The 286,766-nt window shown below is 43.3% G+C and overlaps 4 protein-coding genes across 10 annotated transcripts; 3 read left to right on the top strand and 1 right to left on the bottom strand.

Annotated features, from left to right (window-relative positions):
- Nucleotides 1-871: 871 nt before the first annotated feature.
- LOC106565568 (sodium-coupled neutral amino acid transporter 3) lies at nt 872-62,132 on the top strand. 3 transcript variants are annotated; one of them, XM_014132835.2, is made up of 18 exons: nt 872-1,193; nt 24,957-25,217; nt 25,961-25,993; nt 26,241-26,325; nt 26,480-26,595; nt 37,446-37,519; nt 37,804-37,896; nt 41,965-42,046; nt 46,531-46,613; nt 47,761-47,819; nt 48,354-48,491; nt 51,188-51,267; nt 51,671-51,771; nt 52,266-52,390; nt 52,631-52,775; nt 53,718-53,821; nt 61,001-61,036; nt 61,217-62,132. In XM_014132835.2, exons 2-18 carry the CDS (start codon nt 25,027-25,029, stop codon nt 61,313-61,315), a joined length of 1,644 nt encoding a protein of 547 aa, XP_013988310.1. In that variant the 5' UTR covers nt 872-1,193; nt 24,957-25,026; the 3' UTR covers nt 61,316-62,132. The 3 variants fall into 3 exon arrangements, with proteins under 3 accessions (XP_013988310.1, XP_013988311.1, XP_013988312.1); XM_014132836.2 differs by having other exon boundaries at nt 61,001-62,131; XM_014132837.2 differs by lacking the exon at nt 25,961-25,993 and having other exon boundaries at nt 873-1,193; nt 61,217-62,131.
- A 9,633-nt stretch (nt 62,133-71,765) lies between these two features.
- Nucleotides 71,766-179,785, top strand: gnai2 (guanine nucleotide binding protein (G protein), alpha inhibiting activity polypeptide 2). 5 transcript variants are annotated; one of them, XM_014132737.2, is made up of 10 exons: nt 71,766-71,950; nt 72,472-72,615; nt 162,333-162,375; nt 164,275-164,416; nt 167,884-168,044; nt 176,197-176,325; nt 177,811-177,940; nt 178,105-178,258; nt 178,545-178,754; nt 178,911-179,785. In XM_014132737.2, the coding sequence occupies exons 2-9, from the start codon at nt 72,498-72,500 to the stop codon at nt 178,733-178,735; spliced, it is 1,068 nt and encodes a 355-aa protein (XP_013988212.1). In that variant the 5' UTR covers nt 71,766-71,950; nt 72,472-72,497; the 3' UTR covers nt 178,736-178,754; nt 178,911-179,785. The 5 variants fall into 5 exon arrangements, with proteins under 5 accessions (XP_013988212.1, XP_045546400.1, NP_001136187.1 ...); XM_045690444.1 differs by lacking the exon at nt 72,472-72,615 and having other exon boundaries at nt 71,773-71,950; NM_001142715.1 differs by having other exon boundaries at nt 71,814-72,615; nt 178,911-179,781.
- Nucleotides 179,786-181,801: 2,016 nt separating this feature from the next.
- LOC106565604 (cadherin-related family member 4) lies at nt 181,802-186,233 on the bottom strand. The gene is made up of 12 exons (XM_045692130.1): nt 186,216-186,233; nt 185,967-186,090; nt 184,986-185,166; nt 184,192-184,342; nt 183,835-183,937; nt 183,507-183,710; nt 183,279-183,418; nt 182,963-183,104; nt 182,604-182,818; nt 182,359-182,492; nt 182,064-182,114; nt 181,802-181,961 (listed from the first exon to the last, which is right to left on the bottom strand). The coding sequence occupies exons 1-12, from the start codon at nt 186,231-186,233 to the stop codon at nt 181,862-181,864; spliced, it is 1,563 nt and encodes a 520-aa protein (XP_045548086.1). The 3' UTR covers nt 181,802-181,861.
- A 5,888-nt stretch (nt 186,234-192,121) lies between these two features.
- Nucleotides 192,122-196,783, top strand: LOC106565567 (PAK4-inhibitor inka1). The gene is made up of 3 exons (XM_014132833.2): nt 192,122-192,361; nt 192,463-192,500; nt 195,669-196,783. The coding sequence occupies exons 2-3, from the start codon at nt 192,498-192,500 to the stop codon at nt 196,644-196,646; spliced, it is 981 nt and encodes a 326-aa protein (XP_013988308.1). The 5' UTR covers nt 192,122-192,361; nt 192,463-192,497; the 3' UTR covers nt 196,647-196,783.
- The last annotated feature ends 89,983 nt before the right edge of the window (nt 196,784-286,766 follow it).

The raw sequence follows: 286,766 nt of genomic DNA on the forward strand, positions 1-286,766 counted from the left end.
ACCTTTGAGCTGTGCATGCTGCCTGCGCCTCCATGGCCCTTCCTCACTAGGTAACCAATCCCCACCGGGCCCCCTTGGAACAGCTGCTAGGCTTCTAGATTCCAGAGGTGAAATGTCTCCTGCACTCCACACTAGGCCTGCAGTCCTCTGACGACTTCAAAGGCGATGGAGTGGCCCATCCATATAGAAGAGACACCACAGGAAATAAAGCTTGTTTGAGCATGGTATTTGTAGGCTATGTGTAGTGCCACGAGGGAGTAAAATATCGCAGCTGTAATTCCGGTGGCCATATAGTCATATGTCCTTACTCCTATTAATAATTCACACACAGAATGTATCCTATACCTGTGATGATGAGTCTGTGAGCCTTTGTAGAAAAATGCCAGAGCATCACAATCATCATCCTATTCATAAGCTGACAGTCCATGACCCAGAAATGGTGTGTAAAAAAAAAAGAAACTTGAGACCTGCTTCTGCATGGCATCACTGTGGAAGCTGCTTCAAAGCAGGTCACTACAAGTGGCGGCTCATTCCGCCTTGAACAGGAATGAAATGACCAAATAAATGAGAATACTTTAAAGAAAGCACTGTCTATTTTGTGTGATATGCTCCCTTCCATATTATTGGGTAAATTGTCTATGCTCTGTGCTAGTTTTTTAATCATGCATATTTTGTCTTGATTAAGTCTTAACGTTGAGAAAATATAAATGTTTGTTTAAAACCAAACAATCATTTCAAATATGGTGCTACACGCAACAGGCAATCATGGATATAATGATTTCTGCATAGTTTATTCAACGTAAAATTAAAGTGAAGAAGGAAGAAATCTAAGCTGCCATGTAACACAGACTAGTACACGTAATTTTGTTGCGCTCCAAGAGAGCGCGTGCCGCGTGAGAAACGCTCTGGAACCGCACAATAGAACCAATTGATTGGAGGTTGCATGCAGTAGGCGGAACCTGGACACGCTCAACATCACACATTCAATAGATTATGAGCTACATTTTTATAGTGAACACATTACATTTACACAGCAATTGAGAAGGAGCGCACACGGATCTCATAAAATATTGATTGCCGTATAACAGGTAACGGAGTGAAGAGCCACAAGACAAAGAAAAAACAGCAAAGAAGCGGATGCAAGATTCGTGTGGAGATATTCGGACTGAGTTCACATTGGCACACTATCTCTGGTAAGAGTATTATTCACCGTCAATATTCAGTGCAATGTCTTTACATAGTCGGGTATTCATCCCTCCATTCCCTTTGTGGTCTACTGAAACCATATCCAATATGGCTATCAGACAGGTTTATCGAATAGTGTTGCCATCAAGAGCCATGGCATGTATTGTAGCTCGTAAAAAATAATACTGTGAATTTATTTCGGAAATTTAAGACAGCCTATCTTCTCGAGTTAATTTCTCATAAAGAATGCTGTTACATTATAGTTACATTATTACATTATTGTTAAATTGGTGTTATATTAATGAAGTAACGGTTCTCAGTGAGCGCTGATCCAGTTGATAACTTGCGCTGCACTCTGGTCTGGTCATACCTTGGTCATCTACAATTTCACAAAGTAATTTAAGTAAAAACATTTTACTGGTCCTCTAGAGTAGGCTAGACTATACTCACCATCAGTTTATGTTACTATCCAGCATGTGGTGAATTTGCCACAGTTCTTCAACACCTCTATAGATTCTTGGGCATTCTTATTAATATGTTATCCCCCACTTAAACGTGGCCTATATACTACACTGAACAAAAATATAAACATAACATGTAAAGTGTTGGTCCCGTGTTTCATGAGCTGAAATAAAATATCCCAGAAATGTTTTATGTGCACAAAAAGCTTATTTATCTCACATTTTCTGCATAAATTAGTTTACATCCCTGTTAGTGAGCATTTCTTCTTTGCCATGATAATCCACCCACCTGACAGGTGTGGCATATCAAGAAGCTGATTAAACAGCATGATCATTACACAGGTGCACCTTGTGCTGGGGTCAATAACATTGTGCAGTTTTGTCACACAACACAATGCACAGATCAAGTTTTGAGGGAGTGTGCAATTGGCATGCTGACTGCAGGAATGCCCACCAGAGCTGTTGCCAGAGAATTTTATGTTAATTTCTCTACCATAAGCTGACTCCAATGTCATTTTAGGCATTTGGCAGTATGTCCAACTGGCCTCATAACAGCAAACCATGTGTATGGCATTGTGTGGGTGAGCGGTTTGCTGATGTCAACGTTGTAAACAGTGTGCCCCATGGTGGCGATGGGGTTATGGTATGGGCAGGCATAAGCTATGGATAACGAACACAATTGCATTTTATCGAAGGCAATTTGAATGCACAGAGATACACTGACGAGATCCTGAGCCCCATTGTTGTGCCACTCATCTGCCGCAATCACCTCATGTTTCAGCATGATCATATCATGCACAACCCCATGTCGCAAGGATCTGTACACAATTCCTGGAAGCTGAAAATGTCCCAAGTCTTTCATGGCCTGCATACTCACCAGACATGTCACCCATTGAGCATGTTTGGGATGCTCTGGATCGCCGTGTACAACAGTGTGTTCCAGTTCCCACTAAAATATCCAGCAACTTCGCACTGCCATTGAAGATGAGTGGGACAGCATTCCACAGGCCACAACCAACAGCCTGATCAACTTAATGTAAAGGCGATGTGTCGTGCTGCATGAGGCAAATGGTGGTCACACCAGATACTGACTGGTTTTATGATCCAATAGATGCATATCTGCATTCCCAGTCATGTGAAATCCATATATTAGGGCCTAATGAATTTATTTCAATTGACACATTTCCTTATATAAACTGAACTCAGTAAAATCTTTGAAATAGTTGCATGTTGCGTTTATAGTTTTGTTCTGTGAATCATTGGCACATATAGGCCTAACTGTATTATCATATAGGCTAGTCCAATATTGTTTTCATTTGCCCTTTGAAAATCAGGCCCCTTTAGTTCCAAATGCCTCAAAAGTGACAAAGGCTATAGTGCATTTAGAAGCAAGTTTTTATCTGGTGTGTTGGGTTGTTTTATCCAAGGTAGGCCTACACCCCCACGCACTAACTCTGTGTCACTCTGCACTAGACAGGTAACAAGCATTCCTAGAGACACCTGGGTTGCTGAGAAACTGAAGAGTGCAGAGCCCCTTCTGTGGGCTATTTGTAGGGAGGGCAGCAGTTGAGACTATTGTGTCTGCTGGAGCTGACAGGAGGGAGCAGGTGAGATTTCCTGTTCTGTCAGCCTGTCAGGACTGTACTGTTGATATATTTGAATGAGCGCTGGCCTGTCAGTGAGTCGTGCTCTGGCTCACTCTCTCCCTTCATACCTCCACACCCACACCAGAGCACTGGTTCACAGTTGATTGGACTGATGCTCTAGCCAAAGCTGTGTGCTCTGAACTGCAGAATCACACAAGTGTGTTTTATGGAAGGTATTTTTTGAGTGAGTGTAACTTAGCATATATTTTTATTGTAGACTTATGGGATGAGGTTTGATTTTCATCCTTTGAGTGCCATGTCTGACTGAACATGACTGTGTATCTCAGCAATACAGACAGCGGGTTTGTTCAGAGCTAGCGAGAGAGATACAAGTGTAATCGTTTTCTCATTGAGTCATTATCCATGTGAAATTACACTTGGCCGACGAGTTCTTTTCATCTTATTTGATATACAGTACCAGTCAAAAGTTTGGATACACCTATTCATTCCAGAGTTTTTATTCATTTCTACATCAAAACTATGAAATAACACAACCAAAAAAGTGTTAAACAAATCAAAATATATTTTATATTTGAGATTCTTCAAAGTAGCCACCCTTTCTTTGCCTTGACAACTTTGCACACTCTTGGCATCCTTCTTAATGCGATTGAACCAATCAGTTGTGTTGTGACAAGGTAGGGGTGGTATACAGTCAATAGCCCTATTTGGTCAGTCGATGCGTACAATTAAGAACTTTGAAAGATTCTTCAAGTGCAGTCGAAAAAAAACATCAAGCGCTATGATGAAACTGGCTCTCATGAGGACCGCCACCGGAAAGGAAGACCCAGAGTTACCTCTGCTGCAGAGGATAATTGAAATTGCAACCCAAATAAATGCTTCACAGACTTCAAGTAACAGACATCTCAACATCAACTGTTCAGAGAAGACAGCGTGAATCAGGTCTTCATGGTCGAATTGCTGAAAACAAACTACTAAAGGACATAAGGCTTGCTTGGTCCAAGAAATATGAGCAATGGACATTAGACCGGTGGGAATCTGTCTTTTGGTCTGATGAGTCCAAATTTGAGATATTTGGTTCCAACCACCGTGTCTTTGTGAGATGCAGAGTAGGTGAACGGGTGATCTCTGCATGTGTGGTTCCCACCGTGAAGTATGGTGGTGGTGTGATGGTGCTTTGCTGGTGACACCGATTTATTTAGAATTCAAGGAACACTTAACCAGCATGGCTACCACAGCATTCTGCAGCAATACGCCTTCCCATCTGGTTTGCGCTTAGTGGAACTATCATTTGTTTTTCAAACAGGACAATGACCCAACACTAAGGGCTATTTGAACAAGGAGAGTGATGGAGCGCTGCATCAGATGACCTGGCCTCCACAATCACCCGACCTCAACCCAATTGAGATGGTTTGGGATGAGTTGGACGGCAGAGTGAAGGAAAAGCAGCCAACGAGTGCTCAGCATATGTGGGAACTCCTTCAAGACTGTTGGAAAATCATTCCAGGTGAAGATGGTTAAGAGAATGCCAAGTGTACGAAGCTTTCATCAAAGGTAAAGGGTGGCTACTTTGAAGAATCTAAAATATATTTTGATTTGTTTAACACTTTAGTTACTACATGATTCCATGTGTTATTTCATTGTTTTGATGTATTCACTACTATTTTAATCAATCAAATGTATTTTTATATAGCCCTTCGTACATCAGCTGATATCTCAAAGTGCTGTACAGAAACCCAGCCTAAAACCCCAAACAGCAAGCAAAGCATGTGAAAGAAGCACGGTGGCTAGGAAAAACTCCCTAGGAAAAACTCCCTAGAAAGGCCAAAAACCTAGGAAGAAACCTAGAGAGGAACCAGGCTATGAGGGGTGGCCAGTCCTCTTCTGGCTGTGCAGGGTGGATATTATAACAGAACATGGTCAAGATGTTAAAATGTTCATAAATGACCAGCATGGTCAAATAATAATAATCATAGTAGTTGTCGAGGGTGCAACAAGCACGTCCGGTGAACAGGTCAGGGTTCCATAGCCGCAGGCTGAACAGTTGAAACTGGAGCAGCAGCACGGCCAGGTGGACTGGGGACAGCAAGGAGTCATCATACCAGGTAGTCCTGAGGCATGGTCCTAGGGCTCAGGTCCTCCGAGAGAAAGACAGAAAGAGAGAAAGAGAGAATTAGAGAGAGCATATTTAAATTCACACAGGACACCGGATAAGACAAGAGAAATACTCCAGATGTAACAGACTGACCCAAGCCCCCCGACACATAAACTACTGCAGCATAAATACTGGAGGCTGAGACAGGAGGGATCAGAAGACACTGTGGCCCCATCCGATGATACCCCCAGACAGGGCCAAACAGGCAGGATATAACCCCACCCACTTTGCCAAAGCACAGCCCCCACACCACTAGAGGGATGTCTCCAGCCACCAACTTACCGTCCTAAGACAAGGCCGAGTATAGCCCACAACGATCTCCGCCATGGCACAACCCAAGGGGGGGCGCCAACCCAGACAGGAAGACCACGTCAGTGACTCAACCCACTCAAGTGACGCACCCCTCCCATGGACGGCATGGAAGAACACCAGTAAGCCAGTGACTCAGCCCCTGTAAAAGGGTTAGAGGCAGAGAATCCCAGTGGAAAGAGGGGAACCGGCAAGGCAGAGACAGCAAGGGCGGTTGGTTGCTCCAGCCTTTCCGTTCACCTTCACACTCCTGGGCCAGACTATACTTAATCATAGGACCTACTGAAGAGATAAGTCTTCAGTAAAGACTTAAAGGTTGAGACTGAGTCTGCATCTCTCACATTGGTAGGCAGACCATTCCATAAAAATGGAGCTCTATAGGAGAAAGCCCTACCTCCAGCCGTTTGCTTAGAAATTCTAGGGACACTTAGGAGGCCTGCGTCTTGTGACCGTAGCGTACGTGGAGGTATGTACGGCAGGACCAAATCGGAAAGATAGGTAGGAGCAAGCCCATGTAATGCTTTGTAGGTTAGCAGTAAAACCTTGAAATCAGCCCTTGCCTTAACAGGAAGCCAGTGTAGGGAGGCTAGCACTGGAGTAATATGATCAAATTTTTTGGTTCTAGTCAGGATTCTAGCAGCCGTATTTAGCACTAACTGAAGTTTATTTTGTGCTTTATCCGGGTAGCCGGAAAGTAGAGCATTGCAGTAGTCCAGCCTAGAAGTAACAAAAGCATGGATAAAGTTTTCTGCGTCATTTTTGGACAGAAAGTTTCTGATTTTTGCAATGTTACGTAGATGGAAAAAAGCTGTCCTTGAAACAGTCTTGATATGTTCTTCAAAAGAGAGATCAGGGTCCAGAGTAACGCAGAGGTCCTTCACAGTTTTATTTGAGACGACTGTACAACCATCCAGATTAATTGTCAGATTCAACAGAAGATCTCTTTGTTTCTTGGGACCTAGAACAAGCATCTCTATTTTGTCCGAGTTTAAAAGTAGAAAGTTTGCAGCCATCCACTTCTTTATGTCTGAAACACAGGCTTCTAGCGAGGGCAATTTTGGGGCTTCACCATGTTTCATTGAAATGTACAGCTGTGTGTCGTCCGCATAGCAGTGAAATTTAACATTATGTTTTCGAATGACATCCCCAAGAGGTAAAATATATAGTGAAAACAATAGTGGTCCTAAAACGGAACCTTAAGGAACACCGAAATTTACAATTGATTTGTCAGAGGACAAACCATTCACAGAGACAAACTGATATCTTTCCGACAGATAGGATCTAAACCAGGCCAGAACTTGTCCATGTAGACCAATTTGGGTTTCCAATCTCTCCAAAAGAATGTGGTGATCGATGGTATCAAAAGCGGCACTAAGATCTAGGAGCACGAGGACAGATGCAGAGCCTCGGTCTGACGTCATTAAAAGGTCATTTACCACCTTCACAAGTGTAGTCTCAGTGCTATGATGGGGTCTAAAACCAGACTGAAGCGTTTCGTATACATTGTTTGTCTTCAGGAAGGCAGTGAGTTGCTGTGCAACAGCTTTTTCTAAAATTTTTGAGAGGAATGGAAGATTCGATATAGGCCGATAGTTTTTTATAATTTCTGGATCAAGATTCGGCTTTTTCAAGAGAGGCTTTATTATAGTACTAAAACACTTTAGTATCTCCCTTGATCCTAGGTCCTGGCAGAGTTGTGTAGACTCAGGACAATGGAGCTTTGGAGGAATACCCAGATTTAAAGAGGAGTCTAATTTGCTTTCTAATGATCATGATCTTTTCCTCAAAGAAGTTCATAAATGTATTACTGCTGAAGTGAAAGCCATCCTCCATTTGCGAAGGCTGCTTTTTAGTTAGCTTTGCGACAGTATCAAAAAGTAATTTCGGATTGTTCTTATTTTCCTCAATTAAGTTGGAAAAATAGGATGATCGTGCAGCAGTGAGGGCTCTTCGATACTGCACGGTACTGTCTTTCCAAGCTAGTCGGAAGACTTCCAGTTTGGTGTGGCGCCATTTCCGTTCCAATTTTCTGGAAGCTTGCTTCAGAGCTCGTGTATTTTCTGTATACCAGGGAGCTAGTTTCTTATGACAGATGTTTTTAGTTTTTAGGGGTGCAACTGCATCTAGGGTATTGCGCAAGGTTAAATTGAGTTCCTCGGTTAGGTGGTTAACTGATTTTTGTCCTCTGACGTCCTTGGGTAGGCAGAGCCAGTCTGGAAGGGCATCAAGGAATCTTTGGGTTGTCTGAGAATTTATAGCACGACTTTTAATGCTCCTTGGTTGGGGTCTGAGCAAATTATTTGTTGCAATTGCAAACGTAATAAAATGGTGGTCCGATAGTCCAGGATTATGAGGAAAAACATGAAGATCCACATTTATTCCATGGGACAAAACTAGGTCCAGAGTATGACTGTGGCAGTGAGTAGGTCCAGAGACATGTTGGACAAAACCCACTGAGTCGATGATGGCTCCGAAAGCCTTTTGGAGTGGGTCTGTGGACTTTTCCATGTGAATGTAAGTCACCAAAAATTAGAATATTATCTGCTATGACTACAAGATCCGATAGGAATTCAGGGAACTCAGTGAGGAACACTGCATATGGCCCAGGAGGCCTGTAAACAGTAGCTATAAAAAGTGAGTGAGTAGGCTGCATAGATTTCATGACTAGAAGCTCAAAAGACGAAAACGTCATTGTTTCTTTTTTTGTAAATTGAAATTTGCTATTGTAAATGTTAGCAACACCTCCGCCTTTGCCGGATGCACGGGGGGTATGGTCACTAGTGTAACCAGGGGGTGAGGCCTCATTTAACACAGTAAATTCATCAGGCTTAAGCCATGTTTCAGTCAGGCCAATCACATCAAGATTATGATCAGTGATTAGTTCATTGACTATAACTGCCTTGGAAGTTAGGGATCTAACATTAAGTAACCCAATTTTGAGATGTGAGGTATCACAATCTCTTTCAATAATGGCAGGAATGGAGGAGGTCTTTATACTAGTGAGATTGCTAAAGCGAACACCGCCATTTTTAATTTTGCCCAACCTAGATTGAGGCACATTTTTACAATGTAGGAAATTGTAAAAAATAAAGAAACCCTGGAATGAGTAAGTGTTCAAATGTTTGACTGGTACTGTATGTGAAAACATCAAAAGTTGACATTTTAAAAACAGTGATTTTCAAAAAGATTCGCAGTGACATGGCCAGCAAGAAAATACCCCCCTATGGCTAGAAACTTAATGCAAGTTTTGAAAATCAGTTTCTTACTTTTAATCATACCCTGTGATGGCAGAAGAATTTATTTAGCACCCTTATGTATACACTGGTATGGTGCTGGAGATAATGAATTAGAGGTTGAAAAGTGGCATAATTGCCCTGTAGAAAAGGAGGGTTTGACTAGTTCAGAGTGCCACCATAGCGCAGCGAGAAGAATGCAGATGAAGCAGGAATCCAAATAGTAGGGTTTTATTGCACAAACACAGGAGGACATGGGGAAAGGTGGTCAGATGTGTTTACCAGGGAAATACAAACATGTTAACATACACACATGACTGACAAGTGCAAAAGGGATAAATAACAAATGCATCCCACATGCTGGACGGACAGGAAATTGTTACTAAGTAATTTGGCAGTGGAATATCAACTTTAACATCAACTAAAAATGATCTGAAAGTTAACAGTTATACATATTCTTTAATAATGAAAGGTACTCACTTCAGTCACGAACACACACAACATAGAAAGAAAAACAAGTTGGCTGCCCCATGCATTCACCAACAGGAATAAGAAAGACTGGAGGGAGGAACTGCTACTTAAATGGTCAAGGGTGTTAATGAGCAGAGTGGAGTCAGGTGAGATGAGTGGCAAAGGAGGTGCATGGCCAGAGTAGAGTTAAAACCTGGTTTCTGTCTTGAGCTTTTGTAACATGCCCTTTAAGTCCATTTGGTTTGTGCTGTTCGTGTAGTCATGTAATCCCACATTACTGTTCCTTGTATCATCCAGTGTCCCGTGTGGCTCAGTTCGTAGAACACGGTGTTTGCAACGCCAGGGTTGTGGGTTTGATTCCCACGGGGGACCAGTACGGAAAAAAAAATTTTTTATGAAATGTATGCATTCACTACGGTAAGTCGCTCTGGATAAGAGCGTCTGCTAAATGACTAAAAATGTAAAAAATGTAAATCTTCTCTATGGTGTGTGAGAGTCAATGGCCTGGTAAGTAAGTAGAGGGGTTCACTTTATTCCTACATTATTGGATCAAAGAATATTATCCATTTGTAATATATACCCCTCCTGCCTACAGGTGTTGCTTTACCTCGGCTGGAATGACAAGTCAACGTGAAGCGAATTAGATTTTACATTTTTGAACTCACAATGCATTGAGGGAAGACTGAACTCCCCTACAGAGATTTGAGCCCCAGAGCCTTTTTGATGCTGTGATTTGCTGTCACGTTGAAATAATGAATTTTTTATTTTTTTTTGCACTCAACACTTTCACCTTAATATGATGGTTACTTGTAGCTAAGTCAGAAATGTGTGTTTGAAATGACATTGGACAGCTTTACGATTGATGTGGTTAATACATGTCTTATAACATGTTATTCACTTTTGTTTCCCCACACAGCTAAATCCAGCCACTGCTTACTATGTGCTTCTGTTCAACACAATTTCAAAGTATATCAGAATGATAAGGAACACCTCAGGGCAATAACCTAGTATGTATGATCAGACACTGTAGTCCAGATGAATTAGAGAAATCCTCAGCCATGAAAGCCAAACTCTTTTTGAAGTACTGTTTGTACATTGAAGTACTTTGTAAATCCGTAGTCTGGGAGGGAAAAATGACCTGTAATCTCTTAAATTGTCTGAACTACCAAGGCTAAGGAGTTAGGAAGGTAGTTAGAAAATACTTTTTTGGCTGACCAGGTGAAGTGAAATTTTTTCTGTAAATGTTCATGACATCAGTGCGGATATGTAAGAGCATAGACTCAAAGATCTTTGGCCATCTTTGAACAGTTTTAAAACAGTGCTTAAAACTCATTATTTCACTAAGTCTTACAATACCCAGCACTCACACACTTTTAGATTTGCTGGAGAGAAAGTGATGAAAAACTCAAATTAAATTGTTTGTGTCCAATTTGATGGTTAGAATGCCTCCAGTTCCACCACACAATTCCATAATTTCTATTTCATAAAATTGTTTCATATTCTTCTGTTGGACTTCTACACCACTGCATCGGTAAAGCTCATGTGTTTGTCACAAGTTAAGTCACAATATAACATCCATGAGCTCAGTGTTTGCGGGCTCGTGGAAGATATCTCAGAGGAAGTGCATAAGGGAGAGCATTGATGGAGGACACCCAGAGTCACGCACTGCAACTCAGCATTGATCAGGGTGTCATTAGGCACGGGATGCACGGCCTGAACTAGAAGTAGGCCAGACTCAGAGACATGCCCTTACCCCTCTACTATTTCAATGGCTTCACTGTGACATCAGCAGCAGGGGTGAGGAGAGGTACTAATCTATTTCGGACAGCTGCTTGGGAACACAGCCCTCACATTGGACGGGATTCACTTCCTGGAATGTCAGGAATCAGGATGTGACTTTATAAGTTTTGAATGTGTTACTCTCAGCAGGACCAGAGCCCTCTATTTCTGTTTCCAAATAGAAAGGTCTGAGCCGAGTCAGAGCTTTGTTTTGGGTTTTAATTTAGAGGTATGGCACACATCTCACAGTTTGTGAAGTCCTAGTAGTTATCTCAGCTGTTTTGTGGAACTATAAATGCTTTTGAAAGAATTTAACCTAAAGCCATTGGCAACATGTGCTCACAAGTCCTATGCCCTAGACCCACTTGGTACGATGGCATATGATGTAGTCGGGTCCTTGGCGCTGAACCATGGTGGAGGCCCATCGCTGGGAGTTGTATTTCCAGCTGGATGGTTTCCCCAGTGATGATCTCTCTCCTCGTCCATGTGATGGAGAGAAGAGAGAGGGAGAGAAAAGAAGATAGGGCTGGGGAGCCAGGAGAGGATGCTTTTTTTGTCTGGGGCCACATGTCTATGATTTGGGTGGCTGGACAATTTTTAGGCTTTGACAATTTTAGGGCCTTCCTCTGACACCGCCTGGTATAAAGGTCCTGGATGGCAGGGAGCTACGGTCTCAGTGATGTACTGGGCCATACGCACTACCCTCTATAGCGTCTTGTGTTCGGATGCCAAGCAAAAGCATGTGCATACCTGCTCGTCAAACATCTCATTCCAAAATCATGGACATTAATATATTGGTCCCCCCATTTGCTGCTATAACAGCCTCCACTCTTCTGGGAAAGCTTTCCACTAGATGTTGGAACATTGCTGTGGGGATTTGCTTCCATTCAGCCACAAGCATTATTGAGGTCGGGCGCTGATGTTCGGCGATAGGCCTGGTTCGCAGTCAACGTTCAATGGTGTTGAGGTTAGGGCTCTGTGCAGGCCAGTCAAGTTCTTCCACATCGATCTCGACAAACCATTTCTTTATGCACCTCGCTTTGTGCATGGGGACATTGTCATGCTGGAACAAGAAAGGGCCTTCCCCAAACTGTTGCCACAAATTGGAAGCACATAATCGTCTAGAATGTCATTGTATGCTGTAGTATTACGATTTCCCTTCACTGGGTTAGCCCGAACCATGAAAAACAGTCCCAGACCATTATTCCACCTCCACCAAATTTTACAGTTGGCACTATGCATTCGGGCAGGTAGCGTTCTCCTGAAATCCGCTGAAACTCAGATTCGTCCTTCGGACTGCCAGATGGTGAAGCGTTTCCACTGCTCCAGAGTCCAATGGTGGCGAGCTTTACACCACTCCAGCCGACGATTAGCATTGCGCATGGTGATCTTAGGCTTAAGTGCGGCTGCTCTGCCATGGAAACCCTTTTCATGAAGCTCCCGAAGAACAGTTCTTGTGCTGACGTTGCTTCCAGAGGCAGTTTGGAACTCTGTAGTGAGTGCTGCAACCGAGGACACACGATTTTTACGCGTTACGTGCTTCAGCACTGGGGGGTCCTGTTTTGTGAACTTGTGTGGCCTACCACTTTGCGGCTGAGCCGTTGCTGCTCCGAGACTTTTCCACTTCACAATAACAGTACTTAGAGTTGACCGGAGCAACTCTAGCAGGGCAGAAATTTGATGAACTGATTTATTGGAAAGGTGGCATCCTTTAACGGTGCCACGTTGAAATTCATTCTACTGCCATTCTACTGCCAATGTTTCCCTATGGAGATTGCATGGCTGTGTGCTAGATTTTATACACCTGTCAGCAACTGGTGTGGCTAAAATAGCCAAATCCACTAATAGTTTACCAAGCGGTGAAGAAGCCAGTCAAGATGCATAAAATGGTATAACTGTATAACTTTTTGAGGATCTGAAGGCCCATGCCTAATCCTTTTAGCCTCCTGAGGGAGAAGAGGCATTGTCATGCCTTCTTCACGACTGTGTTGGTGTGTGTGGACCATGTTATTCCCTTAGTGATGTGGCACAGAGGAATTTGAAGCTCTCGACCCACTCAATTACAGCTCCGTCGATGTGGATCCGTTTCCTATAGTCCGCGATCAGCTCCTTTGTCTTGCTGATGTTGAGGGAAAGGTTGTTATCCTGGCACCACACTGCCAGGTCACTGACCTCTCCCTACAGGCTGTCTCATCGTCGTCGTTGATCATGCCTACCACCATCGTGTCGTCAGAAAACGTAATGATGGTGTTGGAGTCATGCGCGACCACACAGTTGTGGGTAGAACAGGGAGTACAGGAGGGGACTAAGCACGCACCCCTGAGGGCCCCCCATGTTGAGGGTCAAAGTGGCGGATTTGTTGTTGCCTACCCTCACCACCTGGGGGCAGCCTGCCTGGAAGTCCAGGATCCAGTTGTGGAGGGAGGTGTTCAGCCCTAGGGTCCTGAGCTTAGTGATGAGCTTGGAGGACATTATGGTGTTGAACGCTGAGCTGTAGTCAATTAACTGCATTCTCACAACTCTACCTACATGTACATATTACCTCATTGACCTCGACTAACCAGTGCCCCCGCACATTGACTCTGTACCGGTACCCCTTGTATATAGCCTTGCTATTGTTATTTTACTGCTGCTCTTTAATTATTTGTAACTTTTTTTTTTTATAGGTATTTCTCTTAACATTTCATTGTTGGTTAAGGGCTTGTAAGTAAGCACAAATTGTAGTGTATTCAAGGTTCAAAAAGGCTTCTAAAGTTTGTAACAAAGAATGTATCAACCCCTACACACATTTCTATTAGCTATAATCAACACAGTTGCTATAGGATTATTTTCCTGCTGTAGAAAACTGGCTCAAATTAAGATCCTACATCTGTACGCATGTTGGGTATAAATCTTTGTAAGAAACCTATAATTTACTATATACTTGATCAGAAAGATAATATCCACAACCAGAGAGTACACACACAGGGATTGATATATGCTGTGGTGCATGTTTACCAGAGACTGCTGTGCACTAATCTGTATTTCTCCCACAGAAAGAGAGAGAGAAAGAGAGAGAGAAAGAGAGAGAGAGAGAGAGAGAGAGAGAGAGAGAGAGAGAGAGATGAGGAGCATCTCAGAGGAGGACACAAATCTCTGAGTTCTTAGTTAATCTCCCATTCACCCAGCCAGCTAATCATGATGGGACTCAATGGGCCTGGAATCCTTCCGAGTGCCAGTGAGCAGATTGGGGATTAAGTATTGAGTGGGGAGAGGAGATTGGAAGCGAAAATCAAGTAGAGAGATTGTAAAGGTGAGAGGAATATTAACAGTAATAATTTGGTAGGTGCTTATATAATTGTGTCTTATTTCACGTGTGTATTAATACACAAGTGTGAATTGAAAATGTGTCTTTTATATATCCCAACTCCCCCTGAGACAGCCTCGGCGAGTGGGGTCGACCCAGTTAACCCAGTTAACAACAAACGTTCCCACAACTTTAGAGAATGTTCCCTTAAGAGTCTCATTAGGTCATTACATAACATTTTCATAGGAATGTTCTAGTAATGTGCAAGGACTGTTTCCAAGAGACCATTCCCTTAATGTCAAACAGATCTTACCCAGAACGTGGTTACCATGTTCTCAGAATATTCAATATCAATGTTGTAGACACATTTCATTGGAATGTTGCAAGAATATTCCAGAGGGTTAGGAGAATATTCCATCAACGTCACACCAAACATACACAGAACATAGTTGCCATGTTCTCAGAATATAAGATATTCATGTTCTAGACATGTTTCATGGGAACATTGCAAAAACATGAATGTGTCCAATGACGTATAAAACATAGGATGTTCTGTCATTGTCCCCTGGAGGTTTTTGTGTAGTTCCCAGGTTGTTCCAGGGACGTCCCTTAAAACATTTTTAGGGTGTCGCCTGATGGTCTCAAAGAAACGTTCTCCCCACCCCTCAAAAAACGTGTTACTTTACAAACCACCCCTTGTTACTGTTGCAGAGCCCATCAAGGCCCTGATTGGTGAAATACTAATATATTTACAGCTTTTTGTCTGTTGGCAGGAATAGGGACACCCACACACATGCAGTGCTTTTAATGTACAACATTTCAACTTACATATTTGACACACATGATTACATTGTGCATATATATTTATACAGTAAATATTATTAAACATGTCCTCCCCTGGGATTTAAACTCATAACCTCATGGTTCACAGTATTCCAATCTTCCTGCTACACCACCATGTCGGTGTCCATTATCAGTTAATCTGACTATTCTCTCATCATTGATTTGATTTACTTGTTTCAGCCATTTGCGGGTTTTCTGTATGGCTGTCTAATGTTGGTGGGGGCATATTACTTAGTTTTAATGTTACTCCTTATTTACTATGATAGAGTGAGTGTGATTGAGTGTGCTTTTAACAGAGCCGAGATGTACTTTGAAGTGCAAAGTGTAGCAATGCAGGTGAAATCAGTCATTGACACAGACTTGTTGGTGTAGTGGGAAGCTTGGAATGCCATGAACCAAGAGGTTGTGAGTTCAAATCCAAGGTGAGGACATGTTGAATAATAATGACTGCATAAATTAATAATGTAATCATGTGTGTAAATTGAAAGCTTTGTTTGTGTGGGTGTTTCTAACCTTACCAACAGGGAAACTACTTCATTGGCTTGGCAACAGTAACAATGTATGATGAAGCAAGTTTTTTTGGGACCATCAGGCGACGTCCTAACAACATCTTTAGTAACGTCCAAGGAACAAGCTGGGAAGTAGACAACAATCTCAAGGGGACCCCACCACACACACACAAAGAGAAATCAACGGCACGTAGATATAAAGTAGAGCTGAAGGGTCCCATGTGTTGATTGATTCAGTTGCTTAAGCACTTAATTTAACAGTCTAGTCTATGTTATGCTGCTGAAAGAACGCCAAGTAGTATGCTGAATGGAAGCTGATAGTTATAGCTGGTGCCAATGCATCCCCCTCACACTGAAGTATTTGTGGAATGAAATGAAAATAGCAATGTGGATAAATGTGAAGAGCACCCTTATCTGATTGCTGTGTGTGTAGAACCAGAATAGACAGATGACAGTTCAGCCCATCCATAATGTTTACTAGGACTGGCGTTTCACAACTTTACCAGGCAGGTTTATTTCAGGTGTGCACTGCATCCATCCATCCGTCCATCCGTCCATCCGTCCGTCCGTCCATCCACCCATCCATCTGTCCATCCATATTCACACGTGCTGGTGCCCAACACGCCTCTCTTTGTGACATGAGGCTATTTTTAGCAGCATAGTGAGTTTGTGTGTGTTTGTGTGTGTGTGTGACACACATGGGAGATTAAATCCTGATTTCCCACCTGAGTGAGAGTGGCTCTAGTATAATCCAGTCATCCTAGGGAAAGACAGAGACAGGCTGTCAGAAGCCCCCAGACTCTCTTCTCCACTGTTTGCTCTTAAACACAGGGAGACACACGTCTATTAGCAGCTCATCAGAGAAATGATGTGGAAAAGTGTAATCTCTTAATCTGTTGGAAATCTCTCCACACTGAACGTTTAGCCCGCTAGAGAGATGAGATGTTTTCTAGTCAGACACGTTGTCACTCAGAGCCCTGGGGATTTCAATTTGACAGCCAGCTAGACAGAAAAAACTAAATACCTCAGTGGCACATCAAGAGATTTTCCCATGGTAGCCGAATTGCGTTTCTATTTGACTGTAATGCTTAAACCCTCATCTTGCTGAGGTAAGGTCTACCACAGATAATTCCCCCAGTATCTATTCTAGTGGTTAATCAAAATAGAATACAGATTGTACTCTAATTGGTGGGTTGTAAGGAAAACATGTATATGGAATCAAACCTCTGTAGCCACAGGAGTTTGGGAAAGTCAAAGGACTTTGCTGATTGGATATGGAGCAGAGGTACTTTTTCCCTGCCTGAGGAGAGTAGCAAAACTGCAAAAAAGAATCCCTTATTGTTGAATGATAGTCCAAAGCCTCTTCAACAGATTAAGCTCAAATGAAATTACAGTGGACTAATGAAGCACAGGGCCTTGACAATGTTGGAGAAGAGGTGGGTAGTATAGCCTGATTATTCCTCGAGCAGACTACTCACACAGACACGCACACGCGCACACACACACACACACATACACACACCCACACGCGCGCACGCACACACACGCGCACACACACACCCGCACATGCACACTCGCACACACACGCGCGCACGCACACACACGCGCACACACACACCCGCACACGCACACACACACACACACACACACACACACACACACACACACACACACACACACACACACACACACACACACACACACACACACACACACACACACACATACACACATGGGCAATATAAGTAATCAGTGTTGGTAGATGTGGTGTGTGGGTCAGGGCCCTGCTTTGGAGTGGTTATGGGATCGCGGTAAACACTTCTCTTCTGGTCCTCATACATCTCCCTCCGGGATGACGTCTCTTAGCCATGTTGCCAACGTCAGAGTAGCCTAGCCCCAGCAGCACAGACGCTGGTCTGAGGATGAGAATTTGAGGAGGGTTTTTTGGGATCAGGGCTCTTCAAGGCCTGGATAAACAAGCAAGCCTCTGACAGATTAGACAGGGAAGGAGGACATTGATTTTCTCCCTCACGAAAGCGTAACAATGTGACATTTGCTCTTGCGTAATTATGCCCCTATTCCCATCCGTCCACCCCCACTCCCACCCTTACCGAACAAGCTCCTTTCCTCTGGGGACACGGCCTTCTGTCTACACAAAGCAGAGACCCAACAACAACACCCATGAAACCCTGCAAGAACAGAACACAACAGCGGTTTATAAAATCACTGCATCCACAACATCCACTGGCTTAGGGAGCAATATAGGGATCATTGCCAATAGTCATTCTGTGTCAGCCTTTCCATGTGTATCTTAATGCAGCATGCAGAGCAGTAGCAAATAAACCCCATCTATTAATAGTTGTTTATAAAGAGACCTTTAAAAATAATGTTGAATTTAATTAAACGCTCTCGATGTAATTACCCGACGCCACATGTGCACCTCCCTAGAGGTGGTGAGTAAGCCTGCATGACGTTCTCCCAACAAACTACTTCCTGTCAAACTGCTCACACACACACACACACACACACACACACACACACACACACACACACACACACACACACACACACACACACACACACACACACACACACACACACACACACACACACACACACTTTTAGAAGGCCAATCTGGGAAAGTGAGGTGTTTGAGATTTAAGTGATGATGGCTGGGCAGGCAGGCAGGCTTTGTTAATTGTGTATGAAGGTTATGTGACGATGGTGGCATCATGCCGTACAAATCGTTGGCGATTGGTGCCGTTTAAGATGAGGGAGGACCGTTTTTTGGTTTTATGAGCATGGTCTTATTTCTATTACAGCATATTAGATGACTGTCATTCATATTCCATTCACCCAGCTAAACAGCGTTAGGTTTAGGCTACTACATGATACTCTAATTTTCCCTATATCCATCATGAGGTTGCTACAACGTAGCCTACGAATGAAAGTTTACAACATAGGTCAAGATATTTTTGTTGACAGACAGTGGCACATTCAATACCGCCTTGCACACTCTTTCTTGCCTGCATCTAGCTGATCTAGGTTGTAATCATTAGTCCAACAGTTGCAAACGAGTGTTTCTGTTGTACAAATGCAGGTATGTTTATCTCCATTTCGTTCCGTTTGCTTCCGTTTAAGAACACTTTTTCAACAGAATCGGCAGAATCAAACGCAAACACAGAACTAGCAGCCACATACAAACAACATGATCACACTCTCTCCTCTCACATTTTCCCTTCGCTGTGGACTTCAGTGAACAATACAACAGCTGTCTGTGACCAGGTGAAAAAACCTTTCCAAACCAAACCTTCATACCATATTTTAATTTGTATTTATTTCACCTTTATTTAACCAGGTAGGCCAGTTGAGAACAAGTTCTCATTTACAACTGCGACCTGGCCAAGATAAAGCAAAGCAGTGCGACAAAAACAACAACACAGAGTGACACATAAACAAACGTACAGTGAATAACACAATACAAAAATCTATGTACAGTGTGTGCAAATGTAGAAGAGTAAGGAGGTAGGCAATAAATAAATAAAATAATTACAATTTAGCATTAATACTGGATTGATAGATGTGCAGATGATTATGTGCAAGTAGAGATATTGGGGTGGAAAAGAGCAAGATGGTAAGTAATAATATGGGGATGAGGTAGTCGGGTGTGCTATATACAGATGGGCTGTGTACAGGTACAGCGATTGGTAAGCTGCTCAGACAGCTGATGCTTAAAGTTAGAGAGGGAGATATAAGACTCCAGCTTCAGATATTTTTGCAGTTCATTCCAGTCATTGGCAGCAGAGAACTGGAAGGAAAGGCGGCCGAAGGAGGAATTGGCTTTGGGGGTGACCAGTGAAATATACCTGCTGGAGCGTGTGCTACGGGTCGGTGTTGATATGGTGACCAGTGAACTGAGATTAGGCGGGGCTTTACCTAGCAAAGACTTATAGATGACCTGGAGCCAGTGGGTTTGGCGCCGGATATGTAGTGAGGGCCAGCCAACAAGAGCATACAGGTCGCAGTGGTGGGTAGTATATGGAGCTTTGGTGATAAAACGGATGGCACTGTGATAGATTACATCCAATTTGCTGAGTAGAGTGTTGAGGGCTATTTTGTAAATGACATCGCCGAAATCAAGGATCAGTAGGATAGTCAGTTTTACGAAGGTAAGTTTGGCGGCATGAGTGAAGGAGGCTTTGTTACCATAACCACTAACCGCTACACACAGCCTACATCGTTGTCACCCTAATAGCTAACGTAATAGTCAACATAGCTACTAGAGCTAACACATTACTAAATCCACTACAATCATGCAGTACAGTGTACAGCAAGCTGTTTAGCAGTTACGCTGGCTGGCCCCGGTGGCAATACATGAATAAAACCAAAAGCTTACCATGACTTGGAAGAATTCCAGTGTTGAATAGCTATAGCCAGCTAGCTAACATAGGATCACTCTCTGTTTGAGCTGGGTGTTTGATTAGGCTAAACTAGATAGTTGCATTCGCTAGCTAAGTAAGTGAAAGTTTAAACAAATTCTACAAAATATAGCTATCTCTTTCTTGCATCTCCTTCATTTTTTAAGAAATTAATTTGTTCAAAACTGTTCAACTCTTCAACTTTCTCTGCCTTTCAGTCAACTACTCAACACATTTTATGCACTGCAGCACTAGCTAGCTGTAGCTTATGCTTTAAGTACTAGATTTATTCTCTGATCCTTTGATTGGGTGGGCAGCATGTCAGTTCATACCGCAAGAGCTCTGATAGGTTGGAGGACGTCCTCCGGAAGTTGTCATAATTACTGTGTAAGTCTATGGAAGGGGGTGAGAACCATGAGCATCCTAGGTTTTGTATTGAAGTCAATGTACCCAGAGGAGGACGGAAACTAGCTGTCCTCAGGCTACACCATGGTGCTACCCCAGTGAGTGCTGCTGAGGCTACTGTAGACCTTCATTGCAAAACAGTGTGTTTTAATCAATTATTTGGTGATGTGAATATATATAGTATAGTTTAATTTGAATTCTCTTTACAATTTTTCTTTCTATGAAATTCACTGAGGAGGATGGTCCTCCTCTTTTTCTTCTGAGGAGCCTCCGCTGGTACAAATGTGCTCTCTTAATTTAACCAGTTTCTCCTGCAGCAACAGAAAATGTGAATTATTATGTGCATTATAATGATCAATTTCTTTTTAGATAAATGAAGTCTGACATTTAAAACCAGAAATTACAAACTTTGTAAGCCTTTTTAAACCTTGAATTCACTACAATTTGCATTTCCTACTGCGCAGGAAAATTCTCTGTGACAACAGAGTGATCAAATTAAGATAGAACATCTGTATGTTATTCAGGATGTGATCTCATGGCTACTGTGATTTGACCTAGATAGACCTCTTCTCATCAACACACAACCTCCTTTTCTCTTATGTTTCATACTGTACTATACTGTATGTATACTGTAGGTGTAGTATTCCGGTTTTGTTCTATGTGTGATATCCTGGTGAGAACTCCAAGTCCTTAACATGGAGATCTGTGTGTCCTTGCTGCTTACATCGCATGGTGACTGTCCTACATTTGCCATTGTAAATGTTATCTTCTTCATCGCCACACATTCTCTTTCATCTTCAGTGACTCACTCTCTCAGGGGCTTAGTGGAACAATCAATTAAGTCTTCAAACATACAGTGAGGGAAAAAAGTATTTGATCCCCTGCTGATTTTGTACGTTTGCCCACTGACAAAGAAATGATCAGTCTATAATTTTAATGGTAGGTTTATTTGAACAGTGAGAGACAGAATAACAACAAAAAAATCCAGAAAAACGCATGTCAAAAATGTTATAAATTGATTTGCATTTTAATGAGGGAAATAAGTATTTGACCCCCTCTCAATCAGAAAGATTTCTGGCTCCCAGGTGTCTTTTATACAGGTAATGAGCTGAGATTAGGAGCACACTCTTAAAGGGAGTGCTCCTAATCTCAGCTTGTTACCCGTAAAAAAGACACCTGTCCACAGAAGCAATCAATCAATCAGATTCCAAACTCTCCACCATGGCCAAGACCAAAGAGCTCTCCAAGGATGTCAGGGACAAGACTGTAGACCTACACAAGGATGCAATGGGCTACAAGACCATCGCCAAGCAGCTTGGTGAGAAGGTGACAACAGTTGGTGTGATTATTCACAAATGGAAGAAACACAAAAGAACTGTCAATCTCCCTCGGCCTGGGGCTCCATGCAAGATCTCACCTCGTGGAGTTGCAATGATCATGAGAACGGTGAGGAATCAGCCCAGAACTACACAGCTGGGACCATAGTCACCAAGAAAACAATTGGTAACACACTACGCCGTGAAGGACTGAAATCCTGCAGCGCCTGCAAGGTCCCCCTGCTCAAGAAAGCACATATACATGCCCGTCTGAAGTTTGCCAATGAACATCTGAATGATTCAGAGGACAACTGGGTGAAAGTGTTGTGGTCAGATGAGACCAAAATGGAGCTCTTTGGCATCAACTCAACTCGCCGTGTTTGAAGGAGGGGGGAATGCTGCCTATGACCCCAAGAACACCATCCCCACCGTCAAACATGGAGGTGGAAACATATACTTTGGGGGTGTTTTTCTGCTAAGGGGACAGGACAACTTCACCGCATCAAAGGGACGATGGACGGGGCCATGTACCGTCAAATCTTGGGTGAGAACCTCCTTCCCTCAGCCAGGGCATTGAAAATGGGTCGTGGATGGGTATTCCAGCATGACAATGACCCAAAACACACGGCCAAGGCAACAAAGGAGTGGCTCAAGAAGTAGCACATTAAGGTTCTGGAGTGGCCTAGCCAGTCTCCAGACCTTAATCCCATAGAAAATCTGTGGAGGGAGCTGAAGGTTCGAGATGCCAAACGTCAGCCTCAAAACCTTAAGTACTTGGAGAAGATCTGCAAAGAGGAGTGGGACAAAATCCCTCCTGAGATGTATGCAAACCTGATGGCCAACTACAAGAAACGTCTGACCTCTGTGATTGCCAACAAGGGTTTTGCCACCAAGTACTAAGTCATATTTTGCAGAGGGGTCAAATACTTATTTCCCTCATTAAAATGCAAATCAATTTATAACATTTTTGACATGCGTTTTTCTGGATTTTGTTGTTGTTATTCTGTCTCTCACTGATCAAATAAATCTACCATTAAAATTATAGACTGATCCTTTCTTTGTCAGTGGGCAAACGCATAAAATCAGCAGGGGATCAAATACTTTTTTCCCTCACTGTACTGTATTCATACCGTATTCCCTGTGTCTGTGGCTAGAGATCTGCCAGGCATTCTGGCTGAATGAAAACACATTGGGTTTGTGTTTTCACACCCAGCTAGCTGAAGGAAGTCACATGTTGCTTTTGTTAATTTTTTCAATGGTTATTGAAGATGTGATTCTGCCCAATCAGCTTTGGCGTGGAGAAGCTCCACCCTGTGAGTTCACCCCAGAGAGCCCCCTGTGGTTCAGCCAGCCAATCACACATCCTTTCCACTTCAGATCCTCCTCTGAGCGTGCTGTCCAGCCTGTCTGTGATTCGTGAGCTGTTTGAGTGACAGAGAGGCTCCTCACTGGCGATGGGCTACCTAGTGTGTGTGGCACCGCCCACTGCCCTTCCCCTGCCACACATGTGCGTGAGCGCAGGACACCGGTAGCTGCGGAATTCAAGGTGGCGTCTTTTCATTTAGGGCACAATGAATTACCTTTTCAGCCCCTCGAGTGGCCTGGCAAGCTGCAGCCAAGGGGGCCCCGGCGGTATAATGATGCTTGGCACAATAGCATCACTGTTCTCCGGCCCGTTCCCAGGAAACCACACAACATGCGCCATTGTGTGCCGTGTTTTGCTGGCCGACCACGTTGCCCGGCTTTAGCCAGAGAGACAGAGGAGCCTGGCTGTGCAATAAGGCTCACATCACAACGTGGTTGGTGGAGGCCAGTAACACAGTGACACAGGCCATGAGGGGCTGCTGCTCGATGGAGACCCAGGGTTTATTCACCTCCCTCAGTCTTTGATGTGGTAAAATCATTTTACGAAAAGCTACAGTTAAAAGGCTGGCAGGGGAGGGGAGGTGGTGGTTGTAGGGGTGGTGGGAAGCAGGAACAGGGAGCTGCTGAGGGGACCAGGCCCAGTGAAGGGTGCTGGAGCACTGAGAGAGAGAGCGCTGCCGCTACGCTAAGCTCTTCCTAATTAAATACAAAAATGGCAAGCTAGAACAAAAAAAATTGGGAACAAAGACGCCCAGAACTGGTTCTAAGCTGGTCGTAGCTGGTTCTGCTGCCTTTCATCTCCTTCTTCTGTGGGTCCCGCAATGTGTGTGCCACCTTCTTTAACCCCCCTTCGCCCCCAACTCTCTAACCCCCCCTACTCCATCCGCACTTTATCCCTGTTTACGCTGCATAGCTAATGGAGAAATTAGTGGTGGTGGCTTTCAGCGACAGCCAGAGAGGGAACCGAGGTAGACAGGAACCAGGAGACGTATGTCATAGGAGTCTTTCAGAGTCCCGCACACCAGCAGCTCTGCTTAGACACCACTGCAGGGGACCTAGGACACAGGGGCCCCGAGTAGAGGGGCCCGAACCATCCCTCACAAAGCCTAGAGTGTCACAGCTAACTCCTCCGAGGAAAGAGAGAGGAAAATACCTGTCAGCTGACAACTCAATAATGCCAGAGATTCTCCCCGGAATCAAAGGTTGTTTATCAACTTAGCTTTCCGACTTCAGTGGTGGTGGCTGGTGTTTTTATCTTATGTGCGACAAACTGAAAATAGAAAGTGTTTGTGTTGTGTTGTCTGCTCCTCTAGCGTTCTTAGAAAGCACTTTATAACTCAGGCACGTTTAACAGGGGCCTACCAGGAAGACGCAGACAGACTCATTATAACTGCCAAGAGCAGGCCTCTTTCAACACGCCTCTTATAGCCGCCAGCAACTCATCTGTACTCAAGTTGTACAATTTGTATCCCAATTCTGGATCTAGATGGCTGTGTAAGATGTGTAAGATATGCGAGCTTATCTGCATTTAATGAACTGTCTGTAATATTCCAGTGATTGTGAACATAATTAAATCATCAGGTGTAGTCTAACTGCCGCTTGTCTATTATTTCCTAGACTCCTGAAGGAAAAGAGGAAAAGAAAAGAGGACATCAGACACAGCACACACACATCCATCAGCACAAAGATGAGTGACGATAAAGCAGCTGAAAGCGTAGAACCTGCTCCACCAGCAGCAGCACCAGCTTCAACACCAGCAGCAGCACCAGCACCAGCAGCACCAGCAGAGATGAACTCTATTCCCAATGGGAAAGGCCATGAGCCTGGGGAGGAAACCACAGCAGCAGCCAAAACACCACCAGGAGACACCACAGAGCAGTAAGTATACAATCAGGTACATGATAGCAGACTACAAACATACAAAAGTATACACAGGCTTTTCATTTGAAAACGTAGAGTATACACAGGTATCCCCAGGCTCATTCGCTACTGCATATAGTGTTCTACAGAGAGAGACTCGGCTGGTGGACAAGATTAGATACAAGATAGCAGACAAGGGGAACCTTTTCATCTAAAAAAGTATACCCTCTGGTATTTAGGCAACATATTACATTGGCTGAGTATTAAACTATTAGTGTTGAGTGTGATGTACTCCCTCACTGAGCCTTGTTTTGTCAGAGGGTTGAGGTGAGCTCTGCTACTAGCTGCCTTGTCCTGCGGGCAGGCTGCGCGCGTGACCTACTGTACTACCCTCTGAGAGTGTCACATGTCTCCCCTCACACACCCCACAACAACAACACTGATCTTTGTTAACTACTCTGGATATGTGTGTGGAAATGTGTGTCATGCGTACCTAGTACTACCTAGCATCAGAGACTGCATTCCTTTGCTCTACTAATCATGAGGTCACCTCCATCAGCATGCATCAGACCTGCCCCTCAGTCAGAGGAAATTACATGAACTGTTTAACATACAACGTACAGTGTCTTGAATGCATTAGTTTACACAGACTGTGTCACTGTCTCCATCATGGCTGCATTACTGAGGGTGTGTTTATGTTGTTTTTCCTCTTTGTGCTTTCATTGGATGATGGATCGTCTTTCTCTACGCTACTTTTTTAGGGAAATTGTTCCTAATAGTGTCCAAAATGTCAGGTATGTAACATTGACAAGGAAGGGATATGTTTCGGTGCACTGTTTGTCTCACCGCACTGTTTGTCTCACCTATGACAATCACGAGTTGTGATAAGGACAGAACAGTACCAACAAGCCCCAGCCTCCTATAGCAGTAGAATGTTATCCTATATGATTCCACAGTTCTATCAGAGAGTGTGTGCTTGAGTTGTGGTTGCATAATATTGTTGTTGTTTAATGTGCTTATGACTGTGCTTTATTCCCACAGAAGTGAGGATCCAGAGGCTAACCTTGCAGAGAGTCAGGAGTTCCTGTCTAGCATGGAGGACAAGAAGACCACAGGCTTCACGGACGTAAGCCAAACCAATAGGGCGCTATGGCCCCAGTGGATGTTTCAGATGAATATGTAACGCGTGTTCATTCTCTCCTTCTGTGAAGCAAGTTTGATTGTTTTAAGCATTGTGCTAACAAGCGTGTTCTCCTCTTTGTCTTTATCCATGGAATCAGTTTGAGGGGAAGACCTCTTTCGGAATGTCAGTATTCAACTTGGGCAACGCCATCATGGGAAGTGGAATTCTGGGATTGTCGTACGCCATGGCCAACACAGGGGTCGTCCTATTCCTGTGAGCCAACATGGATGGATGGATGGATGGATAAGCGGATGAATGAGTTTATGATTGTAATGAACATACAGTAGCTTACATACAGTTCTACAGAGATGTGGATTCAAGTCACGTGACTTAAGACTTGACTTGGCAAAAAGAAAAAACACTTGACCCGCTTTCGACTTGAGCATCTATGACTCTGGACTTAACTTGGACTTGAGCTGTAACACTCAAGAGACTCGAGAGACTTGGATTTTCCCCTCTCAAACGAGCAGCACCACCTTCCTCTCCTTTTAAATTCTGCATTACACCATGAGCATACATTCGTGGCAATTCTGTTGCTTAAAGTGGAGAGTCGCATTGAGTTATATGGTAAACAACTGTTAAATTCAATTCTGCCTAGCGCCTCCAGATGCGGAAAGGCATGGGGAAAAATAGAGTACTGTCCTATATTTTCCTCTCTTCTCGCTTGAAAATATGCGCTCTGAGCAAGAGTTTCCATAAATGTTTATTCTTAGCCAACCACAGACCTCTCAACGTGCATGTTGTGGGTGGGGTAAAAACAACACCACTTTATTCTAATTGGAGATTTCACAATGTCAGTCAAACTGTAGCTGTACTAGCAACACTGACTGTATATCATCATTTGGATGGCTTTTCTATTATTAATGATGATTCAAAAAACATTTATTTCATGATCTGTGAAGTTTATTATGTAGGCCTATATACTGTATTAGTAGGCCTAATGTAAGGAAAACTAAATTAAGGACTTGTGACTTGACCTGAGCTTTGGAACGTGGGACTTGACTTGAGAGTTGCCACTTATTACTTGGGAATTGACTCGAGACTCGAAGGTTAAGACTTGAGACTGGCTTAGGACTTGCTCGATTATGACCTGGTCCCATCTCTGCAGTTCTATATGGTGAATGCTAAGATCAATGAGTAGATGCATGTACACGGATGTAAACCCAGAGCATAACCCAGTCAGGCATGTTCACAGTAGCCGCAGATGTTCCTCTGATTCAATTGCGCTCCGTTCAGTCCCTCTAAACTGAGCTCTTCCCTGGACAGAAATAGCCCTGTAATTATTTAAAGGCAATTAACCAGGCGGTAGACTGTATGTAACAGGCCTAATTGAACAGTCACTAGATAAAGGCTAAAGAGTAAATACATCATTACTGTGTAATAGGTATCATAACTACAGCTGTGACATACTGGCAGGTGTGTAACACCTTGTGTTTCATGCGATACATGTGCATTGAGATGAATAGGGGCTTCAAGCCATGTGTGGACTAATGAAAGGTAATGTAATGGGGCCAGGGTGGAGCGCTTTCATTACTTTGCCAATAGCAGTGTTGTGCTGCTGTGTTAAACCGATGCAATTATAATGATGGATGCTGGAAATAACCTCAATGTGCTTGCATCTGCGTGTCCAATCTTTTGCTGTGATTGAATACGTGAATACTGAATATACATGAGTGCATTCTCAGGAGTCTGCCATGCCAGCTAGGAAGAATAATCTGGGCAGTGGTGGCGTCAGGATGAGTCACAGAGGGTTTAGCTTCATAGGTGTCAGATTGGTCATGTAGGGGTTATGTAATGTGTTTGTGGGTTTAGCACCGAACCTGGCCCATTATATTCTGTGATGATTATGAGTGTTGCTGCGTGTCTTTGCGTGACCCTACTGTCCAGCTCAGGTTTCCAGTTGATAATCTCACCCATAAATCAATGACATATACCATAACATCCACACTCCCTTGTCTTCCTCTAGTTACCATCAAACCTCCTCACCCCAGTAGCTAGAGTACAAGGTGGCAGCAGCCATGGGATCTAGGTTGTTAAGTCTTGTTCCACGAAAATATGTATGTGCTGTAAACTCTCATAATGCTGCTTTTATTAGAAAACTCTCCTAGCCCGAGGGATTTGTTTACCAAGCGACCTTGGATAGGATTACGATACAATAGCTCTCTACCTAGAGGTAAAGCGATGTTTGGGATGTGTGTAGTAATGCCAAATCTATTGACTGTTTACTAGCAGGGTCTAAATCCAGTGGAATTGTAGGCAGGGTGACTAACAAAATCTTCCAAACTAGAAGTATACATGCTACCTCTAGTTAGGAAAGAGAAGATGTTTTTAGTCTTACTGGCAGCATAACCGCATTTCTCACCAAATGTGACTAAATAAGCGTTGATACTATTGTAGACAACCATCACAGACACAAATATTATTCATAGACTGTATCCAAGCTTTATGCCTTGAGTCATGTCTAGAGGATTTTTTTACACAGTGAAAAAAAAACGATTTATTTTGAGCTAGGTGGTTTGTCTGGTCTGGACCAGCTGAGCTCTGGGTTACTAAACTACACTGTCTGTCTGTCTGTCTGTCTGTCTGTCTGTCTGTCTGTCTGTCTGTCTGTCTGTCTGTCTGTCTGTCTGTCTGTCTGTCTGTCTGTCTGTCTGTCTGTCTGTCTGTCTGTCTGTCTGTCTGTCTGTCTGTCTGTCTGTCTGTCTGTCTGTCTGTCTGTCTGTCTGTCTGTCTGTCTGTCTGTCTGTCTGTCTGTCTGTCTGTCTGTCTGTCTGTCTGTCTGTCTGTCTGTCTGTCTTGGCCACTTGGCTTGCTGTATACAGCTCATCTGCTCCTGTGCAACATAAAACTAAACATGTCTCACACACTGTTCATGTGGAATGTAATAGAGCCATGTGTGAAACACAGTACAGTACATTTATTTAAGGTATGTATTTATGTATCTACTATAAATCACATAAATCCACATGCCTCAAATAATTATGCTCTCCAGTAGCCATGTTGAGTTGACTAGTATCCCAGATAGAGAAAGAGGGAAAGAAACATGTAGGTGGAGGGGGCCAGCTAGTCAGGCAGCTTTTCAGTTGACCACTATGTGCTGTGCTCAAGCCTCCAGAGTACCCTCTCCTCTCCCCTCTCCTCTCCTTTCTATTTTTTCTGCCAGAGTACCGTTTCAGTCTGAATCTTAGCTGCTCGTTCCCAAAGGGGTACCGCAGACCTACATAGCAGCACACGCTTCTCTGAACACAGAAAAACAATGGGAAAACTCAACCACACACCCAACTAACATCACAACATTACAGTGGCATCTCAACCCTCCAGTGTATTCTGCTACCCTTTCCTTTGACCTCACCTAACACCTACTCTGTACATTGGAGCCATAGAGCACTGACAAGCATTCTAGTCATCCACTATTGGTATGGCTTGCAGTCTGCTCTAAGGCATGGTGCATCAGACCACACATCTGACACCATTCATGCCTGTGTATGAGTGTAGGTCCTGGTGGGCCCTGGGACCTGTAGCCTATAGCCTCCAACGGGACCAGTGACTGACTGGTAGGATTGCTGTAAGGAGATTACCCAGCTAGCACATTTGGTTCCTTGGAAGTTGTTGGAACATGTGTTTTTGGTTTCACATTGGTTGTGGGAACAAAGCCATACGTTTCCTGACTGGTAATACTGAACATTTTTTAAACATTCTGAGAACAGAAGTGAACATTTTGCCTATTCTGGGAACATTTATGTTTAGGTTGCAGTGAGGTTCTGAGAATGTTTTACTCTGGTTCCTTAAAGTTTTGCTGGGAGGTTATATTAACGCTCTGAGAATGGAAATGATAAGTTATTTAAAAGGTTTTTGAATAACGTCCTTAAAACTTTCTCTGAATGTTTCAATAAGACTTTCAATGGGGATCCTAATAAATACCAAATAACACTGCTAGCTTATTTTGGGTTAACTTTTTGTATTACTCCAAGCACAAACAGGACACATGGACAATCATTTCCTTGGGCATTAATCATGGAAAAACACGTTTATTTTTTATTGTGACACAGCATCAGTGATATTCAAACCTATAATGTTCTGTTCTTTATCCATGGAATTAGTCCACTGCGCTACCAGGATGGAGCTAGCATGCAATGTTTTTTTACTCCTACAAAGCTGTTCATTTTAGTCTATTCAAACAGACCCGATTTCAAAGGAAACAAGCACTTATTAAGATCAGGTGTGGCCAATTAGTGGGCGTGGCCAACACACCTGAACACACTTAGAGAGAGTTTGGTTGATGCTGAGAACGGAATGTGTATGTTTTTAAATAACATTCTTAGATTGTTCACTGAACATTGCTAAAGGTTTCTTGTGGTTTTTATGGAACGTTTTCTTAATGATCTCGAAACAATTTGAAAACAGGACATTAAATTGAACCATGAGGAAACTTGTAGGAAACATTATGCTGAAGTACTGAAATTCCCACAGAGAATGTTGTTTCTTAATGTTCTCTGAACTATTTGATCAAATTCCTAATGTCAAACTAGTTGGAGAACACTCGCAGAACATTAACAAAATTGATATTAAATGTAACCATGTTTGAACTTTTAGGAAATGTCCTGTTAAAGCAATGAAATACCAAGAACAAGTTGTGGGAAGGTTGTATGCAAAATAACCATAAGACAACCACGCTCTCACCAAGCTCTAAGAAACATATGGTTCTCAGAACGTTATGTGCTAGCTGGGTAGTGTGTTTCCTCAAAGGAAAGGGTCTGGAGCAGAGGCAGGCAGAGGGCTACTGACTGTGTGTAACACCTCTGGGCCTGACTGTTGTGTCATGTGAGCTTTAGCTGAACAAAGAGGGTGTTCAGTGGCTTTATGGAGGGAGGTGGCTGTGCACTGGCCCTTATTTGCACCCCACTCACATCCCATTCACATTTCAAACCCCATTAAACCAGCAATGCGCATGCCCCACCGACCTGAGGATCTGTCTTTTTCAGCCATCTATATTTCCTAAGTTTGATGGGTGCAAAATCCACTTGTCACTTAAATCTGTCTGGCTGGATTGATTTAATTTTACTCCTGTGACTCTTTCATACTTTTGCTTGAGCCTGTTGTTTTTTCGTTAATGTTACGACCACGTAAATGTTTGTGATGACCTTTCAAATACACCCCGGTAATGGCTGAAATGTGCTCAATGGGATACAAATATACAGAATTGTCAAAGACAAGCCACCCAAGTCATAGACTGTTCAATCTGCTACCGCACGGCAAGTGGTACCGATGCACCAAGTCTGGAACCAACGGAACACTGAACAGCTTCTACCCTCAAGCCATAAGACTGCTAAATATTTAGTTAAATAGTTACAGTGCATTCAGAAAGTATTCACACCCCCTTTACGTTTTCCAGATTTTGTATTGTTACAGGCTAAATTTAAAATTGATAAAGAACATTTTTGGTCACAGGCCTACACATAATACCCCATAATGTCAGAGTGGAATTATGTTTTTCAACATTTTTACAAATTAATAAAAAATGAAAAGCTGAAATGTCTTTAGTCAGTAAGTATTCAACCCCTTTTTTACAGCAAGCCTAAATAAGTTCAGGAGTAAAAATGTGCTTAATAAGTCACATAATAAGTTGCATGCACTCACTTTGTGTGCAATAATAGTGTTTAACATAATTTTTTAATGACTACCTCATCTCTGTACCCACACATTCAATTATCTGTAAGGTCCCTCAGTATAGCAGTGTATTTCAAACACAGATTCAACCACAAAGACCAAGGAGATTTTCCCATGCCTCGCAAAGAAGGACTGTTGGTAGATGGGTAAAAAATGTAAAAGCAGACATGGAATATCCCTTTGAGCGTGGTGAAGTTATTAAATACTCTTTGGATGGTGTATCAAAACACCCAGTCACTACAAATGTACATGCGTCCTTCCTAACTCAGTTGCCGGAGAGGATGGAACCCACCCAGGGATATCACCATGAGGCCAATGGTGACTTTAAAACAGTTACAGAGTTTAATGGCTGTGATAGGAGAAAACTGAGGATGGATCAACAACATTGCCGTTACTCCGCAATACTAACCTAATTGACAGAGTGAAAAGAAGGAAGCCTGTACAGAATCAAAATATTCCAAAACATGCATCCTGTTTGCAACAAGGCACGAAAGTAATATTGCAAAAAAACGTGAAAGAGCAATTAACTTCATGTCCTGAATACAAAGGTGTTATGTTTAGGGCAAATCCAATACAACACATTACTGAGTACCACTCTGTTAGGGCTTGGTAATTGTGGAGGAGGAATGAGGCGCAGGAACCAGCGAACACAGGGTAGTGGTGTTTTTAATATACACTCACCAAAAAAAACAAATGTTCCCACACACAGGGGAGAAAATACATGCGGCGTACAACAACGTCGACATGAACACAAGCCGTCACACAAGAAACAATCATTAATCCCGCACGAACAGGAGCGGGCCAGCTAAACTAAATAGCCCCTCTAATGGCTAATTGACCACAGGTGTCACAAAATAAAAAAAGGGAAAAGCAAAAGGGAATCGGTGGCAGCTAATAGGCCGGTGACGACGACCGCCGAGCGCCACCCGAGCAGGAGGGGGCGCCACCGTCGGTGGGAATCGTGACACACTCTCCATATTTTCAAGCATAGCTGCATCATGTTATGGGTATGCTTGTAATCGTCGAACTGGGGAGTTTTTCCAGGATAACAAAGAAACAGAATTGTTTCATTTTATTTAACCTTTATTTAAATAGGCTAGTATTTACAATGACAGCCTACCAAAAGGCAAAAGGCCTCCTGCAGGTACGGGGGCTGGGATTAAAAAAGAATAATAATAATAAAAAAATATAGGACAAAACACACATCACAACAAGAGAGACACCACAACACTACATAAAGAGAGACCTACAACAACAACATAGCATGGTAGCAACACGACATGACAACAACATGGTAGAAACACAACATGTCAGCAGCACAACATGGTAGCAACACAAAACATGGTACAAACATTATTGGGCACAGACAAGAGCACAAAGGGCAAGAAGGTAGAGACAACAATACATCATGCGAAGCAGCCATAACTGCCAGTAAGAGTGTCCATGATTGGGTCTTTAAATGAAGAGATGGAGATAATACGGTCCAGTTTGACTGTTTTTAGCAGTGTTGTATGTGGAGGATGAGGGCTGCAGTAGGTATCTCAGATAGTGGGGAGTAAGGCCATAGAGGGTTTTATGAATTCACCTTTCAGCAGGACAATAACCTAAAACACAAGTCCAAATCTACACTGGAGTTGCTTACCAAGAAAACAGTGAATGTTCCTAAGTGGCCGAGTTACAGTTTTGACGTAAATCTGCTTGAAAATCTATGGCAAGACTTGAAAGGTTGTCTAGCAATGATCAACATTTGGCAGAGCTTGAAGAATTTTTAAAAGAATAATGGGCAAATGTTGCACAATCCAGGTGTGGAAAGCTCTTAGAGACTTACCCAAGAAGACTCACAGCTGTTATCGCTGCCAAAGGTGATTCCAGCATGTATTGATTGACTCGGGGGGTTGAATACTTATCGAATCAAGATATATTATTGTTTTATTTTTATTGTATTTTTTTTTACTAATGTTAGAATTTTTCTTTCACTTTGACATTACAGAGTATTTTATGTAGATCGTTGACAAAACATGACATTAAAATCCATTTTAATCCCACTTTGTAACACAACAAATTGTGGAAAATGTCATGGGGTGTAAATACTTTCTGAACGCACAGAAACCAAAAAGCGACCCAGGCTATCTGCACTGACCTTTTTTGCACTAACTTTCTTGACTCATCACATATGCTGCAGCTTCTGTTTATCTATCCTGTTGCCTAGTCCCTTTATTCCTAGTTATATGTGCATGTCTACCTCAAGTTATCATTACTCATTGTGTATTTATTATTAATTGTATTATTATGTGATATTACTTTTCTCTTATTTCTCTATTTTCTTTCTACATTGTTGGGAAGGGCCCATAAGTAAGCTTTTCACTGTTAGTCTACACCTGTTCTTTACGTGACAAATAACATTTGATTTGATACATTGGCTTTCCGTTGAATCTATAAGAACGCTAAAGCTTCATCAGGGATTTAACGCACCGTCTTGACACTTACATCACAATAAAGAGAAGAAAGACAACTTCATTTTGATGTGTGTTCATTTTTTGTGGAATTTAAAAAAGTAATAATTTAATACAGTTTACAAATTAGATGCGCTGAAATGAAAGCCAGTTCCAAAAATCTACACTCAGATTATAGTGATAGTATGTCCGATCTCGCAAACACTGTAACGTATGTATAGATAGGTGTAGTCTAGAGCCAAGCATGTACATTTTTTATCCACGGGTATCCTGCTATTGACACACTTGTTGAATTATACAAGAGACTGTGATAACAACAGTAATTCATTAGGGATTCTATACAACGCAGGTGAGTGCAGGTAGAGCAAGTGTTTGGTGGTTGCAGCCCTGTTCCTCCCATGTATGTTAATTTATTCATATATGCAAATACATTGACTGTATTTATGCAAATTAGGCACCTATTTTAAAAAAAGACCAATTTTCTCCCCAATTTTGTGATATCCAATTTGTAGTTAAGGTATTGTCCCATCGCTGCAACTCCTGTGCGGACTCGGGAGAGGCGAAGGTCGAGAGCCATGCGTCCTCCAAAACACGACCCTGCCAAGCGTTTCTTGACACACTGCTCGCTTAACCTGGAAGTCAGCGTGCATGCACCTGGCCCGCCACAAGGAATCGCAACAGTGCGATGGGAGAAGGACATCCCGGCCGGCCAAACCCTCCCCTAACCCGGAGGATGCTGGGCCAATTGTGTGCTGCCTCATTTGTCTCCTGGTCGCAACACAGCCTGGGATCAAACCCGGGTCTGTAGGGACGCCTCAATCACTGCGATGGAGTGCCTTAGACCGCTGCGCCACTCGGGAGGCCCTATACTTTTCTTTATTTTAACCCAAAATATAAAAAAAGATATATATTGCATTTAAAATAATTGTTTTTAAAACCTTTTAACAATTTTTATGACCGTTGCTAATTAAACCTTAAACCAACATGGTGAGCCTGAGCTAGTAGCGTTTTTATACTCTTTGAACGTTACTAATGTTTTCTTATGTTTTTTATGAAAAGTCTTCTTAAATAAAACCATGAAGAAACTTGCAGAAAACATTATTCTGAGGTACTGACATTCCTGCAGAAGGACATTGTTTCTTAATGTCCTCTGAACGTTCTTTAAATAGAATCATGAGGAAACCTGTAGGAAATGTTACGCTGATGCATTGAAATTCCCACAGAAGTACGTTGTTTCTTAACGTTCTGTGAACAATTTGAGAACATTACTTTAAATAGAACCATGAAGAAACCTGTAGGAAACGTTATGCTGAAGTATTGAAATTCCCACCGGAGAACGCTGTTTCTTAACATTTTCTGAAATATTTTGTCAAGTTCCTTAAATGTGCTGAGAATGTTCCAAAGCCAAGCAGCTATCCCACACCATTCCCATTCCCATGCAAAATAACCATAGGACAACCACGTTCTCACCAAGCTCTAAGAAACATATGGTTCTCAGATCATTATGTGCTAGCTGAGTATACATTAACTGAATGTTTTACAGTGAGGACAGGGGTGAGGTTAGGACACATGGCAGTAGTACCTCATCATGAGAGCTATACCATTAATAAGGTGGCATTGCAGAGCTACCTCACCACCCACAGTCAGACACATCACATGCCAGAGCTATACCACGACTTGCATTGGAGCTTTCTGGACCCGTAGTAGTGGTCTAACATTTCAGATGTTAGTTGGAACACACAGACGTCTCAGCCGAGCGCTGGTATGGGCTCTGGCACTGGTCCTTCCAGGAATGCAGTGGGGGAGAGTTGAGTTGAGCTGAACAGCACACAGAGTGTCTGTCTGTCTGTCTGTCTGTCTGTCTGTCTGTCTGTCTGTCTGTCTGTCTGTCTGTCTGTCTGTCTGTCTGTCTGTCTGTCTGTCTGTCTGTCTGTCTGTCTGTCTGTCTGTCTGTCTGTCTGTCTGTCTGTCTGTCTGTCTGTCTGTCTGTCTGTCTGTCTGTCTGTCTGTCCGTCCGTCCGTCCGTCCGTCCGTCTGTCTTCCTAACTGTCTGCCTGCCTGCCTGTCTGTCCCTCTGTTCCCACCACTGCACCGGCTGACTTCTCCTCCACCACAAATCAGCCTGTACTGCATTCTTATACCACGCCGCCCCAGACACAGAACCATGTGAAACGGCGCAGAGTTGATGTCGAGGTGAAAGACGTGCTTGGCCACTCCGAAGCAAGCTCAGCTCCAGCTGCCAAGAGTAACAATTCGAAAGAAATTCGATAGAGAGGAAACAATTTGGAGTAGGAGGGCAGGAGTAGATGCTCTGGGAAGTGAACAGAAAGATCAGGTTTCTGTGTTCCGTCCGTCCAGATTGGTCTGTTTGACCAGATGTTGGCCGCTGGGGGCTGAAGCAGTATTTTGGGAGATCTTGGAACAGAGAATCTTGTACTTTTTGTTAACTCTGCGGTTTCTCCTCAGCTCGCCAATGTCAGCATTATCTTGTAAATATTTTCCCCTTTAAATAGCGCCCTTAATGTCCTTGTGGTTATTTCTAGTGGTGGGGGAATGGGGAGATATTTGTAGATAATGCTTTGTTAGGCTGAAGCTCTGTATGAGGCTAACCCTGGGTGAACCTGAGTCAGTCGGTTGCTTATTATGAATGCGCTCCATAACCCAAGACCCCATAACCCAACACCCAGCTGTACATCCAGCTGAATCAATTGTTTACATGGAGGAATGTCATCTATAGAGCCATGGATTAGGACAGCTGTTACTGTCATACTGCACCAGAACGTACTACAGGCTGGTCATCAAGTTCAATAAGGATGAGGATGATGATGATGAAAATAAAGATGACGATGATGATTATTATGACAATGATGGTGTTGATGATGAAGATGGTGATGATGACGATGATGATGGTGATGATGATGCTCTCTCCTCTCTCCTCTGCAGGGTGCTCCTGACGGTAGTGGCTGTCCTCTCATCTTACTCCATCCACTTGCTACTCAAGTCCTCTGGCATTGTGGGTATGTAATCTTCAGACCATAAGCAAAACCTTATTGGAGACAATACAGACCATACAGTCAACCCCTACAGGCCATGTCAGGAAGACTAATGTCATGATAACATCCCACAGCCTTACAGGTTGCTTCTTCTCTTTAACGCGTTTTTAATTACACTAATCACTTTGAATTCACAGCCCCCTCCTGAGTGTCCTACATTCTACTATGCTTTAATAGCATGGCTTTTCTGCATGCTCTATGCGGCAGTACAGTACTCTATGTTAATGTGCTTGGTGACTTTGACTCAGGTATCCGGGCGTATGAGCAGCTGGGCCAAAGGGCGTTTGGAACGCCAGGCAAGATGGCCGCCGGCATCGCCATCACACTGCAAAACATCGGCGGTAAGGGCTCACACACACACACATACATACAGTTAAAGTTGGAGGTTTACATACACCTGAACCAAATACATTTAAACTCAGTCTTTCACAATTCCTGACATTTAATCCTAGTAAAAATTCCCTGTCTTAGGTCAGTTAGGATCACCACTTTATTTTAAGAATGTGAAATGTCAGAATAATATTAGAGAGAAGGATTCATTTCAGCTTTTATTTCTTTCATCACATTCCAAGTGGGTCAGAAGTTTACATACACTCAATTAGTATTTGGTAGCATTGCCTTTAAATTGTTTAACTTGGGTCAAACTTTTCGGGCCTTCCACAAGCTTCCCACAATAAGTTGGGTGAATTTTGGCCCATTCCTCCTGACAGAGCTGGTGTAACTGAATCAGGTTTGTTGGCCTCCTTGCTCACACATGCTTTTTCAGTTCTGCCCAGAAATGTTCTATGGGATTGAGGTCAGGGCTTTGTGATGGCCACTCCAATACCTTGACTTTGTTGTCCTTAAGCCAACTTTGGGAGTATGCTTGGGGTCATTGTCCATTTGGAAGACTCATTTGCGACCAAGCTTTAACTTCCTGACTGATGTCTTGAGATGTTGCTTATATCCACATACTTTTCCAACCTCATGATGCCATCTATTTTGTGGAGTGCACCAGTCCCTCCTGCAGCAAAGCACCCCCACAACATGATGCTGCCACCCTGTGCTTCACAGTTGGGATGGTGTTCTTCAGCTTGCAAGCCTCCCCCTTTTTCCTCCAAACATAACGATGGTCATTATGGCCAAACAGTTCTATTTTTGTTTCATCAGACCAGAGGACATTTCTCCAAAAGTACGATCTTTGTCCCCATGTGCAGTTGTAAACCGTAGTCTGGCTTTTTTATGGCGGTTTTGGAGCAGTGGCTTCTTCCTTGCTGAGCGGCCTTTCAGGTTATGTCGATATAGGACTCGTTTTACTGTGGATATAGATACTTTTGTACCTGTTTCCTCCAGCATCTTCACAAGGTCCTTTGCTGTTGTTCTGGGATTGATTTGCACTTTTTGCACCAAAGTGCATTCATCTCTAGGAGACAGAACGCATCTCCTTCCTGAGCGGTATGACGGCTGCGTGGTCGCATGGTGTTTATACTTGCGTACTATTGTTTGTACAGATGAATGTGGTACCTTCAGGCGTTTGGAAATTGCTCCCAAGGATGAACCAGACTTGTGGAGGTCTACAATTTTTTTTCTGAGGTCTTGGCTGATTTCTTTTGATTTTCCCATGATGTCAAGCAAAGAAGCATTGAGTTTGAAGGTAGGCCTTGAAATACATCCACAGGTACACTACCAATTGACTCAGATTATGTCAATTAGCCTATCAGAAGCTTCTAAAGCCATGACATCGTTTTCTGGAATTTTCCAAGCTGTTTAAAGGCACAGTCAACTTAGTGTATGTAAACTTCTGACCCACTGCAATTGTGATACAGTGAATTCTAAATAATCTGTCTGTAAACAATTGTTGGAAACTTTACTTGTGTCATGCACAAAGTAGATATCCTAACCGATTTGCCAAAACTAGTTTGTTAACAAGAAATTTGTGGAGTGGTTGTAAGACGAGTTTTAATGTCTCCAACCTAAGTGTATGTAAACTTCCGACTTCAACTGTACATGCATACACACACACACGCACACACGCACGCACGCACGCACGCACGCACGCACGCACACACACACACAGCTAGCATAGCACTTGCACAAAAACACGTCATTGGGTCTAATGGCCGTGTCGCTCCGAACTGCGCATGTGCATGCCGTCAAATTAAAGGCAAAATGAAAACGTGTCAGTTTGTCACTTTCATCTAGGTTTTGCCTTTACAATTAGAGAAAATTTCAGGATGAAATTTTCACTTCTCTCATTGATTTGTTAAACCCCAAACCCCGGTCTGGTCTGTCAAGTCGGCTTCGCGACGCGTTCCCGGAAGTATTGCGATGTTGCGCCTTTGGGTTTGAAAACTGTGATATGTCTTTGCCAATGGATACCCTGAGAGCAGCCTGGCTCTATGGCCAATTAGCATTTCTCCTTTCTCTTCCTAGTGTCTACATACTGTATCTCTATTCTTCTGTTTTCTCTCCCTGATGTGTATATGTGGAAGGTGATAGGATTATGAGTCTGTATGAGAGGATGCAGGCAAGACCAGGCACACAGCAAATTAGCCACTGTTGCTTAGCGTAGATTTTTCAGTGTAGCATTTCTAGTGTTGATTAACTCTCTAAGAGTGAAATTAACACTCAGTGGTGTAAAAGAACCCCAGTGTTGGTGTCCATCACCTGTGTTGAGTGTGAGATTGTGATTGTGATTGTGTAAGTTTTACTCTGTGGAAAGTAAAATATTCCCATCAAAACTAGACCCATCATATTATTATCATATTTTCCAGCATGCTCTACTGCTGCTAGATTTTTTAAAATATTGTTTTTAATATCTGCTTTTTTCATGCCCATTGATTGATTACACACATTTTTCTTAACTAATCCAATCAGTTAGTCAGATTTATTGCTCCCGTTACGGAAATGGTTGTTCCAGTTTAAATGGTTTAGGTAGTCTCCTTTATCAATGCTCCTAACCCTGCAGGTTGCGGGTGAATAAATTGTTCATCTGTTGGATGTCCTTACTCTGGTTGGATTCCAATAGGAATTCCACATCATTTTGCAATCCTGCATAATGTGACTTGCATGCCTGATGTGGCCTGTAAACCAGGAGGTTCCTAACACCACTGTGTTAGGGTAAAACTTGGCTATCAAAATAAGGCCTTATGATATACTGTATGTAATGTATTGTCATAAACAGTTTAATTTTAATAATAACATTCACCTACAGTAAGAACTCAGTTGGTGAAGTCCACAGGACTGAAAATGAATGAATTCAACAACCATGTCTCTGTCAGTAACAAATGCAGTCATGCGTGGTAACTCTACAATTCACTAAAAAAAGCAAGGCACACTGAGGGAAGACGTCATAAAGAGGACGCGGCCAGCCAGCCTATAATGTAAACTCCGACAGTAATATCTTCAAATGTTTAAATTCTAATTTAACCAAATTGTGTGCAGTCATGACTACTGGTTTCAATGACATTTTCAGCCAACTTACAAGCAAATACTTTTACTGTTACAAACCAGCCTGCTATTAGCACTGCATTTGTCAGCTAGTGGCTATCAACACTTAGCTGGCTAATTTACTGCTTTAATAGCGAATTAAGCCACATTAAAGTAAACTAAAGTTTTGGAATTACATAACACCATCTAACCAGTTAGCTATCAAAGAATGTTAGCCTGCTAGCTAGCCTAGCCAACCACCACGGTCGGCATAAGTAGCAAGCAAGAACAACACACCAGTAGAAAGAGAGCGGAGACTTACAGATTGACAGCTGGGGCCCATCTATTGGTAAAAGAGTGGAGGCTGAGTTAACAAAGTGAAAGCCAGGGAGAGAGGTACTTCAGGGGGAGAGGCCGTAGCCATAGCTAGCTGGCGAGCAAGCAGGGGGAAGCGGGAGCACCGGGCCGAGGGAGATCCAATAGTGATATAGCGAGGGAAATCCAAAGTAGATTCCAGAGGTAATAATCCAGAAGCAGCAGATGGCACCGAGGACAAATGGAACAGTCAACAAACTGGCGATCGGAATAAGGCTCCAGGCAGGGAACTCAGTAGCACAGAGTAGGTTCTCTGAATGACGTTGACAATAGTCCATGTAGGGTAATTCCGAAAGACATCCAAATATAAGTTAATAAATCTAAAATAAAAACATAACTATTTTGGAGTTATAGGTAACCAGATTGCGACTACAACTAAGGTTTGAGTATGTGTCTGGATGTGTGTGTGCGTGCCTGCATGCTTGTATGTATGTATGTATGTATGTATGTATACTGTTTGTGTATGCTGTGTGTCTATACTGTGTGTGTATATTGTGTATGTATACTGTGTGTACTCTGTGTGTGTAATCTGTGTGAGTGTGTGTGTGCGTGTCCATGTATGTATACAGTGTATGTGTGTGATCCTATTACTAAAAGCTATGTGTCTTTGTGTGTCCCTCCCACAGCCATGTCCAGTTACCTGTACATTGTGAAGTATGAGTTCCCTCTGGTCATCCAGGCCTTCCTGGGGGTTGACAATCCATCAAGGTGAGTAACATACTGCATGTTCTTTACTTATAACACATATTTCAAAAGTAACATACACTACATGACCAAATGTCATCTCATTCCAAAACTAGCATTAATATGGAGTTGGTCCCCCATTTGCTGCTATAGCAACCTCCACTCTTCTGGGAGGGTTTACCACTAGATGTTGGAACATTGCTGCGGGGACTTGCTTCCATTCAGCCACAAGAGCATTAGTGAGGTCAGGCACTGATGTTGGGCGATTAGGCCTGGCGCGCAGTCGGTGATCCAATTCATCCTGAAAGTCTTTGACGAGGTTGAGGTCAGGGCTCTGTGCAGGCCAGTCAAGTTCTTCCACACCGATCTCAACAAACCATTTCTGTATGGACCTTGTTTTGTGCACGGGGGAATTGTCATGCTGAAACAGGAAAGGACCTTCCCCAAACTGTTGCCACAAAGTTGGAAGCACAGAATTGTCTAGAATGTCATTGTATGCTGTAGCGTTAAGATTTCCCTTCACTGGAACTAAGAGGCCTAGCCTGAACCCGAACCATGAAAACAGCCCCAAACCATTATTCCTCCTCCACCAAACTTTACAGTTGGCACTATGCATTGGGGCAGGTAAAGTTTTCCTGGCATCTGCCAAACCCAGATTCGTCCGTCAGATGGTGAAGCATGATTCATTACTCCAGGGAACGCATTTCCATTGCTCCGGAGTTAAATAGCAGCGAGCTTTATACCACTCTAGCCGACGCTGGGCATTGCGCATGGTGATCTTAGGCTTGTGTGCTGCTGATCGGCCATGGAAACCCATTTCATGAAGCTCCCGACGAACAATTATTGTGGTGACGTTGCTTCCAGAGACAGTTTTGAACTTGGTAGGGAGTGGACAGGACAGACGATTTTTACGCGCCACGCGCTTCAGCACTCGGTGGTCCTGTTCTGTTGGCTTGTGTGGCATACCACTTCCCGGCTGAGCCGTTGTTGTTCCTAGGCGTTTCCACTTCAAAATGACAGCACTTAAAGTTGACCAGGGCAGCTCTAACAGGGCAGAAATTTGACGAACTAACTTGTTGGAAAGGTGGCATCCAATCAACGATGCCATTCTACTGCCATTCTAAGGCCATTCTACTGCCAATGTTTGTCTATGGAGATTGCATGGCTGTGTGCTACATTTTGTGTGGCTGAAATAGCCGAATCCACTAATTTGACGGGGTGTCCACATACTTTTGTATATATAGTGTAGATTTGGAGGCCACTGTTCTGAAACAGTTCTGAATGTATCCTGCAGGCAGGGAGAGGTGACTAGCTATGTTTTCATCCAGTTGGATGGAAGGACATTAAAGTTCAGCAGAAGGAGATATGATCCAACAGCATGTGAATTCTTCCAGTGATCCTGAGTCAGTGTTAAACCACCAAAGAAGAAGAAACCTCTCAGGTTGAGCCAATCTAATTAAGTGATGCCAACGGGCACTGGGAGGCCTGCAGCCATTCGTGTCACCATGCCAACCAGCTGGCCTGAGAACAGCTGTTTGTGAGAATGACCCTGGGAGAAGAGGGCAGCGCGGCCACGCTGATACAGACACACATCATTACACAGCCGTGCGCCACGGATGAAATGTAAACCAGAGGATAACACTATGTATACTAGAGCAGGTGGCCTGATAGCACAGAGACAGTGGCTATTGCTCTAGAAGAGGCTGAGGAGCATGTTGCTGTTTGGTATTTGATGCCTGCCTGGTTTGTTATGGCCAGCTGTCAGTGTGTTTATGATGCCGACTGAAATGAATGATGTCCAGTAGGTGTTTTAAAGCTACACAGAACGTCTCATCTTCTCTGTCTGAACGACATAGTGTGAATTGTCCAGAGAACGCTCCAAAGATCAATCACCACCCAAGGGGTGGTTGTGTATGTGTGTGCGTGTGCGTGTGTATGTGTGTGTGTGCATGTGTGTATGACAAGCCAGGCTAACAGATATCTGCTGTTTGCCTGGAGTGTTGATTTGTGGATTGAGGGTTTGTTTGTGTGAGTATGTTGTTGTTGATATTTGTGTCTGAATCTGCGTGGTGTGTTTGCGCATGGTGTGGTTCGGAAGGTCAGTCCTCTCTGCCGCTCTCTATGATGATGTGTGACCGTGTCACCGGGCCAGATGGTTGGCTGGAGTGTATGTGGGGCAGCTCTAGTGGGCACACTGAAGGAACAATAAATGGACAACTCTCATAGGTTACAACTCTAGAATACAGATGCTGGATTTCTAAATTTAAGTTCCAAAAATCTCAATCCTAAAATAGCTACTAAACCCATGTTCAGTGTAGTCCAGTGCATGCGGAAAGTACTCAGACCCCTTGACTTTTTCCACATTTTGTTACGTTACAGCCTTATTCTAAAATGGATTCAAATGTTTTTTTCCCTCATCAATCTACACACAATACCCCATAATGACAAAAACAGGTTTAGTCTTTCAGTCCCTGTCGCTGAAAAACATCCCCACAGCATGATACTGCCACCACCATGCTTCAACATAGGGATGGTATTGGCCAGGTGATGAGCGGTGCCTGGTTTCCTCCAATCGTGACGCTTGACATTCAGGCCAAAGAGTTCAATCTTGGTTTCATCAGACCAGAGAATATTTTTTCTCATGGTCTGAGAGTCCTTTAGGTGCCTTTTGGCAAACTCCAAGCAGGCAGTTATGTGCCTCTTACAGAGGAGTGGCTTCTGTCTGGCCACTCTACCATAAAGGCCTGATTGGTGGAGTGCTTCAGAGATGGTTGTCCGTCTGGAAGGTTCTCCCATCTCCACAGAGGAACTCTGGAGCTCTGTCAGAGTGACCATCAGGTTCTTGATCACCTCCCTGACCAATGCCCTTCTTCCCTGATTGCTCAGTTTGGCCGGACGTTTAAGAATGATGGAGGCCACTGTGTTCTTGGGGATCTTCAATGTTGCAGAAATGTTTTGGTACCCTTCCCCAGATCTGTGTCTCGACACAATCCTTTCTTGGAGCTCTATGGACCATTCCTTCAACCTCACGGTTTGTTTTTTTCTGTGCACTGTCAACTGTGGGACCTTATATAGACAGGTGTGTGCCTTTCCAAATCATGTCCAATCAATTGAATTTACCCACAGGTGGACTCCAATCAAGTTGTAGAAGCATCTCAAGGATGATCAATGGAAACAGGATGAAATTTAGAGTCTCATAGCAAAGGTTCTGAATATTTATGAAAATAGGTATTTCTGTTTTTGTTTTTAATACATTTGCTAACAGTTCTAAAAACCTGTTTTCACTTTGTCATTATAGTGTATTGTGTGTAGATTGATGAAGAAAACAAGTTATATAATCCATTTAAGAATAAGGCTTTAACGTACAAAATATGGAAAAAGTGAAGGGGTCTGAATACTTTCCGAATGCACTGTATTCCCAAAATCAAATCAAATCAACTCAAATGTTTATTGGTCACGTGTTTTGTAAACAACAGGTGTAGACTGACAGTGAAATGCTTACTTATGGGTTCATTTCCAACAATGCAGAGTTAAAGATAAAAAAAAATAAGAAATAGTTAGTAATATTAGTAATGCAGTGGACTCCATATGTCATACATTGGCTTATTTCGCTTGTTTATCACAGTCGCTATGCATCCACACCTTGTAGTAGACTATATGAGTGGTCTGTCCCAGTATGCTTAGGACATTGCGTGTCCCCACCCTAGTTACTTCCCAGACCCTGCAGCCTTAGACGGAGCCTTGACCCCATGTTCTCCCCCTCCAGACCGTTCAGTGGTCACTAGAGACCTAGGGGAGCCGGAAGAAAAGAGGACTGGCGAGGAAGAATATCACTGTTGCCCACTTGGCCTAGTTCACTTTGCTGTCTCTTTCTCTTTCTCTGTCTCAAACACACTCACGTATGCACGCAAACTCTCCCTTTTTCTCTCTCCCTCTCAGAATCTCTCTTGTTAATGTGAAGCATGGTAATGTGTGACAGATTTGACAGAGCCTGTTGTTGAGTGTGCTGTCTGTGTGCTTTTAAAGTGATTGCTTGTAGATCTCCATTTGCTGTGGGTCTTTGTAGAACGAGGAGTACCAGGCAGGCTTATTAAGAGCTTTAGCACAGTGCTGTCCCTCTCATACCAGCACCACCTGGTATACCACCTCTCATACCAGCACCACCTGGGTTAAATGTCTAATAGATCTGGACAGACGTGTACATGTGTGTCATTGAGGGAACACTCCCAGTTCCTCAGAAGGTAAGTCAGTCAGTTCTACTGCTGGCTGTCAAGAGGTGATGAGTTGATGGATGATGATGAGTTGATGGGATGATGGGTCCTCATCATCCCTGGGGGCTTGCTTTATTGTTAAGAATGTTTCCTCTTGTCATTGAATAAAACAGAGACATTGAACATTTCCCTTACAAATAAGGACTAAAGATGTAATTAATGAGTTACATAAATATCATAAATCTCTCTCTTGCTCTCTCTCCCCTCCCCCTTTCTCTTCCCCATTTCTCTCTCCAGTGAGTGGTACCTGAATGGGAACTACCTGGTCATCATGGTGTCCATCAGTGTCATCCTGCCTCTGGCTTTGATGAAGCAGCTAGGTGAGTTTCTGTTAACTGTCTTAATTAAAACCTTAATAAGAGTATACGTATTTAATAATATATCATACGTTAAATGTTGTGTTATGTTTTGTAAGTGAAGGTTCTCCGAATGTATTTTCGTCTGGCACATGAAAAATGACAGATTTCTACTCTGATGAGATTTTCAAGAGGGGAAAAAAAATCCTGCTTGAACAGTCATTTCATCATTGTGTTTCCCAATAACCCTTCCAGGGAAAGAAATGATTAGAGCCAATGACCTTCCTCTGTCTCATTCTTTCTCTTCCCCCCCTCCCCTTCTCTTCCACCTACTCTTTCCCAATCCCCCTCTCCTCCCCCCTCTCCTTTCTCTCTCTCGTGTTGTGGCAAACAATCCCCCACTGTTTTAGGATGGACTTTAGTAAATAGCCGTGTCATGTGAGATAATGTTACTGTCAGAAGCCCTATGAAAATATAAAAATACCCAGCGCAGAATACCCTGGCTTCAGTTCCATTTAATGAGCTCTCTTGTTTAACAAAGTGAAATGGCCACAAAGCTTTCATCAAGTGAGTGTCTCCCTCTCTGTTGTCTCTCTGTTTTTCTCCTATACGCTCTGTGAGAGAGACCCAGCTTCATGCATGCACCGTTCACTGGGATAGCAGTGGCAAAAACAGCTCATATTCAATTACGTAAGAGAGAGAGGTAGAATGACAGAGAGAGAGGGAGAGGAAGACAGATGCAGAGAGAGGAGTGGAGGGGCTGGGAGAAAAGTCTTGACCTCTTATTAAACGTTTCTCTCCTGCAGAGAATTGAGCCGAGAGACGAGAGAGCAAGAGAAAAAGGGAGAGAGAGAGAGAAAGGAAAGAGAGAGAGTCCATGCTACCGGAGCCCAGTAATGAGCTGCAGCTCTCAGTACTCCAGTTCTGTTCAGTCTAGTCCTCTAGGAACTCTAAGAACAAACACGCTTATGATCTCAAGCCCAAACACATTGTCTTGAAACAGGCGAATGTTTGTATGTGTTCCCTATAATTAGCATTGGGAGAAAATATTAAACATGACGGAAATAAGAGAGTCATTCTAACCTCCCACGCCCCATCCCCATTTGCCAGAGGATGTGAGAGTGTGATGTCTGATGTGAGTAGTTCTGATGAAGTGTTTCTGTTGTTTCAGGGTACTTGGGCTACACCAGTGGCTTCTCCCTCACCTGCATGGTCTTCTTCCTCATCTCGGTATGCACTGTCATACACAGCTACAGTATAGACCTCTACGTGTTGCAGTGCTCTCATAATGGTCCAAATCCTGACTAATGGATTTCCATTGACTTGAATTGATGGTTTTTGCACATGTCAGAGTTATGTGCACAGATCTCAAGCTATAAGTTATATTTTTCAAATCTGCAGTAATCGTCATGTTTTTGCATTCTTGCAGAAAAAGCAAATCAATCGCTACACCCAGCTTAGTCTACTATCAGTCAGATCTGAGGTTCAACCTCTTTAATATTCCCCTCTCAGATTTCTGTGGACAAGTTTTGTACCCTGCAGTTTCAGACCGCGTTGGTCTGTGTCTGTGTCTCTCTGTGTGTGTGTGTGTGTGTGTGTGTGTGTGTGTGTGTGTGTGTGTGTGTGTGTGTGTGTGTGTGTGTGTGTGTGTGTGTGTGTTTGTCTGACCTAGTTTTGGTTTTGTGTACTGTGCTGTTATGTATGCAGGCCCATGTCCTTCAGACTACTCATCTCATCCAGCCAACTCCTCTTTCCTCTCTGCAGGTCATCTATAAGAAGTTCCATACCCCCTGTCCCTTTATGGACTTTGCCTTTAACAGCACAGCCAGTGTGACTGCTGTTACCAATGACACAGGTTACAACCAAGCCTGTGTTCCCAAAATGGTCAACCTCAACTCACAGGTGGGTTCCTGTACAGTCGACTCCATCAGCCCATCCTTTCCATCACAGGTATTCAAGAAAATATTTAGCATGTTGCTAATGACAATGGAAAAAACAGATTACCCACTAGCCTGTTTGCGCTATGAACAATCCCACTCTGTTGAATCACAATGTATTAATCAGACCTGTGTGCTCCAGAAAGAGTAATAGGTCTGAATAGGAGGTAATAGGAGCATCCATCATGTAAAGGTTAGGGCTCAGCCTCTCAATGGTCTCCCAGTATTCCCAAACTGAGATGTCAGCTCCTGTCTGACTGGAGAGTAGAACCACTCAGGGGCTCACGTCATTCTCTGGCACTGTATCACAGACTGTAACAGTTCTCTCTCTGTGGGCCAACTCTGGGGAAATGGCCCTGATGAGGAAGGCCTGGCATTTCTGGGGCTCAGTCTTTCTCATGTCTTACTATGACAATCTCTTCAGCTAGTACTCTGCAGCTACACTGTAAAAACAATCCTGTTGTTTTGAAGGTACCTTGCTGGCAGCCAGTTACGTAAATTGCAAATAAACTTTGGGTTAACAGTACATTACTGTAAACTTTACAGTAATGTACTGTTAAGCTAAAGTTTAGTTGGAATTTACGATAACATACTGTACATTGTTTTATGGTAACATACACACTATTAGAAAAAAAGGTGCTGAGTAGAACCATACAGGGTTCTTTGGATTGTCCTCATAGGGGAACCCTTTTTGGTGCTGGGTAGAACCCTCTATGTATGTAGGGTTCTTCAAAGAACCCCATCTATATGGTTGTACCTAGAACCCTCTATGAAGGTTTCTACCAAAAACCATTTTATCATCTAAAGATTCTTCCTAGAACCATCTATGAAGGGTTCCACCAGCCTTATTAGTTTTTAACATTTTATTTTAAACTATTTAATGACTCGCCTAGTTAAATAAAAAAAATATTTATGACAATACATTACACATACAATTTGGCCTTTCTTTGAGGGCCTAGACACAGTGGTGTTAGGAATCTCCTGGTTTACAGGCCACATCATGCCTGAAAGTCACATTATGCTGGTTGGCAAAGTGATGTGTAATTCATATTGGAATCCAGCCAGAGTTAGGACATCCAACAAGTCAAATTGTTAATTACCTGCAGTCTCCATTCAGACTGCCAGGGTAGATATGATTGAGTACTGAGACTACCTCAATCATCTAAACTGGAACAACCATCTCAGTAATGGGTGAAATAAATCCAATTACTAACAGATTGGATTCGTTTAGAAATCTGTATGTTATTTATCTTTGTGTAGCATAATATTAATCAACAAATCAATGTACACGCGAAAACACAGATATTATAGTAAAACAAACAATTCTGAAAATCTCCCTGCAATAGAGCATGCTGGGATATAATATATATGTTCTATGTAGAACCCTTCTTGCCTTTCAAAGAATCGTTCTTGCCTTCCAAAGAATCATCAAAGAACCCTTTCTTCCAAAAACAGTTCTTAGGATGTTAAAGGTTCTAAGTAGAACCCTTTGCCTTACATAGAACCCTTGTATTCCAAAACTGTTTTTTCTGATCACAACGGATTTTGGTAGAACCCTATCCCTCCACAAAGAACCCTTTTGGAACCCTATTTTTTAAGAGTGCAGGTAAGTTACAGTGTCCTTAAATCAATCACCTAACCAAACCTACCTGTACATTTTATCACAATCAATCAATCCAACTGTCACGTTGGTATGAAGGTTCGGGAGACAGACGCAGGAATGCGTATTATTTTTTTTTATTAATCCCAAATTACGGTGTGCCGTATAAAGACGCGGGAACGAAGACCAAAGAAACACGTAACAAAACACAGGGTAGAAACCCAAAACAAAATAACACACGCGCACAATGATTAACACACGGGATGAGACCCGTAATCATCTGCGCATTCCACAAGGACATGAAAGCCCAAAACACACAGCACAGGTACTCTCACACACCAATGGACATTGTAACAATAATCGACCACTCAATGGAAACCAAAAGGCACACTTATACAAGTACTAATCAGTGGGAAATGGGGACAGGTGTGTGTAATGAAAGATCCGTGACACCAACTACCTCGTACCCCAGTACACTGACTCGGTACCGGTACTCCTTGTATATAGCCTTGTTATTGTTCATTTTTTGTGTTATTTTATTGTGTTACTGTTTTCTTTGAATCTATTTGTTAATTTTCTTACTTTTTAACTGCATTGTTGGGAAAGGGCTTGTAAGTAAGCATTTCACTGTAAAGTCTACACTTGTTGCATTCAGCGCATGTGACAAATACAATTGTATTTGATATTCATATTATGCAGTACAATTAGTAACAGTACAGTTGTAGGCTTGTGTAGTCAGTCATAAACTGGGGAATTAGCGGTAGATTATTGACTAGTGTATACAAACCCATAATCAGCATCCCCTAAAGATGCATGAGATTTCCCAAGTCGCCCCGGGTAGTTAGACCAGTCCCTCCTGCTGATATACTTATGGCCCAGGCATCCCTAAGCAGGCTAAACGTTGGTCAGTAGCCAGGTCCAAGTTAATCACAGGAAATCATTTGCTCTGTTTGATGTGTGCTTCAAGGCCCTAATGGCCAGTAAAACACTAGGTTGGTGGTAAGAGGGTTGGGGCTGGCGCCACCGTATCCATGGTGACTTCACAGTCCATTTTTTTCCAGACTGCCTACACCATCCCCATCCTGGCGTTTGCCTTTGTGTGCCACCCTGAGGTCCTGCCCATCTACACCGAGCTCAAAAAGTAGGTGCCCTACTTTCCCAGGATGCAACATTGTTGCTGTTTACTATTGGACCCTTTAATGCAGTTCAGTCATCCTACAGATAGGAAAATCATTGTCAACTTTGTGCTTGGCTACTCATATGCCAGTGTCATATAGCACACTGCTTTGCATTCTCAGTAAGGTGTAAATACGCATGGCTAGCCTGGTGATAATCTGAATAATCATCCTACTTTAGATCAATCTGACATGTGTTCAGCCACAATATAATATTCCTTTTGTAGAGTCTTGGATCTTATGTAACCCCCAAACAAATCAAAAATGCCCTAAAGCTCAAACTGACCTTTTTTGTAGGCATATTGGTGTGTGTGTGGTGTGTGTGTAAGCGTGTGTGACATCACATCATCCAATATTCTCTGATTTCAGCCCAACCAAGCAAAGGATGCAGCATGTGTCCAACATCTCCATTGTAGTCATGTACACCATGTACTTCCTGGCTGCTCTGTTTGGATACCTGACCTTCTATGGTGAGGCCCACTCACCTCCATGTCATTATAATGCTCCCCCCAGGCCCATTTTACATGAGCTTCAGGCTAGTTCAGTTCGCTAACACAAAGCCACTTCTCACGTTTGCCATTCATTTGCATGGACAAAGAAAGCTCTTTTAGGCTTCGGAGGCTGTTTTTAAAGTGGTAGAGAATCATTATGAAGTAACTGCTCCTCCTGGTGGCCGTAGCTCATATCAGACCAATTTGTAATATGCCAGTGATTCTGCTCTATGACATTGTTATAAGCACAATCATAGCAGTATATTACTGTAGTATATTTCAATATAAGGCTCCAAGCACAAAGATGAGCAGCATGTAACATATAAGCCAGACTTTTTATGCCTTCTGATGGAAAAACATTGATGTGATGATGATATGTTGCATATCATTTGTAATAAATGTTCTGCTCTTTCTGGAGTTGATGGTTATTGATGCTTCGTTAAGCCCTCCTCCTGTGTGTCTGCCCCCTATAGGTGAGGTGGAGTCAGAGCTGCTGCACACCTACAGCCGCCTGGACCCGTACGACACCCTGATCCTCTGTGTCCGTCTGGCCGTGCTCACCGCTGTCACACTCACCGTCCCCATAGTGCTCTTCCCTGTGAGTATTACCTCTTATCACATAACACTGTGTCTGGCTCAATGAAACTTTGTATGTCTAGAAGTAAAGATGTATACTATGTATACTTAACATTTATGTTACTGTCACTTTGGACAAACGCATCTGTTAAAACAGCATATTACTATATTAAAGCAGTGGGTTTATGCTCTTTGATGAAAGTGTGTATCTGTGAATAAGAATAGTGTTGTAACTGTGCTTTTCTCCCTGTGGTCTTCTCAGGTAAGGAGAGCCATCCAGCAGTTGTTTTTCCCCAACAAGACATTCTACTGGCCCCGCCACATTGTCATTGCTGTCACCCTGCTCACCCTCATCAACATGCTGGTCATCTTTGCCCCTAACATCCTGGGCATCTTCGGCATCATCGGTAGGAGTTCAAAAAATGCACATCTCTAGAACGTATGCCTCCAGACACAAGGCTACCTGGAATTGTACCTCATTGAACAGAAAAGGGCACACCTGCCTGTAAGTAAAAGCTTAGGGATTTAGGTGATTTGATAAAAAATCTAACGTATGGTACTAAGGATTTGTGGTTTAATGAGGTGAGACATTGATTAATATAACATATTATGTGTCATTTAAATTTGTGCCAAAATGCTAAACAATTAGTAACTAAACATCAGGAATATACTTTTAATTGAAACCTTTATGGAATAAAGCAGTCTAACTTTCTGTACTGTCATTGTGACTTTGCTAAGAGGAAATGTCATTGTACAGACAGATGGAGGTCTATTTGCCCTCGGCTACCTTACAGTGAACTGGGAGGTCCTCGCATAGTGATGGTCATAGCCTCTTACATTTCACCCTAGACCATTTGATCCCCTATGCATTAAATCCTTAGCCGTAATACTGTACTTACAGTGACAGATTTGGAGACATTTTAGGGGAAAGCTCTTAAATCACCTCAGGAATGCATATTATAAATGATAAAGTCTTGTGATCGAAGCAACTGAAACATTCAATCGTTTCATCAAGGATTATAATGCATTTTACATGTATGCTGTAGTTTTAGCACCTTATTGTCCCAACTCTGAGTAGTTTCATGAGTATTGTTGGGTGAATAGTAGTAATCTGTTGTGTTTAACACTAAGTTCAACACTTTCCATGCCAATAAAGCCTTTAGAATGGAATCTCTTTTGTTTCTGCTGGTGTCATTCTGACACCAGACAAAGGATACTTTTTGGTGACTTTCCTGACGTCACTAGGCTACTTCCTCGCTGTTAATTTGGGCTCTTGTTATTCTACGGTTCTGTAGATCTTGTTGTTTGACACGATGGCTACAGAGTTTTTTTGTCCTCTCCTCCCTCAGGTGCCACATCTGCCCCCTGCCTCATCTTCATCTTCCCTGCTGTCTTCTACATCCGCATTGTACCCGAAGAGGAAGAGCCCATGCGCTCTACCCCCAAAATCCTGGTGAGTGATGTCTCCTAGCGCCCCCCTACATCCTACAGCCATAGAGACGCATGTCATGTCTTACTGGAACTCAGCAGATTACTGTTAACTATTGGTTTTTAACCCATAAGAGTCTTAGCCTTGTCCCAGTGGAGGTTCCTCAGAGGAGGAAGTGGAGGATCCTCTTCAGTGAATTTAATAAAAATAAAAATTGTAAAACATTAAAAAACTTATCCTATTTAGATAAAACTAAACTAAATATAATCTAGTCACCAAATAACTGATTAAAACACAATATTTTACAAAGAAGGTTTACAGTAGCCTCAACAGCACTCCGTAGGGTAGCATCATGGTGTAGCCGGAGGAAAGCTAGCTTCCGTCCTCCTCTGGATACATTGACTTCAATACAAAACCTAGGAGGCTCATGGTTCTCAGGTCCTTCCATAGACTTACACAGTAATTATGACAACATCCGAAGGACGTCCTCCAACCTATCAGAGCTCTTGCAGCATGAATGACATGTTCTCCACCCAATCAAAGGATCAGAGAATTAATCGAGTACTGAGATCATAAGCTACAGCTAGCTAGCACTGCAGTGTAAAATGTGGTGAATAGTTGACTCAAAGAGAGAAAGACAATAGTTGAACAGTTTTGAACAAATTAATTTCTTCCAAAATGAAGGAGAAACAAGTCCTGTGGCCATTTGATTAATAGTTCAGCTGTCTTATGGCTTGGGGGTAGAAGCTGTTAAGGAGCCTTTCAGTCCTAGACTTAGTGCTCCGGTACCGCTTGTCGTGCGATAGCAGAGAAAACAGTCTATGACTTGGGTGACTGGAGTCTCTGACAATTTTATGGGCTTTCCTCTGACACTGCCTATTATATAGGTCCTGGATTGCAGGAAGCTTGGCCCCAGTGATGTAGTAGGCTGTACGCACTACCCTCTGTAGCGCCTTACGGTCAGATGCCGAGCTGTTGCCATACCAGGCAGTGATGCAACCGGTCAGAATGCTCTCGATGGTGCAGCTGTAGAACTTTTTGAGGATCTGGGGACCCATGCAAAATCTTTTCAGTCTCCTGAGGGGGAAAAGGTTTTGTCGTGCCCTCTTCACAACTGTCTTGGTGTGTTTGGACCATGATAGTTTGTTTGTGATGTGGACACCAAGGAACTTGAAACTCTCGACCCGCTCCACTACAGCCCCATTGATGTTAATGGGGGCCTGTTCGACCTGCCTTTTCCTGTAGTCCACGATCAGCTCCTTTGTCTTGCTCACATTGAGGGAGAGGTTGTTGTCCTGGCACCACACTGCAGTTCTCTGACCTCCTCCCTATATGCTGTCTCATCGTTGTCGGTGATCAGGCCTACCACTGTTGTGTCGTCAGGAAACTTAATGATGGGGTTGGAGTCGTGTTTGGCCACGCAGTCGTGGGTGAACAGGGAGTACAGGAGGGGACTAAGTACACACCCCTGAGCGGCCCCAGTGTTGAGGATCAGTGTGGCAGATGTGTTGTTGCCTAACCTTACCACCTGGGGGTGCCCCGTCTGGAAGTCCAGGATCCAGTTGCAGAGGGAGGTGTTTAGTTCCAGGGTCCTTAGCTTAGTGATGAGCTTTGAGGGCACTATGGTATTGAACGCTGAGCTGTAGTAAATGAACCGCATTCTCACATACTGTAGGTGTTCCTTTTGTCCAGGTGGGAAAGAGCAGTGTGGAGTGCGTAGACCGCCATGGTCTACTTAGCTAGCAAATGCAGCTAGCTAGTTTAGCCTTAACACCCTGCTCATAACACCCTGCTCAAACAGAGGGATGCTATGTTAGCAACACTGTAACTTTTCCAAGTCAAGGTAAGCTTTTGGTATTACAAATGTATTGCCACCGAGGTCTGCCGGTGTAACTGCTTACTGACTGTACGCGAACGTTACTGCATGATTGTAGTGGGTTTACTAATACGTTATTAGCTATGTTGACTATGACGTTCCTTTAGCTAATATGGTGACAACGATGTTGGCTGTTAGAGGTTTGGCTTGGAAAGGTTTTCTCACCTGGACGCATACAGCTGATTTGTTGTGCATTGAAGTCCACAAGCAAAGGGAAAACAAGCAATCCAACGTGGCTGTTATGAGAGTGAACTCTGTTTACGCGTGATCAGGGGTGTATTCATTCTGCCGATTCTGTTGAAAAACGTTTCTTAAACAGAAGCAAATGGAACAAAATGGGATAAAAGTACATGAATTTGTACAATAGAAACTCTTGTTTGCAACTGTTGGACTAACGATTACACCCTATATCAGCTAAATGCAGTCAAGAGTGTGCAAGGCGGTATTGAATGTCACCTCAAATTTGTCTCTCAACCTGTGTGCACCTACGTTGTAAACTTTCATTCATAGGCTAGGTTGTAGCACCCCATGATGGGTAGTATAGGGAACATTTGAGCATCATGTAGTATTCTTAACCTATCGCTGTTACATTGAACTGGGTGAATGGAATATGAATGAGAGTCATCCATTATTCTGTAATAGAAATAAGGCCATGGTCATGAAAAACAATCGGCCTCCCTCATCTTAAACGGCACTGACCGCCATGGTCTAAGCCGAGGAGGGGGTGGATTCTACTAAGCTAACATGTATAATTGTTTTAAGGTCATACAAAGGATCATTTTGCTATTTCATTTAGAATGTAAGACCCCATGTAGTATCCCACAAAAATAAAAAAGATAAGATGATTTGATGAAAAAAATGTTGGGCCTTACTGCTATTAGCCCATCCAAATGCACTGAATAACACTCACTACATGAAACAGTCCCCCCACCCAAAATGTAAAGGAAGTTTGTTTTGAAGTGTCTCCACTATATCTGAGATATTTAACCCCTTATTTTTGGCAGTAAACAGTCTCCATATTTACTTCCATACATTTTTTCAACTGGTACCGGGGGACCTTCAGACGAGTCTATGAGGCCTTTCCATAGAGGGGTCATAATAGTTCTTAGGCCAAACCGTTCGGACGTTACAGAAGATTTTGTGAGAAGACTGATTTTCGGGATGCCTCATGGTCTGACAAACTCAAACTCTCTGTCACCTTTTATCGTAGATGTGGAAGTGCAACATAAGTGGATGCGGTGGATTGAGACGCATCCAATGCAATAAAAAGATATCTCTAGCTTAAACTGACAGATTTTTACGGGGATATTTTTATTACGCTAATTAGATTTCCACCGGGCGCAGACATCGACCTTAGGAGGTTAAAGATAATACATTTTTTACACACATGACATGTATCTTTTATGTCTGTTAAGTATGGGCATGTGGACAATTAAGCATAAGTGCACATAATAGAAGGAATTTGGGTAACACTTTATAATAACTCAACGTAATAAAGCATTTATAATGGATTAATAGTTAATTCATCATTTAGTAATCATTACTCCCACATTTGTAAATGTTAGTAAACTAATCACAGATTTATAAACAATTTTTATAGTGTTAAACAATGATTCATAAGATCATTCATAAGATGTTCAATATCTGGCTCCCGAGTGGCGCAGCGGTCTAATGCACTGCATCTCAATGCTTGAGGGGTCACTACAGACAACCTGGTTCAATTCCAGGCTGTATCACGGCCGTGATTGGGAGTCCCATAGGGCGGCGCACAATTGGCCCAGCGTCGTCCGGGTTTGGCCGGTGTTCATTGTAAATAATATATATATATATATATATATATATAGTCCTTATAAACCATTTACTAATCATTAGTCAAGCCATTTTGTGTGGCCTCATCTAAAGTGTGGGCTATTTCAACTTTATAAATACTTTATAAATGTTTTGAGTAACCAGTGAAATTTCTCACAAAAAGATGGACTTGCCATTGGTAGACATTCCAGCATTACCTAATGCTCCTTAACGTCTCAAAATAGCCCAGAACATATCAATGTTTAAACAATTAGCACACAATACAGAGGATGTTTACCGAGGATGTCAAACAAAATATATTGAACATTTTATTCCAAAACAGTCACACTATTGTTATAGTGTAAATGTGTAACTATGCTGAGAAAAATACACATTTTAGTCCGAAAATACTAATATAAGCATTTCTTGGCAGTGACTTTTCTACCAAAACCAAAGTGTGAATTGCAGCCATTCCTTAGAGCAGTCTAATAGAGCCCCACAGTGGAGGTGTCATAATACCCATAAAACCTAGTGGTCAAACAGGGATATGGTTCCAATCGTTTTCCCACCATTCATTTTTCCCATAGGGGATTTTAGAAACACTTCAAATAAGGGATGTTTTTCGTGTAGGCTTACCCTGGCGTGACGTTTTGATAACCATGTAAATCTCTCTCAGACAAGGTGACTTTTATCAATATATTTGGCTCTATTTACTCTCAGATTTGAAAATGCTAACTAGCATCAAAGTAGACATCATGCAAGACTACCAATCCCTGCAAGCTCCGGCAAGTCATCTCTCGCTGACACCTTTGCTAACAGGTATTGTGTCAATTTAAAACTTGCACAAGAAATCTCACAGAATTGTGAATTTAAAGAAAGGTTCAATTTATTCATTACTACATTTAGCTAATATTAGATAGTTAATCCAGCGATTCCTAGTCTTGTCCAGATCATCATGGCATTTGTAGTTCTTTATGATAGCCACATTAGCAGCTAATTAGCATTTCATTTTTGGGAGTAAATACAGGCAAATATATTGAAAAAGTCACCTTGTCCAAGAGAGATTTACACGGTTATCAAAACATCATTGTCACGATTCTCTAAGACAGAACCCAGAAGCAGACCAGGACAAGGTGAGTAAAATGAAAGTGAGTATTTATTGGTAGTCTTGGTGTATATTGAGTAATCCAGGAGACGGAGCGGCAGCGGAGGTGAGTTGATGAGAGTAAATGGGTTGATCCAATGAAGTCACTGTATCCACCGACGGCCAGGCAAGGGAGTTGAATGTTCCGGGAGAATGACTGTAGACAGAGTAAACGGGAGTGAGTAACCAGCAACAAGTACAAAACAACAAAACTATCTCAGGAAACATGAGGCTGATACGCTGGCACAACATGCTGTTCGTTGCTCGCGATCCAGCAGGGAATGGATGTCAGCTCAGGGTTTAAGAAGAGGTGATGATCAGGACCAGGTGTGCAGAAGGTTGATGAGATGCAGGTGTGGGTAATCACTAGATCTCCCGCCTAACTTCATTGCCTAGCAACCAGACAGGGTGCGTTCAGGAACCTTAGACAACACTCCAAACAAAAAACTGTCAGCTCAGGCAGAAACAGACTCAGGAAGCGGGATTCCTGACAGTCATGCCAGGGTAAGCCTACACGAATCACAGCCCTTATTTTAAATGTTTCTAAAAGACAGCTAGGTTTTATGGGTGTAACGACTCATACTGTGGTACTCTATCTCGGTTAACCCAGAAATAAAATATTGCATCATTTTGTCAGCTGCGCCTGCGTGATTAAATTCTGGGTCCATACGTGTTAGAAATTGGGAGTTCCTGTTTGCAAAGTCTCCACTCTTGTGTGGCACATGGAGAAGTGTGCAATTTACTCCACAGCTTTAAGTGTCCATGTTTGTGCTGCTCAATTGGTGGATTTTGAGTGGTGCGACCAGTAGAGACGCTTGAGTGAGGACGGTCACGTGTGTTTGTAAAGCAGAGGTTCCTGGTTCGAGCTTGGTATGCGCCAAAATGAGGAGTAAGTGGTACTAAGCAGCGTGACATCCTTTACAGAGGTGAATAGTTATTTGAATTTACAGTTGCCCTCAGCTCAACGCCAGGGTCATTGTTGAATACATTTGAAGGGTGAATGTATCACATGGAGAGGTGTGAAATGTCCACGTTTGCCAGCTTTTGAGTGGTGCGACCGGTAGAGACGGTAAAATGTGTTTGTGAATCAGATGTCCATATAATCCCATGACGAAAACCCAAATACCCGAACTACTGCTGCTCATTATCCTAACCATTCCATCCCGTCTCGAACGGTTCTTCGGTTTACAAGCAGAATCTGTACACGAGAGATTAATAGCAGTCCATTGACTGCTTATGAGGTAAGGAAATAAATATCTGAATAAACAATTTTGCCATTACGTTTAAAGAGTTACTACCTTTAGAGGCCCAGTAAAGGTGCCACCAAACAAAGCCATGTGTGAAAATAGTCTGCGGTTAAAAGACTGAGCAGAGGAAGCGTTGAAATGTTATACATGTAACATTTCTACCTGCAAATCAGACATGTAAAATCTCCACCTAGATCACATATCAGTAGTAATGAAGGGATAAAAACCCACTAGAGAAAAAATGGCCGGTCCGGACAGATGTTGTGTGTAACTACATCTCCATGTTTAATGATTAGTTTGCGTTCGCCAGGTTGACAACATTAGCAAAACTTTCACATTACAACTCTTCCTTAAGCCCTTGCAACAGTTGTTTCACAACAGGTTTTGTGAATTAAATGTTCAACATGTTTCCTTTAACATCCTGTGTTGTGTGCTTATTCTTCTACCATTGATATGTTCTGGGCTATTTTGAGACGTTAAGGAGCATCGGGTACTGCTGAAACGTCTACCAATGGCATGTCCATCTTTTTGTGAGAAATTCCACTGGTCACTCAAAACATTTATTAAGTATTTATAAAGTATAAATAGCACACATTTTAGACGAGGCAACTCATAAAAATACGTAACTAATGATTAGTAAATGGTTTATAAGGACCTATATTAAACATCTCATGAACGTAGTAATGATTAATAAATGATAAATAAACTATTTACTAATCCATTAGAAATGCTTTATGCGGAGTTATTAAAAAGTGCTACCGGAATTTGACTGTGAGCTTTCAATTGGATTAGAATATCTACAGAGAGAGTGCCTGAAGATTATGTGCTGAAACAATGTTTGAAGTGCTAAATATAGATGATGCAGATTAAATGTATTTACTCATCCATTCAGTATCCATTTGAAATATGTGCTGAGTGAGTAATGCAGTTTTAATGTCATGCCACACTAATATCATAATTAACGTAAAGAAATTGGTACACAGGACCCAGACTACAATAATGGTGGTTTAATCACTTTGAGTGCATGAAGGCTGAAACTCAGTGACAGAGTTATCAAGTGTGTGCATTACCTCTCTCATCCTATATCTCTCTCGCTCACTCTCTCTCCCTCGCTCCCTCTCCTCTGCCTCTCTCCCTCTCTCTCGCAGGCTGCCTGCTTCGCTGGAATAGGCTTCCTGTTTATGGTAATGAGCCTCAGCTTTATCCTCATTGATTGGACGTCGGGGAGTAGCAAAGCCAGCAGCGGTCATTAGGCTGCTTCTATAAGTCTTCTGTTTTTAAATTGTAAATCTAGACCTGTATTGTATTTTCTCTGTGTTGTCATGGATCATATTTAGTAGAAGATGCACTATCTCTTCCTCCAGAATGAGTGGGCCATAGTGTCTAGAGATGGGGAATTCAATCTTCTGGAGGTTTCTGCTCCCCGTTGGACTGCTTCTCACTCAAGGTACATGGAATTGTAGCCCCAGCCAAACTGTGTATAGAGGGAAAGGCCAACATACTTTCCTGGGGAAGACGATAGTGCATTGCAAACAAATGGAAAGTCATGTTGGCTCGCTGAATCTGCCACCACCTCCCATTCCAGCCCTGCCCTCCAGACCAGACCCATAATCTATTACCCTATAAACGTGTAATCTGTCAATCACAGCAAGAATCTAACTGCCACACTCTAGTCTAGATAACCACATAGCTTTCAGTAGGGGAGAAGAAGACACAACAGATCGTTGGAGGCTGGACAGTTCTTTCATATTTGTAGGTCAAGTCTACTGTGTTAAGTTATTGATGTAGTTAGGTCATGGCAATATTCGGTGCAATAGCTGAGGAAATGTGGCATTAAAAGCTATTGGACAGAGGCAGAGCGGTGGTTACTGTGGCAACGTCCAGTGACCCGTGCTGGTGTTGTCACCCGGTGGCCAGATGCCGTCCTTAATCTACACGCTCGGCTTCACTCCTCACAGATATCAGAGGATGGAACCATGCAACTGATATGCAACTGTACAGTGTGTGCAGTGTGTTGACTCTACCATTACAATACAGTATGATATATATACAGTATCAGCCAAAAGTTTGAAATAACACATATGGAATCATGTAGTAGCCACCCTTTACCTTGATGACAGCTTTGCAAATTCTCTCAACCAGCTTCACCTGGAATGCTTTTCCAACAGGAATTCCAACATATGCTGAGCACTTGTTGGCTACTTTTGCTTCACTCTGTGGTCCATCTCATTCCAAACCATCTCGATTGGTTTGAGGTCGGGTGATTGTGGAGCCCAGGTCATCTGATGCAGCACTCCATCACTCTTCTTCTTGGTCAAATAGACCTTACACAGGCTGGAGGTGTGTTGGGTCATTGTCCTGTTAAAATACAAATGATAGTCCTACTAAGCGCAAACCAGATGTGATGGCGTATCGCTGAAGAATGCTGTGGTAGTCATGCTGGTTAAGTGTCCCTTAAATTCTAAATAAATCACAGACAGTGTCACCAGCAAAGTACCCACACACCATCACACCTCCTCCTCCATGCTTCATGTGGGAACCACATATGCGGAGGTCATCCGTTCATCTACTCAGTGTCTCACAAAGACATGGCGGTTGGAACCAAAAATCTCAAATTTGGACTCATCAGACCAAAGGAAAGATTTCCACTGGTCCATTGCTTGTGTTTCTTGGCCCAAGCAAGTTTTTTATTTTTATTGGTGTCCTTTAGTAGTGTTTTTTTTGTTGCAGCAATTCGACCATGAATATCTGATTCATGCAGTCTCCTCTGAATAGTTGATGTTGAGATGTGTCTGTTACTTGATCTCTGTGAAGCATTTATTTGGGCTGCAATCTGAGGTGCAGTTAATTCTAATGAACTTATCCGCTGCAGCAGAGGTAACTCTGGGTCTTCCTTTCCTGTGGTGGTCCTCATGAGAGCCCGTTTCATCATTGCACTTGTTGGTTTTTGCGACTGCACTTGAAGAAACTTTCAAAGTTCTTGACATTTTTGGAATTGACTGAGCTTCATGTCTTAAAGTAATGATGGACTGTAGTTTCTCTTTGCTTTTTTGAGCTGTTCTTGCCATAATATGGACTTGGTCTTTTACCAAATAGGGCTATCTTCTGTACAGCACCCCTACCTTGTCACAACACAACTGATTGGCTCAAACGCATTAAGAAGGAAAGAAATTCCACAAATTAACTTTTAACAAGGCGCACCTGTTAATTGACATGCATTCCAGGTGACTACCTCATGAAGCTGGTTGAGAGAATGCCAAGAGTGTGAAAAGCTGTCATCAAGGCAAAGGGTGGCTACTTTGAAGAATCTCAGATCTATAATATATTTGTTTAACACTTTTTTGTTTACTACATGATTCCATATGTGCTATTTCATAGTTTTGATGTCTTCACTATTTTTCTACAATGTAGAAAATAGTAAAAATAAAGAAAAATCCTGGAATGAGTAGGTGTGTCCAAACTTTTGACTGGTACTGTATATATAGAGATATATATATATATTTTTTTTCATCATTTTTATTTGATAAATAAAGATTGGGTATGGACTTTCCAGTCGATCCTCAGCAACAGTATCAAGGCTAGCATTTCACATTAGTGTGTCTCTTCGATATGTGCACTGAACTATATCAGAATAGCTTTTTCATGATTCGAGGAGCAGCTCTGATGTCTAAAATGTAAGGAAAGCCTGGCTATGAGCTGCCTCCTCAGCCTGGCTATGAGCTTCCTCCTCAGCCTGGCTATGAGCTGCCTCCTCAGCCTGTCTATGAGTTGCCTCCTCAGCCTGGCTATGAGCTGCCTCCTCAGCCTGGCTATGAGCTGCCTCCTCAGCCTGGCTATGAGCTGCCTCCTCAGCCTGGCTATGAGCTGCCTCCTCACCCTGGCTATGAGCTTCCTCCTCAGCCTGGCTATGAGCTGCCTCCTCAATATGAGAGTCTGTTATCGAGGTGTTGGAGGTGGAGGGTACTGTTAACCTCATCCTGGATCAGTGGGGCTGTATATCTCTGCATCGTCATGTTTTGATATTGAGAGGGCTCACTGATCTAGGACCAGTGTTCTAAGTGGCAGAGGAGGCTCTCTACCCAGGTTTGTTGTTGTGTTGTTTCTGAACATTTACTAAAAGTAATCAGAGATAAACAAAAAAAATATTTTAAAAACTCACAGGGTCAATTCATTACGTGGAGAATCAAGGATGGCATGTGTAAATATTATTATTTCCAGGACAAGCCCGTTTTTGAGCTTGGTCCCTAACTAAAGTTTAATCTAGTGACATGGTGCCATGATGAGAACACAATGTGGTGTCAATGTCTCTCTAACACCCCTGCAAAGTAGGTGGTTAGTTATAGCACTGTCAGCTGATAAGCACAACTTCTTCCGATAGCCAATTAATCAATTGACATGCAAACAATTTATTTGTAAGATACTCATACATTTTATAGATATGATTTTAATGGACTACCCTTTGTAATAACAATCTATGAAAATGTGTCTAAATCCTAAGTAAGTTATATAATCCTGTGTATGTTACATTACAAAAATATATGTATTTACGGTCTAACATGGTACAAGGATGTTTCCTCCAACTACTTGAAGCTCTTTCTCTCCTGTTCTGTGTCTGCATAGTGCTCAGCAGTCCTGCAATGATTTAAGTGTGAACATGGTGTGTGAACATGGTGTATGTCAGTTCATCTGCTTCAATATGGAAAGAACACAACTGTGTACAGTGGATGTACTGTGGGGATTGTAAGTGTGTCCATGTTGTTGAAATGAAGCATGGATGTGTTGTATTTGAATTGTGGTACTTATACACTATATTGTATTGTGAAACGATCAAGGGATTCATTAACCATACGTGCAACTGAAGTGTTGATCTCTTATCATTATGCAGTATTTAATGAGCATGTAAGATTTAAAAGCCTGACTGAACCTTTCATAATTTCAGACTAGAGTGTTGTCAGGTATGAGTGGCATATTATTTCTGGTCAGTTTTCTAAACATCCCTGTCTGCCAACTCCTTGTGTTGAGCAGGTTTGATAGATTAGGTGAAATGTCCCTTGTCTCTCTCTGTTGTTTTGCTTGTGATGAAGTTGCAGATTCAACATTACATACAGTGAGTGCTGTAATATTGTACACGAGTATTGTATCATTGTTCTGTCAAACCTAGTTGTGAGGGCAAAAAAAGTACTCTCTCAATCAATCATTGATCAACTCTTCCTCAGAGAATGGTGACCAGTCTGCATGTTCCAGTATGTAGAGAGACTTGTCAGTATCAGCCAGCTCAGCTCTATTCTCTCTGTGTATTACTCATTTATGTCATAGCTTAACAGATGATTCTGTTTCCATTTAGATAAAGATCAATGTTTAAAGTCAGATATTTTAACAACATGTTTGTGTTATTCTGATGCCATATACAACTGTTACCGGTATGTTATTCTGGGGCGGCAGGTAGCCTAGTGGTTAGAACGTTGGACTAGTAACCGAAAGGTTGCGAGATCGAATCCCAGAGCTGACAAGGTAAAAATCTGTCGTTCTGCCCCTGAACAAGGCAGTTAACCCACTGTTCCTAGGCTGTCATTGAAAATAAGAATTTGTTCTTAACTGACTTGCCTAGTTAAATAAAATAACAAAATTCTCTGTGACATACAGTATCAGCCCTTAAAAATATAATTTATTAGCACCAGACATTGTAAAAGTGGCTGATATGATTCCTTGACTAGTCTGGTAACTTGCTCTCATTTCCTTGTGTGATTTAATGAAATTGGTATATGAGTTTATAACAACTTTAATGAAATATTGACTTCGGCCAGCATTTATAAATAATGTATATAAATGTAAACCCTTTTCATTCAATATGCATATCTAGTTTGCATAATGTAAATAGCAGGTACAGTTTTAGTTTGATAATTAAAAAGATACATGTAATAATTTTTGAAGTGCTTTTAAACCTATTTGCCCATCATTTTATGTCTTTATTTTCTTGTATATCAATATATTTGAATACATTGATGGCAGTAATTGTACTGTAAACAATGTTGCAATAAAAATAATAAAATAACATTATACTTTTGGATTTTTCATCATCATGATTTTGGAACTACTAAATATGTCCTATTGCACCAAATATGTCCCTTTCGATGGCACTATGTACTAAATAAACCTAGAATAAACATGTTGCTTCATACTGTGCATGAAAATAATTTAATAGTTGATGTTCATCAAACAGACACACAAATCACACACATTCTGTCCCATCGCCTCTATTTTAAGCAGTGCTGTTTACTGCTCCCGGGCAGATTGCTCACTGAAGTATGATGATGATGCGTTTATGTTCATGTGAAAACGCACGCTGGCCTTAACTGACACCGTATAGTTGCCAATGGTGACAATGAATCACTAGGTTTCAACAGATCACTAACTTGTCAAAACCCCTCCATCAATCAACAAACAGTTATTTTATACTTCAATATTGGAACAGAATATTGGAACAGTGTATTGGGGTTGAGAAGCTATACGAATTCATGGTTTTGAAAACAAGATTAGTCTATCCAGGCTGTGTCACATTCGGCCGTGATTGGGAGTCCCATACGGCAGGTCACAATTGGCCCAGTGTCGTCCGGGTTTGGCCGGGGTAAGCCGTCATTGTAAATAAGAATTTGTTCTTAACTGACTTGCATAGTTAAATAAAGGTTCAATAAATATATATATATATATTATAGCCTCAATTTATTTTTTGGCATGCACTGTAATACATTTTGTTCCATTCAGATGGCATTTTTCAAAGAGAGTCTCATTTTGAACTACACTTTTTGTTTTAAGATTGGCTTGGCAGGGAAACAATTAAAGTACATTTCGACAAAGCAAAAAATAGCTCTGTTGTAATGATCCATCATCAGACAGTGAAAGATCATTCTGCCCAAGATGTGGACACATTCGATACAAGTGTGTTTATTTTATACTGTCTAATATGAATAAGTTCATTTCATTACTCCTCCAGCAATTTTCAATACCGAAATGTAATTAACTTTGAAAAGGGGCCTTGGGGATTAATGAGTGTAGGCTGCTGTGCTTAAGCTGAAGTGGCATGTCTTCTGTGCTGACAACAAGCTAACACAGCTACTCTGCTCAGGAGAGCTCATCAACTGGCATATTTTTCAGTCAAATATGGTTCACTCACATTCAGATACTGTCCCTGCCATATCAGTTGGCTGTGAGGAAATGGAGTCGCCTGACCAGTAGACATACTACCACGTAGAGTATACAGCCTAATTGATCTGATCTTAATAGCTGACATTCAGTGTCTTGAGGTTTTGAGCTCTGATTCAATGATTAAGATAAATAATGCATCCTGAGTCAATTAATGAAAAGGGTTAGTATCTGGAATGTATGTTTTCATTCTGATCATACAGACTTGTGTGCACACCCAAGACCACAAGGGGACACCCAAGAGCCATAAGTGAGATGCTTACAAACTATGCATACCGTAAAACTTCAATTAAATGTAGTCGTCTGTCCCTTTTAATAGCCAGCCATCGGCACATATTTCAGCAAATAAACGGCTGTTTCAAATAAACATCAGGTCTAAATAAATTGTTTACGAGTGAACTTCAGTGAGTACCGTACAGATGACCCAAAAGAAGATTGCGGAGAGCAACATCATTGCCATGGATGAGACAGCTGTGTGGTTTGGCATGGTCAGCTCAACCTGGTGGTGATACAAGGTGCAACATGTGAGAGAATGGACTTGATCATGTTTATACTGGTCACAGTAAACAGTGTGGTAGTCTTTTCAACATTTTATTGAGCAGAAGCTGTGTGCATTAAGGAAATAGCCACCTGGCTCAAATAGAAGCCTGTATAAGCGGCGGTTGCGTTCAGTGATTGAAGCAAATAAACACCCGGCTACTAAATGAAGTTTTATGGCACTGAATTTAGAGCTTTGACTAAACAAATACAGTGGAGTCATTTATTCTGTATCTATTTACAACTGTTAAACAATCAGAGCAATGCTGACAGGTCTCTTAAGATGATGAGTTAGTCTTGTAACAAGCTGAAAATAAATACAAGTAAAAACTCTACTAAAAAACTACATAGAACTAACAATGTTCATCTAGTTGTAAAGCCTTGAATCACTAGTTTTATTTAATTTCCCCTACAACAATGAATTATGTTTTCAAGACGAAATAGATGAGTCCTGTAAGCAATTTTCACTCTAATGAAATTGGCCTTATCCTATTCATTGCAATGAGAAAAATGTCATCGGCAATAACGGATTTTTGCTAAATGAAATTAGATAACTCAAACTTAGAGTTAATGAGATATCAAATGAAGATGCTCTCAGTCATGTATTAAATGTTTTGATTTACAGTACCAGTCAAAAGTTTGGACACACCTATTCATTCAAGGGTTTTTCTTTATTTTTACAATTTTCTACATTGTAGAATAATAGTAAAGACATCAAAACTATGAGATAACACATGGGGAATCATGTAGTAACCAAAAAAGTGTTGAACAAATCAAAATATATTTTAGATTTTAGATTCTTCAAAGAATCTACCCTTTGCCTTGGTGACAGCTTTGGTAACTCTTGGCATTCTGTCAACCAGCTTCATGAGGACTTTCTGACTGGCCGTCCCCAGGCGGTGAAGGTAGGAAACAACATCTCCACTTTGCTGACCCTCAACCCTACCCCACAATGGTGCGTGCTCAGCCCCCCCATACTCCCTGTTCACCCATGACTGCGTAGCCATGTCCGCCTCCAAGTCAATCATCAAGTGTGCAGACGAAACAACAGTAGTGGGCTTGATTACCAACAATGATGAGACAGCCGACAGGGAGGAGGTGAGGGCACTCGGAATGTGGTGTCAGAAAAACAACCTCTCACTCAACGTCAGCAAAACAAAGGAGATGATCGTGGACTTCAGGAAACAGCAGAGGGAGCACCCCCCTATCCACATCGAAGGGACAGCAGTGGAGAAGGTGTAAAGTTTTAAGTTCCTCGGCGTACACATCACGGATAAACTGAAATGGTCCACTCACACAGACAGTGTGGTGAAGAAGGCGGAACAGCGCCTATTCAACCTCAGGAGGCTGAAGAAATTTGGCTTGTCACCGAAACCCTGACAAACCTTTACCGATGCACAATCTAGAGCACCCTGCCGGGCTGCATCACAGCCTGGTATGGCAACTGCAACGCCCTCAACCGCAAGGTTCTCCAGAGGGTGGTGCGGTCTACACAACGCATCACCGGGGGCAAACTACCTGCCCTCCATGACACCTACAGCACCCGATGTCACAGGAAGGCCAACAAGATCATCAAGGACATCAACCACCCGAGCCACTGCCTGTTCACACCACTACCATCCAGAAGGCGAGGTCAGTACAGGTGCATCAAAGCTGGGACCGAGAGACTGAAAAAAAGCTTCTATCTCAAGGCCATCAGACTGCTAAACAGCAATCACTAACTCAGAGAGGCTGCTGCCCACATTGAAACCCAGTCACTGGCCACTTTAATAAATTGATAGTCACTTTATACAATGCACTCTAAATAATGTCACTTTAATAATGTTTACATATCTTACATTACTCATTTCTCCTTCTCCCAAATCCAGTCAGCTGATGTTCTGAAAGAGCTGCAAAATCTGGACCCCTACAATCTGGACCCCTAGACAATCTGGACCCTTTCTTTCTAAAATTATCTGCCGAAATTGTTGCAACCCCTATTACTAGCCTGTTCAACCTCTCTTTCGTGTCGTCTGAGATTCCCAAAGATTGGAAAGCACCTGCGGTCATCCCCCTCTTCAAAGGGGGGACACTCTTGACCCAAACTGCTACAGACCTATAACTATCCTTCCCTGCCTTTCTAAGGTCTTCAAAAGCCAAGTCAACAAACAGATTACCGACCATTTCAAATCCCACTGCACCTTCTCCGCTATGCAATCTGGTTTCAGAGCTGGTCATGGGTGTACCTCAGCCACGCTCAAGGTCCTAAACGATATCTTAACCGCCATCGATAAGAAACAATACTGTGCAGCCGTATTCATTGACCTGACCAAGGCTTTCGACTCTGTCAATCACCACATCCTCATCGGCAGACTCATTAGCCTTGGTTTCTCAAATGATTGCCTCGCCTGGTTCACCAACTACTTCTCTGATAGAGTTCAGTGTGTCAAATCGGAGGGCCTATTGTCCGGACCTCTGGCAGTCTCTATGGGGGTGCCACAGGGTTCAATTCTTGGGCCGACTCTCTTCTCTGTATACATCAATGATGTCGCTCTTGCTGCTGGTGAGTCTCTGATCCACCTCTACGCAGACGACACCATTCTGTATACTTCTGGCCCTTCTTTGGACACTGTGTTAACAACCCTCCAGACGAGCTTCGATGCCATACAACTCTCCTTCCGTGGCCTCCAACTGCTCTTAAATACAAGTAAAACTAAATGCATGCTCTTCAACTGATCGCTGCCTGCACCTGCCCGCCCGTCCAGCATCACTACTCTGGACGGTTCTGACTTAGAATTTGTGGACAACTACAAATACCTAGGTGTCTGGTTAGACTGTAAACTCTCCTTCCAGACTCACATCAAACATCTCCAATCCAAAGTTAAATCTAGAATTGGCTTCCTATTTCGCAACAAAGCATCCTTCACTTATGCTGCCAAACATACCCTTGTAAAACTGACCATCCTACCGATCCTCGACTTCGGCGATGTCATTTACAAAATAGCCTCCAATACCCTACTCAATAAATTGGATGCAGTCTATCAGAGTGCCATCCGTTTTGTCACCAAAGCTCCATATACTACCCACCACTGCGACCTGTACGCTCTCGTTGGCTGGCCCTTGCTTCATACTCTTCGCCAAACCCACTGGCTCCAGGTCATCTACAAGACCCTGCTAGGTAAAGTCCCCCCTTATCTCAGCTCGCTGGTCACCATAGCAGTACCCACCTGTAGCACGCGCTCCAGCAGGTATATCTCTCTGGTCACCCCTGAAGCCAATTCCTCCTTCGGCCGCCTCTCCTTCCAGTTCTCTGCTGCCAATGATTGGAACAAACTACAAAAATCTCTAAAACTGGAAACACTTATCTCCCTCACTAGCTTTAAGCACCAGCTGTCAGAGCAGCTCACAGATTACTGCACCTGTACATAGCACATCTATAATTTAGCCCAAACAACTACCTCTTCCCCTACTGTATTTATTTATTTATTTAGCTCCTTTGCACCCCATTATTTCTATTTCTTCTTTGCACTTTCTTCCACTGCAAATCTACCATTCCAGTGTTTTACTTGCTATATTGTATTTACTTTGCCACCATGGCCTTTTTTTGCCTTTACCTCCCTTATTTCACCTCATTTCCTCACATTGTATATAGACTTTTTTTCTACTGTATTATTGACTGTATGTTTCTTTTACTCCATGTGTAACTCTGTGTTGTTGTATGTGTCGAACTGCTTTTCTTTATCTTGGCCAGGTCGCAATTATAAATGAGAACTTGTTCTCAACTTGCCTACCTGGTTAAATAAAGGTGAAATAAAATAAAAAATAAAATATCACATGTAAATACTGTATTTTATACCATCTATTGCACCTTGCCTATGCCGCTCAGCCATTGCTCGTCCATATACTTACATGTACATATTTTCATTCACCCCTTTAGATTTGTGTGTATTAGGTAGTTATTGGGGAATTGTTAGATTACTTGTTAGATATTACTGCACTGTCGGAACTACAAGCACAAGCATTTCGCTACACTCGCATTAACATCTGCTAACCATGTGTATGTGACAAATAAAATGTGATTTGATTTGAACGGAGGAGTGAGACTACAATTTCAAGGAAACACTACATTGTCCATGAAGCAAAGTAGGTGGGCGTTTTTCACAATGGGCTGGCACTGCTAAATTGGGAGCATAGGGGATTGGGAGGTGACAGAACTGTCTTCGTTTTGTCGGCCAGACTGAGGAACTTCACGCGGTTACGGGTGTGGCTGTATACGTGATAAATCTTTACGAAGAGAAGAATGCATAACGGTACTCACACACTGAACGACTAAATTAAACACAGAGGAAGAAGAGAAAAATAGAATAGCTTCTTCACAGTGGGTATGTGAATTTCGGTTACATTGCAAGTTGGCAACGGAATCCATCTGCTCTGCCGTCTTCACAGCTGGAATACTTTTTGCTGAAGTTCCGTGGGCCCATTTCCTTGAGTTGTAACCTGCGAGGCTGATCTTGAAAAGTGAACTTGGCTGATTTTATTGACGCGCCTCAAAAGAAATTGTTGTTGCTCAAATAGTGTCCGCGTAATGACAGACAAATTACTTTTCCGTGTTGGCTTGGATGGCATGTCACTGGGTTTGAAAAAATAGGCGTCAAATCTGGCTTTGGAATATTAAAAACGAGTGAACATCTGGAATAGAACTGAATTGGGACGAAATCGAATAAAGTATTTGTTTGCTGGTTTGTGGGCGAATCAAACTTATATCCCAGTCGTTTTTCTCAAAGGGGAAGTTTAATTTCTCAACCTCACAACACTGTTCTGGGAACGCTTTTTTTTAAACGCTCCCAGGCATACAGCCCTAAATAGGCAACATTTTTTGTGTGTGATATTGTCCGAAAAACAGCAGTCCTGAAGCGTGCACTTGGAACCATGGGGTGCACAGTGAGTCAGGAAGATAAAGCTGCACAAGAGCGGTCCAAAATGATTGACAAAAACCTTCGAGAAGATGGGGAGAAGGCGGCGAGAGAAGTGAAACTGCTCCTGTTGGGTATGTACCGTCAAGCACTCCATTCTAATGTCTGAATCCAATCGATGTAGAATCGCATGAACACTTGCTCATTGTATGCACTTACTGTGTTGTGAGCTGGCGATATTTTAATTGAATTGTAATTTTGCGACGTAACGGGCGTTGATTAGTCTCGAAAACCCAACCATAAGCCTCACAGTTTGACTGTTGCCCAGGGTCGGGTTTTCGAGACTAGGCATCATGATGCACAGAGGACATTTTCGTGGTAAAGCTTTGAGGTACGGAGTGTGCGCCGAGGACTAGGCCATGTATCCTGCGACGCAACCGAATCTCTCTCTCATTAACCATTTTGATGTACAGCTAGTTACATAGCCGAGTTTTTGTCTAATTTCATAGAAGGTTCTCTAGCCCCCAGTGCACATCTGGAACAGAGTAGGCTAGTCAGAACCAGTAAACATAAATCCGAGCCCGCGCTCCTGCTTCTGTCATACATTAGGGGAATGCCTCACCGCCAGAATTTTATAAACTCTTCAAGTATTCAAAATAGAAAAGTTGTGCGTTGACAGCAAGTTATGTCAAGGTTTTATTACAGTCAAGTAGCAGACCGTAAAAACTATCATATCCTAACAAAAAATGACACCAACAATCTAGTGGTTTCTAAATGATACCAGCATAATGTCGCCTTTAGGCCCAGGCCTGAAAGTTATCAATCACTTAACAGTCTACAACCTAAGGTCTGAACATGTCAAGTATAGTGAAATACTTACCCAACAGTGCAGTATTCAATATCAAAATACATTAACTCTTTTTTTTAAATTTTTTTTTTTTTTAAAGTAAATACAATTCAAAACTGAAATGTGAGCTACAGGGTCAGTGCCAGTACCACATTTACAATGTGCAGGGATACTGCAGTATTTGAGTTAAAGTATGTAAATGTAGGCAGGGATTAGGAGAAATTGAATGGTAGCAGGATAAATAATATTGTAAGCTAAGGGAATATTCCTGATTTGCTTTCATTGCTCTTCAGCTGTGCCTATTAATGATAACCACCTCATGGATGTAATGGGTTCTTCAGACCTCTCCAAGCAATGGCAGATCATTCACCGCATGTGTCAATGCAGGTCCTAATCGATAATGATTAACCGCAAGCAATAGACTCTGGCTTACAGTATTGCACTCTGTGAAGTGCTCACTATGTTAGAGAATTGAACAATTACAAATATCTTTGGTTGGCTACATTTTGCTCTGTACTCTGGATTTGTTCATTTTGCCCCTCTAACTCATAACACCCCTACTTGTTGCAATCAACGTAAACCTCAAGGTTGCGTCAAAGCCGATTTGATAGTGACTTTGGTTAGTCAGGTTCTTCGGTAATACCAGCGTGTACAAAAACAAGCTGTGGCCACTTTAGGGCACTGTAATAAAGTTTTTAATTAATGCGGTGTAAGTGGGTGTGTTCGCACTGTCAAATGAACTTGACCTCCTTTATCCCCTTCTCAGAGGACTGGTCTGAGTGTGACGGAGTAGGGACTGTCATGACAGACAGTCATTTGGATCCTCTGAGTCTAGTGCCATGACTTCTCTGGCAGGTTTTTTGACTGAGGTCATATCATAGCCACCCTCTTAACCCCCCCCCCCCCCATGCTGAACAGTGACAGTGAAGTCTTGCTTCATGTGCACTTTGCTCCCATTCTCTGTATTGTTTTGACAGAAACACAGTGCTCCTGTTAGGAATATGTTGGAGCCCAAACAGCCAGCCAAAGCATGTGCTTGAGCCAAAACCAAAAACTCTGTTAATGTCCTGACGAATGGTGATCGGCGTGAGCGTCAGAATATAAGCTTATGACTCTAAATGCTTCCTGAGAACTCAAAGGTGAGGTAAGGGAATCCTGGCATTAACTTGAAAATAATGACGTTACAATGATTTTAGAGCTTTTTAATGGAAATTCCAAAGCCGAAAAGGGTAAATGTTCAATTGCCAAAACATTTACAATATTCCATTGTCTCTGATAAGGTCCACATTGGGTAGACAACAATAGAAAAATAGGTGATTATAAATAAAATATTTCAGTTGTGTATATTACCTAGTTTTTATTTGATTACTTTATTTTTCATTCCTTAAAGTAATCATCTCATATACGGTTGAAGTCGGAAGTTTACATACACCTTAACCAAATACATTTAAACTCAGTTTTTTACAATTCCTGAAATTTAATCCTAGTAAAAATCCCTGTCTTAGGTCAGTTAGGATCACCACTTTATTTTAAGAATATGAAATGTCAGAATAATACGAGAGAATTATTTCATTCAGCTTTTATTTCTTTCATCACATCCCCAGTGGGTCAGAAGTTTACATACACTCAATTAGTATTTGATAGCATTGCCTTTTAAGTTGTTTAACTTGGGTCAAACGTTTCGGGTAGCCATCCACAAGCTTCCCACAATAAGTTGGGTGAATTTTGGCCCATTCCTCCTGACAGAGCTGGTGTAACTGAGTCAGGTTTGTAGGCGTCCTTGCTCGCACACGCTTTTTCAGTTCTGCCCACAAATTGTCTATAGGATTGATGTCAGGGCTTTGTGATGGGCACTCCAATACCTTGACTTTGTTGTCCTTAAGCCATTTTGCCACAACTTTAGGAATATGCTTGGGGTAATTGTCTATTTGGAAGACACATTTGCGACCAAGCTTTAACTTGCTGACTGATGTCTTGATGTTGCTTCAATATATCCACATCATTTTCCCTCCTTGTGATGCCATCTATTTTGTGAAGTGCACCAGTCCCTCCTGCAGCAAAACACCCCCACAACATGATGCTGCCACCCCCGTGCTTCACGGTTGGGATGGTGTTCTTCGGCTTGCAAGCCTCCCCCTTTTTTTCTCCAAACATAACAATGGTCATTATGGCCAAACAGTTCTATTTTTGTTTCATCAGACCAGAGGACATTTCTCCAAAAAGTACGATCTTTGTACCCGTGTGCAGTTGCAAACCGTAATCTGTTTTTTTTGGGGGGGGGGATTTGGAGCAGTGGCTTCTTCCTTGCTGAGCGGCCTTTCAGGTTATGTCAATATAGGACTCGTTTTACTGTGGATATAGATACTTTGGTACCTGTTTCCTCCAACATCTTCACAGGGTCCTTTGCTGCTGTTCTGGGATTGATTTGCACTTTTTGCACAAAAGTACGTTAATCTCTAGGAGACAGAACGCATCTCCTTCCTGAGCGGTATGGCAGCTGCGTGGTCCCATGGTGTTTATACTTGCGTACTATTGGTTGTACAGATGAACGTGGTAACTTCAGGTGTTTGGAAATTGCTCCCAAGGATGAACCAGACTTGTGGAGGTCTACAATTTTTTTCCTGAGGTCTTGGCTGATTTCTTTTGATTTTCCCATGATGTCAAGCAAAGAGGCACTGAGTTTGAAAGTAGGCCTTGAAATACATCCACAGGTACACCTCCAATTGACTCAACTCATGTCAATTAGCCTATCAGAAGCTTCTAAAGCTATGACATTTACTATTTCCTGAGGACATTGCATTTTTGGATTAAATGCTACATTGCCCCTACAAAGCGTTATCACATTGAATCCCGGCCTTGGACTCTATTCGATCAGGTCCAGTGACTCAAATTTGGGATTAAGTCAGATATAGCATTCTTCCTCTACAGCTAGACTGCATGTTTGAATTAACATTCAGACTAGTTTCTGTTTTACACTGTAAACATTGCCTTTGTTAAAAGTATTAACCAGGGGTTGAAGGTAAATTCTGATTGAGCCGACATATGCAGCGTTTTCCGTGAATGCTATCTATGCGAAAGCGGGAACTTTGACTTTAAAAGGTGCATTGCCGAATTGAATTGAATCTCAGCCCTAAAATAAATACGGCTGCATTGTCTTTATTCAAGGTGTATCACTGGAGGCGCTTGCAGGATAAAGTGTGTTGGATCAGTTTTTGACAGGTTACAATCACACATTCCCTCCTTGGCTTGAAGTTGTAAACTAAAGTCAGTGTGCATCCATCAGTGTGACATCCTCTTAGAAGTGCAACATCTCACCTCTTCCTAGAAGCCCTTTTAGGTCCCTCATTTGGTGCTGTGGTAACCTGCAGAACAGCTGAGAAAATCCTTACTACTATATCCTGTTGGCTTGAAGACGCCAGGGAGAAACCTCCTCCTGCCTGTTTGTCCGTGATGAGTGTCTTCTGAACTATTTCCCCCCACCACCCCTCACCAGATGCTATTTTTGGACCTGTGGCAGGTAGAAGGCAATGATGGATCTCTTTTGGGGCCGAACCAGGAGTTGGGGCCGAACCAGGAGTTGGGGCCGAACCAGGAGTTGGGGCCGAACCAGGAGTTGGGGCCGAACCAGGAGTTGGGGCCGAACCAGGAGTTGGGGCCGAACCAGGAGTTGGGGCCGAACCAGGAGTTGGGGAATGCTAAAAGGACATCTACTACGTTATTAAGAACCTCAGCTTTGACATGGGGGTTTGTAGCTAGAGTAATATATTGAGTTTATCACTCAAAGGTTCCGGTGTTCATTAACAGGAAGCACACGTTCAATGACTTCCCTTCAGATTTTGGGCTTTGATTGACATTTAATCTCCTACCCCCAGCAACTTGAGCATCTGTGAATTCCGTCACTATTTATTTTTTATGTTCTTCGATTATTAGTATTTTTTTTTTTGTTATTGACATTTTTTTAACCTCCCATTTTCAGTTAAGCTGGGATGGAAATTTCCCTTGGCAGCTTCTTCCTCTCCTTTAAACTGTGTGTGAGAGCGGCAGCTTGGTTTGTGTGAACATGTCTGAACAGTTCACAGGCTTTGCTTAAGACACACACACACGCTTTTTCTCTCTCACGCTCTGTCTGTGTGTGTGTGTGTGTATATTGATTGTGTGTATATGAGACACATTGCTTATAGGCATGCCTTGCATTTATGTAAATACAGACATGCTTTCATGGCCACATGATATGTGGGCAAGGCAATGTAAGTGCTGTTATGTCTAAGCAAGGTTATTTGATGCACAATAATGATTTAAAAATGTGTTTCTGTGAAAGATGCAGGTCTGAAAGTGTGCACTGTGTACATCCACGTTCCTCCCCTGCTCTCTGCTTGACAGGAATGAGGTGATTAAAGGAAGCAAGGCGAAAACAAAGGACGGTTTCTTCACAGGACATGACTAGATGTTTTTTATTTTTTATTGCACTATGGATGAGGAATGCTGATCACGGTCTCGGGGGAAGAAACCTTGTCTATTTTAAGTTGGGAGAAAACAACTGATATGGCAGCCCTGTTATTTATTTCCATTGGTAATTAAACTATGAGTGCTCTTTTATGACATGACATACAGCACATGTACATCATTGTGTTACAGGACACCATAAGGACTGAAATGTAACTAGCCCAGACTTTCTGTGCTTCCAGGCCAAATGTATCAGGCCTTCTGTTCTGTGTGAGTGCACTGTGGCGACACGACTCAATTTATGATGCAGCTCACTCACATTTTGAGAAGTTTTGATTGCAATAGAAAAGGAGAGCTTTCAGAGAAGCCTGTTTTTGCGTGTGAGAATGTGAGTTTGCGTCAGTGTTGAGGCATACTTTGACACACCACTGTTGCTGCTCTAGAGAGAGGGACTGCTGACGTAGGATCGCTTCAAGCAGCAATTACTTTTCTCTTCCTCACCAGCCTTGACTCTCCTGCCCACAGACAGGGCGATTAAACACAACGCCAAATCAGCATTCATTCCCTCTTCCTCTATTTTTTTTCTCTTTTTTTTCTTCAGCTTTCCACAACATCTGAGGCGGTCTGCCCTAGAGGATGGACCTGTCTTTTGTCCCCCTCATGGTGGTTCTCCCTGGATGTTGAGCTCAGGGCAACCTAGAGGAATCGCTCAAGCCTATTACTTTTAATACAGTTGCCTCCTCCCATATACATTGCCTCTGAGTGCAGAAATCAATGCTAGCTAACTGATTTACAGATTGAGCTGCCATTTTGAATGTAGGGAGATGAGCTGTCTGTGACCACCACCCAGGCACTCTCATATCTATCACTGGGGAAACACTACACCAGCCAAGTACCACGTTTGATGCACATACCTCTCCTTTTCTGGGAGTGCTTTTCTGCCCAGAACTCAACATCAATTGTGGCTGTGTGTGTGTTCCATCTCTCTGAGAATAAAGAAGAAAGCCGATGGCTGCAGGATAAGATGTTTGCTGAGCTAACTTGATTAGTAGAACAGCTTTGACACATCTAAGCAGGCAATATCCTCCTGTAGCTTCGTGGAGAACAAACGGCTGCCTTTTACTTCTCCAATTGCCTTGATTGAGTCTCTTCCAAACACTCTGTATTGATCACACTGGGAGGCTGTATTGACCTACCTGCTGGTGGTGAGCACCATCGTCAACTGGAGCGAGGCCCAGACTGAAACCTGAGAAACGGCCATGGTGTGATCTTAAGACCAGAGTGCCAGAGCCTCCGAGGCATGGCTGCCGTCCTCACTTTGAACATAAACCTGCAGACACCTATTGGCTATATGTGTGTGGTTAGATTGGTTCTTCCTGGAAAACGGTTGTTTGTCAGACCTGGCTGCTTTTCTAACAGTTTCCTCACCAATATAACAATTGAGGCTCAGTTGAGTTTTAGCTGAAGTATGTAGCCTACACGCTTTATTTAATTGAATGGATGAGGTTGTGGAGTTTCCAGTAGCAGCCCACTCCAGAGTGGTGTGGAAGTAAGACACCATTCCAGAACTGTTGGGCTCCCGAGTGGCGCAGCAGTCTAAGGCACTGCATCTCAGTGCTAAAGGCGTCACTACAGGCCCTGGTTTGATTCTAGGCAGTATCACAACTGGCCGTGATTGGGAGTCCCGTAGGGCGGCGCACAATTGGCCCAGCGTCGTTTGGGTTTTGCCGGAGTAGGCCATCGTTGTAAATAAGAATTTGTTCTTGAATTAATTGACTTGCCTGGTTAAATAAAATACAAACAAATGAAATATGTTGAGTGTAGATGTCATGCTATAATAGCTACATGAGACATGTTCTATAGCCACCTGTATGAGCCCTGCATAAACCAGGCTTAGTCCCCCTTATTACAGCTGGTAGCAGAGTTCTGTGGGCTGGAGGGTAATTACAGTACACTGATTACAGCTGGAGCAGTGTTTCTGTAAGGAACAGAGCCGGTTTGACCCTGTCTGCTGACATCAACAAACGTCCCTCTGTATGACTGCTGCTCCCAGCGACTCGGACATGACTGAGATCACACCCAGAGATGCCAATAAAGATCTAGTGAAATCAGTCTAGTCTAATGTTGTATTATTACTATTCACAACCGGGTGCTGAAATGACGACAAAGCTTTAGAGGAAGATATGTTCAGCAAGTGAGCTCCAGTGTATGTTTGAAGATGTGATTCTGTTTACAAGTTGGCCATTTCTGCAGCGTTCCATTTGTAGTGCCACCCAATTTGCAGTGAGACATGGTGGTTATGAGATCATCTGTGCCAAGGGGGAGGTAAACATCCTGTAATTACAGTGTGAGGATAAAGCCTGGTCCTGCAGACACTAGGTCTCCTGCACTGATAACTGGATAGATACTCTGCTGCTGAATCCTCTGCTCCCTCCACTCCTCCACCTTCCCTCTCTGCCTCAACATACACGGACAATATCTTCAATTCTCCCTGACTGTTTAATAAGAACACTAGAATATCATCCTGACGATTTCAGGGATGAGAAAAGGCCATTGGGGCCCATTGGGGCTTGCTGTTTTGTATCTGAACAAAAATATAAACGCAACATGTAAAGTGTTGGTCCAATGTTTCATGAGCTGAAATTAAAAAAAATCCCATAAATGTTCCATATGCACACACAGCTTATTTTTCTCATTTTGTGCGCACATTTGTCCCTGTTAGTGAGCATTTCTCCTTTGCCAAGATAATCCATCCACCTGACAGGTTTGGCATATCAAGAAGCTGATTAAAGAGGATGATCATTACACAGGTGCACCTTACATTGGGGACAATAAAAGCCCACTGTAAAATGTGCAGTTTAGTCACATAACGCAATGCCACAGATGTCTCAGGTTTTGAAGGAGCGTGCAATTGCCATGCTGACTGCAGGAATGTCCACCAGAGCTGTTGCCGGATAATTGACATTTCTCTACCATAAATTGCCTCCAATGTCGTTTTGGAGAATTTGGCAGTACGTCCATCTGACCTCACAACTGCAGACCACATGTAACCACGCCAGCCCAGGACCTCCATATCCAGCTTCACTTGCAGGATTGTTTAAAGGGGTTTGGGGGTGATGCTGAGGAGTATTTCTGTCTGTAATAAAGCCCCTTTTGTAGGAGAGAAACCCATTCTGATTGGCTGGGCCTGGCTCCCCAGTAGGTGCACCCCTACCTAGTCATGTGAAACCCATAGATTGGGCCTAATTGATTTCCTTCTGAACTGTAACTCAGTAAAATCTTTGAAATTGTTTCATATTGCATTTTTATATTTTTGTTAATTGTATGTAAAGATGTGTCATCAGTAGCTGTACTAAACACACCCCGACAGCCCTGTGCTCTAGTCTCCTGAGCTAGGCTCTGGTCTGGTCTGCTGAGCTAGGCTCTGGTCTGGTCACACTGTGGTGTGAGAGGCAGGGACAGGGCTCATTTGGCTGTGCCGTTTACCTCTAACGTCTCTGTGTGGGAGAGCAAAGTGGGCACTGCTGCATGTTAGCTAGTCTGCAGATGAGCCTGTACAGCAGTATAGGAACTGTTGACTCATTACAAAAGTTTTTTTTTTTTTTTTTTTGCTTGGCCCATAGGCAACAATCTACCAAAGGTCTACTTCGCTCCACTGTTCTGTCATGTGGCCCCAGGACAAGAGAAGCCTTTGTCTGTTCCAGATATAGCCCTGGCTTCCTTGCCTGCCACGATCCACTAGCATGACCCTTTCACTCTCTGGACCACTCTGAAATCGCAACAGATTTGCCAACGGCTACAAACCCCTATTGAATCCCGAGTCTACGACCTCTTAAAGGCGTCCTCATGCTTCCCAGCCGGAAGAGTTTGTGCATATATTATGACATTTTGTCATGTCTTGTTGTTGGTTTCGGGCACACAATGTTTTCTGGAGGCAAGCTGAAGTAGGTCGCCGAAGTCTACTCACCTTCCGTTGGTGATTGGTCGACAGTAGGGGCTATTCAATAAAGTCTGTCATTCAACGAGAGCCGACTCATTTTCATGAATGTTTAAAAAAATTAAATACAAATTATTGCGAAATACTGGACTGAACATCTTAGTTAGATGTAAAATTGTGTGACTAAGATCTCCACTGCAAAAACATCAAAATGAATAACAGATTTGTTTAATTGGGACTATTCTGTGGAAGTGTATACTGGCTACAGCCTCTTGAAATGCACAAACAGTACTATTGCTGCTTTTTCCCCCCCTAGTTTTCCGAAAGAAGGTCTTAAAGGACTATGCATGTAATCTCTCCTCTCTCGCCACACACAGCACCCCTCCGCTCCATTATATGACAACTCCCTCCATCCCTTCTCCTCTCCAAAAAATACACTATGATTAATGATAACTTGGCTATATACACAGGGTACCAGTGCAGGGGTATGAGGTAATGTAGGTAGATATGTACATAGAACTAGGAATAACGTGGCAGATAGTTAACAGTAGCAGCAGCGTATGTGACGAGTCAAAGGTTGGGGAAAAAGGATCAATGCAGATTGTCCGGGTAGCTATTTGGTTAACTATTTAACTAACTATTTTAACAGTCTTATGGCTCGGGGGTAGAGGCTGTTCAGGGTCCTGTTGGTTCCAGACTTGGTGTGCTGGTGCTGCTTGCTGTGTGGTAGCAGAGAGAACAGTCTATGACCTTGGTTGGCTGGAGTCTTTGAACATTTCGAGGGCCTTCTGTCTGACACCAACTAGAGGTCCTGGATGGCAGGGAGCTTAGCCACAGTGATGTACTGGGCCGTACGCCTACCCTCTGTAGCGCCTTGCGATCAGATGCCAAGCAGTTATGCAGCCAGTCAAGATGCTCTGTGGTGCAGCTGTAGAACGTTTGAGGATCTGCAGGACCATGCCACATTTTCTTCAGCCTCCTGAAGGGGACACGGCATTGTCTTCTGTCTTCACGACTGTGTTGGTGTTTGGACCATGATAGATTCTTAGTGATGTGGACCCCGAGGAACTTGACGCTCCCGCTCCACTGCAGCCCGTCAATTTGATGGTGTGCTCGGCTCTCCCCGTTTCCTGCAGTCCATGATCACCTCCTTTTGTTTTGCTGACGTTGAGGGTGAGGTTTTGTGTGTTAGCACCACAATGCCAGGTCTCCTACCTCCTCCCTATAGGCTGTCATATCGTCATTGATTTGGCCTGCCACCATCGTGCTGTCGGCAAACTTAATGATGGTGTTGGTGTCGTGCGTGGACATGTAGTCATGGGTGAACCGGGAGTACACAAGGGGACTAAGCACGCACCCCTGAGGGGCCTTCCTTGTTGAGGGTCAACGTGGCGAATGTGTCGTTGCCTAACCTTACCACCGGGGAAATTCCGTCCGGAATTCCAGGATCCAGTTTCAGAGGGACGTCATCAGTCTCAGGGACCTTAGCTTAGTGGTGAGCTTGGAGGGCACTATGGTGTTGAACACTGAGCTGTAGTCAATGAACAGCATTCTCACATAGGTGCTCCTTTTGTCCAAGTTGGAAAGGGAAGTGTTGAGTGCAATAGAGCATGCGCCATCTGTGGATCTGTTGTGGCTGTTTTTCATGGCTACAAATGTGAGTGCTACGGAGCGGTAATCATTTAAACAGGTTACATATGTGTTCTCGGGCACTGGGACTATGGTGGTCTGCTTGACACATGGGTCAGGGAGAGGTTGAAAATGTCAGTGAAGACACTTGGAGAGGGGATAGGATAAAAGGAGAGTGAAGATGACTGGAGAGGATAGAAGGGCAGAGGAGGCTGGATGAGGAGAATAGAGAAGGGCTATGACAGGAGGATAGTGTATCTGTGGTGAGGTGTCAGGGCTCCTGTGTATAGCGCCTGGGCCCGGGGTTGAGCTGTTTAATCAGCAGGGTGGCTTTGCCAAACCACAGCCCTCACTGCTGCCATTGTTCACGGCTCAGCCCTAATCTGATCTTCTCAAGTGTCGTCTTTCCCCCCTTCAATACAATAATTGAGACGTGTGTGTGTGTGTGTCAGAGAGAGCTAGAGGGAGGGGAAGTTAGTTTAAGTAGCCACCAGAGCAGAACAGCGACGCTCACTCTTAGACGATCTCAAATTATTTGAAGCATCTCTTGCTGTGTGTATTTCTGTTCTTTCCGCTCTGTCTTGGTGGGTACCAGCGAGATATGATGGACCTGTAAGAAACCGATCTCTAACAAAGGAAAGGAAGAGTGTAAGGTGGAGCTGGTAATGTACTGATAATCACTGTCCTAGTCCTGTTACTTTTCATTCCTCAACCCTCTCCCAGAGGGAGCATTTTAATATATCTGGTGGAAGAATTTAAGCCCCACACCTAACCTGAACCTTGATACAACTGAGCCATCTACAGTACACTACTGCTCTGAAGTCTTTTGATCAGCTATAACCCATGACTAGGGTCTAGTATGACTTGTTTTATAATGACTTTTCCTGATCAGGTATGTGTTATGGGGACAACTTTCTCAGTTCCTGCATTTAAAAAAACTACAGAGATCAGCTTTATTGCAGATTGTGGCTTCTATCAATGTAATTGTCTGCGTCATTTCCAATCCCCGTCCCATATTTTTGTTGGTAAATATATATTTTCCTTTATTTTCCCGTAACCCTATCATCCCTCCCCTAATTGGAGTAAACTAATGGACAACAGAACTTAGGCTTCTACTTCCAGGTTATACATACTATATACATTTTATGGGCATAGTATATTTTACTTTAGTTAAATAAAATAAAAAATATTTGTCCCACCCTTCAGCTCCCTTCAACCCCTCCCATCCATCTCTGAACACCATCCAGTTTCTATTAGCCATATATTTTTCAACTGTGATGTTTCACAAAAGTCCTGAACCTTTCTATTCTCATAGTTTATACATATTATAAATTAAAGAGATTGTTTTGCTAAGGGTATTATTAACATATAGATTCACAATGGTTGGAAAGATGGGAGAGGTATGTCCATAATAAAGAGCGCTTTTTTTTAACTTTACACTCCACAAAGCAAGTTCTGTGGACGCTAGTTTTATCTTACCTTGATTATTGTCCAGTCATATGGTCAAGTGCTGCAAAGAAAGACTTAATTAAGCTGCAGCTGTTCCAGGACAAAGTGGCTCGTCATTGTAATCATAGGGCTAATATTAATACTATTCATACCAGTCTCGCTTGGCTAAAGGTTGAGGAAAGACTGCGTCACTTGTTTTTATAAGAAACGTGTGTTGGAATTTCAAAATTGTTTGCATGGCACACACACACACACTTATCCCACCAGACATGCCACCAGGGGTCTTTTCACAGTCCCCAGGTCCAGAACAAATTCAAGGAAATGTACAGTATTATGCAGAGCCATGAGTGCATGAAATTACCTACCATCTTATATAGCGCAAGTGAACAGCAAACCTGGTTTCCAAAAACAAATTAAGCACCTCACGGCACAGCACCTCTCCCCCATGTGACCTACTTGTTGTGTGTACAGTACTGACATGCATGTGTTAGTAAGATGCGCGCACACACTACATGTTAATGTATTTAAAGTCTTTTGTCTAATGTATTTTTCTTTGTCTGGACCCCAGTAAGACTAGCTGTCACCATTGGCGTCGGTTAATGGGGATCCTAATAAATCAGTATTTTTTTATCGATTTGACTACGACTTTTCAAATCACCCAGCAGTCCTATTTGCAGAGTCAGTGGGAATAGCTTGGATATCTGCGGGAGGTATGCCTGGACTGCAGCAGGCCAGGGGGCCTAGGTGTTAATGTTGTGACAGCTGGTCCGTCAAGACCGTAATTGATAGGTCAATTTGTTTTGATAGTGCAGTCCTGTTGCAGGAGATCCTGTCTGGCAACTGGACCAATATGGACCAGTGGGAATGGGACCCGGATTAAATTAGCCACTCATCATACCTTTCCTTCCAGCTCATATTAACCAGAATAATCCTTTTATTTCTACTGGCTGGTATTCTATCCTTTAATGTAACCGACCTCATTTTCTTTGGTTTAGAAAACCATATAGGACATTGGCGCTGTTGGGCTCTTGTGCAAAACTCATACTCTATGTGCACCCCTGCCAAATGACCTAATCATTTTCAATATTCCCCTGATGCTCCAATAGGCTGCAAGAAATCAATTTGAGGGCACAAAATTAGACTTTGTTTGAAATTTAGACATGGGATTTTCGATGCGGAAATTATTTAATTAAAACTAATCACAGCTCCCCTCACACTAAGATCCTCCCTGGATAGTTAACAATTTTACGGTTGTAGAATTAACCGTGCAAAGATGGAGTAAATTCAGCCCCAAACTTGAGGTCTGCGTGGGACTGATTTCTTCATCCCGCTCTCTCTGGCTTTCTGGCCGACTCCCACCCGCTCCTGCAAGAACTTGTCCTGAACCCGACCGCAGTCCCGCAATGTTATTTTAGGTGTATGTGATGCAGCTCGCTTGCCAGCCATGGTCCCATAGGCAATATCAGAATGTGCAAAAATAACCTACAAAATTGGTTAGATTACCAGAGATTGTCATGTGGACCATTTTCTATTAGGCCCATGGCCCAGTAATACTGATAACCTATCAGCCAATAGGCTAGACATCATTTGAAGAGCTTGTTGTTGGAGAGAGCAGACACTTGCACTTTCTCTTGAGCTACATTTTGCATATAGGATATAGCCTACCTTTTAGGAGCAGGACGGTTTGCAGGCAGAGACAAATGGGTAATCAATATTTATTAAAAAGGTAAGTGCAAGGCTCTCTCACCTGCTCCTAAAAGGTGTACTTTTTTCATTTACAATGATCAAACATTTATATTGCACCTTGACTAACATTGGTTGAGCGCCCTCCACTTCTTTCCATGATCAATATTTATTTACAGACACTGTAGTAAACTATAGCCTAATATTTAAGTTAATTTATTGGAAAGAAATCTATGACGTGCATAGGCAGTCTACCATATTTCATTGAGACCACACATACCTATACCGAAGGTGTACTTGAACTCGCATGCCCAACTAGGTGAGGAACTTGAAGCAGCGAGTGCTGAGTGTGTGAATAATGCGATGGAGGTGCTTTTTAATACAATAAGTAGACTAACGCGTAGTCTACAAAGCAGAAAGATTAATGCTCGTGGGAATGCATCCCTCTAGCCCAAACCATCACTATGTATCAGCACGTCTTTTCACTACATTCTCTTTTTCTGTCTGTCTTTACTCACATGGAAGCATTTTTTGTTAACTCTTAAGGTTGTTAAAATAACTGCCTAGTGCAGATGTTGATTTAAAAAAAAAAACACTGCTATATCACCTAAATATTCATCTCAAGTAGTGAGCTTCCTCTACTTTTTTGGATTATGTTCAGCCTGACATTCCATTTAAGGCTTTCGACTATCTCTGTTCCACACAAGATTTAAAGGCTCTTGCCCATAGCCGTGCCTTTTTTTATTTTGTTTTGAATTTGTTGCTGCTGTCGAACAGATGATGTCATTTCCTGGTCCAACCCCCCCATGTCTTACTTCCTCCTTCGGCTGGCTGCAGTTACAAGTAAAACAGAAGTAGATGCGTATCCTTTGTTGGTCTGGCTCAGGAAACCAGCACACCCATCCTGTCAGTTGGCTGAGCCATGCAGAGCTACAGGCTGACTCCAACTGACAGACACAACTATAACTCTTCTCCTTTAAGTGCTATTAGCTTTTTAACACTCACGTAGAACACCCGATGACTGCTGTCTATCCGGTCTGAATCAGCCGGCTGTCTTAGTCTGTTTAGTCGTTTTTATTCTCATCTTTTGGAGTAGACCCACATTTGACATGTTAACCCAAAACATCTTCCTCTTCTCTGTAACACGTATGTGTGCATTACTCTGGGTCACTGACCAGACCACAGCTGGATAAACTATTTGACTTATATTTTGCTAAACTGTTGACTTCGGGGTCAGTGTCTCTGGCCCCTGGCCTTTTACACTGATTGTTTCTCAATGCCTCCATGTGCTCGCTCATGATTCATGAACTGTCATTTATAGCCAGGGTTGTGGGAAGTATTGTGTGTATACAGTATAGGATTCTCTAGTAATTTGTATGATTTGGTTTACTAGAATTTCAGGTAAAGCTGTGTGTGAATCAGAATGGTGGGTTACCTGGTAATACAGATTTGCTCTTGGGAACTGAATCGCACCAGGTGCTATAGATCATTTTTCATGGATTTGCAATTACAGAAGTTCCCCTTTTTGTACAGGACCTAGCATGAAGTTGACAACTGTTCAATCCTCTATTTGACAAGTGAGAAGTCTGCTAACAACTCCTCTACTGCGCGTAATTGAGACCTTAGTCTTTAGTTTGTTGAATGAAAACTCCCCCGGGCTATTAATGAGTTTGGAAAGAATGTGAGGACCGTAATGAGTTTCTGTACTTTGGTGTGCTGTTTTGTTTTCCACTCTGTAAAAGCAGCTCTTGAAACAGCAGGGAGCTGTGTGTGAGGCCCCTTCCTGGGCCTGCTGCCCCATTTGGCTCAGCCCAGAGAGTGTGTAGTGCTAAAGCAGGTGTGTGAGGGAGAGCGAGACTTGAGGGGGGTGGATGGTACTCTGACAGTGACTGATCCAGAGAGTCTAAACTCCACATTTTCTGTTTGCACCCCAGACTTCGCTTTACACACAGCTAACAGAGAGCTGCAGAAAAGTGTAAGTCTCTGAAGTGTGTGTTAGTGCGTAATTATGCCTATTATATTTCGCTAGTGTACCACACACCATTTTGTTGGCAGAAAATAAAGACATTTTAAGGGGAAGTGTTGCTGATAATTCAGCGTTAAGAGTTTTTGTGGAGTGAAGAGGTAGAAAAGGCTGACGCTGCTCCTGGGTCTGAATAGCACCGTTATCGACCTGAATTATGTCTCCTCCCAGGAAGGCTTCAATCAGCCAAACTGGCAAGCAGGAGGCTACAGGCACTCTGCCACCACAGCTGTGTGTGTGCGTGCCCTGAGGTCCCAGGTTGACCCCGTTAGCGCCATAAACTGGACTAGCGCGGCCCCACCCAACTCAATGTCAGCGTGGCCTTTTTAAAGTCTGTGTGGGCTCATAAAAAGACATTGAAGCACACACAAGAGGGGTTTATGGGTAGCGTCTCCTCTTTGATCTCAGCCCCACCTAGACACACCCAGATAATACCCTGAAACCTGACCAAACTCTGGCTGAGCCCCTGTCCTATTGTGAGGCCCCAGGTTAAACTGAAACCTAACCCACTTCACCTCCCATCCATGGCTAATGAGAAGGGGTCAGAACTGAGATGGGAAATCCCCTGGAGATTAACTCTGAGCACAGATCACTACTCGTCCTTGCTTCCTTCAAAACAGTTGAGAGCTACTGAAACGAGATCCACTAGATATCATAAAAGCAGTTTTTCCACTATGCCTCATTCTTAAAAGTAGCTATTTGAATGTGGAATCTGACCGCTGAACTTGCTTTTCCTCTTTTTATCCAGATGTGGATGTTTCAGGACTGCAACCCATGACCTTTCTCTCTACATCTCACTCGTTATACTCTAAGAGTTGACTAGGAGTATTACCATTTGAGTCAGTCTCTTCTCCGGGGTTAGGAAACCTCTTACTACACATTACCTAAAACCTCTCTAGGACATGTGAGATGCTACCGTCCCACCCCGCCAACAGCCAGTGAAATAGCAGAGCGCCAAATTCAAAACAACAAAAATCTCATGATTCAAATTTCTCAAACATACAAGTATTACACACCATTTTAAAGATAATCTTCTCGTTAATACAACCACAGTGTCCCATTTCAAAAAGGCTTTACGGCGAAAGCATAGCATCAGGTTATGTTAGGACAGCACCTAGACAAAAAAAACACAGCCATTTTCCAAGCAAGGAGAGGTGTCACAAAAAACAGAAATACAGCTAAAATGAATCACTAACCTTTGATCTTCATCAGATGGCACTAATAGGACTTCATGTTACACAATACATGTATGTTTTGCTCGATAAAGTTCATATTTATATCCAAAAACCCCATTTTACATTGGCATGTAATGTTAAGAAATGTTTTGCCTCCAAAACTTCCAGTGAATGAGCACATCAATTTACAGAAATACTCATCATAAACTTTGACAAAAGATACAAGTGTTATGCACAGAATTATAGATAAATGTCTCCTTAATGCAACCGCTGTGTCAGATTTCAAAAAAGCTTTACTGCAAAAGCAAACTTTGCAATAATCTGAGTACAGCGCTCAGACATCAAAACAAGCCATACAGATACCCACCATTTGAGTCAAGAGGTCAGAAATAACATTATAAATATTCACTTACCTTTGATCTTCATCAGAATGCACTCCCAGGAATCCCAGTTCCACAATAAATGTTCGTTGTGTTCGATAAAGTTCATCTTTATGTCCAAATACCTCCATTTTGTTTGCGTTTAGTCCAGCACTCCAAATTCACTAAGCGCGCGAGTTTAGTCCAGACAAAGTCAAAATAGTTTCATTACAGTTCGTAGAAACATGTCAAACGATGTATAGAAAATCTTTAGGATGTTTTTATCATAAATCTGCAATAATATTCCATTGTCTTTAGAATTGAAAGGCAGCTCGCTCACGGCCGCGCGCATGTTTGAGCTCATGCCAATTTTCCAGACACATGACTGAATCAGCTCTTACTCTCTTCCCATTCACAGTAGAAGTCTGAAACAAGGTTCTAAAGACTGTTTACATCTAGTGGAAGCCTTAGAAAGTGCAATATGACCCCACAGCCACTGTATACTGGAGAGGCAATCACTTGGAAAAACTACAAACCTCAGATTTCCACACTTCCTGGTTGGATTTTTCTCAGGTTTTTGCCTGCCATATGAGTTCTGTTATACTCACAGACATCATTCAAACAGTTTTAGAAACTTCAGTGTTTTCTATCCAAATCTAGTAATTATATGCATATTCTAGCTTTTGTGCCTGAGTAGCAGGCTTTGGGCATGTTTTTCATCCAAGCTACTCAATACTGCCCCCCTTTCCTAGAGAAGTTCACCGGCTCATCCTCATTTTTAAGTAATTATTTTCCCTCGGACAGCAGAGTTCCAGGCAGTTTGAACTGATGATGTTATAATTCCATGGTAACAGAATTTAAGCTGAGACTCAAGATTTTTCACTTTAAAAAATACAAATTGTATATATACACAAGGACTACTTTTAACCCCTGTGCGGCCTGGGGATGGACATCCAGCGAAAAATCCTATCGCCATCAGCATAACAAAATTTAATATATTTTTTTCAAATTATATCGTTTTATAGATAGACCTCTCCTGAATCAAACCACGTTGTCCGATTTCAAAAAGGCTTTACAGCAAAAGCAAAACATTAGATTATGTTAGAGGAGTATATCGTAAAAGTAGCCACATAGCCATTTTCCGACCAACCACATGCATCACAAATAACCAAAAAACAGCTAAATGCAGCACTAACCTTTTACAAACTTAATCAGATGACACACCTAGGACATCATGTTACACAATGCATGCATTCTTTTGTTCAATAAAGTTCATATTTATATATAAAAACAGCATTTTACATCGGTGCGTAACGTTGACTAACTATTTTCCCTCAAATGCATCCGATGAAACAGCGCTACAATTTACTAAATTACTATTCGAAAACATTTTTAAAATGTAATATTGTCATTCTAAGATTTATAGATGAATATCTCTTGAAAGCACCTGTAATGCCAGATTTAAAAATAACTTTATTGGGTAATCACACTTTGCGATAAAAGGGGATGCGATACTCAGAACAATAGGCTACCGTTACAGGTCAGCGCCATCTTGGAACAATCGCATATCAAATCTACTCTTGTATACTATTGTCAATAATCCCTTACCTTTGATTATCTTCATCCTTAGGCACTTCCAGGAATCCCAGGTCCACAACAAATGTATTTTCGTTAGAAAAAGTTCATCCTTTATGTTCCATTAGCATGTTGTTGTTAGCGCTTTCTGAAGGCTGCACCAAAAGTTCCGACGTGCGCGGGGCTACTCTTTCAACAAAATGCATTTTTTTTCTTATTTAGCTTCGTTCAAACATGTCAAACGTTCTATAACATAAATCTTTAGGGCCTTTTTCAACCAGAGCTCCAATAAGATTCAAGGGGGACGATTGCATTGTCTTTATAAACGTTTCGAAAGGGGAGGGTAGCCAGGGGCGCCGGCGTCATAATGGTGATGGCCCTCTCCGTGTGACCACGTTCCACAGCGTGTCATTCTGTCAGTTTTCACAGTAGGAGACTCAAATCACTTTGTAAAGACTGGGGACATCTAGTGGAAGCAATCGGAAGTGCTCAATGAACCATAGCTCACGGTGTGATTAATAGGCAACGTGATGAAGTTGAGTCCGCAATTCAGAATTCCACTTCCTGTTTCGATCTGTCTCGGGGTTTTGACTGCCATATGAGTTCTGTTATACTCACAGACACCATTCAAACAGTTTTAGAAACGTTAGGGTGTTTTCTATCCACAAGTATTAATTATATGCATATCCTAGCTTCTGAGTTTGAGTAGTAGGCCGTTTAAAATGGGCACGAATGTTTTTCAAAATGCGCTGTGGCGCCCCCTATCCTAGGCGACTGTCAAGAGGTTAACAATTACCACAGTTTTACAAGAACACATTGAGAGGAAGAGCTGTGCAGATGCAATGTTTGGTAACAGAATAAAACTGAGGGACATTTACCAGATTCTGTCAAACTTTGCATCTGCACAATTTTTCCAGTATTTAGATTTTTTTTAATTTTTTTGCTGTATAAATTGTTCAAAGTAGTCGTACGGTTTTGAAACTTTGAAATGTTTTTTGATTGGCATGTGTTTTAGGCTCAGCGTAATTCCGTTATTGTGCAATTGCCTATTATTATTATTATTATTATTATTATTATTATTATTATTATTATTATTCAATGACTGGGAGACCTATATTACCCAGGAATGGTGCCTCTACACTTCAGAAAGGCAGAGAGAAAATGAGAACGGAGTTAGTGGAAGAGGGTGCGGAGAAAGAGCGAAAGATTCAAAAAGAGAGCAGAGTGCCACTGTATACGTCGTCGTGATGCAGGCAGGATGCTGGTTTTACAGTGTTGGTGTATGACAGCAGCTCTAAAACAGCCATTATGGCAAAGCGGGATAATTGCACAGTCAAGCGTGGCCCTGCCGGTTTCCCTGGTCTGCTTGGCTGGCGGGTTGGGCTAGGTGACTGATTGGTCGGGAAAGCTGTGTACTATATGGCCGTGTCATACATGTATCCCAGAGCCTTGTCATTCACTGAACTTTTCACCCTTTGACCCTGGTGGCTTGACCCTGAGGCCGCCAGCCAATTAGAGGTGACAGCATGAACAAGACTGTACAATGATGGTGATGATTTCACTGAAGCAGAAATGACTGGAAGATGTGTTAGAACACTTATAGCACTCACAGAGATAATCACTGTGCTCAGTCACTCAATAGTGGAACACTGAGGCCTTCTCTCATGCATTGTCTAACAACCCAGTATTGAGCCATGCCAGCCAGGCCCTCTATTGAGCCATGCCAGCCAGGCCCTCTATTGAGCCATGCCAGCCAGGCTTTGTTGTTCCTCTGATACTGATGTATAGTGAAGACCTCAGTGAGTTGAAACAGGGGCAGTATTATTCCTGACACACCATCCATCCTAAGTCTATTTTTCCCATTTAGAGGGAACAGCTTATGTAAGGTGTGTAGACTTGGAAACACTTACAATTCTCAGTCACGTCAAAGAACACAGAGAAAAGCCCACAGAACTTCAGGCAGAGTTGTTGTGTGTATATATCTATATATCTGAGAAAGAGTGGTAGAAATGAGTACAGTGTAATGGTGGCCCATTAGATCCTCTTTAGAAAGATGCACCATCATACTCATTCTAACCCAGCCAGCATACACTTCACCATCCCCCATGCTTCTCCAGGTTAGTTGACCAGACTTTAAATGATGCTATCGCTGTCTATACATAGAGCTCTGTCTTTGTGTAACTTAAGGTAATTTACAGTGGTGGCCACTGTTTGGCTGAGAAGAAACAGTATTCAGACCCCTTGACTTTTTCTGCATTTTGTTTATTCTAAAATGTATTTAAATAACTATTTTTCCTCAATCTACATCCAATACCCCATAATGACAAAGCAAAAACCGTTTTTTAGAAATTATTGCAAATACATTAACTAACTGAAGTACCTTATTTACATAAGTATTCAGATCCTTTGCTATGAGACTTGAAATTGAGCTCGAGTGCATCCTGTTTCCATTGATCTTTGTTGCTACAACTTGATTGGAGCCCACCTGTGGTAAGTTCAATTGTTGTACATGATTTGGAAAGGCACACGCCTGTCTATACAAGGTCCCACAGTGCATGTCATAGCAAAAATCAAGCCATGAGGTCAAAGGAATCGTTCGTGGAGCTCAGACAGGATTGTGTCGAGGCACAGATCTGGGGAAGGGTACCAAAAAATGTCTGCAGCATTGAAGGTCCCCAAGAACACAGTGGTCTCCATCATTAAATGGAAGATGTTTGGAAACAACAAGACTCTTCCTAGAAGGGCCTTTGCCAGGGAGGTGACCAAGAACCCAATGGTTAATCTGACGTGGCTCCAGAGTTCCTCTGTGGAGATGGGAGAACCTTCCAGAAGGACAACCATCTCTGCAGCACTCCACCAATCAGGCCTTTATGGTAGTGGCCAGATGGAAGCCACTCCTCAGTAAAAGGCACATGACAGCCCACTTGGAGTTTGCCAAGAGGCACCTAAAGGACTCTGACCATTTTAGATTTTTTTTTTTACCTTAACTGACTTGCCTAGTTAAATAAAGACCCAATTCTTATTTTCAATGACAGCCTAGGAACAGTGGGTTAACTGCCTTGTTCAGGGGCAGAACGACAGATTTTTACCTTCTTAGCTCAGGGATTCGATCTTGCAACCTTCCGGTTACTAGTCCAATGCTCTAACCACTAGGCTACCTGCCGCCCCCAGAAACAAGATTCTCTGGTCTGATGAGGCCAAGATTGAACTCTTTGGCTTGAATGCCAAGTGTCACGTCTGGAGGAAACCTGGCACCATCCCTATGGTGAAGCATGGTGGTGGCGGACTGGGAGACTAGTCAGGATTGAGGGAAAGATGAACGGCACAAAGTACAGCGATCCTTGACGAAAACCTTCCCCAAGAGCGTTCAGGACCTCGGACTGGGGGCGAAGTTTCACCTTCCAACAGGACAATGACTCTAAGCACACAGCAAAGACAACGTCGGAGTGGCTTTGGGACAAGTCTCTGAATGTCCTTCAGTGGCCCAGCCAGAACACAGAACCCTGACAGAGTTTGAGAGGATCTGCAGCGACAAATGAGAAACTGCCCAAAATACAGGTGTGTCAAGCCTATAGCGTCATACCCAAGAAGACTCAAGGCTGTAATCGCTGCCAAGGGTGCTTCAACAATGTACTGAGTAAAGGGTCTGAATACTTAATGTAAATATAATATTTCATTATTTATATTTACACTACCGGTCAATTTTTAGAACCCCTACTCATTCAAAAAAAAAAATTCTTTTTACTGTTTTCTACATTGTAGAATAATAGTGAAGACGTTAAAACTATGAAATAACACATGGAATCATGTGTTAAACAAATCAAAATATATTTGAGATTCTTCAAATAGCCAACCTTTGCCTTGATGACAGCTTTGCACACTCTTGACATTCTCTCAACCACCTTCACGAGGTAGTCACCTGGCATGCATTGAAATTGACAGGTGTGCCTTGTTAAAAGTTCCTTTGTGTTTTTTCTTTCCTTCTTTATGCTTTTGAGCCAATCAGGTGTGTTGTGACAAGGTAGGGGTGATATAGAGAAGATAGCCCTATTTGGTAAAAGACCAAGTCCATATTATGGCAAGAACAGCTCAAATAAGCAAAGAGAAACGACAGTCCATTACTTTAAGACATTAAGTTCAGTCAATATGGAACATTTCAAGAACTTTGAACATTTCTTCAAGTGCAGTCATTACAAATTTGAGATTTTTGGTTCCAACCGCTGTGTGGGGGGGGAAATGATCTCTGCATGTGTATTTACCACTAAAGCAAGGAGGTGTTAAAGTGTGAGGGTGTTTTGCTGTTGACACTGTTCGTGATTTATTTAGAATTCAATGTACACTTACCCAGCGTGTCTACCATAGCAATCTGCAGCGATACTCCATCACATCTGGTTTGCCCTTAGTCCCACTTTCATTTGTTTTTCAACAGGACAATGACACAACTCACCTCCAGGCTGTTTAAGGGCTATTTGACCAAGAATGACAGTGATGAGTGCTACTTCAGATGACCTGGCCTCCACAATCACCCGACCTCAACCCAATTGAGATGGTTTGGGATGAGTTGGACTGCAGAGTGAAGGAAAAGCAGCCAACAAGTGCTCATTATATGTAGGAACTAATTTAAGACTGTTGGAAAAGCATTCCAGGTGAAGCTGGTTGAGAGAATGCCAAGTGTGCAAAGCTGTCATCAATGCAAAGGGTGGCTATTTGAAGAATCTCATATGTTTTGATTTAACTTTTTTTTTTTGGGGGGGGGGGTTACTACATGATTCCATATGTGTTTTGTTGTCTTCACTATTATTCTACAATGTAGAAAATATGAAAAATAAAGAAACCCTTGAATGAGTAGGTGTGTTAACTTTTGACTGGTAGTGTACATTTGCAAAAATGTCAACTTGTTTTTCCTTTGTCATTTTGGGGTATTGTGTGTTGATTTGATGAGGGGGGGGAAAAACAATTGAATCAATTTTAGAATAAGTCTGTAACGTAACATTTTGAAAAGGTCAAGGGGTCTGAATGCGTTATATACAGTGCATTTGGATATTAGTCTGCATTTGAACAACAGCATAACTACACCCATTTAACTTTTGGATAAAAAAAAACAAATGTCCACTGCTGCACATGCTGTCACTGTTTTGAACAAGTTAGATTAAACTATTTAGAACAAGCAGTCAGCTCATGCGTGAACGAGTGCAGCAGGGAAAACGCAACAAGCATGCAGATGCAATATGTGAACTCATTATCTAACTAGGGATAGCTAGCTAACATAATGTCACAAAGCTTGATGTGCTAGCCAGTTAACTTTCCTTCTGCTATAACTTCATATTTCCTAGTTAGTCAGTACTGTATTATTATAGAAAGACTTGAAATTGGCATGGGAGCTAGCTAGCAGGCTACCAGCTAGCTAGCTGCTTATCAAAGGTAGGTAACTGGTTTATTTGACCAAAAAATGTTTCTCAAAATTACTGTAGCTGGCCAGATAATTGAATCATGCTTTGTGATGCACCTGGTTTTCGGACATATGTCGCCCTGTCACCTAATGTAGAACCTGATGAACACCATGGGGGGGGGGGGGGAACTATGCTTTTTATTTTGTTGTACCAGATCCACGATGAGAATGTTCTAGGTAGACTCATCTCTTTTGACTCCTGTTGGATGTAGTTGTCCAGTTTTCGGTCCCAGGCTCCCATGACTGTAATGAGTTATTTATTTACAAGTTGATTTGCTTTAGTGCCGTCTGTATCTGAGAGCAGATCTAGTCTCGCGTGTCGTCTGGTGCCAGAGACTCAATGGAAGGGAGACTAGAGCAGACCCGGAAGTTCTGACTGAGCCCCCTAGGATAGTCCATTTACTATGTGCCGGTTATAATTTATCCTCTGAAAACCTGCGAATTCATTGAGGAAGTTCCTTCCCCAAAACAAATAGCTGGCAAAACAATCCAAGCAATGTTTGCATGGCCTAAGTGGTTGCTGGCAGTGACTGAGGGGCACAGTTGCAACTGAACAGCTTGTTTAGAACAATGTATGTGACTCACCACCTGGATTCAGTCTTGTTGCAAAATTGAAATGGTGTGTTTTTTTTCTTTTTCTTTTTTATACATTGGATAGAAGAATAAACTCAGAGCTACACATTGGTATATCATACACTAATGGGAAAGTAATTCTGCTTTGGAAGTTGATCAACTTGTAAACTCACTTTTGAGAAAATCACCTTTTTCGCCTTTGAATGTTCTTTCGAGTGAAGAGCTCTTTGTCTACACTCATTCAGCATCGTTCACACCCTCTTCAGCTTTAGCCCCACCCATCTTGTTTCGCCCTCGGTGCGTTCAGAGCGCTTGATGCTCTGGCCGATGATTTGTTTACCTATGGATGACATAAACAGCCTAACCAGCTCTGCTGGCTACCGTTTCATTATGCTTTTTTGCAGATGTTTACGGACACCTGCCATATTCAGCGGGTGTTGTACACACGTCAGATAACATTAGCTAAAGAGCCAGCCAGCTAAGGTTGGCTAGTTAAACAACAATGAACAAAGAGTGCCAACAATGCCTAACATTTGGCTATAACTAGAAAAGCAAACAGCTCTGGGAAACGAATAATAACTTCCACTAGGGAGGCAACCAGCTAAGGTTAGCTAGCTAGCTAACAGGTCACTTTAGCTTAAGACATGAATTTAGCTAGCTAGGTAAACAATGAACCTAGCTAGGTAAATGTTTAAGATCACACACGTAATGTTAGCTAACGAGCCAGCCAGTTAAAGTTAGTTAAACAACAATGAACAAAGTGCCAACAATGCCATAGTGCTGGGAACTAACCAACCAGGTCCAATGTTAGCTAGCTAAACATGAGGCTCTAACTGGAAAAGCAAACGGCTCTGGGGAAACAAATGTCAGCTAGGGAGCCAGCCAGCTAACGTTAGCTAGCTAACAGTACCCTTTAGCTTGAAATGAAACCACTTTGTCAAAATGAGAAACGTGTAATATCTGAAAATGTAGCTAGATATCCTACCTGTATACATCATCATGCATGATGGACGTGTCTCCTTGTCAGGAATGCCATACCACGGTTGCCCTGAGTTTGAAGATGTAATCCGGAGACGGGTGTTTTCTCCATCTCTAACTATCATACTCTAATTCCACTGATTTCGTCAACTGTGCTATTCCTGACAGGGAGACGCTTCCATCATGCATGATGTACAGTTGAAGTCGCAAGATCACATACACTTTAGCCAAATCCATTTAAACTCAGTTTTTCACAATTCCTGACATTTAATCCTAGTAAAAATTCCCTTTCTTAGGTCAGTTAGGATCACCACTTTATTTTAAGAATGTGAAATGTCAGAATAATAGTAGAGAATTATTTATTTCAGCTTTTACTTCTTTCATCACATTCCCAGTGGGTCAGAAGTTTACATACACTCAATTAGTATTTGGTAGCATTGCCTTTCAATTGTTTAACTTGGGTCAAACATTTCGGGTAGCCTTCCACAAGCTTCCTACAATAAGTTGGGTGAATTTTGGCCCATTCCTCCTGACAGAACTGGTGGAACAGAGTCAGGTTTGTAGGCCTCCTTGCTCGCACACCCTTTTTCAGTTCTGCCCACAAATTGTCTATAGGATTGATGTCAGGGCTTTGTGATGGCCACTCCAATACCTTGACTTTGTCGTCCTTAAGCCATTTTGCCACAACTTTGGAAGTATGCTTGGGGTCATTGTCCATTTGGAAGACCCATTTGTGACCAAGCTTTAACTTGCTGACTGACACAATTTCCCTTCCTCATAGTGCCATCTATTTTGTGAAGTGCACCAGTCCCTCCTGCAGCAAAGCACCCCCACAACATGACGCTGCCACCCCCGTGCTTCACTTTGTCTGTTCTGGACTTGGTCTCTGTCCATCTCATGAACCTAACAAGCATGGCAATTTAAGGATGTCTAGCGTGTTCTCCTCACCTGACTCCATCTGTCTGGATCTGACAAGGGACTCTGTCTGCTGCTAACCTTCCATTTGAATAATTTACCTTTTTTAATTTGGAGCAGCTCCATCTGCTACACTTGAACATGAGTTAATGGCCGCCGTATGTCTGTACACACACACACACACACACACACACACACACACACACACACACACACACAGGTATGTTTGGCTTTGTATTAGTTCCTAATTTGTGTGCAGACTCATAGCATGACTAATGGAAGTACATTCCTGTTCGAGTTCCCTCTGGGTCACGCAGGGAGAATGTGGCTCTCTTCAAATCAACCACAGCATGTGCTCGCATTTTTTTCTGAAACTAATTACATCGTAGCGCTCGCTGGGAAGTGAAGTTCTCCTTGTTTCGATTTTAGCAAAGATCACAGACAGTGTTGAGAGCTCACAGCCACCAGGGCTGTCACTAGGCAGCATAGCAATAGCCCAGTACAGCTGCCCAGTTGTCTGTGTTGCTGAGGACACAGATGGTATGAAGCAGCCCCAGCCTTGGCTTGCTTTGAGACTAGAGCGACTGAGAGGGGGGAGAGCTGTGGCTTGAGCAAAGGGAAGGCTGAGAAAGGAGGGGAGGAATAGAGGGGGCAGGAGTTGGAGCGGGGGTATGGTGCAGCTGAGCCTCTGGCAGGGCAGGCAGGCAGGCACACAACACTGAGGGCTTTGTGATGTGTAATTATGTGGTTTTACTGTGGGGCCTCAGTTTGCTGGTCTCCCACACTGTTTTTTTTTGTTGGAGGAGACTGGGAAACCAAAAGAAAGGGGGAACAGAGGGAAGGGGGGGCGGCTTTGACTCTCCCAGCTAGCTAGCTCCACCATATTTATTTATTTATTTATATATATAACCTTTTTTTATTTAACTAGGCAAGTCAGTTAAATTCTTATTTACAATGACTGCCTACCAAAATTCAAAACGGATTTTGGTAGGACAAAACACACATTACTACAAGAGACAACACTACATAAAGAGATCGAAGACAACACGACATGGCAGCAACATGACAAGAAGGTAGAGACAACAATACTTAACACAAAGCAGCCACAACTGTCAATAAGAGTGTCCATGATTGAGGTTTTTGAATGAAGAGATGGAGATAAAACTGTCCTGTTTGGCTGTTTTTGCAGCTCATTCCAGTCGCTAGCTGCAGCGAACTGAAAAGGGGAGTGACCTAGGGATGTTGGTGCTTTGGGGACCTTTAACAGAATGTGACAACACCCGTTCTGCCAGTATGTGGAGGATGAGGGCTGCCGTAGATATCTCAGATAGGAGGGACTGAGGCCTAAGAGGGTTTTATAAATAAGCATCAACCAGTGGGTCTTGCGATGGGTATACAGAGATGACCAGTTTACAGAGGAGTATAGAGTGCAGTGACGTGTCCTATAAGGAGCATTGGTGGCAAATCTGATGACCGACTGGTGAGGAAAATGTAGCTTCTCGAGAGCACCCTTACCTGCCGATCTATAAATGACGTCTCTGTAATCTAGCATGGGTAGGAGGGTCATCTGAATCAGGGTTAGTTTGGCAGCTGGGGTGAAAGAGGAGCGATTACGATAGAGGAAACCAAGTCTAGATTTAACTTCAGCCTGCAGCTTTGATATGTGCTGAGAGAAAGACAGTGTAGTGTCTAGCCATACTCCCAAGTACTTGTATAAGTTGACTACCTCAAAATCTAAACCCTAGTAATAGTAGTACACACACCTGTGGGGAGAGGGGCATTCTTCTTACCAAACCACATGACCTTTTGTTTTGGAGGTGTTCAGAACAAGGTTAACGGTAGAGAAAGCTTGTTGGACACTAAGAAAGCTTTGTTGTAGAGCGTTTAACACAATCTGGGAAGGGGCCAGCTGAGTATAAGACTGTATCATCTGCATATAAATGGATGAGAGAGCTTCCTACTGCCTGAGCTATGTTGATGTAAATTGAGAAGAGCATGGGGCCTAGGATTGAGCCTTGGGGTACACCCTTGGTGACAGGCAGTGGCTGAGCCAGCAGATATTCTGACATTATACACAGCACTCTTTGAGAGAAGTAGTTGGCAGACCAAAGACCCCTCAGACACCAATACTCCTTAGCCGGCCCTCAAGAGTAGGATGGTCTACCGTATCAAAAGCTTTGGCCAAGTCAATAAAAATAGCAGCACAATATTTCTTAGAATCAAGGGCAATGGTGACATCATTGAGGACCTTTAAGGTTGCAGTGACACAGGTTTTGGATGAGTGGAAACCAGATTGCATACCAGAGAGAATACTATAGACATCAAGAAAGCCAGTCAGTTCATTATTGACAAGTTTTTCAACACTTTTGATAAACAGGGCAAAATAGAAATAGGCCTTACAGTTAGGATCAGCTTGATCTCCCCCTTTAAATAAAGGACAAACCGTGGCTTCCTTCCAAGCAATGTGAACCTCCCCAGAGAGGAGAGAGAGGCTTGGTGACGATGGGGGCAGTAACCTTAAAGAAGAAAGGGTCTAAACTATCTGACCCCAGATGTTTTTTTTGGGGTCAAGTTTCATTTAGAGGGAACAGAGTCGGGAAGTGACAAATGGGAAGTTTTTCTTAATGATTCTCCTTTAAAACAAAAATCACAATGCTGCTGCTAAACAGTTTGGATCTCACGATGCATATCTTTCATCTGGTTAAGCATTGCACCTCTACTACAACTACTGTACCTGAATTTTACCTCACCAAGTTTGCATTTCCTTCTCAAAGTATTGCCATACAGGACTTTGCTGCTGTTGCTTGCCTTTCTCCTCCAGTTTTCCCAACGTTAACGACGATGACGTATTGGTGGTGTCAACTCCGAAATAATTTTTCTCGACTCCGGGTCGACTCCCATTTCTTTGTCAAGATTAGATTCTGCCAGGTTTTGACTTTTTTAAGATTCAGTGATTTTGGAGCGAAGGAGACTGATTTAGTTGCCCTACTTCCGAAAGCAATGGCACACAACTTCAATAAAGCAAGGGCTGTCATAAGGTTGTAGACAAAACTGTTCGGACGCTACAGACTATTTTGTGAAAAGACCCATTTCTGGGATGTCTTATGGTCTGACAAACACCGCTCTGTCACCTTTCACTGCAGATTTGAAGTGCGACATTGGCGGATGCGGTGGATTATGCTGCATCCAATGCGCGCGTAGGGTGTGTGTAGGGGGGTCTGTGCGCGTGTGTAAGGGGGGGGTATGTAGGGGTGCGTGTGTGCGTGTGTGTGTAGGTAGGGGGGTTTGTGTGTGTGCGCGTGTGTAAGGGGGGTGTGTGTGTGTGTGTGTGTGTGTGTGTGGGGATAGGGGTGTGCGTGTGTAAGGGTTCGTGTGTGTAGCGTGTAGGGGATACGTGGGGGTGTGCGTGTGCCTAGGTTGTGCGGGTTTGTGTGGTGTGGGTGTGCGCAGGGGGTGCGGGTTTGTGTATGTGTGGTCGTTGGGGGGGTGTAGAGGGGGTACATGTGGGGGGGGGTGTGTGTAGGTAGGGGGGTTTGTGTGCGCGTGTGTAGGGGGATAGGGGTGTGGGAGTGTAAGGGTTCGTGTGTGTAGGGGATACGTGGGGGTGTGCGTGTGCCTAGGTTGTGCGGGTTTGTGTGGTGTGGGTATGTGTAGGGGGGTACGTGCGTGGGGGTAGGGGTACATGTTTGGGGGGGGTGTGTGTGTGTGTGTGTGTGTGTAGGTAAGGGGGTGTGCGTGTGCCTAGGGGGTGCGATTGTGCAGGTTTGTGTGTGGGGGGGGTGCGAGTGTGTGTGTGTGGGGGGGGTGCGTGTGTGTGTGGGGGGGTGTGTGTGTGTGCGTGCGAGTGTGTGTGTGTGTGGGGGGGTGCGAGTGTGTGTGTGTGGTGGGGGCGAGAGTGTGTGTGTGGGGGGGTGCGAGCGTGTGTGGGGGGGTGCGAGCGTGTGTGGGGGGGGTGCGAGCGTGGGGGGGTGCGAGCGTGTGTATGTGTGTGGGGGGGTGCGAGCGTGTGTGTGGGGGGGTGCGAGCGTGTGTGTAGGGGGGTGGGAGGGTGCGTGTGTGGGGGGGGTGCGAGCGTGTGTGGTGGGGGTGCGAGCGTGTGTGTGGGGGGGTGCGAGTGTGTGTGGAGGGGTGCGAGCGTGTGTGTTTGTGGGGGGGTGCGAGTGTGTGTGGGGGGGGGGTGCGAGCGTGTGTGTTTGTGGGGGGGTGCGAGCGTGTGTGTGGGGGGGTGCATTTTTGCGTGTGTGGGGTGTACATTTGTGCATGGTGTGTGTGTAGGGTGGTACATTTGTGTGTGTGTGTGTGGGGTGCATGGTGTGTGTAGGGTGGTACATTTGTGTGCGTGGGGGGGTATATTTGGGTGTAGGGTGTGTGTGGGGGGTATATTTGTGTGTGTAGGGGAGTGTGTGTGTGTGTGTGTCTGTTGGTACGTGTGCGTGGGGGGTACATTTGGGTGTAGGGTGTGTGTGGGGGGGGTGTGTGGGGGGTATGTGTAGGGGGTGCGTGTGTGGGGGGGGTGCGAGCGTGTGTGTGGGGGGGTGCGAGTGTGTGGGGGGGGGGGTGCGAGTGTGTGTGGGGGGGGTGCGAGCGTGTGTGTTTGTGGGGGGGTGCGACTGTGCAGGTGTGTGTGGGGGGGGTGCATTTTTGCGTGTGTGGGGTGTACATTTGTGCATGGTGTGTGTGTAGGGTGGTACATTTGTGTGCGTGGGGTGTGTGTGTGTGGGGTGCATGGTGTGTGTAGGGTGGTACATTTGTGTGCGTGGGGGGGTATATTTGGGTGTAGGGTGTGTGTGGGGGGTATATTTGTGTGTGTAGGGGAGTGTGTGTGTGTGTGTCTGTTGGTACGTGTGCGTGGGGGGGTACATTTGGGTGTAGGGTGTGTGTGGGGGGGTGTGTGTGGGGGGTATGTGTAGGGGTGTGTGTGTGGGGGTACGTGTTTGGGGGGTATATTTGTGTGTGTGTGTGTGGGGGGGTATATTTGTGTGTGGGGGGGTACGTGTAGGGGGGTGTGTGGGGGGGGTACGTGTAGGGGGGTGTGTGTGTGGGGGGTACGTGTAGGGGGGGTGTGTGTGTGTGGGGGGGTACGTGTGTGTGTAGGGGGTGTGTGTGTGTGTAGGGGGGTGTGTGTGGGGGGGGGGTAAGAGTGTGGTGGGGTGCGTGTGTGTGTGTGTCTGTCTGTGTAGGGGGGTGGGGGTATGTTTGTGTTTGTAGGGGAGTGGGTGTGCGTATATGGGGGTACGTGTGTTTGTGTGTGTAGGGGGGTACGTATGGGGGGTACATGTGTTTGTGGGGGGGGTACGTGTGTGTTAGGGGGGTGTAGGGGCGTGTGTGTGTAGGGGCGTGTGTGTGTGTGTGTTAGGGGGGTGTTTGTGTGTGCGTGTGTGTGTGTCTAGAGATAGCAGGAGCGGTAGAGTTACTCTCAATGATCGGCTATGAAAAGCCAACTGACATTTACTCCTGAGGTGCTGTCCTGTTGCACCCTCGACAACTACTGTGATTATTATTATTTGACCATGCTGGTCATCTATGAACATTTGAACATCTTGGCCATGTTCTGTTATAATCTCTACCCGGCACAGTCAGAAGAGGACTGGCCACCCCTCATAGCATGGTTCCTCTCTAGGTTTCTTCCTAGGTTTTGGCCTTTCTAGGGAGTTTTTCCTAGCCACCGTGCTTCTACACCTGCATTGCTTGCTGTTTGGGGATTTAGGCTGGGTTTCTGTACAGCACTTTGAGATATCAGCTGATGAAGGGCTATATAAATAAATGTGATTTGAGTTTGATTTTTGGGGGTTGTGTGTGTGTGTGTGTGTGTGTGTGTGTGTAGGGGTGTGTGTGTGTGTGTGTGTAGGGGTGTGTGTAGGGGTGTGTGTGTAGGGGTGTGTGTGTAGGGGTGTGTGTGTGTAGGGGTGTGTGTGTGTGTAGGGGTGTGTGTGTGTGTGTGTAGGGGGTGTGTGTGTGTGTAGGGGTGTGTGTGTGTGTGTGTAGGGGTGTGTGTGTGTGTGTGTGTGTGTGTGTGTGTGTGTAGGGGTGTGTGTGTAGGGGGGGTGTGTGTGTGTGTGTGTAGGGGGTGTGTGTGTGTGTGTAGGGGGGGTGTGTGTGTAGGGGGGTGCGTGTGTGTGTGTGTAGGGGAGTGCGTGTGCAAGGGGGTGTGTGTGTGTAGGGGGGGTGAGTGTGTGTGTAGGGGGGGTGTGTGCAAGGGGGTGCATGTGTGTGTGTGTATAGGGGGGTGTGTGTGCAAGGGGGTGCGTGTGTGTAGGGGGGTGAGTGTGTGTGTGAGTGTAGGGGGGTACATTTGTGTGTGTGTGGTGGGGGGGATTTGTGTGTGTGTGTGTAGGGAGGTGTGTTTGAGTGATGGCAGTGTAATGGAGGATGGCTCTGGTTTCCTCAGGCCTGTGCTGACTGAAAAATAGAGAGACTAAATCAGTGTTCCCCTGATGAAAATAAACAGGAAATGGCCAGGGGGAGACTGGAGGGGAGGAGTGGAGGCTAAAGTTGAAATTGGGTTGTGGAATGCTGGTTTATTGTGGTGCTATCAGTCTTTCTGTCTGTCAGTACTGCTAGCTGTCTTAAGGCATGTGGACAGCTGTCCTCCGTGGACTTTTCCAAAGTACCGTCCCTGACTCCAAGTCCCCTCATGCTCGTCTAATTGTGGTCTGCTGAATTTAAGAGCCAAAATGTCCTCCATGTTCTGCATAGCTGCTCCATTTCTACTGGTCTGGACTGAGCTCCACCAAGTCCTACTGAGCTCCACCATATCTTTAGCTGCAGAATATATGTTTAGCAGTGTTGTATCGTCAGTCTGAGGCAGTGTTGTAGCGATGCTTATCTGATGTTAACCTCTATGGGCTAGGTGGGACGCTAGCGTCCCCCCCGTGGTGCACTCCATCAACAGCAGGTGCATTTCAAGAGCGGCAAATTTGAATCCAAATAAATGTCAAAATTCAAATTTTTCAAACATACAACTATTTTACACCCTTTGAAAGATAAACATCTCCTTAATCTAACCACGTTTTACGATTTCAAAAAGGTTTTACGGCGAAAGCATAAATTTAGAGTATGTTAGGACAGTACATTTACAAGAGTTGTGTGTAATGTTTTGTCAATTCAAAGACAGGGTCACCAAAACCATAAAACCAGCTAAAATGATGCACTAACCTTTTACAATCTCCATCAGATGACACTCCTAGGACATTATGTTAGACAATGCATGCATTTTTAGTTCTATCAAGTTCATATTTATATCCAAAAACAGCGTTTTACTATGGCATTGATGTTGAGGAAATCGTTTCCCTCCAATAACCGGCATTCAAGTCAACACCACAAATTAAATAATTAAAATGAGAAAACATTGGTAAAATATTGTCATTTAAAGAATTATAGATTTACATCTCTTGAACGCAATCAACTTGCCAGATTTAAAAATAACCTTACTGGGAAATCACACTTTGCAATAATCTGAGCACTGCGCCCAGAAAAATACGCGTTGCGATACAGACTAGACGTCATGTTGGGGAGATCTAAAATCGAAAATACTATGTAAATAATCCATTACCTTTGATTCTCTTCATCAGATGTCACTTCCAGGTATCACAGGTCCATAACGAATGTAGTTTTGTTCAAAAAAGCTCATCATTTATGTCCAAAAATCTCCGTCTTGTTAGCACATGATCTAAGCCAGCCGGACTTCTCGTCATGAACGAGGGGAAAAAATGTATTTACGTTCGTTCAAACATGTCAAACGTTGTATAGCATAAATCATTAGGGCCTTTTTTAACCAGAACATGAATAATATTCAAGGTGGACGAATGCATACTCTTTTATAACGTATTGGAACGAGGGTACCCAACATGAACTCGCGCGCCAGGTGTCTAATGGGCCATCATCGTTCCATGGCTCTTGTTCGGTCAGATCTCCCTCCAGAAGACTCAAAACACTTTGTAAAGGCTGGTGACATCTAGTGGAAGCAATAGGAAGTGCCAAAATATTCCTCAGCCCCTGTGTTTTTCAATGGGATAGGTTTAAAGGTAATACAACACATCAGGTATCCACTTCCTGTCAGAAAATGTCTCAGGGTTTTGCCTGCCAAATGAGTTCTGTTATACTCACAGACACCATTCAAACAGTTTTAGAAACTTTAGAGTGTTTTCTATCCATATATAATAAGAATATGCATATTCTAGTTACTGGGTAGGATTAGTAACCAGATTAAATCGGGTACATTTTTTTTATCCAGCCGTGCAAATACTGCCCCCTAGCCCTAACAGGTTAATAGAGATTGATTCAGTGTTAGTTGCCTTATATTCTCACATTGATCAGCCTTGTAAAAGTCTGGATTCGGTAGTTAAAAAGCAGAGAGTCTAGTTTGTCTGCCAACCCCTGGCAGTTGTAGCGGTTTAATATCCTGTTTTTCTTCAGGTCTGTGGCTGCACTGCCTCGTACCTGAAGTTTTCACACAGTGATTGAAGTGTCTCTGTTCTTGTAAACTTTCTGACTTGATGCTGTTGAGACCTCTCTCACACACACACACACACACACACACACACTCCCCCACAAAAATATGCACTAATTCACAGCCAGTGATGTGGTTTGTGTTTAGAGTAGATTAAAGTAAATGTGCTGACATCCTTGATTCCCTGTGACTCACAGACAGACATGTTTTTGTTAACATTGTCACCGTGCAGTTCCAGCCCTGTGCGTGCAGTTCCAGCCCTGTGCGTGCAGTTCCAGCCCTGTGCGTGCAGTTCCAGCCCTCTGCGTGCAGTTCCAGCCCTGTGCGTGCAGTTCCAGCCCTGTGCGTGCAGTTCCAGCCCTGTGCGTGCAGTTCCAGCCCTGTGCGTGCAGTTCCAGCCCTGTGCGTGCAGTTCCAGCCCTGTGCGTGCAGTTCCAGCCCTGTGCGTGCAGTTCCAGCCCTCTGCGTGCAGTTCCAGCCCTGTGCGTGCAGTTCCAGCCCTCTGCGTGCAGTTCCAGCCCTGTGCGTGCAGTTCCAGCCCTGTGCGTGCAGTTCCAGCCCTGTGCGTGCAGTTCCAGCCCTGTGCGTGCAGTTCCAGCCCTGTGCGTGCAGTTCCAGCCCTGTGCGTGCAGTTCCAGCCGGCCACATGTGTAATCCTGATGTTTTAAGGGTCTGTCTGCCTCAGCATTTCAGCAGATGAATCGAGCCACGCGTGTCAGTGGTTGAGGAGCCAAGGCAAGGTGTTTTGGGGATTGGACTACTGAAGGGGAAGGAAGCAAGGCACTAGAGCTTTGGTTTTACTGTCTAGGCCAGGGGGGGCTCAGGTGTTGGGCTAGATCACGTGTTTCCAGCCCTGTTTCTGGAGAGCTACCCTCTTCTAGGTTTTCACTCCAACCCCAGTTGATTCAGTTTATCAACCAGGTAATTATTACAATCAGGTGCACTAGATTAGTTGGAGGAAAAACCTACAGGACGGTAGCTCTCCAGGAACAGGGTAGGAGAGCCCTGAGCTAGATTTTACTTCAATAAGTTGACCAGAGAGGAGGGAGGCAGGGTGGCCATCACCTCACAGTAACATTTCAGTAAACCATATAGTAGTGTTATCATTAAAAAGTTTCAACAGTGACAGAAGAGAGAAGTAATACACGCTGCAGAGAAATGGATGTCTATGGAGATGAGAGAGGGATAACGGGAGGGAGAGGATGAGTGAGCAACAGAGGGGAAAAAGGAGTATGACAGTGGTAAGCGTCTGACTTTGAGCCGTGGCTCAGGAAGGGTACGGCTGAGCCGAGCAGCAGAGCCGAGCAGCGTTTCCTGCCAGGAAGGAAGTGATGCAGGTTGAGACGTATAGCGAGAAAGAGGAAGTAAATGAATGCTTGACACTGGCCCAAAACAAACTCCCCGCTGATACCTGACCCTTGGCTCACACTCTACCACTGACTGGCTGGAACCCACAGGGGGAGACCAAAGCTACTCCTATTAAACACACCTTTAACTATCTTTTGACATCAAATGATTTGTTCACCTTAAAGGTTTTGCTCCTTCCCTTTGATGGTAGCTACTGCTAAGTTCACTTTGACTATCACTTGATCCTGATTGGGAGCCACCATGATGCAACAGTGTGGCACCCCACTGAGACCCAGCGTCTATTAGGAGCGACGTTAATCAATAGGCTGAGCCTGGACGATACCACACGTCTAGGGACGGCAGTGGCACACTGATTCATTTGGCAACGCAAATACCATTATGCATTTATGCCTGTGTGCTGTTCTGCATTAACATTTCACCACCTGTTGACGGAAATGAGCCTATCAGTAGGGAGACTAACTTGACATTAGTTTGTTGACGGAGCAAGCCGTCTGTGACCTTCTGGATGAAATGAGGGGAGGAGGAAGAAAGCAGAGAGATGACGCAGACGCTTGGGACTCCTGTTTGTTCTGTTTACGGTGACATTAAAAGTGAGGGCACACACACACCAGAACACAACGTGTGTATTTGTCTGAGTCTGACAGAGATCGCTGGAGTATGTTTTTGGAATACGTGTGCCTTTCCCCTTGGCTCTATAGCTTCGTGCACTGTTTAGTGTTTTACGTGAAATTTGTCAACTTTGCCTGAGCATGTTTCATTTAAAGAGGTGGGAGTGGCGAGATATAAGAGGACTTAGACTTAATTTCCTCCCTCAGGGCAATTTGATTCTGTTGTGAGAGATCTGGAGTATAGATGAGTATTTTAGACCGTATATTCCCTTCATATTTATTCTCTCCACCATACTTCTCTCCTCCCGTTCTGAAAAAGGTGTCTGTAACTAATGAACATGCAGACCGTCACTGGATATTCCCTTTAATGTTTGATACAATTATTCTGGGTAAAACCTTGAGCTTTTCATGAACGCTGTGAGAGGTTGCGGTCCAACCATGATGTTAGAGAAGTGTATGTGTATATACAGTGTTGTGACTTGACTATCATTAATGTGATGACTGCTATTTATTGAATAATTACTTACTACGTTTAAGTATTACTGTATTAAATTAATCATGTAAAAATTAACTCAGGAGTTTGGGGCACCATGGGAAAAGTTATTTAACGAGTTACTATCTCCCGACTTCAACTCTAAAAATATATAAATATCTCTTACGTCAATAATAGTCTAATTATTACCTCATCACTCTCATTCTGAATGTCACACAATTCTTGGATATCTGCACAAACCCTAGCCTAAGTGATTGGCATAATTATGTATTCACTAACTAAATCATCACACAGAACACGTAAACACACACAGCATAGGTTATTGATTACATACATAATACAATGAACACAGGTCCCTAGTGGACTAACAAAGCATGACCGTTCGGTTACACAATGGAAAGGGAGGGGTATGTAAGGAGCGGGAGAAACGGAGTCAACTTATCGTACATACATTTTGAAGCTATGCTCACGGGAATATGAATACTTTGCACATGAACGACTGTTCATTTGGGAAAGAGATACATTGTATATATTTACGCGTAGATGTCTTTTGTCGTCCATCTGTTGAACTCGATGGTTCTATGGGAAGTGGTTCGATGTAAGTCTCTTGTTGTCCACCAGAGTTCACAATGTCCTTAGTTGTAGGCTTCTTTTGTTCTAGAGTGTTCGTTAGAATAGTTCAGATGTACCACATGGTGTTCACAGGGATCTACTCTTCCCTCTCGTCTTTGGTCAAATGTCCTAGACTACTTTACATGCACAGCTGCAGACGTTGCATGTTTTGGTCTGGTTTTCTAAGGTTCTAACCATTTCAACGTGTGGACCACCGCCTCACGTTCTCTGGTGTCAATGGTTGGTTATTCATGGTACAGTTAGGACTACTTTACACGTCAGCAGCAACCCGGCATGTTTTGGTCTCGTTTACATCTCGGTGGCGAGTCCTTTTAAGCACTCTGGCCTTGGAGGGCGATCCGTCATGTTGACACAAACTCTGAGCTCACTTGGGTGTGGCTACTGACTGGGCACAAGTTTGCATGAAATACAGTTTCTCATTTAGAAGGCTAAAATCAAATGTTTAACTTTTCAAAACTTGTTTCATCCTTCCTCATATTGTATTAACAACGTGTAGATGTAAACCTGATATACACCGTGTACTAGCTCTTCAAGTTCCAATGCTACCTTTACAATGTCTTTCTATCAATTTTAATGACATCACAAAATATACATTTTCCGTATTCCAAGTCTCATCATTCCCAACATTCGGATGTTGAAATATATTGTCCCAGTGTTCATTGTTTGATGTTGAAGTTTTGGGAAATAGTCTCTCTAACACAGGGATTTCTTTCCCTTCTCATGCTAAAAAGCCAAAGGGAGAGTTTTTGCAAGGTATTTATGACCAGTTAAGTCATAAAACTGTCCCCTCTCCCCCCCTGTGGGAAAGAGGGGGTTAAGGGCTATCTGTCCACCATGTGCCAAGCTGATCTGGCACCTTTGATCCCCACCAAGGAGAGCGAGTCATGACAACAGTACCAGTCCAAAGTTTGGACATACCTACTCATTCCAGGGTTTTTATTTTATTTTTTATTTTTTTCTATATAGTAGAATAATAATGAAGACATCAAAACTACGGTGTATATAGCATGTGAAATCTCATTCCATCTGATCTGCCATGTGTGTGTTTAAGCCCTGCCCACTGTAAAGTCCCTGAGAGGAACTGCTACTGCAATGTGCTCTGCTTCCTGTTGACTATGCCGGAAAGGGAAGGGGACGGTTGGTGTGTGTGTGTGTGTGTGTGTGTGTATTAACCTCATCATTCAGAACTAAATTGTGTATAATTTCTTCTCCAATTCATCCGTCTCACACAGGCCTATTGTGAGCCAGCTAATTTATTAAATTGTCAAATTTAGAATGAACACACAGTTCTGAAGTTTCATTTAGTATATATTTACACAAGTCAATACATTGGATTTTTTTTACATTTTAGTTACTTTTCTCCCTCAGCCTCAATTTCCCTTCAGCAGTGTGCTACAATGTGCCAGACCAGCACTACAGACCTGTCTGTCTTTCTCTTTGAGACACAACACCAACTTTAGAGGATGTAGAACTACACTGTATACCTGTATGACAAACTCTTTGACACAAGAGCACAACTGACATGGAGCCATGGAGCTCATTGGAACACTGATGAGCAGTAGTGATAAGGCTGTTCGTTAGGGACAACAAAGGCATCTGTTATCGTACACAGCCTTTCCCTTACATGTTCTCCTCCATGTGGTTAGAAGGCTCTTTGCCAGGCCTAATTTACAGGTTGCCAAGGAAGTGGGTTATCTGAAGGGAAAGTCAACTCTCACTGGTGGCTCTCAGTGAAGCAGTTTGTTTAGAACAGTTTATCTGCTTTCTCGGTCCATCTGTACTTCAGTATTTGAGTGCTGCCTGTGTGCAGTCTCCGGTTCAGTGAGGTCCTTATTGTGAACGTTTGGAAAGGCGTTTGGTAGCGACGGGTTTCGCTCCATGTGGTTGCCATAGCATTTATCGCTGTGGATGATTGTGTTTTTGAAAGCAAACATGTCTGATGGCCAATGATTTACATGTCTACACTAAATGACCGACGAGTGCGTTTTGAAACCACCATGCCTCCATCTTGGTGCTCCCCCACCATAGTAAAAAAAAATATATATTTTGGAAGCTTTAGAAATGCATTTATTAATGTCTACGTTTGTTTTTGCCACATTTACTATTAGACACTTTAAAGGGAAATTCCCCAAAATGTCTACTTCATATTCATCTCCAGCACCCACCGTAATATCAACATATGGGAAAAGTGTGCGTTTTTGGTATGTTTTGTAGTAAAAAACACATCTTCCGCTGTCTTTACTACAAAACATAGAAATGCGCCATTTTCACATGTTGATGTTGGGATGATGCTGGAGATAGTGAGTGTGAAGTAAAAAAAAAAAAAAACACTTTAATGCAATACTTTCATAGTGAACAAAAATATAAACGCAACAATTTCAAAGATTTTGCTGAGTTACAGTTCATATAAGGAAAATCAATTGAAAATAATTAATTAGGCCCTAATCTATGGATTTCACATGACTGGGAATATAGATATGCATCTGTTGGTCACATATAATACCGACATGTTTCAAGCAGACCACCATAGTCCCTGTGCCCAAGAACACTAAGGTAACCTGCCTAAATGACTACCGACCCGTAGCACTCACGTCTGTAGCCATGAAGTGCTTTGAAAGGCTGGTTATGGCTCACATCAACACCATTATCCCAGAAACCCAAGACCCACTTTGAATACCGTCCCAACAGATGATGCGATCTCTTTTGCACTCAACACTGCCCTTTCCCACCTGGACAAAAGGAACACCTACGTGAGAGTGCTATTCATTGACTACAGCTCAGTGTTCAACATCATAGTGCCCTCAAAGCTCATCACTAAGCTAACACCTCCCTCTGCAACTGGATCCTGGACTTCCTGACAGGCTGCCCCTAGGTGGTAAGGGTAGGCAACCACTAGGCAGGTTAGAGCGTTGGGCCAGTAACCGAAATGTTGCTGGATCGGATCCCCGAGCTGACAAGGTAAAAAACTGTCGTTCTGCCCTTGAACAAGGAAGGTAACCCACAGTTAACCCATTGTAAATAATGTGTTCTTAACTGACGTGCCTAGTTAAATAAAGGTTCAATTTTTAAAAAAAAACACGCTGATCCTCAACACTGGGGCCCCTCAGGGGTATGTGCTCAGTCCCCTCCTGTACTCCCTGTTCACTCATGACTGCATAGCCAGGCACGACTCCAACACCATATTTAAGTTTGCCGATGACATAACAGTGGTAGGCCTAATCACCGACAATGATGAGACAGCCAATAGGGAGGAGGTCAGACACCTGGCCGTGTGATGCCAGGATAACAACCTCTCCCTCAACGTAATCAAGACAAAGGAGATGATTGTGGACTACAGGAAAAGGAGAACTGAGCGAGTCCCCATTATCATCGACAGGGCTGCAGTGGAGCATTGTTCAGAGCTTCAAGTTCCTTGGTGTTCACATCACCAACAAACTAACATGGTTCAAACACATCAAGACAGTCATGAAGAGGGCATGACGAAGCCTATTCCCCCTAAGGAGACTGAAAAGATTTGGCATGGATCCTCAGATCCTCAAAAGGTTCTACAGCTGCACCATCGAGAGCATCCTGACCGGTTGCATCACTGCCGGGTATGGCAACAGCTCGGCTTCCAAACGCAAGGCACTACAGAGGGTAGTGCGTATGGTCCAGTACATCACTGGGGCCAAGCTTCCTGCCATCCAGAACCTCTATACCATGCGGTGTCAGAGGAAGGCCCTAAAAGTTGTCAGACTCCAGCCACCCTAGTCATAGACTGTTCTCTCTGCTACCGCACGGCAAGCGTTACCGGAGCGCCAAGTCTAGGTCCAAGAGGCTTCTAAACAGTTACTATCCCAAGCCATGAGACTCCTGAACAGCTAATCAAATGGCTACCCGGACTATTTGCATTCACCTCTTTTACGCTACTGCTACTCTGTTTATTATCTATGCATAGTCACTAACTCTTCCTACATGTACATATTACCTTGACTAACCTGTGCCCCCACACATTGACTCTGTACCCCCGCACATTGACTCTGTACCGGTACCCTCTGTATATAGTCTTGCTACTGTTATTTTACTGCTGCTCTTTATTTTCTTTTTTACTTGACACTTATTTTTCTTAACTGCATTGTTGGTTAAGGGCTTGTAAGTAAGCATTTCACTGTAAGGTCTGCAAACGTTGTTTTTGGCGCATGTGACAAATAAAATTTCACTTGAGATGCCTTAAAAAAAACAAAGGTAGGGGCATGTATCAGGAAACCATTCGGTATCTGGTGTGACCACCATTTTCCTCGTGCAGCGCAACACCTCTCCTTCGGATAGTTGATCGGGCTGTTTGTGGCCTGTGGAATGTTGTCCCACTCCTCTTCAATGGCTGTGCGAAGTTTCTGGATATTGGTGGGAACTGGAACATGCTGTCTTACACGTCGATTCACAGCATCCCAAACATGCTCAATGGGTGACGTCTGGTGAGTATGCAGGCCGTACAGGCCCCTTCCAGGAATTGTGCACAGATCCTTGCGTCATGGGGCTGTGAATTATCATGCTGGAACATGAGGTGATGGCGGCAGATGAATGCTACGACAATGGGCCTCAGGATCTCGTCACGGTATCTCTGTGCGTTCAGATTGCCATCGATTTTAAAATGCAATTGTTTGTTTTGTCTGTAGATTGTGCCTGTCCATACCATAACCCCACCTCCACCATGGGGCACTCTTTTCATGACGTTGACATTAGCAAACCACTCGCCCACACGACGCCATACACGTACTGCCAAATTCTCTAAAATGATGTTGGTGGCTTATCATATAGAAATGAACGTTCAGTTCTCTGGCAACAGCTCTGGTAGACATTGCTGCAGTCAGGAAGTGCTATTGTTTCTGTCCCACCACAAAAAGTACATGCAATTTTATCCTTAAGATTTAATTGAGATGCTGTAGAATTCCGTTCATTCCTATGGAGAACTGCTCCTTCTGGGGAGTACCAATGTGGCGGTCGATGGCTTCAAAGCCTCCAGGCTATACATATCAGCAATCCAGGGTTTATATACACTGAGTATGGCTGTCCCCGAATGAAACATCTTGGTCGACCGAGAGTCGTCCTGTTCTTTCGACCAATTGATTGATTGGTTGAAATGTTTAACCTTAATTTTCCCGTATATAGAAACACACCCTATGTGTTTGAACCAAATCAACTACATATGCACTGAGCTTGTCTGATGCTTTAAGCAAACTGTTTGATTATGTAACTAATACACACGAATGACTCAGCCTGGTGGTCACGCTGTATAAAAAAATGACAGCGAGTGCCTGTGACTGGCGCACGTTGTCTCGCTCTCCTCTCTACTGCAGCGAAAAGGCACCACAACAGAGCAAGTGTTTATTGCGCTCTCTGTGCTCATGTTGCAACATTGTTTCCACCATTTAGTTTCTTACCTGTTTCTGACTGAAAAGTTCTGTTACTGAAATCCTTAAATTGTTTGGTGAAAACATTTCCTATTCCCTCAACCCTTGCTCTCTTTACGTGAAACATTTACCGCATTGCATGCATGTGACCAATAGGGCCTGACCTATAGCCATTCCTTATCGCATCAATAAATTGGTTATAACAAACTCCAAACACAGTAACACGTGACAGCAAAATGCATGTGGAGGACGGGAAAATGAAACTCAAAATGGGCTGGTTGTTTGCTGGTTGCTCAGGAGGTAAAGGGGAAGTCAGATCAGTGGAAGACATTTGACTTAGTTGTGGAAACTACTGGGGATCCAGAAAAAGAAGGGTTTAGGAGCAAACACTGCGTGAGTATTATGTGTGCCAAACAGTTGCTGTTAGGTTACAATATTTTGTCTGACCATTTGGAACCATGTAAACAACACTAAATAAATACATTTACCAGAGTCTGTTCTAAAATTAAAAATAGAAAAAGCTTTTATTACAGCAGACTAAAAACTGCAGTTTATCGTTTAGGCTAATTATTCAAAGCTCCTTTTATTGAATTTAAAAACTAAAATGCTTGATTGCGTTTCAAAGCATGAATGTCTCCTATGTTGTGTGATGGCATGAACAAATGAATGATTGATTGAAAATAGTAGCCTATATATTGAAGTATAGGCCTAAAGTAAGTTACGGTATTAAAACTAAACATGAAGTACTCTTAGGCCTACAGCTCAATGGTGGTTATACAAGGATGCTATACAAAGCCTACTAATGATAACGACATTACTTATTATGATTACTGTTATTACTTATTATTATATTGATAAAGAGAAAAAGAAAAAGGAGGGTATAGGAGTGAGCTGCATGCAGATTGTGACAAACAGCTGCTGTTAGATTACAATATTTGTATTCTTGTTTATAAGTGTATACAACAATAAATAATAAATAATACCAGTCTGTTGAAACTAAAAATGTTTTAGTCTTTATTGCAGCATAGCAAATATTAAAAACAGACGAATCTGAAATTGCTTTATCCGACATTTTGCCATTGCATGAGGCTCACGGACTCAGTAGGCTGTCAAACAGGCAACAGAATGAAGCTGTAGCTATATATGGATGATGTCTAAAGCCAAGCACGTTTAACAGTTAGGCTATTGATTATAGACCTAATGAAGTTGGGGTTTCCGCTCTTAATTTTTGTTAGACAATGAGACAAAGGCAAGGGTTTCCTCATCGCTGCTGCTGCCTGTTCTCAAGCGCAATATGCTGGTTAACTTTGCTATTATGCACATAGCAACGAAGGGAAAGGCGGCAATTCTACAGTGCACTAAAGATTATATTTCAGCACTGTGGACAGCGACCGTATACAATGCGGGAGAAAGTGTGTTAAATATTTGATTAATTAGTGTTGCACAATTTTCTGATAATAAAACCATGTACAATTTCAGTCTTAGAGTGATGTACTGTGTCATCCCCGTGGCCTCCAATAGCTTAGTCCACTGAGACGGGCACGAATCAGACAATCATTATACATTTTTTTGCGACTGCTCGACAAAGAAATCTTGGTCGACCAACAGCCTCTCGACCAGTTAACTAATTGGGGTCAGCCCTAACAATAAGTACAAAACATTAAGAACACCTGCTCTTTCCATGACACAGACTGACCAGGTGAATCCAGGTGAAAGCTTTGATCCCTTATTGACGTCACTTGTTAAATTCACTTCAATCAGTGGAGATGAGGAGGAGGAGACAGGCAGATTTAATAATTGAGACATGGATTGTGTATGTGTGGCATTCAGAGGGTGAATGGCCAAAACAACATTTTTAAGTGTCTTTGAATGAGGTATGGTAGGTGCTCGGTGCACTGGTTTGTGTCAAGAACGGCAACGAATGCTGGGTTTTTCATGCTCAATTGTTTCCTGTGTGTATCAGAATGGTCCACCAGCCAAACGTCATCCAGCCAACTTGATACAACTGTAGGAAGCATTGGAGTCAAAATTGCCTAGCATTCCTGTGGAACGCAGGTGTTCCTAATGTTTGGTATTCTCAGTGGACATTAGTGGTTTCTGCCTTAACCAGCTGAGCGGTAAGAATGTGAGTTGGACAGTTCTTTGTGAGGGTGTCTGTCTGCGCACATGCGTGCAGTGAAGCGAGATGTATAGAATGCCGGCAGCTGTTATCACGCCTCAGTAATACTTCCTCATACTGTTGTGTTACAGCTGGTAGGCTTTATACACACCACACACACTTCCTCTCTCTCTCACACACACACACACACTCAGGATGTCCTAGCTGTATTGTATGGATCAGTCTTACATGTGACATTTCAAAGTCACGTTTGATCCACTTCCTCACTACATTTCAAGGTGTCCTTTTTATTATTCTCTCCTCCACACCATCGCACTGAGTCACACAGCAATGGAAGGTCAGCTCCAGGATGTGTGTAACGTTTCCCCTTCTCTCCTCTCAGCCCTATGCCTTGGTAGTTAAAGTGTAGAGAGCCCATCTGCTCAGCCCAGGAGCAGTATTAGTTGTGTGGAGAGCAGGCAGTAGCTAACAGCTATACAGTTGAAGTAGGAAGTTAACAAACTATAGTTTTGGCATGTCGGTTATGACATCTACTTTGTGCATGACACAATACATTTGTCTAACAATTGTTTACAGACAGATAATTTCACTTATAATTCACTGTATCATAATTCCAGTGGGTCAGAAGTTGACTGCCTTTAAACAGCTTGGAAAATTCCAGAAAATTATGTCATGGCTTTAGAAGCTTCTGATAGGCTAATTGACATCATTTGAGTCAATTGGAAGTGTACCTGTGGATGTATTTCAAGGCCTACCTTCAAACTCAGTGCCTCTTTGATTGACATCATAGGAAAATCAAAAGAAATCAGCCAAGACCTCAGAAAACAATTGTAGACCTCACAAGTCTGGTTCATCCTTGGGAGCACTTTCCAAACGCCTGAAGGTACCACATTCATCTGTACAAACAATAGTACGCAAGTATAAACACCATGGGACCACACAGCCGTCATACCGCTCAGGAAGGAGATGCGTTCTGTTTCCTAGAGACGAACGTACTTTGGTGCAAAAAGTGCAAAACAATCCCAGAACAACAGCACAGGACCATGTGAAGATGCTGGAGGAAACCGGTACAAAAGTATCTATATCCACAGTAAAACGAGTTAAATATTGAAATAACCTGGAAGGCCGCTCAGCAAGGAAGAACCCACTGCTCCAAAAGTGCCACAAAAAAGCCAGACTACGGTTTTCAACTGCACATGGGGACAAAGATCGTACTTTTTGGAGAAATGTCCTCTGGTCTGATGACACACAAATAGAACTGTTTGGCCGTAATGACCATCGTTATGTTTGGAGAAGAAAGGGGATGCTTGCAAGCCGAAGAAAACCATCCTAACCGTGAAGCATGGGGGTGGCAGCATCATGTTGTGGGGGTGCTTTGCTGCAGGAGGGACTGGTGCACGTCACAAAATAGATGGCATCATGAGGAAGAAACATTGTGGATATATTGAAGCAACATCTCAAGACATCATTCAGGAAGTTAAAGCTTGGTCGCAAATGGGTCTTCCAAATGGACAATGACCCCAAGCAGACCTCCAAAGTTGTGTCAAAAGGACAACAAAGTCAAGGTATTGGAGTGGCCATCACAAAGCCCTGACCTCAACTCTTTAGAAAATTTGTGGGCAGAACTGAAAAAGCATGTGCGAGCAAGGAGGCCTACAAACGTGACTCAGTTACACCAACTCTGTCAGGAGGAATGGGCCAAAATTCACCCAACTTATTGTGGCAAGGCTACCCAAAACATTTGACCCAAGTTAAAGAACTTAAAGGCAATACTAATTGAGTTTACATAAACTTCTGACCCACTTGGAATGTGATATAAGAAATAAAAGCTGAAATAAATAATTCTCTATTATTCTGACAATTCACATTCTTAAAATAAAGTGGTGATCCTAACTGACCTAAGACAGGGAATTTTTACTATGATTAAATGTCAGGAATTGTGATACACTTTAGCCAAATACATTTAAGCTTTATGTAAACTTCCGACTTCAACTGTATATACGGTGCCTTCAGAAAGTATTCACACCCCTTGGCTTTTTCCACATTTGTGTTGTGTTACAGCCTGAACTTTGAATTGCTTCCATTTAGATTTTGTCACTGGTCTACACGCAATACCCCGTAATGTTAGTGGAGTTTTGAGAAATTTTGTAAATTGATAAATGGAAAATCTGAAATGTCTTCAGTAAATAAGTATTCAACCCCTTTATGTCAAGCCTGAATAAGTTCAGGGGTAAAACTGCATAACAAGTCGCATATATTGCATGGACTCACTCTGTGTGCAATAATAGTGTTTAACATGATTTTTGAATGACTACCTCGTCTCTGTACCCCACACATACGATTATCTGTAGGCTTGGGCGGTATCCAGATTCATGGCATACCGTCCTTCGCTAATCCTGCGATTTACGGTATAACCGGTGTAGCACACAAGAAAAACCCATTGGGCCTCCATTACCAGAATGCTGACACACAATAATAGCGACGTCACACAGATTATGTTCGCTAAATGCTAACAAACAAACTAATTACGAAGACAGGAAGATTGAGCTCATAAAGTTATACAAGCATAGCTAGTTGCTACGGAATATCATTTTCGGTGTTTGTGGACATTTACAAGCGAATGTGAATGAGAGAGTGTGCAAATTAACCAGTTGTGATGCATGCTTTTCTGAAGGAAGAGCAGCATGTGTACGCTGAGCAGATGGGATAACAGTTAAAAAAATTGTTATGAAGAACAGGGAAAAAATTGGCAGTTGTACAGAACTCATCCAGAGCTCTTTGACTTTTGGCAGAAAGCCATTAAAAGATAGCTGATGGCAAACATTTTGTAGTGAATTGAATACAAGTGTAACTTCATCACCTCATGTGTGCCGCACAACAGAGACTAGATAGATATAGAACCAGCTCACTTTCTCCCATTGTGCTATATACAAATAAACACGTAACTGGTCTGGGGAACTACGGTGTTCTTCATCATGTCAAATAATGTGACCGGTGAAATTAATAAAGTGATCTACTTTATCTCCTAACGTATTGCACAAGTCGCTCCGGTCAGCTGCAGAGGGAGGTCTGAAAGGAAGTGGGATAAACAAAAGCAAACCAAGCTGCAGCTAGCTAGCAAGGCTTTAGCGGTCCAGGGGCTGTGTGCTCAACACAAAGAGCTCTCTGTCAGAGTGGTGGCGTAACCCGCTCCGTATTCCTGCAGAGTACTTATACCCACACACTCGCGCACACACTCACTCACACACAGCGGGTACAGACTGCACACACACCCCTCTCAACAGACAAGTAGACCCCCTCTTTCTCAGTCGCTGTTGTGGCTACATTTCCAAAATCATCATGAGTAGGAAGCTGCAGGCATTAGAATAAAATGAAACATTGAATAAGAAAAGAACAGTGAAGGATATTTATCTTTCGGTTGTTGGTTTGTTCAGGTGATATTTTATACTGTCAGCACATTAGTGGCGTCTTCTGAATGACCAACACAGCTCCCGAGTGGCGCAGCGGTCTAAGGCACTGCATCTCAGTGCTAGAGGTGTCACTACAGACCCTGGTTCGATTCCAGGCTGTATCACAACCGACTGTCCCATAGGGCGGCGCACAATTGACCCAGCGTCACCCGGGTTTGGCTGGGCTAGGCTGTCATTGTAAATAAGAATTTGTTCTGATCAGACTTGCCTAGTTAAAATAAAATGACACTATTTAACAGCGCTCTCTGTCCATTAGCAACACACTTACTGTCAGGCTGCTTTAAGTGTTATTACTCGCCTGTTAACACTGATAAGTTGTCTCTCCTTTTCTGGGCAGCTTGTTTCTCTGATCAGAGCTGTAATTAAAGACCCCTGAGCTGAATTGCACCCTGGCTTCTGACTGCTAGTGTAATGTGCTGCTAAGCTGAGCTCCTCACCAGCCCTGGACTGGCCCTCCCTCCCTATCCACCAGTAACTCCTAGTGTTGTGGATGCAGGTGGCTAGACTTTCACTGCACAGCTTGGGAGAGAAAGGAGATAGGATCTGCTCTAGCTGGATCTCTGTGCCTCCCTCTCAGGCCTCCTCTACTAGCAATGAATCACTCCCTCTCTCTCAATTCAATTGGAAAGAATGAACATTAAATTCAATTTAAGGGCTTTATTGACATGGGAAACATATGTTAACATTGCCAAAGCAAGTGAAGTTGATACTACTTGTTTATTTCACTTTTTTTTATTTACAGTAAACATTACACTCAAGTTCCAAAATAATGAAGACATTTCAAATGTCATATGTGCAAATAGTTAAAATACAATAGGGAAAATAAACATAAATATAGTTTGTTTACAATGGTGGTTGCCCTTTTTCTTGTGGCAACAGGTCACAAATCTTGCTGCTGTGATTGCCACACTGTGGTATTTCTCCCAGTACATATAGGAGATTATCAAAATTGGATTTGTTTTTAAATTATTTGTGGGTCTGTGCAATCTGAGGGAAGTATGTGTCTGATATGGTCATACATTTGGCAGGAGGTTAGGAAGTGCAACTCAGTTTCAATCTCATTTTGTGGGCAGTGTGCACTAGAGGTCAACCGATTAATCGGAATGGCCGATTTAATTAGGGCCGATATCACGTTTTCGTAATAATCGGAAATCGGTATTTTTGGATGCCGATTTGTCCAATATTTTTTTCCTTTTTATTTAATTAAATTTTTTATTAAAAAAAAAATACAAAAAATCTTATTTTCAATGATGGCCTAGGAACGGTGGGTTAACTGCCTTGTTCAGGGGCAGAACGACAGATTATTACCTTGTCAGCTCGGGGATTCAATGTTGCAACCTTACGGTTAACTAGTCCAACACTCTAACCACCTGCTTTACATTGCACTCCACGAGGAGCCTGCCTGTTACGCGAATGCAGTAAGAAGCCAAGGTAAGTTGCCAGCTAGCATTAAACTTATCTTATAAAAAACAATCAATCAATCAATCATAATCACTAGTTAACTACACATGGTTGATGATATTACTAGTTTATCTAGCCTGTCCTGCGTTGCATATAATCGCTTAGGTACACGTTGCTCCAACCATAAACATCAATGCCTTTCTTAAAATCAATACACAAGTATATATTTTTAAACCTGCATATTTAGTTAATATTGCCTGCTAACATGAATTTCTTTTCACTAGGGAAAATGTGTCACTTCTCTTGCAAACAGAGTCAGGGTATATGCAGCAGTTTGGGCCGCCTGGCTCGTTGCGAACTAATTTGCCAGAATTTTACGTAATTATGACATAACATTGAAGGTTATGCAATGTAACAGGAATATTTAGACTTATGGATGCCACCCATTAGATAGAATACAGAACGGATCTGTATTTCACTGAAAGGAAAAACATTTTGTTTTTGAGATGATAGTTTCCGGATTCAACCATATTAATGACCTAAGGCTTGTATTTCTGTGTGTTTATTATATTATAATTAAGTCTATGATTTGATAGAGCAGTCTGACTGAGCGATGGTAGGCAGCAGCAGGCTCGTAAGCATTCATTCAAACAGCACTTTCGTGCGTTTTACCAGCAGCTCTTCGCTGTGCTTCAAGCATTGCGCTGTTTATGACTTCAAGCCTATCAACTCCCAAGTTTAGGCTGGTGTAACCGATGTGAAATGGCTAGCTAGTTAGCGGGTGCGCGCTAATAGCGTTTCAAACGTCACTCGCTCTGCGACTTGGAGTAGTTGTTCCCCTTGCTCTGCATGGGTAACGCTGCTTCGAGGGTGGCTGTTGTCGATGTGTTCCTGGTTCGAGCCCAGGTTGGAGCGAGGAGAGGGACGGAAGCTATACTGTTACACTGGCAATACTAAAGTGCCTATAAGAACATCCAATAGTCAAAGGTATATGAAATACAAATCGTATATAGAGAAATAGTCCTATAATTCCTATAATAACTACAACCTAAAACTTCTTACCTGGGAATATTGAAGACTCATGTTAAAAGGAACCACCAGCTTTCATATGTTCTCATGTTCTGAGCAAGGAACTTAAACGTTAGCTTTCTTACATGGCACATATTGCACTTTTACTTTCTTCTCCAACACTTTGTTTTTGCATTATTTAAACCAAATTGAACATGTTTCATTATTTATTTGATGCTAAATAGATTTTATTGATGTATTATATTAAGTTAAAATAAGTGTTCATTCAGTATTGTTGTAATTGTCATTGTTACAAATAAACAAAAAATCGGCCGATGAATCGGTATCGGCTTTTTTGATCCTCCAATAATCGGCATCGGCGTTGAAAAATCATCGGTCGATCTCTAGTGTGCACATAGGCAGACCTGGCTCTCAAGAGAAGACAGGCTATGGTGACCTTTCTCAATAGCAAGGCTATGCTCAGAGTCTGTACATAAGCTTTCATTAAGTTTGGGTCAGTCACAGTGGTCAGGTATTCTGCTGCTCTGTACTCTGTTTAGGTCCAAATAGCATTCTAGTTTGCTCAGTTATTTTTTGTTCATTCTTTCTAATCTCACAAGTAATTATCTTTTTGTTTTCTCATGATTTGGTTGTCTAATTATGTTGCTGTCCTCGGGCTCTATGGGTCTGTTTTGTGTTTGTGAACAGAGCCCCTGGACCAGCCTGCTTATGTGACTCTTCTCCAGGTTCATCTCTCTGTTGGTGATGGCTTTGTTATGGAAGGTTTGGGAATTGCTTCCTATTAGGTGGTTGAACAATTTAACTGCTCTTTTCTGGATTTTGATAATTAGCGGGTATTGGCCTGATTCTGCTCTGCATGCATTATTTGGTGTTTCACATTGCACACTGAGGATATCTTTGCTGAATTCTGCATGCAGAGTCTCAATTTGGTGGTGGTCCCATTTTTTGGTTAATTCTTGGTTGGTGAGCAGACCCCAGACCTCACAACCATAGAGGGCAAGGGGTTCTATAACTGATTAAAGTGTGTTTAGCCAGATCCTAATTGGTATGTCAAATGTTATGTTCCATTTGATGGTGTAGAAGGCCTTTCTAACCTTGTCTCTCAGTTTGTTCACAGCTTTGTGGAAGTTACCTGTGGTGCTGATCTTTCGGCCCGAGGCATGATCTTTTTCTGTGTGCTCTAGGGCGACGGTGTCTAGATGGAATTTGTATTTGTGTTCCTGGCACCTGGACATTTTTTTGGAACACCATTATTTTTTGTCTTACTGAGCTTTACTGTCAGGGCCCAGGTCTGACATAATCTGTGCAGAAGATCTACAGTTGAAGTCAGAAGTTTACATTTATATTCAGTTTTATCACAATTACTGACATTTAGTCCTAGTAAAAATTCCCTGTCTTAGGTCAGTTAGGATCACCACTTTATTTTAAGAATGTGAAATGTCAGAATAATATTTATTGTAGAGTGATTTATTTCAGTTTTTATTTCTTATATCACATTCCAAGTGGGTCAGAAGTTTACATATACTCAATTAGTATTTGGTAGCATTGCCTTTAAATTGTTTAACTTGGGTCAAACGTTTCGGGTAGCCTTCCACAAGCTTCCCACAATAAGTTGGGTGAATTTTGGCCCATTCCTCCTGACAGAGCTGGTGTAACTGAGTCAGGTTTTTAGGCCTCCTTGCTCGCACACGCTTTTTCAGTTCTGCCCAAAAATGTCCTATAGAGTTGAGGTCAGGGCTTTGTGATGGCCACTCCAACACCTTGACTTTGTTGTCCTTTTGCCACAACTTTGAAAGTCTGCTTGTGGTCATGGTCCATTTGGAAGACCCATTTGTGACCAAGCTTTAACTTCCTGACTGATGTCTTAACCTGTTATGGCTAGGGGGCAGTATTTTCACGGCTGGATAAAAAACATACCCGATTTAATCTGATTACCACTCCTACCCAGTAACTAGAATATGCATATACTTATTACATATGGATAGAAAACACTCCAAAGTTTCTAAAACTGTTTGAATGGTGTCTGTGAGTATAACAGAACTAATTTGGCAGGCAAAAACCTGACAAGGTTTCAGGCAGGAAGTGGCCTGTCTGACAAGGTGTCGTTCTTCTTGTCTCTGTTTATTGAAGAGTGAGGATCTTAGCTGTCCCGTGACACTTCCTACGGCTGCCATAGGGTCTCAGAAGGCGGTAAAAAGCTGAATCGTGGCTTTGAAGGCTCTGGCTGAAACAAAGTAGCGCGTTTGGGTAGTGGCTGGTTACAGTACTGTGAGACTCAGGCTTGTGCCCGCATCGACCGAAAGCTTTGTTTACTTTCCTCAGTTTAGCTAAAAGGAGATTCCTGGTCGGAATATTATCGCTTTTTTACGAGAAAAATGGCATAAAAATGGATTTTAAACAGCGGTTGACATGCTTCGAAGTACGGTAATGGAATATTTAGATTTTTTTTGTCACGAATTGCGCCATGCGCGCGACCCTGATTTACCATTTCAGATAGTGTCTGGGACGCTTACGAACAAAAACGCCGCTATTCGGATATAACGATGGATTATTTTGGACCAAACCAACATTTGTTATTGAAGTAGCAGTCCTGGGAGTGCATTCTGACGAAGACAACAAAAGGTAATGAAACTTTTATAATAGTAAAGCTGATATTGGTGAGTGCTAAACTTGCCGGGTGTCTAAATAGCTAGCCCATGATGCCTGGGCTATGTACATAGAATATTGCAAAATGTGCTTTCACCAAAAAGCTATTTTAAAATCGGACATATCGAGTGCATAGAGGAGGTCTATCTATAATTCTTAAAATAATTGTTATGCTTTTTGTGAACGTTTATCGTGAGTAATTTAGTAAAATGTTAGCGAATTCCCGGAAGTTTGCGGGGGTATGCTAGTTCTGAACGTCACATGCTAATGTAAAAAGCTGGTTTTTGATATAAATATGAACTTGATTGAACAAAACATGCATGTATTGTATAACATAATGTCCTAGGGTTGTCATCTGATGAAGATCATCAAAGGTTAGTGTTGCATTTAGCTGTCTTCTAGGTTTTTGTGACATTATATGCTAGCTTGAAAAATGGGTGTCTGATTATTTCTGGCTTGGTACTCTGCTGACATAATCTAATGTTTTGCTTTCGTTGTAAAGCCTTTTTGAAATCGGACAGTGTGGTTAGATAAAGGAGAGTCTTATCTTTAAAATGCTGTGAAATAGTCATATGTTTGAAAAATGGAAGTTTTTGTATTTTAGAGGAGTTTGTATTTCGCGCCACGCCCATCATTGGATAATGGAGCAGGTGTTCCGCTAGCGGAACGTCTAGATGTAAGAGGTTAAGATGTTGCTTATATCCACATAATTTTCCTCCCTCATGATGCCATCTATTTTGTGAAGTGCACCAGTCCCTCCTGCAGCAAAGCACCCCTACAACATGATGCTGCCACCCCCGTGCTTCACGGTTGGGTTGGTGTTCTTCGGCTTGCAAGCCTCCCCCTTTTTCCTCCAAACATAACGATGGTCATTATGGCCAAACAGTTCTATTTTTGTTTCATCAGCCCAGAGGACATTTCTCCAAAAAGTACGATCTTTGTCCCCATGTGCAGTTGAAAACCGTAGTCTGGCTTTTTTATGGCGGTTTTGGAGCAGTGGCTTCTTCCTTGCTGAGCGGCCTTTCAGGTTATGTCGATATAGGACTTGTTTTACTGTGGATATAGATACTTTTGTACTTGTTTCCTCCAGCATCCTCACAAGGTCCTTTGCTCTTGTTCTGGGATTGAGTTGCACTTTTCGCACCAAAGTGCATTCATCTCTAGGAGACAGAACGCATCTCCTTCCTGAGCGGTATGACGGCTGTGTGGTCCCATGATGTTTATACTTGCGTACTATTGTTTGTACAGATGAACGTGGTACCTTCAGGCATTTGGAAATTGCTCCCAAGGATGAACCAGTCTTGTGGAGGTCTACAATATTTTATTCTGAGGTCTTGGCTGATTTCTTTTGATTTTCCTATGATGTCAAGCAAAGATGCAGTGAGTTGAAGGTAGGCCTTGAAATACATCCACGTGTACACCTTCAATTGACTCATGATGTCAATTAGCCTATCAGAAGCAGGCTAATTGCACAGTTTAAAGGCACAGTCAACATAGTGTATGTAAACTTCTGACCCACTGGAATTTTGATACAATGAAATAATCTGTCTGTAAACAATTGTTGGAAAAATTACTTGTCATGCACAAAGTAGATGTCCTAACTGACTTGCCAAAACTATAGTTTGTCAACAAGAAATTTGTTGACAAACTATAGGTTGGAGTCATTAAGTGTATGAAAACTTCTGACTTCAACTGTAGGTGCTGCTGTAAGCCCTCCTCGGTTGGGGACAGAAGCACCAGCTTATCAGCAAACAGTAGACAATTGACTTGAGATTCTATTAGACTGGCTCTTTCTCCCGCTCGCTCTTTCTCCCGCTCGCTCTTTCTCCCGCTCGCTCTTTCTCCCGCTCGCTCTTTCTCCCGCTCGCTCTTTCTCCCGCTCGCTCTTTCTCCCGCTCGCTCTTTCTCCCGCTCGCTCTCTCTCGCTCTTTCTCCCGCTCGCTCTCGCCCGCTCGCTCTCTCTCGCTCTTTCTCCCGCTCTTCCTCCCGCTCGCTCTTCCTCCCGCTCGCTCTTTCTCCCGCTCTTTCTCTCTCCCGCTCTTTCTCTCTCCCGCTCTTTCTCTCTCCCGCTCTTTCTCTCTCCCGCTCTTTCTCTCTCCCGCTCTTTCTCTCTCCCGCTCTTTCTCTCTCCCGCTCGCTCTCTCGCTCTTTCTCCTGCTCGCTCTCTCTCGCTCTCTCTCGCTCTCTCTCCCGCTCGCTCTCTTTCTCGCTCTCTCTTTCTCGCTCTCTCTCCCGCTCGCTCTCCTCTGATTAATGGATCCCTGATGGTGGTACTCCAGTGGTCTGGAGGGATCAGTAACGGCGGCTCCTCCGTAAACACTAACTTGCTACTGAAGTTGTTTTTCACTCTACTTTATTACCCCATCCACTGAGCCTGAGGCGTCTCCGGGCCCCAGAGGGCCCTTATACAACAACTAATGACCAGGATAACACCAGCCAGGAGACTGCCTCAGACACCACTCACAAAGTTCACGAACCAAACTCTGAGTCTGAGAAGCTGAAATAAAGGTGCAGTTTTATAGCTTAAACCACAGCTTTTGGGTGAAATGAAATGGACTTTCTGTCTGCTGCGAGAGGGTGTGTTGCCTTTGGAATGTGTTGTATGAGTTTGGTTGTCAGGGGTTTAGTACTGGGCAGTTAAACCAGTGAAACTGGGTGGGAGTGGAGCAGATGGCTGAGTTACTGCTGTGGTTGTGAAGCCAAGAGTTGGCCTGGGACCAACGCGGGAGAGTAGATGGGGCAGGCAGAGTGGTCTGGCCTTGGGGTGGGGGTAGAGCGAGGCAAAACTGGGGAGCCCGGTAGATCAAGGCTGAGTTGGATTGGAGCCTCTCCCTGGTTTCCAGACAGGGCCTCACGTTGTGACAGAATGGACCTTCTATTCTCAACCTCCAGGACTTCTAATGGAGCAGGCAGGAGAGACATTCCAACTGTCTGAGAATAATGCTACAGTCACACCATCCTGAAGTGCTGTCTTCACTGCAGTCGCATACAGATCAGGTCTTGTAATGGTCAACAGGTTTGACTGTGTATGCTGAAGAGCTGGGGCATGTTCCATGCGTGTGGGGCGTGAATCAAATGGTCTTCGAACAAATAACATGGTCACTGTGCTAGAACGTTTATTTGGATTGGTGATTTCTGCGTTTATCAAAAGTCCCATCAGTAGCCTGATATCAGATGTGTTCATGTAAACAGGCTTATTAGGGAAATAGTTTATCTTCTATAGCATGTAAAAGTTTTCAACAAACTATATTAGTCTGACTATCCACAATAATCATATTATTGTGTGCATGTAACTGTCCTCATTGAGATTGTGAACTGAGAGGAAGTTATTTTCTCATGCTAATTGTATTAGTCAGATGAACCACCATGACATCAGTATGTTGTATGCCTATACAGCTATATGGTCCCTAGTTATTCAGTGTAACAAAGTGGTCATAATGTGTGCTTAAGTCACGGTCAATTTCAGAAGGGCACAACGTCCTAGAAAGTTCAGATAGTCTAAATTTACTGTAATTTCCGGACTATTAAGCGCACCTGAATGTAAGCCGCACCCACTGAATTAACTTTTTTTTTTTTTTTTTTTGAACATAAATAAGCCGCGCATGTCTATAAGCCGCAGGTGCCTACCGGTACATTGAAACAAATTAACTTTACACAGGCTTTAACAAAACACGGCTTGTAACAAAAATAAATAGGCTTTAACGAAACACGGCTTGTAACAAAAATAAATAGGCTTTAACGAAACATGGCTTGTAACAAAATAAATAGGCTTTAACGAAACATGGCTTGTAACAAAAAAATACAAAATTAGCAGTAAACAGTAGCCTACCAAGGAAGTCACTTGTCATGATCTTCCTCCTCCTGTGCACTGAAACCATCTCCTTCGGTGTCGGAGTTGAATAGCCTCAGAATTTCTAAATCCGATATTGGATCGTTTTCATTGTCGCTCTCGTCACTTTCATCCGGAGGCAAATCCCCCGCTGAGCTCTCTTCAACACGCAGCAGTCCAGCCTTTCGAAACCCGTTGATGATAGTGGATTTTTTGACAATGCTCCACGCTGTCAGGACCCACAAATTTGAAAGCGGGAAAAATCCATATATTAGCCGCGTCATTGTTTAAGCTGCGAAGTTCAAAGCGTGGGAAAAAAGTTGCGGCTTATAGTCCGGAATTTACGGTAGTGAAATATGTTCCTACGGTATAAACAGTGCATTCGGAAAGTATTCAGACCCCTTTTTCTACATTTTATGTTACAGCCTTATTCTGAAATGGATAAAATATATATTTTTCCCTCAGCAATCTACACACAATACCCCATAATGAATAAAAGTAAAAACAGGTTTTTAGAAATTTTTTGCAAATGTATTAAAAATAAAAAAACGATACCTTATTTACATAGGTATTTAGACCCTTTGCTATGAGACTCGAAATTGAGCTCAGGTGCATCCTGTTTCCATTAAGCATTCTTGATGTTTTTACAAAGGGATTAGAGCCCACCTATGGTAAATTCAATTGATTGGACATGATTTAGAAAGGCACAGACCTGTCTATATAAGGTCCCACAGTTGACCGTGCATGTCAGAGCAAAAACCAAGCCATGAGTTCGTAGGAAATGTCCGTAGAGCTCCGAGACAGGATTGTGTCGAAGCACAGATCTAGGGAAGTGTACCAAAAATGTCTGCAGCATTGAAGGTCCCCAAGAACACAGTGGCCTCTATCATTATTAAATGGAAGAAGTTTGTAACCACCAAGACTCTTCCTAGATCTGGCCGTCTGGTCAAACTGAGCAATCGGGGCAGAAAGGCCTTAGTCAGGGAGGTGACCAAGAACCCAATGAGGTCTAGAATTCCTCTGTGGAGATGGGAGAAGTTTATAGCGTCATACCCAAGAAAACTCGAGGCTGTAATCGCTGCCAAAGGTACTTCAACAAAGTACTGAGTAAAGGGTCTGACTACTTGTGTAAATGGGATATTTCAGTTTTATATTTGTAATAAATTCTCAAAATTCTAAACCGTTTTTTCCTTTGTCATTATTGTGTAGATTGATTGGGGGGGGGGGGACAATTTTAATCCATTTTAGAATAAGGCTGTAATGTAACAATGTGGGAAAAGTAAAGGGGTCTGATACTTTCCGAATGTGCAATTGCATCCTCCTGAACATGACATGATGGAGGCATAGAGGGTTTCAGTAAAACACACTGAAACAGCACCAGAGGATAGATAGGACTATACTGTAGAGAGAAGAAACAACTGACAGCTTATTTATAACACCTCTGCTTTCATGACAGTCTCAACAATGAACTATCTCATTCCGTGAAAGGTTTTAGTGAGCCGGCTCAGTCCTGTGTACTCTGAGGGAGATGTTTGAGCCATGAAAAAATCCTCACTCCCCTCGATCCTACTCTTTTCATTTCCGGTGGGTTTTTTTTCTAGCAGACTTTACGGGAAGGGGTTACCATGACAACATGGAGTAGAAAATCAACTACCTGTCAGTTCCTTGTGGTTGACAGCTCTCTTTGGGCTCCTCTTGTGATCCTTCTCAAGTGTCCCTGTACTCTTCAAACAAATAGATTTCACACTGTATGGCTCATCAGCATCTCAAGCCTCAGTCTAGTGTATGCGACGTACTCACCATGAATGTGCACTTTACAGAATGCATTGGTTAGGCTCAAGACTCTTTTGTGTTTGCTTCTGAAGAGTATCGAATGGATGAATTATCACTTGTACATGACCTCGGTCAGATCCGTAAGACAGCTTGATCTTTTTTTCCCCCCGTATACCTCCGTTTCATTTCATGGTGATAGCCTACAGGTAAACGCCTGTTATTGAATAAGTATCTCGTAGATTTCAGTGTTGTTTTGGGATACAGCGATGGAGGCTTTTCTGATGTAGTCTTTCTGTAAACAAGCAAGCCTTTTTTTTTTTATACACATCACAGGTCCTCTCACTCAGCTGTGGAAATGGAATAGAGCTTTTCCACCGGACCTCTTCCCGCTGTTATTTCTCCAGTCTGTATGAGAGTTTGTGAGCTGACAGAGTTATGTTGAGCGCTGCCACTACACCTTTCCTGTTTCAAAGAGGGCCACGCTGTGGGCATGCTGAGTTTCTCATCTAAAAATAGACCATTTTTACTTTTTCATTATCCATGAGTTTAATCCTGCAGTCCTGCTCCCCCTCCCCCTGCCATACAGCAGTGAACGCTGGCTGCTGCGCAGCTTTTAAACCGCTCCCAATGTCATGCCCAATGTCACACACTACTTTGACGGGGTAAAAAATAAACACCTAGGTCCAGCTAGCCGATTTTCATCTGAGAAATGATCGGAATGACGATGGAGGAACAGCGGTCCGATTGAGTGCCCCAAGTGACAGATCTGTCATGAAGGCATTTGGGACTGTACTGGTAAAGTGGCCAGTTTAGACGGGGCCCAACTACTGCTGTAAACAATGTAGTAACAGGAGCTTCCTGTTGGTGTCTGTGTTGTTTTCTAGAGTGTGTTTATCTGCCTTGACTGAGCCATTTCAGTCATTAATAAGGAAGACCTGAACGGAATCTCCAGGGAGGGTTTTAACCAATGCCCTGCACTTACAGCTGTTGCATAAGGCTGAAAGCCGAGTATTTTTTTTTAAATAAAGTTGAATTGCACTTTCCTTCCACAATGGCCATGAAAAAGCAGAGTGGTTATAAAGGGCTTATATGGAGGAAGTGAGAAGTTATAAGTGTGTGGTCTTTCGTAATTCCTTCACTCAGTCTTTATGAAAACATACAGATGTGTCCTTAACCTCTCTGTCCTCCGTCCTGACTGCTGATGGATGTGGTCTCTGTCTGGTAAAGAGATGATATCTCCTCACACTAGGCCTTCTGACTGTTTTAATATACCCATGCAAGACCAAGGGAGTAAACATCCATCTCATCACCTGTTCATGTGGAAAATCCTACGTAGGACAAACGAAAACACAATTAAAACAACGCATAGCTGAACACCGCAGCTCAATCAGGTGTAAGAACATTGACTATCCAGTAGCAGATCACTTTGTTGAAGCTGACCATCCCATCTCCTCCCTCAAATACACAGGCGCTGAGCATGTTGCTCTACCTAGGAGAGGAGGTAACATCGAGATCCTACTACTACAAAGGGAGGCTTACTGGATATCCTGTCTAAAAACATTGACCCCTATTGGTCTGAAAATTGACTTTGATCTCAGGCCTTTATGAACAAGTCTTATAAATGGATATATTCCTTCTACAGCTTATTAGCGTACACCAGTATGTTCCCCCTGTTGATGATGCTTATGCATTAAGGTTGAACCAAAAGATGTAACAAATATGAAATGCAGAACAATTAAATATGTGAAATTGAATTCAACAATGTATGTTGATGCTAATATTATGTACAATATTAAATTGTTTCAATATGATAACAATAGCCTAATATATTTAATATGCCAAACTATTATTATTATAATTTTTTTTAACAGTTTAATCTATTCTAAATAACTAATCATTATGACACACGTCTCAATATTGTCATTGGTTGCACTAATTGCGCTGTTTGTCTACATAACCTGGTACAAGTATTCATGACATCACCCTGAAGAAGGCACAGTGATGCTGAAACGTTGGTAAATGACTGGGAGTTTATATATGGAGTGTGCGACTCTTTATTTTGATAGTTTATAGTTTATTCGCCATTAGTTAGCACCTCCACACAAAATCGTTTTTCTGGGTGTGCGCCAGCTCATGTTTTTGAGTGTCATAATATGCCCAACACAGGGTCAGCATACCAAAAACAATCCTATTATAACACAATTTACGACTCAACACAATGTTTGCTGTTACACAACATTCTTAACACAGGGTCCGCTCCTGTTTAGCCACCTGTCTACCTAATGGAGGAAAGCAAGGTAAGCTCTTATTTGACAGGATTCACGCAGTCTCAAAGGCATTTTTTTTATTTAGTTTTTTTCCCCCATCAGATTTAGCCTCTATTCTGGTAGATGTTGTCCTAACATAAGACAACTAACTTACCGGGAAGCACTCAGTTCCAGAAAAGTGATTTGACAATCTTGCATTACCATAGCAACAATTTCTGATGTGTATAATCTTTGGTTTCACTGATGTCAGTGGGCCAGAATGTTTAATACTCTTAAATACACAAAGTTTGGCTTCAGAGGTCAGGCACCCTTTCACAAACAAACAAACTACCTTCAAAGAGTTTCCAGCATCGGGGAACTGAAGGTCTCATAAAAGTGACTGGGTTTTAATGTCACATTTGAATAAGTTCAGTTGAGATGGTGAGGGATGATGTCTACTCTCGGATGACCTTGTGTGCATCAGCCGGCGCCTCCTTTTTTTCCCCTTTTTTTCCCAGCGGGCTTCAAGGCAACCAGTTTCCCCGATGGTGCCATGAGAGGTTCTGATTGGTGGGCTGTGAACTACTTGATGGTTGCCACTGGAAGCCTCTTGCCTCATCTGTCCTTTGATCGATGGCCTTTCAGTTTGGAGTAGTTATCGTGGATGTGTGAATGCGCCCTAGCGAGTGTACGTGGACGAGTTGACAGCGGGAGGTTGCACCGGAGGTCACTGAATTCAAGCAAGCTGAAAACAAACTCAACTCATTCATATTTACACTCCCAGATCAAATCAAACTTTATTTGTCACATGCGCTGAATACATCAAGTGTAGAACTTACCGTGAAATGCTTACTTACAAGCCCTTAACCAACATTGCAGTTCAAGGAGAGTTAAGAACATATTTACCAAGTAAAGTAAAAAAATATAAGAAAAACAAAAATGAGGCTATATACAGGGGGTACCGGTACCGAGTCAGTGTGTGGGGGTACAGGTTAGTTGAGGTAATTTGTTCATGTAGGTAGGGATGAAGTGACTACATAGATAATAAACAAGTAGCAGCAGTGTACAAAAGAGAAGGGGGGGTCAATGTAAATAGTCAGGTGGCGATTTTATTATTTGTTTAGCACTCTTATGGCGTGGGAGTAGAAGCTGTTGAGGAGCTTTTTGGTCCTAAACTTGCCGTGCGGTAGTAGGGAGAACAGTCTATGACTTTGATGACTGGAGTCTTTGACAATTTTATGGGCTTTCCTCTGACACTGCCTATTATATAGAACCTGGATGGCAGGAAGTTTGGCTCCAGTGATGTACTGGGCGGTACGCACTACCCTCTAGTGCCTTACGGTCGGAGGCCGAGCAGTTGCCATACCAGGCGGTGATGCAACCGGTCAGGATGCTCTCAATGGTGCAGTTGTAGAACCCTTTTAAGGATCTGGGGACCCATGCCAAATCTTTTCCGTCTCCTGGTGGGGAAATGGTTTTGTTGTGCCCATGACTGTCTTGGTATGTTTGGACCATGATAGTTTGTTGGTGATGTGGACACCAAGGAACTTGAAACTCTCGACCGGCTCCACTACAGCCCCGTCGATGTTAATGGAAGCCTGTTCTGCCTGCCTTTTCCTGTAGTCCACGATCAGCTCCTTTGTCTTGCTCACACAGAGAGAGGTTGTTATCCTGGCACCACACGGCCAGGTCTCTGACCACCTCCCTATAGGCCGTCTCATTGTTTTCGGTGATCAGGCCTACCACTCTTGTCGTTGGCAAACTTAATGATGGTGTTGGAGTCATGTTTGGCCATGCAGTCGTGGGTGACGCATAAGGCAATTCTAGGTCGTGGCATATAATACAGTAATACATATAATACACTCTCTTGTAGAGTGTATCCATTGTTTTCAGTGCCATGATGTCCTTGAGGAGCAGATTCAATGCGTGAGCAGCACAGCCAATGGGTGTGATGTGAGGGTAGGACTCCTCCACAATCAGCCTTCATGTTCGCAGCATTGTCTGTCACCAGTGCAAATACCTTCTGTGGTCCAAGGTCATTGATGACTGCCTTCAGCTCATCTGCAATGTAGAGACCGGTGTGTCTGTCCCTTGGCTGTGCTCTTGTAGAATACTGGTTGAGGGGTGGAGATGTAGTCAATTATTCCTTGCCCATGAACATTCGACCACCCATCAGAGATGATTGCAATACAGTCTGCTTTCTCTATGATTTGCTTGACCTTCACTTGAACTTTGTTGAACTCAAGCATGTCTGGTTGGAGGGGTGTATGCTGGGCGAAGAACATTCAGAAATCTCTTCCAAGACACATTGCCTGTGAGCATCAGAGGTGAACCAGATGCATACACAGCTCGAGCAAGACATTCATCAGCATTTCTTTGACTACGTTCCTCCATTGAGTCAAAAAAAACTCTGATTCCAGGAGGACCATGAGCTGTTGCTATGGATAAGGTGTCTGATTCATAATTTTCACCTCCAATAGAAGTAGAGGGACTTTTGTCAGCAGGCTGCTTGTTGTGAGCGCTGAGGGAACTTTATGCACTTGGCGAGATGATTCTGCATCTTTGTTGCATTTTTCACATATGATTTGGCACAGTATTTGGAAATGTACACAGCTTCTCCTTCTACATTAGCTGCAGTAAAATGTCTCCGCACGTCATATAGTGCCCGTGGAATTTTCCTGTAAAGATTAGAAAAAACAAGTAAAAAAAATAAATAAAAAATACATACAGTTCCATGTAAAGATAAATAGTTAAGCAGTTAGATTAAACAACTCCTTTGTAAGAAAAGATTTTAATAAGAAATATGTATGGAAACAAGTGAATTAACATTCCAGTTAGCAGGCTCAAGCAAGCTAAAACCCACATGGTAGCGAAAACAATTTCTGCTAGTTAGTTAAGTTAGAAATGATTTAAACACACTTTGCTGTAGGCTATTTACTAGTTAATAAAAAATAATGTATGTCATATAATATATTCACCCCACCCAGTATTGTAATCAAAACTTACCAGAAAGCATGTAGTCCTTGGCTCAGACAGTGAAGTAGCGCGGGCTCAATGGCATCTCATTAGTGTTCAAGATCTTGAGAATCAGCTGCACATGTGATGGAAGAGTGCACTGTGCATGTGATGGAAGAGTGCACTGTGCATGTGATGGAAGAGTGCACTGTGCATGTGATGGAAGAGTGCACTGTGCATGTGATGGAAGAGTGCACTGTGCATGTGATGGAAGAGTGCACTGTGCATGCAGAGAGTTGCAATTCCATTGAATTGGGAATAGTTTAATCAAAATATGCCACGACCTAGAATTGCCTTATGTATCCCACAAAAGAGGTTCACTGTTATATGCTAAGTATTTTTTTTTTTTAATGAATTTAAGCAAAATTTGCCAAATTCCCAGGCTTAACTTCCCATGGAAATTTTGGGAAAAATTCCGGAAATTTACCGGAGAGTTTCCGACCTTCTGCAACCCTATACCTCTGATGCTTCATTCCATGGAGCGGGCTCAGTCGTGCTGTTCTGTTGCTCGTCTCCCCAGCCCTGCCACGCTGCTCCATAATTCAAATCAAAGAGTGACCATGTTTGTGTGTGTGAGAACAGGGGGTTGCTAATGGAGGTGTGTATATATAATGCAACACCAGTACATTTTGCAGTGGCCCATCATGCACCAGCAGCCTCCAGTGAACACATCTTGCTCCATTCCTCTCACTCCCCCACTCCCTCCTCAGTTGATGTGCTGTTCATGTGCAGCTTTACCTGTCCACCAATCCCTGACCAGACAGGAAGGGGAAGGGAAAGCGATGGAGAGGACATGTTCAACTCTTAGTTCATTAAAGAAAATATTGTTATAAGGCTCCCATGGGAAAAAATAAAAATAAAATGTATGAAATAAGTCGCTCTGGATAAGAGCGTCTGCTAAATGACTAAAATGTAAAAATGTAATAAGCCAGGGAACAATCTTACAGTATGAACATTTTAAAAAGTCCAACACTCACAATTGACTCAACATCATATTTGTGGCCAGAGCATAACTTGGAGAAAAAAAACACAAAAGCCCCACCTGTATCTCAAACAGACAAAAAATGCTTGCTATTTCCTGAGGAGGTTGAGCTGGCCAATCGGCTGTCTACTTGCATGAATATTTTTTTATGGCCGGTATACGCTGACACCATTACAACAAATAAAAGCTGCTTTTTAACTTACTCCATTACCATTTTTTGGAGAACTATTTCACTCATATTGTAATTAATTATAGGTCATATTTCATAGAGATCTTGAAACACTGGACAGTTACTTTAAAATTGTTAAATAAATGAATATCAATAGCTAAGATGGCTGGTGTGCTCCCAGCTATTTGGTGTGAGATCTGAGGTCAGAGAACGGCTGTGTGTGTGGAGCTGAGCGCTTCTTTGTGGGAGTAAGTATGCAAAGGCATGCTATTTTTAACTGTCCAGGGGTTTCCTAACACTGAACCATATGGAGACTCCAGACAGGAAATGTCATTGTTTTTCAGTGGTGTGCCTTGAACATGTTGCCCAAATCTCCTGTGTAGGGGAGGTCAACCCATAAGCCCAATCTCACAACTGCTGCTTTAAAGGTCAGGGCCCACGGGTCCCCTAACCCAACCCTGAGTCTAACCCTAGGAAACGTATACAGGGGTTTAACCATGATGAAGGGATAAGGGACAAGGTGACAAGGTCAGGGAGTGCAGGCGCGAGAGGAACTATATCTATACATGCAACACTCCTGAGTCCTGACGGTAATGGCCATCAACAGGAAGTGGATCAATAGGCCTTTCTGTAGAAGAAGGACAAAGGTACTACCCTCCCTGGCCCTGAAGTGGACTGGGATTAGTCCCTGGAGAGGCCTAAGGCAGGGAGGGTCATGTACATTTCTGACCCACCATAAAAACCTGCTTCCTGTCCTAAAACAGAGAAGCCCTGTAGCGGCCTCCTCACTCACGACGCTGGAGCATCAAAACATGACACCCTTCTCATGAAGTCCACAAGATGGACAGTGGTGGGAGGGTGGTGAAAGGAGGAGGAGGAACACAAGGAGAGTAGATGAGGGGATATGGAAAAAGGGAGAGGCAGAAAGATGTGTGGAACAAGCAAGCCTTGTGAACTGTTCAGCCTACTGTACAACACAGCAGACCCTAGAGTCTTTCTGCACTGTCGTGACTTCATAGCTCATGAAAAAAGAAGAGGAGTTGGAGGGGGCGGTCATTTCACACAAAGGACACAGTCCCATCTGAAGTGTCTGGGTGGTAATGTGTTCTGACAGGTTGGTGGGACCAGAGGCACAGTACTATTCCCCTGCCTGCCTTAATGCCACCCGTTTGTGGTGGCCACTGATTTCACTGCACTTTTCATTCAATATTTTTAAAGCTGGCGGTGCCGGTTTATTATCTCTGTTCATTAATTATAGAATATCAACATATCAAACTGGAATAGAGAGCTTAGCAATCGGTTTGGGCGGTATCCAGATTTTCATATAATTATACTGTTTCTGTACCAGACTGGGGTATACGGGTATTACCGAATGAAGAATGAGGTTCTATTTTGATGCACAAAGCAATTTAGGCAACAGGGATCTTGATCCAGGAGGAGACTGAATGTCTCTGCTGTAACCAAGAAGCTTGATTTTGACATCTAGCCACCTAGCTAGCAAGTTAGCAAACCAAATGCATAGCTGGAGCCCTGAGCTGGATATAATATATTTGACACATTCGATTACTTAGTTACACTTAACTTAAGCAGTGGCATTCATAATGCCGTAATTCATAACGTCGGTATTTCGAAATACCCCGGTATACGGTATAAATGTTATGTTTCCCAAGTCTACTTAGCAACAGTGCTGTAAGTTAGATTTGATGGCAGAGAGCAAAATATTACTTTTTCTTGTCATCACCCCAAAGGATGGAGTACTTTAAAGTTAGTTTTGAAGTAGTTCTCTCCTAAAGCAATCTTTCCCAGTTCCCCTGGCAAGAGCCTTTCCTCTTGGGCCGCCTTACCCCACAGCTACCCTCCCTAACCCTGCCCCACATACACACTACCCCCACCCTCTCTCTCTCTCACACACACACACACACACACACACTACCCCCACCCTCTCTCTCTCTCTCTCACACACACACACACACACACTCTCTTTCTCTAGTGGCCCTGTTTAAGTAATTAGGAAACGATGTGTTAGTCTAATTAGAGTGACTGAGGGGAGGATGTGAAGCAGGTAATATCTCTAACCACCTGCCTTCCTATCCACGGGGCGCGGGGAAGTCAGCAGAACGTTGGGGAAGAGGGGGCAAGGGGAACGGACAGTAGGGAAAGAGAGTAAAAGACAGGGGAGAAACAGGAGAGCAGAGGGAGGGAGTGGGTAGAAGGGGTGCTAGTCAGAGAATGGGACAGCAGCCCATTAATCCGGGCAGACAGAAGAGAGAGGAAGAACAACAAAACAGAGGAGAGGGAAAGGAGGAGGGGGAGAGGGACTTGGAGACAATAGAAACCCCACTGTGGGGCTTCCTAATTAACTCCCCAGCCTGGGACTGTCTAACTCCCTTAAGAGGCTACACCGCTCTCTACACCGCTCTCTACACCGAGACTTTCTGCCTTTCAGGTGGCCACACACTAAACCACCAGTACTCTAACTGTACAAACACTTGAATTTCTATATAATCACCACTATGTATGCTACCGTTGGTTCATTAAAAATAGTACTTTCACTGTCTGCATCATATTTTCAGCTCTTTATAGTAATGCATAAAAGTGCCAAGTTTTTCCTGACTATGTAACCACAAGTGCAGGAACTCTGGCTCCTTGGTCTACTTATACTGAGTGTTTGGCCTGACTGACCGACCTCATTTCTCAGCTCATGTTCAATCTGCTATCCTGCCTCTGTGCCCTCAAGTATAACGGTGAGTACTATATAACTTCGTGATCAATGTGCTGTAGCCCCTATAATACTAATGAGGGGAATCATATGGAAAGGATACAATGTGCTGTAACCCCTATAATACTAATCCGGGGAATCATATGGAAAGGATACATCTATAATGGAAGCTGAGTGTTTGTTAGTGAGAACAGCCGTGTGTGTTAGCTGCTGCTGATAACATGAAGCATCTGGAGCAGGCCAACGCAGGCCCTGGAGACCTGCCAGAGACAATAAACAACTATCTCAGGGTAAAGTGTTTCCACCAAATACAGTGGGGACAAGATGTCCCCTGTAATACTTGGCAGAGAAGAAACCAGCACAAGTCGTCACAATCACAACAAATAAGTTGTTTGTTAGTGCATGCATGCGTTTGTAAATATTCACATTATAAGCGCAGCAATCCGCAGTATGCTAGGTGCAAATGTTCGTTCCATAATGCAATTAGCAGGAACACACAGTTGTCAAAAGGGCACCGCACATGCGAGCGGTGTCATGTGACGGAGAAGAAAATATCTGTTAGAAATTTCGAGGGCTACTTTGAAGCAAGGTAAAACAGGCCTCATGTTAAAATGTTCAGGTTTCAAACAATGAAGTGTGTTTTCAAAATGCATACTGCCTCCAGCTCATTGCAAAGTGCTGTGTGATCCGCTGATGAAGCCTGCCTTCCGATGCCATTTCCAAACAACTGGGAACACAACTCCTACTTCCGACTTCATTGCGTTAAAGACAACTGGCAAAAAAACGTACTCCGGCTGGGGAATACTTTTTTGAACAATCATACTCGGAATTCCAACGCGGGCCTCTTTCTAGAGCTCCGACTTTCTGACTTGAAGATCACTTATCTCATGATTTTACCTCATCAGTTTCCAGTTGTCTTGAAAGCACCACAAGATGCTGCAGCAGCTTTTGCGCTGTCTGACAGATTTTCCACGTGAAGGCTCTGTATCTTGGTGCGTTCAAACAACTGGGAACTCAGAAAAATACAATGTCAAATCACGATGTCAGTGATCTTCAGGTTGGAAAGTCGGAACTCTAGAAAGAGGCCTAGATGGATGACTGTTAAAATATTTTTCCCAGTCAGAGCTGGTCTTTTTCCCCCGGGGATTACCGAGTTCCCGGTTGTTTTGAACGTGACATCTGTTTGCGTGTGTTAAATAAGATAACCTATATAACGAATATACTGTACACGCGAAAATTGAATTACACTAAATTATTCAAATGAACATATAAGCATGACCAATCAAATGTATTTACATCAATGAATAGGCTAAAAACCTTACAATTGGCCGGTACCAATTTTAATTGATCTAAAAAATAAAAATCTGACAAAAGGCGGCTATTACTAGCTAATGGAAACCCTGGTGTGTGTGTGTGTGTGTGTGTGTGTGTTTATGCACTGCAGCACAGATTCAACAAAGGATCTCGTTCCCTCCATTTCTTCCTTCCCTGCAGCCTTGGGAAGGAACTGAATGAACTGAACCAGGGGAGGGAAGCAGGGAGAGAATTTGTCCCTCACAGACCTGCTGCTGTGGGCCTCCAGTGACTTCAGACCAAAGTCTGCTCTGGGCAGCAAGGAACGCAGCCTGGGCTAGAAAGAGGAAGTGTGTGTGTGGAAGAAACAGAGGAGATAGGAACAACAAAGAGGGAAGAGAAGTATGAGCCACTTTGTTGCATTCGAGCCATGTGTGTTTGGCAGTGCTGGCTGGAAGGCAGAGGGAAGCTCTCCTTTCACTAGCAGCAGCTGGAGGCTGTCCTGCAAACTCAGCGCTTTTCAAAGCACGATCAGAGGGAGGGGGGAGAAGGGGAGAGAAAGCCCTAGGGTAATGATGTGTTAAATCAATACCCAATATAGGGAAGCAGGAGAGGACTAAATGCTGTTTGGCTCATTTGAGGCCCATTTATTGTGCCTCTAAAGTGCTGGCTGGTGAATACAGGCCTTTCTATTTTGCTGTCATATTTTACCACCAAGCGCTGTGTTTTCTGAATATTCACCCTCAGCAGCCATCCAGGTATCCACACACTCGCTGGAGGTCTAACAATTTACACACACACACACACACACACACACACACACACACACACACACACACACACACAAAAACCGGTCAGACTCTGAAGGACTGTAAGCTACTGGAGGCATTAATGCTGAACATGGTAAAAGTAGGGGAGGGGGAGAAGGTAGACAGAGACTAAGGTAGCTACTGTATGTAATAATATAGAAGGTATTCCATGGGTCAGGTATACACTGCAGGTCAGATATTGCGTTATTCACCACATCTAATCTCATTACTCTGATGTGAAAACCAAAGGATGTGTGATCGCCTTTGGAAAGGGAAAGACCTAGTCAGTTGTACAACTGAATGCATTCAACTGAAACGTGTCTTCCACATTTAACCCAACCCCTCTGAATCAGAGAGGTGCGGCTGGCTGCCTTAATCGACATCCACGTCTTCGGGGGCAGAACGACAGATTTTTACCTTGTCAGCTCGTGGATTCGGTCCAGCAACCTGAATCCTTGGCTTCTTTACAACCTGAACCTGACATTCACCCCCAGTTCTGAGACGGATCATAGGACCAAAGGGAACGTTCATCCCATAGGGGATTCAAAGGAAAGACCCGACCGCGCGGCCCCTGAATACGCCAGTCTGTTTTCAGCGATGTCCTTACTCAAAATATGAAGATTGAATAACAGCCTCCATCCAGCTTTCCTGGCTTGTGGTGCTAATTATTTGACAAACTAGAGCCTCTTTGACAAACTATTACCTTTTCATTCCGCTGTCTCTGTGCCCTGGAGATCTAATCTCTACTGCTACTACAATAAGCTAGACAACACACACAGCTCAGCTGGGTAGTCCTGTCAGACAGTAGAAAAATCTTGTCAATATTGTAACTGGAAGAACCATTGCAGTGTCTTAAAGGACTGGGAAGTAAGGAGAAAAACCCACATCGCGATAATTTACGCAATACCACAATATGCGCTGGAGAGAGACGAGCAGTTCATATGTTCAATACATTGTCCGTTTGAGAAGGTTAGCTCCTGTTTGCTGGAGGGCAGCCTAGTAAACATGACTCAGGTAATGTGGTTACAAGTTACAACAGAATTAGGCTCAAGCTGTTTGGGCATGTAGAAAGACTGTTGTGGAATGCAGAAATCCAACTTTGTACAGTACCAGTCAAAGGTTTGGACACCTACTAATTCCAGGGTTTTTCTTAATTTTTTACATTGTATAATAGTGAAGACATCAAAACTCTGCGAACACATATGGAATCAGGTAGTAACAAAAGGTTAAACAAATCAAATATATTTGAGATTCTTCAAAGTAGCCACCCTTCGCTTTGACAGCTTTGCACACTCTTGGCCTTCTCTCAACCAGCTTCATGAGGTAGTCACCTGGTCACCTTTTCCTCCTTAATGCATTTCAGCCAATCAGATGTGTTGTGACAAGGTAGGGGTGGTATATAGAAGAGGTCGACCGATTATGATTTTTCAACTCTGATACCGATTTATTGGAGGACCAAAAAAAGCTGATTTTTATATATATATTTCTAATAATGACAATTACAACAATACTGAATGAGCAATGAACACTTATTTTAACGTAATAGATTTTATGTATATCTAGTTTCAATTAAATATTGAAACATGTTCAATTTGGTTTCAATAATGCAAAAACGGTGTTGGAGAAGAAAGTAAAAGTAAAATACCAAGTCCATATTATGGCAAGAACAGCTCAAATAAGCAAAGAGAAATGACAGTCCATCATTACTTTGACTGACCCTCATGTCTTAATCTGGAAAATGTCAACTTTGAGCGTTTCTTCAAGTGTAGTCACAAAAACCATCAAGCGCTATGATGAAACTGTCTCTAATGTGGACTGCCATTGGAAAGGAAAACCCAGAGTTACCTCTGCTGCAGAGGATAAGTTCATCAAAGTTAACTGCACCTCCGATTGCAGCCCAAATAAATGCTTCAGAGTTTAAGGAGACTGTGTGAATCAGGCCTTCATGGTCATATTGCTGCAAATAAACCACTACTAAAGGACACCAATAAAACTTGCTTGGTCCAAGAAACACGAGCAATGGACATTAGACCAGTGGAAATCTGTCCTTTTGGTCTGAGTCCAAATGTGAGATTGCTGTGTCTTTGTGAAATGCTGAGTAGGTGAACGGATGATCTCCGCATGTGTGGTTCCCACTGTGAAGCATGGAGGAGGAGGTGTGGGGGTGCTTTGCTGGTGACACTGTCAGTGATTTTATTTAGAATTCAAGGCACACTTAACCAGCATGGCTACCATAGCATTCTGCAGCAATACGCCATCCCATCTGGTTTGCGTTGAGTGGGACGATCATTTGTTTTTCAACAGGACAATGACCCAACACACCTCCAGGCTTTGTAAGGGCTATTTGACCAAGAGGGAGGGTGATGGAGTACTGCATCAGATGATCTGGCCTCCACAATCACACAACCTCAACCCAATTTGAGATGGTTTGGGATCAGTTGGAGTGAAGGGAAAACAGTCAACCATTGCTCAGCATATGTGGGAACTCCTTCAAGACTGTTGGAAAAGCGTTCCTTATGAAGCTGGTTGAGAGAATGCCAAGAGTGTGCAAAGCTGTCAAGGCAAAGGGTGGCTTCTTTGAAGAATCTCAAATATAAAATATATTTTGATTAAAAAACAAATTGGGGTTACTACATGATTCCATATGTTATTTCATAATGTTGATGTCTTCACTCTTATTCTACAATGTATAAAATAGAAAAAGGTGTGTCAACTTTTGACTGGTACTGTATATTGCTCACATCCGTAGCTAAAACAAATACAGTATAAGTGTCCTATACCTAACAGTATGACTGCAGCAAAACAACCAGCTTGGATTTAGTATATTGGATCATTTTGAAAACTTGTTTGTCCTGATCACAGAAAAGCCTGATTAAAATCAGTATTAAGAAATGCCTCTGTTCCCCAAGTATTGTACTCTTTTTCTCTCAGTAGTACAGTGCATGTGTAAATAATCCATTTCATCCATGTTTTGTATTTTCATTTATTCTTTGTTTATACATGTGATCCCACTGATTATAAAAACAAAAATTTAAAAAAATTCACAATGGAGATCTATACCAAGACCGACACAATCACATTCAACACCTGCGGGAGTGCTTGTACTGCATACAGTTACATTTAGATTATAGTGCTGCTTCTAACGTCTAGAGTGGTTTTTCCAGACATAGATTAAATCCAGTCCAGAACCAAAAATGTATATTTTTAGTCCAGGGCTAGGCTTAATCTGTGTCTGGGAATCTGGCCCAAAGTCATCTCACTGAGCTCCATGTTCAAGACTTGTAAATTACTAACTGCTACGGGCCTCAGAACTTGTCATCTTCTATATGTTCTGTCCACCTCGGTGTCGGCCACTGAGTGATGCAGAGTGACTTGGCCAGGTTGCTTTGATAATCACAGATGAAGACAGTCGGGATGTGACTGAGGGGATGTGAGGTGGCAGGGGTCTAAATGACAATCAACAGTAGTGTCCCTGTGCTCTGTGCCAGCATGAGCCCCATCACTGCTGCCTTTGTCCCCCTCTCAGTTCTACCAGGAGACACACACACACACAGAGCCAACACCAACATCCTGCCATGGAAAGCACAGATACTCCATGGCATCATTTAACTGTTGGAGGATATAGGATGGCGACACAATGGCAAGTGGAACTGCATCCATCCCCCTGTTGGGGACAGATGAGAGAAAGCAGTTGATGATGATGTAAAGCACAACTATAAATCCTCTTGGCAAAGTGGGACAAAGGGGGAAGAGATGCTATGGCAAAGAGTAAGCACACCACTTAACTCCGAACGCTTGGCCGCACCAACCACAAAGCTCCGGGTTACATGTATACAGGGTGGCAGGTAGACACATTGTTGGATGTGATAAACGGCTGTAGTAGTACATGCAGGTGCTGTATACAAAGTATTTTGAAAAACACTGCTTAGAGCCGAGTGGCGCAGCGGTCTAAGGCACTGCATCTCAGTGCTGGAGGCATCACTACAGATGCCCTGGTTCGAATCCAGGCTGTATCACAACCGGCCGTGATTGGGAGTCCCATAGGGCGGCGTACAATTGACCCAGCGTTGTCCGGTTTTGGACGGTGTAGGCGTCATTGTAAATAAAAATTTGTTCTTAACTGACTTGCCTAGTTAAAGGTAAAAAATAGAGCTTGAGGAAGGTCAGCATCGATACAATACTTGAGAACCATTTGTCTGTGTTAGCTCCTGATAAGTTTACTAGACTGAACAGACAAGCAGGACAGACAGTGTCTCCTTGGCACGACTGGCCTTGAAACTACCGAACAACACTGCCATTATTCTTTGTTTCAGCAAATCTGGAAGGTAGCCTAGCGGTTAAAGCGAGTAACTGAAAGCCAGACTAGGTGAAAAATCTGTCAATCTGCCCTTGAGCAAGGCACTTGACCCTAATTGCTGCAGGGTCGCTGTCAATAAGGGCTAATCCCTGGCCGTCGCCCCACTCACCATTGGTGTCTCAGGGGGACTGGTATGTGCAAAAAAACACATTTAACATCACACAACCTATTCATATGGAGTATAGTGCTGTGTCACAATAAACAGCAGACAGAGGCCAGAGAGCTGTATTAGTGGTAATGAATGCGACTAGTCACAGTACAGGGGTAGTGAAGGAGATGTGTAGGTGTTCAGCTCCGATTGTCACCACCCTCTAATCATGCAGCAGAACTAGCTACACGCTAACACACCAACTGTCATATAGGCATTATTCAGGGTGCTGGTGATATGCTAGGCTAATACACCCACAGGCATAGCCTAGTATAAAAGGCTTCATTCACAAGCAGTGCCAAGTGAGGAGGCAATCGAGGGTTCAACCCAGTTTGCTACAGAGTTCTGTACAGACAACTAATGACTTATCAGCTCCTCTCCTGCTGACTCAGATCACAGCCATCTGTCCAACTCTCTGCTATATCAATGGCATTACTGGGCAATCTGTCTATTTTAGGTAGACTTTCTATGACCCCAAAACATCCACCTTTCCTGAAAGATCTGAACAACTCAATCACTGTCTCGCTGGGTGCACCTCAGCCACGCTCAAGGTCCTAAACGATATCATAACCGCCATCGATAAGAGACAATACTGTGCAGCTGTATTCATCAACCTGGCCAAGGCTTTCGACTCTGTCAATCACCACACTCTTATCGGCAGACTCAACAGCCTTGGTTTCTCAAATGACTGCCTCGCCTGGTTCACCAACTACTTCTCAGATAGAGTTCAGTGTGTCAAATCGGAGGGCATGTTGTCCGGACCTCTCTGGCAGCCTCTATGGGGGTGCCACAGGGTTCAATTCTCGGGCCAACTCTTTTTCTCTGTATACATCAATGATGTCGCGCTTGCTGCTGGTGATTCTATAATCCACCTCTACGCAGACGACAACTTTCTGTATACCTCTGGCCCTTATTTGGACACTGTTAACTAACCTCCAGACGAGCTTCAATGATAAACAGCTCTCCTTCCGTGGCCTCCAACTGCTCTTAAATGCTAGTAAAACTAAATGCATGCTCTTCAACCGATCGCTGTTCGCACCTGCCCGCCCGTCCAGCATCACTACTCTGGACGGTTCTGACTTAGAATATGTGGATAACTCCAAATACCTAGGTGTCTGGTTAGACTGTAAACTCTCCTTCCAGACTCACAATAAGCATCTCCAATCCAAAATTAAATCTAGAATCAGCTTCCTATTTCGCAACAAACCATCCTTCACTTATGCTGCCAAACATGCCCTCGTAAAACTGACTATCCTGCCGATCCTTGACTTTGGCGATGTCATTTCCAAAATAGCCTCCAACACTCTACTCAGCAAATTGGATGCAGTCTATCACAGTGCCATCCGTTTTGTCACCAAAGCCCCATATACTACCCACCACTGCGACCTGTATGCTCTCATTGGCTGGCCCTCGCTTTGCACCCCAGTATCTCTACTTGCACATTCATATTCTGCACATCTATCACTCCAGTGTTTAAATTGTAATTATTTCACCACTAAAGTCTATTTATTGCCTTACCTCCCTTATCTTAACTCATTTGCGCACACACTGTACATAGACCATTTTTTTTCTATTGTGTTATTGTCAGTATGTTTATTTATTCCATCTGTAACTCTGTTGTTTGTGTCGCTTTATCTTGGCCAGGTTGCAGTTGTAAATGACAACTTGTTCTCAACTAGCCTACCTGGTTAAATAAAGGTGAAATAGTCAAATCAACAGCTGTAGTAGTACATGCAGATGCTGTATAGAAAGTCTTTGAAAAACACTGCTTAGAGCTTGGGGAAGGTCAGCGTCGATATAATCCTTTTCCTCAGAACCATTTGTCTGTGTTAGCTCCTGATAAGTTCACTAGACGGAACAGACAAGCAGGACAGACAGTGTCTCCTTGGAACGACTGGCCTTGAAACGACACCACTGCTATTATTCCTTGCTTCAACAAACCTGTGAATTGATTTGTATTCATTAGGGATCCTCATTCAGCTGCTCTTTCTGGGGTCCAAACACATTAAGGCACTTACATTAAATATATGACAAAAGATTAAACAGTACATCACTTCCACACTCACTTTACGGAATTCAAGTCTTTCATCATTTGGTCAATTATACTTGGATGTGTATTTTCAGCGTTTGCCAATTAAAAAATAATTCAAGTAATTGGCGATATCATTGGGTTTTGCGATGAATGAGCCATCTGATTCAATGAATGATGGAGCTGAGTTTGCCCTTTCGCCCAAAATGTCATTTAAGGTGCTCCAAAGCTTTTACTATAATTTTTTTTAATATAATTTTTTTTTGTTTAATTGTATAGTTTGTTCTTTTTTATTTAGATTAGTCACATGATTTCTCAATTTGCAGTACGTTTGCCAATCTGTTGTGCTGCCGGACTCTTGCCATACCTTTTGCCTCATCATTCTCAACCATACAATTTTTCAATTGAAGTACTGTTGAATAGATCACTGCCTTCTATTATTAAAACTCTTAGCAATTACCTATTGTTAGGAACCTTGTGGATATGGACGCTCTGAAATGAATCCAACGCTGGATGACAGCATCTGGCTGTTACCAATACCGGCAGTCACTTGGCAATACCGGCAGGATGGCAGTAGTGAACCACAGGATGGCAACACAAGTGGCCATGTTTTTCTTGTCTTATACTCTAGCTACAGTTGCTCTTATAATATCATCCTCATTTACCAAGACCTGAGCCCTCATCAGCCCGGCTGTTTTCTCGGTCCACGGCCAATTACCGTTATGCAGGCTCCTCAGAGCCCTAATAAAGCACAGAGCATTAATCAATAAGTCCCACGTAGGCCTATAATAATGCCACAGCCTCTCCCTAACCACCCAGTGTATGCATTTTAATTAATGAGAGCCTGCTCCCTCCCTTGGGTCAAATATAGAGATTTGTTTTTTTATGTCTTCCTCTACCTCCGGGATCAATAGTTTCTCCCCTTATGCTATTAGTGTTGTAGCTCTGTGGGCTGGGTGCTCAGAGGGGACCCGTGTGCTCCTCACAACATAAACAGCTCCTTTGTACGGCCAGTTCTGGTTCCTCTCCTGAGACATGGAGTCCCACGTGTTTTTTGCAAAAGATACAATATTGATTTGCCCACCAGAACAGGCGAGTTAAGTGTGCGTGTGAGCTTGTCTGTTTTTGTTTCTTTGTCTGTTGCTGTGTGGTGGGTGTGTTATTGCGTCTGTATTGTGCCCATGTTCTCTAGAACAGCTCCCAGCTCCACAACTCCTTCAAACTGCATTAGTGAGCTGCCTCTCCCTGGCTGCTGTGATAATCTCAGTGCTCCGTGTTGTTTTCACTCTACCCTTCATAGACCTGGCTCTGTGCTGCTGCAGCTGGGTCTCATTTACTCCAGTGGGCACCCTGGCACAGCCACCTCTGGCACAGCCACCCCTGGCACATCCTCTGCTCCAGTCCTCCCTCTCCTCCACTGCGAGTCCACACTGGGCCTGATTTGATAATGAGGCAATTTCCTGGGTCTCGGCAGGGGAGGAGAGGGAGGACTGGAGCAGAGGCAGGGAGCACAAAAAACTTAGAGGAGCCTGTGCCAGGGTGCCCACTGGAGTAAAGGAGACCCCCCCCCCCCCCCTTCTGCCCGCATCAGACAAATGACCTCCCCTTACACACACACGCGCACACACATACTCCTCTCCACGCACACTCCTCTCCACGCACACTCCTCTCCACGCACACTCCTCTCAATCCTTTTTGTTTAATCAATGAGGGGGACGTGAGGTAAGTGTGACGGACATTCAAATCCTCGCTAATCTCATTCAGCTGAGCTGGCACTTTTTCCTTGCCCCCTCTTTTTCCTTCTTTCGCGCTTTTTGGAAAATGCCCTCCCTACTCAGCTTTAGTCAATGGATGCGACCACAACTATCTCCTCCTTGAGTGGTTGCTTGGCAGCGGGCAGTATTTATTTTCCTCATATACCTGGAATCTCCTGGTATAACTGTACAGTGTTTCCTCTGTCACATTGGTGCGGCTGGCTTCCGGGTTAAGCGAGCAGTGTGTCAAGGAGTGCGGCTTGGCGGGGTTGTGTTTCGGAGGACGCATGGCTCTCCACTTTCGCCTCTCCTGAGTCTATACAGGAGTTGCAGCGATGAGACAAGACTAACTACCAATTGGATATCACGAAATTGGGGAGGAAAAAAAGGGCTTAAACTGTGATTTGGTCAAACAAAGTACTTTTATCCTTAAGTGCAGCGTGATCCCACTGTCTGCCCATTTCATATACAGTCAGGTACAACATTATTGGCACCCTTGATAAAAAAATAAGACTGTATAAAATATGTACTGAGCTATATTGTATGCACACAAAAAAGGGAAAAGTATATTATTTTATAATTAAATTGCTCTGATTTTGTTTAACAAGTAATAAAAACAAATCCTCAAAGATGGAGGTCAACATGTTTTCAATACTCCAGCACCCTCCCCCTGCGAGGATAACGACACTGAGCGTTTTTCTAATATGTTTTAGGAGGTTGAAGAACACATTGGGAGGGATCTTAGACCATTCCTCTACAGAATCTTTCCAGATCCTTGATATCCTTCATCTGTGTTTATCAACTGCCCACTTCAAATCAAACCACAGGTTTTCAATGGGGTTCAAGTCCGGAGATTGAGAGCCGTTGATAAATAAACAGTATACCCACAGAGCGAGGATGTTCTCAGCTTTCTATCTGTCACAACAGGATAGCTGTGTTTTCCCAGCAATTGGATTTTAAAATGTTCCGGAGCATTTTTTCCCCCCGGTAATGGAGAGCGAGTGGCTCGCTCGACACAGCAGCAGACCCTAGCGAAACAGGGACTGGCAGACACTTTCATTACAGGAATTATGAGGATAAAGTACTTTGTTTGACCAAATCATAGTTTTAGCCTTTTAATAAAATAGGACTTTTTGGGGGGTACTTTTAACCCCTTTTTTCTCCCCAATTTCGTGATATCCAATTGGTAGTTAGTCTTGTCTCATCACTGCAACTCCTGTATAGACTCGGGAGAGGCGAAGGTCAAGAGCCATGCGTCCTCTGAAACACAACCCCGCCAAGCCGCATTCCTTCTTGACACACTACTCGCGTAACCCGGAAGCCACCCACACCAATGTGTCGGAGGAAACGCTGTACAGCTGGCGACTGAAGTCAGCGTGCATGCGCCCGGCCGCCACAAGGAGTCGCTAGAGCGTGATGAGAAAAGGACATCCCGGCCGGCCAAACCCTCCCCTAACCTGGATGATGCTGGGCCAATTGTGTGCCTCATGGTCTCCCGGTCGCGGCCGGCTGCGACACAGTCCCGGATCGAACCCGGATCTGTAGTGACGCCTCTAGCACTGGGATGCAGTGCCTTAGACCGCTGCGCCACTCGGGAGGCCAATAGGAAGTTTTTAGCGAGGTGAATGAATATGTAGCCAGGACCGACGTAAAAAGGACCGACGGCTTTTTATTTATTTTATCGGCCGAAAACCATTGATTACCAGCTAACTGAAACCCTGGTGTGTGTGTGTGTGTGTGTGTGTGTGTGTCCAGGCTGTCACTGTAGGGCTCTGCTAGTCCATAGAGAAATGCTGTAGTAAGGCAGCATTAGCCACAGATATGAGGGGGAGGGACAGTGTGTGGAGCAATAATAACCACAGGATCAGTGTTACAGAAACCTACAGAGAACAACCGCTGTCTCCCCGTGCGGCTGTAGAGGGACGCTCTCAATGGCCCTATATCCACTCATCCTCTCAATGGCCCTATATCCACTCATCCTCTCAATGGCCCTATATCCACTCATCCTCTCAATGGCCCTATATCCACTCACCCTCTCAATGGCCCTATATCCACTCACCCTCTCAATGGCCCTATATCCACTCATCCTCTCAATGGCCCTATATCCACTCATCCTCTCAGTGGTCCTATATCCTCTCAGTGGCCCTATATCCACTCATACACTCATCCTCCAATCTGAGTCACGCTATAAGGCAGGAAGTCTAAATCAGTCTCCTCGTAATAACTTCCCTCTGCACAGCTTTCATCTGCTCAACAACCGGCCAGCCACCATATTACTGCTTTTATTCAAAGGCTGATGTGTTGAAGAGACCATCAGGACCTGGGCTCAGATTATTTTCTCCTTGTAGAGTGAAAGTGAATAAGTAAACGTGATTATAGTCAGAATGTGATTAAGGCTGTTTGTTTCGTTAGAGAGTAGTCCCTATTGGGGCTGACCCTGGCCTTCCTCCAGCTGGAGGGGGAGGGCGAGAGAAGCTATGAGAGTCCGTGCTGATAGAAGCCTGGGGCAGCATTTTAATAGTTTTGTTTTGTTTTTTTGGGGTATTTATTAGGGATCCCCATTAGCTGCTGCCAAGGTACGGAGAGCTTTGAATTCCGTAACGTCAGTGTGGAAGAGGTGGAAAAATGATTGTTGTCTATAAACAATAACAAGCCACAGGGGTTTAACGTCCAGATTCAGCCCCCGGTGGCTTGTCATTGTTGATAGACAACAATCATTTCCCCACCTCTTCCACACTGACTTTACGGAATTGAAAAAGACCTCTTCTAGTTGAAAAAGCAAATGGCACCAGGCTTGCATACGTTTACGTGGCTCCACTTGTAGTCTGAATGGCTTTGGTCAAGTGTGTGTCTGTGTACGTGTTTGCACTAGTCTCATGTATGCTTGCATTTATGTGCATGTGCTTGCACACATGCTTGTGTATGACTGTACTGCAAGAGGGCATGCAAATGTGTGCTGTGAACATCATAGTGGTCTTCTGCAAGTTGGCAGGTACATGAAATATTAAAGCTCTCCAGTGCATTGCTGGTTTGTACACTGTGTGTGTGTGTGTGTGTGTGTGTGTGTGTGTGTGTGTGTGTGTGTGTGTCTGGTAAGTACCTCAAGCTTCACCAGTGAGTCAGTTTACATTGTGGTTAACTGGTCATTCCCCATAGGCAATTTGGCTGTTTTTCCATTTAAACAAGTAAGGCAGCATAAACTTTGATTGTTTCTGCACAGTGTTGGAGAGTAGTGCTCTTTATGGGGATGCATTGTATTGCTTTTCAAAGTAACCTTCACATATCTCAGGGGTAAAATAATAGCTAGAAGGCACACCTTTTTAGAGTGCAGTCTAACACACACACACGAGGTATCCGTCAAGAGGAGATAAGTGTGTGTACAGTTAATATCTTCTCTCTTGTTGCCATAAACCTCAGTGTTGTACTCTTCCTGTCATTACATCTCGTAATGTCCTCAGCTTCACTGGACAAACTCCAAATGTCTATTTACAATCAGCAACATGATGGTGCGGAGAGAGACAGCGTGAGAGAAAGAAAGAGGGGGTGATCCAGTGTATGTGGTGAGAGAGAGGCCTACAGTAGACTTCAGTCACATCACGCCATTGTGCTAACAGCTCTATGAACTCTCTGGGAGTGTATTTGCAGCTTGGCTCTATGTAGTCACTGGACATACAGTTGAAGTCGGAAGTTTACATACACTTAGGTTGGAGTCATTAACTCGTTTTACAACTACTCCAAAAATGTCTTGTTAACAAACTATAGTTTTGGCAAGTCGGTTAGGACATCTACTTTGTGCATGACATAGGGTAATTTTCCCAACAATTGTTTACAGACAGATTATTTCACTTATAACTCATTGTATCACAATTCAGTGGGTCAGAAGTTTACATACACTCAGTTGACTGTGCCTTTAAACAGCTTGAAAAATTCCCGAAAATGATGTCATGGCTTTAGAAGCTTCTGATAGGCTAATTGACATCATTTGAGTCAGTTGGAGGTGCACCTGTGGATGTATTTCAAGGCCTACCTTCAAACTCACTGCATCTTTGCTGGACATCATGGGAAAATCAAAAGAAATCACCCAAGACCTCAGAAAAGAAATTGTAGACCTCCACAAGTCTGGTTCATCCTTGGGAGCAATTTCCAAACACCTTAAGTTACCACGTTCATCTGTACAAACAATAGTGCGCAAGTATAAACACCATGGGACCACACAGCCGTCATACCGCTCAGGAAGGAGATGCGTTCTGTCTCCTAGAGATGAACGTATGTTGGTGCGAAAAGTGCAAATCAATCCCAGAACAACAGCAAAGGACCTTGTGAAGATGCTGGAGGAAACGGGTACAAAAATATCTATATCCACAGTAAAACAAGTCCTATATCGACATAACTTGAAAGGCTGCTCAGCAAGGAAGAAGCCACTGCTCCAAAACCGCCATAAAAAAGCCAGACTACGGTTTTCAACTGCACATGGGAACAAAGGTCGTACATTTTGGAGAAATGTCCTCTGGTCTGGTGAAACAAAAATTTAATTGTTTAGCCATAATGACCATCGTTATGTTTGGAGGAAAAAGGGGGAGGCTTGCAAGCCGAAGAACACCATCCCAACCGTGAAGCACGGGGGTGGCAGCATCATGTTGTGGGGGTGCTTTGCTGCAGGAGGGACTGGTGCACTTCACAAAATAGATGGCATCATGAGGTGGGAAAATTATGTGGATATATTGAAGCAACATCTCAAGACATCAGTCAGGAAGTTAAAGCTTGGTCACAAATGGGTCTTCCAAATGGACCATGATCCCAAGCATACTTCCGAAATTATGGCAAAATGTCTTAAGGACAACTAAGTCAAGGTATTGGAGTGACCATCACAAAGCCCTAACCTCAATCCTATAGAACATTTTTAGGCTGAACTGAAAAAGCTTGTGCGAGCAAGGAGGCCTACAAACCTGACTCAGTTACACCAGCTCTGTCAGGAGGAATGAGCCAAAATTCACCAAACTTATTGTGGGAAGCTTGTGGAAGGCTCCCCAAAACGTTTCACCCAAGTTAAAGAATTTAAAGGCACTGCTACCAAATACTAATTGAGTGTATATAAACTTCTGACCCACTGGGAATGTGATGAAATAAATAAAAGCTGAAATAAATCATTCTCTCTACCATTATTCTGACATTTCACATTCTTAAAATAAAGTGGTGATCCTAACTGACCTAAGACATGGAATTTTTACTCTGATTAAATCTCAGGAATTGTGAAACTGAGTTGAAATGTATTTGGCTAAGGTGTATGTAAACTTCCATCTTCAACTGTATATACCTGTATCTGTAGCACTCTCTGTAGGGGCTCTGGTGGCCTACTCTCTATCTCCTCTGTCTGCTAGGAAGAATATCCTGTAGGACAGGGATCATCAACTAGATTCAGCCGCTGGCCGATTTTGTTTCTTGAGCGGATGGTCAGGATGGCGGAGCAAATTGACCTCGAAGTCCAAACATATATAATGTTTGTCTGAAAGTAATTTCAAACCATGCTTACATGTTGTATATTATACATTATATCTCTCTGTTATGTGGGAATACTTTGGAACATATTTGCAAAATGTAAATCACAAAAATGTTTTTGGGAACCCTGCTATAGGAAAATCAACATTGAAATCTGTTGATCTCAGTACCTCCTTGACGATTTCTAGAACGCAAACACATTCTAACCGTTCTGATTGGTCCAAGAAACAAGGTTTGCGCCAGAACATACATGGGTACAGCAGCGTTTTGAAAAGTGGGTAAAGTGGTGCTTTGGTACTCTTATTGGTTAGAGATGATCCAATCGCTGATTGACTTTTGTACAGCACACATCATCTAGACGTAACCACAAATTACTTCACCGATGGCAGTCTGAAGTGTCCTACAGTATGTAGCCAACCTAGAGCAGAGGAAGAATTCCGTTTGAGTCGTCAGGCAAACAGAACATAGGCTCACACATCTCATTTAATTTCTTCATAATGTGTTGCTTCAACCCCATCATGCACTTGAGCAAATATGAATCCGTAAACAGTGAATGCGCACACACCCACTCACAGATGCTCAAGGGTACATACACACACACACACTCACACACACGTGCTTTCCACTGTGTCTGAGTCACTTCCTTCTGAGTTCCCTCTCGCTCAACACTTGGAGCCTGAGATGCATCTCCTCTTCTCCTCCCTTTTCTTTATTTGAGCTCATCAATTCAGCCCACATACTGGGGCAGATGAGTGAATGCTTCATTGCAGGGTGATTTGCTCACTGTGGTATGCTGAGAGTGGCCTCTAAGAATGAGAAATGGAGTAGAGCATGGCTCCTAGATTGGCCAGTTAGTCTGAAACTCTCCATTTAAAACCGGTCTGTAATTTGCTGTTCTGTATTCACATCACTGTTGTGATGGAACGTAGAACGTCAGTGGCTCATATTGTAGGTGGAAGAATATGGTTGCTGTTTGTGGATCATTTACGCGCGCTGTGTGACCAGTTAACTCAGTGCTACTGTTCTCTTCCTGCCAGCTTGTCCAGACAGCCAGCTACATTACGGTGGAAAAGACCCTAATGTGTTTCCTGTGGCGTCTGAACTAAGTCTTGCTTAAGGCTACGTGATGTATGATGGCGGCAGGCCTGGCCACACTACCACTCCTGAACGGCCCGCCCTCTCCTTCTCTCCTCTTCTCCAGTCACAAGTCACATAGCATGAAGGCAGTAGGTTGGCAGCTGCCAGTAAAATGCATCTCCTCTTCCTTTCTACCCCTTGGGCCTCATGTATAAACCGTGTGTACATACAAAATAAACTCAAGTCTGCGGGCGCCACTTCGACGTGAGAATGTGTTCATATGGACTCTGGAGCGATGAATCACTTCACCATCTGGCAGTTCGACGGAAGAATCTGGGTTTGGAGGATGCCAGGAGAACGCTACCTGCCTGAATACATAGTGCCAACTGTAAAATTTGGTGGATGAGGATTAATGGTCTGGGGCTGTTTTTCATGGTTCGGGCTAGGCCCCTTAGTTCCAGTGAAGGGAAATCTTAATGCTACAGCATACAATGACATTGTATACAGTTCTGTGATTTCAACTCTGGCAACAGTTTGGGGAAAGCCTTTTCCTGTTTCAGCATGACAATGCCCCTGTGCACAAAGCGAGATCCATACAGAAATTGCTTGTTGAGATCGGTGTGGAAAAACCTGACTAGCCTGCACAGAGCCCTGACCTCAACCCCATTGAATACTTTTGGGAGGAATTGGAACACCGACTGCGAGCCAGGCCAAATTGTCCAACATCAGTGTCCAACCTCACTAATGATTTTTGTGGCTGCTGTGGGGACTTGCTTCCATTCAATGTTCCAACATCTAGTGGGATGCCTTCCCAGAAGAGTGCAGGCTGTTTATAGCAGCAAAGAGGGGACCAACTCCATATTAATGCCCATGAATTTGGAATGAGATGTTCGAGTAAGGTGTCCAAATACTTTTGCACATGTAGTGTAGCTCACGCCAGTGCTCCAAGACGAAGAGAGATCTGTGGCAGATGAGCTCACCTCACCACCGGCCGGACTGCAAAAATAAATATGAGAGCCGATAAGAACAGGAATATCCTGTTTGTGAAAGCACTCAGACGTTTACACTCAAGGCTAATGATGATAAAGTGCCTTGCCTCAGCGGCTGTGGGGAGGGAGGGTTACATCATGAAAGCCTACCTCTGAAGTTTAGACACAGGAAGTGCTGTTGGCACAGGAGTTATGAAACTCTGTGAAACCCTATGAATGAGTGGCTCACTCACTGAGTGGAGAGGGGGCCTGACGATACGATATCATAATACTTAGGTGTCGATATGTTTTGCGACTCACGATTCTATATGTATTGTGAGTTGATACTGCGATTTTGTTTCAGGTTTGGTGTTTGTTTTGATCAGTCATCTATTTTAAAAGTGCTGAAGACATTTTGGCGCACTATTTCTTTTAAGAATATGAAGAACAAGCTATAGGATGAAAAATACCAGCGTTTATGCACAGGTACAGATGACTAGCACTAGCTAGCGCTACCTAGCAAAATAAAAATGATATTTTTCAGTATATAAACATAACATGCAACAATTTCTTAGATTTTACTGAGTTACAGTTCATATAAGGAAATCAGTTAATTGAAATAAATAAGGCCTTAATTGATTGATTTCACATGAGTGGGAATACAGATATCAGTTGGTCACAGAACTTTAAAAAAAATACGGTAGGGGCATGGATCAGAAAACCAGTCCGTATCTGGTGAGACCACCATTTGCTTCATGCAGCACGACACATCTATTTCGCATAAAGTTGATCAGGCTGTTGACTGTGGCCTGTGGAATGTTGTCCCATTCCACTTCAATGGTCTCAGCACAAGGTGCACCTGTGTAATGTTCATGCTGTTTAATCAGCTTCTTGATATTCCACACTTGTCAGGTGGATGGATTATCTTGGCAAAGGAGATATGCTCACTAACAGGGATGTAAACAAAATTGTGCACAAAATCTGAAATAATATTTGTGCGTATGGAACATTACTGGGATATTTTATTTCAGCTCATGAAACATGGGACCAACAATTTACTTATTGGGTTTATATTTTAGTGTGTGCGCATGTACACACACACATACAGTGAAGACATGAAATAACACGTATGAAATCATGTAGTAACCAAAAAGTGTTAATCAAATCAAAATGTTTTAGTTTCTTCAAAGTAGCCAACTTTTGCCTTGATGACAGCTTTTCACACTCTTGGCATTCTCTCAACCAGCTTCATGAGGAATGCTTTTCCAACAGTCTTGAAGGAGTTCCCACATATGCTGAGCACTTGTTGGCTGCTTGTCTGTCATTCTGCAGTCCAACTCATCCCAAACCATCTTCCCACGGGGGACCAGTACGGAGAAAAATGTATGAAAGGTATGAAAAAATGTATGCATTCACTACTGTAAGTCGCTCTGGATAAGAGCGTCTGCTAAATGACAAATGTAAAATCTCAATTGGGTTGAGGCCAGGTCATCTGATGCAGCACTCCATCACTCTCCTTGGTCAAATAGCCCTTAAACAGCCTGGAGGTGTGTTGGATCATTGTCCTGTTGAAAAACAAATGATAGTCCCACTAAGCACAAACCAGATGGGATGGCGTAACGCTGCATAATGCTGTGGTAGCCATGCTGGTTAAGGGTGCTTTGAATTCTAAATAAATCAGAGTCACCAGCCAGGCACCCTTCTTGAAATGTTCCATATTGACTGACCTTCACATCTTTAAGTAATGATGGACTGTGGTTCTCTTTGTTTATTTGAGCTGTTCTTGCCATAATATGGACTTGGTCTTCTATCAAATAGGGCTATCTTCTGTATAGCACAACTGATTGGCTCAAACACATTAAGAAGGAAAGAAATTCCACATGGACTTTTAACAAGGCACACATTGTCACATGCATTCCAGGTGATAAAGCTGGTGGAGAGAATACCAAGAGTGTGCAAAGCTGTCATCAAGGCAAAGGGTGGCAACTTTTTGGTTACTTTTTTGATTACCACATGATTCCATATGTCATTTCATAGTTTTGATGTCTTCACTATTATTCTTCAATGTAGAAAATAGTCTAAATAAAAATAATTTCCTTGAATGAGTAGGTTTGTCCAAACTCTTGACTTTTTCATTTTTTTTCATTTTTTTTTTTACAAATCGAAACTTTGAGTCAAATGCCATCCATTTGACTCAAAGTTTCGGTGTTATAATGAGTTATAATGCCATCCAAAAATAATATTGCGACATGTAACTATTGATTTTCTTCCCCATCGCTACTTGGAGGCAAAGCGACACTACCGTTTATACTCTGTATACACTACTGTAGATTGACATGCCTGTTAAGCTGCAACTTGAAAGGGAGAGCTGGCAGGCAGATTCACTCAGCGAAAGGAAGAGGGAGAGATCAATTCCAATGTTGAGGCCTGATGAGGAGGTACTCAGGAGTCCAAATGTGACGTGGCTTCACTTGGCTGCCTGTTTACATTTCTCCACTAATGGGAGCATATTTTTAACCCCTGCCTTTTTTTTGTTCTGTGTGCAGGTGCTGGAGAGTCAGGGAAGAGCACTATTGTGAAACAGATGAAGTAAGTAGAGCTGGCTTCCTGACTCCTCATTGTTTTAGTTGTTTTGCTGCTGTTCCCGTCAAGCATGAGCAATTATGCCAATATTGTAACCAGACTCTGTCATTATCAACAAGCAGACCGGGACAGTACATTCTTAAACTAGGTTCCTGGTATTCTCTATGTATCTTTCTCCCAGAGTCCACGCCCTCATGCTATAATCTATACAGAACATACTACTTCCTATACCTACAGTCTGAAGCCTGTTTCTTTCTCAGCTGTTACATTCGTATGGGTTAGAGGCCTCCCCGGAATGGACAGCTGTGTACGTACACACGCACACGCAGGCAGGCAGGCAGCTGCATCTTCCCCCGCACATCAGCAGATAAATACCTATGGACTGAGTTTTTCTCACAATTATTAAGGCATTAACTCCCTGCTAACTGATATTCCAAGCAGACAGTAGAGTATGCAGTTGGCTTAAGTCTACGCTTTACAGGATGCTCCCTATTAGACAGGCTGGATCATTTAGAACATATAGAGAGGATACAGGTTAATAGCCTGGTAGCAGATCTGGACCTGTATGTTCTGTAGCACATCACTACTTTGATGTTTGTTATCATGCCAAACTGGCTGGGTGTATTATAAAACCCCCTTCACCTTTCCTTGACCCATGCAGGTTTCTACTGGAGAAGCTCTGGGGTCACTGCTGTCTCTGTATAGTGCCGCAATCTCACAAGTGAACACACACTTTAACCCTCAATTCCTCTCACGGACATTCATGAACACATACTGCCTGAAATACCGAAGCGCGCACACCTACTCTCCCCACACATGCAAACAGATCCATGCAAGCACACACAATGATCCTTTATATACATACAGTCACACTCTTCACTCGACACACACACCAAGTGTTGTAATAGATGTGTAAACACTGTTAAAACAGTCCTGATGAAATCTCTTTCTACATTGCCCCTTAGAAAGTACCTTATTTTGACTTGAGAATGATTGTAGTTGAGTTATGTTTAAATAACTTCAGGGCTCCACTTACAAGGAAAAGTCTTCAAGATTTACTCGGAATTTAAACATTTAATTATAACATAATATGATTTCAGGATATAAATCTGCCGTGGTTCTCCTTGACTATTACAATTATTAATTTGCAATATCAACCAGTTCTTGGAAAATGTCTCTCTGCATGACATCAAATGACATGTTTTTGGGGAATTACATTTTTTGATAAATTGAACATGACTTTACACAACTAAATCTCCCTGGCCTACATCCAACCTCACAGCCCGCATGGCTCGAAGATAAGATTGACTGTATTTGTTTCAATTGAAGTTGAGAAGAAACACTTCTGTGGGCTTATTCTGTAAGTCTTGTTTTGGCCTTCTTCCTAGTGGGCTCCCTTGCATTATGAGGTTCGATTGAGAACGCCTCACAGCCAATCCGCATCCATCTGGCATTCGCAGTGCCTCACTCTCCCAGAGGGCATTGTTGTGAATAGACATAAAATATATTTGTTTCATGCATAGCCTGTCTTGGCCTGGCCACTGTTTCACTGTCAACATATTTTTGGTTCTTCCTCCATACTGTAGTCAATATTTGTTTTAACTGTAGTGTTCTCCAGCTGCCTGGCTCTCAGCAGAGACCTGAGCTGCCTCCGAAGCCTCAAACCAGTCATGTCTGTCTGGACTTAAGCATGCATAGTACCGTAATCTGTATAATACAACCAATGATTCATATGCTGACTGTGCCTTCTGATGGACAAACATGGAGATGTTAACTCTGACATTTGATTTGATATCGATTTTTAGTGGCACCTGGGTTGTTACGTTTAAGAGCTGCGCTTGAAAGTGTGTCTGCGCATGTGTGTTTGAGTGACCCAACTCGCTCTCTTTTTCCTGTGCCTGTCAGGATCATCCATGAGGATGGCTACTCAGAAGAGGAGTGTAAGCAGTACAGAGCTGTGGTCTACAGCAACACAATTCAGTCCATCATGGCCATCATCAAGGCCATGGCCAACCTCAAGATCGACTACGAAGACGCAGCTAGAGCGGTAACGCGCACACACACACACACACACACACACACACACACACACACACACACACACAGTGTCTGAGTCCATCCACCAGAGCTGCCACTGTTCTCTCTTCATACACCCTACTGCTGCTCCAAAGGTCAGCCAGACCTTGAACCGCTCCCACTCTTCTCAGAACACCAACTTCTCCACTCTGTCCCTCTTATCAAATTACAGTTTGTTGGTCGCTACACGTATTTGCAGATGTTATCGCAGCTGCAGAGAAACGCTTGTGTTTCTAGCTCCAACAGTGCAGTAATCATTTTTTTAACAAAACAATATGCACATAATCCAGAAAGAAATACAGTACCAGTCAAAGGTTTGAAAATACCTACTCGTTCAAGGGATCTTCTTTATTTTTACTATGTTCTACATTGTAGAATAATAGTGAAGTCATCAAAACTATGAAATGACATATGTAATCATGTAGTAACCAAAAAAGTAACCAAATAGTAGCCACCCTTTGCCTTGATGACAGCTTTGCACACTCTTGGCATTTTCTCAACCAGCTTCACCTGGAATGCTTTTCCAGCAGTCTTGAAGGAGTTCCCACATATGCTGAGCACTTGTTAGCTGCTTTTCCTTCGCTCTGATGTCCAACTCATCCCAAACCATCTCAATTGGGTTGAGGTCAGGTGATTTGTGGAGGCAGGGTCATCTGAAGCAGCACTCCATCACTCACCCTCTTGGTCAAATAGCCCTTACACAGCCTGGAGGTGTGTTGGGTCATTGTCCTGTTGAACAACAATATATGCAGATTTTCAGCAGCAGGGACTAGGAGACTAGTCAGGATCGACGAACAGAGCAATGTACAGAAGGATCCTTGATGAAAACCTGCTCCAGAGCGCTCAGGACCTTAGACTGGGGCGCAGGTTTCGCTTCCAACAGGATAACAACCCTAAGCACACAGCCAAGACCTGTTTTTGCTTTGTCATTATGGGGTATTGTGTGTAGATTGATGAGGGGGGAAAAAACGTTTTAACTTCTTGGGGCTATGTGGGACGCTAGCGTGCCACCCGTGGTGCACCCTATCAACAGCAGGTGCATTTCAAGAGCGGCAAATTTGAAACCAAATAAATGTCAAAATTCAAATTTTTCAAACATACAACTATCTTACACCCTTTGAAAGATAAACATCTCCTTAATCTAACCACGTTGTCCGATTTCAAAAAGGTTTTACGGCGAAAGCATAAAGTTAGATTATGTTAGGAGAGTACATTAACAATAGCTGTGTGTAATGTTTTGTCAATTCAAAGACGGGCGTCACCAAAACCATAAAACCAGCTAAAATGATGCACTAACCTTTTACAATCTCCATCAGATGACACTCCTAGGACATTATGTTAGACAATGCATGCATTTTTAGTTCTATCAAGTTCATATTTATATCCAAAAACAGCGTTTTACTATGGCATTGATGTTGAGGAAATCGTTTCCCTCCAATAACCGGCAGTCAAGTCAGCACCACAAATTAAATAATTAAAATTAGAAAACATTGGTAAAATATTATATTGTCATTTAAAGAATTATAGATTTACATCTCTTGAATGCAATCAACTTGCCAGATTTAAAAATAACCTTACTGGGAAATCACACTTTGCAATAATCTGAGAATGATGATGTAAATATTCTTGTACAATGAGCTTTGTGGATTACGCTGTTCTCCAAGCAGAGCCATGTATTTGGATGAATGACGCTTGTAGAGGAAGTGCTCCCTCTCGTAGCTAGAACTGTTCCAGTATCTGGACTGAGGGACGTTGCTTAAGATTGCTTTGTGAAGGATTAGATTTGGATTTATCATAGTAAGTGTTAGACTCTTTTGCCATACCTTTTTTATCTCCTCTCATTTAGGTGAATAGTTGCTCTGTCTTTGAAGATGGTGGTTGATAAAGCGCTTTACATTGTATGGGGTAACACATCTCATTCACTACCAATGTGCAGCACCACACTGAAATGGAGTAGGAATGGGCTGTAGGCTTATTTCCTGTCTCAGACCCATCTGTATGCACACACACACACACACACACACACACACACACACACACACACACACACACACACACACACACACACACACACTACAGCTTGCTCATCTATTCCTGCTCCATGTGAGTGTGTAGTGCTGGAGGGGACAGGGCTCTCTCGCTAGTCCCCCACTGCAGTGTACTTTTATATCAGCTGTATTTACTGCTGCAGCGGCTAACTCTGCCATGCTAACTTCCTCGACAAAGCAGCTCTTCAGGGGAATCTGTAAGAGGGAGTGCTATTTAAAATGTAATGGTGTCTTAATCTCTCGGCCTGATAGTTTGGTTTACTACATGTTCTTTAGATTGCCTGTTAAAAGTCGTTGACTTAACGTAACAACCCATATCTGCCTTAGTTTTGATTTTACCCACTTAGTGTTCCCGAAATTACAGTAACTTTCCCCAGGTTTACAGAAATCCCTGCTGTAGGAATGATGTAATCCAGAGGGAATAAGCAGAAAAAACCACTTTATTTTTTTCTCTCACTGTGCACACCTTGGGCCCTCGAAGGGAGGAAGTGGGATCAAATGTCATACTTTTGACACACTATTGTACATTGTCCTTCAGTCCCCATAAAACTCCTCTATCACCTACTTAAATTACAATACACTCACTCAAGGTCACATTCCATTTCCTGTGGCCCACTGTAGAGAGGCCTAGAGATCACCTGGTGTGAGGAGTTGTTTGGATTCCTCTTCTGATCACTCCCTTCACTTATTAACCAGTCCTGTGGCTGGCGGAGGGCTGGACTGGGTCAGACTGGGCAGACAGGTTAACCAGTTGTATGGAGCTCAGGCGCACGCACCTCTTCCCAGTCAAACGGCTTCAGGAGGCCGGAGTATTCCCTGGAAAGCATCGAGGCACAGAGGGAGGGTCAAGAGGGGTGTGTGGGCGGTGCGCTAAACTGATGTGGGAGCTGTGTAATCAGCCCTTTTCATGCTCTCTGTGTGTGTGTGTGTGTGTGTGTGTGTGTGTGTGTGTGTGAGAGCGTGTTTTTACGTGTGTTTGTGCATGCGTCAGCGTCGGCCAATGCTAGGGGAAAACCCTCCACCCCATTGTGTGTGTAAATCAGCCCTGTGTCTACTCTTTATGGCTGGTTAGAACGTGTGTGTGTGTGTGTGTGTGTGTGTGCGCGCACAGAGAGCTATAAGTCAGAGAGGACAGTCTCTCCAGTGAAATTGGATGATTACTGTGTTTAATGGTTCTTCAGTTTGTAGTTCAGACTGTCTGATTTGTCTCCTTCAGTCTAATTGACCTTGTAAGACCTGGACCCGGTTTCCCAAAGCATCTTAAAGTTAACAGAAGATCAACTGTCTGCGTTACCACTGCCATGTTTATTAACGTTGACTAGATAAGATGTCAGAGAGTCTGTTCCACTGGGTCTGACTCATTTCTAACCCTGTGTCTCCCCCCCTCCAGGACGATGCCCGCCAGCTGTTTGCCCTGTCGGGGGCTGCTGAGGAGCAGGGCATCCTGCCAGATGACCTGTCCAATGCCATGCACCGGCTGTGGGCCGACGGAGGGGTGCAGGGCTGCTTCACCCGCGCCCGCGAGTACCAGCTCAACGACTCTGCTGCCTAGTGAGTAACGACCACCACCACTCTGCTCACTTGGCTACGTACCTGTGCCAGGCTCACAGTCTACTTTGTCATTGGCCTCATCTCCCTGTCACTGCTGGGTCTCTTTCTATCCTTGATCGCACACCTTTTTGAGGTGTGTTTAAATAGGCTGAACTGTGGTATTACTGGATTTACCTTCTGAATCTGAGGGCAAAGAGTTTTGGAGAAGCAACACAGTAAATCTGCAGGTTCTGATACTGATGGCTTCACAGCACAGTGACCCCCTAACTCCCCCCTAACTCCCCCCTTCCATCCCTCCCTCAGTCTCCCATCGATATCACATAAGGGGATTAAAAGATCAAGGCAGCGTGCGCAACGTGTTGTCGCTTCGTTGAGAAACCAATTGCTTTTCAAATGGGGGTTAGCACAGCTCTGAACTTCCAGGAATTTTCCCATGCCTAATTTCCCTCGAATCAATTTCTGAAGAGAGGACCAGTTCCTGAGATAATAGATTGGATCAATCCACTTTGATGATGGAAGTAAAGAAAGAACCAACATGTTTAGAAACTGATGACTCATGCTTGTTTAGAGAGCAGGTAACAGAGAACGGTATGTACCTTAACTGTAATGTGATCATTTTTTTTTTAGCACTTGTCTAGTCCCCTGCACAGTACCCTGGCTAGGGCTGGGTTATAGAACTACATCCTGTCCCTTTGCTCTGTGGAGAGAATCACTGAGGACATGGGAGAATGAACATCTACCTCTCAGTATATCGTCTATGATTTGTCCTCTTTGAATAAACCTATCTCCCTGCTTTGCTTTGGGGTCTGTTATTGAAGAGTAACATCAACTGCTAACACCATTGAGTAAGATATGAGGAATCTCCCAAAAATATCAAAGCCACCCAATAGACCTCCACACCCCATGACAATCCCACCCCAACAACCAGTATACAGTAACAGTTCTTTAAGTAGTATGAGGCTGCGGCTTGGTGTATTGCTTCTCCATACTATGTAATGTATTCCCTGTTCAGAGAAATTAGGTCATTGAAGTTGTTTGCATTATTAACCATGAAGTAGTGTGAAAATACCAGGTTCTGACCGCTAGATGCCGCTGACACTCTTTTATTCATTTTGCTGGTCTCTTGTTTTTATTGAATAGATCACCAACATTTTCTTTGCAACTTTGGGTAGAAAGCCAATAGGTTTGGGTTATGATGAAAATAAATTGTCGTCATCCTCACAATTCAAGCCAGTCCTCCATGAAAGCAAATCAGTTCTTTTACACTTAATCTGTGTCCAGGAAATGGATCCTTTGTCTGTGATTTATTCCCTTAAAAAAATATTTTGCGACCCAATTACGGTCTTGTCTCATCGCTGCAACTCCCCAACGGGCTCGGGAAAGGCGTAGGTCGGGTCATGCGTCTTCCCGAAACATGACCCGCCTAACCGCACTTCTGAACAACCGCCAGCTGCACCAATGTGTTGGTGGAAACACTGTTCAACTGATGACCGAAGTCAGCTTGTGGCAGGCGCCCGGCCCGCCACAAGCAGACGCTAGAACGCGATGAGCCAAGTAAAGCCCCCCGGCCAAACCTTCCCCTAACGAAATAATGTTTCAGGAATGCTAATCATATCTCTTACTAACTATAGGAATGATTTCAGAACCATCTGAGATGGTGGGTGTCAATCCTCTCTCTTGTGCTGTTTGAGGTGGAACGACCCTGCGTCAAGGTCATGCTCCGTCTGTGTAATGTAGTGCTACGGTGATAGTCTAATGATGAAAAAACGCACAGTAATGCTGCAAGGCTCTCTCCTCAGTGCTGCTGCCGTGTGGTGTAGGTGAGAGGCCCTTATCACCAGGGCACACAGGGCCCTTCATTCTGTCTATATGGAAATGTAGAGAACACAATACATCCCCTATTCCTGTTACACTCACCGTCCATGTGCCTGGAATACCACTTGTTCATGTATTCCCACCTGCAGCAGAGAGTGCTGTATTTGTTCTCAAGGCAGTCCATTAGACACAAGGCCTGTTGGTGAGATTGCGTAGCGCCAAGGAAATGGGCTCTAAAAGGCATGACAGGATGGTGTTTCACAAAATGATTGCCTGGCAGCCAACTAAATATTGAACGAGGAGCAGGAGCGATATTGATCTCACCCACTTTTGTATTACGAAGTCGAATACAATTTTTTTTTAATTCTCTCTAGCCCTGCTCTTATTAAAGCTCTGGCTTTCTGGTAAGCGTTTTGTTGCGATGGCCCCAGAGATTTTGGGGAGGTGGTGGCAGTGACGAGGATTTATGTTATTTCATCAGGGCTCTCCAGAGCACTGTGACTGCTGTACTTAGAGATCCTTATTGTGTGCTCCAACAATATCAGCCTCCAAACTGTCATCTATCTCAGAGCACTGGGAGAGGCCCTATCAGCTCTCAGCTACACCTCTCAGCAGGCTAGAATCAGCTCTACATCTCCACTACTGTAACTCACCTGCTCTCCAAAGGTCAAATCCCAGAGCAAATTAATCTAAGTATATAGCTGATAACCACACATGTTTAACCAGTGCGTGGAGGTGGAGGGTTTGTAAACCCACAGGATTCAATTAAGCTCTGGATACTAGTCATCAAAATCTCAAATCAAGTAATGTTTCAATATGTGAATTGCAGACAACTGAGGAGGCCTTTCTCTGTGGGACATGCGGTTTGGAGAACTCTAATCAGAGACAGTGGTTTGTGATGAAGGAAGAAGTGTGTGTGTGGAGAACACTTTAATATATGCACAGACTTGGCGTAGGCAGGATTACAGGCAGCGAATGCGAACAGTTGTGTAAAGTACTTAAGTAGTACATTAAAGTATTTTTACTTAAGTAGTTTTTTGGGGTATATGTACTTTACTATATATATTTTTGACAACCGTGTACATTACTGAAACACCGCTTACCTTTCATTTTCAATGGAAGGAAAACGGTGAGAAGCAGAGTGGGCGGGGGGCCGTTGGGCGGCACGAACGTGGCATGGGAGGTGGTGAGAAAGTTAAACATTTCCCAACTTCATGCAAATCACCTGCGGCGACCGCTGGGCGATGACCAATCATATCGAGTGGTTCCTATTAAGAGTTTGACGCTATGTGACCCAACGCTGGAGACCTTCAGAAAAGATGGCTGACAAAAATACTAGGATGGAAGTAAATGTAAGTAATTATAACGTCAGAACGAATCATGCGAAAAATGTACAGTTGAGAGGAATGTTAGTTAATGTAGAGACAGACGATTATGCATATTTTTTGTCATGAAGTTAATTTACAAAAATCACTATTTAGCAAGCTAGCTAACATTAGTCAGCTAGCTAGCTTTATGGGTGTTGTGACATGAGGATGAAATTGTAATTTGTGTTTGTTTTAGGTACTTCTGAGAACTAGCAAACCAGGCTGTCATCTTGAGTAATGGTGGATGTAAAGAATCTAGCTACCTAAAGCATTTACTGCAAATTGAATGTACAATTTTGTAAGCTAGACTTGCTAATATTTGCCATGCAATGCAGCTGAAGTAGGGTAGTGAGCTAACTATTTTCTTGCTTATTGTATAGTGAAGGATAAAAATAACTGTATGCCTATGGATGTGTAGCTAGCTATGTAGCCGATCTGTGTATGGACCCTAAAACGTTTTGGTATCAATATTAGTTCAGAACCTCCAGCTATCATAGCCGGTTGTATTGACTTCAAAACAGTCTGAATGGCATCAATGAAGCCTATGGATTGAGTAGAATATAATATAACTTTATTGTGGCAAGGATGCAAGTCATATATACAGTACTTTAAAGTATTCAGACCCCTTAACTTTTTCCACATTTTTCCACGACGTTACAGCCTTATCCTAAAATTGATTTAAAGTTTTTTTTTCCCTCATCAATCTATACACTATACCCCATAATGACAAAGCAAAAACAGGTTTTTAGAAAACAGAAATATCAAATGTATATAATTATTCAGACACTTTGAAGCACCTTTGGCAGCGATTACAGCCTTGAGTCTTCTTGGGTATGACGCTACAAGCTTGCCACATCTATATTTGGGGAGTTTCTCCCATTCTTCTCTGCAGATCCTCTCAAGCGCTGTCAGGTTGGATGGGGAGTGTCGCTGCACAGCTATTTTCAGGTCTCTCCACAGATGTTAGATTGGGTTCAAGTCAGGGCTCTGGCTGGGCCACTCAAGGACATTCAGAGACTTGTCCCGAAGCCACTCCTGCGTTGTCTTGGCTGTGTGCTTAGGGTCGTTGTCCTGTTGGAAGGTGAACCTTCCTCCCAGTCAGGTCCTGAGCGCTCTGGAACAGGTTTTCATCAAGGATCTTTCTACTTTGCTCCGTTCACCTTTTCCTCGATCCTGACTAGGTTCCCAGTCCCTGCCAGTGAAAAAATATCCCCACTTGCTCCACCGTAGGGATGGTGCCAGGTTTCCTCCAGACGTGACTCTTGGCATTCAGGCCAAATCGTTCAAACCTGGTTTCGTCAGATCAGAGAATCTTATTTCTCATGGGGCGGCAGGTAGCCTAGAGGTTAGAGAGTTGGACTGGTAACCGAAAGGTTGCAAGATCGAATCCCTGAGCTGACAAGGTAAAAATCTGTCGTTCTGCTCCCTGAACAAGGCAGTTAACCCACTGTTCCTAGGCCGTCATTGAAAATAAGAATTTGTTCTTCACTGACCTGCCTAGTTACATAAAGGTAAAATAAATAAATGGTCAGTCCTTTAGGCGCCTTTTGATCAAGTGGTCTGAATACTTTCCGAATGCACTGTATACAGAAACATAATTTGAAAAATACAGTACACTACACTTCCTATACATTATGTAAATACTCAAACAGGTTCATCTCAATATCTAATTTCCTTCATCAGCACTGATCTGAGGACACAGGATAGGTATTTCATCAAATGAGACTTAATTTCAATCGGTAGAGAATGTGATCCAAATCAAGTGGAGAATGTGAAATGCGTTATTGAATGTTCATTATCTAAGTGTTATAAATACATAGTACCTGCATTATAAATACAAGTTCAATTTGGGGAGGTGTGTGTGTGTGTGTGTGTGTGTGTGTGTGTGTAAAAGACAGAAAGGGAAAGAGGTAAGAACAGAGTAGCAGGGAAGTCTGCATTTGATTTAATGAATTACAGTGCTACTCAGGTCATCACAATGACATAGTGTCTCTAGCGGTGTCTCCTAACCAGCTTTGGGGCCCCAGTTGGCTCGAAGGTTATGAGCGGGTGAGGTGGCGATGACGGGACTGGAGGTTGGCTTCCTCTTTCACATCAAAACATACCTGCAGATGAGAGAGAGAGGGAATGAGAGCATGATTAAGCGTTGTTTTTTTTTTTATTATAACGTTGTCGTTATAACCATCAGGTGGTGTAATACAAAACTGACCTTGGATCATTAACTCTGGGACTACTACATCTCTATCTGTACTTCAATGTAAAGCATATCTTTAATAATACTTCCTGTTGACCCGACCAAGTCTCACCTCTGATCATGCTGTGCCCTCTATGTGGACAGTTCAGATGCGGGAGGGGTTTACCGACACAGCTGACATAACCTAGAGGATTTAGGGAGAAGGGGGGAGAAGGCTGTGAAGTGAAGGAGAGAGACTGATATTGAGAAAATAAGGTAGTTAAAGAGAGTTCAGCAGGAGTGTGTGTGTGGCCTCACCTGGTGTCCACACTAAGTGGCTGCAGAGTACTTTATGCTGAAAAACATGCACAGACACACGAGGACAAACAATATAGGGTAGTTATATAAATAATGAAGTGTCTTACTATTCTCTATGGTTGGTCCTCTTGCCTATTCTTTGAAGGTGGAAGGAAACAGTTACACACCTGAGCCTGCTTACTGCACAACACAATCATCAGTCCAATTTGATAAACAAGTGTGTATGTGTGGGTTATAGGGTGTCTAATTGTTCCCCAAAAAATATATATGGGTGACACTTTGTTTTTGTACAGACATCATCACCCTTACCTAAACCGAGCCCTTACCTGAGAAGTAAAAATCCTAGGGAGATAAACTGGGAATTGAATAACTGCAGTTGACATTGCTATAAGAGTATTCTTCCATTTACTTAGCTATGTGGATGGCTCTTAAAAGAGCCTTTGGTTGTGCATAGTGTAGTCTATGGTGTTGCCAGGGAACAGCACCCTCTTCAAAGAAGTAGGAGGTGAAGATCTCCCGCACACGGATTGCCTCCCTTGCTGCGTTGTTGGATCCCATCCTTGAAACATCCTGCAGAGAGCAGACCTCTCCTCTGGCACACGGCGGCGAGCTGCAGATCCCCTTCTGGTCCTCGTGTCCATCCTCATGAAGTTATGCAGGAAACAGGTAGCCTTCACACACGCCTGAATTCCCCCATGAGGCAGTCCCAGATGGCCCTGGTCACCCAACCGTGCAGTGCTCTGCACTGTAGCTGTAAGCAATCGTTTTAATGGAATCTCCAGTTGTAAGGTATCTGTTGGAATATGGAAGATGTCATTGTTAGACTTTTACTTCATCGGGTCATTGTGGATTACTAAAGGATATCTCTTATAGCAAATCATGGTAACATTGAGATAGATGCTTGTGCACACACGTGCATGTACAACAGCAGGATCATAACAAGGATAGCATCACAAATGAATACATAAAAACCACTTGAAGCTTGATGAAGAGTTGGTCATTTCAATCAGCTGTGTACAATAGTGCTAAGGATAAAACAAAAATGTGCACCCCTTTGAGTCCCCAGGACCAGGTCTGAGAACCACTGCTCTTCATTGTGACCTCTTCATCTGCAGACAGGCTTTAGCAGCTCTCTGAGGACAGAAAACATCACAAGAAACAGACTTCATTGCTTAAATTAGACAGCACTGAATATTATGTTACTATTATCTCTGTCCTCACTTCTAGGGACTGGAACTATACTATCCAGAATAGCCTACTCTCCCTTCTTTGACAGTTGGCGCTGCTATCCTTTCACCCTCCAGTGTTAGCTAGTTACCTACAAATGCATAGATTTTTTTTTTTACAATGAGGTCTGGACGTAATAGAGTTTCTCTGCTTTTTTGACACCACACTCCAAAAAGCAACTTCTGCTGGCTCTAGTTTTGTCTAATCTTGATTATTGTCCAGTCGTGTGGTCCAGTGATGCAAGAAAATACCTAGTTAAGCTGCAGATGGCCCAGAATTGAGTGGCACGTTTTGCTCTTAATTGTAATCAGAGGGCTGATATAAATACTATGCATGCCAGTCTCTCTTGGCTAAGAGTTGAGGAGAGACTGACTGCATCACTTGTTTCTTAAAATGTGTTAAATCCCAAATTGTTTGCATTCAGTAGTCAACTTACACACAGCTCTGACATAGACTTATCCCAGCAGACATGCCACCAGGGGTCTATTCAGTCACCAAATCCAGAACAAATGAAAGCAAGAATACAGTATTATATAGAGCCCTTATTGCATGGAACTTCCTTCCATGTCATATTGCTCAAATAAAAAGCAAGTCTGGTTTCAAAAAACAGATAAAGCAACGCTCGTGGCGCAACGCCTCTCCCTTATTTGACCTAGATAGTTTTTGTCTGTAGGCCTTTTTAAAAAATGTACGTAGTTCTGTTCTTGTCTGTACGTAGCTGTTCTTGTCTTGATGTACTGTATTATGTTTCATGTGTTGTGTGGACCCCAGGAAAGTAGCTTCTGCTTTTGCAACAGCTAATGGGGATCCTAATAAAATACCAAAATGGTCTGAGACCAGGCTGGACAGTGGTCTGACACAATAGTTTTCCCTCTCAACAGGCGGATCAGATGGTTTCCCAATGATCTAATACCACTGTCATCTGTATGTGTGTAAATGGGTTAAGAGTCAGTCTGTCGGAGTCTCCTGGCAGATTTCAGTTCTGATGCGGATTGTATCTAACATTGAGAGGGCACTTCAGACTTATGATGATGGGTCTTTATCTACTTTGTGTGTACTTGTTAAGTGATGAGTTCATATTGATGGGGGTTAAATAAACAGATTGCACCAGTGCCATTTAATAATGTGGTCAAACCAGTGGTGTAGAGTTAGATGCCTGAAATCCTGTGACCCTAGACTTGGTGAAAGTCCACCTAGTTTTTAATCTGACAGCTGTGTCTGTATTCTGACCCGTGTGTGTTCTCCCTGTCAGCTACCTGAATGACCTGGAGAGGATAGCCAAAGCAGACTACATCCCCACACAGCAGGACGTGCTGCGGACCAGAGTGAAGACCACTGGCATTGTGGAGACACACTTCACCTTCAAAGACCTACACTTTAAGTGAGTGGACCACTGACTTCCCTGGTGTGTGTGCGCTTGTGTGTCAGTGCACCAGTTCCCTATTGTGAATCAAAGGTTCCTCCTTCATATTCTGATATGTATTGTTCTAGCAGAAAGCAGGGGTTTTAGTTTCTGTTTGTTGATAGTGAATGTGAGATGGGTAACCTGATCCTGCCTCATAAGTTAGCTTCAGGATCTGGTTCATTTTGAACCCGCTGCCCGCACCGCTGCCCAAACGCAAAGGAACCTCTGTTTCTTTCCTCTGTCTTTGTTCTTCACTCCAAGGCACCATCTTGTCTGGTTGTTACTTTGAAAAGGCCATTTCCAGCTGACCGATCTGGTCTGGTTCTCTGTGTGTGTCAGTTTGTGTGTGTGGTGGGGACGTTGTGTGAAAAACCGATGGACTGGCCGGTTACATGGCTGTTTGCAGGCTGGTTTATGTGTGCAGTGGCTTCCGAAATCCATGTTCATTTGAATGTGGGAATAGTCTACATACATAGACATCTATTTGTACACCACCAACAACCCCACACAAATAGCATGCCCTGCAGCAGTGATAGCTAGGGTTTAGCTGGGCTGATGGAATCAGGCTACACTGAGTGATATTAGAGCTGATAAGAGCCCTGTGGAGGTGAGCACCACTCATTACAGCCCTATGTGTTGGCAGGCTTACACAGCCTACTAACACATAGCATAGCAGCATTCCATTACATATGAAATTCACCCAAATATCAGCAGAATTCTAGCAGGGCTGACAGTACAAAAAATAATCTGACAGTCTGTCCGGTATCTGCCAAACAAGACTTCCATGCCACTGTCTCTACATTTCCTCCTATTCTCTGTTTTCAAACGCAACCTCCCTTGTGGTGATGATTAAACGGGCACCACAGCCGAGACTGGCACTTCCACAGCGGGCGTCTTCTCATTTCGCCCATGGGCCTGGTCGGTTTGCTATGTCCTCATGAAGAAGTCATGCGGAGATCCATCGTGGCAACAAACAAACAAACAAACCCAGATCCGCTCCCTCAGCCCCATCTGCCCTGTAACCACGGAAACTGCACTGTACAAAAGGTGCTATGAGTACAGAGAGACCCTCAGGCCTCCCTTCTCTGGGCCAAGCCTGGTTTAATGGAATGTGGGGGCTCCTCCAGGAATGTCACATCATCATGGTGCTTCCCTCTCATTGGTGTAATTATGGATCCCAATACAGAGGACATGAATGGCCCTTTAGAAAACCTCTGTTTCCAGACCCAATAGAGTGGATAGGTGTAAAAACACATTGGGGAAATCCCCTAAGCCCATGAATCTGTGGAGCCAGCACCATATTGTTTACACCTATCCACTTCTTCACAATCTGCACACATCAAATGAGATACAGGGTTAGACTAGAGGTTGTTCTGGGAGTTGGGGCTGGGCATACAGTACAGTACCACTAGTAAACAGCAGTAAAAGGGTGTCCCTCACTGGCTGCTTGTGTCCCTACAGAATGTTTGACGTGGGTGGTCAGCGTTCCGAGAGGAAGAAGTGGATCCACTGCTTTGAGGGAGTCACAGCCATCATCTTCTGTGTGGCCATGAGTGCCTACGATCTGGTGCTGGCTGAGGATGAGGAGATGGTGAGGAGGCAGGAGACTGCTTTAAGTACCACTGACTGGATCTCTCTTATCCCTTTTAATGCAGTTTTATTTCTAAAGGAAATGACCTCACATTCATTTTGAGTTGTCTTGATCAACTGGAATGAAATAACGTTCTGTTTTCATTCTCTCCTTCTCCCTTTTAGAACCGTATGCACGAGAGCATGAAGCTGTTTGACTCCATCTGCAACAACAAGTGGTTCACAGAGACCTCCATCATCCTGTTCCTCAACAAGAAGGATCTGTTTGAGGAGAAGATCACCCACAGCCCCCTGACCATCTGCTTCCCAGAGTACTCTGGTAAGACCACAACACAACTTGGAATCCCCTGAATGTTCCATGTTCTCTTGTAGTTGGCAGTGCTTTACGCTGAAAGTCTCATGTCAGGCTTGGAGGTGTCGTTTTTACCAGTAAAATGAGTCTAGTGGCAAGATGTGTAGCTCAACAACCCCATGAATCCCATCAGTAGAGAAGATCACCTTCTCCACCTGATACTAGTTTTCTCCTGACGCCTACAGACTCAGTAGCACAACCATTCTAATTCTATGGACACAACAATCCTCTTAACCTCCTCTCCTATGCCCAGGTCCCAACAAATTTGAGGAGGCGCAGGCCTACATCCAGACCAAGTTTGAGGACCTGAACAAGAAGAAGGACACCAAGGAGATCTACAGCCACTTCACCCAAGCCACCGACACCAAGAACGTTCAGTTTGTCTTTGACGCCGTCACCGACGTCATCATCAAGAACAACCTGAAGGACTGTGGTCTCTTCTAGAGCCTGAGGAATAATCAAGGTCAGCTTTTACATATGTACAATAGAGCACACACTGGGATCTGTTCATAAATGCACAGAAATCAGCTAGTTAATGTGTTTTGAATAAAACTTCAAGGTTAACTTTGGATGCATTAACCTCTCCCTCTCTCTGTGTTCCCTCCGATTACTTGAACAGCTCTGACTATAAGGAAGTTTGGAAGAAAAACGTTGTGAAGGAATGCACTGGCCAACCACGATTTCTGCTTTGCTCTGCTTTTTTTAAAGGCACCTAAGAGACTGAGAACTCGGAGCGCATTGCAGAATTTCAACAATTGCTGATCCAGTTGCTCGTATTAACTCTTTGGCCTAAGACCACAAATCAAACATTTGTTATTGTTTTTTTTTTCTTAGTTTATTTTCAATTATTAGAGGCATTGGAAAAGGTTTTTATATAACTGCGTTCATTTTACTTTAGAAAATCTGATGTGCAGTGCAAATTCTATTAAACTTTTAATTGCATAAAGCTTATTTTGTAAAAGAACATGCATGGATAAAGATTATGAATGGAAAAAGGAAGTGCTTTTTTATCACGTTTACATATGTTCCTCATTCATAGCCAAACCGCATATTTTTCCTGCATGTCTCGAGATGGCAAATATATTAGCTCTGTAATCTGCACAGAATATCTTAACATTCCTTTTACAAAATCTAAATAAAAATATTAAAAAGTAAAACAAAAAAACCTTCACAACCAGGGGAGGAATGGCAAAATTTTTAACTGTATGTACCTAACATTATTTTTTATAATACCAATTCCATGTCTTTTGCAGTATGTTTGTGCCTTCACTTAAGTTTACAGCCGATTCATAGATATGCTTTTATCAGTACTGTTTGACCGACTGTATGCCTACATTTTTCTTCCATTTTTCTCACACCATCTTAATGATAAATAGTGATTGAGGAAAGACAAAATCTAATTGGGAAAAGGTTAGTTTTTTGGTCAATATTAAAATGCTTTGAAAGTCTTATATAATGATTTAATTTAAATAAAAATAAAGATCACCTGATTTACTTGCTCTTGTGTTTTCCTACACATTGTTTAGGTAATTTTCACATACTAATGGACATGTTTTTCATAGAACACAACAGAATTTCATTCAAATCAGGTTAGAGCTGTTGGTGTAATAAAACCAAAACAAACTGTTATTCCACAAGTCAGACAAAACAACGTACACTACATGACCAAAATAAAATGTTGTTTATAAATCATGGGCGTTAATATGGAGTTGGTCCCCTCCTTTGCTGCTATAACAGCCTCCACTCTTCTGGGACGGCATTCCACTAGATGTTGAAACATTGCTGTGGGGACTTGCTTCCATTCAGCCATGAGCCATTAGTGAGGTTCGGCACTGATGTTGGGCGATTAGGCCTGGCTCACAGTCGGCGTTCCAATTCATCCCAAAGGTGTTTGATGGAGTTGAGGTCAGCGCTCTGTGCTGGCCAGTCAAGTTCTTCCACACCGATCTCAAAAAATAATTTCTGTATGAACCTCGCTTTGTGCATGGGGGCATTGTCATGCTGAAACAAACTGTTGCCACAAATTTGGAAGCACAGAATCGTCTAGAATGTCATTGTATGCTGTAGCGAATATTTCTCTTCACTTTAACTAATGGGCCTAGCCCGAACCATGAAAACAGCCCCAGATCATTATTCCTCTTCCACCAATCTTTACAGTTGGCACTATGCATTGGAGCAGGTAGAGTTCTGGCATCCGCCAAACCCAGATTTGTCCGTCGGACTGCCAGATAATGAAGAGTGAATCGTCACTCCAGAGAACGGGTTTCCACTGCCCCAGAGTTTAAATGTGGTGGGCTTTACACCAATCCAGCCGACGCTTGGCATAATGCATGGGGATTTTATACTTTTGTGTGCAGCTGCTCGGCCATGGAACCTCATTTCATGAAGCTCCCGACAAACAGTTATTGTGCTGATGTTGCTTCCAGAGGCAGTTTGGAACTCAGTAATGAGTGTTGCAACCGAGGATTGACGATTTTTAAGTGCTTCAGCATTCAGCGGTCCTGTTCTGTGAGCTTGTGTGGTCTACCACTTTGCGGCTGTGCCGTTGTTGCTCCTAGATGTTTCCACTTTACAATAACAGTACTTACACTTGACTGGGGCAGCTCTAGCAGGGGAGAAATTTGATGAACTGAGTTGTTGGAAAGGTGGCATCCTATGACAGTGCCACATTATAAGTCACTTAACTCTTCTGTAAGGCCATGTTACTGCCAATGTTTGTCTATGGGCATTGCATGGCTGTGTGCTAGATTTTATACACCAATCAGCAACGGGTGTGGACACCCCTTCAAATCTACTCATTTAAAGGGGTGTCCACATACTTTTGTGTATATATATAAGGTATACTGTTGATACTGAACTACATGAGTACACACAGGAATAGTTATTAAGGAATAGCCTCCAACACAGCATGTCAGCATGATTATGTATTAAATAGTACCTTTTAAAATATCACTCTTACAAACTTCAAATCGACCTGTAATTGAAATCACAATTATGCTAAAATGCCTGATTGCGTACATATGAATCCACATCATATGAATCAACATCATATGAATCCTCTTCAGCTACAGATGGTATAAACTGCACATAAATCAGTGCAGGTTGTTGATGGTAAGACTGGACGTCCCCTACAACCAACGCCGTTCACCAGTGGAAGAGTTGAACAGGTAACTGCGCCCTGAAACTAACAAAAAACATGTTTTCAAATTACTTCTCACATTTTAGGCCTGAAAACCTCAAAACATTGGATTAATTCATATGTTTTGATAAATTCCAGAAGATGATTAGCTTAATATGAATATTGGAACATTTTGAAAGTGGTTTGTAAGCCCAGCTCTTACCTGGATCTTGTGCCTTCCCATCAAACCTCTGAGAGAACAGAAATTACCAGTTAAATCTCTATTAAGCCTGGACCTCATGCTGACTGTAAGCCATAGTTTTCCATAGGCAATTGACGCCTACCATCAGGTCGTCTTGTATGCTGACTTTAGACAGACTGAGGGTGCCATCTAGTGAGGCCTTGGAGAAACACATTCAAAGGTAAACCCATGCTGTTTCACATATTTATTCTCAGCAGGATGCAATTGGAAACCATTGATCCAAACTTGCCTGGTCATTTTCACTGGCCCCATTTTGACTCACTTCTGTGTTCATTTTGCCGATCTCTTCCCTGCTCAGATAACATATTACACAGTACGTTGTGAGTTAGTGGTAAAACGTTTATAACAATAATGGCTTATAATTCAAAACGTGGATCTCTAATGGCACTCACGTCTTATTGGATGGAGGTTCAGGCTCATCTTTTGGTCCCCAACCATAGACGCTGCAGGCATAAACATACAGTTCTTATTATGGACTGTTACAATAACCTAACCCCTGCTGCTTCCATGGGAGAGCATGTTGTCAACTCTACAGTCAGCGGATTAACTGAACAGAGGACGTCAAGGACCAGAGTTATGCAACCTTGTTCGACATCCTCACTTCAGACTTATTTTTATCTATTTTATAGAGAGTCTAGAGCGAGAGAGTTGGGCATAGGTGGTCAGTGTGTGCGGGGGGGAATTCACCGGCTCAGAATGGCCCAGATGAGCAGACTTGTGACCAGCAGGAGCAGGACGCCGGTAACCGTCACCACAACAACAAACCAAGGCTCTGGATCCCAGTAGTCTGACATCACAGTGACCACCTGGGGCGGTTTAGCCTGGAGGAGGGACAGCAAAGAGAGGATACAGTCTCTTATGGGTCTCCTGTTGTAAAAGGTTTTCCTTCATATACAGTGGTGTGTACCATGTCTCTACAAGGCTGATCTTACTGTAGTAGTGGTGGTGGTAGTAGTAGTAGTAGGAACAGTAGTGGTCCAGGGAACTACGTAGATGTAGGCCACAGCCTCGGTGTGATACCTGCCATCGGACACAGAGATGGTGACTTCAAACATGGTGCGGTCATAAACCCCATCCACCACGTAGGAGAACACATTTTTGGAGACGAGACTCAAACCGGTCATCAGAAACCGGTCCACTGCAGCACCTGTCATGAATGAAATCACACGTGCTCAGACATGCAAACATACTTTTGATTAACAACAAATCTTTAGCTGACTTAGCCTAACAGTGTGGTGGGGAATATTGGTGTAAACTGAAACATACACTCAGTTACACACACACTGTGTACCGTTAGTGATGGTAGCTGTTAGTCTGTCGCTGTCTGCATCAGCGCAGCTGAGTGAGAGGATGGGGAGTTTATTAGACAAGGTGGAGAAGATGGTGGACTCATAGGAGATAGGGTCACACACTGGAGCATTATCATTCACGTTCTGACAGAGAAGAGACAGGATGGAATGGATACACAGTCATTAGTTTTCACAATTTACATCCAAAACCATTTTTAATCTATTGTATTATATGGATAAATGTCTGAAAGTATGTACTCTGTTATCCTGTACTAGATACATGTACAATGGTGCTTTAGCTCTCTGTCCATTCCTCACCTCCACTTGTACGGTGATGTCCACTGTTCTTCTCTTGCGGTTGGTACGGTCCATATCCTGGTCATAATCCTCAGCCTGAACCCCCACTACATACACCTGCTGCTCCTCAAAGTCCAGCTCTCCGCCCAGATACAGCTCCCCTGGAGAGAGAGATGCAACATATTTATGGATGTTAAATGTTAACTAAGAATGTTAAGCTGATCCCTGTGTGCTCAGCTGTAGCCTCACCTCCCTCAGGGTCAATAGTGAACATGGCGTCTCCTGTAGTGATTGAGTAGCGGATGTTGTCAAAGGGCCAGTCTGTGTCTCTGGCCACCACCGTCCCCACTGCCGTACCAGGCCTGGTGCCCTCTGGGACACTGAAGAACAAAGTCTGAAACACTGGATCATGTTCATTGACTGGGGTCACACTGACCAGCACACGCACCTGGGCTGGATACGGAGAGAAACGGTGTTACACTGCCATCCTATAACTTCGAAGTAAACTGCCACATATATTAGATGATGGTGTACTGTGTATATGACACACACAGGGAACCACACAAAGTAAACTGACATGTGAGAGGAGGGGTGCCTGTGTCCGTAGCCAAGATGGTGGCCTCATACTGGAAGTTATTGGTGGCCATCTCAGCAGAGTCGTAGTTCAGAGTGTTGTTAACCTGGCAGAAAGATTCAGGGCTCAATTCAACCCGTAGATCTGAAGACAGGCTTCATAGCACGATTGTCAATTAAAGGCGGTCGCGGAGACTGCATTCACCGTAACCGCTGCGTATGTCGGCTCAATCGGGAAATTACCTTTAAATGTGATATTCTGCCATACAGATTGAATCGAGCCCTCACTTTATCAAGATATACACTCGAATAGTAATAGTACATCAAATATTGTGCATTGTTAAATCATTATCATGGTTACCAGGAGCTGTCCATCTTTGAGGCGGAATTTGAGTAGTGATAATCTGTTATCGACGAGCGTGAGAGACACACTCTGGTTACTGATGTCAATGTCAACACAGGTCAGTGAGCCCAGGCTGCTGCCCACCTCAGTGCTCTCTGACACCTCCAGCCTGCAACACAACAGGACACACAGTCTGTGTTCAATCTGGCAAACTTCTGGTCTATTTGCGTTTCCAAAACCATTTACAGAAAAGGTGAAATTATTGAACTGTTTAAATTCAATTAGATTATTAGACTACATTTCTATAAACATCTGTTTTATTTGAGCTAATATGTATAGGAATAATTAACGTCACACACTGCATAAGCACCTTATTCCAGACCCAAATGGGATTTCTCTGCACTGATTAAAAGCAGTAATTCAGACCCAGTTCCTCTGTCCAATAATACATATCATCATTCATAATTAGGCTGTAGTCGGATAGGAATAATGATGGTGGGTATGAAGTAGGTCATACAGACTGGGTGGTCATTCATTTGTAGTGAAGGAGACTGCATCCTAATGAACACTGTACACCCCTATATCATCTCTATGCTACCCCCCCCCATCCCCCCTCCCTGAATCAGCCTTTGCTTTGGGACACTGCGGTCTGGACCCTGGTTCTAGGAGTTATTGTCATGGTTACGTAACGTGGTCATGGAAAACTCCTGGCCATAGACATGACTTAATGTAATCTATCAAAAATATACATAAGGAATATAAGGCTGATTTTAGTCAGGTGCCCAGTGATCCAGTAGAGTCCTGTTACTTACACAAACACTGAGGGGGAGCAGAAGGGTGGGAACTCATTGACATCCAAAACGTTGACCGTGACAGTGGCGGTAGCGGAGCGTTCCACTGCCACGCTGTAGGCTCTGACCAATAGAACACTGTGGGCCAGGGCCCGCTCCGCCTCCAGGTCCAGGTTATAGGCTGTTCTGATGATACCGTCCTCTGATGGGATAAGAGACAGGAAGAGAGACAGTTCAACACTTCGGGGGCGAATTCTTCACTGTTAGCAGATGTATTAATCGACCGAATGACACTGTATAAACTGTATACAGTAGATTACCGTAGAATGCACAGTAAAATACCATACATTTGTTTTACAGCACATTGTAAGACCTTTATGTAATTTCAACAGTAAAATACTGTAAAATGCACAGTAAAACACCATAAATGTGTTTAAAGTATTAATTATGGTGCTTTGTGGGAAAATGCAGGCGAGCAACGAGTCTCTGGCTCATTAACATATTAAGCTGTGCCTTGTAAGAGGCTATATTTGTTGCACCCATGAGTGAGAATGCTGTACCACCACAGAATAAAGTAAAATACTGTATTTTTGGAATTCTACAAACCATGTCCTGAAATTTTACAGTAACCAATTGCTGCCAGTAATTTACTGTAATTCAGAATACAATATCATACCTAATTTTTGGAGCGCCAAAAACCTTTTGAACACAAGTGGGTGCATGGTATTGTTGTTTCTCACTTATTAACATATTTTGAGGCTATATTTGTTGCACCAGTTAGTGAGAGTCCTGTACCAATTTAAGTGACATTTAGTAGTAGTTTCCTAACAATTAAATGTGTATAGGAAACAGATTCACTGATGTCGAGGATTTACGCAAAGAAAATTGAGTTTCACGTTGAAATCTCAAATGATGATTCAGCCATTTATGCATAGAGGATATTATAAAAACATTGATTTCCATCACATATTATTGGTGAGATAAGAATTAGAAAAACCGAACCTCTACCAATCTTGAAATGAGGATAATTTTTCACAAAAGTGTAGAATACATCAGGGATGGTGAGGTTAGCTCTGACGATAGCTACAATATCCTCGGGTCCTTGGTTCTCAAAGATGGACACATTCTGGGAAACAAGACTGACAAGAGATCTGGGTTAACCACACGTTTAACACTTAAATCTGATAAACACAATATTGTATCATAAACCGTATAAATGAAACCTCTTAGGACTGTGAGTGATAGATAAACATTAAGAAGGCAAGGCATCATTCCGTTGAACTCACAGCAGATCCAGAGGAAGGTTGTAGACTTTCAGCACCTTGATCCTGACTGTCCCAGTACAGTTAGCCCCCTGTTTGTCTCTCACAACCACAGACAGCATCAACTCCTGTTCAACAGCGTCACACGAGGAGGAAATCATTCTGATAAAACAAACTTCTTAAACATGTCTTTATACATAAAGGTATACATAATATCACACCCTCACCCTTGGCCCTGTGTGGTAATCAAATGGTTGGCTTGAGATGATGCTGCCGCCTGCACTGACGTGGAACTGTCCTTTGGAGGAGTTGGGCAAGACCTGACTGATAGAGAACTGCAGCACAAACCAGAACAGGTATCAACACTCGGTCTAAACCTATACTAAATAGGATTAGGCAATGTATTGGTACAGTAATACAGTTGAGATCAGAAAGTAATGAGGAGGTAGTGTGTTTATTACAGAGAGTGTGTCATTGCGGTCTGCGTCGGAGGCCAGGACAGTGTAGAGGGTCACAGGAACAGGAAGGTTCTCTGGGACATGAACCTCAACTCCTGTACACAAACACTCATCAGACCATCTACTCATTACAACGTCCCTCAACAATACACTGAGCTTATAACATAGTAATAACATCGTAATAAACATGTACTAGCCTTGTAAACAGTGTATAAATGTATGTGTAGTGGTTGAGGTGAGGTTGTGTTACCAGGCAGCTGGAACAGAGGTTCACACTGTGGCGTGTTGTTCTCATCCACCACGCTGATATGGAAGGTCTGCTCTACACTGCCTGATGAGGTGACCAGGCCCAGACGAACACTCACCATGCTGGCCTTCTCATAGTCCAGAGAACCGTTCAACACTATCTACACATGTACACAATATTAGATGCAAAACATTTATCTTTACTAATGTCTCATTTGTTCATGTGTAGAACAGAGGTTACGGTTGAACTGGGATCTGGACATAACCCTAGGGTTATGGTTGAACTGGGATCTGGACATAACCCTAGGGTTATGGTTGAACTGGGATCTGGACATAACCCTAGGGTTATGGTTGAACTGGGATCTGGACATAACCCTAGGGTTATGGTTGAACTGGGATGTGGACATAACCCTAGGGTTATGGTTGAACTGGGATCTGGACATAACCCTAGGGTTATGGTTGAACTGGGATCTGGACATAACCCTAGGGTTATGGTTGTGGATTAGGGTTGTAGTTGTAGTTGAGGCTAGGGTTATGGTTGAACTGGGATGTGGACATGAAGCTAGGGTTATGGTTGAACTGGGATGTGGACATGAAGCTAGGGTTAGGGTTGAGACTAGGGTTGAGCCGGGCTGTGGACATGAAGCTGGGGTTAGGTTAGAAAGTAAAAAAAATGTTTACGTCTTCATCAATATAAAAAGCAGATGACAATAAAGATACCTGAGAACTGATATTTGACTAAATTGTCTGTTCCGACCTGGACATTGAAGAACCCAGAGACGTTAGTAGGGTTGACGATGGGCGTCTCAAACACTGCTAACTCTGGGTTGACAGAGAGGATGTTGACTGTGGGGAGAAGACTGGAGCTCTGCACCTGAAACTCCACCACCACACTCCTGGGACGGGTGCTCTCCGATACAGACACAGAGGCAGGGAGGCCTATGAACCCTACAGGGAGCCACAGCATAGTCCACGCTGCTCTAAAATCTAAACAGAACATTCAGAGCTCCTGTCCAAATCAAATCACATTGTATTTATCACATCTGTCAAATACAACTGGTGTAGACTTTACAGTGAAATACTTGTTTACTAACCTTTCCCAATTATGCAGAGTTTGAAAGATAATACAAAATTAAACAGTAAGTTACACAAGGAGTTAAATAAAATACACAATAATTGAGCTAAATACAGGGTGTACCAGTACCAGAATACACCACTGCACTGAATAGAAATGTGTAGTGTAGTAGGGCATAGCTAATGATATACTGGCATATTATACATGGTGTAATAGACTACTGTACAGGGAGAAAGAGCGAGACGGGGATTAATAAATTATATTTATTCAACGGTATTAGAAATACAAGATGAATGGCTTTAGCACAGCACAGTATTGCACTGGGGAGCACTGCAGACACACAGTTAGACACAAACTCCTTTACTGACAACAAACACAGGTAACTCACCAGTCGCTATGGAAACACACGCTCCTTTGGACCATGAACAGCACAGAATAAGATGAATTAATAAGAGCACTTGATCGATTTGGTTGCAAGCATTTGAAGTGTATCTCATCAGACTTTTGACTTCACGACATTGTACAACTGTGGCAGTATAAAATCAGGTTCCATGGTACATCTCCACTACATATACAAAATGTAATAGTCTCAACTTGTTTCAGAAGTACTATTTTCAATTGATAGAGAAAGGTGGGCTTTTAGTTATGATGTCCATCTACAGCTTGTCCATCGGAATAGATTCATGAAGACACTTCCACATTTTCACCAGCCCGGGTACCCATTCCTCGATACTTTGATACTTCAATACTTCCAACTGACGCAAAATGTAAGATGGCGTCGACAGAGAGGGCTATGTCCTTTTACAAGCATTTCGCTACACTCGCAATAACATCTGCTAACCACGTGTATGTGACCAATAAAATTTGATTTCAAAGATGTATGTTATAGATAGTTCTTAATGAACTCACCGGTCAAAATGTGAAGCTGTAAAAAAGATGTTAGGAGCAGTGGACAGAGGAGATTGTAGACACCCATAGTTGGAGGTTAAATCTGGTGTTGTTAACTGGGAAAGCTGATTATCTGGACTGTGTAGAACTGGGAAGACCTAGTAGAGCTAGTCAGCCCTGGTTACCAAACAAACATACCCCTCCTCAGATGTAAAGTACATGACCATATCAACTCTGCCTGGTCTTGACACATTTATGATCCTAAAGTCAAGATGAACTGATAACATGTTGTATTGAGTAAAGAGACTGGGCAACACATGAAAACTCCATAGCAACACATGTATACTGACTGACACATTAGATATGCTTTGTAAACCAAGCAGGGAGAAGGAAATGCCTGGATGTTCCTAAAATGAATTCACATTTCAATCCGTCATAATGCAGTAATGGTCAAAAACACACTCAAAGAGGCACAGTGTAATTACTTAGGCCTAATGCAAGTAGATAAAACCAGACATAATTGATCCAAAATGCATGGGCAGAGGCATTTACAGCTGCTATTATGTACATAGAAAGGTTTATCATTGAGGTGTGCAGTTGTTAATGGACAGAGGCATTATTCAATTATGAAGAGGGACCCTTTTATAGAAAGCAGAGGCCCTTTCACAAAAACACACAAAAGACCCTAAAAGCAAAGATGGGAACATCTTGTGAATTACTTAATTCACATTGACACAATAATACACATGCCACATCATTATAAAATCAGCCCCATGGGCACTATAAAGATGTCAGTGAGGAAGCTGGGGCTGGTTTTAGTAGGCTACATTAGAAGTAGGCCTACTTAGTAAAACACCATTACCGGACAGAGTTGTCAGGCATCTGGAGAACGAGGTTATATATTTGATTTTGCACTGTATGGGAAAATATGTATGGACTAAATAAACTACTCACGTCCCCCCCAAAAAACAACAAGTTGTAGAAACAGGTTGAGACATGCCATGTGTGATGCATTACACAGTCTGGTCACATCATGGTTGATGAGATGTGTACATCTGAATAGTAGACTATCAAATGCAGATTTGTCCAATTAACAATGAACCAAAAATGTACATCGCTCACCTTAACACTGACATGAATAACAATACATTACAAGAATGTTGCAAATGGGTACTGAAGACACATTGACTGTCGATGATAATCTCCTGCTCAGTGGCATTCTGTACAGTACAGCATCTATCTCACTAGATGGCGACATATGTGGACCTATACAATTCTATTCCTGTGGCAACCTTCAAGTGCTATAATTTTCAAATATTTCATTCATCTGTCATTTCAGTAATGATTTCTGTACAATATACTTAAAGGGGCAATCTGCAGTTGCTACATTCATTGCTACGTAAATTAATTACATGTGCCCATTGATTCTTGAAGAATATAGCTTAGAAATTCTTCATGAGCTTAGTGCAACCGTTGTACCCCATCAGAACCCAAAATATAAGCTTGTTTTACTCCAATGTTTGTAAACAAAGGACATGTAAACTAACACTATATAGCCTGAAAACATGGTTAAAACTATCATTTGAATATCATGGATGGTCAGTCCTTGCATAGCTCTGTCTATGAATTTGAGAGAGGTTACATTTCTCCAGCCCCATCCCTTAGCTTTTTACTGAAACAGGGGCATGGAAAATTATTTGTTATTGTTTCAACTTGGAGCTTTAAAGCACTTACATGTATGGTATTTAATGTACTTATACTGTAGATGCCATTCTGCTGGAGTCTCCACAATATAGGGCAAATTTGAAAATGTTTTCAGGTCTGATTTCATTTTGACCAGTCCGTTTGCTGGCATACCGTAAAATATTTGCAATCCTTCAAGTAAAAATCATCAGCAAGAGCACAATGCAGCCTCACATATTTTAAAGATTTAACTGTTTCCCATTTGGATTGCTGGTTCCTCAAGGTTCTCCCAGAGACTAATCCTTGTGACTAATTGAACTCATGTGACCTCAGAGACCAACCTGGACTCAGGCATAGATGTAACATAGTAAACGTAAATCTGGGACACTCTAATTAGTATGATATGTTATGTTTCATATAGTATGTATTCATTTGTGGATGTTCATCATCCATTTCAAATTATATGTTACGAATTGCAATTCGTATGATATGTTATAAAATGCAATTCGTACAATGAGCAAAACGTATGATATGTAACAAATTCAAATTTGTTGTGGCTACCGTTAGCTAGGTCGCTAACGCTAATGTTAGCTAGGCTAGGGGGTTATGGGTTAGAGTTAAGGTTAGGAGTTAGGTTAAAGGGTTTGCTAACATGCGAAGTTGTTGCAAAGTATCTAAAAGGTAGCAAGTAGTTGCAAAGTGGATAATTAGCTGAAGTTGTCCGTGATGAGATTCCAACACACAACCTTTGGGTTGCTAGATGTTCTCTTTATACACCCAACCCAACTAACAACCCAACTTTTGTTTTTGCCTGAAGTAACCTTGTGTCTTATGTAACTATATCAAACGTAACCTATCATACACATTTTTGTGTCCTGGATTTACGTTTACTTTGTCATGTCTAGTCTATGAGACCAGGCTGCAGAGATGCCTAAAGCATTTCTGGTGTACATTTATCCTCCTGAGACCCAGCAATTCATTTTTGTGTTCTGTAGTGGACATCAGTTCTTGGTCCGTATCTCTGAGGCCATAAAAGCCACTGTATTAAGTCATGTTTTCCCTTTGAGAGGACATTCTGGGCTTTTCAATGGTATCACATGTGCAGGGGTGTGACCTTGACAACTTTATCTGGCTATTAAAAAAATGGCTGCCATCAAAATTAGCACATTCATTTTCATGAGTTTGATATTCAAATTATTTCTAGTAAGTGAATATCTCAGGAATAGTTAAGTGAGTTGTCAGAACTGTGTAATAATTTTTCAACAGCTTTTCAACAGGATAATTATAGTAGCCTATGCCCTAGGGATAAAATAAATAAAAACGGCATGTTAAGTACAAAAAAAGAGCACAAATATTTGCACACATCTGTCATGTATTTAATATTGTGTATTATTAAATACATAGCTCTATGAAAGGCTACATTTTTATGACCAAGTAGGTCATAAATATGCAATTTATGCCACCGATGACTATCTGAATCTATTTCTATTCAGTCCAGCGCATGATACAGCATGTCCAGATGTGCATAGTAAAGAGGTGATGATTTGTTAATTCACTTGCTCAGATCTCAAACTCGGATTGGCTGCTTCAGAGATGCAACGCTCTAACTGGCTGGAGAGCGCATGCTGGAAAAGAACTGAATCAGACAAAATCACTCCACTTCACAGTGCGCCTTCAGTCCCGAGGATTCATACCAAGAGCTGTGCGCAAAATTGACTTACTTATGGGAACATATCAAGCCTTTATGGATTCATGTCAAACTGGATGCAACGTGCCATATCAAATGTGAGTATTAACAGACTAGCTACAATTATAATGGTTTTTGCTCTTACTGTATTTTAGACAAAAACTTGCAGGAATTGATCTCCTCTTATTTTCTCTTTTAGGAGTTAATTGTGACGATCACTCTGAAATAAATAAAATGGTAAGTATTTTTACATTCTGTAACCTAAGCATACATTAGACTGCCAAGCAATATAGTACAGTAGTGGGAAATGGCATTGAAATGGGTTTATGCACAGTCTGCTGAAATTGTAATTGTGCGTAAAATGGCAATGAATTAGATCAACTATAGGCCTACCATATTTAAAATGAAATAGGTCAATTGTATTTCAAGATACTAAATGAAATGTCAGTCCCTGAAATGATGGGGTATTCCACCAGCATATAAGGGCAACATCTGCAGGGCAACAATGCTCTGTGCAAAGACGGCGTTATTACGCATAATGTCTGACTAGATACCCAAATGCATCTGCAGAGGGATGCTATCCACTGTAAGCTATGCCATGAGTCGGGTAAACAAACACATGGCAGTTGGTTAATGTGCTCTATATCTATGAGCCAGATGGGTGTCTAATGTGTTAGATATACTTTTCATTTTCACTGTACGAAAGGGCATCATCATTTCCTGTACTTGTAAAGGGTATTTTCCTTTGTGGAGGTCTACAGTATCTCTTGAAACTATAGATGTGATTTTACCACTTCGTCCATTTTGGCAACAAAAAAAACAGTCCCTGCAGGAAGGTTATTATAGCTAAATTATAATGTTTTATATAAGTCAGACTTTTATAGGCAATTTGTGTCTGTTGTGTCTGAGTGTACCACACAACCTGTGTTGTGTCTGAGTGTACCACACAACCTGTGTTGTGTCTGAGTGTACCACACAACCTGTGTTGTGTCTGAGTGTACCACACAACCTGTGTTGTGTCTGCATTCTCAAGTTCCCGCTCTATCTAACATTGTTGTGATGAAAGCAAACAGAGGCAGAAGGTCTTAGCACAGGGCCAAATGCCTCAGTGGACAATAGAGGCGTTCGGGCTCTTAACCGCTGCGTGACAGGGCATAGGGTCACACACACTGACAGAACAGGAAAGAGAGAACTATGGGGTGAACAGGACTGTTCATTCACTGGATGTGACCTCTATGGTCAGACATAAATCTGTGTCTCAGAGGGCTCCATGTTTCTCCTCCTCTGGTCTGCTAAACATTTCTCACCTCACTGTCAGATCAGTCCCCCATAAAGGTATGGAAGGTAAAGGTACAGTGGCCATGTCCGAAATACCCATACTAGTGTACTACATACTTAAACTGCATACTATTTACTCATCGTCACATACTATTTAGGACATACTGTTTAGTCAAAAGTATGCAGTATTCCATGGCTGCAACGCAGTAGCAGCTCCTGATTGGCTGAGTAGGTGTGGCGGGGCTGAATGCGGGTGGTATTTAGTTTAAAAGCTCTGACTAAGCCCAAAAGAACAAGAAACACTTTTCAGTGAGAAAACAGAAATCCACTTTGACAAAAAATAAACTGTTTTCAAAGATGTAGCCTATGATGCAATACTCCTGATCATTTTAAGGAGAACAAAAACTACTTAGCCTACATTTGAACACCACCGCAGAAGCTTCAAGCATTTTCGCAATTAAGTATCTTAGTTTTGTTGTTGTCTACTTGAATAGAACTAGGGCCTATCACTCGCAGCCCAACTCTTCCAGTGCATTGTGGAAAAGTCTGCATGGAATTTTACTAGATGAAGAGCCGAAATGAGTATATCATTCTGGCATTTAAACCATACAATTCTTTTTCGAATTGTCGCATACTATTTGAATGCGTTGTGCGTGGTTGCGTTGTTTCCCGCTATTCGTTCAATTCGGTAGCGAATCCCCAAATCTAATTGATCAGCTGTTGTCAAGGCCGAAATTAGTATGACATCCGGACATTTAAAGTATAATACATTTTTGAAATTTTTGGAAACTTAGTATTGTAATGCTATTTGGTACTGTCGAAAGGTATTATCCCTGTCATGAAAGGACTTAATAGATCCTCTCAATGTTTTATTTTGAACTAAGTTAACATTTCTGTCAGGACGACATGATTTACTCTTCTATCCCATTTTTTGAAGTATCAGTTTGTGTGTGTTTTGTAGGCCACCTTTTTCAATCAGAGGTAATGTCGTACGTACGTGGTTCTTTTGAGTGTGGACGCTGCTCACTGGTTGGTTTGGACCAATCAGAGTTGGTCCCTGTGAATCAAAGGGAGAGGAAATGAGACTTTGTGCTCTTTAGTGTGTCACAGCTGACTTCCATATGCAGGCATCCCTCACTCTTAAAGAGACACACACAGTTATACCTACATCCTGTGCCAGAGAAGCCTCAATCCCCCTGCAGATCACCCTTTGAGCAAGGATCATCAATGAGATTCAGCCACTATTTTTCATGAGCGGATGGTCAGGAGGCCTGAACATAATTACAAATCATTTGTAGACTGCAAATTGACTGCAAGAAGCCCAAACGTATATAATATTTGACTAAAACATAATTATTTCAAACCATGCTAACAGTTATATATGATCACATATATCTCTCTATTATGCGTGGGAATACTTTGGAACAGATTTCCAAAATGTAAATCACTTGGAGTTGATTTGCTGGTGTTTTTACAGTCTTTTATGTCCAACAATAAAATGAAACTTTTTGTTGTTGTTGCTAAAACAACTTGGAGTGGGTGGATCCATATGAAAACTGGTCAAGTGTGGTGTGATAGTTATGTATCTGAGAAGGGTGCAGGACAGTTGGAGCAGGGCAGGTAGAGCAGGACAGGTAGAGCAGGACAGGTAGAGCAGGACAGGTAGAGCAGGACAGTTTGAGCATGGGTGTTGTTTACCGCTCAAATGGATGTTTGAGGGGAGTATTTACGTCCGTTTGGCAGTGTGAGTTCAAGTTTACAAAAGAGGCGTAGCTCTTCCAGACAGTCGAAACTTATCAGGAGTCACCCACTCTTCAAGTCTGAGCCTGCCCTACAGAGCTGGTCTCCACTATAGCCACCAACAAATGCAGTGTGCTTATTAGAAACAGTTCAGCTCAGACTTTATTAAGAATGTTCGGTCTATCAAACATCTGCAGCAGGCTGGACTTTATTTAGACATACAACATGCGTTGTGTGATTTTGTATTCACCGGCTTAATAGAAAATCTTTGTTACCACAAAATAATAGCACTCAACCACTGACTGTGTTTTCTTTATCTAAACATAGTAATGTGTCATAGTGTGTGTGTACCAGCCTATGTCTGACTCCGTCCCTTGTCCCTCCCAGCTGTGTCTGCGTGACTCTGGAGATTGCCTGCGGGACCAGATGCACTACATGATGAGGTCCCTGCAGGACCTGAAGCACCTGAGAAGGACCTGCCCTGCTGCTGCCCCTGCTGCCCCTGCCATCACCCCTGCCCCCACCCTGGTCCACCGCTCTGCAGTGGCACGAGCCTGCTATCAGAGGGCACTGCAGCGGGAGCGCCGTACCCGCCTGCGCATCTCTGATGCCAGTACGGCCAGCACCTACGACTCAGCCTGCTGTCTGGCCAGTCCTCTGGAGGAGGATGAGGATGCAGGCAGCCGGCTGGGTCTGGGCCTTGGCCTGGGTCTTACCTCCCCCAGCAGTGAGAAGAGTCTGGAGTTTGACTCTGGCTACTCTGAGGCCTCCTGGCAGGACGAGGCCGTGGTGCTCAGGAGGACCAGGAACGTACGGGTTTCCTCCTCTGCCTGCCTCCGAACCAACCAGGCTCCCAGTGGCCTGGTCCGGCCCAAATCCACATCAGACGCCTGCCTGGAGAGGTGGACCTCATTCGAGGCCAGCGACCCAGACGACTGGACCACGTCACTGCTGACGCGGGGACGGAACAGACAACCTCTGGTACTGGGGGACAACAGCTTTGCTGACCTCATACAGAACTGGATGGACCTACCGGACTGCCCTGAACCAGCAGAACTGAAGCCCATCTCTGGCTTCTTGGTCAACATGAGGCGGAAAATAGCTGGGATGTCAAAGAGTGTAGAGGGGAGGGTGAGGATGAGGTCCTCAGACTCTTCTTCACATGTGAGTCGGACAGCCATGGCCCCCAAACGACTCTCCTGCCCCCTAGGGGTGCAGGCCCCTGCCCCACGCCAGTCCCCCTTCTTCCACCAGTCCCACTCTGGCCTGCATGAACTAGACACAGACTTCTATCAGTTCACTGCCCTCATGAAGACTGGCAGCAGACAGCCTATTATCTGTAATGACATCATCAGCTACATCTGACACCAGGTCAGCCACTAACAGACACTCATTCTAAGCAATGGACAATCCCCAAAGTCACTATTTTTATATGATAAATGTTATCACTATGTTCTGACTATATACTGCCAAAAATAAAACATATTATTTGAGATTGGAAATATTTGTTGTGTCAATGACATATTAAACTATAAGATACAGGCTTTACAGTTGCTGAATACCAGTCAGAAGGAGGTATCAGAATGAATGGAGAGCTAGTCAAAGTGAGGTCAGAGTATTTAGCCTGCTGTAGTCACCGGAGATGAATTCATGTCAGTCAGAGTGAGAGGCACTTCACTACTCACTGCACACACATGATCAAAGAAATATTTGACTACCTGCTGTGGGAAAAGGAACACAAAGTAGGGTTTTATTATGTTGTTAATTAGAAACATATAGAAACTCAAGGCAAATAGCGTAGAGAGTGGTGGGAATCATGCAAGCTTGAGAAGATAACCCATTTGGACCGTTTAGTCACCAGACCACTGTTTATTTAAAACAGTTTTTATCGTTCAAGTTATGTAACAATTTAATGAGAAAATGAAAGTCCAAAGTTATCACAAAGATATCTTTACAAACGTTGGAATGCATTATATTTTCCCAGGCCTCTTTCGTCTCATTTAATCCCCCAGTGCCTTCAGAAAGTATTCACATCCCTTGACTTTTTCCACATTTTGTTGTGTTAGAACCTTTTTTGTGAGATTTTGTGTCACTGGCCTAAACAATACCTCATGTCGAAGTGGAATTCTGTTTTTAGATTTTTTTTTTATTAAATAAAAATGAAAAGCTGAAATATCTTCAGTCAATAAGTATTCAACCCCTTTATTATGGCAAGCCTAAATACGTTCAGGGGTAAAACTGCTTAACAACTCACATAATAAGTTACATGGACTCACTCTGTGTGCAATAATAGTGTTTAACATGATTTTTTTAATGACTACCTCATCTCTATACTCAACACATGAGGTCACTCAGTCGAGCAGTACTGTACATTTTAAACACAAATTCAACCACAAAGACCAGGGATGTTTTCCAATGCCTTGTAAAGAAGTGCACCTATTGGTAGATGGGTAAATATAAAAAAGCAGACATTGAATATCCCTTTGAGCAAGGTGAAGTTATTAATTACACTTTGGATGGTGTATCAATACACCCAGTCACTATACAGGCACCCTTCCTAGCTCAGTTGCTGGAGAGAATGGAAAGCACTCTGGGTTTTCACCATGAGGCCAATGGAGACTTTAAAACAGTTAGAGTTTAATGGCTGTGATAGGAGAAAACTGAGGATGGATGAACCACATTGTAGTTACTCCAAAATACTAACCTAAATGACAGAGTGAAAAGAAGGAAGCCTGTACAGAGTAACAATATTCCAAAACATGCATCCTGTTTGCAATAAGGCACTAAAGTAAACTGCAAAAAATGTGGCAAAGAAATGAACTTTTCATCTTGAATACAAAGCATTATGTTTGGGACAAATCCAACACAACACATCACTACCACTCTTCATATTTTCAAGCATGGTGGTGGCTGCATCATGCTATGGGTATGCTTGTCATCGGCAAAGGACTAGGGAGTATTTTTTAGGATAAAATAAATGGAATAGAGCTAAGCAGAGGAAAACCTGGTTCAGTCTGCTTTCCAACGGACACCTTGGAGACAAATTCACTTTCAGCATGACAATAAACTAAAACACAAGGTCAAATATACACTGGAGTTGCTTACCAAAATGACATTGAATGTTCCTGAGTGGCATAGTTAAACAGCTCTTAGAGATTTACAGAGGAAAACTCAGAGCTGTAATTGCTGCCAAAGGTGATTTTAACACTTTTCTCCAGGTCGCAGTTGTAAATGAGAACTTGTTCTCAACTGGCCTACCTGATTAAATAAAGGTGAAATAAAAAATCTTTCATACTTTTTTTTTGTGTAGATCGCTGACAACAAATGACAATTAAATCTATTTTTAATCCCACATTGTAACACAACAAAATGTGGAAAAAGTCAAGGGGTGTGAATACTTTCTGAAGGGATTGTATCTAACTCAGTAGGTTGAAACACATTGTTCTCACAAGCCCCTGTTTCACTCCTCTATATTACCCTACAAGGACTGAATATATTAGAAATTCTGAATATATCCCAGGGAGAATAAAGAGGGTGACCAAGTTATTTACAGACTATGGAAAGAGAAAGGCTGTATCAACACAAAAATCTCCGCCTGCCTGCCTGCCCTAGCCCCAGCTACACGTGTCTTATGAGCTAATGTCCCATGTGTCCCAACAGAGCAATGTGAGGAGAAGGTAAGCAGAGCAGCTGTGTTCAGATGGAGCAGAAGTTTACTTTTCTCCTTATCACTCGCTTTAGGGCTCTCACTAACAAACTTACAGCCCACTGCCTCATTTAAGCAGCTCTAATACTCACTTGGCTGCTGGACTCACAGGTGGTGCCCACTCATCCACACTCATTGGCTAACGGAGGGTACCATTTGTTTGCACTCATTCAGTACAGGTTACAGACAGAGAGGAAATCTACACCAAAATAAGATATAGATTAATTTATGGTTTTCTCTAATTATTATGTCCACTTTCATGATACAAGTACACTGATAGCATTAAGAAGTAATGAGGGAAAGAGTTTCCAGTGTAGAATCTCACACATTCTCCCAGAGTTTCATAGGGGCAACCAGCATCACCAATCATGTGTGATATGGAGGACCATGGGAGGACTCGTTTATCTTTGCCTGTTTATCTAGGTCTTCTACCGGAAAGCTAGCCAGGCTCATTCTAACTGAGGCAGCTGTGATGAAGTGAACCCTTATCCTCTGATGTCGTAAGTTTACACATTGAAAAAAAGGAAGGAAAAATGTATGATGGCTGAGAAAATGTGTATCTTTTTATAGAAACACGCTCAACAAAGAACAGACTGGATGAGAGTGGTTTGTCTAGTATTTTAAGAAATTTGGGTTTTCACTTAGGAGCTTGTATGGAAGTATTCTGAATGTGTATTGCTTTTTTAAATATTAGGTGCCCCGGCTACTAAGTGCATCAATCTACCTACTACGCTAGGAATAATTAATGGAGGGATAAGAGATAGAGCTGAAGCTGTAGAGTTGTGGAGCAAGCAACTTTTACTCAGCCTACTTTACACCAACATACAGTCCCCAAAAAGTTTTTCTTTGTTCATCCACTTGACTTGTTGTATAGATCATAGTTTGAGTAGGTAGATGTAGAGGTTTTATGTTTTTGAGGATTTTGAACAAAAGATATTCTATGTGGTGGCTGTAGTAGTATGTGGTGGCTGTAGTAGTATATGGTGGCTGTAGTAGTATGTGGTGGCAGTAGTAGTGTGTGGTGGCTGTAGTAGTATGTGGTAGCTGCAGTAGTAGGTGGTAGCTGTAGTAGTATGTGGTGGCTGTAGTAGTATGTGGTGGCTGTAGTAGTATGTGGTGGCTGTAGTAGTATGTGGTGGCTGTAGTAGTATGTGGTGGCTGTAGGTGTCATTGAAGGTGCCACTCTATTAATGAGCCTGGTCCTCTCATCCCTGTCCTTATTGTACCCTGGGACACAAGGGGGCTCACACAGGAGTGGATGACCAATACTTAACTGAGATGAAGATGCCTACTCTACTATCTGAACACTAGTCAATTGAATTGAACAGTACACCCTGAGTTGATCACCTTTCAATGATCCCTGAATATTTTTAATACGATCCTAAATAAAATCAAATATTTGTTTATTTGTCACATGCTTTGTTAACAACATGTGTACACTCCGGGTAGCCATTTGATTGAGCTATTTAGCAGTCTTGTTTAGCAGTCTTATGGCTCGGGGGTAGAAGCTACTCAGGGTCCTGTTGGTTCCAGACTTGGTGTGCTGGTACTGCTTGCTGTGCGGTAGCGGAGAGAACAGTCTATGGCTTGGGTGGCTGGAGTCTTTTGCAATTTTTGGGGTCTTCCTCTGAAACTGCTTGGTGTAGAGGTCCTGGATGGCAGGGAGCTCGGCCCGAGTGATGTACTGAGCCGTACTCAACACCCTCTGTAGTGCCTTGCGGTTGGATGCCTTGCAGTTGCCATTCCAAGCGGTGATGCAGCCGGTTCAAGATGTTCTCAATGGTGCAGCTGAATAACTTTTTGAGGATCTGTGGACCCATGCCAAATCTTTTCAGCCGAAGGGGGAAAAGCCACTGTCGTGCCTTCTTCACAACTGTGTGGGTGTGTGTGGACCATGTTCCACTACAGCCCAGTTGATGTGGATGGGGGCGTGCTCGCCCCTCCATTTCCTGTAATCCACGACCAGCTCCTTTGTTTTGCTGACGTTCAAGGAGAGGTTGTTGTCCTGGCACCACCCTCCAGGTCTCTGACCTCCTCCCTATAGGCTGTCTTATCATCGTCGTGATCAGGCATGGGTGAACAGGGAGTACAGGAGGGGACAAAGCACGCACCCCTGAGGGGCACCTGTGTTGATGGTCAGCGTGGCGGATTTGTTGTTGCCTACCCTCACCGCCCGGGGACGGCCCGTCAGGAAGTCCAGGATCCAGTTCCAGAGGGAGGTGCTCAGTCCCAGGGTCCTGAGCTTGGTGATGACCTTGGAGGAGATTATGGTGTTGAATGCTGAGCTGTAGTCAATGAACAGCATTCTTACGTAAGTATTCATTATATCCAGGTAGTTGAGGGCACTGTGGGGTGCAATAGAGGTTGTGTCATCTGTTGATCTGTTGGTGCAGAATGTGAATTGGAGTGGGTCCAGGGTGTCTGGGATGATGGTGCTGATGTGAGGCATGACCTACAGTGCTGTGATTACCCTAGTAATACCATAGTAATCCTCAGTAGATCTAGACTAATGAGAGTGGTCAACACTGGCTTTATCACTACTGAGGGTCTAAGGACTGTCTGCAGTGAGACAGCCAGGAAGAGAGACATACAGTCAGGCAGGCGTGTGCATGGCAGATGTTGGATGGTTTAGAGATCATGTAATGGCATGCGGGTGAGAGGATCAGGGCAGAGAGCAGATGACCTAAATCAGCCAAGGCTCTGTTTGTAAACATTTTAAAGGCAACAGACAGCAAGACAGGCAGGCAGACAGGCAGGCAGGCAGACAGACAGACCTCTTAACCAAATCTCTTTTTAATGAACAGTGGGGGTGAAATGTACCATGGGTTTTCCCGGGTCCCAACTGATAACCTGATAAAATCACACACCAATCAGGCTCTGTAATCTCTCTGATTCCAATCATCCCCAGAGTAAACAACAGGAGATCAACCATGTGTTAAAGTTTGGCATGTTCTTCATTCTTGTGGCTTTGTAATGTCAAAGGAGACCAATTTCAGTCAGAGCCCTTCCAAATACAGTTGATCAGTTTGTATGGTAGGAGAAGTCAGTGAACCTTGCACTACTCCCCTCTCAGGGCCACATAGCAATCTAGGTGTAGTGAGAAAAGGGTGACAGACATGTATAAACAGTAAAACCCCTAATCTGAAAGGCACTCTGGGACCAGTATGGACTGGATCCTAAACGGGCTCAGTAGTCCACATGACTTCAATAAGGGCTGTCTGGGCAGACAACCTGGACTCAGGTATAGATGTAACATAGTAAAGGTAAATCTGTCTCCCTCCATTTAGTATGATATGTTACATTTCGAATAGCATGATATGTATTAATTGGTGGATGTCCATCATCGACTTCGTATGATATGTTATGAATTGAAATTTGTGATTCGAACACGCAAGACGGTTGCTGGACTCATGTTATACGCCCCCCGCAATCCTCCTAACTAACCTCCCTCCTTTCATTTTTGGCTTAAGTAATCTATTGTCAAATGTAACCATACCAAACGTAACATATACTAATTTCAGTGTGACAGATTTACCATGTTATGTCTTTAAGGCCAGGCTGGGGCACGGGGTGGACAAATTGTCTTTTGTGACATCAATTGGACAAATATCACAGAGGGGGTGGAGGCTCAGGTAAGAGGTGTGAGCAGCAAGGGGTTAACTACTGGGCAGGGGTGCACAGTGAATGGAGATGTGCAGTGCTTTAAGAAGACAGTTAGCATTTAGCATACCTTTGTCTCATTAGGGACAGATCGAAATGTACTGGGGGTGGTCCAATATAGGGGAGGTATGTTCTTTTCCTGGTTAACTTTCATTCTCCTGTATTTTCCCTATAAAACAGCAGCTTTACATTTTTTATTTAACATTTATTTAACTAGGCAAGTCAGTTAAGAACAAATTCTTATTTACAATGAAGGCCTAGGAACAGTGGGTTAACTGCCTTGTTCAGGGGCAGAACGATAGATTCTTACCTTGTCAGTTCTGGGATTCAATCCAGCAACCTTTCGGTTACTGGCCCAACGCTCTAACCACTAGGCTACCTGCCAACTTACTGTACTTTTGATATTACCCTAATAAAGTTTAGAAACATTTGTGAAGGTTTGGTATGGTGTGGCTATTATTAAGCCTTAGCTATTGCAGGCCTATGATATGAAGGCAGTGCGCCCCGGAGCTCATACTGACTGACAGTTGAACTTGAGGTGAGGATTCAGGCCTACCAGAGTTAATCCTAAAATCTAACAATATAATGCTTATCTTTACACAAAATATTCTGATTGAAAATTAAACAATTAGCCTCCTTCTGTACATCTACAGTATATTTGTATAGCAGATGCAGTAGCCATATTACATAAAGAAACGCATGTCGGTGTCTTAGCATGCCACTGGCATATCTCTATCTCTCTCTATCTCTGTGGGGTTAGGCCTAAGCTTCTCTTCCTTTATATAGGCTATATACTGTATATATTATTAAAATAGGAATATCATACAGTGGACACCTAAGCCAATAGGCCTATGCATGCAATGCCCTGAACATTTAGTGCTCCATGCTGTGCCTGAAGACGGTATGCTTTGTTTATTGTTTGTGTGGTGCATTGGCACACAAATTCGTTGCATATATGTTATCTAATTATAAATATGGCATCGAAATGCTGAAAATCTGATTTAATTGTCTGCAGCCGGCTCTGATCGTAGTGTAACGAAACAGGCAGGGAGAGTGAGCTTGTCTGTGGTTGTCAGTGATCCCTCAACCCTCTGGCCCATAGCCCTGCGTGGCATCGACTGTTCCACAAAAGCATGCTGAAGTGGCGAAGTTGATATCCACGTTTATTAACACAGGTTCACTGCAGTTATTGATATTTTTAGTCATAACATTATTTTGAGCTAATTCTATGGGGGGGGGTACTACATTTATTTTACAGTACAAGGGGAGGGTCATGTGAAATATTTTCATTTTGGGGATGGGGTGAATTGTTTTTGTGACACCTTGAGTTGGACCAACCCTTCCCCCCCAGTAAAGTTTGATCTGTCCCTTAACATGGACATGTGTTCTCTGGAGTGATCAATCACATTTCACCATCTGGCAGTCCAACAGACAAATCTGAGTTTGGCAGATACCAGGAGAATGCTACCTGTCCGAATGCATTGTGACAGCTGTAAAGTTTGGTGGAGGAGGAATAACGGTTTGCGGGTGTTTTTCATGGTTCGGGTTCCAGTGAAGGGAAATCTTAACGCTACAGCATACAATGACATTCTAGATGATTCTGTGCTTCCAACTTTGTGGCAACAGTTTGGGGAAGGCCCTTTCCTGTTTCAGCATGACAATGCGAGGTCCATACAGGAATAGTTTGTTGATATCAGTCTGGAAGAACCTGACTGGCCTGCACAGAGCCCTGACCTCAACCCCATCGAACACCTTTGGGATGAATTGGAACCTTTGGGATGACTGCGAGCCAGGCCTAATCGCCCAATATCAGTGCCCAATCTGTTGTGGCTGAACGGAAGCAAGTCCCAGCAGCAATGTTCCAACATCTAGTGGAAAGCCTTCCCAGAAGAGTGGCGGCTGTTAAAGCAGCAAAGGGGGAACCAACTCCATATTAATGCCCATGATTTTAGATTGAGATATTCTACAAGCAGGTGTCCACATACTTTTGGTCATGTAGTGTAGCTCTGTGCAGTCTGTGTAGTCTGCTCAGGATTTGGCCTAGTCCCAAACTCAATTAAAAACACAACGTTTTGCTTTGTGTGTTTTACATAGAAAACCAATTAGAAAACCAACATTTTCCTCCATTTCCAAAGGAGAGTGGAAAAAGCAGTAATAAAGCAGTCCAGTCATGGTGTTTTGATATTTTACTGTACATTGGAAACTGCCAACACTGACTACACGGAAGACGACTGATTTCACCCACATCAAAAGATGTCACCTGGAAGTCTGACTGGTCTAACACACTCTGCTAAGCCCTAGTTTTCGGTTTAGCGTCATACAGGATCAGAGACGGAGGAAACATGAGACGGATGAAGGACCCTGTCTGAACTAGGCTAAGCAGTTGTCTCAGCATGAGATTGGCTGTTTGTTGTGCTCATCCTCCAGAATACTTCTCTGTAGAAAGTATGATCCCTGCTGTCAATGCTGGCTTCTACTGAATTCATTATCTACCTCTAAGCCAGCAGTTCATAAACTTCCATGTTGGGAGAGAGTTCACACCCACCTCTCTGGAATGGAGGTGAATAAGCTAAATGTAGCAGTAGCGTTTCTCAGTAAGAATTATTGTAGTTCAGTGAACTCAGGAGGGTCAAAAAATATCCTGAGGCCAAGCATGTGGACAACAACAACACCATATGTACAGTACTGATCTCACAGGATGTCTGTTATATTAGGGAAAGAGTAACTGGGGACAAGGTAGTTGAAAAGTTTGCTTTAGAATGCTAGAAAATAATTATGACCACTGTGGGCCTGCAGACTCAGCAGAATCTAAAGCGATAAACGGATGAAAAATGTGTTGGAGCCCTGCCCAGTGCGAAGCTTCCCAGTATCAGACCCAGACTCAGACAGATTGAGGATTAAGGCGATATCTGCCACTGGGCTAGACCGCTTCTGTCTCTCATAGAAAGTACAAGTATATCCAACCATCTCGCCCTCTCTCGCTCCATTCTGTCTTGATGCCACATGAGAAGAGGTGCACACACACACACACACACACACACACACACACACACACACACACACACACACACACACACACACACACACACACACACACACACACACACACACACACACACACAGACACACACCTATGCACACCTATGCACACACATGCAAGCGAGCACGCACACACAAACACACAGACACACACCATTCCTTCGCTCGCTAGTCTTCCACAGAGAGAGAGCGTGGTAGGCAGAAAGTGGAGTGGGGGTGTGTGCATGGAGTCAGTCAAGGCTGGAGTCTGAGAGAGGCTGACATAAGCTGAATGTGATTAATACCCACCTCTCTGAGGGGACTGGGTAAATAAAATCAATCAGAAGGTGCAGTCAGCACAGTCCTCCTCACTCAGCACACATCAATCACTCTACATATCTACAGACACAGCCTTTCACACCATTTCCGGGAGGACTAGAAGAGGATGGTGTATCTCAGTTAAAATTTCTGCTTAAACTTTTGCCTTTACACTGAGTGTACAAAATATTAGGAACACATGCTATTTCCATGGCAGACTGACCAGGTGAATCCAGCTCAAAGCTATGATCCCTAATTTATGTCACCTGTTAAATCCACTTTAATCAGTCTAGATTTTTTTATGTATTTATTTCACCTTTATTTAACCAGGTAGGCTAGTTGAAAACAAGTTCTCATTTACAACTGCGACCTGGCCAAGATAAAGCAAAGCAGTGTGACACAAACAACAACACAGAGTTACACATGGAATAAACAAACATACAGTCAATAATACAATAGAGAAAGTATATATACAGTGTGTGCAAATGAGGCAGGATAAGGGGGGTGAGGCAATAAATAGGCCATGCTGGCGAAATTATTACAGAATGGCAAATTTAACACTGGCGTGATAGATGTGCAGAAGATGAGTGTGCAAGTAGCGGTACTGGGGTGCAAAGGAGCAAAATAAATAAAATAAATAACAATATGGTGATGAGGTAGTTGGATGGGCTATTTACAGATGGGCTATGTACAGGTGCAGTGATCTGTGACCTGCTCTGACAGCTGGTGCTTAAAGCTAGTGAGGGAGATATGAGTCTCCAGCTTCAGTGATTTTTGCAGTTCGTTCCAGTCATTGGCAGCAGAGAACTGGAAGGAAAGGCAGCCGAAGGAGGAATTGGCTTTGGGGTGACCAGTGAAATATACCTGCTGGAGCGCGTGCTATGGGTGGGTGCTGCTATGGTGACCAGTGAGCTGGGATAAGGCGGGGCTTTACCTAGCAAAGACTTATAGATGACCAGGAGCCAGTGGGTTTGGCGACGGATATGAAGCGAGGGCCAGCCAACGAGAGCATACAGGTCGCAGTGGTGAGTAGTATATGGGGCTTTGGTGATAAAACGGATGGCACTGTGATAGACTGTCCAGTGTGCTGAGTAGAGTGTTGGAGGCTACTTTGTAAATGACATTGCCGAAGTCAAAGATCGGTAGGATAGTCAGTTTTACTAGGGTATGTTTGGCAGCATGAGTGAAGGATGCCTTGTTGAGAAATCAGAAGCCGATTCTAGATTTAATTTTGGATTGGAGATGTTTGATGTGAGTCTGGAAGGAGAGTTTACAGTCTAACCAGACACCTAGGTATTTGTAGTTGTCCACATATTCTAAGTCAGAACCGTCCAGAGTAGTGATGCTGGACGGGTGGGCATAGTTTTACTTGTATTTAAGAGCAGTTGGAGGCCACGGAAGGAGAGTTGTATGGCATTGAAGCTCGTCTGGAGGGTTGTAACACAGTGTCCAAAGAAGGGCCAGAAGTATACAGAATGGTGTCGTCTGCGTAGAGGTGGATCAGAGACTCACCAGCAGCAAGAGCGACATCATTGATGTATACAGAGAAGAGAGTCAGCCCAAGAATTGAACCCTGTGGCACCCCCATAAAGACTGCCAGAGGTCCGGACAACAGGCCCTCCGATTTGGCACACTGAACTCTATCAGAGAAGTAGTTGGTGAACCAGGCGAGGAAATAATTTGAGAAACCAAGGCTAATGAGTCTGCCGATGAGGATGTGGTGATTGACAGAGTCGAAAGCCTTTGCCAGGTCAATGAATACGGCTGCACAGTATTGTTTCTTATCGATGGCGGTTAAGATATCGTTTAGGACCTTGAGCGTGGCTGAGGTACACCCATGACCAGCTCTGAAACCAGATTGCATAGCGGAGAAGGTGCGGTGGGATTTGAAATGGTCGGTAATCTGTTTGTTGACTTGGCTTTTGAAGACCTTAGAAAGGCAGGGAAGGATAGTTATAGGTCTGTAGCAGTTTGGGTCAAGAGTGTCCCCCCCTTTGAAGATGGGGGGTGACCGCAGCTGCTTTCCAATCTTTGGGAATCTCAGACGACACAAAAGAAAGGTTGAACAGGCTAGTAATAGGGGTTGCAACAATTTCAGCAGATAATTTTTGAAAGAAAGGGTGCAGATTGTCTAGCCCGGCTGATTTGTAGGGGTACAGATTTTGCAGCTCTTTCAGAACATCAGCTGACTGGATTTGGGAGAAGGAGAAATGAGGAAGGCTTGGGCGAGTTGCTGTGGGGGGTGCAGTGCTGTTGACTGGGGTTGGGGTAGCCAGGTGGAAAGCATGGCCAGCCGTAGAAAAATGCTTATTGAAATTCTCAATTATATTGGATTTATCGGTGGTGACAGAGTTTCTTATCCTCAGTGCAGTGGGCAGCTGGGAGGAGGTGTTCTTATTCTCCATGGACTTTACAGTGTCCCAGGAACTTTTTTGAGTTTGTGTTGCAGGAAGCAAATTTCTGCTTGAAAAAGCTAGCCTTGTCCCAGAAGGGCCAGAAGTATGCAGAATGTGTAGAGGTGGATCAAAGATGAAGGGGAAGAGACAGGTTAATGAAGGATTTTTAAGACCAGAGACAATTGAGACATGGATTGTGTATGTGTGCCATTCAGAGGGTGAATGGGCAAAACAAAAGATTTAAGTGCCTTTGAACAGGTTATGGTGCCAGGTGCACCGGTTTGAGTGTGTCAAGAACTGCAACGCAGTTTCCCATGTGTTTCAAGAATGGTCCACCAGACAAAGGACATCCAGCCAACTTGACACAACTGTGGGAAGCATTGGATTCAACATGGGCCAGAATCCCTGTAAACTGATTTCGACATCTTGTAGTCCATGTCCTAACACTTTGAGGCTGTCCTAAGGCCTCAATATTAGGGGAAAGGGGGACACCTAGTCAGTTGTACAACTGAATGCATTCAACTGAAATGTGTCTTCCGCATTTAACACAACCCCTCTGAAGATGGTGCTCCTAATGTTTTGTACACTCAGTGTATACTGTAGTCTAAGATCATGTAGATGGTTATTCTTCTTGCCATCAAATAAGAATACACTTTATCTTATTCATGAGAATGAAAGGTTGCATAATGAAATAGCCATTTGTAAAAGAGCAGACTTTGTAAAAGTTTCTGCTTTTATGATCTAGTGACAACATACTCACACATGTCATGGTATGACTTCAACTTTTACCATGAGGTTCATGGGAACATAACAGTGGGCCTGACCCACACAGAGAGAGGGAGCATCCCACGGGGCCTTGGCTTACTCTGAGCATGGCCAGCCTGCCTGGGTTCTCATGGTCATGACACGATGAAGGCCAAACATGACCGCTGGGGTCAAACCCCACTTCCTCTTCTAGGCCAAACAGGCTCTTTCACAAGCAAATAAGACATGGCTCAGTATAAATATGACTTCGGCATTTACAGCCATGCTAGAGTTTTTTATTTTTTATTTTTCACCTTTATTTAACCATGTAGGCCAGTTGAGAACAAGTTCTCATTTACAACTGCGACCTGGCCAGGATAAAGAAAATCAGTGCGACACAAACAACACAGAGTTACACATGCAATAAACAAACGTAGAGGTTGAATCACAGTTGTTTAGGAAGACTATAATAAATCATGTGAATGTTATGTAAGTGTGTTTTCATGCAAGCAGGTCTTTGGCAGGGTCATAGGAAGTAGATTTGTGTAGCAACACTTTGCATGATGGAAATGATAATGCATGATTGAAATGGTTGCAGAATGTACAGCACATGCTTAATTAGCAGTGTGAGAATGGTAGGATATTCCCTTTTCAAAATGGTTTCCCCGCGATATTAATGGTGTACAAAAAAGGACTTCTTCAGACTGCCAGGCTTTTCTTGTATAGAATTTAGCCACTACCCCTTAGAGCAGAATGTAAACTATGCTATTTCTACACTTTTCTCCCTCTGTTTGCCCACTTGTGTGTGTGTGTGTATCCTCCAATCTATCACTTACCGTAGGAACTGACATGTTGTCCATCCAATCAAAGGATCAGAGAATGAATCTACTACTGAAAGCTACAGCTACAGCTAGCTATACCCTGCAGTATCCTTTGCATGGATATTTCTGATCATCTTCCCGTATTCCTAATGTCATCGATGTCAGTGAGGAGACAGGTTAATGGCATCAATCAACAAAGTTATAGGATAGTCAACCAGCATTACAATCAATAATTTTAATAATCTGATACAGCAAGTTTCTTGGAATGAGACTTTAGAGGCTGATGATCCTCAGCAAGCCTATCTCCAGTTTTTAAAATAAATATCCTGACTTTTCAATCTTGCTTTCCCTGAAAAAAGAGGCGGCAGGTAGCCTAGTGGTAGAGCGTTGGACTAGTAACCGAAAGGTTGCAAGATCAAATCCTCGAGCTGACAAGGTAAAAATCTGTCATCCTGCCCCTGAACAAGGCAGTTAACCCACTGTTCCTAGGCTGTCATTGAAAATAAGAATTTGTTCTTAACTGACTTCCCTTGTTAAATAAAAATGCTTAAGTACAGCCTAAAATAAGTAAACCCTGGCTGACCAATGGTATTGTTAAATCCCTTTCTTTTAAGAACAAATTATACAAAAAGTATATTTCAAACCCTATTCCATACAACCATTCAAAACATATAGAAACAAACTCAATCAAATGAATAAAACAACACAAAAAGTATAATATGACTGTGAACTCAATATGAGAGCACTATGGGGCACTATTAATGAAATCCTCAATTATTTCCCTCATTAAAATGCAAATCAATTTATAACATTTTTGACATGCGTTTTTCTGGATATTTTTTTTGTTATTCTGTCTCTCACTGTTCAAATAAACCTACCATTAAAATTATAGACTGATCCTTTCTTTATCAGTGGGCAAACGTACAAAATCAGCAGGGGGTCAAATACTTTTTTCCCCCACTGTATATACATGATTTTCCCAATGCATCCAAAGTGCTCTCCCAGATATTATTTGCTGATTATACAAGTGTGTTAATTACCTTATTAATGTTGTTAATGATGAACTACTCTATGTAATATCGCAAAGTGGTTTAAAATTAACAAATTGTCACTGAAAAAAAAAAAAAAAAATGTTTTATTGTTTTATTATTTGGTCCAAAGAAAAGAAAATACAATACAGATTACATAGGGGTCCATATTGATAATATACCTGTTGATTATGCCTGTACAACCCGCTTTCTTGGTGTTCTGATTGATGATTTGTCATGGAAACCACACATAGAGACAATAATCTCTAAGATCGCCAAAAATACCGGGATACTTGGAACATTAGATATCGCCTAAACAGAACTGCTCTCAGTCTCTGTTACACAGTGATCTTCCCATTCATCAGTTAATGTAACATTATATGGGCCAGCACACACCATACCAAACTACTATCAATCTATCACCTATCAATCTATCACCTGCAGAAACGTTCTGTAAGAATAATATCATCTGCCAGTTTTAGAGACCATTCAACACCACTTTTCAAAAAATGAGGACTTCTTCAATCGGAAGAGAAGGGCCTTGGTCAGGGAGGTGACCAAGAACACGATGGTCACTCGGGATTTCTCTGTGGAGATGGGTGAACCTTCCTGAAGGACAACCATCTCTGCAGCACTCCACCAAACAGGTCTTTACGGTGGAGTGGCCAGATGGAATCCACTCCTCAGAAAAAAGGCACATAACAGCACGCTTGGAGATTTCCAAAATGCACTGAAAGACTCTCAGACCATGAAAAACAAGATTCTTTGGTCTGATGAAACCAAGATTGAACTCTTTGGCCTGAATGCCAAGTGTCACGTCTGGAGGAAACCTGGCACCATTCCTACGGTGAAGCATGGTGGTGGCAACATCATGCTGTGTGAATGTTTTTCAGTGGCAGGGACTGGGAGACTAGTTAGGATCAAGGGAAAGATGAACGGAGAAAAGTACAGAGAGATCCTTGATAAAAACCTGCTACAGAGCACTCAGGACCTCAGACTGGGGTGAAGGTTTGTCTACCGACCCTAGCACACAGTCAAGACAACACAGGAGTGACTTCAGGACAAGTCTCTGAATGTCCTTGAGTGGCCCAGCCAGAGCCCAGACTTGAACCTGATCGACCATCTCTGGAGATGAAAATAGCTGTGCAGCGACGCTCCCCATCCAACCTGACAGAGCTTGAGAGGATCTGCAGAGAAGAATCGGAGAAGAAGACTCAAGGCTGTAATCGCTGCCAAAGGTGCTTCAACAAAGTACTGAGTAAAGGGTCTGAATACTTGTAAATGTTATATTTCAGTTATTTATTTGTAATACATTTGCAACAATTTAAAAAAAAAATGTTTTGCTTTGTCATTATGGGGTATTGTGTGACGATTGATGAGGGGAAAAACAATTTAATCCATTTTAGAATAAGGCTGTAATGTAACAAAATGTGGAAAAAGTCAAAGGGTCTAAATATTTTCCGAATGCACTGTATGAATTCCTTAAACTACTCAACAAGAAACAGACAACAGCTATGTCACCCATATTCCAGAATAAGTCATTCTCAGTTCTAAATTAGCTGTAGAGGCTTATGATTTGGAACTCATTCCTGCCTGATTTTACTAAGCTATCATTGTTTAAAAAAAATTTAAGAGGCACCTACTGTCCATCACAGTTCTACACCCCCAGTAGCTTGACTTTCTGTTTAGATTTTCTATTCCTTTGTCTCTTTTGCGTGTAGTTTTTTATTTTATTGTACGTTTGTTTGACCACAATGCTGAATCTGGGGGGGCGGGTGCTTACTCGACAAGCCCTTTTTTGGAAGGGGGGACTCATACTGTTGTTTTTTTACTGTTATAAACTGCCTTTCTATTTGTGCAAATAAACTAAACTAAACTAAACTATTAGTACATAAAGTGTGGTGACTCAAAGAGAGAGAAACAGTAGCGATGCGTGGGTATAATCACCGAGGGAGCCAAGCCAGGACAAAAATGCTATATTACAACCTGTGTTGTGATAATTGCATTGTTTGCTCTATAACCTGTTAGTTCATATGCTTTGACACTGTGATATGACTAAAGGCCAAGACAATAAGAAGACACAGTGGTGGAATAAATTCAACCCCACCTTTCATTCATCACAAAACCGGAGAGCAACATCTGTCCGATGAAGTCCACAAAACATATTGCATGTAACAAGCAGCTACATGACCTGCAACATGGTCAAGCATGTTAAAGAACTAACCATGGAGTGTAACCACAAGGCTCAAAAACAGCCGCTGCTTCCAATTTTCTAGCACCATTTCAACTTTAACATTTCAGCATCATCTAATCACCTATGCTTAGTCTAGTACAGTGACAACTTTAAGATACCAAAAACTATTTAGTCCAATCATCATAAGCTAAATATGATGTGGCTGATTTTTCTCTCTTTCTCTCTCTCTTCGTGTGTGTGTGTGTGTGTGTGTGTGTGTGTGTGTGTGTGTGTGTGTGTGTGTGTGTGTGTGTGTGTGTGTGTGTGTGTGTGCGCGCGCGCATGGGCGGGCGGGCGTGTGTGCGTGCGTGCGCGCGTGCAAGTAGAAAAAAACATGTTGACTCACCATAGTAGAGAAACTCCAATGCCATCCTCCTCATGTTGCCTAAACAGTCTATGACTCTGTCATACAGAACACGCTTTTAATTTTTGTTGTCTTGGCTAAAATGCTTGCTCGCTAGCCTAACTTCCTTTCATGGACAACGATGCGCCAGGCCAGCTAGTTAAAATTAGCCTACTACATCTAGCTTACTTGTTGAACTTCCATCTTCTCAGGCCAGTGCATTATGTATGAATTTATAGATGGAACAGAATCGCCATTATAATCATTGGCCAGTGCGGAGAATTAAATAAAACCACAAAGGGTCGATTTTAGCTAGCTAGGTAGCCACTGGAGGACAACAACATAAAGAGATGCAACAATTCAAGTTCTTTCTGTCAAGGACGTTTGACTTCTGATGTGATTGGGGTGAAGCCAAATCCAACCTGACTTCCCTTGCCACTTTTTTTGGGGTGTGTTTACTAGAGACAGTAATGTGAAAAACAACATGACCTGCACCAAAGTTAAATTAGGATATAACGTTAGGCCAATGAGACAGTGACCAAGTTCTAATATTCTCCTGTAGAATGCTCGGCTCACTTAGTTTAGCTAAACGCTGATTGGTCAAATGCTCGCTGGCTTCCCTTGCATTCAATGCTACAGGCGGCAACAATGTCATACTCTTCTTGACCAGACAGCATCAGATAGATGGGCTAAAAATACAGAGACAGAGGGGCGCTGTTTCGTTCGCTAGGATGCTTTCTCCAGTGAGATACATTCAGCCTCTTGCGAATTGAAGGACATTTGTGACTCATTTCTGGAAACTATGCGTATGTCACGCATCACTACTTTACAGGAGAGGCATTTGAATGTAAACATTTATTTTTATCAGAATGCGTTTTTTGGCAGAAATGCCTTCTGGAAAATATTAACTTCGATGTGCCTTAATAACAAACTTGTATGCCATCTATAAATACAAATAAAATTGTTAAATTATGAGCCTAGTTGGTTTAGCCACAGAAATAGACAGGATCCTTCCCGCTAGCCATGATTGGTTGAGATAATGGATGGGCTGGACATGCCGAGAGATGAGTTTGGATTAGTCTGCCATGTAGCACACTTCTGTCTATAACATGAGCTACTTGGTATGTGTAGGTAATCCTTTCTAACGCGGCTATTTCAAAAGATATCACAAAGAACTGTATAAATGTTGCTAATGCTCTCCACTTTCTGGAGGACCAAGTTTTGAAATCAGTGGAATGCCTGGTGGAAGCAGATTATGATAGCTAAGGAGATGGAGAAAATTCTGGCGTCTGATTGCAAATAATGCAGAGGGAGTCAAAAAGAGAACATACAGAAGAAGGCTGTTGTATAAAACACCTCTCTTCGGATTACATCTTTGGCATATGTGACAGAGAGGGAGAAGCGTTCACCCATGCATACGGGTAAGAGAGTCTAGCTAGCTACATTTTTTGTCAGAAAGTCATTTTTTATTGCAAGTTAAAATATACTGTTAGCTAGCTAGCTAGCTAACATTGAACCTAGCTAGTTGGTTAGCTTTAGCTACCAGCAGATTAATGCAGGGTAGTAATGTTATGCGTTGGGATTATGGTTCATTGTTTAGCTAGCTAGCTAGCTACATTTTTAAACAAAAGACTCCACTATGCAAGTGACTATTTCACTGCACCGTTTACACCTTATCCTGTTCATGTGACAAATAAACTTTGACTGTATTTGATAAAGTGTGTGTGTTTACTAGAGACAGTAATGTGAAGAACAACATGACCTGCACCAAAGTCAAATTAGGATATAACGTTAGGCCAATGAGACAGTGTCCAAGTTATAATATTCTCCTGTAGAATGCCCTGTTTTTATTTTTTCACACTCACAAGCGTTAGCTAGTTTCTCTAATTAGCTCGCCATTAACTTGTAAATAATGATCTTGTTGTGAGTTTATTTTACTGTAATAACGAATACAAATTAGCTAAAGTTAAGACGTTGCTATATGATATGATATGGCTATATGATATGGCAATTGTTTGAACTGGCTAGCCAGCTAACTTAACGTTAGCTAGCTAGCTAACAAGCTAGAAATGAACCAAAACGTTGATTAGAAAGTTGCTTTTGGAATGTTCATGATGTCACTGCGACAACTGTCTACAACGATGCTGATAGACATAGTATAAACCAGCCTTTAGTCTTGAAATCTTAGAACACTACCGTACCCTGTATAGCAGATGACCTCACATGTGAATCCTTAAAGAGATGGGTGGGGCTAAGTCTCAAAAGGGTGTGAACGATGCTGAATGGGTGTAGACAAAGAAGAGCTCTCCGGTAGGTGTACCAAAACTTTCGAAGGCCATTTTCTCAAAAGTGGAGTTACAAGTTTATCAACTTCCGACGCAGAATTACTTTCCTATTGTTCTTCAACTGTAGTGTATAATATAACATGTTCTACCACTGAGTCTATACTTTTATCCATTGTAAAAAACACAATTTAAAATGTTGCCACATAATACTGAATTGATCCGGTCTGTCATATTTATGAAACACAGAGAGACGAAAGATACATTATTTTGTATTATTATACTTTTTTTTATGAAAAAAATGATTAGACATTTTTGGGAGAAGCCTGGCTTCCATAAATACACACCACTGGAGAGAAAGACAATAGTTGAAAAGTTTTTAACAATTCATTTTTTTTTAATTAAGGAGACGCAGCATAGAGAAAGAGAGAGAGAGATAGAGAGAGAGTAATAAAGCTAGCAATATTTCTTTGTATTTTTATCTTTCACTTACGTAGCTAATGCAGCTAATTTAGCCTACTCCACAACTTGACTCGAACAGGGAGGAATGCTATTTATGGAAGTTAGCTGGCTAAGGCTATCCAACATAGCAACTCAGCCAAGTTAAGGTAAGCTTTTGGTTTTATTGATTTATTGCCACCGTGGTGTAACTGCTAAACTGTGTGCTGTACACTGTATTGGGTGATTGTACACATGGATTGGATTGTGGGATTACTAACGTGTTAGTTCTAGTTTGTTGACTATAACGTTAATATGGTGACAATGATTTAGTCTGTGTAGCGGTTATGGAATGAAGACAGCTCTTGTGTTGTGCACAAGCGAAGGGAAAAGGTGAAAGGAGGAGAGCGCGTAGATAAGGAAAGGAATTGTACAACAAGCAAAGTGATGATGCTGTATGTGGTTGCTATGAACGTGAACTGTGTGTGTGGGTGATCAGGGCCAGTTGTAACACCCTGATCGTTTCCACCTGTCTTTGTGGTTGTCGCCATCCCCCTCCAGGTATCACCCATCTTCCCCATTATCCCCTGAGCATTTATACCTGTGTTCTATGTTTGTCTGTTGCCAGTTTGTCTTGTCTTGTCAGGTCCTACCAGCGTGCTTTCCGTTTTCCTGTTTCTGAAGTGTTTGTTTCCTATTTTTCCCAGTTCTGAACAGTCTGCATGCCCTGACCCCGAGCCTGCCTGCCGTTCCTGTACCTGCCAACTCTGACCTGACTACAAACCTCTGCCTGTCCTCGATCTGCCCTTTGCCCGTGTTTATAATAAATTATTGAGAACTGTACGATCCGCCTCCTGTGTCTGCATCTGGGTAATATCCTGAGTTGTGATACCAGTGGTGTAGTGGAAGGTAAACACAAGTAAATGCAGTTTACCCACGTTTTATGGGGGAGCCAACAGTTTACCAATTTTTTGGCAGAAAAATGTATTGAAAGTATAGGAAGAGTTACTTTTTTCACCGATACTGACGATCAGAGTTTACCCTTATCTGTTTTTTCCACCACTACATCACTGATCAGAGGTGTATTTATTTCACCGATTCTATAGAAAATACACATGTATTTGAACCTAGGTCTGGTGTGTGTGTTTTATTACAGGGCCTGTCTGAGCCTGTGTGTTGTGCTCCAGTTAACCCATTTGCCCCTGGCTCAGTGGCAGAGATGTGGGCCTCACTTTTCAGAAACCCCAGCAGTCACGTTCTGAGACCAGAGCACGGCTGCAGCCAGCCACAACCATGAAGTCTCCCCTCCAAGCACTGGAAAAATAGAAAAAACACCACAATAAAGGGGAACGGAAAAAACATTTACTTCTCTGGAGACAATTAATGGCCTTTTTGTTTCCTGCTTGGTTTCTTGTTTGTAAACTCCCATAAAAACGACCCCGGTTTCCCTGTTTGTCTAAGAAAACACACTTGAGTAAGACTGTTATGCAATAATAGACAATTGTTAGAAAGAATAACACATGCAGAACATATCGCATCATTGTGTAGTCTATTTCTGTTTGTAAAGGGAAGCCTATGTGGTATCAAAGCCAAAGGACCTTTGCATACAGTGAGAAGTCACATGTAGGAATACAGTACATTTTGTACAGCGCCAAACCGAGGTAACATATTTAGAGTCACATAGAGAGTCACACCGAGACCTCCTCAACCCAAGCATGGGAAGTTGTGGAATGAACACATATGGAGAGGAGATCCATGCATTCCTCTATGCCCCTGCTGCAAAAAGAAGCTATTGTCCGTGTGTCACTAAGTATTCATTCCATACAGAACCCATTCAGAAGCCTACAGCTCTGTGTGTGTGCTCAAACAGGGAAGGCCCAAACTGTAGGACATTCTGTTTAGAGAGAGACAAATATTCACACTCTCCCAGACACACAAACAGTCACCAGAATCCTCACATACTTTCTCTCTCCAAAACACACAGACACCGAGGGGTACAATCAATAAACCAGCCTCCTCTGCCTAGTTCTCATGTCTTTATACACATCAGGGCCTAGTTCAGCAACCATACTGTATCACTTTAAACATTCCCTCTCCAATCACAACATATAAAGCCTCACTAACAACCATATGCCGCTATACCATCCATTGAGAATCTGTGTCCCATTCAACACAACATCTTAGCGTAACCGTGACATGTGACTCATGATACATGTAGAGCCCTTAACCCCAGTGGTGATTAATACAGCCATTCACTCTCAGACTTGTGAGAGCAGAGCAGAAGGCCTGCTGACCTGCCCACAGGCTACTGTGGAACAAGCAAGAAACTGCACAGTCCAGACCGTAATCTGTAAACTAACATGCCTGGCTAAAATGGGCTCATGTGATTAGAATGTAAAAGGGTGAGAGGGAGAGCAATAACCTATAAATGTTTTGACACACAGGAAATGTCTTTACTGGGGGACTGAAGGGGGAGCGGAGCAACTTCTGCCTCGTGGTCAGAGAGAGGAGTGGAAAGGAGTGGAGTGGAGGATGTTTGAGCTGAGAAAGGAAGGCTGCATGATGGTGAAACACCACAAGGATGTGAGAGAGGGAAATCGCAGCCTGGTCCAGATCTGTAGTGCTTAAAGTTTCACCAACCGGTCTGTCGTTCTCATGTATGGCCTGCCTGACAACGTTAGTCAGAGGAGTGGACTAAATACAAATGATGTACCCACTGACTGTATAGGTCTTGGAACAGGCTGGTAGAAAAGTGTGGGCAAACTGCAATGATGACGTTGGCCTACCCCAAGCCGCACAATGGGTCATTCTGGCAAGCAGGATGCTGAAGTCAGAACAGTGACCTTGATAAGTTGTTTTTCTGTCGCGGACCATAGCATGGCTGTGTCACTCTTCCCCACCATGACTCCAGAGAGAAGACCCTCGCCACAGTCTCCAGTCTCCAACAAAGGGGCCATTTTTTCAGACCCAGACACGTTGTGTTGAGGTGACGGGCAAGGGACAGGCACTGTGTGGTCTCAATGTACTCAATGTGCTCTCACTAACCCACTTCCTCCTGCTCTGTTCTCTATGACATTCTGACTTCCTACAGCATTTCATCATCCCCTCAAACTGTGACGCCTCTTTAGCTGAAACAGTTGAAGCGAATGGAGTTACAATATAACCTAATTTGTGAAAATGATTTGCTTTGTTCCTTGCAAACGTATGGTTGCTTCTCAGACTGCTGATCAGAGCATATTCATCACTATACTTTTCTAATGTCGATGTACTCTTGTGTGACTGGCTAGTGTTTTACCCTTGGTCTGTCAGTGTTAGAGCACAGTTTGCTATATGAGGGAAGAATCTGTTAAATGACCTCCTGCCTTGATATAGAGCAGAGCTGAGTAGATGTCAATTTAAATGGCTTTAGTCGTTCATCTTAATTTATCCACCGTCTTTGGTAGGCCTACTGGTTGTACTGCCTTTAAAACAGTAAAAGAGGTGATTGTTTCCAAACTGATTGCATGACAAAGATCTCCTATTGAACAGAAGGTTTACATAACTCATCACAAGGCTATCACACTGCCCTTTGCATTGATGTAACATTTGGTTTCACGCAGACCTTGTGCTTGTGAATTTGATCGTGGTTGGTGCAGGGTTAGCCAGGGCAGCCTGTCCAATGTTATTGTGTTATAACACAGCAAGCCTTACGTAAAAAATAAGAAAAGTTGTGTTATTTCAAAGGTCAAATTATCATTTGCCGGACCAGATGATTCAAGTTAAAGTAGAACCCTATCAGGCTAATAACTTCGTGATCACTGATCATGAGCAGTATTAGGGAAGCTACTCTGAAAATATGGTTTATCAAGCTACCAATTACTTCTCACTGAAAGAAGTTAAGCTGCACTATACAGTAGCTACCGTTAAGAAAAATATGCACTGAGTGTACAAAACATTAGGAACAGCTTTGTAATATTGTGTTGCACCCCCCTTTTGCCCTCGGAACAGCCTCAATTCGCCAGGGCATGGACTCTACAAGGTGTTGAAAGCGTTCCACAGGGATGCTGGCCCATGTTGACTCCAATTTTTCCCACAGTTGTGTCAAGTTGGCTGGATGTCCTTCGGGTGGTGGACCATTCTTGATACACACGGGAAACTGTGTACCAGCAGTTGCAGATCTTGACGCACTCAACGCCTGGAACCTACTACCCTACCCCGTTCAAAGGCACTTCAATATATTGTCTTGCCCATTCACCCTCTGAATGGCACACATAACCAATACATGTCCCAATAGTCTCAAGGCTTAAAAATACTCCTTTAAACTGCCCCCCCAACCCCTTCATCTATACTGATTGAAGTGAATTTAACAGCTGACATCAAGAAGGGATCATAGCTTTCACCTGGATTTACCTGGTCAGTCTATGTCATGGAAAGAGCAGGTGTTCCTAATGTTTTGTACACCACAGAGCATCATTAGGGTGAAATCATAGAAAAGGCTGCTAATCAGAGAGCGGTTTGCTGCCGGCCTGGCCCGTGTGTTCATAGAGCCAACTCAGAGACAGATGGCGAGACCCCCGAGCCCACTCTCCTGCACCTGGACCACTGTTGATTTAAACAGAGATGTCAGCTTGTAATGGAGACCACATGACTAAGTGACTAGCCTAGCGCTACTGATAGAGTCAAATATTAAACTCACACACACATAGTTCAAACACACTCTCCCAGAACTCAATACTATAGCGCGATATACAAGTGACTAACCTACAGTATACTGAGTAGTTTCAACAAGCAAAATAACCACAATTCATGAGTTTTGTTGGTTATGAGTTTAAATGTTCTTGTTGTTTATCTCAGTAATACACAGATACAGTATCAAGCTAAATGCCACTAGCCTCCGTGTAAAAAAACAAAACAAAAGAGTACTCATGACCTGAATTTCAGGTCCTAACGTTTTCTCGGTTTAAGCTGCCAGTTGCCGTTGATCGACAATGCGAAGTCAATCGAAGCAAAAGTGAAACAGGTTTGGTGACACAAGACAATAAGAGAGATGCCATGTGTCATGAAACAGCTCACCTAACAGTACTGATAAACAAATCCCACCGCATTCACAGCCCAGTGGCCTATCTATGAGTCCACTCAACGCACAATAGTGGGCATTTACAAGTACTTAAACCAATCAATGTGATGGAGATCACGCCTTTATATGAAGTGACCCAGGCTGTCCATGACTAGTCATTCAGTCACGGGGTGGTTAATGTTGTCCTGCTCAGATCTCTTATTGACTTCATCTGATGACATTATTTGAAAATAGATTTGCGTTAATGATTTCTGTGGGCTAATCTAATTGCAAGTTCAACCCTGGCCTGCCAGGCCCAGCCAGCCTCAACCCCTCACATGCCACACCTCACAGCACAATACAGTACCCAGTACACAGGGCACACAATAGCCACAGGCCTGTTTTCAGATATAATCACACCAGGCTGACAAACATTCCTATGCCCAGTTGTCTCAGAAATCATCCCTGGTCCTAGGAAAACTCCCTACTGAGGGAATATATTGGATTTCCCCCTGGTGTCTGTGTATGAACTGTCAGTGGGTCACATGATCATGTGAACGGAGGCTAACTGGGTGAGTAAGACTGAGTCAGGGAACAAACCAGACTGCTTGGTGTGAGCCAGCCAGTAGCTGTCCCGGGCAACGCCACAAGCTACAGTTAGTTAGCTCTCTACGCCACAAGGCACAGCAGCGAGCCATTACGCTCTAAGTGGGAACTCTCATCAGACAGCCAACTGGCAGAACCAGTTTAGCTGTTTAGCATAACGGAGAAAAGTGACAAACGTCATGCAGCGTGGGAAACTGTGTAACGGTGTCATAACCATTACTGTCACCTCGACAAGGAACCTTTTGCTTTTGAACGTTGGTTGTAAGGCTTGCATGTTTGTAACTGCACATGGAAATGAATGCATGTGCATACACACACACACACACACTCATTAGCACACACACACACACACACACACACACACACACACACACACACACACACACACACCACACACACACACACACACACACACACACACACACACACACACACACACACACACACACACACACACACACACACACACACACACACACACACACACACACACACGTATTGGAAGAGGCCAAGAATCAGATAATGGTGGTGTTGAATGGCTGTTTTGTCTTTGATGACCACGCCGGACATGTTTGAACTATGATGCCAGGTCACTCAACTCACAGCACCAGTGATGCTGCAGGGCAGGACTGGACAACTGTCCTCACATCTGACCACACAGACTAACCACTGTCTGACTAATCACCCTGACCACAGGGAACTGACCCCTGACCCCCTTGTGATGGTCATCATCCAGCCACTGCAGCCACCACCACTCCCCCCCTGTACTCTAGTAAAAGCTAAAGTCCTCTTTCAACTGCATAAACATCCAGCCTTTCATTTAGTCACTTTCATACCTTCCCACTACATTTGCATGTATATTAGTCTGGAATGAGGGAGTTTGTGGCAGTGGAGGAGAGACTGTCATAGCTGACCTGAAAGTCTAACACGGGCCTGAGCTGCAATTTAAACAGTACAGCAAAAACAACTCCTGGATCTCAGCAATATGCCGTTGCCTCAAAACTCAACAATCTTCAGACGGATGGACACAATGCTTCTCTACTGAGTTCAGACAGTACTAGTTCACACTATAGTTCCCATGCACTAACATATTGACTTGATCTTATAGCCATTCATTAAACATTGTCGTCTAATCTGGAGTCAATCGTCACTCTATATTTTCTATCTAGGCTATCTCTACCCTGAACGTGCTTACACACGCATACATTAGGCCAACAGGTCAAATAAACCCTGATAATACTAGTGTTTATACAGTGGAAGTCAGGCTGGTTTCTTGGCTGGTTTTCAGGGAATGTGTTGCTCTGACTAATGCGTGTCACTCTGTGCAGATCAAATACACACACACGCCTGATTGCAATTAAGATCCTCACGTTCACATTCCTGCTGAGTGTTCAACCTGAGCCTGACAACACGCTCTGTTTGATTTGGAGATGTAAAACCCAAGCATAACCAACAACCCATGATTCCAGAGAAGCTATGTTTTTCATCCTCTTTTAAATGACATCTTAAAATAACCAACAAGAGTTGGTTTTCAGTGGAAGGCTTTGTTATTGCAGCAATTTGGCAATCTTCTCCATGGCTTGTCCCGACGGATTGGTTTAGACTCGGGTTTGATGAATTCACCTCTGAAAACAGAGTCCACAGAAGTCATTAATTCTCTTAATGTCTTTCACCTGTTTTTACATTACCGAGAGTCTTGACTTGCAGATAATCTATTTACATGTTTTGTAAGGGGAAGGAAGAAATAAAACCGGTAAAAGCCCACATATGATGCTAATCCTCACAGGCAGCTATGATGTAAGATGTTGCTGCTTGGTTTTGTTGATTAGGTTTCATGTCAGTATGTGCTGACTCTATCTCAATATAGACCATGTAATTGCTGTGTTGTAGGTGTTGATTGCTTTATTTAACCATAAGTGATTACTCGACAACAGTGCCTTTTCCCTGGTTTCATGTTTAGCCAGCATAACCGCGAAAGATAAATTATCCTCATCTTTCTTATTTAATCATAAGAAGCATAGGGGAAATAACATAGTAGGCCTACTCTGAAATCCCACAAATCCTAAGAATTGTTTTTCTACTAACTGTGTGTTTCTATGCCTTGGAACACTACATCCCTGAACAACGTTACTGGAGGTACAGTGTGTCTGCACACAATCCCAGTGATGTAGAGGGAGAGAGGTTTTCCCTCTGGTCTCCCACCACAGCTTCAGCTCCAGACCTCTCCTCTGTCCCCTGGCTGCAGCTGTGCCTCACTCACTCCCTCATCGCATTACGCCAAAGGAAACCACAGTCGCTGGCCACATAGTTTAAATATGCATCATCATCTGTACTTCAGTGGGAAAGTGCATGGGGCTGCTGTCTCTGATTAGCCCCTAAGTTCATTTTTTACATTGGCATGCGGCAGCTCTTTCACCCAGCCGAGGGGGAGAACAGTGCACCTCTTTGTGTGCGTTGCCCTCTCCCCCTCGGCCCGGCCCCACGTGGGACCCTCCTAATGGGGTTGATGTGATCACGTTAGTCCCTGGCCTGACCCCGCCTCCATTTCCTGCCTCTCTGGAGCTCAGCAGGGCTGCAGGACGGTGGTCCTTTCTCTAGTCCTGAGTGAAATGACACAGGGCTCAGAGAGGAGAAGGGCTTTCATCAAATCAAATCAAATTGTATTTGTCACACAAGCTGAATATAACCTTACAGTGAAATGCTTACTTACAATCCCTTAAAACCTCTCTGGGGTATGTGGGACGCCCGCGGGACACACTATTCAACAGCCAGTGAAATAGCAGGACGGCAAATTCAAACAACAGAAATCTCATAATTCAAATTTCTCAAACATACAAGTATTATATCCCATTTTAAAGATACACTTCTCGTTAATCCAACCACATTGTCCGATTTCAAAAAGGCTTTACGCCGAAAGCATAACATTAGATTATGTTAGGACCTGCGCCGAGACAAGAAAAACCACACAGCCATTTTCCAAGCAAGGAGAGGCGTCACAAAAACAAGAAATACAGCTAAAATGAATCACTAACTTTTGATGATCTTCATCAGATGGCACTCATAGGACTTCATGTTACACAATACATGTATGTTTTGCTCGATAAAGTTCATATTTATATCCAAAAACCCCATTTTACATTGGCGTGTAATGTTCAGAAATGTTTTGCCTCCCAAAACTTCCGGTGAATGAGCACATCAATTTACAGAAATACTCATCAGAAACGTTGATAAAATATTCAACAGGTATTCAAAGAATTATAGATACACTTCTTAATGCAACCGCTGTGTCAGATTTCAAAAAAGCTTTACGGCGAAAGCAAATTTTGCAATAATCTGAGTACAGCGCTCAGATATCAAAACAAGCCATACAGATACCCGCCATTTTGGAGTCAACAGAAATGACAAAAATTACATTATAAATATTCACTTACTTTTGATGATCTTCATCGGAATGCTCTCCCAGGAATCCCAGTTCCAGAATAAATGTTTGTTTTGTTCGATAAAGTACATCTTTATGTCCAAATACCTCCATTTTGTTCACGCGTTAGGTTCACTATTCCAAATGTAAGGCACGCGCTTACGAAGTCCAGACGAAAAGTCAAAAAAGTTATACTACAGTTTGTAGAAACATGTCAAACGAAGTACAGAATCAATCTTTAGGATGTTTTTATCATAAATCTTCCATAATATTCCAACCGGACGATTCCTTTGTCTTCAAAAAAGAAAAGGAACACATCTAACTCTCACGTGAGTGCACGTCACTGAGCTCATGTCATTTTCTCACTCATCTACTTCCAGGAGCTCTTATTCTCACCCTATTCACAGTAGAAGTATGAAACAAGGTTCTAAAGACTGTTGACATCTAGTGGAAGCCTTAGGAAGTGCAAAATGAACACTAAGTCACTGTATACTGTATAGGCAATCACTTGAAAAACTACAAACCTCAGATTTCCACACTTCCTGGTTGGATTTTTCTCAGGTTTCTGCCTGCTATATGAGTTCTGTTATACTCACAGACATCATTCAAACAGTTTTGGAAACTTCAGAGTGTTTCCTATCCAAATCTACTAATGATATGCATATTCTACCTTCTGAGCCTGAGTAGCAGGCAGTTTACTACGGGCACGCCTTTCATCCGGACATCAAAATACTGCCCCCTACCCTAGAGAAGTTAACCAACAATGCAGTTTTAAGAAAAATAACTGTTAAGTAAAAAATAGATGAGTAAAAAAAAAAAATTTAAGTAACAAATAATTAAACAGCAACAGTAAAATAACAATAGCGAGGCTATATACAGGGGGTACCGGTACAGAGTCAATGTGTGGGGGCACTGGTTAGTCGAGGTAATTGAGGTAATATGTACATGTAGGTAGAGTTAAAGTGACTATGCATAGATAATAAACAGAGAGTAGCAGCAACATAAGGGGGGAGGGACAATGCAAATAGTCATTCATGTACCATCATCAGAGACATATAGACATAGACACAGGACCATGGTCGCCACTTCTCCTTCTCCACTCCCTGATCAGGGCCATGTCATCCCACTGGTCTCGCTCTCTCTCTGGGGACAGACTCCTCCTCCCCACCACAGACTTTAAACTACCCTACAGTCTGGTATTTACCCACCAAAATAACTCGAGAAATAAGCTTTGCATAGTTCTTCTCTGACAGTTTAAATGGTGTTGAAACTCTGTGGGTGAATGACGACCAATGCTATATTTGACCCCAGCCTGGACAGTTAGAGCTTTTACTCTCTGTATTTGATTAAATAGTTTCTAGTACTTATAGACTAAGTAAAGGTATATGAGCCATCACTCCTCCTTGGATACATACATACTCGGCCTTCCCTGTAGCTCAGTTGGTAGAGCATGGTGTTTGCAACACCAGGGTTGTGGGTTCGATTCCCACGGGGGGCCAGCACAGAAAAAAAAAAAAGAAAAAAAACATGTATGAAATGTATGCATTCACTACTGTAAGTCGCTCTGGATAAGAGCGTCTGCTAAATGACTCAAATGTAAATGTACTATCAGTCTCAGTGATGACCTGTAGAGAGGTCGTTTGGTGCAACATCTGGTTTGGGGTGAATCTCTTTGGTGTTTACCAGAATCTGGAAGGGGCCACATCAATGGGCCTGAGAATGAATCAGAGCAATGAGGGAGCCAGTAAAGGAGTCTGACGGCATGGCGCTAACGACCAGTCGACCCGGACCACAGGAAGTGAGGCTCCTCTTGACCCCTGACCCTTGAGGTTATGTGTGCCCCTCTGTCTACTCTCTGAGGGGGCGGGTGCCGGCTTGCCCACATGTGGCACAGAGCGCTGGCCGCACCCACACACCCTCGACACACCCTTAACCCTGCACACTCTGCTCAACTGGACATTTATACCAGGGATGAGTCCTTTCAGTCCCAGTGATCTGCTACCTCTCTTTTTCCCTGTACACTCTGAACGTGATCACCACCCCTCTTATTACTGTGTCAGACCCTCAGGAGCTCAGCACAGAGCCCAGCCCACTTTCACTAACCTGGGTCAGTCACAGAACAGCTGACATCATCACCTATGATCTCCCACACAGGAGCTACTATCAACAGAGATAAATTTGCATTATTGTGTTCATTTTTTATGACAATTGTATTGAATCAGGGAGTATATTTTAATTGCAGCAAATTATGTACTAATTCACAATTCAATAACAGTGATATTATTGGTGTGCAGTGGCACAATATATGTAGAGAATATCCCCTCAAAATGTGTCTGCTTGGAGAGCAATGTGAAGGGAGGCGCTCTTTCTCTCCAGTGTTAGGCCAGTCGAAACACAAGGTCTGCCAGTTAACAATGCAGAGAGAATTAGTCTGCCAGCAGTCTGACTGGACTGTCTGTCTGTCTGTAGATGAGACCTCTCTCAATTAGCTCAGAGCAGATGTCCCAGGGATTGAGGACATCAATAGAGTCACAGACTTAGCATCAATGTTACCTGGTGTTTTACAACAGTGGTGTCACGTCCTGACCATACAAAGCTGTTATTTTCTATGGTAGAGTAGGTCAGGGCGTGACAGGGTATTTTTTCTAGTTTAGATTTTCTATGTTGTTATGTTGTAGTTTTGGTATTTCTAAGTTGGGCTTTTTTTGGGATGATCTCCAATTAGAGGCAGCTGGTCATCGTTGTCTCTAATTGGAGATCATACTTAAGTAGTTGTTTTTCCCACCTGGGTTTATGGGAGATTGTATTTTGAGTTAGTGTATGTTGCACCTCTTCGTCACGGTTTGTTGTTTTGTTTATTAGTCTATTTATATGTCTTGCATAGTTTCACAGTTTAATAAAATGTGGAACGATACACATCCTGCGCTTTGGTCCCATTCTTCAGACAGCCGTGACAAGTGGACCAGCCTCTGTTGCTGGTCAAAGGGACAGTAGCATATTAGCGTATGCTCCTAACTGAACGAGTGACTAGAAGTGACAGTAAATAGAGGGGCAGAAGTGACCACTGTAGAGAGACTCAATCACACTCCCCAAAATAACTGAACCCATTATGACACAAAAGGATCAACCAAGCAAGGCTATCATAGGGTGACCTCTGGTGTGTGAGAGAGAGTAGTCCTCTGGGATGTTCTGGAGAGGATAGCAGGCTGATATCAGTGAGAAGGTTTGGGGCTGAAGAGAGCTGGCTGGTATCAATGAGAAGGTATGGGGTTGAAGAGAGCTGGCTGATATCAATGAGAAGGTATGGGGTTGAAGAGAGATGGCTGGTATCAATGAGAAGGTATGGGGTTGAAGAGAGCTGGCTGATATCAATGAGAAGGTATGGGGTTGAAGAGAGATGGCTGGTATCAATGAGAAGGTATGGGGTTGAAGAGAGCTGGCTGGTATCAATGAGAAGGTATGGGGTTGAAGAGAGCTGGCTGATATCAATGAGAATGTATGGGGTTGAAGAGAGCTGGCTGGTATCAATGAGAAGGTATGGGGTTGAAGAGAGCTGGCTGATATCAATGAGAAGGTATGGGGTTGAAGAGAGCTGGCTGGTATCAATGAGAAGGTATGGGGTTGAAGAGAGCTGGCTGATATCAATGAGAAGGTATGGGGTTGAAGAGAGATGGCTGGTATCAATGAGAAGGTATGGGGTTGAAGAGAGCTGGCTGATATCAATGAGAAGGTATGGGGTTGAAGAGAGCTGGCTGGTATCAATGAGGAGGTATGGGGTTGAAGAGAGCTGGCTGGTATCAATGAGAAGGTATGGGGTTGAAGAGAGCCTGCTGGTATCAATGAGAAGGTATGGGGTTGAAGAGAGCTGGCTGGTATCAATGAGAAGGTATGGGGCTGAATGGGACTGTCTGGGGCAGAGGAGGACGTTTATTGCAGTCAGACAGACTGATGCTCCAGGTCTATATAAGGGGATGGCACTTGTCTTGAGCAGCCTTGTCTTGAGCAGTGAATATAAACAACCCAATTTACTACTAGTCCTCCCTAGAGATGGAAACGTTTACAGCGGCCTGCCAAAACAATACCATGGGAGGAGGACACCGAGAGGAAGACATGGTCCATTCTTCATCCAACACCATGTTGGTTAAATATGACAGCTGCCATACATGTGATGACATGCATCATAACGTCAGTTAATAATCCTTCGAAGTTTGTAAAATATATACCAAACCGATGATTTAATGCAGTAAGAATGTAGGGACTACCCTCAGGATGTGTTCCAAATATGTGATAAAAAAAGCTATGCTAGAATGCATCACCACTGCTCAGAGACATAGTACCTGGCCATGGTGAAAATGAAATCTTCTACATTCTACTCAAACTACAGTATTTCCTAAGGGCGTATTCTGTTCACTTCCTGGCTTCTTCTTATGTTACACAACCGGACCTGCTGTTCACTTCCCTCTCTCTCGCATCAATTCATACACAATGAAGCCCTTTACCTTATTAGCCTTAAGGTAGCCCCTTTCTGCAGTCAAATGACCAAATCAACCTCTAGGGGCCTCATGGGGGAATGTTATTCATATTTTTCATAATTTCATAATCAATAAAAAAAAAATTGTAAACTGTTTTGTTATATTTCAGTCTTCTGTGATGTATATAAAGTGTAATATTGGGATGCAAACTCAAAATGTAATACATTTCAACTCTATATCTGACATGGTACTGGAGTCTTCTTTTTGTAAACCCATAAACATGTGAGGTGTTTACTTTTGTTTCAAAGTAGATTTGTTTAAGACTACCAAGAAACACTGTGTGACCCTGATTTAGCCCACTGCAGTAAAATGTTTAAGGTTGCATTTTGAGTGGAACATCCCTTTAACTGTGTAGCCCAAAAACTGTGGTGAACAACGGAATCTTATTTGACCAAAGTGCCTGAGTGGAACACAGCTGGACCTCACCAAATGGCTCCAAACCCTCTTACCCTGCCCCCCTGACTCCTACCTGTCTCTCATTAACGTTTCTCCATGTGGTCCTCAAACCTAATGGTGTATCTGCAGCACTGGGAGGAAGCTAATCATGTTCACACTGCAGGCTTTCTGCAGGCCAGCAGCCCTCCAATCAGCATAATTGGCACCAGATTGCAAGCTAGCTAGAGGGGCAAGTCAGAGCACTGCTCTACCTCTCCTCACCTCTCTCATCTAACACTACTGTACAGTATATCTGCAGAACAACACCCAGGGAGGACCCTCTGACATACACCCTGACATAACCCATTAGTAAAATAGAAGACAAACAGCATACATTTGTATTGAATAAATCAATTGCATGCTGTACATGCTCTCTCCACTGTCATGGAGATGGAGTGTCAATAAACAGAGACACAGTTGAAGTGCTGTTGCCTTTCACCAAGTATAAACACAGACATTCTGTGTGGTACAACAGTACTACAGCAGAGCAGCAATATCAGGACAGTGTTAACTCTGACCCAGCCTCCCTCTCTGAGCGAGCTCCAATACTATGTTTATGTTGGCAAGGGGGTCTGGACCCTCCTGTAGCCCACTGGTGCCTACCTGCAGAGGGAGAATACCAGAGGGGTGTGCTGGGGGGCTAATGGAGGGGGGGGGGGCAGTTGTTGGGACATAGGGAGGGAGATGGTTGCCCTGTGATGCACGCCAGGGGTTTGTGAGTCCTGTGTGTCCTCTCTGTCAATGGTGGGCTAGGAACAAGCTGATCCCCTACTGACTGCATGCAGAGAAAGATACAGTACACACGTCTAAACAGTGCACCTAGATCGAAGTACAGCAAGAATGACAACAACATAGAATTGTAACGCATGAATTGCATCAATGCTCTCTATGCATATGTGATCCAACGGGAATGTGATAATATTACAATTATAATATATTACATAACATTATTATAATGCGCTACTAACCATTTTCAGCTGGCTGATTCAATGTGTGTGTGTGTGTGTGTGTGTTAATACATCTACAGTATGTGTGTAAACCATGGCTTGTTTATGATCTTGTAACACGAGGTTCTGTGAAACTCACTCCTCAGCCTGTGTGTCGCCCTTTGTGCTGTTGAAGAAGGCCTTTTTCCAATGGCGCAATGGGTTGGAACACTTCACGAGGATGATCACGTTTGTGGTCTTGAGTTGAGCTGATCAACGGGGAAGCGGTACTTGCTAAGCAAGCAGCGTGACATTCTTTACACTAGTTCATATCAAGGGTGCTCCAGAGTACTGCTGATCCTCAAGCCGAGACTGGAGCAGCCTCTTCCCCGCTCTCCTTCCCTGACACGAGGGTGTGGAGAGCAGAGGAGAGAGGAGGGGATTGGATCTCGCAGTTAACACCTTCTCCCTGGATCCAGGCCCACCTAATCACTGCCACATGCCCTCTCTCTCTCTGTCTGCCTTCGGTCTGTTCTCTATCTGCTCTCTGTACACACTATTATGGAATGGAAAATAAGAGAGATGGGAAAGAGAGAGAAATAAATACAACTTGAAAAATGTTTGCGTAATTTAGTTTTATTCTGTATTTAAATTTGGTTACATAACATCATCATGCTGTCTGAGAACAACAAGCAATTTTTTTATTTTTTATTTAACCTTTATTTAACTAGGCAAGTCAGTTAACAACAAATTCTTATTTACAATGATGGCCTACCCCGGCCAAACCCGGATGACGCTGGGCCAATTGTGCGCCGCCCTATGGGACTCCCAATCACAGCCGGATGTGATACACAGTTCCCCCCGAAACAAGCTTCATATTAGGTAAGACATTCAAACTTAGTATTGCTGATGTGTGGTGAGCAAAGGATGTGAAGTGTGATGATGTTTATGCCCGTAGTGCCACTACATAATGTCACTCATTTAGAGAATTCAATACACCACCCTGAAAATGGATGACTTGTACAGTATGTTATTGACATTACAGAACAGTATCGTCACTACTTTCTCTCCAACTGTATGTGCTTTTTATAATGTGACTACTCAATTAGAGATACACACATACCACACACGTACAAAGCACAACTTGCATTGAGAATTTATCCTTATTAATCTCAATGACTTGCTTGCTAGCTGTTAAATGTAACATTTTTTTCCCTTGTTGCATCAGATCAGTATAAGTACTGTCTCTAAATCACACACAGACCACAGCTCTGCAGCACTACCAGATGGAGGTCATGGTCAGGCAGTGAAGAGACTGGGCTGTGGTGGTGAGAGAACTGAGCTGCACAGTCCATCCCTGCTCTCCAGTGCTTTATCACTGGGCTCAGCCAAGAACAGCCTCCTCTTTGAACTCTCAACAAAGCATCTGTTTCGCCTCAGTGGACGTCTTCATGTCCAAACATAGGCAAGAGGGACAAAATTATACAGAGCACACATTCTTTCCCAGCTGCGAGTTGCAGCATACACCCTTGCAGCCCCAGCCAAATTGCTGGGTGTCATTCTGGCAGCGCCCCTGTGGAGAGAATATGATGGGAGGGTGAACTCTCTCCCACTAACCCCAGTCTAGCGCTCCCAGGCTGGATGTTAAGAGGCCTGTGAACACCTTCTTTATCTCCCACAACCAGAGCGAGAGAGAGCTGGGAAAAGCCACCTCACCCTCCCTAAAGACATAGCTCTCTCCTGTGGTCTCTTATGTCCCCAAACACACACACATGCACACGTACGGGTTGCACACAGGCACGCTAACACACACACACCATGCACGCACACGCACACACGCCACACACTTGCAATATAGAGGTGTACTGCAGCTATTGGAGGGTGGAGAGAATCGTGTTGTAGTTGATCTATGATTACATTCAAGTTAAGTTATGGGGTGCTAAAAAAACAGGACCCAACTTGTGGGATGTTTTGAGAGATTTAGTTTGCCCTGCTACAGCCTCCTGGTTTGAGACTGTGGATTATAATACACCCACATCTGCCTCTGTTTTCCAAGACCCCTTTCACCTGCCTGGTTGCTAGGAGACCCACGGCTCGTTAAGGACACCTGCCCAGGTAAGTTGAGGCCCGGGCCACCGGCAGACGGGACAAAGGCTTTGAAGAGGGCCAAAAGTAACACGCAGCGGTGCAGAAGAATCAACTGAAAGGAGAGAAAAGGCTGTAAATGAGAGGAGGATTAGTCATGGAGAAATAGAACACCAAGGGAATGTGAAATCATCCTGCATCAACGGCAGCACAAACACAACGAACCCAGAAAAGTCGGGGCAAGTTACTCACACAGGCAGCCCACAAGAAAGTTCACTTTTTTATTCGATGAGAGTAGGGTTTTGGATGCTCCATGCTTCCCATACTAAAACAAAACAGTCCAGAATGTTGCAGTAGAGCACATACAGCAGAGAGTTGTGTTTATATTTATGAGCTCTCATGCTGGAGTGGTTTGTGTATGTTGTTTTGGTGAATCTCAATGAGCTTCCAGCTGCATAGCCTGCATACGTTTAGCATCCTCAATGAAAAAAGTGTCATATTCAACCATAACTGTCAAAATTCACCCCTGACTATACAGTATGTGGTGGAGTTAGTTTTGCATAGCCTGATGCACCAGGTGGGTGGAGATGTCACTTAAGGACCAATGGAACAGCCTCAAATGAGCAAACTCCACCCACCCGGGGCACCCGGCCATGCAAAACAAACTAAACCTATGTTTTGATTAATAACAATGTGTCCATGTGCTTTTCTCTATGCATCAGAGTTGTGTGTGGCTTGGAATGCTTGCTCCTCCCTTAGTGCATCTGCTTGATCCTATGTTCTGTTTGCTTTGTTCATGTATTAGTGGAAGAAATGGCCTGAGGTAAACACATGAACAGTCTGGTTCTCTGGAAGCCTGCTGCTGCCTCAGTATGGGGGATCCTCTTCCTGGCACACTTCCCTTGACCTCAGGGTTATCATCATGGTAATCCTGACTATGGCCTCTGTGAGGAATGGCCCAGTGGCTACTGGGTAATATACCTGGCCTGGGCCTGGCTGGAATGACACTTCTGCTGGGCTGTGGTTGGAGGTGAGCTGCTGGGATAGTCTTTGGTGTGGTAGCAGACACTCTGTGTGTCATGTCTGTATGCCTCACAACGGGATTAGTTCATCTCATCTGCAGCGCTAGCTAGCCAACGTTAACATGCCCCATATAGCCCCCAGACGTTAATTATTTTCTTGTGGTAACCGCCAGCCCTCGTAAAATTCAATAATGATCCAATGAGATCTACATTTTCCTCATTTAATACCAGCGCACCATAAAATGCCTTTCTAGTTAAAAATCCATGTGCCTCACACACAAACATTGTGACATCAATAAAACAATCAAATCAAACATAGCAAAAATCACAAACAAACAATGCTATAAACCCCCTCCATGTGGTACTGAAAAATGGGCTCTTTCTCCACCAGAGGTAAATTCAGCTAGGAGGGAACACTTATACAACATTTCGGGGAACTACTGTATCCCTCTGACATGTGAGTGAGTGCTCCATTGCCAATTCTTATGTAACTGGCCATTCCCTGTTCCCCATGTGATGCCCTATGCCTTATAAAACGCTCCATCCAGTCTCCACCAGATATCACAGCAGCAGCAGCATGGTCCCATGGTCCATCACATACACTATTTATTACACTGATCTGTCAACACTGCGTGTGGTGCCAGTCCGCCAGAGTCCTCTGTGTGTGTGTGCGTGTGTGCGTGTGCGTGCGTGCGTGCGCGTGCGCGTGCGTGTGTGCGTACGTGTGTGTGCTGGGTGCTGCAGGAAGTCTATGTTTGGGTTGACGCCAGGGTCAGTTAAGTTTTTCCTGACAGTTTTATATACCCAATAGATGACTGGGTATTTGCACTCCGGGGCTCCGATGTTAACTCCCTCCGGCTGAAGGGGATGAAGGTTTGAAAGTGTTGTCTCCACTATTTATGTTAAGGCTGCGTCTGGTCCATGTGCACAGGGCTCTCTGCCTGGACCCCCGCCGCACTGCTGAGGCTTGGGTGTCTCCTCCCTGGCTCCATCTACCCCTCCCGGCCCCTGGCTGTTGACATTTGAAAACTCAAACTGCATAGTAAAATGTGAGCAGAACACAGGAAAGCATTGGCTGTAGACGTGCGAGAAGAGGAAGAGAGAAAAAACACAGTCATAAAAAAGTGAAATAATGAAGGAAATAAACCGCCTCCCTCCTATCAGATGAGGCAGATGAGTTTCAAAGCAGGAGAGGCTGAGAGTGGTTTCAGCTGAGCCTGGGATCATAGTCAACTGTCAGCGAAAATCTGTTTCCAATAGGAGTGCTTCCTGTGAGGGCAGGAAATGGCCCTCCTTGCTGTGGGGAACCAACAAAGCAGGCCTGTGAGGGGCGACCTTGAAACTACTGCTTCCCTCTGCTCCCCTCATTCCTGGAGCCCGTCGCACCACAGGATATTCCATTAGGCCACGAAGATGCAGGGCTCCAGGCTGCGACCGTTCACTCTCATTTTGTGACCCTTTGACTTGGCTGTGCGAGTTACGTTTTTTATTGGTCACATCAGTGGGAGCTGCACATTCTACATGGCCACCTTGCTTAAAACGTCCTATTTTTTAGGAGGCTAAAACCATGATTTGGTCAAACAGTAAACGTACATTATTCTCATTATTCCTGTAATGAAAGTGTCTGCCTGTCCCTGTACTCGCTGGGGCCTGCTGCTGTGTTGAGCGAGCAACTCTCTCTCCTTTCCCAGGGAAAGGAAAAAAAGACTTCTGATTGTATAACATTTCAAAAGGATATTGCGGGGACAACACAGCTATCTTATTGTCATAACTGAAGAAAGGAGGTTATCAGGTAGATTATTTCTCAGCTCTCAATTTTGAGCTCAAGAGCAACTATTTTACATATTTGATATGGCTTTGAGACACGAAGCGTGCGAAATGTAGGGTACAACTGTAGGGTACTACTGTAGGGTACTACTGCAGAGTTTTTTTGTTTTTTTTACATTAAAAACATACTATTATATTAATACATAGCTACTAGCAGTAGGTATTATATTTAGAGTTAGCGATTTAGCTAATGTGTTTTGGGTTTCCTCTTACTCAGGTGATGAATTAGACACAATTAAATTAGCCTGTATATACAGTACATACAGTATATTGAACAAAATAATTATAATCTGAAAATTCTGGACCCCTAATTGTCAACCCAAAATGCATGACAATCACTGGATTGCACTTTAAAATATTTTGAATCACAACATGAAACGAGGATGAAACAACTTATTTATTGAATACAATATCCGTAGTGTATTACACTTTTTAATCAAGGCCTGGTGCCACCAACTGACAAACTTAGTGCCACCAGGGGAAAGCGTTAGTCTAGAGCCCTGAGAGGGGTTCAGATTCAGCTTGGCCCTAGGAATGTTGGAGGCTGCTGTGTGTGAGCATCCCAACTCCAGGTATCACCCCAGAACACTAGAAACATCTACTATAGGCCTAACATAGATGGAGCTTTGCTGAAGTACACTGAAACTACTAAGCTACTTTATGTTACCTCTATATCCATATTCACTATGCATTATTAAATAAGATATTTTGAGAATTACATTAGATCTATATTTTTACAGTGTAATATTGCCTCCAAGCACTCACATCCACTCGAAGGAAAGAAGAAGGGTATTGTATTTCTGTATTTGAGCACAAAGAAGGATTCAAATGTCATATGAGGAAACTGCACCCCCCGAGTCTACTCAAATCCCCCTCCTCGCCCCATTCAGGTCCCTGCAGAAGAGCTTCCAGACTCATATTCCTGATTTAAAAACCACTTGCGTAACACAATATCCCCAATGGACAATCTGTCCATCTTACCCACCACATACCAAAACAGTCTTCAAGGCTCTGGGCTGAGAGAAGCTGAGAGGAGCGGATATGACAGGATTGTTCTGCTACTTACATCACTCAGCTCCAATATACGTTTACAATGAGTCCTAGAGAGCCAACTTTTCTCCAGAGAAGCAAAAAACAAGACTATCGAACACACTGTGTCAACCTGCATTTTAGCTTAAGAAATCAACACACAATGGTGACCTCAATGTTTTCACAGTTGGAGTGAATGACATCATACAGTAGGCTGGCTGCAGAGTCAACACAGAAGGTATAGCTCAAGTCATGAATGGAAAAGACCTACATCCTTCACAGTGGAGGGCAGTGGAGATGTTTTCAGTGGTGTGCAACACGTCTGCTCATGCAGACCACACAATAGCCATGCTCAACTGACTCATCATTTGTAAATGTGAAAACAATCTGAATGATTTCTTACAATAGGCCACGTCTGCACTGAATGAAAGAATGCCACCAAAAGCATAATCAAAATGTTTTGAATGAATTCATTCGGCTTGTAAAACCAGTGTTTCATAAAGCCATTGAAAGGGAAACACACATAGTGAGAGCACACCTGGACAGTGGGCAGTGGGCACACAGTGACCCTTTTCCATGACAGCTGGCTGGCTGTGGCTCTATAGGGCCCCATCCTGTTCATAACATAAGACAATGCAGCGGGGAAGGAAGGGCTATTCTAATTTAGACCGAGTGTGTTGGGTGACACAGATCAACACAACTAACCCCTGTCTTTCATTCCAAACAGCCCTGGTCCGTTAATGATCCTTTTCTCTCACGTTTAACTTTATGGCTTCTTGCACTCTCCTGAAGGGTTGACCCTGGGGTCAAGCCACTGTGGGCTAAAAAAGGCCTGGGTCAACCTTGCCACTCAAACACTTAATGTGCCGTGTCCACAGTCTCCACACAGACTGGCTGTTGGCAGTGTTTGTGTTGGTCACTTCTCTCAGGCATGTAGACAGTGTCAATGAGCCTCTCAGTGTTAGAGCCAAACACTGAACACCAGAGTGTCTATCTATCCTTCCTGGCAGCTCCTGACACAGCAGATGTACTGTAGCAACCCTGTGCTCAAACACACAAACACACACACTATGTCCTCCATACCAAATAATATATACTGCTCAAAAAAATAAAGGGAACACTTAAACAAAACATCCTAGATCTGAATGAAAGAAATAATCTTATTAAATACTTTTTTCTTTACATAGTTGAATGTGCTGACAACAAAATCACACAAAAATGATCAATGGAAATCCAATTTATCAACCCATGGAGGTCTGGATTTGGAGTCACACTCAAAATTAAAGTGGAAAACCACACTACAGGCTGATCCAACTTTGATGTAATTTCCTTAAAACAAGTCAAAATGAGGCTCAGTAGTGTGTGTGGCCTCCACGTGCCTGTATGACCTCCCTACAACGCCTGGGCATGCTCCTGATGAGGTGGCGGATGGTCTCCTGACGGATCTCCTCCCAGACCTGGACTAAAGCATCTGCCAACTCCTGGACAGTCTGTGGTGCAACGTGGTGTTGGTGGATGGAGCGAGACATGATGTCCCAGATGTGCTCAATTGGATTCAGGTCTGGGGAATGGGCGGGCCAGTCCATAGCATCAATGCCTTCCTCTTGCAGGAACTGCTGACACACTCCAGCCACATGAGGTCTAGCATTGTCTTGCATTAGGAGGAGCCCAGGGCCAACCGCACCAGCATATGGTCTCACAAGGGGTCTGAGGATCTCATCTCGGTACCTAATGGCAGTCAGGCTACCTCTGGCGAGCACATGGAGGGCTGTGCGGCCCCCCAAAGAAATGCCACCCCACACCATGACTGACCCACCGACAAACCGGTCATGCTGGAGGATGTTGCAGGCAGCAGAACGTTCTCCACGGCGTCTCCAGACTCTGTCACGTCTGTCACGTGCTCAGTGTGAACCTGCTTTCATCTGTGAAGAGCACAGGGCGCCAGTGGCGAATTTGCCAATCTTGGTGTTCTCTGGCAAATGCCAAACGTCCTGCACGGTGTTGGGCTGTAAGCACAACCCCCACCTGTGGACGTCGGGCCCTCATACCACCCTCATGGAGTCTGTTTCTGACCGTTTGAGCAGACACATGCACATTTGTGGCCTGCTGGAGGTCATTTTGCAGGGCTCTGGCAGTGCTCCTCCTGCTCCTCCTTGCACAAAGGCGGAGGTAGTGGTCCTGCTGCTGGGTTGTTGCCCTCCTACGGCCTCCTCCACGTCTCCTGATGTACTGGCCTGTCTCCTGGTAGCGCCTCCATGCTCTGGACACTACGCTGACAGACACAGCAAACCTTCTTGCCACAGCTCGCATTGATGTGCCATCCTGGATGAGCTGCACTACCTGAGCCACTTGTGTGGGTTGTAGACTCCGTCTCATGCTACCACTAGAGTGAAAGCACCGCCAGCATTCAAAAGTGACCAAAACATCAGCCAGGAAGCATAGGAACTGAGAAGTGGTCTGTGGTCCCCACCTGCAGAACCACTCCTTTATTGGGGGTGTCTTGCTAATTGCCTATAATTTCCACCTGTTGTCTATTCCATTTGCACAACAGCATGTGCAATTTATTGTCAATCAGTGTTGCTTCCTAAGTGGACAGTTTGATTTCACAGAAGTGTGATTGACTTGGAGTTACATTGTGTTGTTTAAGTGTTCCCTTTATTTTTTTGAGCAGTGTATATTTTACCTCTGCCAGGTAACTCCATGACTGTAAATGTAAAGAATCCCCCTAATGCACAATACATATGTCTCAAGGCTACAGTTGAGATAGGTGTGCTTAGTTGTACATAGATGGAAATATCCCTAAACACTAAAAGCTCATTTCAGGTTGAGCAAGCGTATGCAGTGCATACGGTGAATGCAGTCTCCGCGACCGCGGAACATTGCCTTTAATTGTCTATTGCGCTATAAAGCTGAACTTCCGCGATATGGATTGAATAGAGCCCCTAGCTTGTTTACGGATAATTATGACTATGTGGAAGTCATGACAATGTATTCCTTTAAACCTCTGTGACACTTAGAGACAGTCTGTCCAGGGTTGCTCTTGTACTAACAACACACAATGCAAACCAACCCTCCCTCCCCTCTGTGTATAAATGAGTGTGACCCTCTGACTGTCTGCTTTTTGATTGATATGTAATGAGTACCAGGTGAGTGTCAGCTAGGACCCCTAGCCCCCTAGTGTGGGGTCGTCAGTGGTCACAGAGAGGGGTCAGTCTCCCCCGGGGGGGGATAATAGAGGACATAGTGGGCCTGAAACATTGGGGGTCATGTTTCAATTGGATCACAGCTCTACGTGTCACAGAACACACTGATGTGTCATGTGACCAGAAGTCTAATCAGTCTTTCAGTTTGGAGCTTTACGGCATCAAGCCCTCTCTATCTCCCCCATCTATCACACTCTCTCTCCTAGACACGTGTTCAATCATTATTTTTCTCTCCATCTTTCATTGCAGCACTCAGTTTTCCAACAGTCTGATCTATGCGATCTCACACCTTCTCTCATCTGGTTCATGAAAGCTCAATGGATCTTTAAGACTGAAGTACTAAAGGACATTAGTGATGTACTGATTTACTCTTAGATACACTGCTCCACTAAACTGAGTTAACCCCTTCAATCTTTCCGCTGAGAGAGTGTGTGTGTGTGTGTGTGTGTGTGTGTGTGTGTGTGTGTGTGTGTGTGTGCGCGTGTGTGCGTGTGTGTGTGTGCGTGTGTGCTGTGTGTGTGTGTGTGTGTGTGTGTGTGTGTGTGTGTGTGTGTGTGTGTGTGTGTGTGTGTGTGTGTGTGTGTGTGTGTGTGTGTGTGTGTGTGTGTGTGTGACAGTGCTGACCAGGAGGCCCTCTAGACTAATGGATGAGCCCTGGGCCAGGTAACAACTGGGATCCAGATGCTGCATGGGGCATCTTGTCCCATGAAGAGGATGGCAATGATGATGACCTATGGACATGGTGCCAAAGTGTTCCCCTTCATCACGATGTTGGTCATGGTGTCATCTAACTTTGGTCAGTCAACAGCGTTTTCCTCACAAGCAGGGCTCATCCAGTCTTTCACTCAATTTCTCAGGCTTGCGCTCTCAGTCAACTTGGGATCCACTTGTGTAAATGTAAATGTAGAATACATCAGATGATTGTACTCTAGTATCTAAATCACTGACACTAAACAGAGCTCTGTGTATACTCACTGTCACAGTGCTTCACTGCTTCCTGTCCTGGCAGGTTTTTCATGGGAGTTGGAGCTCAATACTATAATCAAGAAGATAAAGTATTACAGTATAACAGTAGTTAAATCCTCACAGGTATGTAGTCACTGATGGCAATGCTCATCGTAGGCCCAGAGTGCTACATCACACTGATATGAACCCATTATTACAAAGGAGATGATTGTGGACTACAGGAAAAGAGGACAGAGCACGCCCCCATTCTCATCGGTTGGGCTGCAGTGGAGCAGGTTGAGAGCTTCCACATCACCAACAAACTAACATGGTCCAAGCACACCAAGACAGATGTGAAGAGGGCACAACGAAACCTATTCCCCCTCAGGAAACTGAAAAGATTTGGCATGGGTCCTCAGATCCTCAAAAGGTTCTACAGCTGCTCCATCGAGAGCATCCTGACTGGTTGCATCACTGCCTGGTATGGCAACTGCTCGGCCTCCGACCGCAAGGCACTACAGAGGGTAGTGCGAACGGCCCAGTACACCACTGGGGCCAAGCTTCCTGCCATCCCGGACCTCTATACCAGTGTAAGAGGAAGGCCCTAAAAATTGTCAAAGACTCCAGCCACCCTAGTCATAGACTGTTCTCTCTGCTACCGCACAGCAAGCGGTACCGGAGCGCCAAGTCTAGGTCCAAGAGGGTTCTAAACAGCTTCTACCTCAAGCCATAAGACTCCTGAACATCTAATCAAATGGCTACCCAGACTATTTGCATTGCCCCCCCCCCTCCCCCTCGTTACACCGCTGCTACTCTTTGTTGTTGTCATCTATGCATAGTCACTTTAATAACTCTACCTACATGTACATATACCTCAACTAACTGGTGCCCCCGCACATTGACTCTGTACCGGTAGCCCCCTGTATATAGTCTCGCTATTGTTGTTGTACTGCTGCTCTTTAATGACTTGTTACTTTTATCTCTTATTTTTGTCCACATTTTTTGAAACTGCATTGTTGGTTGGGGGCTCGTAAATAAGCATTTCACTGTAAGGTGAAATGCTTTTGTATTCTGCGCATGTGAATAATAAAATTAGATTTTATTTTATTTGACTATTAATATAGTCAAAGTTCTCACAACATGGATGCTGTTTTATGGAGAGTGAATACATGGGACTAAAAAGGCAATTTTCAGCACCAGGGTTAAGTAGATATCCCCTGGCATCAGAGTCAGCTAAAACAGCACTGTTAAATAATTACAGTGATTAATCCAACATAAACAGGCAGAGACTTCAGGATCTAGTCTCTGTGAGCTTAATCAGGGTTCTGGGATGAGCTAAGAGAGAGCGAGAAAGAGAGAAAGTAATGGGCGAGTGGGCCTTACATAGGGTACATGTCTCAATGAGTGTTTACCCTCGAGTGTGTACCATATTTTTATGTGGCAAAGTAACTAAAGTATGTATGGTGGGTGCTGGGGAGAGGTTCCTGCTCCAGACTGGGTGTCTAAAGGGTGGGGGCGCAAGCCTGACCCCTGCCTTGCCAAAGCCAGAGTGGGCTCCCAGCCTCCAGAGAGTGTCTGGGTGTCATCTTGTCGGAGCGAGTGTGCTGTTTTGCAGAGAGGTTTGATGCGCTGGCCATGGCTCTGGCTGTCTGGAAGAGGAGAGGAGTGGAGGATGGGGGAGTGAGCCGAGCGGGCAGCCGGTTAAGCCGTGGTTTCCTGTGTGTGTTTCCTGTGTGTTTTATTTAATGTGCAGATCAGCTCTAGGGCCCGTTTCCTGTGTGTGATGGGTGCCAGGCCCAGGGGTCAGACCCACAGACAGCCCCCAGCACTGGGGCCCACTGCCATACAGACGCAGCCAGCACCAACCAAGTGTTTGTGCACGCGTACACACACGCATGCCATGCAGAGACAAAGGCACACCCTTTATGGGTTTAAATGTTTACAGCACTGGAGAGCGCAGAGTCAGGTGAGAGGGAAGCTATGATCTGTCTCTCTCTATTTCTCCCTCACCAGCACTCACTCCCCTGACCCCACTGCTAACACTGGGCAGAGATCCAAGACTTACGCAGCCTTCAAACATCTGGCTGCAGGGCTCACCACCAGGTGGGTAGCCAGACATTACATAAAGATGGTGAGCAAAATATATACGCTGATATTATACAAAACATTTTTTCAGTGATAGGGCAATTTTTAGCATTCAGAAGAGTTTGTTTTGGTGGGAGGTGAAAAGCTGAGGATTGCTTACAACAGTGACTGGTTCAGTGGTTCAGAGACTGTGTTTGAGCCTCCTGTGCAGGGCTCTGTCAACATGCCATCTGGACAAACAGTATGTTTGACTGTATGTTTTGGTTGTGTGGGAGGGAGTGTTGGACTGTGTGTATCAGGGTCAGGCCTGGGGTTCTGGTGAAAAAACCGTACTCAAGCAAACAGAGGATGTTTAAACACAAGGAGTAGGAGTCTCAGAAAAGAGAGGGGCAAAGAGAGGGGGTGGGAGGGAGAGAGAGAGAGAGAGGTGAAGTGAGGTGGATGCAGGTGATGGTGAGCCTCAGACAAGCTCAGACACACTGACTGAAACTGTGACGCATAGAAGGCGTCTCAAGGAGGTATGCGTCAGCACGTGAGAGGCACACTGCACAAGAATGCACACACAGTCAGTACTATGAAAATGATTTGTTCATTTGTGCTCTCTCACATTTAGACACAAATTATTTTTGTCTATCAATAATGACAAGCCACCGGGGTCTGACAACTTGGAAGGGAAATTTACTGGGGGTAATAGTGGACGAAATTGCCACTCCTATTTGCCATATCTTCAATTTAAGCCAACCAGAAGGTATGTGCCCTCAGGCCTGGAGGGAGGCTAAAGTTATTCCCCTACCTAAGAATAGCAAAGCCCCCTTAACTGGCTCAAATTGCCGACCAATCAGCCTGTTACCAACCCTTAGTAAACTTTTGGAAAAAATGGTGCTTGACCGGATACAATGCTATTTTATAGTAGACAAATTGACAATAGACTTTCAGCACGCTTATAGGGAAGGACATTCAACAAGCACAGCACTCGTTACCTATATAAAAGACACCTGGGAGCCAGAGATCTTTCTGATTGAGAGGGGATCAAATACTTATTTCCCTCATTATTGTGCCATTTTATAACATTTTATAACATTTTTGACATGCGTTTTTCTGGATTTTTTTGTTGTTATTCTGTCTCTCACTGTTCAAATAAAACTACTTTTAAAATTATAGACTGATCATTTCTTTGTTAGTGGACAAACGTACAAAATCAGCAGGGGATCAAATACTTTTTTCTCCCACTGTATGCAAATACTGTAATGTATGCAAATACCCCATCAATGGCAAGTAAAGTGCTGTTATAATTATTTCTCATTCCAGTTGTAAACTTGACAGGCCCAATAATGAACAATAAGACGCTAAAGGAAAGGTGCACACGCGCACACGAGGCAGGCAGCCAGAAGTAAGAGCCCAGGCTCAGACAGACAGACAGACAGACAGACAGACAGACAGACAGACAGACAGACAGACAGACAGACAGACAGACAGACAGACAGACAGACAGACAGACAGACAGACAGACAGACAGACAGACAGACAGACAGACAGACAGACAGACAGACAGACAGACAGACAGACAGACAGACAGACAGACCAAACAGGCCAAACAGAGGAGGAGAGAAGGGAGGTTTCCACAGAAAGAGCACCAGTCCTCTGTCATTAAATGTCAGTGGATTAGTATGTGAATAAACACACATTGAGGCAGACTGTTATACTCAGCACTGGAAACCCAGAGGCGAGGGGAAAAGGTGTGCTCTGGCTGAGGGCTAGGAGAATTCATCTCCTAGCTTTCCTCCTTCCCAAATATGTTGGAGAGAACTCCACAACTAAGTCCTATGGAAAGGTCTCCAAAAATCTGTGTTTACAAACTCATACTTCGAAGGATTCATCCTCAAAGCAAAAGTAATGAATGACATTTGCAATACTACAGTTTAAGATCTGTGCACAAACCCCTTCTCTTCTCAACATACCATGTGCCATGATACTTTCAGTGCGGCCATTACAAACCGATCTCTATTATTGTTGTCATGAGGAACTGGAAATATACTGTAAGGTCAGACTCGTTGACAACTGCCCCCACACTACCTCAGGGTTGCTTCACTGTGCCTGCCACACAGGTAACATGGCCCCTCTCCCTCTCTACAAATCCCTATCCATCACTCAGATAGCAGGTAAGCAGGTAGCCAGGGCTCCACAGTCCTCATGGTAGACCTGTTGGAGAAGAACCGCTGAACCCTCTGTAATAAGATCACTCGCCCTGTCTCTCACTTTGTCATCTAACAATATCCTCTCCTCTCCTCCCTCCATTTCTCAGCTTCACCAAAAGGAGATGGTGAGGGAACACCACATCAATAGCACTGCCATTGTATGTGCGTGTGTTCAGAGTGTCAAAGAGGTGAGGGGATTGCTGTGTGAAGTGGACTGTTGAGAATAGATAAGCCATCATGCTTTTAAAGAGGCATCCTCTAGCCTTATTCTAGTACAGTCTGTATTGTATTGTTGTACTCTATTCACTGCAGAATCCTTCTGTAAAAGGAGGAAAAACTAAGCACCTGTATCCTGGCCAGAGTGTATTAGTCCTATTGAAAGAAGGACATAATGCCCTCATTCTCTGAATCCCCCATCTTCCTATAGGTGTTCAGTAATGGCCCAGCTCAGAGCTTAGTGGATGCCCCATGTCGATTCACAGTATCCAGATGATGAATAGAAAAATAAGATAACAACCCTACGCAGGTGCATGGTACAAATAATACCAGAAGAAAAGACATTTGAATGCTTCCACCAACGAATGAAAAAGACAGTAAAACCCAGAATGAATGTCATAATGAACCGTGTGTGTAAACCAGTCACATGGATTCCCCTAAACCAGGCCTTACCCTTTTATTGCTCCACATTGTGTGGCGTCACGGAGCCGACAGGTCCAGACATGGAGAGGACAACAATGACAAGACAGCAGAAGGGTGGAGCTGACATGGACTGCTCAATCGAATGGTTTCAGATGCCTGTGCTATTGGGTTCATACTGCAATGGCTTTCTTGTAAGAGGGAAGGATAACCTTCTCATCCTCATACTTAACTGTTTCAGTACAAAAGGGACGTGGTAGCCTATACTCATGTTCAAACCGAGGTCACTGTGCAGTACTATGCAGAAGCTTTTACAGAACTTTGTACAGAACTGTCCACACAAACACACACACACACACGTCTTATTATGAAAACTGGACGCATCGACCTGTGAGAGGAGTCCCTGTTACCCTGCTGCCCTAAAATTTTAAGTCAAGTCCAATCCGGAGTTTGTGTTGGGTTAACTTCCTCTAAAGTTATGTCAACCTAGTAAAGTGGAACTAACACATTTGGATTCACTGTTAAAATGTCCTGTAATTTTACAGTACACTACCGGCTTCAGTGAAAATAAACAAACTGCTGAATTTTTACAGCTATATTCACCTGGGATTTGAACTCCCAACCTCTTAGTTGCAGCTACCTGAATGTCCTTCTACTCCACAAGGTCTGTGGGTAAGACAGAGATTGGTCACAGATTTATTGGCAAGAATACATTTCTGGACTTCGCTAAAGGTTTCCCAGAATCAAGTCAATAATTGTCAGATTATCTGACAATACCAACTTAAATATAGGAGTGCTCAGGGACGTAAAGTGTGCATATATGGTCTAGGGCAAGGCTCTCCAACCCAATTCCTGGATAGCTACCGTCCTGTAGGTTTTCGCTCCAACCTTAATCTAGCACACATGAACTAATAATTAGTTGGTTGATATGATGAATCAGGTATGTTACAACTTGGGTTGGAGCGAAAACCTATAAGAGGGTAGCGCTCCAGGAGCAGGGTTGGAGAGCTCTGCTCTGGGGATTTAGACTTGAAACCTCTTGGTTGGGAGTGCATCGATGTTTCTACAGTGCCACATTTATTACTGAGAACAAATATCCACACACTCAAAAATGAGGGTACAGTGTTGTTCCCTGGTTCACAAAAAGGTTAAAGGTTCACATAAGGTACCTTCAACGGCAATACTCGGTACCTTTTAGGGTACATGTGCAGATGATATAGTATAACGGTAAATTTTTCTACCAAATACTTTGAATATAAGGTACAATACCAGCCGCCATTATGTTACTGTAAAATACACTGTAGTCTCTTAACAATGCAGCACTTAATTGCCACCAGCTCTTATAAAGAGCACAGAATTGGAAGTGCACAAAATAAGTACTCAACCTTCATTAAGATATCGATAAAACCATTCAAATGGTAGAGCACTTCTGTCAGTAAATGCTAGGAGTGGTGGTAGGAGTCAGGCGCAGAGAGCAGAGGTAAGGAAATAATGTGTTTATTCCGTAACACAACAAAAACGGTCGACGCCAACACAACCGGCGTGAAATGCGAAGTGCCCAAAACAACAGGTACACAGCACGCACATAAAACAACACTAGTCGATCGCCAGCACATCCAATAACAAAACACACTCTGATCAAATAATCCCGCACAAACCTGGGCAGGCTACACAGGCTTAAATAACCAAAAATCAAGAGAACCAAATAAGGAACAGGTGCAAACAATCAGACATACCAAACGAAAAGGAAAAAGGGATCAGCGGCGGCTAGTAGGCCGGCGACGACGACTGCAGCCACCTTCGGTGGGATTCGTGACAACTTCCACTAACAGTTGGCACAGTTTTTTTACCATGCCCCAAGTATGCTAATAGCCCCCTGCCCCAAAATGCTAATGTTGCCTCACCTACATTTTCAAACACAGTAACGATTGTACCTTATATTCAAAATATTGTGTAGAATTTGACCATTATACCAGATTATCTGCACATATAACTTAAAAGGTACCAAGCAGTACCCTGTGAGTTTATATGTATACCTCTGAAGGTACATTATCTGTACATTTTACCTTTTTGTACCCCAGGGAATGACTCCGTACCCTAACTGTATCCTTATTTTTTAGTGTGTGGATGTTCTTGGTAATAAATATGTATGGTGGCACTCCAGAAACATTGAGATACTCATGACCAATAGGTTGCAAGTTCAAATCCCCAGAGCATTTATGCACACTTTGTGTCAAGTGTCCATGAGCACTGCTATTTTTACATTGGTGCTATCAGATAATCAGACAATGATTGACTTGACTCTGAGTAGGGCTGGCACAATTACTGTATGACCGTGTAACCGATGGTTATGGATGAAGACCGTCATGAAAATAAAATAACCGCTATAACCGTTTAAAAACAACAAAAAAATACAAATAAATGAAATTGAACGAACAGCTGACTGAAGACAGCCGGGCATTTGTGCAGCTGAGTCGGTTTCTGTGGTAACATGGACTCTTAACAATGTGATGAAACTTTGTTACTTCTTGCTGAAAGAAACTAGCAAACGAGTCTTCAGTTGCCTAGGCAACTCCTTCCAAAATGCATAGAATAAATAGAACGGGCTTGGAACCTCTAACACTGACAATTTGACTGGTAAACTCCTTGGTACACTTGCAATAGCTGCCTGGTATTGTTATGCAATAACTTCCATGGTAATGTAGAATGTTAATTGAAATGATGTTAACTGATGTGGCTCATGCAATGGGAAAAAAAATGTGTGGTTGCCATGGCGCCACGAGGTCACCTAGTCAGAGAGCTCTGTAAATATTGTACATATTTTAATAGTTTTAGGTGTTTTTTGACAGAATCTTTTTATTGTATTAGCTAGCTAATTAAGTTTTGATTATATATATATATTTATCCACGGCAGTGAAAGACTGTCAAGTCAATTATTTGACCAACTGAACTGATAAACTAGCTAGCTAACTGTTTTTATTTTGAACAACAATAGATGGCAGAAGCTTGGAGACTGTTGAAGATGGCAGAGTATACTTATGCCAAAATGCTTATTCTATTATACTGAGCCATTTATTTCATGTTCAAATTCTTATTTTTTAATATTTCTTATTGTTGTTGCATTGTCAAGAAGGAACCTACAAGTTAACATTTAGTTAGAAGGTGTATACCATGTGTATCCCATACATACCACTAAAAAAACTTGAAACTTGAACTTGAAACAAAAGCATGTAGATAGAAATATGTCTTTGAAAATGTCTTTGAGACGGTGAACGGGCAAGACAAAATATGTATGTACCTTTGAACAGGGTATGGTAGTAGGTGCCAGGCGCACCGGTTTATGTCAAGAACTGCAACGCTGCTGGGTTTTTCACACTCAGCATTTTCCCATGTGTATCAAGAATGGTCCACCACCCAAAGGACATCCAATCAACTTCACACAACTGTGCACCTTTGGTGCAACTCAATATTAGGAAGTTGTTCTTAATGTTTTGTACACTCAGTGTATATCAAGTGCCATGGAGGGCGCAATCTTACAATGTTGCAGTCCTGAAATGAGAGCTTTACCATCTATGCTAAACGCCTGGGCCTCTGATAGATACTCTATAACTGTCATCAACACATGCTTCAGTATTCCGCTTCTCCAGGAGCAGAGAGAGACAATTGCCTTGTAACAGTGTGTGCCATAAGCGCATCTGAAGTATCCTATAAGAATAACTGTAATTGTAAAAACAGTAATACAGTACTTATTTATCGTAAACTCATATTTTCAGTATCATAAAGTATACTTTGTAAACACAACACAAAAAATCAGTTGAAGCACATTGATTTGACTAAAATTATGAAGATCCCTCAACAAGTCATTAAATTCAAATTTGTTAGTGGTACTTAGGTTGAAGTAACTTTAGATGACAACGCAACACGGAATCCGTATTGGACTGCACTTTTTAAGGCAGCAGGATAAGAAACCTTTTTATTGACTCAACAACAAAAAAATGTTTACAATGAGCAATTAGCGTTTTTTAATGTTTTTTGGGGGCTTTAATATATTAGCTGAAACAACTAGAAGGCAAGATTACGTTTTAGAGTGTATCTACGAGAATATACAGTACATTCAGAAAGTATTCAGACCCCTTCCGTTTTTCCACATTTTGTTACGTTACAGCCTTATTCTAAAATGTATGAAATCAAACATTTGCCTCATCAATCTACACACAATACCCCATGATGACAAAGCAAAAACAGGTTTTTAGAAATGTTTGCAGATTAATAAAAAATAAAAACCTGAAATACCTTATATACATAAGTATTTAGACCCTTTGCTATGAGGTTCGAAATTGAACTCAGGTTCATCCTGTTTAAAATTGATCATGCTTGAGATGTTTCTACAACTTGATTGGAGTCCACCCATGGTAAATTCAATTGATTGGACATGACTTGAAAAGGCACACACCTGTCTATATAAGGTCCCATAGTTGACAGTGCATGTCAGACCAAAAACAAAGCCATGAGGTCAAAGGAATTGTCCGTTGAGCGCCGAGACAGGATTGTGTTGAGGCACAGATCTGGGGAACGGTACCAAAATGTCTGCAGCATTGAAGGTCCCCAAGAACACAGTGGCCTCCATAATTTTTAAATGGAATTAGTTTGGAACTACCAAGACCCTTCCTAGAGCTGGCCACCCGGGCAAACAGCCTGGATTCAAACCAGGCACTATAGCCGACACCTCTTGCACTAAGATGCAGTGCCTTAGACCACTGCGCCACTCGGGAGCCCAAAAAGGAATATGACAGCCCACTGGGAGTTTGCCAAAAGGCACCTAAAGGACTCAGACCATGAGAAACAAGATTCTCTGGTCTGATGAAACCAAGATTGAACTCTTTGGCCTGAATGTCAAGTGTCACATCTGGAGGAAACCAGGCACCATCCCTACGGTGAAGCATGGTGGTGGCAGCATCATGCTGTGGGGATGTTTTTCAGCGGCAGGGACTGGGAGACTAGTCAAGATCGAGGGAAAGATGAACGGAGCAAAGTATGAAAACCTGCTCCAGAGCACTCAGGACCTCAGACTGGGGTGAAGGTTCACCTTCCAACAGGACAACAACCCTAAGCACACAGCCAAGACAACGCAGGACTGGCTTGGGAGAAATGGGAGAAACTCCCCAAATACATGTGTTCAAAGCTTGTAGCGTCATACCCAAGAAGATTCAAGGTTGTAATCACTGCCAAAGGCGCTTCAACAAAGTACTGAGTAAAAGGTCTGAATACTTATGTAAATGTAATATTTCAGTTTTTTTTTTTTATATACATTTGCTACAATTTCTAAAAACCAGTTTTTTCTTTGTCATTATGGGGTATTGTTTGTAGATTGATGAGGGGAAAAAACGATTTAATACATTTTAGAATAAGGCTGTAAGGTAACAAAATGTGGAGAAAGTTAAGGCGTCTGAATACTTTATGAATGCACTAAATCTACACCATCAGCTGCACTTGAACATTTTACCACAATCCTTCTTTACCAATGGCAAAGTTGAAAAGAAGAGACATGAACGTACATGACTGTAGTGGTATAGTTTTCAAGTTTTCAATCAAGTATTTTATCTGTAATTTTATCTACACTTCTTGCTGTGTAGTACAATATATGTTTAGCTGCTTGTCTGAAATCGGCAAAGTAAGTCTATACTGCCACCTGGAGTCTATACTGCAGATTTCAGGCAGAATGTCAGGGAATGTTGGTTATGAAACATTTTTTGGAATACAATCCCTACAACGGAAGGAAATAGGACAGCAGAATGTGTAATTGATGTTATGGAGGGACATGGGTCCAGTGGCTTCTTCAGTAATAGTCCAGTTGCATCATGGGGCTTCCTGCCCCAGGGAAATATGTTGTGATGACTAGACTCTGGGACTAGGTGATGGAGGTGATGAGCCCTTGTGCTACTTTTACCCAATAGGATGGTGTGTCTGCATGTCAGAGGGCCTGTATCTAATCTCCTGATGAGTCATTAGGCCAATGAAATCAACATTAAACCTGGGCCCCAGATGGATCATGTCAAGGAGAAAAGGTGTCAGGGGATGTCTCTGAGAGGGCTGTAGGGTGAGAAGGAACAGAGATGGAACTCTATAATGATGATATTAAGTGTTTTTTTAGGTTGAAGGGGACACAGATACTGTTGTGAGATGGGGCCCAGTTTCAGTAGCTGATTTATTGTCGTCTGTCCTTGATGAAATGCTGTATTTGGCCCTGCCCCCTGCCAAATTAGAGATGAAAATCAGTATGAGCTTGGATCTCCCCCACCTCTTGATATTTTCTATCACACCCAAAGTTGCAGCTCCAACCTTTATTTAACCAGGTAGGCAAGTTGAGAACAAGTTCTCATTTACAATTGGGACCTGGCCAAGATAAAGCAAAGCAGTTCGACACATACAACAACACAGAGTTACACATGGAGTAAAACCAACATACAGTCAATAATACAGTAGAAAAATAAGTCTATATACAATGTGAGCAAATGAGGTGAGATAAGGGAGGTAAAGGCAAAAAAGGCCTTGGTGGCAAAGTAAATACAATATAGCAAGTAAAAACTGGAATGGTAGATTTGTAGTGGAAGAAAGTGCAAAGTAGAAATAGAAATAATGGGGTGCAAAGGAGCAAAATAAATAAATAAATACAGTTGGGGAAGAGGTAGTGGTTTGGGCTAAATTATAGATGGGCTAAGTACAGGTGCAGTGATCTGTGAGTTGCTCATACAACTGGTGCTTAAAACTAGTATGGGCTATGTGGGACGCTAGCGTGAAGCCAGTGAAATAGCAGGGCGGCAAATTCAAAACAACAAAAATCTCATAATTCAAATTTTTCAAACATACAAGTATTATACACCATTTTAAAGATAAGATTCTCCTTAATCTAACCACAGTGTCCGATTTCAAAAAGGCTTTACGGCGAAAGCAAAACATTAGATTATGTTAGGACATCACCTTGACAAGAAAAACCACACAGCCATTTTCCAAGCAAGAAGAGGCGTCACAAAAACCAGAAATACAGCTAAAATGAATCACTAACCTTTGATTATCTTCATCAGATGACACTCCCAGGACTCAATGTTACAAAATACATGTATGTTTTGTTCGATAAAGTTAATATTTATATCCATAAACCCCATTTTACATTGGCGCGTGATGTTCAGAAAATGTATTCCCACCAAAACTACCGGTGAATGAGCACATCAATTTACAAAAATACTCATCATGAACATTGATAAACTTTACAACAGTTATTGAAAGAATTATAGATATACTACTCCTTAATGCAACCGCTGTGTCAGATTTTAAAATAGCTTTTCGGCGAAAGCACATTTTTCAATATTCTGAGTACAGAGCTCAGCCATCAAAGTAAGCTATACAGTTACCCGCCATGTTCTGGAGTCAACTAAACTCAGAATTAGTATTATAAATCTTCCCTTACCTTTGCTGATCTTCGTCGGAATGCACTCCCAGGACCTCCACAATTAATGTTCTTTTTGTTCGAAATACTCCATATTTATGTCCAAATACCTCCGTTTTGTTTGCGCGTTCAGGTCACTAATCCAAAGGCATAACGCGAGAGCGCAGAACCAGAGACGAAAAGTCAAATAGTTACATTACCGTTCATAGAAACATGTCAAATGATGTTTACAATCAATCCTTAGGGTCTTTTTAACATAAAACGTCGATAATATTCCAACCGGACAATAGCGTATTCATTACAGAGGAAAAAGAAGGAGAGGTGCGCCAACGTTCCCCGCAGTAAACAACTCACTGGTCCCAGGCAGTCCACTGATTGACTGAGCTCCTATTCTCTGCCCAGTAACAGTAGACGGATGAAACAAGTTTCTAAAGGCTGTTGACAGCCAATGGAAGCTTTAGGAAGTGCAAAATGACCCCACAGACACTGTAGTTTGAACAGGGATTAGATAGAAGAACTGCAAGTCACTTCCTGGTTGGATTTTTTCTCAGGTTTTTGCCTACCATATGAGTTCTGTACTCACAGACATCATTCAAACATTTTTAGAAACGTCAGAGTGTTTTCTATCCACATCTACTAATAATATGCATATCCTACATTCTGGGCCTGAGAAGCAGGCAGTTTAATTTGGGCACGTATTCATCTGAATTTCTGAATACTGCCCCCTGTCACCAAGAAGTTAAAGCTAGTCAGGGAGATAAGTGTTTCCAGTTTGCATTCGGAAAGTATTCAGACCCCTTGACTTTTTACACATTTTGTTAAGTTATAGCCTAATTCTAAAATGGATTAAATAGTTTTCCCCCCCTCAAACTACACAAAATACCCCATAATGACAAAGAAAAAAATGGTTTATGGAAATTTTTTGCAAATGTAATAAAAATGTAAAACTGAAATATTACATTCATATAAATATTGAGAACCTTTACTCAGTACTTTGTTGAAGCACCTTTGGTAGTGATTACAACCTCAAGTCTTCTTGGGTATGACGCTACAAGCTTTGCACACCTGTATTTGGGGAGTTTCTCCCATTCTTCTCTGCAGATGCTCTCAAGCTCTGTCTGGTTGGATGGGCAGCGTCGCTGCACAGCTATTTTCAAGTCTCTCCAGAGATGTTCGATCGGGTTAAAGTCCAGGCTCTGGCTGGGCCACTCAAGGATATTCAGAGACTTGTCTCGAAGCCAGTCCTGCGTTTTCTTGGCTGTGTGCTTAGGGTTGTTGTCCTGTTGGAAGGTGAACCATTGTCCCAGTCTGAGGTCCTGAGCGCTCTGGAGCAGGTTTTCATCAATGATTTCTCTGTACTTTGCTTTGTTCATCTGTCCCTCGATCCTGACTAGTCTCCCAGTCCCTGCTGCTGAAAAACATCCCACAGCATGATAATGCCTCCACCAGGCTTCACCGTAGGGATGGTGCCTGGTTTCCTCCAGACGTGACGCTTGGCATTCAGGCCAAAGAGTTCAATCCAGAGAATCTTGTTTCTCATGGTCAGAGTCCTTAACCTGTATGGGCTAGGGGGCAGTATTTTCACGGCCAGATGAAAAAAATGTACCCGATTTAAACTGGTTACTACTCTTGTCCAGAAATGAGAATATGCATATTATTAGTAGATTTGGATAGAAAACACTCTGAAGTTTCTAAAACTGTTTGAATGGTGTCTGTGAGTATAACAGAACTCATATGGCAGGCAAAAACCTGAGAAAATTCCCAGCAGGAAGTGGCCTGTCTGCGAATTTGTAGTTCTCCATTTGCTTCTCTATCGAAACTACAGTGCCCGTGGGGTTATGTAGCACTTTCTAACCTCTCTGGGCTAGGCGGGACGAAATCGTCCCACCTACGCAACAGCCAGTTGAATCCCGTGGCGCGATTTTCAAATACCTTAGAAATGCTATTACTTCAATTTCTCAAACATATGACTATTTTACAGCATTTTAAAGACAAGACTCTCGTTAATCTAACCACACTGTCCGATTTCAAAAAGGCTTTACAACGAAAGCAAAACATTAGATTATGTCAGCAGAGTACCCAGCCAGAAATAATCAGATACCCATTTTTCAAGCTAGCATATAATGTCACAAAAACCCAGAAGACAGCTAAATGCAGCACTAACCTTTGATGATCTTCATCAGATGACACACCTAGGACATTATGTTATACAATACATGCATGTTTTGTTCAATCAAGTTCATATTTACATCAAAAACCAGCTTTATACATTAGCATGTGACGTTCAGAACTAGCATACCCCCCGCAAACCTCCGGTGAATTTACTAAATTACTCACGATAAACGTTCACAAAAAACATAACAAATATTTTAAGAATTATAGATACAGATCTCCTTTGTGCAATCGAGGTGTCCGATTTTAAAATAGCTTTTCGGTGAAAGCACATTTTGCAATATTCTCAGTAGATAGCCCGGCATCACAGGGCTAGCCATTTAGACACCGACCAAGTTTAGCCCTGACCAAACTCCGATTTACTATTACAAAAGTTTGATTACCTTTGTTGTCTTCGTCAGAATGCACTCCCAGGACTTCTACTTCAATAACAAATGTTGGTTTGGTCCAAAATAATCCATCGTTATATCCAAATAGCGGCGTTTTGTTCGTGTGTTCAAGACACTATCCGAAGTGTAAATAAGGGTCACGAGCATGGCGCAATTCGTGACAAAAAAATTCTAAATATTCCATTACCGTACTTCGAAGCATGTCAACCGCTGTTTAAAATCCATTTTTATGCCATTTTTCTCGTAAAAAAGCGATAATATTCCGACCGGGAATCTGCGTTTAGGTAAACAGAGGAAAGAAAACAAAGCATTCGGGCCGACGCGGGCACGAGCCTGAGTCTCACAGTACCCTAACCAGCCACTACCCAAACGCGCTACTTTTTTTCAACCAGAGCCTGCAAAGCCACGATTCAGCTTTTTGCCGCTTTCTGAGAGCCCATGGGAGCCGTAGGAAGTGTCACGTAACAGCAGAGATCCTCTGTAATGGATAGAGATGGCAAAGAAGGCCAAGAAATGGTCAGACAGGGTACTTCCTGTACAGAATCTTCTCAGGTTTTGACCTGCCATTTGAGTTCTGTTATACTCACAGACACCATTCAAACAGTTTTAGAAACTTTGGAGTGTTTTCTATCCAAAGCCAATAATTATATGCATATTCTAGTTACTGGGCAGGAGTAGTAACCAGATTAAATCGGGTACGTTTTTTATCCAGCCGTGTCAATACTGCCCCCTAGCCCTAACAGGCTAAGGCTTCCATTGGCTCTCTAAAGCGTTCAGAAAGCGGATTGACGCGTCTCCTGTCTCTGGGCAGAGTACAGGAGCACAGTTTGTCAGTGGACTGCCTGGTGACTAAGAGATTGGAAATGCGTGCTCACGAGACCTCGCCATTTTTTCTCTTCCTTTTTGAATTAATACAGCATTGTCCGGTTGGAATATTATCGCTATTTTACGAGAAAAATACCATTAAAAATTGATTTTAAACAGCGTTTGACATGCTTCTAAGTACGGTAATGGAACATTTTGAAATGTTTTGTCTCAAAATGCGCTTGCGCGTTACCCTTTGGATAGTGACCTGAACGCACAAACAAAACGGAGGTATTTGCACATAACTATGGATTATTTGGAACAAAAACAACATTTCTTGTGGAAGTAGCAGTCCTGGGAGTGCATTCTGACGAAGAACAGCAAAGGTAATCCAATTTTTCTAATACTAATTCTGAGTTTAGTGAGCCCCGAACTTGGCGGGTGTCAAATTAGCTAGCCGTGATGGCTGAGCTATGTACTCAGAATATTGCAAAATGTGCTTTTGCCGAAAAGCTATTTTAAAATCTGACATAGCGATTGCATAAAGGAATTCTGTATCTATAATTCTTAAAATAATTGTTATGTATTTTGCCAACGTTTATCATGAGTAATTTAGTAAATTCACCGGAAGTTTTCGGTGGGAATACAATTTCTGAACATCACACGCCAATGTAAAAAGCTGTTTTTTGATATAAATATGAACTTGTTTGAACAAAACATGCATGTATTGTATAACATAATGTCCTAGGAGTGTCATCTGATGAAGATCATCAAAGGTTAGTGCTGCATTTAGCTGTGTTTTGTGTTTTTGTGACATATATGCTTGCTTGAAAAATGGCTGTGTGGTTATTTGTGTCTATGTACTCTCCTAACATACTCTAATGTTTTGCTTTCGCTGTAAAGCCTTTTTGAAATCGGACAATGTGGTTAGATTAACGAGAGTCTTATCTTTCAAATGGTGTAAAATAGTCGTATGTTTGAAATATTGAAATTATAGCATATTTGAGGTTTTTATATTTCGTGCTACGCTCTTCCACTGGCTGTTGAATAGAGTGGGACGCTAACGTCCCACCTAGCCAGCTCTAGGAGTCTTGGTGGTTCCAAACTTCTTCCATTTAAGAATGATGGAGGCAACTGTGTTCTTGGGGACATTCAACGCTGCAGAAATGTTTTGGTACCCTTCTCCAGATCTGTGCCTCGACATAACACTGTCTCGGCGCTCTACAGACAATTCTTTCGACCTCATGGCTTGGTTTTTACTCTAACATGAACTGGCAACTGTGGGACCTTATATAGACAGGTGTGCCTTTCTAAATCATGTCCAATTAATTGAATTTATCACAGGTGGACTCCAATCAAGTTGTAGAAACGTCTCAAGGATGATCAATGGAAACAGGATGCACCTGAGCTCAAATCGAGTCTCATAGCAAAGGGTCCGAATACTTATGTAAATACTTTTTTTAAATTATTTGTAATAAATTTGCAAAGATTTATGAAACCTGTTTTCATGTTGTCATTATGGAATATTGTCAGTAGATTGATCAGTAAATATATATTTTTTAATTAATTTTAGAATAAGGCTGTAACGTAACACATGAGGAAAACATCACTGTACAGTATGTGCTGGTTCTACCCTCAGATGTTGTCAATGTATCCTCAAAGACTTATTGGCACACCCTATCATTGGCTCCTGATGTTTAGCTCAGTATTGAAGATACTGAGATAAACCATGGGGTGTTGTGGTAAACCATGGGGTGTTGGGTTGAGCGTGCAGAGATTAACACAGAGACAGGGAGGTTTTAGTCCGCAAACACAACTTTACTAGGCCATAAAATTAACATAACAAAGAAAATCACGTAGGTTTGGCTCGGTCCTTCTTCTCAGCTTTGGCTCTGTGTCGGTCTCTCCCGGTTCTCCCTCACAGTGTGCCACAGTACTCCTTTTATGTGACCTCCACGGCTTGTTGGCACTTTCCCCTAATTACCTCCACTTGGAGCTATCTGTGTCGGGGTGCCCAGCTCATGTACTCCCAGCAGAGGGAGCCAACGTCGCATCACGTACCTCCCCTCTATTACCACCCCCCGGGGTAGACCTCCTGGGATACCACACACCCCACACCCCTTTAGCCCTGACTGGGAGGGAGGCATGCTCAGGGCTAGGTTTGCATCTCTCCTGGAGAGGGCGTCCGCATTGCTGTGCTGGGCCCCCGACTTGTGGCTGACAGAGAAAGCGAATCAAACCAGTGGGTGACATGGTCGTTCGTGTCCTTACCTCTTGCCATCCACACAAGGGGGGGCATGGTCAGTGATTAGGGTGAACTTCCTCCCAAGGAGGTAATACTTGAGGGTGTCCAGTGCCCACTTCACGGCGAGGCACTCCTTCTCGAAAATTGAGTACTTCTTCTCCCTCGGGAGGAGCTTCCTGCTGACATACATGATTGGGTGCTCCTCGCCTTCCTGCTCTTGGGACAAAACAGCCCCTACCCCTGTATCAGATGCGTCTGTCTGGACCAGGAGGTTTTTTAACCTGTTAGGGCTAGGGGGCAGTATTGACACGGCTGGATAAAAAACGTACCCGATTTAATCTGGTTACTACTCCTGCCCAGTAACTAGAATATGCATATAATTATTGGCTTTGGATAGAAAACACTCCAAAGTTTCTAAAACTGTTTGAATGGTGTCTGTGAGTATAACAGAACTCAAATGGCAGGTCAAAACCTGAGAAGATTCTGTACAGGAAGTACCCTGTCTGACCATTTCTTGTCCTTCTTTGCCATCTCTATCCATTACAAAGGATCTCTGCTGTTACGTGACACTTCCTACGGCTCCCATGGGCTCTCAGAAGGCGGCAAAAAGCTGAATGGTGGCTTTGCAGGCTCTGGCTGAAAAAAAGTAGCGCGTTTGGGTAGTGGCTGGTTACAGTACTGTGAGACTCAGGCTCGTGCCCGCGTCGACCGAATGCTTTGTTTTCTTTCCTCTGTTTACCTAAACGGAGATTCCCGGTCGGAATATTATTGCTTTTTTACGAGAAAAATGGCATAAAAATGGATTTTAAACAGCGGTTGACATGCTTCGAAGTACGGTAATGGAATATTTAGATTTTTTTTGTCACGAATTGCGCCATGCTCGTAACCCTGATTTACCATTTCGGATAGTGTCTTGAACACACGAACAAAACGCCGCTATTTGGATATAACGATGGATTATTTTGGACCAAACCAACATTTGTTATTGAAGTAGAAGTCCTGGGAGTGCATTCTGACGAAGACAACAAAGGTAATCAAACTTTTGTAATAGTAAATCTGACTATGGTGAGTGCTACATTTGCTGGGTGTCTAAATAGCTAGCCCTGTGATGCCGGGCTATCTACTGAGAATATTGCAAAATGTGCTTTCACCGAAAAGCTATTTTAAAATCGGACACCTCGATTGCACAAAGGAGTTCTGTATCTATAATTCTTAAAATAATTGTTATGTTTTTTGTGAACGTTTATCGTGAGTAATTTAGTAAATTGTTAGTAAATTCCCCGGACTTCACCTGCCTCTTGGTTCGGGGGACTGGCCATTCCCTAATGGCAGCGATTTCTTTTTCTTGGGGCTTCACCTTTCCCCTCCCGATCTGGCAGCCCGGGTACTCCACCTCGGCATAGCCCAGCTTGAACTTGTGGGGGTTCGCGGTCAGACCTGCATCCCTTAGCCTGTAATCTACAAAGATGGGACTCCCAACTGTCACTGTGCACAATTATGTCATCCGAAAAAGCAGCCGCGTACTCACTGTGCAGCCGCAAGACGCAGTCCATGAGTCGCTGAAAGGTCGCTGATGCCCAGTGGAGCCCGAAAGGAAGAAACCGGTAGTGGTATACCCCCCGGGGTGGAGAAGGCCGTCTTCTCCCGGGAGGCCGCTGCCAGCGGCACCTGCCAGTACCCCTTCGTCAGGTCCAACGTGCTGACTTATCTCGCCCTACCCAAGCGGTCGATCAGTTCGTCCACCCGGGGTATGGGGTAGGCGTCGAACTTACTGTTAAGAGAATTTTGTTCTCAATGTTCTTAAACTGAACTTCAATTAACTACTCAGTCTGCAACCCAGAATTTGTAAGATTCTGGTTGAATGAAACAGACGGAGGCCCAGCTTACAATAATCAGAATGTTTATTCACGAGGGCTCTGAAGTCCATTATACAAAGACATCCATTTTATAGTTCACTTTATATCCTACGCACATACACACAAACAGTAGATATCCTACGCACATACATACACACAAACAGTAGGTGAGTTGTGTGCTTCGCCAGAGTTCTCACCACTGTGTATCACTACCCAGCGCTGTCCGTTCCATTCCCCAGAGACTAGAGAAACCTTGAAGTATTCCCTGTCCTATCATAAGTTTCTCAGAGTCCTAGCCAGGTCGAGCCAAACACAGTCTCTATTGTTCTCTGTATTTTCTTCGGCACACACATACATTGTTTCTTTAATCTGCAACATGTTTAATAATTTTCTGCAAGCCTAACAGTTTCTCCCCTCCACAGGTGGAGGCAGAATGTCCTGTAATGAACACAGTAGTACAACTTGTCTGTCGATAGCTCCTCTTATCATTTGTTTCACACTTGCACCATGCTTACATACTTAAAAGGAACAAATGGTCCTTGTTCTAATTCTGACTAAAACTACACTCATCATCAGATTATAGTTTTATGATTCTAATAAATTTCATACAATTATATGGTTTCAGAGTGGAATTATTTAATCATTATCTTTAAACATATGAATTATTTTATCACTTACTGACCTCGTTCAAGCCCCAGAAGTCATTGCAGAAGCGGATGGTTCTGTCCGGTTTCGGTACCAGCACTATAGGGCTAGACCACACACTGTGGGACTCCTCCAGTAACCCCATCTCTAGCATTGTCGTCACTTCCCGCTGGACCGTCACCCTCCAGGCTTCTGGTATCCGGTATGGCCGTTTATGCACTTTTTCTCCCGGACGTGTGTGGATATGATGTTCCACAAGATCCGTGCGCCCCAGCACCTCTGAGAACATGGCCTTATTCTGCTGGACCTACTCTCTGAGCTCTTGTGGTTGGGTCGGGCTGAGGTCTTCTCAAATCAAATCAAATGTATTTATAAAACCCTTCTTACATACACTGATATCACAAAGTGCTGTACAGAAACCCAGCCTAAAACCCAAAAGAGCAAGCAATGCAGGTGTAGAAGCATGGTGGCTAGGAAAAACTTCCTAGAAAGGCCAGAACCTAGGAAGAAACCTAGAGAGGAAGGGGGGGGAGAACCCAGTGGATGCTTGGGGTACCTCGCACACTGAGAACATCAGGTGGGGCAGCAGCCTCCCGTCTCTCTCATCGACCTTCTTCAGCATCTGCTTTAGGGTCTTACTGAAGCGTTCAACTAGTCCGTCCGTTTGTGGATGGTACACACTGGTCCTCACCTGTTTCATTTGTAATAGATTGCAGACATCTTTCATCACATGAGACATGAATACGGTGCCCTGGCCCGTCAGGATTTCCAGCGGAATACCCACCCGACTAAATAAATGGAAGAGCTCCCATGCGATACCTTTTGCTGCCGACGTGCATAACGGGATTCCTTCAGAATACCGGGTGGCGTAATCCAAGAATACCAGGATGATTGATGTCCCCTCACAGTCTTCACCAATGGTCCCACCAGATCTATTGCCACCCACTCAAATGCGCTCCTATAATGGGCAAGGGAACCAAAGGGTTTCTATAATGTACCCTTGGAGCTGTGATCTGGCACTCTGGGCAACTACGGGCAGTAGTCCTCCACGGCGCGCTTGACTCCAGGCCAGTGGAACCGGTTCCCGATCCGCTTCCTGGTTTTCTCCATCCCCAGGTGTGCCCCAAGCAGGTGGGTGTAGGCAAGCTGCAACACAGTCCTAACATACTGACTGGGTATGAGTAACAAGTGTTTTGCCTCCCCATTGTGCTTTACTACCTGATAAAATAAATTATGCTTGATGGTGAAGTGGGGGTAGCGCCACTCACTTAACCCAGGTAACAGCACGTCTCCACAGCTGGTTGGCACTTTCCCCTAATTAACTCCACTTGGAGCTATCTGTGTCGGGGTGCCCAGCTTGTGTACTCCCTGCAGAGGGAGCCAACGTCGCATCATGTACTTCCCCTCTATTACCACCCCCGGGGTAAACCTGCTGGGATACCACAATACATTCCAACATATATTACAGAATGTATTTAAAATGTATATTTAAATATACATTGACTTCGGTAAGTTTCAGACCCCTTGACGTTTTCCACATTTTGTTACGTTACAACCTTATCCTAAAATGTATTAAATAAACAAAATTCCTCATCAGTCTACACACAATACCACATAATGACAAAGCAAAAACTGGCTTGTAGAATTTTTGCAAATTTATTAAACAAAAAAAACAGAAATACCTTCTTTACACATGTATTCAGACCCTTTGCTATGAGACTCAGGTGCATCCTGTTTCCATTGATCATTATTGAGATTTTTCTACAAGGTTTACCTGTGGTAAATTCAATTGATTGGACATGATTTGGAAAGGCACATACCTGTCTATATAAGGTCCCACAGTTGACAGTGCATGTCAGAGCAAAAAACAAGCCATGAGGTGGAAGGAATTGTTCGTAGGCCCTAAGACACGATTGTGTTGAGGCACAGATCTGGGGAACGGTACCAAAAGGTCCCAAAGAACACAGTGGCCTCCATCATTCTTAAATGGAAGAAGTTTCGAACCGCCAAGACTCTTCCTAGAGCTGGCTGCCCGGCCAAACTGAGCAATCAGGGGGAGAAGGGCCTTGTTCAGGGAGGTGACCAAGAATCCAATGGTCACTCTGACAGAGTTCTAGAGTTACTCTGTGGAGATGGGAGAATCTTCCAGAAGGACAACCATCTCTGCAGCATTCCACCAATCAGGGCTTTATGGAAGAGTGGCCAGACGGAAGCCACTCCTCAGTAAAAGGCACATGACAGCCCACTTGGATTTTGCCAGACCATGAGAAACAAGATTCTCTGGTCTGATAAAACCAAGATTGAACTCTTTGGCCCAAATGCCAAGCGTCATGTCTGGAGGAAACCTGGCACCATCCCTACGGTGAAGCATTGTGGTGGCAGCATCATGCTGTGATGATGTTTTTCAGCGGAAGGGACTGGGAGACTAGTCAGGATCGAGGGAAAGATGAACGGAGCAAAGTATGAAAACCTGCTCCGGAGCGCTCAGGACCTCAGACTGGGGCGAAGGTTCACCATCCACCAGGACAACAACCCTACGCACACAACCAACACAACGCAGGCAGTTACGCACTCCTTTACAGAATTCCACACCCGAATTATGGAGTCAGCAGGAGCAGGTCGAGGAGCGTGTCCAGGAGCATGCGGCGATTCTTCACCATCTTGGCGCCGCCATGGACCGCGTCGTCCAGACGATGGACCGCTGGGAGAGACAGAGAGGCTCTCCAGCGCCCCCACCAGCACAACAGGGGTCTCCACTACTCACCCCCTCCGCATCCAGTTCCAGTGGGATTCGTCTCGCACTTCCCAGGGAGTACGATGGGACGGCCGCACGCTGCCAGGGTTTCCTGCTGCAGCTGGATTTATACCAAGCGACCATTCACCCAGCTCCTTCGGGCCGTGAAAGGGTGTCCGCCCTCGTCTCGTGCCTCTCGGGAAAAGCTCTGGAGTGGGCCAACGCTGTGTGGGGAGAAGGAGATGCGGCGCTGGACTACTGGACCCAACACGATGGACTTTTGGACCCTGGCCGCCAGCGCAGGATGGAACGACAGGGCCCTGATCGACCACTATCTCTGCAGTTTGCGCGAGGACGTCCGTTGGGAGTTGGCCTGTAAGGACACCACCCTCACCTATGACCAGCTGGTGGACCTGTCCATTCGGCTGGATAACCTGCTGGCTACCCGTGGACGTCCAGATCGGGATCTGACGGTTCCATCCCCCAGCACCACCGCTCCGATACCCATGGAGCTGGGAGGTGCTGCGCTCAGGGAGACCGGAGGAGGTTCCTTCACGTGCACCATCTGTGGCTGCAGAGGTCACACTGCCGGTCGGTGTCGGGTTGGTTCCTCTGGGGGTCGAGGCAGCAGGCAGGGCACTCTGGCGTCCCCCCAGTTAAGCCGGCTGCATTCTCACCCAGAGTCCTCTGTTGCACACCTGTTATTGCATGTTACTTTTCCTGAGTTTTCCCCGCATTCCCAGCACAAGGCGCTCGTCAATTCAGGAGCGGCTGGGATTTTTATAGACAGATCATTTGCCCATAGTTTAGGGATCCCCATTGTTCCAGTGGCTATGCCCTTCCCAGTTCACGCCGTAGACAGTCGACCAATAGGGTCAGGGTTAATTAGGGAGGCCACCGCTCTCCTGGGCATGGTGATGCAGGGGGGTCACAAGGAGAGAATCAGTCTCTTCCTCATTGACTCTCCTGCGTTTCCCGTGGTGCTAGGCCAACCCTGGTTAGCCTGTCCTGACCCCACTGTTTCCTGGCAACGGAGGGCTCTCACGGGGTGGTCACAAGAGTGCTCGGGTAGGTGTTTAACCTGTCTGGGCTAGGGGGCAGTATTTTCACGGCCGGATAAAAAACGTACCCGATTTAAACTGGTTGCTACTCTTTCCCAGAAACGAGAATATGCATATTATTAGTAGATTTGGATAGAAAACACTCTGAAGTTTCTAAAACTGTTTGAATGGTGTCTGTGAGTATAACAGAACTCATATGGCAGGCAAAAACCTGAGAAAAGTCCAAGCAGGAAGTGGCCTCTCTGAGAAATTGTAGTTCTTCTTTCTAGTCCCTTTCAAAACTACAGTATCCATGGGGTTACGTTGCACTTTCTAAGGCTTCCATTGGCTCTCTAAAGCCTTCAGAAAGCGGATTGAGGCGTCTCCTGTCTCTGGGCAGAATATACTAGCACAGTTTGTCAGTGGTCTGCCCAGTGACAAAGAGATTGGAGATGCGCGGTCCCGCGACCATGCTGTTTTTTCTTTTTCTCTTTGAATGAATACACTATTGTCCGGTTGGAATATTATCGCTATTTTATGAGAAAAATACCATAAAAATTGATTTTAAACAGCGTTTGACATGCTTCTAAGTACGGTAAAGGAACATTTAGAATTTTTTGGTCTCGAAATGCGCTCGCGCGTTACCCTTTGGATAGTGACCTGAACGCACGAACAAAACGAAGGTATTTGGACATAACTATGGATTATTTGGAACAAAAACAACATTTCTTGTGGAAGTAGCAGTCCTGGGAGTGCATTCTGACGAAGAACAGCAAAGGTAATACCATTTTTCTAATAGCAATTCTGAGTTTAGTGAGCCCCGAAGTTGGCGGGTGTCAAAATAGCTAGCCGTGATGGCTGAGCTATGTACTCAGAATATTGCAAAATGTGCTTTCGCCAAAAAGCTATTTTAAAATCTGACATAGCAGTTGCATAAAGGAGTTCTGTATCTATAATTCTTAAAATAATTGTTACGCTTTTTGTCAACGTTTATGGTGAGTAATTTAGTAAATTCACCGGAAGTTTTGGGGGGGAATGCATGTTCTGAACATCACATGCTAATGTAAAAAGCTGTTTTTTTATATAAATATGAACTTGATTGAACAAAACATGCATGTATTGTATAACATAATGTCCTAGGAGTGTCATCTGATGAAGATCATCAAAAGTTGGTGATTCATTTAGCTGTGTTTTGGGTTTATGTGACATATATGCTTGCTTTGAAAATGGCTGTGTGATTATTTGTGTCTATGTACTCTCCTAACATAATCTAATGTTTTGCTTTCACTGTAAAGCCTTTTTGAAATCGGACAATGTGGTTAGATTAACTTGTTATGGATAGAGGGCAGTATTTTCACGGCCGGATAAAAAACGTACCCGATTTAATCTGGTTATTACTCCTGCCCAGAAACTAGAATATGCATATAATTAGTAGCTTTGGATAGAAAACACTCCAAAGTTTCTAAAACTGTTTGAATGGTGTCTGTGAGTATAACAGAACTCAAATGGCAGGCCAAAACCTGAGAAGATTCTGTACAGGAAGTACCCTGTCTGACCATTTCTTGGCCTTCTTTGTCATCTCTATCCAAAACAGAGGATCTCTGCTGTAACGTGACACTTTCTAAGGCTCCAATAGGCTCCCAGAAGGCGCCAGAACGTTGAATGATGACTCTGCAGTCTCTGGCTGAAAAACAGTAGCGCATTTGGATAGTGGTCGATCTGAGAACAATGAGACGGCTGTGCGCGTGCACGTGAAGAGGCCATTTAACATTTTCAGTCTTTGAACGAAAACAACGACTCCCGGTCGGAATATTATCGCTATTTTACGAGAAAAATAGCATAACATTTTATTTAAAATAGCGTTTGACATGCTTCGAAGTACGGTAATGGAATATTTTGATTTTTTTTGTCACGAAACGCACCGGCGCGTCACCCTTCGGATAGTGTCTTGAACGCACGAACAAAACGCCGCTATTTGGATATAACTATGGATTATTTGGAACCAAACCAACATTTGTTGTTGAAGTAGAAGTCCTGGGAGTGCATTCTGACGAAGAACAGCAAAGGTAATCCAATTTTTCTTATAGTAAATCTGAGTTTGGTGAGTACCAAACTTGGTGGGTGTCAAAATAGCTAGCCTGTGATGGCCGGGCTATCTACTCAGAATATTGCAAAATGTGCTTTCACCGAAAAGCTATTTTAAAATCGGACACCGCGATTGCATAAAGGAGTTCTGTATCTATAATTCTTAAAATAATTGTTATGTTTTTTGTGAACGTTTATCGTGAGTAATTTAGTAAATGGGTGTCTGATTATTTCTGGCTGGGTACTCTCCTGACATAATCTAATGTTTTGCTTTCGTTGTAAAGCCTTTTTGAAATCGGACAGTGTGGTTAGATAAAGGAGAGTCTTGTCTATAAAATGGTGTAAAATAGTCATATGTTTGAAAAATGGAAGTTTTGGGATTTTCGAGGAGTTTGTATTTCACGCTATGCCCTATCATTGGATATTGGAGCGGTGTTCCGCTAGTGGAACGTCTAGATGTAAGAGGTTAATGAGAGTCTTGTCTTTAACCTCTTACATCTAGACGTTCCGCTAGCGGAACACCTGCTCCAATATCCAATGATAGGCGTGGCGCGAATTACAAATTCCTAAAAAATACAAAAACTTCCATTTTTCAAACATATGACTATTTTACAGCATTTTAAAGACAAGACTCTCCTTTATCTAACCATACTGTCCGATTTCAAAAAGGCTTTACAGCGAAAGCAAAACATTAGATTATAGTTATATCCAAATAGCGGCGTTTTGTTCGTGCGTTCAAGACACTATCCGAAGTGTAAATAAGGGTCACGCGCACGACGCATTTCGTGACAAAAAAATTCTAAATATTCCATTACCGTACTTCGAAGCATGTCAACCGCTGTTTAAAATACATTTTTATGCAATTTTTCTCGTAAAAAAGCGATAATATTCCGACCGGGAGTGGTGGTTTTCGTTCAAAGAGAAAGAAAGTAAACAATGGAGTCGACTCGTGCACGTGCCGTTTCATAGTACTGTGACCGGCCACTATCCAAACGCGCCAATGTTTTTCAGCCAGAGCCTGCAAAGCCACGATTCAGCTTTTTGCCGCCTTCTGAGAGCCCATGGGAGACGTAGGAAGTGTCACGTAACAGCAGAGATCCCTTGTATTGGATAGAGATAATCAAGAAGCTCAAGAAATGGTCAGACAGGGTACTTCCTGTACAGAATCTTCTCAGGCTTTGGCCTGCCAAATGAGTTCTGTTATACTCACAGACACCATTCAAACAGTTTTAGAAACTTTGGAGTGTTTTCTATCCAAAGCTAATAATTATATGCATATTCTAGTTTCTGGGCAGGAGTAATAATCAGATTAAATCGGGTACGTTTTTTATCCGGCCGTGAAAATGCTGCCCCCTAGCCATTTATAATAGTAAATCTGATTTTGGTGAAGGCTAAACCTGCCGGGTGTCTAAATAGCTAGCCCGTGATGGCTGGGCTATGTACTTAGAATATTGCAAAATGTGCTTTCACCAAAAAGTTATTTTAAAATCGGACATATCGAGTGCATAGAGGAGTTCTGTATCTATAATTCTTAAAATAATTGTTATGCTTTTTGTGAACGTTTATCGTGAGTAATTTAGTATATTGTTAGCAAATTCCCCGGAAGTTTGCAGGGGGTATGCTAGTTCTGAACGTCACATGCTAATGTAAAAAGCTGTTTTTTGATATAAATATGAACTTGATTGAACAAAACATGCATGTATTGTATAACATAATGTCCTAGGTGTGTCATCTGATGAAGATCATCAAAGGTTAGTGCTGCATTTAGCTGTCTTCTGGGTTTTTGTGACATTATATGCTAGCTTGAAAAATGGGTGTCTGATTATTTCTGGCTTGGTACTCTGCTGACATAATCTAATGTTTTGCTTTCGCTGTAAAGCCTTTTTGAAATCGGACAGTGTGGTTAGATAAAGGAGAGTCTTGTCTTTAAAATGCTGTGAAATAGTCATATGTTTGAAAAATTGAAGTTTTTGTATTTTTGAGGAATTTGTAATTCGCGCCACGCCTATCATTGGATATTGGAGCAGGTGTTCCACGAGCGGAACGTCTAGATATTAACTAAACTAGATCTCAGGAGCGCTTACAACCTGGTGCAGATCCGGGAGGGAGACGAGTGGAAGACAGCATTCAGTACCACCTCAGGACATTATGAGTACCTCGTCATGCCGTATGGGTTGATGAATGCTCCATCAGTCTTCCAAGCCTTTGTGGACGAGATTTTCAGGGACTTGCATGGGCAGGGTGTAATGGTGTATATCGATGACATTCTGATATACTCCGCTGCACGCGCCGAGCATGTGTCCTTGGTGCGCAAGGTTCTTGTTCGACTGTTGGAGCATGACCTGTATGTCAAGGCTGAGAAATGCCTGTTCTTCCAGCAGTCCGTCTCCTTCCTAGGATACCGCATTTCCACCTCAGGGGTGGAGATGGAGAGTGACCGCTTTTCAGCCGTGCGTAATTGGCCGACTCCCACCACGGTAAAGGAGGTGCAGCGGTTTCTAGGGTTTGCCAATTACTACCTGAGGTTTATCTGGGGTTTTGGTCAGGTAGCAGCTCTCATTACCTCACTGCTGAAGGGGGGTCTGGTTCGGTTGCAGTGGTCGGATGAGGCGGATAGGGCTTTTGGTCACTTAAGGGCTCTGTTTACCTCGGCGCCCGTGCTGGCCCATCCGGATCCCTCTTTGGGGTTCACGGTGGAGGTGGATGCATCCAAGGCTGGGATAGGAGCTATGCTCTCTCAACGCTTGGGCACGCCACCGAAGCACCGCCCCTGTGCCTTCTTCTCGAAGAAGCTCAGCCCGGCGGAGCGAAACTATGATGTGGGGGACCGGGAGCTGTTGGCTTTCGTCAAAGCGTTTGGCTTGAGGGGGCTAAACATTGGCTTGAGGGGGCTAAACACCCTTTTCTCATCTGGACTGACTAGCACAACCTGGAGTAATTCCAGGCAGCGAGGAGACTGAATCCTCGTCAGGCAAGGTGGGACATGTTTTTCACCCGTTTTGTTTTCACCCTTTCTTACAGACCAGGTTCCCAGAGTGTGAAGGCAGACGCACTGTCCTGGCTGTATGACACAGAGGAGCGGCCCATGGATCCTACCTCCATACTCCCGGCTTCCTGCCTGGTGGTGCCGGTCGTATGGGAGCTGGACGTGGACATTGAGCAGGCGTTACGTGCAGAGCCCGCTCCCCTCCAGTGTCCCGCTGGGCGTCTGTACGTTCCGTCTGCTGTCCGTGACCGGCTGATCTATTGGGCTCACACCTCCCCCTCCTCTGGTCATCCAGGGATCGGTCGGACAGTGCGCTGTTTGAGTGGGAAGTACTTGTGGGCCACCTTGGCTAAGGATGTGAGGGTTTATGTTTCCTCCTGCTCGGTGTGCTTCCAGTGTAAGGCTCCTAGGCACCTGCCCAGAGGTAAGCTACACCCCTTACCCGTTCCACAACGGCCTTGGTCGCACCTGTCGGTTGATTTTCTTACCGATCTCTCCCTCTCACAGGGTAACACCACGATCCTGGTCGTTGTGGACCGTTTCTCTAAGTCCTGCCGTCTCTTCCCTCTGCCCGGTCTCCCTACGGCCCTATAGACTGCGGAGGCCTTGTTTATGCTCGTCTTCCGGCACTATGGGGTGCCTGAGGATATAGCGTCTGATCGAATTTTCACCCCGAGAGTAATGGGCAGGTGGAGAGAGTGAACCAGGATGTGGGTAGGTTTCTGCGGTCTTATTGTCAGGACCGGCCCGGGGGAGTGCCCGGCGTTCGTGCCCTGGGCCGAGATGGCTCAGAACTCGCTCCGCCACTCCTCCACTAACCTCTCCCCCTTCCAGTGCATACTGGGGTACCAGCCGGTTCTGGCACCTTGGCATCAGAGTCAAACCGAGGCTCCTGCGGTGGACGACTGGTTCAGGTGCGCGGAGGAGACATGGCACCCCGCCCATGATCACCTCCAGCGGGCCGTGCTGCGCTAGAAAACCAGCGCAGACCGTCACCGCAGTGAGGCCCCGGTGTTCGCTCCCGGGGAGCCGGGTCTTGCTCTCAACCCGAAACCTGCCCCACCGCCTGCCCTGCCGGAAGCTGGGTCCGCGGTTTGTGGGGCCATTTAAAGTCCTGAGGAGACTGAACGAGGTTAGTTACAGGTTACAGCTTCCCCCCGATTACCGTATTAACCCCTCGTTCCATGTGTCTCTCCACAGGCCGGTAGTGGCTGGCCCACTCCAGGAGTCTGAGGTGCAGGAGGTTCCTCCGCCCCCTCTGGACATTGAGGGGGCCCCGCGTACTCCGTTCGCTCCATATTGGATTCGAGGCGTCGGGCGAGGGGCCTTCAGTACCTCGTGGAGTGGGAGGGGTACAGACGGGAGGAGAGGTGCTGGGTCCCAGTGGAGGACGTGTTGGACCCTTCAATGCTGCGGGGGTTCCACTGTCTCCGGCCAGATCGCCCTGCGCCTCGCCCTCCGGGTCGTCCCCGAGGCCGGTGTCGGCGCGCTGCCGGAGCCGCGCGTCAAGGGGGGGGTACTGTCACGACTTCCGCCAAGGTCGGTCCCTCTCCTTGTTCGGGGCGGCGTTTGGCGGTCGACGTCACCGGTCTTCTAGCCATCGCCGATCCACCTTTCATTTTCCATTTGTTTTGTCTTGTTTTCCCGCACACCTGGTTTGCATTCCCTCATTACTCATCTTGCATATGAACCCTCTGTTTCCCCCCTGTCTTTGTGTGGAATTGTTATGTGTAAATGTATGTGTACTCCAGGCTGGTTTGCGCCGGGTTATTGTAACACGTGTGTGTTTAGTTTTCTGAGTGCCATGTTTTGTTCGCCTCAATAAAGGGCTCCGTTTGCTACCCATTTCTGCTCTCCTGCACTTGACTTCCCTGCAGCCAGTTACGCACTCCTTTACACACTGTCAAAGGTGCTTCAACAAGGGGACTGAATAATTATGTAAATGTGATATTTTTGTGATATTTTCTTTATAATTTTGCTACAATTTCTAAAAACAAGTTTTTGCTTTGTCATAATGGTATTGTGTGTAGATTAACGAGGAGGGGGAAAAAAAATTACTACATTTTAGAATAAGTCTGTAACATAACAAAATGTGGAAAAAGTCTAGGGTTCTGAATACTTTTCTGAATGCACTGTATATAGTAAAAAATGCAAAACATAAAAAGTAAACCAGTGAAAAACAAATTACTCTCTTCTGTGCCAAATAAAAAACCACACAACCCTCCCCAAAGCAAAAAAATAAGTGGCATCCCTCCCCTATTTTGGACCACCCATCTCCCCCAGTAAATTGCGAACTGTCCCTAAATGGGACATTATGTTCATAGCCCAGCTATACATCAATTCCTTCAAAGACACTCATGCTCTGTTTCCAACTACATAATCTCAGCTCAAATATATATACTGCTCAAAAAATAAAGGGAACACTTAAACAACACATCCTAGATCTGAATGAAAGAAATAATCTTATTAAATACTTTTTTTCTTTACATAGTTGAATGTGCTGACAACAAAATCACACAAAAATAATCAATGGAAATCCAATTTATCAACCCATGGAGGTCTGGATTTGGAGTCACACTCAAAATTAAAGTGGAAAACCACACTACAGGCTGATCCAACTTTGATGTAATGTCCTTAAAACAAGTCAACATGAGTTTCAGTAGTGTGTGTGGCCTCCACGTGCCTGTATGACCTCCCTACAACGCCGGGCATGCTCCTGATGAGGTAGCGGATGGTCTCCTGACGGATCTCCTCCCAGACCTGGACTAAAGCATCTGCCAACTCCTGGACAGTCTGTGGTGCAACGTGGCGTTGGTGGATGGAGCGAGACATGATGTCCCAGATGTGCTCAATTGGATTCAGGTCTGGGCAACGGGCGGGCCAGTCCATAGCATCAATGCCTTCCTCTTGCAGGAACTGCTGACACACTCCAGCCACATGAGGTCTAGCATTGTCTTGCATTAGGAGGAACCCAGGGCCAACCGCACCAGCATATGGTCTCACAAGGGGTCTGAGGATCACATCTCGGTACCTAATGGCAGTCAGGCTACCTCTGGCGAGCACATGGAGGGCTGTGCGGCCCCCAGAAGAAATGCCACCCCACACCATGACTGACCCACCGCCAAACCGGTCATGCTGGAGGATGTTGCAGGCAGCAGAACGTTCTCCACGGCATCTCCAGACTCTGTCACGTCTGTCACGTGCTCAGTGTGAACCTGCTTTCATCTGTGAAGAGCACAGGGCGCCAGTGGCGAATTTGCCAATCTTGGTGTTCTCTGGCAAATGTCAAACGTCCTGCATGGTGTTGGGCTGTAAGCACAACCCCCACCTGTGGACGTCGGGCCCTCATACCACCCTCATGGAGTCTGTTTCCGACCGTTTGAGCAGACACATGCACATTTTTGGCCTGCTGGAGGTCATTTTGCAGGCAGTGCTCCTCCTGCTCCTCCTTGCACAAAGGCGGAGGTAGCGGTCCTGCTGCTGGGTTGTTGTCCTCCTACGGCCTCCTCCACATCTCCTGATGTACTGGCCTGTCTCCTGGTAGCGCCTCCATGCTCTGGACACTACGCTGACAGACACAGCAAACCTTCTTGCCACAGCTCGCATTGATGTGCCATCCTGGATGAGCTGCACTACCTGAGCCACTTGTGTGGGTTGTAGACTCCGTCTCATGCTACCCCTAGAGTGAAAGCACCGCCAGCATTCAAAAGTGACCAAAACATCAGCCAGGAAGCATAGGAACTGAGAAGTGGTCTGTGGTCCCCACCTGCAGAACCACTCCTTTATTGGGGGTGTCTTGCTAATTGCCTATAATTTCCACCTGTTGTCTATTCCATTTGCACAACAGCATGTGACATTTATTGTCAATCAGTGTTGCTTCCTAAGTGGACAGTTTGATTTCACAGAAGTGTGATTGACTTGGAGTTACATTGTGTTGTTTAACCTCTCTGGGCTAGGCGGGACGAATTCGTCCCACCTATGCAACAGCCAGTGTAATCCAGTGGCGCGATTTTCAAATACCTTAAAAATCCTATTACTTCAATTTCTCAAACATATGACTATTTTACAGCATTTTAAAGACAAGACTCTCGTTAATCTAACCACACTGTCCGATTTCAAAAAGGCTTTACAACAAAAGCAAAACATTAGATTATGTCAGCAGAGTACCAAGCCAGAAATAATCAGACACCCATTTTTCAAGCTAGCATATAATGTCACAAAAACCCAGAAGACAGCTAAATGCAGCACTAACCTTTGATGATCTTCATCAGATGACAACCCTAGGACATTATGTTATACAATACATGCATGTTTTGTTCAATCAAGTTCATATTTATATCAAAAACCAGCTTTTGACATTAGCATGTGACGTTCAGAACTAGCATACCCCCCGCAAACTTCCGGGGAATTTACTAACAATTTACTAAATTACTCACGATAAACGTTCACAAAAAGCATAACAATTATTTTAAGAATTATAGTTACAGAACTCCTCTATGCACTCGATATGTCCGATTTTAAAATAGCTTTTTGGTTTGGTCCCAAATAATCCATCGTTATATCCAAATAGCGGCGTTTTGTTCGTGCGTTCCAGACACTATCCGAAATGTTAAATCAGGGTTACGAGCATGGCGCAATTCGTGACAAAAAAATTCTAAATATTCCATTACCGTACTTCGAAGCATGTCAACCGCTGTTTAAAATCAATTTTTATGCAATTTATCTCGTAAAAAAGCGATAATATTCCGACCGGGAATCTGCCTTTCGGTAAACAGAGGAAAAAACAGAAAGACGGGGGCAGCCAGTGCACGCGCCTAAGCCCACTGTCCCTTGATCGGCCACTTCAGAAAGGCGATAATGTGTTTCAGCCTGGGGCTGGAATGATGACATTCAGGTTTTTCCCGGGCTCTGAGAGCCTATTGGAGCCGTGGGAAGTGTCACGTTACCGCAGAGATCCTAAGTTTTGGAAAGAGATGTCAAAGAAAGCCAATAAATGGTCAGACAGGCCACTTCCTGTAAAGGAATCTCTCAGGTTTTGACCTGCCATTTGAGTTCTGTTATACTCACAGACACCATTCAAACAGTTTTAGAAACTTTGGAGTGTTTTCTATCCAAAGCCAATAATTATATGCATATTCTCGTTACTGGGCAGGAGTAGTAACCAGATTAAATCGGGTACGTTTTTTATCCAGCCGTGTCAATACTGCCCCCTACCCCCAACAGGTTAAGTGTTCCCTTTATTTTTTGAGCAGTGTATTTACTGAGGAAATTAAAAGCAGGAAAGCCAAGCTGGTGAATCATCAGAAGAAAAAGCCTACCCACTGTCTGGATCAGAATCTGCAGACATATTACCAAACCCTGGTACCAGCTTCTTATTGATTTCAGATCAGCTGGTACTGCATACTCACCGCTTTTCAATATCAGCTCTAAGCAGACACAGTAGGCCTACTCACTGTTTCCAAATCAGCTGTTTGCAGATGCTTACTGTTTCCAGATAAACTGGTACCGGATTGGATAATAACTGTTTCCAGATTAGCGGTTTGGAATGGATGTGGCTGGGCAGGACCAGTGCATCTGGTTAGGTAAACACAACCAGCAGGGGAAGGAAGAACATAATGAAGCTTTTTCACAAAGACCAGCATCAAATTTTCACATCATCCTTTTAGTCTGTGTAGAGAAAATTAAAAAAGGTTGTAGCCTACCATGTTGTGAGGTAGGTCGTTGTTGTGGATGTAACAACAGGAGGCAAGGAATATCAGCTTTTCTCCCCAACGTGATGGCTTTTATTTGCAAGTGAAGAATAAATAGGTGTCAAACGTCTTTACAACATCTACAAAATAACAAACAGGAGCAAATTAACGAATCTACAACTCAAGATCCAGGCTCAATCATGCATGACGTGGGACAGCACCTTTGTGCCACATTTAAAACAACTGGGAACTCTGAAATCTCCGACTTCAGTGCATTCATGACTGGGAACTCCTGAAAAAAAGAGCTCCAACATGGAATTCCGAGTTGGATGACAATTCAAAAAAACATACCAGTCTGAGCTCGTTTTTTCCTGAATTCCCAGTTGTCTTCGAACGCACTAAATCCGGAAGTCTGAGATTTCCGAGTTCCCAGTTATTAGTTGTTTTGAAAACGGCATCTGGCATGTTTCTAAATCTCCGATCTGAAGATCACCGACGTCATGATTTGACCTAGTTTTTTTCATCTTCCCAGTTGTCTTGAATGCACCATCTGCCTAGCGTGGAGACACAAACAACATTTTTGGCCCACAAATGATTTGGCATGGCAAACCACAAACTCGAACACATTTCTGCTATTTTCACAGATAAATAACAATCATTATAAGGTGGAGAACCATTAGGCCTACTGTGATTAATAAACATATTTTCAATCAAGACTTTTAATCAGTGGTATGTTTTCTTTTGTTAGAATTAATGCACGATCAGCTCCATGACACGTGTTGTTCTAGGCCTATCCAGTGAGCACCATCCGAAGCCGATGGAAGTCTAAAATATTTAATTTTGCTCACTGTGTAATCTGGATCTTATATGTACAAGGATAGAGTAATAGGCAGCAAGATAAAAGCTTTGGTAATTGCTTCATTTACACAATCCATAATAGCACCTGAACACCAGATCAACACCATCACCTTGTGCCCCTCCTGAAATGGGAGAGAGGAAGACAGCAAAGAGAATACAGTGCCTTAGAGAAACTTAAGAGCTATACTTGTTGATTGCCAATGTATGTGCTAATATGTGTAATGTTGACAAATCATCATACAGTATCTACTGTATTTGCTTCCTCCTACATATTCAGAGGAATTTATGCAAGGGTGGACATGTCACATACAGTTTGTGTTGGTAGTATCCCACTGGGAAAAGAAATGGTTGAATCAACATTGTTTCCACATCATTTCAACCCAAGAAATCTATGTGAGCAAATCAAATCAAATGTTATTGGTCACATACACATTTTTTTAGCAGATGTTATTGCGGGTGTAGCGAAATGCTTGTTGATGTTGAATCAACATGGAAAACTGATTGGATTTGCAAAAAGCAGTGGCCTCCCGAGTGGCGCAATGGTCTTAGGCACTGCATCGCAGTGCTAGCTGTGCCACTAGAGATTCTGGGTTTGAGTTCAGGCTCAGTTGCAGCAGGCTGTGACTGGGAGACCCATGGGGCGGTGCACAATTGGCCCAGCGTCGTCCGAGTTAGGAGAGGGTTTGGCTGGCAGGGATGTCCTTGTCCCTTCGCGCACTGGGGACTCCTGTGGCGGGCCAGGTGCAGTGCATGCTGACACGTTTGCCAGGTGTACAGTGGTACACTGTACACATCCTCCTCCCTCTGACACATTGGTGCTGCTGGCTTCCGGGTTAAGTGGGCATTGTGTCAAGAAGCAGTGCGGCTTGGTTGGGTTGTGTTTCAGAGGACGCACTGCTCTCGACCTTTGCCTCTCCCGAGTCTGTACTGGAGTTGCAGCGATGAGACAAGACTGTAACGACCAATTGGATACCATGAAAAGGGGGAGAAAAAAAATATAAGGGCATTTCCTACTCTAAATCTGAAATTGTGGTATTTGTTGTCGATTCCACATTGAATTCATGCCAGTTGACAGCTCCACCAAATCTAAATCAAAACTAGATGTTGAACTGACGTTTGTGCCCAGTGGGATGGTGTTCCAGGTTTACTCTCCAATATTGTAAAGAAGAGAGAGTCATCTAGGTACATGGCTCCATAGCATGTTGACAGTGCCATACCCACGCATTCCCTTTCATACTGTTGTACACCCCCTTTTTCCCACCTCTCTCTTTTCCCATCCCTCCATTCTCTCCCTCTCTCTCTCTCCCCCTATATTTATTTCAATCTCCATTCCTATGTCTCTCTCTCTCTCCTTGCCTTACCAGGCACTCAGAGCTGGAGGAAAGACTGGAGGGGTCATTGCATCGTTAGTCACCTGGACAGGTGGTATTTGGAGAGAGAGCTGCAGGCGATGGTTTCAGGAACAAGATGTGGTGTGGGAGACACTCTTCTCTTGAGGTCTTCCAGAAGAACTTTGCTTCTTCCCCTTCTACCTACTCTCTTCCCCTTCTACCTACTCCCATACTACCTCAGCAGAGACCAAGAATACTAGCCTTTTAAGAACATAATACCTGTCAGAGATTCCCCCAGGCAGACAGCCAAGATCAGGACTAAACTGATTATGGGGATCAGGAGATATTTCTGAGCTGGGGAGCCATTTGAAACACTGTGTCAGTAGGATTCACTCCCTGTCACCAGTACGCACTCATACATGTACACATTGACACACAACACACACGATCGCTCACACAATGGTTTGTTTATAGAGGGGAAAGGGAAAATGGTCTGTAATAAAGTTTTCAGAGTAAAAAGGACAACCTGTTTTGTTAACCTTTCCTCCCTCTCCCCCCCATGCATACTCTTACACCTTGATATCCACCTGAGACAGGTATGTAGCGTAACCGATGTGCAACCTGTAAAAGAAGAGGGAGAAGAGAGACATCTGTCAATGAGAGGGAGGACAGGAAGAAGTGAAAGTACAAAGTGATCACAAATGAATGAGACCGCCCATCAACCCTCTGTCACACTGCATTCCTCTCTCCACCTGGAGGAGCACAAAGGGATCCACCAGAAACTCATTGTTCTACTTGGTTGTGACAGAAAGAGAGAGGGAAGTGGCTCTTTTATTAAACAGTAAAATGTAACAATTTCACCTGTTTATGTTTTTTGCAAGTACCTAACACTGCCTCCACAGTACACAGAATTAACAGAATGAATTGCAGTTATGTAGACTACAGGTGACAAAACCACTAGAATCATTTTTCTGTGAACATCAAACTCTTCTTCAAACTCCACATCACATCCTTTCTTCCTTTCTCATGCCTTTGATCAAGGACTATAGGCAATTGATGACTCTGTTCTGGACAGTGCTTCAGATCCTTATTATCAGAGAGTCGGCATCCTCCTCCCTGTGAATCCTATTTTGTAAGATCTTGCCAAAGGAACTATTCCATCCTTAATGGACAATTAAGTTATATTCTATGTATTCTATTCTCTCTAAGCACCCTCTCCCAGCCATACTCTCTCCCCTGCCCTACTCCCTCCCAAATGCCCTCGGATGGGGAACTGGTGTCGGCCCCTAAACCTCCTGGATACATAAGGAACTACAGAGGACGATGACATCATGCCCCCAGATTTTGGCTTTTGCAAGGGATGATTTACAATGTGACACACCTCACTCAGAACATCTGCATTGCAACTGGGAGCACCGCACTCTATCTATTCCCCCTATCCACAATGAAGCAGTGACTCGGATGAATGGCGTAAATTTATTCAAAATGGCCACCTTTAGTCAAAGGTAACCAACCCTACTTTTCTGCCTGTTATTTGGTCAACAGCTGGCATGCAGTATCGAACACACACATCACGCTCTGTCACGTTCACTACCTCTCCACTGCTCCAGCGCTCGACGTTACCGGTCTACTAAACACCAGTCCTGGCAACCCATCTTTACACACACCTGGCAATCATCATTATGCACACCTGCATCTCATTATCATTAGTCACACCTGGACTTCAGTACTCCCTTGATTACCTACCCTTTATATAGCACTCTTTTGTTATCAGTCATCAGATACAGTAGTATTGTATTCTGTTGCCTCTTTTCATTCCTTCTAAACATTCTCTATTTCATCCATCCTGCTTGATCTGTCCTCCTGTCTTCTTCATATATCCTGCCTGATCTGTCTTCCTGTCTTCTTCATTCATCCTGCCTGATCTGTCCTCCTGTCTTCTTCATACATCCTGCCTGATCTGTCCTCCTGTCTTCTTCATACATCCTCGGTCAGAGGATGTTGGTAAATAGAGGAAAAACCCTGACAATAAGCCCCTTTCAATTGCTCTATTATTGTCCTAGAAGTACACAATGTACTGACACATCAAGTTGCCCATCACATAAGAACAATGAATTGACTAAATGGTCAAGAATGCTAAACCACAAAGCTGGGCCATAAATGGGTCACAGAACGCAGGTTCTGTGACCCATTTTCAGCATCTTCCCTAACATCTTCCTTACACTCTGTTCTCTCTTCAATACCCCTCAGTCTGGTCATTTTCCTGTTGCATTTGTGAAGAAAGAGGAACACAGACAAAAACAACAACAGTTATGCCATCCAGGCAGGCAGTGGGACACAGTCTGGCTCTTGGGTAATTACAAAATAATGTCAGGTCAAAGTAAAAGAAGACAATGTTGTATTCCATCTTGTCCTGGTTGCATAAATGCAGCATGGTTGAAATGGCTCTGGGCTCTTGGCTGTGTGTGGTGTGTGTGTTGGTCATTCTTTGCAATCCTAGCTTTCTTCTATGGATTCATAGCCTGAAGTGTCGTCACTTGCGCAGCCAAATTGTTAACATTTTGGTAGCACCAACTGGTAAGACACTTCTGGAGGGCGATCACATGTGCTAGCAAGGCTGAGGTCCTGAGTTCAAGCCTCGGTGTAAGCCGAATCAGGAAGAAATGGTACTCACTAAGCAGCAGCGTGACGTCCTTTACTTAAGTGATAATTTGTATTTAATTTTTTATTTAACCTTTATTTAACTAGGCAAGTCAGTTAAGAACAAATTCTTATTTACAATGACGGCCTACCAAAAGGCAAAAGGCCTCCTGCGGGGACGGAGGCCTGGGATTTAAATAAATAAATAAATACAATATAAATATGGGACAAAACACACATCACAACAAGAGAGACAACACAACACCACATAAAAAGAGACCTAAGTCAACAAAATAGCAAGGCAGCAACACATGACAACACAGTATGGTAGCAACACAACATAACAACAACATGTTAGCAACATAACATGGTAGCAGCACAAAACATGGTACAAACATTATTGGGCATAGTCTACAACACAAAGGTCAAGAAGGTAGAGACAACAATAGATCACACAAAGCAGCCACAACTGTCAGTAAGAGTGTCCATGATTGAGTCTTTGAATGAAGAGATTGAGATAAAACTGTCCAGTTTGAGTGTTTGTTGCAGCTTGTTCCAGTTGCTAGCTGCAGCGAACTGAAAAGAGGAGCGACCCAAGGATGTGTGTGCTTTGGGGACCTTTAACAGAATGTGACTGGCAGAACGGGTGTTGTATGTGGAGGATGAGGACTGCAGTAGATTTCTCAGATAGGAGGGAGTGAGGCCTTAGAGGGTTTTATAAATAAGCATCAACCAGTGGGTCTTGCGACGGGTATACAGAGATGACCAGTTTACAGAGGAGTATAGAGTGCAGTGATGTGTCCTATAAGGAGCATTGGTGGCAAATCTGATGGCCGAATGGTAAAGAACGTCAAGCCGCTCGAGAGTACCCTTACCTGCCGATCTATACATTTTGTCTCCATAATCTAGCATGGGTAGATTTGTCAGATAGGAGGGAGTGAAGCCTTAGAGGGTTTTATAAATAAGCATCAACCAGTGGGTCTTGCGACGGGTATACAGAGATGACCAGTTTTTTGGATGGTCATCTGAATCAGGGTTAGTTTGGCAGCTGGGGTGAAAGAGGAGCGATTACAATAGAGGAAACCAAGTCTAGATTTAACTTTAGCCTGCAGCTTTGATATGTGCTGAGAGAAGGACAGTGCACCGTCTAGCCATACTCCCAAGTACTTATATGAGGTGACTACCTCAAGCTCTAAACCATCAGAGGTATAATAACACCTGTGGGAAGAGGGGCATTCTTCTTACCAAACCACATTACCTTTGTTTTGGAGGTGTTTAGAACAAGGTTAGGGGTAAAGAAATCTTGTTGGACACTAAGAAAGCTTTGTTGTAGAGCATTAGAACGCCTTAGAAGCCGGTGTTTGGAGGATATATCGTGTTGTTAGGCCCGAGAAGAAGTTGAGGGCCGGCAAACCATGTCAATATATCCTCCAAACACCGGCTTCGAGGGCATTATCACTTTTGTACAACGGATTACCAACTAACAACAATAGCTGCATTTGCACTTGTTTAAGCTGTTTTCTAGTGACATTTATGAGCTAATGAGGTGCGATTTCGCCTGGCATAGAAAATGTGCTCTCTTGTCAGGACACTGTTGTTCAGAGGAGCTAGCCAACAACACAGCTAACACAATCACTTCAAACTGAAGATAGAAACACTGCAAACTAGCTGCACGTTTCATTTGATATTTTTTACATTTTTATAGTGTAGATCAAGTTTATAAATTGCTTGGCTGGGCAGATGAGACAGTGGATTGCGCAGTCAGATCGAACAGAGTAAATAGGCATTTTAACGTCATAGATTTAGCCAGTGGTAACTTGTAGAGTAGACACCTACTAGAATGTGGTTTTAACCAATCAGCATTTAGGATTAAACCCACCCGTTGTATAAATATGCATAAAGAAGCATGACTTGGGTCAGTGACTGTATGACTGGTAGGGTTTAGGGAGGCAGAGGGCTAACCACAGTATACCCAGTCAATCCCCTTGTTTCTGTCTCCTCTTCCCACCACAACTTGAAGCATCAGTAGAACATGCAGAGAGTCCTGGACTGGAATGTGTTTTGGTTATGGTTTTAGTTTTGTTGACTGCTTCAAGAGAGTCAGAGCTGCACATCTGCCTAGCACAGTTTCCCCTTCTTTACTGACACACACATGCACACACGCATACACACCCACACACACCTATAGTATACCTTGTATAGATTTTAAACCAGGGTCAAAAACAGAATGCACCGTAATCTATACAGCATGTCAAGACAGTAATGGCATTTTTTACCCCCTCGCTGATATGCTTAAACATGTACGTCTGTCAACTGAGAACTCACGCTACTTTGACCCATGTCAACCCCACCCAAAACATACTAAGCACTGGTAAGAATACACCTACCAAGTTCTTACTGCACAGTCATGAAAACAAAACAGATAGACAGGCAATGATCTACTGTTTTATAATCTTCTTCTTCCTCCTCCCATACACCCGCCTATATGAAATGTTTTCTTCCCTTCCGAACAAGCTACGGTGGGCTGTATTATTGGCCTGCTAATACACAGCAAATTGGCTGTGTTGATTTTTCAGTGTAACATTTCTAGTGTTGATTCAGATGTTAAATTAACTCTGTAAGTGTTAAATTAACACACATTGGTGTACAATAACCCCAGTGTTGGTGTTAATAACCAGTGTTAAACCAAAACCACACCCATCATTATCATATTTCCGAGCATGCTCTATTGCAGGTAGATTTGTAGAATTATTTGTTTCAATATCTATGTTTTTGCATCGATTAATTCATCTTATGTTACTGAAATATAAATAACATACATTTTTCTAAACAAATCCAATCTGTTACTTTGACTTATTGCACCGCGTTACTGAAATGGATGTTCCAGTTTAGATGGTTTAGGTAGTCTCATATCTCAGTATTCCCAACCTGACAGTCATTCTGAATCCCTTTTTGACTCTGGTTTCTCTTCATTAAACACAACCCTGCATGGTGGATATTTTCTGGGGTTGTGTCCCTCTCTCTACCTTCTCTCACTAACCTTTTCTTTGGACAGACCAGACGGCAGCAACAGTAACAGTGGCTTGACCACTGCTGACGCTGTCTCTCTGCTCCATCGGATAAGGCCGAAATCGTCGGAAGGACTGGGGAAGACAGAAGGGTAACAGTGGCTTGACCACGGCAAAAACCTGTCTCCACGGACCATCCAGAAACAGAACCGGACCAGCTGCCTGAGGAAGCGACGACAGACTGCAGGCCTTGAGGCGAGTAAAGTGCTGCCGAGGCAAGCTTTATTCCCTCTACCCTTGGCCTGCAGCTCTCCTCCCCTGCCTTTCTTTTTTCCTATCTGCCCTCCAACGGCCACCACTGACCAGAACAGGACCAGCTGACCAGCAATCACCTGGCGCAGACCAACAGAAGTAGTGACCAGACCAGACACCATGCGAACCAGAGGCGCGGCAGAAGGGCCAAAGACCATAACCAAAACCATCATCCCCCACCTGAGCAAAATGACCAGAATGAACCCAGGAGCGACGCACCGCTACAACGTGGTGTGGCTGACACTAATCCCCAAAGAGGAGGCTGCCAGGGACAGAGCTGCCAATCGCCGGAGAGCAGCAGCAGCAGCACCAGGAGCAGCAGCAACAACAGCCAGACCAGATACCATGACCCTCCTGGAATTCAGCAGGGAAGTTCTCCAGCGAGATATGGGCTTTGTGCCGTCTGACATGAACTGCCTGGTGAATAAAGCCTCCATACAAATATTGTCTCTTTTTTGCTTTCTTGAGTAAGGCAACTCCAAAATGCAGGTGTTTCAGCCTAGATCAATGATTTCTGTGGTGGTGGGGCAGCCAGCGGAAAATGCGGAGCGTAGGGGTTGGTAATGTTCTCTAGTTGCACCGTGATTTGCTGAGTGTTCTGTCACTCATGGGGACACTACGTCACTGCCAAATCTAAGGGTAGAGCTTGAAAATTCAAGCCCCTTGGGTGCTGCCATAGAGTTACATCAGAAGTGCCCATCCAAGAAGGCTCAAGATCATTGGCCACAGATATAATGACGTCAAATCACGTTATATCTACAGTAGCTTTGATTGGCTTTGATTGGACTCATACTTTCAAAATCTTAGCTATCAGTCATCATGATGAATCAAGTTGACAATCTACTGGCAAATCCTTTTTAATCCTTGTCATATGAAGAGAAATAATGAAGATAAATTATTGATAAACGTATTGGTGCTCATCGGCCATTGGACATAAACATTACACATCAAGTTGGAAATCGCTAATTCAACAATGAGTGATTTGGAAGAAATCAGTGGCTAACTGAAAGCATTGAAAAGCAATCACTAGCCTGCTACTCAGTGGAGTGTGTGTGTGTGTGTGTGTGCGCGCGCGCGTGTGTGTGTGTGTGTGTGTGTGTGTGTGTGTGTGTGTGTGTGTGTGTGTGTGTGTGTGTGTGTGTGTGTGTGTGTGTGTGTGTGTGGTCCCAATTCTGGGTTTAAGGGTCTCTTTTCCAAGCTTAAAATTATAAACACTAACAACATTGGCCATGCTGTCAATCCATCAGGATTTCTGTCGCGCTCAAAACAACTTAACTCGGAACTGTGAAATCTGACTTCAGTGAGTTCAAGACAACTGGGAACTTGGGTGATTGTGGAGGCCAGGTCATCTGATGCAGCACTCCATCACTCCCTTTCTTGGTCAAATAGCCCTTACACAGCCTGGAAGTGTGTTGGGTCATTGTTCCGCGTGAAAATTAATGACAGTCCCACTAAGCCCAAACCAGCCGGGATTGCGTATCACCTTGAATTCAAAATAAATCACTGACAGTGTCACCAGCAAAGCACCCCCACACCACCACCACTACTACTACTACTACCATCACACCTCCTCCATGCTTCACGGTGGGAACCACACATGCGGAGATCATCCGTTCACCTACTCTGCATCTCACAAAGACTACTACTACTACTACCTACTCTGTGTCTCACACTGCGGTTGGAATAAAAAAATCGCAAATTTGGACTCATCAGACCAAAGAACAGATTTCCACCGATCTAATGTCCATTGCTCATGTTTCTTGGCCCAAACAAGTCTCTTCTTCTTATTGGTGTCCTTTAGTAGTGGTTTCTTTACAGCAATTTGACCATGAAGGCCTGATTCACACAGTCTCCTCTGAACATTTGACATTGAGATGTATCTGTTACTTGAACTCTGTGAAGCATTTATTTTGGCTGCAATTTTTGAGGCTGGTATCGCTAACGAACTTATCCTCTGCAGGTAACTCTGGGTCTTCTTTTCCTGTGGAGGTCCTCATGAGAGTCAAGCTTCATCATAGCGCTTGATGGTTTTTGCAACTGCACTTGAAGAAGCTTTCAAAGTTCTTGACATTTTCCGTATTGACTGACCTTCATGTCTTAAAGTAATAATGGACTGTCGTTTCTCTTTGCTTATTTGAGCTGTTCTTGCCATAATATGGACTTGGTCTTTTACCAAATAGGGCAATTTTTTAAATGTTTATTTAACTTTTATTTAACTAAGCAAGCCAGTTAGGAATGGATTCTTATTTACAATGACGGCCTACCCTGGCCAAACCCTAA

This window comes from Salmo salar, chromosome ssa12 (genome assembly GCF_905237065.1).
Source record: "Salmo salar chromosome ssa12, Ssal_v3.1, whole genome shotgun sequence".
Lineage (NCBI taxonomy): Eukaryota > Metazoa > Chordata > Actinopteri > Salmoniformes > Salmonidae > Salmo > Salmo salar.

Coding starts and splice junctions, on each gene's coding strand:
- LOC106565568 (XM_014132835.2), top strand. CDS start 25,027: ATGAGTGACGATAAAGCAGCTGAAAGCGTAGAACCTGCTCCACCAGCA. Junction 37,897..41,964: donor CACACTGCAAAACATCGGCG/GTAAGGGCTCAC, acceptor TCCCTCCCACAG/CCATGTCCAGTTACCTGTAC. Junction 48,492..51,187: donor TGGTCAACCTCAACTCACAG/GTGGGTTCCTGT, acceptor ATTTTTTTCCAG/ACTGCCTACACCATCCCCAT.
- gnai2 (XM_014132737.2), top strand. CDS start 72,498: ATGGGGTGCACAGTGAGTCAGGAAGATAAAGCTGCACAAGAGCGGTCC. Junction 176,326..177,810: donor TTCAAAGACCTACACTTTAA/GTGAGTGGACCA, acceptor GTGTCCCTACAG/AATGTTTGACGTGGGTGGTC. Junction 177,941..178,104: donor TGGCTGAGGATGAGGAGATG/GTGAGGAGGCAG, acceptor TCTCCCTTTTAG/AACCGTATGCACGAGAGCAT.
- LOC106565604 (XM_045692130.1), bottom strand. Junction 185,167..185,966: donor TCATTTCAAGATTGGTAGAG/GTTCGGTTTTTC, acceptor TTATCCCATCAG/AGGACGGTATCATCAGAACA. Junction 183,938..184,191: donor TCAAAGATGGACAGCTCCTG/GTAACCATGATA, acceptor TCTTTCTGCCAG/GTTAACAACACTCTGAACTA.